The sequence below is a fragment of the Peromyscus leucopus genome, chromosome 22, assembly GCF_004664715.2.
Source record: "Peromyscus leucopus breed LL Stock chromosome 22, UCI_PerLeu_2.1, whole genome shotgun sequence".
Lineage (NCBI taxonomy): Eukaryota > Metazoa > Chordata > Mammalia > Rodentia > Cricetidae > Peromyscus > Peromyscus leucopus.
Window position 1 is genome coordinate 33,747,581 of NC_051081.1, and position 288,358 is coordinate 34,035,938.

Genomic DNA, 288,358 nt, shown 5'->3' on the forward strand with positions numbered 1-288,358 from the left:
AATTAAGAAGGCCAGCCTGGAGGACCTGGAGTGTGAGGCAGGAGAGTGGAAACTCGATGCTATTTGACACAAGAAATGATCTGCGCTTCGTTCATTTAATATGTAGTTATTGGGTATCTCCGCTGTGCTGCGGATAAAGCCGAGCCCCGGTCCTTCCCTTCATCGGGCTTCTGTGCTGGCAGGAGAGGGAGAAGATCAATTCATCCTCTTCAGCACTCGCACTGTTCCAACCTGCTTTTCCTCCCCCATCCTCCAACTCCCACTTCACCAGACGAGCACGATTGCACCACTCACCAGTTTACATCCTTCAGCCGTTGCACTTTGTCCTCAGGATAACATCTAAACACCTAGCTGGGTGTACGAGGCCTTGCCCAATCCAAGGTGTGTCTTTTGCCTTTTCTGCATCTTCGTCCTCCCTGATCCGGCCCCGCCCTCTGTTCCTTACCCCTGCCAAACCCACAGTTTTATGCTTCATGCTCCCGTGGTACTTTGTACCTATTGCCACTTCTTTCCCCATAATTCCTAATAAAAAGTGAATGAGACAGTAGGTGTGGGAGTCCGGGCCAGGAGCTTTGGAGCCATGTGACCTCCAACCAAATCCCAGAGCTGTCCCTTAACAACTGGGCCAGATGATGAGCAGAGAAACAACCTACGGTGCTTCCCTGTGCTGGAATGCTCTGTTTATTATTAAGGTTATTTCCCTATCAGGTTTCACGGAACATTAGTCATAATGCCCACCTCTCAGGGTTATGTATGAAGACTGAATCCTTTCCAACCTGGACATATATTAAGCCCTAAAGGAATGTCTATACATTTCATGTTATCTCCCTGAGTCCAAATTTAAGGAAAAATGAGATCTCTCGGTCTTGGTCTCGGTCTCGGTCTCGGTCTCGGTCTCGGTCTCGGTCTCGGTCTCGGTCTCGGTCTCGGTCTCGGTCTCGGTCTCGGTCTCGGTCTCTGTCTCTCTCTCTCTCTCTCTCTCTCTCTCTCTCTCTCTCTCTCTCTCTCTCGCGTGTGTGTGTGTGTGTGTGTGTGTGTGTGTGTGTTTGTGTGTGTGTGTGTGTGTGTGTATCTTTCTCTCTTTCTCTCTGTCCCTCCTTTTTTTTTTTTAATCCCTTTCCTTAGACAAGCATGTTGGTACATGCCTGCAATCTTAGCACTGGGGAGGCTGAGGTAGGAGAAGTGTGAGTTTGGGGCTAGCCTAGGCTACATAGTGAGAATCTATCTTAAACAAACAAAATTCATTTTCTTTTGATAGTACACACTTGAATGTTTATTGAATGGAGGCATAGATGAATTTTCTTTTCTTTCTTTCTTTCTTTTTTTCTTTTCTTTTCTTTTCTTTTTTTTTTTTTTTGAGACAGAGTTTTTTTGTGTAGCTTTGGAGCCTGTCCTGGAACTCACTGGGTAGACCAGGCTGGCCTTGAACTCACAGAGATCTGCCTGCCTCTGTCTCCCAAGTACTGGGATTAAAGGCGTGCACCACCACCACCTGGCATAAATTTTCTATTGAAGACTTCATTTTCCTGTTTAGCTGTTACTTTATTCTTTTATTTCAACATCTGGACAAACAATAAATATGTCCAAATTTTGTAAACTGTTTCTTTTCATCTACATTATCCCCCCGCCCCACTCCCTGTAGTCCTGGAACTACCTCTATAGACCAGGCTGGCCTCTAACTCACAGAGATCTGACTGCCTCTGCTTCTCTAGTGCTGGGATTAAAGATGTGCGCCACTACCACCCAGCTCTACATTATTTCGTTAGAATAACTGTTATTGTGTGTGTTTGCATTGCTGAGGTAGGGTCTTATTAGGCCAGACTGACCTGGAATTCTTGATTCTCCTGCCTTTCAAATGTTGGGATTATCGGCATGACCTAGCATACCTGGCTAGGAATCACTATTTAACAACAGAAGTAATTTCATAGCTCCTTTGGACATATTCATAGATTGCTCCCCAGGAAACTTCACCCAACGACAACTTCCATGCTCAATTCTAAGAAACTACCTGTAAAATGGTGGGTTTTTTTTTTTTTGTGTGTGTGTGTGTGTGTGTGTGCGTAGCTGAATACTTCACAACCATGAAAGTATTATTGGCATTTTAACCATTTCTATTTCTTTTTTGCTAGTAAATATATATATATATATATATATATATTGACAGGCTGACAGCGTATTAATTTCCTATTTTAATGAGCTTTACTGTACTTTTAACTTATGAACTTCTTGTTCACTTCTGATTACTTAAGGAAGATAACTGGGTATTGACTATTCATGTTTAAATCTATATATTTGTGTCAGTTTCCATATTTTGGACAGTGTGTTATTTTTCTTAATACTGCCACAGAATGTCTAATAAAAACAATTAAAGAAGGAAGGTTGCTTTTTGCTCACAGTTCAGGGTGCAGCCCACCATGATAGAGAAGCCACAATGGCGGGACCTTGAGGCCACTGTTCACATCACATCTGCAATCAGGATACAGAGGGAGATGAATACTGGTGCTCAATTTTTTTTCTCCTTTTTGTTCAGCCCAGGGCCTGGTCCATGGGATAGTACCATCTTCATTTAGGGTAGGTCTTCCTCTCTTAATTGACTTAATCTAGATAACCTCCCCCAGGAATGCCCAGAGGCCTGTCTCCTAGGTGACTGTAGGGTCTGTCAAGTTGACAATCAATGTTAACCATCACAGATGGGAAGCTCCTATTGCTTGTGCTTAGCATATATAATTTCCTTCACCCTGTTTTCCTTATATATGTACTGGTTGTTTTCATCCATCTGTTTTGACCCCATGAACTTAGTGAAATAGTGAAATGTTCAAAGTTGAAGGGATTTTAATGTCAGGACCCTCATTTACTTGTTTACTTTTAGAGGTGCTGGGGATTGAACCCAGAGTCCTAGGCATACTTTTTACCTTTGAGCTACATCCCCAGCCCTTTTTTGGCTTGTTTGTTTTGTTTTGTTTGTTTTGATATGGGGATTCATTATGCAGGTCCGGTTGGCTTTGAACTCACCGTATAGTCTAGGCTAGCCTGCTACTGGCAGCCTAGGTTAGCCTGTCTCTTGTCTCTGCTCCTCCTCTGTGATGGGATCACAGGTGTGCACCATCATAGTTGGCTTCTTATTCTATGTATAGACGAGATAATCAGGAGTCTGAGAAAATGCCACAACATCTTGATTTTTAATAGTAGTTAGAAACAAAATTTCTCTCATGCCTGTGTGGTCAGAAGGTTTCCTGGTCCCGCCAAGCCCTCACAGTTCTGTGGCTCGGTTACAAAATAATCACTCAGAAGCTTATATTAATTATAACTGCTTGGCCGCTCAGGCTTATTACTGACTAGCTCTTACACTTAAATTAACCCATAATTCTTATTTATGTTTAGTCACATGGCTTGATACCTTTTCTCAGTTCTGCCTTGTCATCTTGCTTCTTCTGTGTCTGTTTAGTGGCTCCTGACTCTGCCCTTCCTCTTCTTGTCTCTCTGCTGTATTTCCCGCCTGGCAATAACCTGACTCTCCATAGGCCAGACCAGCTTCTTTATTAACCAGTCATAGCAACACATATTCACAGAGTACAGAAAGACATCCCACAGCATACCTGGATTGAGTGGAATGTTTTTTTTAGCCTTTTGCTTTTAGGAATCTTGAATTTCCTGTATAGAATAGAATTTGTCGGAGTCACAAAAATGTATAATGTGTTTGGTCAGAAAATGAGGAAAAAAAACCCACATGCTTAATATAACAACATATTCTGTAGACCAAGAATTCTCTCTCTCTCTCTCTCTCTCTCTCTCTCTCTCTGGTGACTGGGTGGGTGGGAGGTCTTATCTTTACTCCTCAGAAGTCTCTTCTGGTGGGGGTTGGTGAGATGGCTCAGTTGCAAAGTGTGACCTGCACCGGCATAAGGTCTTGAGTTGGGGGTCTCCATCACCCACATGAAAATGTAGGCACAGTGGCATGTATCCAGTGCTGGGCTAAAGGGCGAGAGGTGGATGGAGCCCTTGGAGCTCATTGGCCAGCCAGCCTAACCAAATGGGTGAGCTTCAGATTCAGTGACAGAGCCTGTCCCAAAACTGCAGTGGAGAGCCACTGAAGAAGAAAGCTGAGTCCAACCTTTGGCCTTCACACCCATGTGCACACATGAACTTGTGTACTACATGTACACATGCAAGCGCTTACGTGAACACATACATATACACAATTTTTTTAAGTCTCTTTTAGGGTTGGGCATGTAGCTCAGTCACAGAGTACTTGCCTAGCATGTACAAGGCCCTGGATTCTAGCTCCGGCACTACACACATGTGTGCACATCCATGTGCACAGACACATCCTTCTACACAGCTGTGCTTTTTCTCCAAGATAATTTATAATGTGGACTATCTCCAAATTTGTCATAAGAACAAAATATTCGAAATAAATGCCCAATGCTTAGGGATGAAGTTAATTTATGGTATTCCCAAATAGTAGTTACCATGAGTTCATTAAATGTCATGTTCTAGGAGAATGTTTAATGACATAGTTACACATACATTAACACTATAAAGTGAGAAAAGTAGACTATGGTTAAAGACCCAAGAAATGGAGTTATATATCACATTCAGCACAACTGGAAAACACAGGATCAAGAAGTCCATCTGGATTGGGTGTGGTGGTGTGCTCCTTTAATTCCAGCACTTGGGAGGCAGAGGCAGGTGGATCTCTGTGAGTTCGAAGCTAGCCTGGTCTATACAAGGAGTTCTAGCATAGCACTTGGGAGGTGGAGACAGGAAAATCATGAAGATCATTCTCTCCTGCATAGTAAGTTGGGAGCCTGGACTATGTGAGATGTTCTTTTAAAAACAAAACAAAGGTAAATAAACAAAAGAAAAATCTACCTTCTCAAAATTTATCTACAGATTTAATATACTTCTTTTAAATATATTTTAGAGTTTAATTACTTTTTAAAGGGTTTATCATATTTTAATTATGTGTATGTGTGTGCATCTCCATGTGGCTTTGTATATGTATGAGGGGCAGGTTCCTTTGCAGTCCAGAAGAGATTGTCAGATGTCCTAGAGCTGGAGTGACTGGTGGATGTGAGCTGCCTAATATGGGTGCTGGGAACCGAACTTGGGTCCTTGACAAGAGTAGTATGTGCTCTTAACCACTGAGCCACCTCTCCAGCCTTGATTCAATATCCATCTAATGAAACTTCTTCTTTTTTTTTTTTAAACATTTATTTATTTATTTTATATACAGCATGTATGACTACAGGTCAGAAGAGGACACCAGATCTCATTACAGATGGTTATGAGCCACCATGTGGTTGCTGGGAATTGAACTCAGGACCTCTGGAAGAGCAGTCAGTGCTCTTAACCTCTGAGCCATCTCTCCAGCCCCCTAATGAAACTTCTACGTAACCTTTTTGTTGTTGTTTGAAAGGTGGTCAAAACTGACAAGTTGACACTGAAATGTATGAGAAAATGTAAAAGATCTAAAATACACAAGACAATCTTGAAGAGAAAGATCAAAGCCAGCAGATTATACTCTCAGGTTAAAGGAGTTAATACAAGATGATGAGAGCGTGATATTGGCTGGGGAATAGACAAATTGGTAGGAGAGAGTTTAGAGTCTAGATACAGTATCACACAAACATACACAATGGAGGAAAAGCTGGATGGTCATGTGTGGTACAGAATAGCAAACCTAGGGTCTCATACATGTTAAGCAAGTACTCCACTACTGAGCTATATCCCCAGTCCTGGAGAGTCTTTTAAATCAACAATTCTGTCTTGGAGATTTTGGACATATGTATCTTTTACTTATTTTTATTTCATGTTCATTGGTGTTTTGCCTGCGTGTATGTCTGTATGAGGTTGTCAGATCCCTTGAAACTGGAGTTACAGACAGCTGTGAGCTGCCGTGTGGGTGCTGGGAATTGAACCCGGGTCCTCTGGAAGAGAAGGCAGTGCTCTTAACCGCTGAGCCATCTCTCCAGTCCCTTGTATTCCTTTCTTTCTCCCTTCCTTCCTTCCTTCCTTCCTTCCTTCCTTCCTTCCTTCCTTCCTTCCTTCCTTCCCTTCTTCCTTCCTTCTGTCTTTTGAGAGAAGTTCTCACTCTGTAGCCAAGGCTGTCCTCGAACCCCCCCACAAGGATTCTCCAGCCTAGCCTCCCACGTGCTAGGATGAACAACAAGCATGAGCCAGCACTCCTGGCCTCAATCAGTGATGTTCTCACATGATCTCATCTTCTTACAAAAAGAGTTCTGAGCTCTGCTTCACAGCCTATGAAAACTCACTTGAAGTGGATTAGGGTCCTAAATGACAAAAGCATAGCTTGTGGTTAATAAATCAGAGAATATATTCATTATATATATATATATATATATATATATATATATATATATGCAGGAGGAGCTTAGGCGAGGATTAAAGGCATGTGCCCCATGCCCGGCTTTTCTTTATTTTTTTAAATTAAAATATAATTATATTGTTTTCCCCTCCCTTTCCCTCCCTTCAACCCCTCCCACATACCCTGCCTTGCTCTGTCTTAAATTCATGGCTTCTATCTCTTTAATTGTTATATATATTATAGTATAAATTATATTAGTATACAAATATACAACCTGCTGAATCTGTATAATGTTATATATATATATATATATATATATATATATATGACTTCAGGATATATATATGATTTCAGGTCTGGCCACTTGGTATTGGATAACCACGTGGAGAGCTCCTCCTGCATATATATATATATATATATATATATATATATATATATATATACACACACACACACATACATACACACACATATACATACACACACATATACATCTCACAACTTAATTCCTAAAATAAGTGAGAAAATAAAAGACAGACAGAGATTTCATAGAAGATTCTAAATATTTATCAAGTATCTAAGAAGGTACACAATGCACATTAGGGGATGTACTGAAAACCACAATGTGGCTAGTATTAAAAGACAGATACTATCAAGTGTTCGGGAAGATACAGGCCCACTAGAACTCTGCACATTGACGGTGAGAATGTAAAATGGTATGGCTACTTCAGAATATCGGTGTGACTTTGAAAGCCACATGTGAACCTAGCTCTACAATGTATTAAGAAGAAATAAGTGCATATAACCACTAGAAGACATGCCCTAAAATGTTCACTTTCAAGTTGACTTGTAATAACCCCCAAATTGGAAACAAGCAAAGTGCCACACAGCAAGAATCGATAAACAAAACCACAGCAAGTGAGTAAGGTCGACTTCTACACAGTAAAACCAAACCCTATCTACATGTAACAACACAGAAGAATGTCACACAGATGTAAAAATGATAAGTTGCATTGTGTCGTTTGTATGAAGTGTAAAAACAGGTGCACACTTGTAATCTCAGCACTTGGGAGGCAGAGGCAGGAAGATCAAGAGTTCAAGGTTACCCTCAGCTACCTAGGAGTTTATGGTTAGAACAGCCCACAAGAGACCCTGTCTCAAAGCACCAAAACAGACCAATGATCCTTAAATGAAACAAAAATCATAAAACTAATGGAAAGTGTTAGAAGTCAGACAAGGATTTGTCTCTGGGGCACATTGCGTAAGAAGGGGCAAGTGAGAACTTGGTGTAATGCTGGATGCTTTATGTTGATATGAGTGGTAATTAAGCAAGCATATACTTACGTGCTTACATAAAAGTACGTTATGAATAGTGTGTTGCATGTATAATACCTCAATAAACAGTATTATAGGGCATTTTGGTTTTCTTCTTTATGCTTTATTTTTTTATATGTGACCTTTCTTCTCATTCCCTTGAATTATATATATATATATATATATATATATATATATATATATATATATATATATTTTTTTTTTTTTTTTGAGACAGGGTTTTTCTGTGTAACAGTCCTGGCTGCTCTGGATCTCACTTTGTAGACCAGGCTGGCCTCAAACTCCCTGAGATCCACCTGCCTCTGCCTCCCAAGTGCTGGGATTAAAGGTGTGCGCCACCACCGCCCGGCCTGAATTATACTTTTTCAAAAAAATCTAAAATGAAGGTACTATCAATTGTAGTGAAAGGAATAAAACACTATAAATGGTTCTCTCTCTCTCTCTCTCTCTCTCTCTCTCTCTCTCTCTCTCTGTGTGTGTGTGTGTGTGTGTGTGTGTTTAACTAGAGCTAAATCTCAGGTACCTATCTCCGTTTATTGGCCTGATCTCTGAACCCAGCTAAAAATAGTTCAGAGTCCTGCCAGCTGGGAGCTGAGCTATGTTTAGCAGAAACTGAGCTGGAGAAGAATGGGGTAGAGCTGAGCACACGCTTTCTGTCTGGTAGGGATGCTTCTCAGCTGTGCTCGTCAAGCCAAGCTGGGCCAGCCATCAGGAACCCAGGCTGTTCTACCCTGGCCAGCATCCGAGTGTAGGAGCTCAGTTACTGGGAGGTGGGATGATGAGGGAAGGACATAAAGGATCTCAGAGCAGCTGGACCCTGGCTGTTCTCCCAAGATACCAGCCATGCTTTCCTTTTCTCCTCCCCTGGTTAGACGAGCCAGGTTTGTTTTTGTGAAAAAAAAAAAAAAAAGTTCAACTTTTCAACAAGTCAGTTTTTGTTTTGTTTCTTATGTATGGACAAGTATGTGTGTTTGGGTACACGGATAAAGCCCAAAGGCCGGCCTCAGATTTGTTCCTCAACCACTGTCCACCTTAATTTTCTTTTCACTATGTCATTTATTTGTTTGTTTGTTTGTTTGTTTTGTGTGTGTGTGCGTGTGTGTGTGTGTGTGTGTGTGTGTGTGTGTGTGTGTGTGTAAGAGCCATGGCACATGGTTTGGGGGTCAAAAGATAACTTTGAGAGTTAGGTTTTTTTTTCCTCCTTCCATCGTATGAGTCCCAGGGATTAACTCAGGTCTTCAGGTTTGGGGGCTAGTGCCTTTCATTAGCCTCTGAGTCATCTTACCAGCCCCCATTTCTTTCTTTCTCCCTCTCTCTCTCTCTTCCTCCCTTCTTCCTTCCTTTCTTCCTTCCTTCCTTCCTTCCTTCCTTCCTTCCTTCCTTCCTTCCTTCCTTCCTTCCTTCCTTCCTTCCCAGGGTCTTTTACTGGCCTGTAGTTGTCCAAGTGAGTTACTCTGTCCAGGCATAGAAACCCAATGCTCTACCTGCCTCTGTTTCCCCAGTGCTTCGATTACAATTGTGTGCCCAGCTAGCTTTTACGCATGGACTTGAGGGACTGAGTTCCGGGGGTTGATGGGACTGAACCCAAGTCCTTGTGTTTGCAAGACAAGCACTTTATTAACTGAGCCGTCTTCCCAACCCCTCAACAACTCAATCTGAAATGTTATGCTGACATTTGGGGAAAACAGGTGCAGAAATATTTTCATGGCGAGGACTAAAGTTTCCCTGGTGGTTTTGTGGCTGACTCAGCCTAGCCTAGGAATTTGCTCCACTTATCTTCTTCCTTCTTCGGTTGGAGTAATTATCCATGTCACAGCGATGCTTGGAGGCTTAATGACTGTTCATCAATGGCTTTTGAAGTGTTCGGATGAAGAGGCAGTGGAAGGGTCCTGCTGTAAGTTCTCCCTTCAAAGACCAGCAAGGTGAGAAAGTGCCGTGTGGCCTGGGTTCTTCTGACTTACAATTGCTGCCCCTTGGCCAAAGAGAGGACTCTACGTTTAAATTCTGCTCCCTTTTTAAAGGACAGTGGGAATATACGGGGATATGTAATTAAGACATTTGGAGGAGGGGATATGTAATTAAGACAACGTGGAGGGGTTGCTCAGTGGTAGAGCGTTTGCCTAGCAAGCACAAGGCCCTGGGTTCGGTCCTCAGCACGGGAGGGGTGGAGAAAAGACAAAATAACAAAACATTTGGAGGGTGATTCTAAATCAGCTCTTATGTTGTTGAGGTCAATAAAGAGCTTCCATCTTGGGCTTGGGGAGATAGCTCAATCAGTGGAATGCATGCCTTGCAAGCAGGAGGACTTGAGGTCTGTCCTCAGGATACACAGAGAGAAGCCAGCATGGTGGCCTGTGCTTTTTAAATCCCGCCTCTGGGGACACAGAGGCAGAAGTATCTCTGAGCCTCGATGGCCAAGTAGCCTCACCCACCTGGTGAGTTCCTGGCCAGTGAGAAACCCTGTTTCCAAAAACAAGGTAGGCCAGGCATAGTGGTGCATGCCAATGGTCCCAGCACTTAGGAAGCAGAAGCAGGCAGATCTCTGTGAGTTCAAGACCAGTCTGGTCTACATAGCGAGTTCCAGGCCAGACAGAGCTATATAAATATATTTATATTATTTATATAAATAAATAGCTATATATATATGTATATATATATATATATATATATATATATATATATAAAATAAAAATGATACTAAGGATTTAGTAAAATTAAGTATTGAGGTGTAACTCTGTGGTAGAGTGCTTTTCTGCCATGAACTAAGTCCTGGATTCAATCCCCAGTACCTCCCCACAAACACAAATTCTACCAGGAAGAGCCTATGCTGATCAATGGGCATAGATAATGAATAAAATGATAGTGTACTTATTAGCCAGCCCATTATAATTCTAATTAGTGCTTTTCAGAGCCAGCTCTACCTTAAGTAAATTGAGAGCAATGGAGTTATAAACCCTTGACCTCAGACCAACACTCTTTAAAAGGAGAATGTGCATGGGTATATGTGTGCATTATATGTGCATGTGTCTGTGGAAATCAGAGGTTAACCGTGGATATTGTTCCTCAGGAGCCATCCACCTTTTTTGTTCTTTTTGAGGCTTCATTTCTTTGTGTATCCTTGGCTGTCCTGGAAGTCACTCTGTAGACCAGGCTGGCCTCGAACTCAAAGATCTGTTTGCCTCTGCCTCCTAAACACTGGGATTAAAGGCGGGCATCACCACTGCCTGACCCACCTTGTATTTTGAGACAGGCTTTCTTACTGAGACCTGGAGTTCACTGATTTGGCTAGGCCGGCCGGCCAGTGAGTCCCAACAGTCATCTTTGACTCTCCAGGCTGGGATGACAAGTGTGTACCACCATGCCTTGCGTCTTGTATGGATGCTATGAATTCCGCTCAGGTCCTCATATTTGCATAGCAAAGATTTTATAGCCTGAGCTATCTGCTTTTAGCTTCCCCTTTTCTATCCTTCACCCTTTTCCATTTTTTCCTTCCTTCCTTCCTTCCTTCCTTCCTTCCTTCCTTCCTTCCTTCCTTCCTTCCTTTCTTCCTTCCTTTCTTTCTCAAAGTCTTGTAGCCCTGGCCTTGAACTCATGTTGACAATGCTCCTGCCTCAGCCTTTCGAGTGCTGAACAGCAACACCTGGATCCAAAACATGTTTTAAGGCCTAATTTACCTTTCTATTAATTTCTACACTGGAATGAAAGAAACATGTAGACACTCCGAATCCCTACATTTCCAACCTTCCACAGGGGAGGGTTTATTTACCTTAATAAAACGGTTCAGATGGAGTCACTCCCCCCGGGTCCTGCCTTTTTAGCCTTTGCTTTTCAACACCCTTGACCTCTGAGACACCGAGGCACACAGCAACACAGTTTAAACATCTTTGCCCTTTTGCTTTCTCGAATGCCATTTGTCATGGTTGGCTTGAGTCACAGCCTAGTAAATTTGGAAAAGATACACCATGAACGTGGCCAGGGCCAATGTCATGAAGGTTGAGCCAGCCCATATGGTGCAACCCTCCTTCCTTATCACACATTTTAAGAACTGGGCAAATAAAACAAGGTGGCATAAAGCAATCACAATGGCCATGGTCTCTAAATGAGGAAGTCATGGGGGTGTTTGCCACTCGCTCGTTTCACAGCCTCATAATGGGAGGTTGTTCTTATTGGTCTCCTTCTCCCCGCCTTCCCCTAGCCTGTCCCTACTGTCCATCTGGCTTTGTCCCTGACCTTTGCTGTCTCCCTGTCCTGTTCTCCATCCTCATTTTCCTGTGTGTTCTCCTCTTTTTTTTTTTTTTTTGGATTGGCTCCTGTCATTCAAGTGTCATCTAAAATGCCACCCTTCAGAGAGGCTGTCACTGATGACATCATCTAATCGCTCTCAAGCACATCATTTAATTGTATGTTCTGCATAGCACTTACCAACTACTGATTTATTCATTTAAGATTTTTTTTTCATTTAAGATTTTTTAAAAATTTATCTGAGACAGTGTTTTATATAGTCCAGGCTGCCTGAAACTACATATGTAGCTGAGAATGACCTGTCTTTACATCTCAAATGCTGGGATCAAACCACCAAGCCTGGTTTAGGAGATGCTGGGGACCAAACCTAGTTATGTTACGTAAGGGTCTTTACCGATTGAACTACATCTCCAGACTATTTTCAATAAAGGTCTTTCTTTCCAAACTAGAATATAAACCCCAAGAGAGCAGAAATCTCTAATTTTTATTTGTTTGTTTGTTTATTTGTTTATTTATTTTCTGAGACAGGGTTTCTCTGTATAGCCCTGGCTATCCTGGAACTCACTTTGTAGACCAGGCTGGCCTCAGACTCATGAGAGCCACCTGCCTCTACTTCCTGAGTGCTGGGATCCAAGGCGTGCACCACCAATGCTTGGCTGACTAGAAATCTTTTATTATATCATATTTTCCCGGTTCAGACACCCCCAAACTATGTCTAACACAGGGAAGATGCTCCATTCATGACCCGGGAGGAGAGAGGGAGGCAGAGAGAAAAAGGGAAAAGAGAGATAACAGGAAAGGTATTTCTGACCTGGGACAGTAGAGGCAAAGTTATTTCCTTGCTTTATGGTAGAATTTTGTCTTCTCCCTCCTTTGGATTATTATCAGAGATTTTAAAGTTGTGATGAGTCCAAACCAGACACGTTAGGCAGAGGGTCTTCACCGGGGGTCCTCGATCCTTTACCCAGTCTCGTAATTTACTGCCTCGGGAAGTCAGGCAGTATGAACTTCAGTGCTTGAGAGTAGCTAAGTTTAAAACTAGAGTGAACACAGTTGCACTGAATGGAGATTTTTCTTCTTCAAACGAGATTTAAAAAAAAAATACCTTGTTGGCAGCAGATGAAATAACAATAAAATACCTTCCACAAAACCTGGAAATAGGAAATAAGGTTACCTTCTGAGAGCTGAATCGGTGAAAGGATGGGGGTGAGGGGGAATTAGGATAAACCAACTAAGGGAATAAACGGAGATGAATCATGAAGGAAGTCACTGAAGACGGAGCATGCCCATGACTTCAGCCCCAGTGACCTGGCGGTGTGTGTGTGTGTGTGTGTGTGTGTGTGTGTGTGTGTGTGTGTGCAGTAATCCAAGTTGTAAGCTCTAGAATGGTCTTAGTAACTGGTGGAAAGTTGGCCAACCGCATGAAGAAGACTGGGAGATTGTAAGAGGCAGACAGGGAGGGGAGTTGTCAGCCCAGGGCCTGGGAGACCTCACCCTAAGAAGCCGGGAGTTGGTAGAGGCATTGTCTAGAACTGCTCAGAAAGGCTGGGACCTTGACCCAGGGGCTTGAGCCATCAGATGTGTGTGTTAAGGCTGTGCTTTGATAAATAATATACCTGTCTTTTTTCACTTCATGCTCTACAGACAGCTTGGGGACTCAGCATGGGGACACACATACCCGAGAACTCAGGCTGTCTACAAGAAGCAAGTGCCCTCATACAGTGACCTGGGAGCCGTTAGCTGGTTATATTTTCTGTTATAGTGGAGTGGACTTGAGTTCTAGCTGTGTGATAGTCTCTTTGAACTTGGGTTTGTATGTGTCCACCCCCGGTTGTAAAATCCTAGAGACTTGTGCCTTGCAGGGGGGCCCATACCGCATGCCAAAGGGTAGACTAGAATTTACACAACTTATAACAAGTAGACTCTGAAGAAGAGGTACCTCCCCTAGGGGCTGGTTGTAGCTTAGTCCCTTTTTGAGAGTAAGGAAACCACCACAGAATCTGCACGACTTTGAGTTGGGGAGGGGGGAATGAGGGGTCAGGAGTGATTGGAGCTGAACTCACCTTCAAGAGCTCACGATGACCCCGACAGAGGAGAAATGAGTATTGTAGCCTTGCGGTCTTCTTTTGCTGTGAAGGGCTAGATAATAAATATAGTGGGTGAGCCGGATGGTGGTGGTGCACACCTTTAATCTGTGTTGGATTTTTATTGTTGTCGTTTTCTCATTCATTCATTCATTCATTCATTGTGGTGCTGAGATCCAACACTGGACCTTGTAAGTATGGAAGTCACTCCCCCAGTCCCTGTTAATTATTATTACTTTTTTTATTCGTTTATGTGTGCATGTGTGATCACCCACACACATACAAGTGTGTGCATGTGCCATTGGAATGCATGTGGCAGCCAGAGAGCAAGTGAGTCCTACCATGTGAGTTTCATCATGTGAGTCCCAGGGATTGAACTCAGGTCTTCAGGCTTCACAGTAAGCACCTTTACCCACTGAGCCTTCTCACTGGCTATTATTACTTTTCACAGCTCCTTAAAAATATAAAAGTGTAGCTGGGCAGAGGTCATGCACATCTTTCTTTTTTTTTGGGGCGGGGGCAGTTTTCCAGACAGGGTTTCTCTGTGTAGCTTTTCGCCTTTCCTGGAACTCACTCTGTAGCCCAGGCTGGCCTCGAACTCACAGAGATCCACCTGCCTCTGCCTCCCAAGTGCTGGGATTAAAGGCATGTACCACCATTGCCCGGCAGCACACATCTTTAATTCCAGCATTTGGGAGGCAGAGGCAGGTGGATCTCTGTGAGTTCGAGGCCAGCCTGGGCTACAGAGTAAGTTCCAGGATAACCATGAATGTTACACAGAGAAATCCTGTCTGGAAAAACCAAAAATAAATAAATAAATACACACACACACACACACACACACACACACACACACACACACACACATGCATACACACAGGGTTCCATTCAGGGTTTGGATTGATGGTTGTAAGCCCTCCTGTAGTCCTGAGCTGGATTTTCCATCCTGAGCTGGAAAAGTGGGGAGACTTTTCCCATCAAGCCGCTTGAACTTGTTTACTCCTTAACAGACAGTGAATTTACAAGCCGCCTACTCTCCTCTGGGCTCCCGTTGCATACCTTTGCTTGTCTGTGAGGACAGATGGTCTTGCAGTGGAGAGCAAACCGGGTGGGAGGCGCTGAAGAAGCTGGGACTGTGAGTGTGGGGCACTGGCAGGGTGGGTGGAGACCAGCCAAAGAGACATACAGGTTTGAGGTGCCAGACAGGAGCTGCTGTCTCATTGAGTCCGTGCAAGAACAAGGCTCACAAGAAAATGCTCCTGGACTGGAATGACTTTAGCTCTGGCTATTGGTGTCCCCGAGACAGCTCCAGCAACACACTTCTCCGAGGCATGGAACAGCCCGGCTCTGCAAAGGCAAGGCTCTACCTTCCTCCTCACCAAGGCAGATGCCCAGCAGTTTGTATAACAACCTGCACTGCACCCCAGTGTGTGCATGCAGGGAAACCGGATCTTCCAGATCCAACAACAATTGGTTTGCCTCATTTTCCTTCATGGGGGCCAGGAGTGGGAAACAAGACCTTCCGAAGGAACCCAATCTTACCGCCTTTGCAGCTTGTTTTAGGGGGAGTAAGTATAGACGATTTGACCATATTTCTTTCTATACATCACCCGCAGTTTTCCAGACAGAAACTCAGAATGTGTAGGTAAGAGGTAGATGTCATTGACTGGACGGTGAGCTAGGCTGACGGAGCAGAGCAGCTGGTCACAGAACTGCAAGGTGTCTCCAGCTTCTAACGCCTGATTTCACTTGCTACGGTCATTGTCCCCTGTGCAGTGCACAGGGATGGGGACAGGGAGGGTAGAGAGGGCTGTGAGGCTGAGAAAGCCTCGAGCTCTCCTTGTCTGAAGCTGCAACTCACCATTCTACAGTTCATGTCATTTGATTTGCGGTCTTCTTGAAACCTCGTCGAACAAAACAGAACTTAGACAAGTAGGAGAGAATGGCTGGAGGCAGGGGATATTTTCATTGATTTGGAAGTGGAAAACAAAAGAATTATTGAATAAATGGTTCCTGAATCAGTAACCCTGAGCTTGGCTGCTTCACAGCAAGGCTCACTGTCTTTCACTGACAAGAAGCCCTATACACCACTGGCCAGAGCAGGACTTCTTCAACTTTTTCCATTCATGAATTTTTTTTTTTCTTTCACCTGTGTTAACTTTTACATGCCTCTGGATATATAGGGTATTCTGGTTCAGTTTCTGTTGCTGTGATAAAACACTGACCAAAACCAACTCAGGACAGGAAAGAACATGTTTGGCTTCTAGGTTACCATCCATCACAGACAGAAGTCAAGGCAGGAACCTGGAGGCAGGAACTGAAGCACATACCGTGGAGGGGTGCTGCTTACTGGCTTGCTCTCCATGATTTGCTCAGCCTGTTTTCTTATACAATCCAGAACCATCTGCCCAAGTCTGTCTCTAGCCACAGGAGGCTAGTATGGGCTAGGGCTGGTATGGGTGGGGTCCTCCCATACCAACCATTAATCAAGAAAAATGTCTTACAGACATACCCACAGGCCCATGTAATAGAAGCAGTTCCTCCAATGAAGTTCCCTCTTCTCAAGTGAGTCTAGTTTATGTCAAGTTGATAGAAACTAATTAGCACATAGGTATATAAAATAGTTATGTAAATAAAGCATTTATTGATAATAAATTACACACAAACTTGTTTCAAAACAATGCTTTGGTATACATATAATTTTACCATTTATTGAAGATGAAAGCCAATTTGTGTACTGTTTTTTGCATACTGATACTGATATTCTTGTTTTATATTTTTTAAAAATATTTACCTGTCTGGAGATGGGGGCTCATGCCTTTTAATCCCAAGACTTGGGAGGCAGAGGCAGGCGCATCTCTGTGAGTTCAAGGCCAGCCTTGTCTACAGAATGAATTCCAGGACAGTCGGCTACACAGAAAAACCTTGTCTTGGAAAAAAAAAATTATTTTACTTTAGGGGGAGGGGGCACATCACATATGTCCCACAGTGCACTGCGGAGGCTGAAGAACAAGTTGTAGGAGTCAGTTTTCTCCTTCTACCATGTGGGTCCTGGGGATTGAACTCAGTTGGTCAGACTTGGTAGCAAGTGCCCTCGCCCATGAGCCCTCTTGCTGGCCCTTCTTGTTTATATTTACACAGACAATTAAATCTTGACTGAATATTTGCTGTCAGTGGACACAGAGCATCTTCAATGTTTCTCAGAGTTGACTGATACTTTGATTTTATAATAGCCAAAGGTGAGGATGCCACTGAGTACATAGCACAGAATGCTACACATAGCTTTTTAGGCCACTTTGGAAATTGTTGGAAATTCTATCCTAATATCAAGCCAAAATTAATTTAGTGATTTTTAAAAAGTCAACAGAAAGTGAGCACCTTAAACTGAAGCTTTAAAAAAATCCAACATTATATGATAATATAAATCCAAGATATACAAATTTAATACAATGCTGAAGAATGATGGTAGGAAAATATTAGGTTAGTAAAATCACTACAGTGATAACTTGAACCTGCACCAAGGTGATTCAGGCAGTGTGCGCTGGTTTTGTGTAGATTGATGCTATGTGTAGTGCAAAGTACATGTGTTGACTGTTTGGAACCACGGCTGCCGTGAAGTCCCGTGACGACACAGGAGAGTACTACCATAAATGCCTATGTTGGTCATCATGCGTTTGGAGACCTTTTATTGTTGCCAATAGTTTGCAGACCCCCCCCCCCCTTCAGTGATGTGATCCTCAAGGAAGATGGTGGTAACCGACAGCTGAAGAAGCCGGAAGTTGAAACCACGTTAAGGCCTCTTTGGAGGAATGAATCTCACACTCGCTGAGTTCAAAAGGATCAAAACAAAATAAATTCTTTCAGAATTTGAATCTGGGGCAAGTAACATGTCAGATGATAAAGCCATTCTCCACCCAGTGAGGATGAATTGAATGCAAACCCATTACCTCACCTTCCCTAGTAATAAAATGTAAATGTGGACTTTTTTGTTTTTGTTTGCTGTTTGTTTTGTTTTGTTTTTTGACACAGGGTCTCACTGTATAGCTCTGGCTGGCAAAGAAGGCTGGCAATGAGCTTTCAGAGAGTCTCCCGCCTCTGCCTCTGGAGTGCTGGGATTAGAGGTGTGAGCCACCACACCTGGCTCAACTGTGGAATTTTAAGTAGGTTGATAGCATCAGGAAAACAGAAGTGTCTGGAAAAGATAAAGACTCATACTGTCATCCACAGAGTAGAAATACTATATCCCACATAGGCTTGCTAATGAACCCTGTGTCTGAGATGATAAGGTGATGAACCAAGAGTCCCTAGTTACAGCTGGAAACAGTAGAGTGTGGATAGACCCTAGAGAAACTGACCAAGTAGTCTATGACCATGCCTTCGCAAACATGCCCCTGTCTCTTCAGAAAGACATCCAATGAAATGTGTTGGATAGTTTTGTATCAACTTGACACAAGCTAAAGTCATCTGAAGGGAGGGAAACTCAATTAAGAAAATGCCTGCATAAGATCTGTAAGCTATTTTCTTAATTAGTGACCGATGGGGGAGGGCCCAGCTCATTGTGGGTGGTGCCATCCCTGGGCTGGTGGTCCTGGGTTCTATAAGAAAGCAGGTTGAGCAAGCCATGGGGAGCAGGCCAGCACTTCTCCATGACCTCTGCATCAGCTCCTGCCTCCAGGATCCTGTCCTGGCTTACTTCAATGATAGATTGTAACTCGATATGGCAGTGTAAGCCAAATAAACCCTTTCCTCCTCAACTTGCTTTTTGGTCGTGGAGTTTCATCACAGCGTTAGAAACTAACTAAGTCATAAAGAATCTGAATCTCTGAAGTAAACTTAGTGCTGTGGGATAGACTAATGAGCATCTTGTGAAGTTCCTATAGTACCATAGGGCGCAGATGCAGGGACACTCATATGGGCTGAATTCTGTTGACCAGGCTCCCTTTTTGTTTTTATTCTTTTTCAAGACAGGGTTTCTCCATAGCTCCGGCTGTCCTAGAGCTCACTCTGTAGACCAGGCTGGCCTCGAACTCACAGAGATCCTCCTTTCTCTGCCTCCTGAGTGCTGGGATTAAAGGCGTGCACCACCACCATTTCCCCAGCTGACTAGGCTCCTTGACTACCAAGAAATGAATCTCAGTCTCTTCCTTCTTCTTCTGATTCCCCCCATGTCTGTCTGTTCATCTGTCTGACTGTCAGTCTGTCTGTCTCAGGGTCTCAGGTAGCCTTGAACTCATTATGTAGCTGAGAATTACTATGCACTCCTGATCCTCTTGTAAGGATGTTCTGGTATACCTAGTCCTTCCTCCCTTCCTCCCTCCCTTCTTTCTCCATCCTTACTTCCTACTGTCTCTTCCTCAAACAGTCTCTATGTAGGCCTGGCTGACCTTGAACTCATGATTTTTTCTGTGTTGGCCTCCAGAGTGCTAGAATTATAAGCACACACGACCGTGGTCTGTTAAAGACCACACTCTTTAGCTTTATTTCCTAACATCCAATACAGTGTCTGATACTTAGTAAGTATTCACTGCTGTGACTATATTAAACAGAAGCATGAATCTAAATTTCAGGGTAGTGAGAAATACACTTGTAGAGTGAAAAATCCTTCTCAGTCCTTCCAGGGCATGGGGGACAAAATCATGTAAATGGCAAAGGCAAGCTTGACCTTTTTTTTTTTTTTTGTGACCCTCCCCCTTACCCACCCACCCATCACAGGTCAGGATTTGCTAGACACTCACTGGATATTGCTTCCATTACTGCCATCAGCAACAAGGCTTGTTTGTTTGTTTGTTTGTTTGAACAGAGTTCTAGGATGAACTCATTGCCAATTAAACCCCCCAATTTAATTACAGCAGAAGTAAAAATTATGTAGACAAAGGACTTTCACTCAAGTATTTCAGAAATATTTTACTTTTGAAGTTGGAACTATCATGGGTAGATAAAAACAGCATCTTGTTTGATGGGTGATCTCATCCTGGGGAAAAGATGAAGTGTAATTCTATCCACCTTATGATTATTGTGGTTCATCAGATCCAATAGCTGTTGGGAAACATCTCTTTGCTATAGCTAAATCATTTGGCTCTTTTCTCTGAAAAGACATTTTTAAAAAAATGAACCTTTAATTTCCATAGCCCAGAGAGTTGTGCTATTTATAAACCAGCCACAGGACAAGAGAAGCCACAAAGAATTAAATGTTAGATTCTCTTAAGAAATATTTTCCTTCAGTATTACATAAATACTCTTGTGCTTTTTGGTACTTTTTTTTTTTGAAATCAGGCAACCCTGTGACATTTCAAAGTGAAGTAACTACACACAGTTTTTTATATTGAGGCGGGGAGAGCCTTTTTTTTTTTTTTTTAAACCAGTATAATTAACCACATAGGACACATTATTCATTGTCCTCTGACCTTTATGATTTAATTTCATATTCTGAAAACGTTTGCTTCTAAATTTAGTGATGAAACTGAAAGGAATGTTATGGTTGTTTCTCAGGCTGTGGATTGCAGTGGAGTATGAAGCTAGCAGAGTTTTCAAACATGGATGTTAAAACACCCACACGGTATATCTGCTTGGTCACGTGAAACGTTTAATAAAAGCCCCATTTTAAGGTACACCAGGATTTCCATCCAAGACCCTGGAAAGTTCTATAGAAAGCTGTCAAGTTCAGTTGCCCCGTGAGGGTGTCAAGGAGAGGTATGTCGACTCACTGAGAGAGTAGACAAGAGGCAGTGACTGGGGAGGTCTTTGAAGAGCCCACCACACCCCCATTCCTTCCATCCTGACCCCCCACCGTCACTCCCAGAGACCAAGAGATGGCCAGTAAAGATTAGGAGTTTAAAACAGGTTGTTTTCAATTTACATATTTCCTTTCTCTAAAATGAAAACCAAAATTCTTCCCTTCGACACACCAGTGGGAAGGGGCTTTCTGGGGTCCACATGTGGGATAGGTTGGGGGGTCAAGGGTACTTCAAGGAACCGAGGGGGCATGTGGAATGAAGTATGGGACCCCCCTGCCCTGGCGTGCCACCACTGGAACTTAGGTTACCTGCTCTGCCCCAGTGTGAAGAAGGCCACAGATTAGGCCAGAGCCACAGATATGGCAGTGCAGGTTGTATCCTGTGCTGGGTACAAAGCCAAGGGGACCACTAGAGATTTAAATTCAGTTCTCTAGGCCACAGCTGCCTCCTCAAGGAGGAGAAGGTACTTTTGGAGTTTTATCTGCCCAGATGAGGTGGAGTTGTCCGAACTGGCTCATGGTCAGGAGCCTAGATCCAAAAACGTCTTGTTTCTGGGAAGACTTTGGAGCCCCCACCCCACCCCACCCCCGCCCTGAGCCCATCTTCTAGGTTCTTGTGCCCTGGAGGTTTGCAGTGTTTCTGCCTGGGTGAGGGTCCCAAGACTGGCCCAAGGAGTGACATTACCAAGTAGTCAAGTCTTCTGTGGACTCAGGTAGGGGAAGGATGTGAGTGGCCTCCTTGGCATCCACTGGAAAGTGTGAGTATTGGACACTCTACTATGGAAACTTGTGCAGAACCTGGGTGCAGAATGTGCTCTTCTCCCTGTCCCCCCTCCCCTGCCTCAGCCCCCTCCCCTCTCATTTCTTCCCTCTGCTCTGCACATTCACTCAAAGAAGACCCATAGATACTTCCCTCTTAGGGGGGATTTGCATCTTAAATTTACATGTGTATTTATATATGTATGGGTATGTGTACATACATGTATATGTGAGTATATATATGGGAGTGAAAACACACATGTGTAGGCTGGAGATCAACATCCATATCTTCAATTGCTTTCTACCCTGTTTTTGGAGACATGGTATCTTACCGAACCTGGACATTACTAGTTCAGCTAGACTGACCAGCCAGTGAGCCCTGGAGATCCCCCTGTTTCAACCTCCTCAGCAGTGGTATTATAGGCATGAACGACCATGCCTACCTTTTTTATATGGCTTCCAGGTATTAAACTCAGTTCCTCATGCTGAAGTCACGAGCACTTTATGACTGAGGTATGTCCCTAGGCCCCAACTTTGCATGTTAAGTATACTCAGAGAAGTGTGGCTACCCAAAGAAAAATCTAGAATTTTAGCTTTAGTTTCAGTGAAAAAGGTAATCTTTGGGTTTGGGAGCCCAGAGAGACTGCCTAGTGAGAAGTTACCCAGGGTCAGAGAATCTGAGCTTGCTTTACCTAGCAGGGCTGCATGAAGAAATGACTTGGTCATGGGCATGGTTACCAGGTGTTTGGAAGGGTCTGCACTTGGCTGTATCTAGGAAGGGGGAGGTCTTTTGCCTCTCCCCTTGGCACATTATAAAAAGCTCTTTTGAATAAAGGATGAGGCTGGTGGGTATTGATCCAGGCCCTCCCGAAGCTATCCTGTGTTTCTGTCTTTCTTCTCATCGTCTAGATCTCTCTTTATCTGTCATTTCTTAATCCCTCTCTCCTCTACCTAAGAACCTTCAAAAGGTGGGAGCAGGTCAGAGCTGGACTCCCACAGACTCTTGCATTTGGGCATTGACTAAAATGCAACACATCCCTTTGATAGGTTTCCCAACCTGGGACTCCCCAGGGGAAGCCCTCTTAGGCTGTGTGTAAGATGTGCCTCTCACCTCCAGCTTCTTCCTCTTATTTCCTATTTCCCACTTTCCACCTCTTATAATTCACACTGCTGGATTTCTCCTCGAAATCCAGCCGGAGCCTTCCTGTTCCTGGAAGGTGCAGCCCACACTCCGGAAGCTGGGCTGTGCCCCTCTGCCTGCCACATGCCACCAGCTGTTCTTGCCTGGGCTCCCTCCCTGCCGTTCATTACTCAGACCTCAGCTCAGATGAGCGTCTCTGACGGCTTGCAGGCACAGCTGGGACTGCGTTCTGGAGGGTTCCCAGCATCTAGCACAAGGCAGGCCCTTGGTGAATCCTTGCTGCGTCGTTCCCCTAAAGCAGCTCTGTGAGAAACAGGGGTTGCATAATCTCTGCTATTCTGTTGGGCAAGAAAGAAGCTGAAGAGCCCGGCTGTGGTGGCTTAAGTCTTTAAGCCCAGCACTCAGGAGGCAGAGGCAGGCGGAGCTCTGAGGCCAGCCTGGGCTACAGAGGGAGGTCCAGGAGGAACTTGCATCCCTGTAGCCTTTTATCCATGTAGCCAAGGGCTACAAAGAGAAATCCTGTGTCAAATGCTGCCCCCGGCCCCCCAAAGAAAGACGCTAAAGAATGAATAAGGAAAAGGGGCACCCACAAGAGAGAAGCATGCTCCTTTCAGGGCAGAAAAACAAAATGGAGAGTTGGAGAGAGGGCAAGGGGCCAGAGCCGGGTAAAGATCAGACCTAGCCTGAAGAAATGGACTTGGTTTCGGTTTTGGCTTTTTGAGACAGTGTCTCACTCACTGTGTCACCCTGGCTGACCTGGAACTCGATATATAAACCAGACTGGCCTTGATCTCCTGGCCTTGCCCCTGCCTCTGCGTCTGCCACCTCGCCCAGTTAAAAAACGAGGCGGTTTGAGGGACAGTCCCTCCACTGCTGCTCCATTCTCCTAGCCTCCCCTTCTCAGTTTTCAGTTTTGTTGTCAAAATAAAAAACTGATTAGATGGTGTCAACCCCACTTCATATTAAACAACTGGGCAATTGTTTAGGTTAGGAAAAAAAATTTAAGACCTGTAATTTTGTCTGAAAGGGTTTAAAAGAAAAAAAAAAAGCAATACTTTCCAAAGCGTTCATTGCCTCCTAAGACGTCTCTGCTACTCTCTAAGGTGTTTTGCTCATAATTGAAGGAATTACTCATCACGGTAGAAACAGACAATACACAAAGGACGTTCCGGCTCAGAACCCCATTGTGTCACTGTTCACGATTTCTTTTGTCAAACTGGATCGTCTGCTTCCTCTGCCAACTGAAATCCAACACATTCGGTCATAGCACCACCAGGGGAGAGTTTCCACACTTCATCTTCCCCCTTTCTTCCCTTCTGCGTGTTCCACGCACCAAGTGAGATTGTAAGGACAGGAACAAGGGATGGCAGAAGGGGGGGGGGGGAGGCAGCTTGCTAGCACCAAGAGGCTGAGCTTGGTTCCTCATGCTTTGCAGATGTCCCTGCTGACAGCCCAAAGGTATTAGTCATGTGACTGTTTGGACCGCGCAATTGTTGGAGACTAAATGACCTCACCAGGGTAAATGGCACAGAACACAACATACCAGTAATACAGGATTTGCAGGGGGGAACGAAGGATGCATTAGCTTTCTGTCACTCTTGCTGTCCCCACCCCCACCACCAATGAGGTTAGTGTTCTTCTCTAGTGATGATGTTCCAATGTTCCGTATGGAAGAGAAACTAGCTCTTCCTGGAACCGGGTTAGTGTCGTGGCTCCTAGGCCTTTGTGGGTGTGAAATCGCCACTACCATTTTTCTTTCTCAGTACGGTAAGAGCTCTGTAGAGGCTTTGTGTTCTTACCATTGGCTTTCAGTGTTTGAGGCTTCCTCTGACTGACATGCCCTTTTCCTGGGTCCTCTCCCTTCTGTCCCCTGTCTAACTCATCATTTCTCACTTATCCTTTAAGGACCATTTCAGAAGACTTCTCCTGAGTGAGTTTTCTTCACACACACACACACACACACACACACACACACACACACACACACACATTTCTAATTTGTGAGCCACCTGGATGGGTGCTGGGATTTGAACTTGGTCCTCAGCAAGAACTGTACATTCTCTTATTCATCTCCATAGCCCTATGGTTTTCTGTTTCTGTTCCCCACCTACATACACACACTTTGAGACAGAGTCTTACCATGTAGCCCAGGCTGACCAGAAATCGCTCTGTAACCTAGGTTGGCCTTGAACCCATGCCATCCTGTGTCAGTCTCCTGAGTGTTGGGATTGCAGGAGTAAGGCCACCACTTCCAGTCTTCCTTAAGTAGTCTTTGTTGAAGAATATTATTTTAATGAGGCAAAGATGTGTTGCATGTGTTGATGCTACAGAACATTACTTTCACTGTGTCAAGGTGTGTGACTTTTGTTTATGCTGCACGTGTTTAACGATGTAAAGATGAGTTGCATCTGTTTCACCTGGCCTGCCTAAGGCACCTGATTGGTCTAAGCGGAATGGCCAATATCTAGGCAGAGAAAGAGTAGGCGGGGCTGGCAGTCAGAGAGAATAAATAGGAGGAGGACTCTCAGCTCAAAAAGAACAGGATGAGTGAGAGGAAGATGAGGAGAGAGCAAGGGAGACACCAGCCAGCAGACATGAGAAGTAGTGAAAGTAAGACAGAAAGAAAGAAAGAGAGAGAGAAAGAGAGAAAGAGAGAAAGAAGGGAAGAAAGAAAGAAAGAAAGAAAGGAAGGAAGGAAGGAAGGAAGGAAGGAAGGAAGGAAGGAAGGAAGGAAGGAAATAAAAATCCCCAAGGCAAAATGTAGATGGAGAGAAACAGGTTAACTTAAGTTAAAAGAGCTGGCCAGAAAAGAGCTAAGCTAAGGCGGAAAATTCAAAACTAGTAAGAAGTGTCATGATTGGGAGCTGGTTGGTGGCCTGAAAGAAAAAGCCTGGTACATGTCTTTTATCCATTCACTTTCCAGTTTGAAACCTAAGTAAACGTGTATCAAATTGAGACGATACACTGTATAACGTTAAATGCATGTGAGTTTGGAGTGTGGCTGGGGCTGTACTTCAGTGGTATTGTGCTTGCTTAGCATATGCGAGGTGCTGGGTTTGATCACCAACACTGAAAAAAAAAAGTTCTTGCATCTCTTTGATGAATGAAGATTTTGTCAAAATATACGGAGTCATTTTATCCTAATAATGCCTGTTGCTTTCTCTCTTTTCATTTTTTCTCTCTTGAGAGGGTTTTATGATACACAGATCATGCTAGTCTATAATCTACAGTTGTCTTGCCACAGGCTACAGAGTGCTGGGACCACAGGTATGTACCACCAGATCTGGCTACATACTTTTTGTCTTAAACTCACTATTGATAGTAATAATAGCTACACTAGCTTTTTAGAGGGCATTTACCAACTCAAATCCCCCCCCCTTAGTATTTCCTGGCATTCTAGTCCTTAGAATTTTGTAAGCCTCTTATATAAAATATATAGCTTGCTGGGAAGTGGTGGCTCACGCCTTTAATCCCAGCACTCAGAAGGCAGAGGCAGGCAGATCTCTGAGTTCGAGTCCAGCTTGGTCTACAGAGTGAGTTCCAGGACAATCAGGGTTACACAGAGAAACCCTGTCTCAAAAAAAAAAAAAAAACCAAAATATATATACAGAGAGAGAGAGAGAGAGAGAGAGAACACGAGCGAGCGCTGGTTTTCTAACTTTTTTTTTTTTGAGACAGTTTCATATAGACCAGACTGGCCTTTGTAGGCTCTGTCTATGTATATATTTATATATCTATTTGAAGATAGCCTTGAACCCTGACCCTTTCTTTGTCCTCCAGTCCTCCATCTCCCTAGTGCTGGAATTATAGACAAGCATGTCATGTATGCTATGTAAATTCCCCCTCTCTCTTTTTTTCCTCTCTCTCTCTGCCTCCCCCTCCCTCTCTCTTTCCCTCTCTCACTCTCTCTCTCTCTCTCTCTGGTTGGAGATGGAACCCAGGGCTTTGCGCATGCCAGGCAAAGTGCTCCAACCCTGGGCTTTCCCAACACACCTCTTCCACTTTTTCCTCATGGCGGACCACACGTTTCCTTTTTCCTGAACAGGTCTAGTGTGCCGCTCCTGGGGGGAGGATTGACTGAAGCGGTATTCTGTCTTGTTCTTAAAGTTTCTTTCAAGTGGGGAAAGGAAAAGATTCCTGAGGGCATTTATAATCATTCTCTGCATCACAGGAAAGAAGAATGGCTAAGGGGAAGCATGGGGGAGGGGTGCTGGGTGGGGGGAGCTTTATTTTACAACAATTCTCACTGGCCGCTACTGCAGTTTGCTAGCCAAGTCGCTGGTTCTCTGAGTAATGAGTCAACAGGGGGTGTGAAACTGGATCCAGAAAAATGGAATCTGGAGTTTCTGCTCCCCGGCTGGGGGTGGTGAGTCAGGGCGAAGGTTCTTATGAGCTTCGAGCTTCGGTGTGGGGCAGGACTTTGTGAGGAAGCCGTTCTCCCATGACTTGTCTCTGTTTACTGCCAAACCTTCCCGAAGGTGGTGTGCCATGTAGAAACCAACTCTGAACAGACGCAGAAAGAGGAAAAGGAAGGGGATACAGCTCCGTGGTAGAGCACATATGTGAGGTCCTGGCTTCAACCCTCATTGCTGGGGGAGATATTAAATAAATAAATAAATAAATAACGGGCACTTTGATATGATTGTCAGTGCTTATAATCCCATTACTGGGGGCGGGGGAGGGTTATGCTGAGGCAGAAGGATTCCTGTGAGTTCAAGACTAGCCTGGACGACATAGCAAGTACCCACCCAACCAGGGCTGTATAGAAAGCCCTCTGTGGGCGGCGGCAGTGGCACACACCTTTAATCCCAGCACTTGGGAAGGCAGAGCCAGGAGGATCTCTGTGAGTTCAAGGCCAGGCTGGTCTACAGAGTGAGATCCAGGACAGGCACCAAAACTACACAGAGAAACCCTGTCTTGAAAACAAAAACAAGAAAGCCCTCTGTAACTCCCTCAAAAGGGGAAGAACATTAAATTTTGTGACAAGACTGTTACAATTGTACTGTGTGATAATCCAGAACATACTTCGAGACAGGGTTTCTCTGTGTAACTCTGGCTGTCCTGGACCTCACTCTGTAGAGGCTGGCTTTGAACTCAGAGCTCTACCTGCCTCTGCCTCCTGCATGCTGGGATTTAAGGGGTGCGTCACCACCACCTGGCCTACTTGTATGGTTTTTTAAGATTATCATGTACATAACAAGATATAATTTTACTATTCTTGGGGTGTGTCTGTTTTTGGATCCCCTGCCCTGGTGAAAAATCTCAATTTCGAACAGACTAGGGTTTTGAATTCTACCTATTCCTTGTACTGGCAGTTTCATCTAGAACACATTTCTTAATCATGTTTCCCCGTCACTTTCCTCATGTTCCAAGTGAGCCTAAACACGCACATAGCATTGTCTAGAGATTATCAACACAAAGAAAGCTTTTGCCCTAAAACCAGGGTTAAAAACCCCAAATAAAGATAAAACTCAACAACCACCGTAGCCTTTTAAAAAAATTATTATTAAATAAGGAGTTAGGAAGGTTTGGCAGAGAAAAGAGTCTGGTATGGCATGAGGTAAGAATACTCATCTTTGCTTCAGGAATTTAATCTAGGTATGGCAGAAATCTTTTTGAACTTTGAAGTTGCCCTGAGGGTGTCTTAGAGATGGGTCAGCAGGTAAAGGCACTTAATACCAAGCCTGGTGACCTGAGTTTGATCCCTAGGACCCACCTGGTGATAACAGAGAATGGACTCCCACAGCTTGACCTCTGACCTTCATGCAGGTGCTATGGTTACATACGCACACACGAAAATCAAGTTGCCTGAGGGTTTGAGGGAGGTGACTTAGACCCTGTGTGTGAGATGCAAAGCCTGAAGACTCCCAGGAACTGATGGACGCTGCTTCAGTGGGCATGACCTCCTTAATGAGGCTTTGAGACCCTCTCCCCTCCAGTTCACGTCTCCTCCAACCCAGTTAGCGAGCTGTCAGGGGCCATGCTTGCTGCCAGCTTTCTCGTTCTCAGGAATCCCAGCTTTCCAGGCTGGAGGAGAGCCTGTAGTCACATGCTGCGTTAGAGTTAGGATTTCATGTTCCTGTGTGAGTGAGGTGATGTATAGGTGTTATGTAACATCAAACTTGGCACTACTTAAAAAGTATATTACTTCTTTTATTTTTGAGATTATAATATAATCACATCATCTCTCCCTTTCCTCCTTCTAAACTCTCCCTTACACCCCTCCTCACTCTCTTTCAAATTCATGGCTTCTTCTTTTTGGTAATTATTGTTGCATACACACACACCACACCCTCCCCCCACAATACACCATCCCCCCCCCCCCCCCCCCCCCCCCCCCCCCGGCACATGAACACATGTATATTCCTAAATATAACCTGCTCAATCTGCATGTATGTTTTCACGCTGACTGTTTGGTTATTGGATAATCAGTTGGTGTGCTCTTCCCTGGGGAAAGACTATTTGTCCTGCTCTCAGCTCTACTTGGTTGCCGATGGCTCTTTATGTAGGGTTGAGGCCTTGGTCTTTCTCCCTTCCACTTCAACATGTCTATTGTTGTCCTGGTTCAGCTCCTGTTTGGGCAGCCATATTGGTGAGGTTTTATGGGTGTGGCTTCTGATATTAGTAGGAGACACAGTCTCACAGCCAAACTCTCTGATCTTCTGGCTCTTACAATTTTTCCACCCCGTCTTCTGCAATGTTCTCTGAGACGTAGATTTAGTGGTGGTTTTACAGATGTATCCACTGGGTCTGGGCCCCACAGCTCTGCATTTTGGTTGGTTGTGGTTTTCTGTAATGGTCTCCGTCTGTTGCAGAGAGAAGTTTCTGGGGTTGGGTGGGGGGAGACTCCACTGATCTGTGGGTATAAGAACAAATGTTTAGACCGTAGTTAGGGATTATGTTGGTTTAGTAAAGTGGTGATTGTAGGCTCTCCTTCAAGATCCATGACTTCTCCAGCTCTGGGTAGTTGGCTAGGTTTCCGGTACCAGGCATGGTTGCCCTCTTGTTAAGCATGTCTTAGGTCTGATTAGAGAGCTGTTGCTTACTGCCAAGGTATTCCAGCCACTACTGCACCCTTAGGGTTACCATGCCATGCTGGTCATCGTTGTGGTTTATAGGCATCACATCATGGTAGGCCCGTCAGTTGCTTTCCTCTTTGGTAAGCTGGCATGGAACTCTCTGGTGTCATGAAAGCTAGTCCTCAGGGAGAAGGCATTCAGGTAAGTTCCAGCTCAGGGAACTCATCCCAGCACTTGAGGCAGGACGTGAGGTGAGATACTGTATTTTTTTTTAGACATTTATTTATTTTGTGTGTGTGTGTGTGTGTGTGTGTGTGTGTGTGTGTGTGTGTGTGTGTGTGTACACAACTTGCAGGGCTCAGTTTTCTTCTAACACGTGAATCCCAGGGACTAAACTCAGGTTGGCGGACTTCGAGGCAAAAACACCTTTATCTGTTGAACCATCTTGCTGGCCCAACATAAGACAAAACAGAGAAATGATGGTGTCCCAGTAGCAGAGTGCTGGTCTAGCATGGACACAACGCTCTGAGTCTCATTACCAGAACCAAAATAAATAAGTAAACAATACCACTAACGAAGCCCGTCAGTCTCAGCCTCAGATACCAACCTCTATAAATAACACGCTTTCCTATGGGAAACTTATCCTCAGTTCCAAACGATTGACTTATGAATAAAACATGGAGACGTAACTCATTAGGCATGCAGGGCTACATTCCTTCCTTGGCGGGTTACTGTTGGGAGAGGAAGGAGACTGCCCAAGGTACAGGAACACGTGTGCACTGTGAGCTTTTCTAACCTGGATGTCAGCCCAGCAAAGGAGCATCTGTCCCAAAGAGCGCTACTGGTTCCTTCTTGACCTTCCACCAATGACAGGGACATTGGATTAGGTTTGGTCCCATGGCCACAGCTGTGCCCGCACTGTCTAGATACTTCACTATTCCTTGGAGCATTTTCAGAGGTGAGAAGTCTACCTAGGGTTTTCTGGAAACTTTGAAATATTGTCTGAGGCATGCTTCTGAGCCTGTACTGTCCCGTGAATTGGGCTGGCTAAGATTAGCTCTCCAAACACTCTTAACCAGATCCTCATCAACTTTCTCAGTCAGTCTAACCTTGGGGTGTGAGCGTGTTGGGTAGAGGTATCCCATCATGTGTTGGATGACAGGGAGATGCTAAGAGTTTTCTATGGCTCAAGTTTCCTCCAGGCTGTGCAAAGAGCAGAAAAGACAGGACCTCTGTTTTCAAGGAAATTGCAAATTAGTGTGGGGAGCCATCCATTAAAGCATAGGACCCACGGTGGTGGAGCATGCAGGCAGATTTCTCTGAGTTTGAGGCCAGCCTGGTCTAAAGAGTGAGTTCCAGGATAGCCAAGGCTACACAGAGAAACCCTGTCTCAAGAAACACCAAAATAAATGAAAATAAAATAAAAAATAGAAAACACAGGATTCCATTCAGCCAGACCTGATTTGAGTCTACCATTTCTTAGCCAGGTAATTTGAGCTTCCTTTTGTTTGTTTGTTTGTTTTTGTTGTATTAATCTATGAAATGGGAATGATAAAAGTAGCCGTCTCTGTTTTAGAATTGTCCTGAATATTATGTTCCATGATAAACTACTTGATGCTCATATACAATAAGTGCTCGATAAATGTCGGTTCTTGTTACCATATTCCAGGAAGTCCAAAACGGGATCACAACTGGTCTGGGCCATGAAGGGAACTCGATACCATTTCAGTTACCACTCTGCTTGGTTGTTTTCTGTCTGTCTGTTTTGGGGACGGGGACGGGGACGGGGGGTAGTCAGGGAAGGGTTCTTGAGACGGAATCCCACTATGTTGCCTAGGGTAGCCTCAAACTCACAGAAATCCACTTGCCTGCTCTCTGCCTCCCCAGTGCTGGGACAGCAGGGCCACCACCTCCATCCCTGCTCAGTCTTTTCAGACCCAGGGGGAGTCACTGCTCTGTGGGCCACAGAAATAGCTGAGGAGGGCTGGCTTAGAGGGCCTTTGGGGACACCTTTAGCTTGGTAAAGGGACACCGACCGTTCTGCCGGTCTTGGCTCAGTTTTACACAGGGCACCTATGTTTCGAAACTCAAGAGCTGGAACTTCTACTTTAAAAAAAAAATTGCTAAGAAGACAGGGATTCAACAGATGCAGCAAGCCCATGATTTTGTGAAGCTTCGGGTAGATTTGTAAGAAGAAAGTGATAAGGCAGAAATGATGCTCCCATGAGAGATACTGAAAGCTAGACATGCATATTGACAAATCTAGATTACGGACCTTTCTTTCTTTCTTTTTCTTTCTCTCTCTCTCTCCTTCCTTCCTTCCTTCATTCCTTCCTTCCTCCCTCCCTCCCTCCCTCCCTTCCTCTCTCTCTCCCTCCCTCCCTCCCTCCCTCCCTCCCTCCCTCCCTCCCTTCCTTCCTTCCTTCCTTCCTTTCTTTCGAAAGGATCTCACGTAGCCTAAGTTGGCCTCAAATTGTCTGCATAGCTGAGGATGACCTTGAACTACTGATTCCTCTGCCTCCACCTCCCACATGCTGGGATTATAGGCATGAGCTACCATATCCAATGTATAAGGTGCTGGGGACTGAACTGGGGGTGGGGTGGGGGTGGGGGTGGGGAAGCATTCTATCCATGGAGCTACACCCTCAACCTTTGAACTTAGTGAGATTTCCTGAAAGTGTAAATACTGCTGATAGCTCCAGGAAGGCTCTTATTGGTAGTCCCCTAAAGGGTCTCTTGATTCTTTTTGTCTGTCGTCCCCCACCCCACCCCACCCCCACCCCACAAGAAAAACCTGGATCAGCCAGTGAAACATACTTCTGAATCCTCCCCAGAGCCCCAGGAGTCCGGGCTGAAAGACCAGAGCCTTGGGGGGTCTCCAGTCAGCTTACACATTTGAATGCACACACTAGTGAGTCGTGTACTGCCCGAGAGCCCTCCCTTCGTGTACAGGAATGACTTTAGATGACTCTGAGCTTTAGCACAGAGCTGTGTTTACTTTGCAGACTTTAATAACAGGTTGGCTTTTTGGGAGTGTCCCAGGGAAAGATTCAGACAAAGGTCACCATCAACCTCTTCCCTGGCAGGGCTGTTCCAGCTGGCATCTTGAGAACGGTGCAACTGAGGCTGAGATTTGGGTGTGAGGCACGGTGTTTCTCAGGCGACCGAGCGATGGTGTAGTTCACCCTCCAGATCATTGTGTGTTTGGCAGCGAGCGGATCGATCTCCTCGCCACATTCTCTTGTGGATTAGGTAACTGTGGGGAAAAGACGTAGAAGATGAAAAGCGTGGCTAAGGGCCAGCGCCATGGCTCAGCCGGCAAAAGCGCTTGTGGCACAAACCTGGCAACCTGAGTTTGATCTCTGGAACCACAGTGGACAGAGAGAACCAGCTCTACACAGTTATCCCCTGACTTCCACATGACTCCTGTGTGGGCTGTGGCACATGGACACCCATATTTACACACGCGCACACACACACGTGCACTAAATTTTTATAAACTGAAATGATAGTTTTTCTCAAAAATGTTTATTAAGTTTATTTTTTTAGTGTGGTGTGTGTGTGTGTACACACACACACACGTGCGTACACACCATGGCATTCATGTGGACAGCACGTGGGCCGGGTGACTAAACGCAGGGTGTCAGGATTGGTAGTAAGTACCTTTGCCTGCCGAGCCATCTCACCAATCTATTCTCATTTTAAAGCACCCTCATGGGATCTGAGGCACCAGAGAAATTACCTGCAGATGGGAGAAATTGAAACCCAGAGAAGATAAGCACCTGCTTCGGCATCACACAGCAAATGTGTATCTATCTGGGCTGGGACTAGAGTCCAGAGTCCTCGGGTCCTGGTCGCACCCTTCCATTATTATTAGTCTGTCTATCGATTGTCATGGAGAATTCTTTTTACTTTTTCATTGATTCTTCTTTTCAGAGTCTAAAAAGAGCCAAGATGAGTCAGGAAACTCTGGGAGCCCTGATTCACTTCCAAAGGCAATGCGTTTTCTGTGGCCCGCTGCATGGATTGCTGTTTCTATTAAGGTTTTCCACGTTTCACATAAAAGCATGCAAATTACCGCAGCAACTAAATGAAATCAGTTTCAGTATCCAGGGTTTATACACACAGAGACTCTTGCTTTCTCTTGCTCTCTTTCTCTCTCTCTTCCTGGCTCAACTCTACCCTCCTCCTCAATTCCATTAACATGCAATTTTTAAATAAAACACTTAGATGTGTATGTTGGTGAAATCTTTTAACATTTTTCTTTCTCTCAGTTTTAGATTATGATCACCCGTGATGTTCTGTGATCATAAACATTTGGCAAGTTTCGCGAAGTATATTAATATGGTAGAGTAACGGTCTCAGTGTTTCTAATGAGTCAGGGAAGCGGGGGGGGGGGGGGGAGCAGCTCGGATGAGGCGAAAGAGGCTTTTGAAAACATAGGCGGGTGTTTGTGAGTGTACAGGCAGTGGGATATTTATGTGGCGCCGTGGGTGTTTTGAACCCTCGGGAAGCTAACAGGCTCCACACATGAACTGGATGGAAGTCCTCCAAACGCTGGACAACATAGAGGCCTTTCAGAAGTCTGAATACAGTCCAAGTCAAATTATAGCCCAGCACAGTGGTGCGAATGAGAGGCTGGGGAGAGAGATCAGAGGAAACGACACTGGTCCAGGACCCCCAGGAGGCCAGGGCAGAGTGAGTGTGGCTTCTGACACCAGAGGTGGTTTCCTTGTTTACGAATAGCTTCTACCTAGTGGATTGGCTTTGATGGTAAAAATGAAACGATGCACATAGGGTCCCAAGCACATAAGGAACAGGCTTCCTGAGAGAGGCAGGCAGAAACTAATGTCCAGGGACCTAGAAAAGCCCCGCCCCCCACTTGGGCAGTGAGGCAGCAGGGTTACAGCCACAGGCTTTGAAGTTAGCAGGAGTTGTGTTCAGACTTCAGCGCCAGTATTTTCTAGCTCTGTGATTGTGGGCTGATGTGATACAGCCCAGGTGGAGCCCCTGGCTCCGGGCCTGGCATGGAGGGGGCGGTGCTCAGTAAATGCTGGCTCTTGGTTCCAGCTCTTCGAGAAAGGGGCCATGAAACCAGAGGATGGAGGGAGGGAGGCTTAGAGGTAACACTAGCCCGGCAGCAGGAAAGCAAGGTAAGCTGCTGTGGGGCCTGGGTGAGTTTCCTGTGGCCACTGTGGTGAATTGCCCCCAACTTGGTGGCTTGAAACAGGAGTCTATTCTCTCAAAGTTCTGGGGGCCAAATGTCTAAAAACCAGTATCATCACATTAAAAGCAAAGTGTCCCCAGGGCCATGTTCCCTCTGAGGCTGGAAGAAGAGATTTACTTTGTGTCTTTTTAAGTTTATGTTGGTTGTTGGCATTCCTTGGCTTATGTGTATGGTTCCAACCTGCATGGTTCGTTCTTCTCTCTCTCTCTCTCTCTCTCTCTCTCTCTCTCTCTCTCTCTCTCTCTCTGTGTGTGTGTGTGTGTGTGTGTGTGTGTGTAAAATCTCCCTAATTTTCTAACCAGTAAAGATATTCATGATTACACTTAGGGTTTATCTAAGATAATTTTGCCATGTCTCCATCCTTCATATTATCTGCAAACATGCCCCCTCCCTTTTTTTCTCTTTTCCCTGAGACAGGGTTTCTCTGTGTAGCCCAGGCTGTCCTGGAACTCACTCTGTAGACCATGCTGGCCTCCAACTCAGAGATCCTCCTCCTGAGTGCTGGGATGAAAGGTGTCCGCCACCATCACTCAGCAAAGATGCCTTTCTTACAAGGTAAAATCTACAGAAACATTAACGGGATTAAGACCCAATACCTTCTTTCCTCCTCCTCCTCCTCCTCCTCCTCCTCCTCCTCCTCCTCCTCCTTCTGCATAGCCCTGGCTAGCCTTGAACTCAGAGATTTGCCTGCCTCTCTGTCTCCTGTGTGCATCACTGTGCCCAGCCATTATCTTGGGAGAGAATTCCAGTTCTCTTTTGCTGAGTGATGGGACAGGACAGGAGTGTAATGAGAAGGAGAAGACAGATCACACTGGGGCCATGGCAAATCAAGCCATGGCCAATTTATGTCATTAGGTATATATATTCAGTGGAGCCCAGCCCCAGTCTTTGGTCAGGGCGGGTTAATGGCACAAGTTTCTTGGACATATGGGAAAAGAAGACTCCGAGGCTAGCTTGAGTGCATTGGAAGGGCTCAGAGCAGATGTGGAATGCATGAGAGGCCCAGCTCCCCAAGCCCTTGCCTAACCTCCCTACCCTGGTCTAGGTTGCACCACAGTGTAACAAGACCCTGTCCCTCCTCGGCCACCTATTTGTTGAGTGCCATGGGGTAAACCACTTGGGCCCTCTGGGCCCCAATTTCTTATCTGTAAACGGAGTGCAGGAGCATCTTCCTGAGAGGATAAGCTGGAGGATTAATAATGCAAGGGAGAGATAGTCCTGCCTGCTCAAATAAACATTGGTTTCTCATCTTCCTGACCTGAGGCAGTGAGTCTGGCCATCCAAGGTCAGTGCTCTTTTGCCTGGGGGTGAGACAACAGGGTTGCGTGAGACAATGTGGAGAGGAACACCTACCTACCTTACCAGAACTCACCTACCTTACCAGAACTCATCTACCTTACCAGAAACAAAGCTCCCTGCCACAGCTCTGACCATGACTTCCTCATTCTTGCTGGCCCTTGAGCTCACAGGAAAACCGCCAGAGGGATTCTACTCTACCCCCTTTCCCTTCTCTGTCTCCAAACTTTGTCCGCCTGAGGCAGTCCAGTCCTAAAGAAGAAGGGTCTCTCTGAGTGTGGTGGGCCTGACCCTGCCCTTGCAGCCCATCACCTGTGACTTCCAGAAAGCAAGACCAGCAACCCGTCTTCCTAACCTCTCACAGGCTCTAGGTGTTACAACTCTGTCCACAGCCTGATCCAAGAGGAGCATCATTTATGGATCTGTGGGGGCTGCATGGGAAGGGGTGTCAGGATGGGGCTTGAGGCAAAGGGGAGTGGGCATTGTTAAGGTCTTAGCTCTGCGATTTGACTTTTTACTTCAATTTCTCTTTGCAAAGTACAAAAGTAATAGTACTTACCTCACAGGAAAAGTTACCAGAGTTAAGTAAGATTATATTGCGTATTGATTACAAAGCACAATAGATGGCTATTGTTAAGTAGTTCATTTTATTTATTTATTTATTTACCTATCTATTTATTTAGATAATGTCTTATGTAGCCCAGGCTGGCCAACAAATGACATTGAATTTCTGATCTTCCTGCCTCTGTCTCCCAAGTACTGGGATGATAGGCCTATGCTACCACAGCTGGTTTAATCCGATGCTGAGGATTGATCCAGGGCTTTTTGCACACGAGGCGAGCACTGAACTATGTTCTTGACCCCCATTAAGGAGGGAAAAGGTAAACAGAGAGGCAAAGGTTATCTCTAAGAGATGAGATAACTCAGACAGCACTTGCTGTTCTCCTGCAACTCCTGGAGAATGGCGAACAGGCACGGGTCCCCCGAGCTCCACGCTGAAGAAGAAAGTGACGCTGATCAAAACCCCTTGTAAAGCAGTCTTCTCCAGGGGCCTGGATGGGTCTGGGATGGTAGCCCCCAGACAGTGACCCTCTTGAACAAGTCTCTGGGTACCCTCAGGGAAGCAACACAGTAATCATTCATCAACATGTTCGCTCATCATAGTTAATGTCCACTCAGAGCCCTATGGGACTAAAGCATAGGACAGGGTAATGGGATGGATCCTCAGCGTCTATTTAATGAGCGAAGGAATTTATTTGGGGGTTAACTCACAACCACGGGAGATTTATTGTAGGGTCTGGGAAAGCTGAGCTATGGCCCACGCTAATCTGCCTGGTCCAAGATCTCAGCATCCCAAACCAGGAGGTATTGGAGGGTACAAACATACATCCCAGGTCTTAAGGGTCCCCCAGCGGCCATGCCCCAGGGGCATGTGCCTCAAGTTCATAGGCAGGTGTAACAGTTACCTGGTGCTTCAGGGTATGGTGAGAACAACCACCCACTACAACAGGGGGCCCACTCAGAGCTCTATGGGAATAAAGCATGGGTCAGGGAGTTGCATGAGAATTCTCCAAACGGAAACCCACCTTCCAGGAGCTGTGGGTTTGGAAAGGAGGTCTCTTTGCATAAATGCAATCAGGTTAAGGATCTAGAAGAGAGGTTGTTACAGACTGAAAGATCCCACACAGGCTCTTGTTTTTGAACTGGTTGGTCCTTCAACTGGTGGTGCTATTGTGGGAATTTCTGTAGACCTTAGAAGGTGAGGTCTCTCTGGAGGAAGTAGAGCACTGGAGCATTCTTTTGTTTGCTTTTTTGTTTCTTGTTGTGTTTGGCTGTATCCTGCTCCCACTCCTTTATGTACTCCCTTTGTTCTGCTTCCTGGCTGGACCAGCTTGATTCTGCCATGCCCTTTTCCCCTCGATGGATTTAACTCTCTGAAGCCACGGGTCTTCTCTGAGGTTGCTTCTGTCAGGGGTTTTGTCATGGAGATGTCAAAGCCAACGAAGGCAGAGATCGGTCTAGGTTATTTTTAGTGGACCTTACTTCCATTGACAAACATCGTACTAAGAGACCCACAGAAAGCCGGTCGGTGGTGGCGCACGCTTTTAATCCCAGCACGCGGGAGGCAGAGGCAGGCGGATCTCTGTGAGTTCGAGGCCAGCCTGGGCTACAGAGTGAGTCCCAGGACAGACTCCAAAGCTACACAGAGAAACCCTGTCTCGAAAAACCAAAACCAAAACCAAACAAACAACAACAACAAAAAACAGAGAGAGAGACCTATGGAAGAGAGACCTGGAGAGAAGAGGAGGTCACAGAGGGAAAACAGCCCAGGAGGACAGGGACAGAGAGAATGTGACACAGTCACAAGCCAACAGACATGGCCACTGGAGGCTGGCAAGGCAAGGAGTCTGCCTGGCGGGGACTCCGGAGGAAGGACGGCCTTGCTGACGCCTTGCCTTTGGTTCTCATATGCTGATCTGGGACTCGGGCCTCCAGAGCTGTGGAGGAATAAGTTTCTGTTGCTCTTAGCCACCGTATTTGTGGTAATTGGTTACATCAGCCACAGGAGACTCAAATGAGCTGTAAGGAGAACGAGAGTTCAGGTCTGAGGTATGTCTGAGTTCAGAGACGGCCAGGTTTCTGGAGGCCGACCAGAGCACTTCTTGGCGTGTGCGCACAGCTGGCCTTCCCTCTTGTCTTCGGGTCACTCTTGCTGCGATGAAATACCACCACCAAAGCAACTTGGGGAGGAAACGGTTTACTTGGCCTGTGTTTCCCTATCACTGTCCGTCACTGAAGGAGGTCAGGACAGGAACTCAAGCAGGGCAGGAACCTGGAGGCCGGAGCTGATGCTGAGGCCGTGGAGGGGTGCTGCTTACTGGCTTGCTCCTCATGGCTTGCTCAGCCTGCTTTCTTATAGAACCCAGGGCCACCAGCTGTAGACTGGTCCCATCCACAGTAGACTGGGCTCTCTTTCCTCCACTAATTAAGAAAATGGCCTGCAGCCTGATCTGATGGAGGCATTTTCTCCAGTGAGGTTCTCTCTCCTCCGATGAGTATAGCTTTTGTTAAATTGACCTAAAGCTAGTCAGCACACCTCTTCCATCTCTTCAGTCACTCACTGGCTCCTGCTAACTAATAGCAAGGACAGCAAGTACTACAAGCCCTTAGTGCGTGTGTCTGCCAGCCATGGCTCGAGGCTCAGAGCCCACAGCAGCGAGCTAGGCTGGGGGACCGTGGTCCCCACTGTCTCTGACTCGGCCCTTTTGCCCGTCATACTTGGATTTGACAAGAGTCACGTGCGCTCTGACCTTATCCTGTTCTTGTTCAACTTGTTTCAACCTCAGCTATTCCCTTGCCCAGGCTTGTCTTCCCTCAGCTCCCCATCCCCTTTCCACGGCTGGTATTGGGCCCCTGCCATATGCCTGGCCCAGGCTGGCACCTCTGGATCAGATGGTACCCACTGTTCTGTTTAGGTAGCACCCTGCCAGGGACCTCACCCACAGCTTTCCCTTCTACCTTCATTTTCCTTTCTTTCTTTATTTTTTTTTCCTTGTTAGCATGATTTTTATTTTTTTGAGATAGGTGCCACCTCGACAGGGCACAAACTAGATAGGTGTCTGAGGATGGTCTTGAACGTCTGATCCTTATGCCTTCATCCCACAAGGATTGAACCCAGGGCCTCTCACACGCTAGGCCAAGTACTCTATGAACTCAGCTCCAGCTCCCGTTTTCCCAGCTGGTCTGCTTCCTAACAGCTTGCAGCATTTGCCTTCTGAGTGGACTTTTCCATTTGTTCTTTGGGTTTTTACCCCGTTCTTGCTCCCCTAGAGTAGCTCCAGAACCCAAAGGCTGTCAGGGATTCACAGTTACTAGTCTGCCCCCTCTGCCTGGCTGTAGTATGGCGGCGTCACCCAGAGAAGGTTAGAGCAGGCCCTAGGGGGCTGGACAAGATGTCTGTTGTTATGCTCTTGAGATGAATGAATACCTACTGTGCACGCCCTGCCATAGACCTCTAAAGGAGGGGACACTTGCTGGGTCCCTCTTACTCATTGTAGCCAGGTCAATAATTACAGTGTGGAGGCTGTAAACAGTCTCTGCTTAAAACAGCTTATGTTGCTGCGTCTAACGCACGACCAACATGCCCCGCTCTCCGTGACTTCTTGCCCTTCAGACCATCTTCCATTTTTACTCTGCCTTGGCTTTTCTATAAGAAGAAAAGGGCAAAAGGGAATTCCAGAGGGGATGTAAGAAAGGAATAGATCCTGGCCAGTGATCAAATGCATCTTGTTTTGGAGCAGGCGATACCGACAAATGGCTTTTCTCCTTACTTCTCCATACAGCTGGTAGGAACGGGAGGAGAGCAGGAGGAGACTCAGGTGCTGAGTAGCTCTTGGCACCAGGTGCAAAAGTAGGCACTTGGTAGATACCATCTCATTTAAGGCTCCCAACAATTCCCAGAGTTAGGAACTATTATGTCATTTTATAGATGGGGAAACTGAGGCAGAAAGGTCATGAACCTGCCTAGGATCATGCCCTCAGGATGGGGAACTGGGGCTGGAACCTATATGTTCACGTGGGTGCCTGATACAGATGGGATGAAACCAGCGAAGGGGTCATTTGAAACCAGCTAGGAAAGCTGTTGAAACTGTGTTTCAAGCCCGGGGCACGTGACCTCTGTGCTGGCACAAGGGCTGAATTGGGCCTTAGAAACCGTAGGTTTCTGTCTTAATGGAGGGTGATATGTCGAAAAAGAAGCTGCAATTGGAACGGGAGGGAGTCGCCTGCGAGTCTGCTGTTGTAGGTGGTGTCTCGTATTAATTAACATTTCCAAAGCTCTTTGAGATACAAAGATGAGAGGTGGCATCTCTGTGGCAAGTATGACTATATTGCCCAAAAGGCAAAGAGATGATCCAGGGACATGGCCAGGGCCTGGCTGATGCCCAGGAAGGTCCCTATGTCCCACATGACAGGGCTTATCCAGAAAAGACCCTGTCCCAGACACGAGCCCCTTTGGAGATTCTGATATGAAATGGGGTGGATAGATGTCTTTAATCCCTAGCAGAAGATTCCAGGCCTCACATCACCCATGCTCTCGGGAGGTATTAGTGATGATGGCTTGTACCTGAGTGGGGAGGAAATTCTAGGTTCGGGGTTGGCCGGAGAAGAAAACCCAAGGGCCTCAGGTCTCAGGGGTCCAGAGTGGGAAGGCCATCCCAAATTGCTTGGAGCACAAAAATGGAGATGCTGAAGACAGGCTCTGGCCAAAGCCACTCTTTTGCTTGGGATTGGACCTTTTGATGCGATAGCATTTACTACCCCAGGATGCACAGATCGGGACTAAACTGCAGATGGGGGCCTGAGTCACATAGAGGGACAGAAACTTCCAGAAGATGAAAACAGAAGCACAAGGGATGAGCGGGGCGGGGGGGGGGGCAGAAAGTGTTTTAGAAACAGATGGAAACAGGTGAGTCCTGAGGGCATGGGACGCAGCCAGGAGGAAGCAGCCAAGAGTTCCAGGAAGGAGGTTTAGAATATTCTACTTTTCTTTCATTTTGGTTCTGGGGACTGAGCATAGGTCTCAGTGCTAAGCATATATTGTCCTGCTGAGCTATACCCTAAGGACCTCTCCTGTAGCCCAGGCTGGCCTGCAACTCTCTAGGTAACCAAGAATGACCTTGGACTTTGGGTGCCCCTGCTTCCAAAGGGCTGGGATTACAGGTCATCGCACCTGTTTTTGTTCTGTGCTGGGGGGTTGAACCCAGGCTTTCACGCATGCTGGGTAAGCAATCCTGTATGTCACATCCCATCTGATCTACTCCACACAGAGACTCGGCCTTTCCCTTCTGGAGACTTCACTGCCATTTGGGCACAACCCTCAAAGGCGGGCACATCATCCATTTCACAAGGGGAGGGGGGCGCGCTAAGGCTCAGAGATACACCTGGCGTGTCCCGGGTCATATGGCTAGCAGTGAGGACCTGGAGCCCAGAGCCACAGTTTGAATTTTGCTACCTGTGCACGAAGTTTCTAGGCTTCCAGCACACATCACAGATCATGCCGGGAGCCCAGGGAGACAAATTTGATACGCCAGGCTTTAGGCCGAGCAGATCTGAGTCGGAATCTTGGCTCCCTTACGTAGTTGTGCGGCCTCAGGCAACCATTTGGCCTCCTTTGGCTTCGTTCTTGCATTTATTTCACACTTTGAGCATCAAATAATGAGCAGGCGATGGTGATTCTGATGGAAATCATCCCATTTAACATTTCTGAGTGATTCACCTGCCAGACGCTGTCTGAAGCGCTTCTCAGCTATGAAACTGTTTAATTGTAGCAACCAAGCTGAGAGTCCCCTCATTTTATTGATGAGGAATCAGACCCGCAGTGAGGCTAAGTCACACTGGGCCCTACAGATACCAACTGGGCAGTTACATTCTCTGAGAGGGACAGGAATCCCTCTGGGCTTGGGGAGACTGATAAGGTCTAAAGAAGCCTAGCTTTTCTGGTCCCAATTGTGCCTTCCGTGGGTTACACAGTGTTGGGAGCCAGTGGAGATTGGGGACAGAGACTGGTTTCTCCTGAGTCCTCCCTGCCCTAATTTCCCCTTCCTCCATCTGTGGTGATGCAAATATAACAGAAATATCCTCCGTTCTATGAGGCTGGTACTTTTGCTGAAGCACACAGCCAGAGTTAGTAATACACCCCGAGCTCACTAAAAACCGAAGGCTGCTGTCCTATTGTACACCCAGCCTGTTTGTTTAACCCGCCTTCCAGAGAACAGCGTAACAACCAACACTGCTTGCTTTGTATTTTCCATGTGATCGACTTTTATAACACAAGCTACTGCTTAGCTGTAATCCTAAATTGTGTACTCTCTTCCATAACCCCGACCCAGAACAATGCGTGAGTATCATTTACTGAAGGCAGCAAACAGAGGCGTTGAAAGCAACTGCCCGGATTCTACCGCAAAGGTTGAAAACATCCATTTGTGGTTCTGAGTCGATAAACAACGATGTCTGTAGTACTGTCTGTTGTCTGGGTCAGTGGGGATCATTTAGAACCAGTGACTTAGTCCCTTGTAAAACTCTGTCAACGGTTTCTGTAAAATAGCCCATTTCTTCCCCCACGTGATGGTGCTTTCTATGCTATTCAATAGAGACAGAACAAAGCCCTTTGTGAGGGACAGGCACACACAGTCACGTGACAGAGGCACAAGACAGCCACACACAGAAGATAGTCACACACAGGGACAGACAGATTCCCAGGACAGCCTCAGGCAGACATCGATTCAGACTCCTGCAACAGACAGACAGAGAGCATGGAGCAGAGGATTCCAATCTGGACTCGCTTTTGGTTAACTGACTCCAAGAAGTGCTTTATTCCTTCCCGTCCTGTAACACTGATCCATTGTGGGTAACTCAGAGTTATTCACTAGTGCGCACAATCTCCACAACAGCCCGGAGCCTTTCTTGGTCTCGGGCCTTGTCAACGGACAATAGTATCAGGACACGAATGTAATAAATTAATACAATTCATGTAATTAATAAATACCATAAATATAGTTATTGAATGAATACTGCAAATGTAATCAATGAACGCCACAAATGTAATTAGTATCATGAGTATAATTAATGAATATCATGAGTGTAATTAAAAAAAAAAAGAATATACCTAGTAAACACAAGGTCTAAGAGGTGCTATTGATTAGACACAAAGTATCACTTTATGGTAATTTAAAAAATGTATATAGGAGCATACACTGTAAAACAATGGTAATGATCAATGTGTGAGCCAGCAATAAAGACATAACTCCTTGCATCGGTATCATTCACTGTAGCCTTTGTGACTCAACTTACTTTCCACGTTCAACTTTTCTCTTTGCATTCTTATTGTAAATTACACGTGATAGAAAGCCATCTTGAACATTTTCCCCTCTCCCCCTCCCCCTTCTCTTTTGAGACAGGTTCCATGTATCCTGGACTGGCATTAGACTCTCAGTGACGCTCCAGCTTCCACCTCCTGAGTCCTGGGATGACAGGTGTGTGCCACCATGCTTGATTTTAGGTAGTGCTGTAGGTTCAGTCCATGCTTCATGAACACTAGGCAGACACTCTACCAGCTGAGCTACATCCCAACCCCATAGAAGGTCGGTGGCATTAAATGCATTATTACTATGTGTCTCCCTCCACCATCCAGCTCCTTTCGTCTTGGGAAATGGAAGCGTTCTCCCCTTTAAGCACTAGGTCTTCACTCTGCTCTTTGCTAAGCCCCTGGCAAATACCATTCTACTTTCTGTCCATTGATTTTGGCTACTCTAAGTGTCTCGTATAAGTGGACACATGCAGTGTTTGTCCTTTGGTAGCCAGCTTATTTCACTCAATGTAGTATCCTCAATGTTTGTCTCTATTGTTGTATGGGTCAGCATTCTCTCTCTCTCTCTCTCTCTCTCTCTCTCTCTCTCTCTCTCTCTCTCTCTTTCTCTCTCTCTGGTTTTTCGAGACAGGGTTTCTCTGTGTAGCTTTGGAGCCTGTCCTGGAACTCACTCTGTAGCCCAGACTGGCCTCAAACTCACAGAGATCCACCTGGCTGTGCCTCCCAAGTGCTGGGATTAAAGGTGTGTTCCACCACCGCCTGGCTTAGAATTTTCTCTCTTTTTAAGGCTGAGTAACAATCCATTGTCTGTTTATACATTATCTGCTTATCCATTTACTCATTGATGGATGCTGGATGGATCCCATATTTTAGCTATTGCAAATAAAGCTGCTGTGAACATACATATACACTTGTCTCTTTGAGACCCTGCTTGAATCCTTTTTTGTAGATGCTAAGAACAAGACCTGCCAATGATGTGGAAGTTCTCTTTGGTCCCACGACACTGTACCATCTCATTTAAGCCTAGACCTCACCATCCTTACTGTAGTTGAAGTTTTCCTGTGTCCCACCTGGCCCACGGTCAGGACAAATCTCTCTCACTGGCCAGTCCTGCAGCCACTCAGACCCAAGTAAACACACAGAGGCTTATATTAATTATAACTGCATGGCCATTAGCTCAGGCCTACCACTGACTAGCTCTTACATTTAAACTCAGCTCGTTTCTGCTAATCTATATGTTGTCACGTGTTCCATGGCTTTACCTGTGTGCCGTTACATGCTGATCCCTGGATGGCGGGATGGCGTCTCCCGACTCAGTCTTCCTGTCCCCAGAATTCTCCTTGTCTGTTTATCCTGCCTACACTTCCTGCCTGGCTACTGGCCAATCAGCTTTTTATTTATCGGCCAGTCAGAGCAACACATTCATAGCCTACAGAACATCCCACAGCACCTTACCACTCTAGCTTCCTGTCTTGTGTTCCACTGGTCTTCATCTCTTTCCCATCCTTCTTAGAGGTGGGCCCTGGAGGGCCATTTGCATCCTCACTCAGCAACCCACACTTTTGCCTCCAGGAGCCCTGAGCCCAGGGGGACCTGGTGGAGCTTGTAGGGATGAGGTAGAAGGCAGGAGGCTCAATGTGGGTGAGTTTTAGGTGGCGCTCTCTATAACATGCATTTATTACACAGCATACCCAGAACTTGCATGTGTGTGTGTGCCCACGGGAACAGAGTTGAAGCCATGTATCCCAGAGAGTTCTGAGCCCCAACGTGCAACTGAGAGCAGATGGCCATGTGGCATCACATTCTATGTGGCAAAACCATCCATTCATTCACTCATGGTCTCGGAAAGCAAAATGAATAACCATTCCTGGACTTCTTTTTTTTCTCCCTCAAGATAGGGTTTCTCTGTGTAGCCCTGGCTGTCCTGGAACTCACTCTGTAGACCAGGCTGGCTTCGAACTCAAAGATCCACCTGCCTCTGCCTCCCGAGTGCTGGGATTAAAGGCATGCGCCACCACTGCCCATCTAGACTTTTTATCATGTAGTTCTCCTCATAACATTAATATGAATTTACTTAAGCTATGACTAAACAAAACACAAAACAAAGCAGGAGCCTGGACAATATGGCTCAGTGGGTACAGGCAACTGCTGCCAAGCCTGCTCACCCAGGCTCAGTCCCTAGGACCCACATTAGAAGGGGAGAACTGAGTCCCAAAAGTTGTTCTCTGACACACCACACAGCATTGTACGCACATGCTTCCACCTCTGTAAAATGTGTGTGTGTGTGTGTGTGTGTGTATGCATATAGTTTTTGTTTTTGTTTTGTTTGAGACAGGGTTTCTCCGTGTGGTTTGGTGCCTGCCCTGAATCTCGCTCTGTAGACCAGGCTGGGCCTCGAACTCACAGAGATCCCCTGGCTCTGCCTCCTGGGATTAAAGGCGTGCACCACTGCTGCCCAGCTACAATATATTTTTTTAAGAAGCTACTTCGGTTATACGAGGGAAATCCAGAGTAGTAGAGATCTAAAAAACAAACAAACAAACACCTATGGCCTAAATGCATATTAAAAGAATGATTGGTACTTGCTACTCCAAATAGCGGAAGGATCTTGAGCTACTGCCCTGGAGATCCCCAGCAGCCTCTTGGGTAGCCTTGGTAAATGAGAGACAAGAGGCACACCCAGCTCACCTGCACATCTATGGGTGTATGGGCTGCCTGGGGCTTAGGGTACTCCATCCCAAACCTCCCCTGTGCGGTACCGCGGTACCGCGTAGTTTGAACATGTGGGCGTGGCCGGGAGATAGAGCGGCACTTCTCTCCGCCCCCATCACCCCGCCTAGGGTGAGGCTCCGGGATGTGGGCCTGGAGGAGGAAAACTTGACAGATTACACCGGCCTCCCCCAAAGCTCCTTTTAGCAAGCGAGCGCAGGCTGTTCCACCTTCCTGTAGCCTAGCAACCCCAGGCCCTGACAACTGATTTATTGGAAAAAAGCTTAACTTTCCCCAAGGTTTGTTTGCGTCCCACCCCCTCCAGCTTTCCCTCCCGCCCTCCTCCTCTTCCCCACCCCCTCTAGCTCCCCCTCCCCTTAATTCTTCTCCCAATCCTTGACGTCAGGAGGGAGGAGGGAATGGGGGAGATGGTCATTGCTCCTGCTGTCCTGTGGATGCCGCCTCTCTCCCACCCTGCATCCTCGGGTGACACCCCTGGTTCCTTCTCCATGTGGTGGGCAGAGTGGCCTCGCTCATTCTCAGTTCTAATGCGCTCCCTGCTAGGACCAGGCCCCAGATTCAAGAGTTAGATCCGCACTAGCAAGGCTACAGCTTGGGAGGTGGGACTTGGGGGGAATAATTGAGTCTGGAGGGAAAAAAGAAAGAGGCCCTGCCGGGCAGTGGTTGACACACATACCTTTAATCCCAGTGGGAAGAGCCAGGCTGGAAGAGCCAGGCCGGAAGAGCCAGGCTGATCTCTGTGAGTGCAAGGCCAGGCTGGTCTAGAGCAAGATCCAGGACATGACATCCAGGGCTGCACAGAGAAACCCTGTCTCGAAAACAAACAAACAAACAAACAGGCCCAGAGGAGCTGGATTCCCCTTTCCCCACATGAAGACACAAGACATTCTGTGCACAAGGGAGCTGGTTCCTTCAGAAGGGGAACTGATCTATCTACCATGCCTCTGTGTTGGGTTCCAGGCTCCAGACAATCGGTTCTCAACATGTGGGTCTCAACCCCTTTGGGGTTGTCAAACACCCCTTTCACAGATATCCCCTGTGTCTGTGTCTTGAATCCTCAAGATGGACCCGAGAGCCTCACACATTCTAGACAAGCCCCCTCTCTACCACTGAGGTACATCCCCGACCCCTGTTTGTTATTTTGAGACAGTATCTTGTTAAATTGCCCGGGCCAGCCTTGAGCTCTATAGCCCAAGCAGGCTTTGCCGTTTTTCATCCACCTGCCTCAGCCTCCCGAGTAGCTGGAATTACAGGCCTGAGCCTACAAGCCTTGGACGCATTCCTGTCTTGCTTCAAAACCCTTGCTAGCTCCCCAAAGAAATCTCCTGAGAGACCCTTCAGCAGCTAGCCCTGCCTTTCTATTTCGTGTGAACTCTTACCCTCTGCCCGACCTGATGGCAATTCTTTTCTTTGTCCCCATGTCTTCATGCATATTGTCCCTCTGCCAGGAATGCCCTGTCCGCTCACTTACCTTTGACATAATCTTCAAGATTTAACGTGAGTGAGCATGGGCTCCTCTGGGAAGCCCCCCCCCCCCCCGCCCCTACAGGACTGGCCACGCCTACCTCCGTGCTACCTCCTACCTGGTCCCTACTTCTGGGGGTGTACAGGTGGGCTTGCCCTGCCCAGGAGGCTTGCCCTGCTGTAGAGGAGACTATCATTAGAGGAATTTCTTTGGGAGGGTAGCAGGAATTTCTTTTTCTCTGACAAGTGTCCAGAGCTTAGCCCGGGACCTGACACACAGGGAGTGAGCTAGACGTGAAGGGCCAGTGGGAAACCCGAAGAAGTGGGGAGAAGAGGAGGGAAAAAGGGATGAGGAAGAATGGGGGAGGGAGGGGAGAGTGGAGGGAGGGGAGAAGGAAGAGAGGAGAGAGCGTAAGTTAAGGAGAAGGGAAGGGAAGGATGGGGAGGGGGAGGGGAGGGGATAAAGAGAGGGAGGGAAGGACCATAGGATGGAAACAAGCCAGAGTGGCCATCCAGAAGCCAACGTTCAAAGAGGGCAGGAGGACGGAGTCCTGGTGTGATATGCACCCTCCAGGATGAAAACGCTCCAACCTATGGACCAAAGCACCCTAAGTCAAAATGGTAAGAGCCAAACCAGCCGGGCTCATCTGCTCCTTCCTGATCCAGCCCTTGCCCAGTACCCCGGGAGGGCTACTACCCCTCTAAGGCAGCGCTGTCTGGCTGGGTTTGACCAGTAAGAAGTGCTCATGGGAAACCAGGGGGCGGTTGGTATTTTCCTTGTCTTAGAGCCTCGGAAGCATGACTCTGGCTCCTGCAAGGACATGCCTGGCCGCTACTCCCACACTTGGCAGGTACGACTGACTCCGGTCTTGGGTCCATCGCTGCCTCTAGCTCTTTCTCTCCCCGTTACTGTGGGAGAGTTGCCTTTGGCTGTTCTGGGTGGCCACCTCACCTCCTGGTTGATTCTCCCAGTGGCTTTTGTGGCCTGTGTTCCAGTGTCCTGGTTAAGTCCTCCCAGTCGTAAAGATTTGCAGTGGTTGCCCTTTCCTCGTTGGTCCCTGAATAACACTGGTGGCTTAGTTTATAGAGGCGGGGGTCACTGCTTACCTCGGAGGGGAGAAACTCCCTTTTCTCCTCTCTCCAGACAGGTCTTGAACTTGCAATGCTTCTGCATTGACCTCCTGAGCAGTGTACCCTCCAGCACACACCTAATTTGTTCTGTACAGAGGTGGTGTTCATATTTGAAAGCACATGGGTTGAACTGGGGATGCACTATTGGCCCGCCAGGGCATAGTGCTGCTGGTTTGTCGTTCCAAGGGCTCCCTGTGCAAGAGCGGGTCTGGGGGGGGGGGCTTGTCTGCACCCTGTCTCTCACCTGCAAGGGAAGAGCTGGAGTTTCTGGCTTGAGTTCATTGAATTCCTAATGAGAAAGTAACGGGGAGGGAGACGTGGGGGAAGCAGGGAGCTGGTGAGAAGGCCTGACAGGTACGGAGAAAGAGAAAGAGAGAGAGAGAGAGAGAGAGAGAGAGAGAGAGAGAGAGAGAGAGAGAGAGAGAGAGAGAGAGAGAGAGAGAGGCCAAAGGGAAGAGACCGCCACAGGTGTGCCCAGGCTCTGTATGCAGCAGCTCAGTCAATATTGGTTCAAGGGATGAATAAACAGAGGGACTAGAGGGCATGGGTGTGGTTTGCAGCCCAGCAGAGATCAGCAGGTGGGGCTTGGCCTCTGCTCTTATTACTGCCCTCTCTGGTCTTCTCTATGGCAACAGCCTTCTAAGCTGTTCGTTTCCTGGCCTCCAGTCCTCCGGAGCACAGCTTCACGAAACTATATAAATAAATAGATAAATAAGTAGATAAATGAATATCGCCCTCTTAGCTGCCTGAGCCACAGTACGCCCATGACCTCATGGCCTCCAGATGTGTGATCATTAAATTCTGTGTGTGTCTGCAAGCTTCGTCTACTGAACACATCCGAATGAACACTTCCTCACTCTCGGGATGTGAGTGTGTTGTGGGGAGGATGGTTTCCGTGGAGGCCACAGCGCTTAGCCTCAGATCTACTTTCTAGATCTTTCCTTGTTTCCGTCTTTATCCCTTTAAGACCTGGTGATCCTCATCGGGTTGGAGACAGGGCCAAGGGCCAGGAAGTTAGAAACGTGAGCTCAGCTCTGCACCTGATCCCACCTCCCTTTCTCCTCTCATAAATTGCTTTTGGCACTTGCTGGGTCTGGGAACCCCCATTCTGGTAGCCTGGAGGTCATTCAGAGTTGCTTAGTTATTGTCACTGTGAATTCCCGGGGAAGAAATAGGCTCCAAGGACACACAATGGCCCAGTCCCTTGAGTAGTCTTGTCTTTGGATGACTGTCAGAGCTGGGCATGTCAGGGGCTGCTGCTTCTGGGCAGGTGACAAGATAAAGGAGCTGGTCAAGTGACGCTTTACCAGCCCCGGTTCAAGGACCACACTCAGGGGACTCCATGCAGGAGAAAGCGACTGAACTTGGGGAATGGCTGAGGGTGATGGTGATGGAACCAGAGAGGGCAATTCTGGTGGTATTCTACCAGAATGGATCTGGCGCCAAAGGACAGGGAGACGATAAGGGAGATTTTTTGCGCTTTCTAGCTGAAAATACGTAGTTTCTGGAGACGTGTTTGAGTATCTTCAGGGCAGCCCAAAGGAGAGAACTTTGTGGATATGCCGCTGAAAGAGATGAGTCCCTTGATCTTTGCTGGCAGACCCGCTAAGGTGGGAGAGAGCCTGGGTCTTAGGCTGGGAAGCAGCAAGAAAGTGGGATGTCGAGGAAGAGGTTCTTTCCGTGGCAAGTTTTAGAGGGGTTACCCAGAAAAGATGGGTGAGCAGAATGGCTAGCCGAGAAGACAGACCCAGGCAGGGAAGAATGGCGGTTGGAGATGAGCCCTCCCATCCAAGGGCTGATCAGGTTCAACTCTGTTTAGTCTTCACACTCCGATGAGACCAAGCACATCCAGGCAAGGCTGTGAGCACCAGGGACGAATTCCGAGAGTTCCCATCTCCAAGCGGTTTTGAGCATTTGAGAGCCTAGGTGTTGATCGGCAGAAATTGGGATGGCCTGACTCCACTTTTGGATTTACATCTGCGAAAGCAATTCAGGCATTTGGGGGCGGGGCTGTAGAATGACACCTCTGAGATGCTAACTCCCTGTGCGGGTTCTAAAGCCCAGAGGATGCTGGGAGAGAGGAACTTGAGCTTTTAGAGTCTGGAGGCCCACAGTTTGGAAGGGGTACTACCAGCGGCTGGATCGGCGAGCCCGCCCTCTAAGACAGAACGTTTTGTGGGTGGGACATCAGTGAAGGCAGATAGAGGAGAACAGAAAGGCTGGTGTCAGTGAAGGGCCTGATGTAGGTGGCCTGTGACAAGTGACACATGGCAGCAATGGAGGACCAAGACGTTTAAATAATCTGACGGTGGGTTATAGCTAATGAAGGTAGGGGGTGAGAGACAAACCGGCACCGGTGTGGTTCAGACTGGCCTTCAGATTTCTGGGTGAAAGTCCTGTCCAGCTGGGATAGCTCTGGAGACCGGGGGAGGCTGTTGTTCCAGTCTGATGACCCGGGGAACTCATTTTCCTGATGGAACCTCCTTCCCCAGGCTTCTTGGATGGCCAGACCGGGACTTGGATAAGGACGGCCAGGTTGCACGGGCCAGCCCATGGCCAGCAGCAGCTCAGTAGGCATGTTACATATAAGGGGGAATCCTCTCTCCAGTCTGACCTTAGCCAAGGCCGAGCTCTTTGGGGGAGGGGAGAGGGTTGCATAGATTGCCCCGGGGCTCTTTCCTTCCCGTTTGGGCCTCTGCTCTCTGCCAACATCTTTTCTGCTCAGGAGTCTGCGACCCTGCTCTTCTTTCAGACCTCTTGCCCCTCTGTGTTTACCCCTGTTTATTTGTGCTTGTCTTAGGGACTACCTTGAGGAATCCGTCACTCCGGCATGTAAACTTTCACGCTGTGTTTGGCACGCAACAGGCAAGCAGCCTTCTTGCCAACTTCAAAAGCAACACAACACTCTCCTCAGCTGTCCCAGGATCCAGGCTCATCACCAGGAGGACGAGGGCTAATAACCCAGGAAGGAGGAGGAATGTTCTTTGCAGAAGTCTGTCAGGAGCTGAGTTCCAGCCTCCAGGGGAGTTTGCTGTTAAGGCATTCCACTGGAAAGGAATGTGGAATCCCTGTCAGGGAACAGGTTTCTCTGGAGGCTGTGGAGCCCAGACTAAGGCCTGCTGTTGTCCAGCCACAAGGAGAGACACAGGTCCCCAGGGTCACGGGGCATGATGGGAAGTGTGCAGCCTCCTCAGCCTGGCCTGTGTACCTGTCATAGAGAGGGCCCATATGGGTGGAAACAGCAACCTGGCTCCTGAGGGGAGAGACTTAAAATAGTGCCGAACCTCCCAGGTGCTGCTGGAGCTGAGCACTCCCTGTGAGCAGGCACCCTGCCAATCACTCCCCACAAATGACCTCCTGTCCACTCCTCCCCTGGGAGGGGACACACGGCCTGCCGTGGCATCCACCTGGATTGTGGGCCCTCAATCCCACAGCCTATGCACAGCTTATGCTCATGGAGTGCTGACCACGTGTCAGATTCCTGTAAGTGTTCCACCTGGCTGAATTCTGGTCACCCACCTTATGGGGTAGGCGTATTTGTCTCCATTTTTTTTTAGTTTAGGAAACAACGGCTTTTGGAGGTTAAGTAACTGGCTGTAATTACCCAACTGAGTGGCAGAGCCAGGTAGGACTCCAAGCCCAGGCCAGAGATGCCAAATCTCTTAGTCATTTCTCTGTGATCCCCTTCAGTGACCAAAGGCATGCTGGCCCTTGGGCTCCATTTGAGAGGAGCCTGGTTTGTCCTTTTGGGGGTCTCTTAATGTTGGAACTGAAGCCACTGCTCCATTGTGACCCTCAGCCATCATTTAATGCCAGAGTCAGGGATTCTGCTTTACTTTGTTTTCTAGTCAGGGGGATGTGACACAGAGGACAGGGCCTTCTTCAAAATGCCTCTCTTTCTACCAGGCTTTTTTGGGGACCACTTCACCTACAGCCTGATTGCACTCAGGGATGGGAAAAAATTGGCCTAAACAGATCTCAGGAGACATGGGGTTTGGAGAAGGTTTTCTGTAGAAGAAGGCAGCGCTGGCAAACCTTACCTGCTGCTCTGTGCTCATGAACTTCGTCTTATGACTGACTTTGGCCTGAGAAATCAGAAGTCCCCACGGTGAGCCTGTGCCCTGCATCCCTGACCCACTCACTGGCACCCTTTCCATGAGGGTTCAGCACAGAGTTGAGTAAAGTCACCATTTCATGAAGTCTCTCAGCCTTGCCAGTCAGTCCCTGTCCAGGTCACATCTCTTGACCTTCAGAAACAAATCTGAGGCAGAGAGAGAGAGAGAGAGAGAGAGAGAGAGAGAGAGAGAGAGAGAGAGAGAGCGCGCCCTGTGTCCCCCACGCAGCCTCAGCTAGAGGGGAGAAGCTGGCTTCTCCCAAAGGCCTCAGCCACACAGGAAGCTGGTCCACCAGGATGGAATTGGGAAGCTATCCCATATTCACTTCTTTCTTTTGTCCTCTTGGGCTTGCCATCCTAGACTTGCTCAATGTCTGTGTAGATCTGAGCTGAGTCCCCAGTACTAGGCATGGAGTAGGGTGGCCAATAATGAATGATAAATTCAGGTCCCAGCGTTTATCTAAGCATTGAAGGAAATCATTCACTACCGTATCTAATTTTACCTGTGGAAGATACTGACACTCCTCAGCTTTTTAGTGGGTAGATCTATCTCCTCTCTCTCTGCTGGTTGATGTTCACATCCTTTGCTCAAATGAAGCAAGATCGTAACTTAGATTTATCCCCACCCCACCCCAAGAGAAGGCTAGCTCTCATACATTCCTTCCCATCCAAGTTCAAATTGAGGGAGGAGTGTGATTCCCATGATTCCCGAGTGTTAAGATTGAGGCAGAGGGGTGGGGGGGAGCATAGTTCAATGAAGTCTTACTAAAATCCGTTCTCTTGGCCCTCGCTTAATGTGTGTGCACACGTGGATAATTACATGGTGCCTGTGCTGATGAAAATTGCTTTCCTTGGGAATCAAAGTTTTGTTTTGTTTTTCTCTCCAAGTATTTCGTTCTCTTATCCTCTCCCTTCCCCCAGCAGCTGAGGCTTTCTGAATATTTGCCTCTGTGGAGGGCAAAGGAAGAGTCAGAGGTGGCTTCTGAGGGGCGGGAGAGCGGTAATCAGAGACTGCTAAGCAGGGGCCAAGAGGACTCACAGTCTTGACTTGGCAGGAATCCGTGACAAATCATAAGGGGTTAGTCCTTAATTACCCCTAATTTCCGATATGAAAACTTTGATGAAAATGAGCACAGCTATGAGGGCCTGACCCCAGATATGATCCTGGGCACATATGGGGGTGGGGAGGGGGGTGGCAGAGGCGGGGGAGGTATGCACTGTATCTTTTATTTCATGAGTTGTGTTCAGCAGAAGCACTCCAGCTGGATTTTTGTAGTGCTGGGACGGAACCCTTAGCCTCAAGCATGTCAGCTAAGTGCTTTGCCACTCAGCTATGCTTGCCAGTTTTCAATACAACACCTGTAGTTCACCCACAGTTACCTGGCTAGCCCCTTCTGTCTTAGTACCCTGGTCTCGAAGCCATAGTCAGTCCATTTTCATTCCCTTTCTTTCCAGAGAGATGTTGGGGGAGGGGACTTAGGAAAGCTCTTCAAATAGGGGTTGGTTTGCCCTGAGCCAGTGACAAAGTCTCCCAGAGGCAGAGCTGATCACGGGCTATGAAAAGCCTTCCCTCCCCTTGGGGTCATGGGAGGTCTTGCCTGAGAAGCATCGTATTGTGTTCGAAAGACATTATACATGTCATCAATATGTAATGAGGCCTTGGGGGGTGTGGTCTGTCTGGTTGGCTGGTCAACTGTGTGACTGCAAGCTGGGCCTGGCCTGGTGTGGCATGCCAAGGTCCCTTGTCCTCGGGGATGGAAGGGCATATCACCCAGCAGGGCAGACGATAGGGTGGCTCCCAAATGGCCATTTTCTTTTTCCTGTTCTCTTCTTTGGGAGGAAAGTCATGCTAATACTTGGCGATTACTGCTGCTTATTTTGGGTCCGGTATCATCTCCTTGAAGGAAGTTGTTGAGCAAACTGAGGCCTGGGGAATTCAGAAAGTTGTTCCAGTCAAATAGTGATCAAGGCTCTAGGAAGGCCAGGAAGGCCAGCTAACTGAAGAGAGAGATGCATGAGCCAATGAGCGTAAAGAACTCGGTTTTGGAGGCAACATTTTCACACAGTGAGGGCCCCCAGGGCTCTAAAGAAACTTAAGGAAACAGGAAGGGGGATGGGGTGAGAAAAGGGTTTCTCAAATGCTTGCCTGTCTCCCCCGATCTTGGTTTTTGACAGGGTTTCATGTATTCCAGGCTGGCCTCAAAGTCACTAGCTGAAGACTGAGTTTCTGTTCCTGCTACCTTCTCCTCTCTCGATGCTGGCATCCCAAGTGAGCATCAGCAGGCTTCACATTTGCCAAGCGCTCTACCAACTGAGCCACACCCCCAAGGCCTTGTCTTAAGACTCAGGAACTGGGGGAATCATACTCCTTCAATTTGAACTTTGATGGGAAGAGGTATCTGTGAGACCTGGGAGCTGGCATTCTCTGGGGGGTTGAGGACAATTCTAAGTTACAGTCTGGCTTTGTAGATCTCTGTGACTATATATTTGTCAAGACAAGGTGATGGATATTGATTGACGTTTGTTAGCTTAGTTTATAATTTAAGACATTAGGCCACGGTACATAGGATTCAATTTGTATACTCCTGTTCTGATTCCTATGAGTCTTTAGGAGGGCCTAGGTCATCGTGATTTGAAAGTCCCAAGAGAAATTCTGATTGACAAGTGTCGTACATCGGTTTCTCACTAGAACCTGGTGACCATGAGAACATCAGCGTCCTTCTTCTTTTTTGTTCTCCCCCAAGGCCTTTGAGTGTTCACACACATATCAAAAAGCATAGATAACAGTATAAGAAAAGGAACTTGGCTGCAAATGATAACGTTAACACCCGTTCTTGGAAAGAGGTGCCTCTGGGACCTTCAGGTCAATTTTACACCGAAACCGAACTATCTGAAAATGCTCTAAGTTTTCAAATCTGGGATTTTAGCCAAGCCAGCAGGACCCACAGTGCCTTCCTCCAAGGAGTACGTGTACCCTGTCTATGGGTGTCTTCCTTTTCCTTCTCCCACGGAGGTGTTCTCAGGCTCTGAAGATGCGGGGGCGGAGTCTATGGGGGAAGGTTAGGATGCAGCTTTTCTGTGGTCCTATTGCTGGTCTAGAAGCTGGAAGCTGCTTGGCCATTGGCCCCTCCCTCTCGCCGTAGGTGACTGTGTCCTTGGTGCTCTAGCCTAAGCTGCCAAGGTTTGTAGAAAACTACGACGAGGCCTGGGGTGCTGTCCCCCCCCCCCAGGACACAATGGGCACAGTCTACCCCCTCTGTTTACCTTTCTGCCAGGCTGGTTCCCGGCTTCTCAAGCCTCAAACAATGAGGCGTCTCATTCAGAAGGAAGAGTGCAGCAGTCACCCAAGTCCACGTGGACACAGTTCCACGAGTGACCTTGAAATGACCGCGACTGTACGTTCATGTTTGGCTGAGGCCACCCTGCAACGCTCAGGGTTCTTTCTGACTGGGCTGTCAGGAGGAGGAGGAGGAGGGTGAGACCTGCTCCAGCAAGTGTTTCAGGTAATGCCAATCCTCAGCGTAGAGTCCCGTGTCTCCTCACCCAGCACCACATGCTGTGGCCATTCCCATGCAGTCTGAACTGGAGGGCTGACTTTCAGCAGGGCCGTGAGGGCAGGCCAGGGGGTGCTGATCACTCTACCATTCACTCTTCTTCCCTAGAACCTGTATGGTGACCTTGCTGCTGCTCCTGGTCTCTTGTCCAACATCAACCATGTCACCCAGCTCCTGGGCTGGGCTGGGCTTCTAGCCTCTTATAACACCACCCTTCCCTGCCTTTGAGGCCTAAGGCTTACACATGCAAAAACATATGAAGGAGTATGTTTATATACATTTATTGAACATGTATACATGTACCCATGCATGTATATTCTCTCGGTGTGTGTCTCTGTCTGCTTCTGTCTTTCTGTTTCTATCTCTCTGTCTCTCTCACACACCATACGCACAGACCATGCGCACACACACACACACACACACACACACACACACACACACACACACACACACAGAGAGAGAGAGAGAGAGAGAGAGAGAGAGAGAGAGAGAGAGAGGACAGAATGAATGAATTCCAGAGCCAGCTTCCATATACTAATGGCAGACAGGGTGACCTTTCTATTCCAGGAAACAAGTGTTTACCTCAACACCAGGGTAACTTGTTTTCTGACCTCCAGGTGAGGGATGTGCTGGCTAGCACAGCAGGCCACCCTTGGGAGAGGAGAAAAGTATTTTCTCTCCAGGTTGTCACAAGCCTCGGGTGGAATTTGAGCTGGACTCCAGCCCAGACTTGCCCTGTGCCTGAACACTTTCTCACAAAAACTCTCTCGGTCTTAAGGAGGGAAGCCTAATAGGAAGGACATGCAACTGAGGAGGAGGCGATGATCTGGGGACAGATGAAGCCTCTAAGTTGCCCACCATTCAGCTCATGTAGATGTCCTTCTATTTCAAGCACTCTGAGGGCTGCAGCTGCAGGCTGGGCTGTGCCTTGAGGACTTAGCAGGACCCATTGCTAGGAGACCTGACCAAGGGCCCAGCACTTCAAAGGACATAGCATAGCTCATTCTATGATTTGAATGTGGTTGGGTCCCTTCTGAAACACATGCTAAAATGTGATTGTCGTTGTGGCCATGTTAGAATGTGGAGCCATCAGGATATGACTGGGTCATCAAGACCCAGTCTTGCCATAACATGGGACTGCCCCTCTCTTTCTGTTTCTTTTGTGCATGGGCATTTTCCTGCTATCTGCTATCCTGAGGCCAGATGCTAAATAGACGGCTGGCACTATGTTCTTGAACTTACTAGTTTCCAGCAAAAATAAACTTCTTATCTTTATATGCTACCTAGCCTTGAGTATTGTGTTACATAGCGACAGGAAACAAACCAAGACACCTAGTTTTTATGAGCCTTGGCAGTGGACCATATTTTTAGAAACATGACTTTGGGGATCATTTGATCATGTTTGGTTACTGGAGGTTGTCTTGTGACGACTCTGGCCAGTAGGCAGGGCAAATGAGGTCATACATATTTTATAGATGAGGAACGCAGAGACTCGGAGAGGCGAAGTGCCGTGTACAGAGTCGGAATGGCTGCCTTCTGGTTTTATTGTTTTGACAACTCCACTGTACTTTAAATTTCACTTGATAAAATGCACAGACCTTTAGCGAGGCCTTTCTATTTCCTGCTCGGGATTGAACATGAAATAAACACAGGCTCGTGTGTTCAGTGCCCGGTTCCCTGGTGGCACTGTTTTTTGGAGGTTCTGGAGACTTCAGGAGGTGGGACCTAGTGGGAGGAAGCAGATCTCTAGGTGTGTGCTTCCAAGGTTGCCTTTGGTCCCCTGTCCCTCCCTTGTTCCGGGCTTCCCATCCTTCATTGGATGAACAGCATACTCTTCCACATGGTCCTGCCACCATGATGCCAAGAGCTATGGACTGAAATCTCTGAAACTGTGAACTAAAATAAACCTTCTATCTTTCCAGTTCTTTCTAATAACAAAACACCAGATTAATTCACCTTTAATGCAGGGGCCATTTCCTCCCCCACATTTTCTCAGGTCTCACCAGCCATTTTGGTTGGATTCTCCTGCCTCTGCTCACATAATCAGTTCAGCCCGTCACATTGGAAAGATCCATCCATTGCAGACAAGTTAATAGTAAGTGATCTAGGACACATGGCCTGGTTTGGGACCAGAGTCTCAGCCTTACCCTTTTTAAGTCTGATGAGCTTTCAGCTTTATCACGCAGTCTCTTCCCCAGAGGGCCGAGGAAACAGAAGCAACTGCCTACAGGAAATATGCTGCAGCTTCCTCCACAGACAGAGAGTTCTAGGAGAGCCCGGCTCCATGGAAACAGCAAGGAGAGGGTGTATGCATGGCATTCTTCGAGGCCCACTCCAGTTCTCCTTAGAAGCTGCTGAACCACTGCGTATTTTCAGGGTGGTCTACCCTAATCCATAGTCTCGTCAAAGCAGAATCATTGAATCACAGAATATCAGAAAAAAAGCTGCTATCTGGTCAAATACCCTCAGTGTACAGATGAGGCTTACAGCGGAGATGTGGTATTGCTTGCTTGAGGCCACCCCACCTAGTTATGGGTAGAGGGGATAGTCTAGTCTTATGTTGAACTTACTAGTGTGGTGTCTACCAACAAGGATGACATATCAGTTGCTTTTAACTTGAAGGCTGGCCTCTAGTGGCTCCTCCGGATGCCCTATATCTTGGGAGAATAAAAGCAACCCTACTTCTGAATTCATCGTGTTTTAGTCCGTTCTCTAATCAATGCAGATTCCCATTTTTCTTTGGGAGTACTGATCCCTCAACACATACACATACCAAGCACTTATTTTTCTCTTTTAAAATCAGGTCCTGTGCTAGACTAGGTTATAGCTAATAAGTAAGATAGGCAGAGTCCTGGGCCTCAGCTAACAGAAGCAGGAAGCTTATTTACAGTAATGAATCCTAGAATTATTATTTGCGTGATTAATCCTAGCACCACCTGTTTGGGATTCTGAGTCAATTGTCCCTGTAAAACGACTCCTTTTGCTTTCTGTGGCCCTCCTTGAACTCCAAATCTTGATTTACAAGTATTTCTAGATGGACAACCAGACCCACATTCTCCTGTCTGGATTGAACATATGAATTGACCAGATACTGAGGATAGTGCTTAGAACAAGTCAGCATCACCCTACTTTTGAATGAATGCCTGGTCCGGCCTCTGCCCTGGCCACAGCTGGGCATTGTTTTTCTGTTCATGTGGCCCTCCTGAGCATCAGCTATGGATCTAAACTCCCAAATCTCTTATTTTGATGTCTTATTTTAGACAGGGTCTCATGTAGCCCAGGCTACCTAGAACTTTCTACGGTTATGTCTGACCTTGAACTCGGCGATTCTCCTGCTCCTGCCTCCAGAGTTCTGGGATTACAGGCATGAGCTGCCATGTCCAGTTTGACTCCAAGTCCTAAGAGTATCTGATTTCATGTCAGTATCTGACATTTGTGCCCACACTAACTATCTATCTCTTCTCTGAATGAAACGCCCTTCAATTGCAACCGTAGGCCAAGGCAACTTCCTGGCCTCATGCCCACCAGCTTGGTGTACCTTCTATTCCAGCATCTTCCATTCTAGTTCTGTCCTTTCCTGACCTACTTCATCTGAGGCAGTCCATGACCTGTAGCCGACACATCATCCTGACAGGCCTTTGATAAATATTTATAAAGTTGAATCAACTCGGGAGTGCTTCAGAAATTCCAGGAGCCTCTAATAGAATCCAGAGGCCCTGGCTGTAGTCTAATAGTTCATTCCATGTTGAAAATGCCCTCCATCAATCCTTACGCTTCTCTTTGCTCTAGAAGTTTGGAAGGAACATAGATGTCTTGATGGGGGGCATCATGGTGGGCATGGGGGCAATCTTCCACATGGAACTTGTGCATCTAGCTGTGGCTGGCAGCCTCAAGCCCAGTGCTTTGTCCCGTGTCTGTCCAGCCCTGCATTTGGAAGTGCTGGAAACAGGTTCTCCCTGTCACTGGCAGGTCTGGGGAGTGTCCTGACCTCCCTACTTCTGCAGAACAGGCCCTGTCCCCATAGAAGGAAGAAGCAGAGGCATCCTTAGAGGCTGTCTTAGTCACTGTTCCAGTACTGTAAAAAGACACCATGACGAAGGCAACTCTTATAAAAGAAAGCATTTAATTTGGGGCTGGCTTACAGTTTTTAAGAGGGTTAGTTCATTATCATCATGGTGAGAGCGTGAAGGCACTCATGGAGCTTGAGCAGTAGCTGAAAGCTTTACATCCTGATCCACAGGCAGAGAGAGAGAGAGAGAGAGAGAGAGAGAGAGAGAGAGAGAGAGAGAGAGAGAGAGAAGGAGGAGGAAGAAACTGGGCCTGGTGTGGGCTTTTGAAACCTCAAAGTCCACCCTCAGTGACACACTTCCTCCAACAAGGCCACACCTCCTAAATCCTTATAATCCTTCCCACACAGTTCTGTTCCCTTGTGATTAAAGCATTTAAATATATAGGCCTATGGATGCTGTGGGATGGTCTTTCTGTACACTGTAAATATGTGTTGCTACTATTGGTTAATAAAGAAGCTGTTTTGGCCTATAGAAAGGCAGGATAAGAGCCAGGTGGGAAATCCAAGAGAGATACAGGGAGAAGAAGGCAGAGTCAGAGCAGATGCCAGCCCACCGCCCAAGGAGCAACATGTCAGCAGACCAGTAAAGCCGCAGCCACATGGCAAAACATAGATGAATAGAAATGGGTTAATTTAAGATGAAAGAGCTAGCTAGCAAGAAGCCTGAGCCATAAGACCAAACAGTTTGCAATTAATATTAAGCCTCTGTGTGTTTACTTGGGACTGAGCAGCTGTGGGACACAGGAAAACTTCTGACTACAGATGGGGACATTCCTATTCAAATCACCATGCTGTTTGTTTTCCTTCAATGCCTCTCCGCATTATTCCTAAGTGGGCTGTTCATTCTAGATTTGAGTCTTTTGTTGGCATTTAGGCGCTTGCATTAAGATAGCCTCAGAATGGCCGGGCGGTGGTGGCGCACGCCTTTAATCCCAGCACTCGGGAGGCAGAGCCAGGCGGATCTCTGTGAGTTCGAGGCCAGCCTGGGCTACCAAGTGAGTACCAGGAAAGGCGCAAAGCTACACAAAGAAACCCTGTCTCGAAAAAAACAAAACAAAACAAAAATATGGGTTAATTTAAGTTCTAAGAGCGAGTTAGAAACAAGCCTAAGCTAAGGCTGAGCTTTCATAATTATTAAGTCTCCATGTAATTTTTTTTTTTTTTGTGAGCTGGTGACTCAAAAAGAAGAGTCTGTCTCCGTAGAACTTTCCCTGAATTCTTCCTTTGTATCTGGAATACTGTAGAATGAGGAATTACCTGTAGAATGAGAGAAAGATATTGCCTCTTCAAGAACAGTTTGAGGGGCTGGAGGGATGGCTTGGCAGTTAAGAGTGCTTCTTGCTCTTTAGGGGACAGGAGTTCAGTCCCCAGGGTCCATGTTGGGCAGCTCACAATCACCCGTATAACTCCAGCTCCAGGGGATCTGACCTCCTCTTCTGGCCTCCGCAAGCACCTGCACACAAGTGCACAGATACTCGTGCATACACATAAATAAATATAAATGAAACCTTTGTTTTACAAAGGATGGTCGAGTCTTTATCCTCTACTAGGCAGCCTCTGAGGTGACCCATGTGTGATTCTCACTCCCGAAGTCACTCAGTCACTCCAACAAATAGGATCCAGCAGAGGGGAAGGGATCTCTTCAAATAGTAGGTTACCAGAAGACTGTGGCTTCTGTATTGTGTTCAATTCTCTCCTCTGCCCCGTCTCTTCCTCTCTTGAATTCCACACATTGGGGGAAGCAAATAGCCATGTTGTGAGTCACTATCTAGAGAGACCCTCACGGTGTGGTGACCTTCATCCTAGGAGCCTGAAGGAAACAGGGTCTTCCCAGCTTCCCTGTGACAAGCTTGGACTTGCATCCTTTTATCATCTATGGAAATCTCGCAATGACTGCAGTGTTGGGAGAAGCTCTGGGCTAGGACCCAACCAGGCTCACCCGGTCACCCTGTACCCGGACTCCCTCATAGAACCAGGAGGTGACACACAGTTAATGTTTGAGGAATTTGTTCCGCAGCAGAAAGTAACTAATACAGATCCCTATTGGTACTCCAGATGCCCGTCTGAATTTCTTTATATTCACGACCTTTCTTCCCCATGCCTCAGTGCCTTGTCAGAGTTGTTTCTGGTCCAGAGGTGACCTCTGTGTCAACTTTAAGAAGAGATGCATTCCTTCAGGTGCTTTGACTGGGAAGTTGTCACAATCCTCCCGTCTGTGAAGACTTGGGTCAGAGCCCTGCAGATGCACGGCCTTTGTGCCGTGCTCAATCTGCACGGGTCTCCACTTCTGCTTAAAAAATTTCCGCTTCTAATGTCCTCAGTGGTTTGCTGCTTTGCAAGCTGGTGGCTTTCCTGCTTCCCTTCCTTGGCCTCTCAGCTTCTCTTGATGCGGTGGACCGCTCCCTTGTCCTCACAACCTGCTACGTAGGAGTGTAGGAAACAGGGCAGACTGCTGGAAAGTGTCGGCTCTTGTGGTGACAGTAAACCCTAGCTGGTCACTCCTGAGATAGTCTTGGTCTGCCTCCTCCCGCTCTCATTGAACACCCGGCATTGGCCATTTCTAAGTCATAGAAGTGTATTTGGCTCGTAGTTTTGGAGAGTAGGAGGTCCAGCAGCATGGCTCCAGTATTTGGTCAAGGCCTTTGCACTACTCCGTAACATGGCTGGAGAGCAAGCAAGAGGACCATGAGCCAACCGCCCCCCCCATTTTTTGCTAGGCCCCCCACTCCATGATTATTAACCCATTTCCTTAGAACAGCATTAACCCTCCATTCATGAGGGAACACCATCATACTATAATCACTTCTTCAAGGCCCACCTCGGACTACGGTCTCAGTCACAGTTCAATACCAACATGCACCTTGTAGGGGGACATCTAATCCACAGCGGCAGTCTTCCGGGGGTGCTGTCCAGGGTCTTCCTGGCATCCTAAACACATGCTCACTTCTGTTTCTCGCTTCCTGTCCCCAGTGAGCTCTTGTATTCTAGAGCCGCCTTTTTTTTATTTGTTTATTTTCAGATAGAGTCTCATGGATGGACCATAAAATCTTGATTCTCCCGCCTTCGCTTCCCAGGTTCTGGGATTACAGGTGGGTGCCACTACACTTGGCTGGAGCCGCCTTTATGGCCACCTCATTCTTCGGCCAACCTAGAATTGGAACGGTGCCTTACTTTTGACCCGGATCTCTCCATTCCACTACAGTCTCTCCTAAAGACAGCCGTGCATGTTCCTTAGAGTCACACGCGATGGCCTGAAGGAGCCTTGGCCTCTTAGCCTCTCTCTGGTAAACCTGCCCGACATCTTGGTGAACACATTCACGTCTGAGTTGAGGTCGTTCCCACTGTTTTTCGGGCAACAGCCCTTGACTTTGAGAGTGATGCAGAGGGATAAGCCGTGAGGCCTTTCTTCCTGAACCCAGTGCCGTCGCATGGGGCTCTCTTTGTCTAACTTTCTCCAGTTTCCACGGCCTCCACTGCGCTTTCAGCCTGGTGCTCAGTGCTAATCCGGGACTCTTGCTAGCGAGGCACCTTGCCGGGGTGCTGGAGTCTCTCTCATAGTCCTTGGGCTGGCACCGCTCTTTCCAAGAGCCTGGGAATCATCTTGTCCATTCTTTCTCTTTCTGGGTTTCCTTCCTCTCAGCCCCCTCCCCTGGCCTCTGGACCCCTCTCTTTTTCTTTGCATTAACATCTTCTGTCCCTCATCTGTGAGTCCTTCTGTTTCATTTTTGACCCCTCGTACACATTGGGGGTTCTGCTATGACTGTTCTCCAAGCTACTAAATCTTCTTTTGCTTATTTATTCGTGTATGTGTACGTGTGTATGTATTTTTTTTGTTGTTGTTATTGTTGTTGTAGTGGTTTTAGTAATTTTAAACGAACAGCTCAGTGGTATTATGCACCCCGAGATTGTTCTGAAATCACCACCACTGGCCTTCATCTTGCAAAACCGAAAGTGTCCCCATTAGGTAAGTCCCCAGCTCCCACCCCCCTTCCCGTTACCTCCTGGCCACCACAATTCTACTTTCTGTTCCTGTGAATTTGACTTACAGGCACGTCACATATGTGGACACAAACAGTCTTTGTGTCTTTGTGGCTGGCTATTTCCCGTAAACTCAGAAAGGTTTATCCATGCTGGAACGAATCCATGATTACCTTTGCAGGAATGACTCCAAACCTGTCGTTCCAGGACTCGCCTTTCTCTTACAGCTTGCTTCTGTGACTTTGGTTTTTGCACACGCTTACCCACACCTTTTAAAGGACGAATGTATTCCAGTTGCCTCAAAGGTCACATGCCTAAAGCCATGTGTGCCGCCTGTGAGGGTCCATTTTCATTGCCAACTTGGCTGGGTTTGGAACCATTTAGGAGATAGATGATTCTGGGTGTGCCTCTGAGGGTGTTTCCTGAGAGCTTTAACTGATGAGAGAAGACCTAGTCCAAAGTGGAAGGCATCATCCCAGGTGCTGGAGTCCTGGACCGAATTAAAAAGGTGAAAAGGGGCCGGGCGGTGGTGGCGCACACCTTTAATCCCAGCACTCAGGAGGCAGAGGCAGGTGGATCTCTGTGAGTTTGAGGCCAGCCTGGTCTACAGAGTGAGTTCCAGGACAGCCAGGGCTATATGGAGATACCTTGTCTCAACCCCTCCCACCCAAAAAGGGGGGGGGGAGTAAGCTGTGTGCCTGCCAGCATTCTCCTTTCCCCTATCCATCCAGATGTGAGCAAACAGCCCCCTCCCACCACAGCTGGGTGCTGCTCCTATCACCATGCTTTCCCTGCCTTCAGCCCTTGGGCCAAAATCAGCTCTTGGTCTTTCAAACTGCTTTGTGTTGGGTGTTTGGTTACAACCAGAAAATTATCATAGCACCCTCGGAGCCCTGGTTTCTGTCAGTGGAAATATGCTTCCAACGCCTCTTTTGATCTTCGGCCATTCCCGTTTCTTCTTTTCTCTCTCCACATCAAGTGACTCCACAGCCTGTAAGCCCTCTCTTGCTCCTTATTCCCCGACATGAGTTCCAAGACCTCAGGCCACTCACAGTCCAGCCTCGAAGTGGCTGAGATTACGATCAGTACGTGTGCCAGTAGCCATAAAATAGTGGCCTTTTAAAACCACACTGAGGCTGGCTTTCTCTTACGTTAATGAATTCTGGGGCTAGCCTGGGATCGGCTTAGACCCTCTCCAGAGTTGTTATGGATCCAGACCTCTTCAAGTTCCCTGATTTATCATCTCCAGATCGTTGGTACTCTCATTGTTTAAAATACCGTTGGAGGGCTGGCCAGACGGCAGGTAGAGGTACTTGTTTTGCGAGCCTGGTGACCTGAATTTCATCACTGGAACCCATATAAAGGTGGCAGAAGAGAACCAACTCTAGGAAGTTGTCCCCTGACCTCCCCATGCCAGGCACACCCTGACACATGTGTCTCCCTGCATGGCTTACCCTTGCTTGCTCTCACTTTCTTGCCATACCGCCCCTCCAGTCACTAATAAATAAAATGCAGCTGGAGCTCCAGCCATCACATCTTAATTCCAGGCAGCAGGCTAGAAGAAGAGGTAAGAAAGGGCGCATGCCAACTGTCATTCCATCGATTTTCTAGGTGGACCTATAACATGAAAAGTTGGGAGCTCTGTTACTAAGGAAGAAGGGAGACTAGAACTCGGGAACCAGCCTTCGCTGTCACGGGCCTCCTCCTGTCTCTGTATGCTCGGTGAACTCTCCTATGACGGGACACAGCCACTCAAAGTGATTCTCTGTCACTTGTTGTCACTCTGCTTCACTGGCGGCCCCTGAGGGCCGAGGATCTTGTCTGTGGCTTCCTTGGTGATCTGTGGTACTTCATGTGCCTGGCAAGGAGAAGGGGTTCCAGCAGAATTTGATAAACAAAGATACTTTTGGGGGGAAAAAAACCTGAGATGAAGGAGGGGACTCAGGACAGTGTTCCTGTGACTGTGTGTGTGTGTGTGTGTGTGTGTGTGTGTGTGTGTGTGTGTGTGTGTGTGTTTAAACTCGAAGATAATTAGTGTCTAAACATAAAACAACAGGCAAGCTGGAGATCTTGGCTGCTGCCAGGAGGGTGAAGCTGGATTGGAGAAAGAGAAAGTCAGAGTTTTGAATGAGAGGCCAAGAAGCCAGCTGCCGGGAGTGGATGTGAGGAGAGAGAGAGAGATAGATAGATAGAGAGAGAGAGAGAGAGAGAGAGAGAGAGAGAGAGAGAGAGAGAGAATGTTAAGAGTGTCGGGGCAAGCATGGGGGTTTGCCTATTGTCTGAAAATGGGAAGGAACTGCAGGGTGATTGGCAGTGACTGGGGGGTCAGGGGGAGTGGGCAGGTTTAGTGGTGAAGGTCTGCAAGCAGCTACCACCAGGGAGAGGATTCTGTAACATGTAGGTCCACAGCTCATTAAGGGGATGGTCACTCATCCCTTCAAGAGAAACTGCTTTGGGGAAAAACAGTTTTGTCCTACTGGGTGTGTGTGGGGGGGGTCTGTGGAGGGGGGGAGGCACAGCAGTTGTAATAAAAACCAATCCCTCCATACGGAGTCATTGTCTAATTTATGGTATGACAAGTCGGACGGGGTTGGCCCTGGTTTTTGTGTTGTCTTTTCCGTTGACAAAAGACGCATCAGACTGGCTGATGTTGAGGGTCTCTTTGGCTTCACATTTCCAACTGGTGACCAAGCAAGCTTGGATCTGTGTGCCTTCACTCCAAGCCCACGATCTTCCTAGCAAGGTGAGGGCTCTGCCTCTGGGGCAGGAGGCTCCACCCGCTTTGTGCTTTATAAAGAGGGTAGGGGAAGGCATCGGGAGGAAATGGAAATTTAGTGGAAGCTCCAGGGGACCTTGGGGACATGCCTTGCCCAGGCTGGGCAGCCCCATTAGGTTCATACCTAGGAAGTTAAGGTCCTGTCACACAGGGTGAACTACTGAAGTAAGATAAAGGTCTCATTCAAGTTTGAATTGCCTCAAAACAGGAACTCTGTGATGGTCGGGGCTCTGCACAGGCTGCATCAGGTCTTTATTTTTAATGTATATGAGTATTTATTTCAATGTATATGAGTATTAATGTGTATGAGTATTTTGTCTGCATGTATATCTGTGTACCATGTGTGTACAGTGCCTGCAAAGGTCTGAAGAGGAGTGTCCGATCTCTTGGAACTGGAGTCACAGAAGGTTGTGAGCCAATATGTTGGTGCTGGGAATTGAACTCGTGTACCCTGGAAGAGCAACTAGTGCTCTTAATTAACCTCTGAGCCATTTCTCCAGCCCCTCAAGCCTTGTGCTTGATAGACAACCGACCTTTTAAGGTGTTTTCCTTCCTCCTCTGGGTTCGTGGAAATGAAGCTTTGCAACTTGATGGGGATGTTGGCAGGTACCACCAAGTTCAAAGCTACATTCAAAGCCCCTCAGGCATACTCCGGCTTGAGGGTTTTCCTAGGGTGGTCCTGGCTCCTCAACATCAGCACCGGCACCTGTGGGTAACTTGCTAGCAACAGGACCTGATGGAGGTAGATCCCAGCCACCTGCGTTTTCAAAAACCGCTCGGGTGATTCTGAGACTCGCTGCTCCAGGAGGGGTTTAGACGGCAGCTGAGAAGGGCAGGAAGCTGGGCGGCTGGTAAGGCTGCTGAGCGGTGTCTCGGCATAGTGGAGCGCTGGATTGGCAGGTCACGAGGCCTCCTCTTGCTGTGTGCTGCTTCCTGGGAAGAAGAAAAGCACATTTGGAAGAAGGTGTCATGGACCGCAAGGGACACGAGGTAAGGATGCCGGAGGGAGCTGCTGACACACGGGCACACAGAAGGAGGGGCAGGCGGGGCCCAGTGAGGCCTATCAGTGGCTAACGCACAGGCAAGGACAGAGTGGACTCTGGTCTCCTGGTCAGCTTTTTCTTCTCTGCTCAGGCCAGCTGTCCCAGGCCATCATGCTGTCTGTGAAGCACTGGTCCCTTACTGGTACCGGGTAGAGCGTTTCTGGGCTAGGTTGCATGAGTAAGCATGGGAGATGGATGATTTGAGTTCTCCATGGCTCATGGTTGGGCCTCTCCTCGTACTCCTTATCTTTCTGCTCCTGGTAGCTTGCTGTGGCTGTGTGAGGCAGTAGGTCCTGGGGGGGTGGTGCAGGTCGACATGATGCCCTAGGCCCTTGGTGCTGGGAATTGAACTCGTGCTTTCAGGCTTAGATGTCCATAGCTCTTCCCTACAGTGTGTAGTCATTCTGGTGACAAGAATACAGTGAGATACCCATATCACACATAGTCAGGGAGCGCCTGCCACAGGTGTGTCTCAGGAAAGTCAAAAGTCGTTTTATGAAGTTCCTGGTGAGAAGTCGTGAGTTGTCTCCATGTGGTGGCTAAGTTCTGTAACTTGGTCTGTCCTGCAGGCAGAGAAAGCTCTGTTGGACACGTCTGGTAGCACACATGCATGCTAAATAGTCCATCTGTCATCTGCATCCTTGTGCTGATCTCTTGGTCATCCGTGAGAAGGCATGGCCGAGACACGTTAGGCTAGAAGGTATCCGTGGTAACAGAGGTGAGGATGAGGCCAAGGAAGGGAGTCATCAAGGTGGTTGTGGGGAGGAGGGAGACTCTTCCTGGAGCTGGATGCTTGGGGGTGGCCAAATTCCTGGGTCCACACCAGTTGGAGGAAAGCGGGTTCTCAGGACTTGGCTGTGGGACATGGAAGGAGGCCTTTTTGGCATTGGTATGGAGCAAGTGTGGATGGGTAGGCAGCCACCCAGAAGTCTGTTCCAGCTGGAGCTGGGTGGGACATGGTGAGGGGCCAGGCAGGCAGCAATTCTTCAGGAGCACAAAGGAAGCACTTTGGGGGTCAGGGTGGGGGTGACCAGGGGTGGCATGCAAATGTTAGTGGACATATGAGTACCTGATACAAGAGAGAGGCGGCTTGAGCGGCAACTCCGGGGCACACACCTGGCGGGATTGATTTGGAGATGAAAAGCAGCTGGGCCTGCAGGAGGCGGGGCCCTCCATGCCCGAACACCTTCCCACCCATGCCCCTTTGCCTCATCAGCAAACATACTGAATTCTCAGCCCTAGAGTTTCCAGGGACGTCATGGTTTTTCCAAGCTTTAATTACCTCCTATCTTCTGTGTCTACATCCTTGCTCTTGCTGTCTCAAGGGCATTTTCTGGACTTTTTTTTTTTGTCTCTCTGAAACCCAGTAGGTTACAGAAGAAACTGTTTGAAATCGGGCCACCTGGATTCGAGATGTGAATTTGGGTGTTTTGTAGAAATGTCTCTTGGCGTTGCTGGGCTTGTCTGTCTGTCTGCAGAATGGGCTGCATCTCGAATTAAGAGAATCATTCCAGTAAGGTGTGGGGGGGTGATGAGTCACATGCTGACCGTATCAACGAGAAGGACAGGGCCTAGACTCAGTCATCTTGTTTCTTTCTTTGCCGCCTCTGCCTGGCTGCACGTATTGCCCAGGCTGGAGGGCCTCTCATTTTTGGGTAAGCACACCTCAGCTGGCATATGTCAGAGTAGCTGTTGGCGTTTTAAGTGGGGGAGTCCAGCTTTCCTTTCATGTGAAAATCCAGGGACGATTTTTGTTCCTTTCCTGTTAGAATCTATGTCAGATATTCTACACTAGATATCAAGTTCTGTGCTTGGCTACTGAACCTAGTCCTTTGGTATCCATTGATATCCATCGCAATGACAGGAAAAGCTGGGATGTGACCTTGTCTTAACACTGATCACAATAGAATGTGGTCTCATGTCTGGGATCAAAGCGGCATGCGAGCTCAGGCATATGGACGGGACATTCATTCTGTGCCACCAGTTTGTGATAGCTAGTGATTATTTTCTCTCTTTCCTTGGGCCTCATGTTGTCTAGGCAGGCTTCAAACAACCTATGTAGCCAAAGATGGACCCTGAACTTCAGATCATCCCAGCATCCGGGAGGTGAAGGCGAGATTATAGGCATATGCCACTCACTCAGTTTAGGCAGTGTTGGGGATCGAACTTAGGGCTCTGTGCATGTTAGATAAACACTCTACCAACTGAGCTACAGCTCCAGTCCCCAACCTGGTGGTTTCTTCCCCTCTGTTGAACTACATTTCTTTTCTTTTTTAAAAAATAATTTATTTTTATTTTATGTGCATTGGTGCTTTGCCTGCATGTATGTCTGTGTGAGGGTGTCGGGTCCCTTGAAACTGGAGTCACAGACAGTCGTGAGCTGCCATGTCGGTGCCGGGAATTGAACCTGGGTCCTCTGGAAGAGCAGTCAGTGCTCTCAGCCACTGAACTACATTTTTAGTATTTTTGCCTCACCTGGGACAGGGATTTTGAATGGCCCCACTCTGCCCTTGTTCCCTTTTTTTTGTCTCTGAGTTTGAGCTCTGCGCTCTGCTATAAGTAGAATTTGCCAGAGGAAGGGGAAGTCCCTTGACCCTCACAATGTAATCCAGCTGCAGGGTGACGTTGCAGCTCAGCATGGCAGCCGCAGTCAGTCTTCTAGAGCAGCTGGCGGCCTCTCTGTGCAGCCTGGCACCTGTGGGCCGGTGCTTGGCTTGGCTTGGCTTGCCCCAACGATGCATCTGAGCTGCCCAGTGCCCAGGCAGGAAAGTCGCTTTCAGCACACTGACAGGGCTGCGGATGTTCCTCGGGGCTGTGTGGAAGGGGTGTGCTGTGCGCCTGCCGTCGAGGCTTGTGCAGGAACTGGAGTGTTGAGTCCTCGATGCTTTCTGCTACACAGACTCGTGGAATCGTACATGGAGATTTCTGGAGAAATCGGGAAAAGGAAAGAGTAGGGAAGGGTAAAAGAGGGCTTGTTAGGAGGTGGAAAACTCTAGGAAAGGGACAACAGGAAGGGGTCAGAAGACAGGCAGCCATTGCTCAGCAATTTCAGCTCTGCATCTATGATGCCCCTTCTGCATACCAGGTATGAATGCAGCTATCATTCCAATGCTCCCAGCAAGGTGCTTGGCCACTCAGCGAGGTGGGACTGTCTTTAGGGGCAGGTGTCACCAGGGGTGCCCAGTGCTCCGGACAGCTCCTTGAATGTAGCCTGAAAAACATCTGTCTCAGAAGGACCATCTATGGCCATGACCTTGGCTTCTATTCCTTTTGAAGGCATCATCAGAAGCTCTTGGAAGACATGGACAGTGTCACTACTGACTTTGCAGTCTCCTGGTAGGATGTTTGGCAGGGAAGAGCACAGTAAATTAATGTCCTAAGAATCTGCTGGATGACCAGGCATGGAGATTCACTTGAAAAAAAAAAAAAGAAAAGAAAAGAAAAGAAAAGAAAAAAAAGAACATCAGAGACCAAGGAGGGACTTTCCAGCCCAGACACAGTATATGATACTAATGCCTTTGAAGTTTAATGTGCTTATTAACATCCTGAGGATCTTGTTAAAAACCCCACATGGGCTTTACCAGAGAGGCTGTTAAAAAGGGGGGTGTGGGGAGCTGGGGAAATGATGCAGTTGGTAACGTACTTGTCACGTGAGTATGAGGACCTGAGTTTAGATCCCCAGCACCCATGTAAAAAGCTGGGCATGTGTCTGTAACCCAATGCTGGGAGGGTGGAAACAGGTAGATCCTTGGAGCTTTCTGGTCAACCAGCCCAGCTGAACTGGTGAACTCCAGGTTAATCGAGAGACAATGTTTAAAAAAAAGGGTGTGGGGGGGTAGAATGAGGAACTCACCTGAAATTGAGCTCTGGCCTCCACATGCTTGTATGAGCACACACATACAAACACACACACACAAGCACGCACGCACGCACGCAGACACATACATGGATACACAGGAAAAGAAGAAAATGGAAGATCGTTGTTTGGGATTCAGACAGAAAGGTTCTTGCCTTATCCGCCCTCTGCTGAGCTGTGTGGCCCAGCAACAATGAACTCCACCTGAAGGAGCTCGAAGAGCCAGAGAAACTAAGTCCGAGGATGTCTGAAGTCTCACAGCTGGAAGCGACAGGGCAGGAATCCAGGTCTTCGGACTCCACGGCAGATGTCGTCGCTGCTGTCAATCCTCAGTTTCCCAGCCTCCTCTCCGTGCTGGTGGCCTGAGCTCTGGTGGGAGGACCCGTTCTGTGCGGAGGGGCAGACCCCTTCTACTGTAGGGCCCAAGCTCCTCTCAGCCAGAGAGGGACAGGCGGGTCCAGCGGCCAGCTTGGCCTGGTTTGTGGCTAAGCTTAGGTGCCGAAGGAGCAGACTGAATGGGTCTCTTCATTCAAACAACCCTCCCTTCCCCCAGACAGGGTTTCTCTTTGCAGTTTTGGTGCCTGTCCTGGAACTCGCTCCGTAGACCAGGCTGGCCTCGAACTCACAGAGATCCGCCTGGCTCTGCCTCCCAAGTGCTGGGATTAAAGGTGTGCACCACCACCACCACCACCACCACCACCCGGCCAAACTCTTAATTCACTGAGATCATGGGGTCAGGGATGATGCTGCCACTCTATAACTTGAGTTTTTGTGGAGTCAGCCTTTGAAAGGCATTTATGTGTGTCTCTATAAACAGCAAGAGGCCCCTTGCCGCATCCCCATCCCCTGAGTCTGTGATGTGTCAGAAAGATGGTAGGCCATAAAGTCATGATAATAAATGCCTGACACTATTATGGTGATGCAGACTTTCAAAGCACTCTGAATGCTCCCTTTCATCTTCGTCCTCCTGGCCTCCCTTTAAGGGAGGCAGGACAGGTATTCACGCTACAGAAGAGAAACAAAGACTCAAGAAGGAGCTTGGCTTGGCCAAGTTCATAGCTCTAGATGCAGAGGACAATGGTCTTTCGACTGTGCTGGACCCACTGTCCCAACTGCCTGCCTGCCTGCCTGCTGCCATAGAGCAGAGAATGTCTCAGTTCTGACAGATTTATTACCAGCAATTTATCATTTGCTTATTACCAAAGAGAGGAAAAAGCCAGCCTTGAGAAAAACACCCGAAAAATTGCCCAACGAAGTGCTCAAGAGCTGACTGAGCTGGCATGGAAGAGAGGCCAGGAGATGGTCCACCCAGGGGAGGGACAGGAATGCTTCTGCATGGGAAAGGTACTGGTAAAGCACACGAGTTGGAGGCTGGCAGATCAGAGTTCACACCCGGCAATAGCTGATGTATGGGGAGTGGTAGGTAGAGGTGTGCCAGCGGATAGGTCAGGGTCAAGTCTAGAAGAGATGGGGAGGAGGCAGGCTGCATCCAGAGTCTGGGCTTTAAGAACCAAAGCCCAGAATTCTGGAGGAAAAATTGTCAGGGACTCCTGCCTGGCAACTGAGAGTTGGTACCAAGAGAGGAGAGGAAGGAACAAAGAGAACAAGAATGTGGAAAATAGATGATCAGAGTAGAGATGCTTTTAGAGGTCTTGTCCAGGAGAGATCTGGATTCATGTGTTTAGACTGGCTGGGAATGTGTGGGAAGGTAAGCTGGTCAGTGTACTATGGTGGGAGGCCAAGGATGCTCTTGGCATGATTGATTTATCTGGAGAAAGGGTTGTATGCTTTTTTGTTGGCTGCCAACTCACAGATAACAACACAGAGACTTATTAATTATAAAAGCTTGGCCATTAGCTTAGGCTGGTACCACTAGCGCTTATAACTTAAATTAACCTGGTTTTATTAATCTATGTTCTACCACGTGGCTTGGTTACCTTTCCTCTGTACCTTATATCTGACCTCTTCAGTGTCCCCTGGTGTCCTTCACATGCCTAGATTCATCTCCTACTTCATTTTTCTCTTCTCAGAAGTCCTGCCTATACCTCCTGCCTGGCTATTGGCCATTCAGCTCTTTATTAAGCTAATCACAGCAATATATCTTCTTCACACAGCATACAAAGATTCCACAGCTAAGGTTCAATAACCCAGGCTAGTCTCGAACTCCCTATGTAACTGAAGATGACCTTGCATATATGATCCTTCTGCCTCCACGTCCTGAGTGTTGTGATTATAGGTGTGTACCACTACACCCCATTTATGTGGTGCTGGGGAGTGAACCCAGGTCTCTGTACATGCTAACCAGGTACTCCACCAACGGAGCCATGTCTTCGCTCCTAGTATGGTTTTTAAGGAGCCGTTTCTTCAACTGACATTCAGTAGAGCAGTGCTCTCTAGGATGCCTCTTCGGGCTAGAGGGAGAGAGGAAGGTCTGCGTGCAGAACAGGTGTCAGAAGAAGCACCACAGGAGCCTTTAATGAAGGTTCCACAACGCCTCGAAGAAGCACACAGGCAATCTATTCCAAGTGAGAGGAATTGAGAGCAGTTTTCCAAGCTCTTTTTGATCTTGGCACAGGTTAATATCTCCCGGGTCACAATCCTGCAACACAATCCACCATTTTATCAGCTTGGCCAGTGGCCATTACCCACAATACTTTGTGGCTTCTACCCCTGGAACCTGGCCTCTTACCTCATGCTGGGGGTTGGGCACCTACATAAGACAAGACACTGCAGCCCTCTCTCCTGTCTGTTCTGCTGTTTCCTCTCAGAACCTTTCCCTAAGCATTGCTCCAACTTAGCTGTTACCACAGACTAATTTGCTTCTAGCTAATGTCCAGTGGGGCTTGCCCACCTCTTCCAACTATGTGACAATCTAAAGGTCAGCAAAGCCTGGAGATCCTCCACCTTTCTCTGGCCACTGGGTTGTGCTCTGCCCACCTTGTTTGCCCAGGTGAGCAGGAAGCAGAAGAATGGCCCGGAGCAGGCTCCGCCAGGCAATGGTGTCCCTTTGTATCTGCCACTCTCTTGCATGTGCCCACACCCAGTTGGGCTTGTCCTGGCAACGCTGCCTTCTGTCTGGGCTCTGCTTGCTCCCTTCCTCTGATCTAATCCCTTCTGTAATGGAAAGATCCTAATGGCCGTTGATCTGCTCCAGCCTCCTAGTGGGTTGCAAACTTACGCAGCCACCAGGATTATGGGGAGGTATGGAATAAAACCTGAGAATTGCTTTTTGTAAGTTCTGCGGGATTCCAGTTCTTTCGGCCTGAGGGGCCATGCTTTGCGAATCTATAGTTCCCAAATGTGAGATGCTTAGGAAATGTGGTAAGACATTTATTTTATATATATTAGTTACTTGTCTTTGTCACTGTGATAAAATACCCCCAACTTAAGAGAGAAAGGGTTTACTTGGGCTCACAGTTTGAGGCTACAGTCCATTATGGTAGGGAAGTTCTAGAAGCAGAAGCCTAAGAGTGCTGATCATTTTGCATCTGCATACCCTTCTTGTTCAGCTGGGTTTCTTTATTCAATCTAGGACCCAAGCCTAGGGAATGTGCTGCCCATTCTTAGGTGGGTCTTCCCACCTCAACTGAGTATAATTAAGATAGCCCCTTCCAGGTATGTCCATACAAAGGCTCATTTCCTAAGTAAGATCCTATCCAGCTGACATCAATATTAACTACCACAGAAATGTATATTCCTGGGGCTCACCTCAGACCTACTGAATCAAAATCGCTGGAGGACACTGTCCTTCCTGCCTGCTTTTCCTTGCCCTGGCCAGTATGGACTGTTTAGCTCTTCCACCTTTCCTATTCTTCTGGCTGTGAATGCTCCTATTTGCTTGATCTAAACCTCATCTCTGGCTTCTTTCCCAGCTTGCTCTGTGTGCATTCACACCTTATTGCTGAGTGGGAACTTTCTGTCAGTTTTGATTCTCTCTCAAACATTTTCTTTGACTCAGGATGGCAAGATGCCCAGTAAAATGCAAACTTCAGAAGGAACAACAAATATTTTGGGGGGAGGGTTGTTAAGGCTTGAAATAGGGTCTCTTTGTGGACCCAGGTTGGCGTTGGACTCAAGAAGCTTCCCCCTTAGTCTCCTGAGTACTGGGATTATAGGTGTGTGCTACCCTGCTGTTTCAAATAAGTTTTTAGTGAATGTCTCCTGCAGTATTTGTGACATACTTAATTAAAATATTGTTACTTGGGGTTGGGGGTCTGGTTAAGTGTAATCTGCACAGGCATGAGGACCTGAGTTGATGCCATCAAAGTTTGGGCATCAGGTGTGGCACACACCTTTAATCCCAGCACTCAAGAGGCAGAGGCAGGTGGATCTATGAGTTTGAGGCCAGCCTGGTCTACATAGCAAGTTCCAGGACAGCCAAAGCCACACAGAGGGACAACTGTCTCCATCAGAATGAAGCTGGGCATGGTGAATCATACTTGTAATCCCAGAACTGAGGGTGGAGACAGGAGGATCCCAGGGTTTGTTGGCCAGCTAGTCTAGCTGAATCTTCGAGCTCCAGATAAAAAAAAAAAAAATGAGATGCCCTGATTCAGAAAATAGATGTTGAGTGATTGAGGAAGATATTTAAGGTTGACCTTTTGGACTCCACATGCACGCGCACACTAATGTACTTATACTCTGTATACACACGCGCACACACGAACAAGTACCTATATATAAATATTATTTCTTTGGGGTGGAACATTGCGTCAAGTGTTCTGTATCTTCTCCTAACCAGTCCAGCTGTCCCTTGGCATGCCGCCATTTTGGTTAGGACAGTTTTGACAGAACCTTCAAGGGTTTGTTTGCCCTTGGTCTCTCTTATTCTCAACCCCATCCTTTATCTCTTTAGGTCACCTGCCTGTCACCTGCTGTCCACTCACTGGTGTGTCTTGCCGTCTCACTTGATCAGTTTCTCTAGACTTGCACCTCTGGTCTCTTCTCAGATCCAAGTTGCCTTTGTTCCTGGGTACATCCCCTGTCCCATGTGGCCAAGCCATGACTTGACACACCAACATCAAGGCTCAGTATATTGAAGCCATTGGAGATTTCTACTCCCAGCTGGGGCTTAGATCAAGGCCTAATACATTCAAGCCCCCAGAGCTTTCCACCCCAGGGACAACAGCTCAGTGCATTTACTCATTAATTTCCCCCTGTTATCCATGAGTTACCAGAATGGGCCAAAGTTCATTGTCAGAGTCGAAATTATATATAGATATCATTGATGAGGCTGCCTTGAGGTGCATGCTTGACAAAAGGACTTAGGAATATAACCTTAGGTAGCAACGGGAAAGAAGAGCTCTTTAATTAATTTATTCAATTAATTTATGTCAATACAATTATAATTCTGCTACCAAAGAGAGAGAGGGAAGCTTCTTTTAAAATGTATTTTTAGTGATATTTTAATTCATTCTTTGACAATTTCATACATGTATAACATGTTTCTTGATCATATCCACCCTTCACTCTCCCTACATCTCCCCTAATGGGTCCTCCTTCCATGAAAAGGAATCTTCTACAAAGCTATCTACTAAGACAGCTTGCAATTAGAAATTTGGGGGGGGGGCAGGTCACAAGAACATATGTAAACCACTTGGGTTTTGGGGGGCGAAGCATGAAGCTGTCCATGGGAGTGGTTTGGTTAGTTTACAATTCTAGGATTTTAGAAGGACAGGGCATTTGAGCCTGCTATGGGTGTTGGTTCAGAGGCAAACGTGGGTTCAAAGCAGCCCACCACCACATCTCCACTGCTCAGTGGTAGCAGCAGTAAAAACAGTCCACTGGGACCTCAGGGCGTCACACAGAGCAGTCAGTGAACACGACAATAGTGTGTGCAAAAGAATCCAGCTGTGGTCTAATGCGCAGCCTAGGAGAGATGTGAATTCCAAGCCTGGAGAGGGGGCAAGGATCCTGGCTGGAAGCAGTTAGAGGTTAACTCAAGAGAAGGTGTCATGTGAAGTTGGATCTGAGTGAGTGAAAAATGCAGAGTTCTAGAGAATAGAGACGAGTCCTTCCTGTCCTCCAGAGGCCTGTCTACAGTCCGTCAGGAGAGGCAGGGGGCTGACAGCTTTGTTGTTTTCCTTCACTTGTACTCCTACTGGGAGGTTTTGTGTTGGGGTATGTATGTGGGGTGCATGCGTGTGTGTGTGTGTGTGTGTGTGTGTGTGTGTGTGTGTATGTGTGTGTATGTATGTGTATGTGGATGCATGCATGCATCCAGCTGGAGGTGGCTGTCCTTATGAACTTGATTTTAATGTTCTTAAAGGTTTTTTGTTGTTGTTGTTGTTGTTTTGTTTGGTCTGGTTGGTTTTGGTTTTTTTGAGACAAGGTTTCTCTGTGTAACAGCCCTAACTGTTCTGGAAACCAGGCTGGTCTTGAACTCACAGAGATCTGCCTGCCTGGGATTAAAGGCATGCGATACCACGCCCAGTTATGTTCTCAAGTTTTAACACGTTCCTAAGTCCTTTGGGGATGGAGCAGTGGTATGGTTAATATAGGAGAAGAAGCCGGAGAGTTTGTTGAAATACAAATTGTTGTCTGTTTCCATCCTTGGAAATTGAGGTTCTGAAGATTGGGGGTGGGCCCAGCAATCTGCCATTTTAAAGAGCTTGCCAGGCAATCCAATGACAGGGGAGCTTTGACAATATTTGAACGTAGCTGCAGAAGATAGCTCCCCATGCTACACCCCTGCTTTAAAGAACCCTATGTTGCTGAGAAGATGGTAGTCAAATGATCCTGGATGGGGCCAGCTCTTCAGGCTTCTTCATGGTTTCTCAGACCCAAATCCTAGGGAGAAAAACACAATGGGAGACCCTGTCTTACCAAGGAAATGTGACCACATTATTGCCTCCTAAGAAACTGCTGAGCCGGGCGGTGGCGGCGGCGGCGGCGCACGCCTTTAATCCCAGCACTCGGGAGGCAGAGGCAGGTGGATCTCTGTGAGTTCGAGGCCAGCCTGGACTACAGAATGAGTTCCAGGAAAGGCGCAAAGCTACCAGAGAAACCCTGTCTCAAAAAAAGAAAGAAAGAGAGAGAGAGAGAGAGAGAGAGAGAGAGAGAGAGAGAGAGAGAAAAGAAAAGAAAAGAAAAGAAAAGAAAAGAAAAGAAAAGAAAAGAAAAGAAAAGAAAAGAAAAGAAAAGAAAAGAAAAGAAAAGAAAAGAAAATGCTGGGGTTGGAGAAATGGCTTAGCAGTGCAGTTCAGAGCATTTTCCCTCTCTTGTACAGGACGTGGGTTGGGTTCTCAGCACCCACATGGCAGCTCACAGCCATCTGTAACTCCACTTCCAGGCTATCTTATGTCCCCTTCTGGCTTCCACAGGCACCAGGCATGCACATGGTGCACACACACACATACATGCAGGCAGCATACTCATCCACATAAAGAATAAAAATAAGTCTTACCAAGAAAATAACGCGGTGCAAGGTTAGTGGGAAGAGGTCAATGTCCTATGTCCTTAGCAGCAATGGTTCTCACTCCTGATCAGCTCTGAACATTACGATGTTCCCTATACGGTTCATGGTTTACCTCTTAAGTCCAGGTAGAGGCTGATATGCCCCCTGGTTGCTCTTTCTCCCTCCCACTGGGTTTCTCCTTCCTCGTCTTAGAAGGCTCCTTTATGTGCTTTCATTACTGTGTCTACTTTGATGTCATGTCAGTTTCTCTAAGCAGCTCAGATACTCCCTTCTGTGTATGACTACCATCCTGGACAGAGGATGTTCTTGAGATACTCCCACTGTCGTGTTCTGTGAACCTGGGCTTTGGAGACGAGCTCTAACTTCATACACTCTCTTTCATTGGAAACTCAAAGGGTTGAGAGTGTGGAAGGATGGATTGACACATGCCTGTGACACATTCATGCTTTCCAGGACAGAGTACTTTTGGGTGGGTGAAGCCAACCCCAACTTGGAGTATGTGGGAGGATAGAGTAGGATACAGGAAACAAATACTAACTTGATGCCTTACTGTGCCTTTTTCATAAGGTCAGGAAGAATTTTGCCACCCTACCATCTTATTTGTGGATGGATGCTGGCGAGCTTACTCATGTCACATACCATATTCCTTAGGGGCAGTGTCCTCTTTTAATGTGCTATGGTGATTGTTCCCTAAAGTCAGAGAGTTAATTGTCACCAAATTTGAAAGGTGTCCAATGACAAGTTGACAGATAAAAGCACTAGAAAAACAGCCGTGCTGGCTGGCTGCTGACAGGGAGAACTTTTGTAGCCACAGGATGAAAATTCAAGCTATGATGATCTAATCAGAGCCGACATCCAGGCATACCGCTGGACTAGTCCAGAAGTCTGGATTGAATATGGATTGCTCTGCGCTCCTCCCTGTTACTGCCCAACCCCTCCCTATACGTGCAGCTGATGCCTTCAGACATAAACTAGTGACATCAAGCCATATGGAGGAGCAAGACATTGAAGGAGGCGGCACTGGGTCCATTGATGAATCATTCTACTTTACAGAGCAGTGTTGAAAATCACAGGGCTCTGAGCGCCATACCTCATCAAAATCTCACTTAACCATAAATGTGATATTTAGGAGTCTTAAATTTTTTTTTCTCTCCCCCTCTCTTCATTTGAGGTTTCCTTCTTGTGGTGATGAAAAGTACCCACATGTCGTCATGTTTAAATAAAACAAGGGAAGTCACACAGCAACCAGGAGACTAGATCGTTTTCACACTGGTGGAAAATGCATAAAAAGCACAGTCAGATATTAGAGCAAATTATGCGCTAAAACACCCCATATGTTTAGCCTATAATATTTGTCGCTTTGTGGCAGCTATGAAATACGGAGTAACTCTGCATGTATGTGTGTGTCCCGTTGAAGAAAGAAATGTACCAGTGAATTTATTCTCAGTAGACTATTCTTTAATTCAAATTATGCTTTGGGACTGGAGTGGAGCTCATGTGTTTAGCATGTGAGAAGCTCTTGAGTTCAATCCCCAGGACCACACTCAAAACAAAATGATGCTTTGGGGCTGGAGAGATGACATCCGGATTCTGAGATTTGTGTAGTTAGGTGATTGCGTCACCATGAGATCACGGAGTGTGCTTACACAAGCCTGGACGGTACAGGTCAGCCAGGAAATGCAACAAAACTGGACATAGCTGAATACAGCTCTAGTCCCAGGAGTCCCAGCCCTGGGGAGGCTGAGGTAGGAGGTTCTCCAGTTCCATGGCAGCCTGGTTAACCCTAGATGATGAGACACTTTCTCAAAAAGAAAAAAAAGTCAGGAAAACACACACACACACACACACACACACACACACACACACACAATGTATCATGACATACTGTTTTATAACCAATGTTTTGATGGAGTTAACGGCACTTGCAGAAGGCCTGGGTTCATTTCCCAGAATCCATGTGGTGGTTCACAGGACTCTGTAACTCCAGTTCCAGGGGATCTGATGCCCTCTTCTGATCTCTTGTGGGCACCAGGCATGCATGTGGTACACATATTTACATTCAGGCAAACACAGCCATATACATAAAATAAAAAGAAACGAATCTTAAAAAATAATTCTTTGGAAAAAAATCATGGATGTGTCCTCACAGTTAAAGTTACTGCTTTAACTGGAGTAAGACTCCTGGGTCAGTGGCCCTGCCCCTTGCCTGCCATGCACAGGGTGCAGCAAAGCTGTTCCCCACCCCCAACCCCATGGCCTCCTTACTTGATTGCTTCTGGTGTAGCTGCGGCCAGAGAAAGTCTCATCCTGGAGGGGGGGGGGTGTGGCTGGCCACTAGGAATTTGATCGCGCTCTATTGAATATATGGACAACAAAAAAATGCACCTTTTCTTTCTTTTTTAGAGGTGGGAAGGTCAAGGGAGGGGGGGAGGTCAAGGGGGTGGGGTGAGAAGACTGGGAGGTGAGTGCGACTGGGATGCATGATGTGAGATTCCCAAATTAAAAAAAAAATTCCTGAGTCAGATCTCTGTGACTTCATTTTATAAATGTTCTAAGAAGTGTCTTTCTCCCATAAGTGCTGGTAGTCTATATTGATCGAGTGAGTGTGGCTGTGTGTGTATAAGCAGATGCCTCTGTAAGAATACAAGTAGAGCTCCATCAATGAGATGATTTTGCTGTATCATTTACTGGCTACTGCAGCACAGACAGAAAGCATCCAGAGTTTCTCAGGCTAGCATCACCCACATGGTAAGGCACAAACACAGGCTTTGCAGTGTAATAGAATTCTTAGGACATTTTTGTAATGAGAGGAAGAGTCACCTCAAAAGCATTTTGGCCAAGGGCTTGTAGGAGCCATCCTGCTTGGAGATGAGTTATGCATTTTAATCAGTAGCTTGTTCCAAATTTGTTTCCTTTCTGCACTGCTGACAACTGGGTGTCAGTAGCATGGAACACAGGACATATTTACAGAAAAAAAGTAAACTCGGTTCATAGGAAAAGAGAAGAAATGATTCATCTTTGGAAGTTGAAAGGTGTATGGTAATCTTCCAGTTGCTGACAAGTATAAATATAATCTGCCAGTGGTCACTGTCATAAGAGCAGCAGATGGCAGTTGACTTCAAGGGGTCAACCCACCAGGAGGCAACTCCCTGATGAGTGAATCTCAGCTAGGCAAGACCACAGACTCCAGAATGTCTTTTGCTTCTGCTGTGTCTTTACATGTTTGCTGCTGCCAACTTTCTTTGGTATCTGAATGGGTGTGGGGAGATCCCCACTGCCTGTAATGTAGTGTGTTTATCTCATGAAAACTTCCCATTCTACTGGGCATTTTTACTTGTGGATTATTATGAAGATAATTTCTTCCTAAGCTGTATTGTCTAATTGATAATAATATTAGTTTTTACAGAGTTTTGATGAATAAAAATAAATACAAGGAAATGTTACACAGCTAGAGTCTATGTGTTTCACCTAAGGAGCTGCATAGATCACAGCTCAAGTTAATGATTAAGCAAGACAGTTCAGAGCTGGAGAGACGGCTCAGAGGCTAAGAGCACTGGCTGTTCTTCTAGAAGTCCTGAGTTCAATTCCCAGCAACCACATGGTGGCTCACAACCATCTGTAATGAGATCTGGTGCCCTCTTCTGGTGTGCAGGCAGAACACTGTATACATAGTAAATAAATAAATCTTTACAAAATAAAGAAAGACAGCTGAGTCCCAGGAGCCAGGCTGGCTCAAATTCCTTTAATCTTAATACTGAAAGTTACAGTCCTGGGTTTTAGTGTGCATAGTTGGCTGAAACAGAGCCTTAAATAACTTCAGGTTAGATCAGATGTTTAGATAATAGCTTTGAGATTAAGAAAAAAAAATCCCAGAAAACAATCTGAAGTTGACAAGGACACATCGCTGAGGTAAAAAATACAAAGCAGCACAATTGTTACTAGTGGATGTACTTTCTTGCTAAGGTCTGTTGATAACAAAGGTGATGAGTAAGTCCTTGTCCTCATTCCTGCCCACAATCTCTTGATATAAAAAAACTATTGATGAATGGGTGTGCACCGTAATTGTTCGAAGTAGAGCTGACTGATTCTTTTTCATATATAAAAGTTTAAGTTTAGCTGGGTGGTGGTGGCGCATGCCTTTAATCCCAGCACTTAAGAGGCAGAACTAGGCAGATCTCTGTGAGTTTGAGGCCAGCCTGGTCTAGAGATCGAGATCCAGGACAGGCACCAAAGCTACACAGAGAAACCCTGTCTTTAAAAAAAAAAAAACCTCAAAGTTTAAGTTTGTCATTTCTGTAAGATTCCTTGTCATTTCTGTAAGATTCCTTATAAGATTCCCTTTCAAGATAAGTAATAAAGTAATTTGCCCTTTCTTTGTACCCGCAAAGCACAGCCTGCCAGTAAAAGACCCGACTGAGAAGAATATCTTGCTTACCTACACCATTAATCTATAACAAATTGCTTGGGTATGAATGTATGTGGGTTCTTGGGATAATTTGTTTTTCACCTGTAATACATAAAATGTTTAATCATGTAAGAGATGAAAAACATGTTTTTACCTGTATTCATTATAATCTTTCACCTGAAAAATAGAACATAACCACATTGTAATTCCTATATTGCTTGAAAAGCTTTGTTGGGGTATATAAGCTGTAGAAAAAAGTATACAGTAGGAAAGAATACAGAAGAATAGAGAATAAAGAAGGAAACCATCAAGAGAGAGTGAGTATCTAAAAAGTCTAGTATGCACCTACTCTGTGGATTCCCTTTGAGCCCAGAGCTGCGGGAGGCTGGCCCCCTAGGCAGCAAAAATAATCCTTTTAAAATATGATGTCTGTTTATTTTTATTTAGTTAGTTTGTTATTGTTGAGACAAAGTCTCATGTGCCCCAGGGTGACTTTGACACACTGAGTAGCCAAGGATGACCTTACATTCCGGATCCTCCTGCCTCTACCTCCCAAATGCTATATTACAGGGGTATGTCACCACACCCAGGTTTATGTAGTGCCAAGGACCAAACCCAGGACTTCACAGATGTTAAGACAAGCAACCCACTCACTACCTGAGCTACAAATCCAGCCCTGAAGGTGATTTGCATGTGGTGTTCATGTGCATTTGATATTTGTATGGGCACATGCTTGCCATGGCGCATGTGTTGTGGACAGATAACATCCTTGGGCATCTATCCTCTTCATCCCCTTTGTTATAGACAGGCTCTCCTCTTGTTCGCCCTTGTGTAAGATAGTCTAGCTGGCCCGTGAGCTTCCATAACGCCCTTTCTGCCTCCCATCTTGACTCAGGTATGATAGGATACATGTGATGGTTTTTACAGGAGTTGTGGAGAGCTGAAGCCTGGGACTCAGGATTGCACAGCGTGTGCTGTATCCACTGAGCCATGTTCTCAGCCCCTGGGGGTGGTTTTTTAAAGGAAACATTGGGGCAGGTGTTTGGAAAGGCTCCTGTTACATAAAGCAACAGCAGGAGCCATGAGGTCTGTGTAGAGTAATACCATCTGTGCACATTCCAACAAACTCGGAAGGAAATGTTCCGAGACCGCTTTACGCTCGAGTCTGGTACCACAGGCCTGTAACCCCAGCTGCTTGGGAGACTGAGGCAGGAGGATCATAAAGGCCGTCTGTCTGGGCTGCAGAGTGAGTTCAAGGCCTGTCTGTGCAACAGAGACTGTCAAAAGGTAAGGGGAAAAATAGTCATTATAGCTCAGTGGTAGAGAGCTGCTTCTTTTTTTTTTTTTTTTTTTTTTTTTTGCAAATGCAAGGCCCTCAGTTCAATCCCCAGACTAAAAATAAAATAAAACTCAAAAGGAAGAATAACTGTAGGGTTGAAGCTTTAGCAGAAATGGGAGACCTTCCAACTGGTTACCCCTCCTCCCAAACAAGTGGACACTGGGCAGAAGGCTAATAATTCACAGGGGCACTTTAACAAACATCTTGGGAGAATTGCATGAAATTCTGTAAATCAAGGAGCAATTGTGGCTATCTGCCTCTGTAAGGAATCTTCCCAGCTACAATAATCTTTGAAATCAAATTTAGAAAGGTTAGGTGGTTTTAAAACATAGCGAAATCTAGTCCATCAAGATGCTCTTCCCCCCACAAGGGTACTATTTTGGCAGGAGCCAAATGCTTATTTTGTCTGTAACTTTAATTATGATGTGATTATTAGGTGGTCATTATAATTGTAACTGTAAATTTAAATCTAGTTTTCTTTGAAAAATTATACTTATTTGTGCATATGTGTGTATATATTTATGTGTATTTGTGTGTGTGTGTGTGGGGGGTGTATATATGACACAGCACATGGGCAGGGGTCAAATGGCAACTTGTAGTTTTCTCCTACACCGTGAGTTCCTGGGGTTGACTTCAGCTCCACAGGCTTGGTAGCAAGTGTCTTTATCCATTGATCCTTTTCACCAGCCCCAGTCCTGGTTTTATCATGAAAATAACACACGTAGATATGGAGATACTCACAAATTGTATATTGGGGTGTATGTGTTAGTGTTTCATAGTGGAAAAATTAGGACCCCCAAACCAGATTCCCATCCCTTTGATGGGAGGCCTGTGACTGTCTGGAGGAAGGGTTGGGATGCCAACTAGTCCAGGGATTTTTGTTATGGAAACAGCATCCGTATCAACCCAGGGAGGACAGCATCACCACATCAATGGACATTAGCAGAGCAACTGAGGCAACCAAATACAATAGGAAATTGAAGTGCTCCCCATGAATAGTACTAACAATAGCTAAATCTCAGAGTGAGCTCTGTGTGCCAAGAAGTGCCTCGTGCCTTCTCTCAGACTGTCCTACACATCCACAACAGCCACACAAGGTCTGTGTCATGGTGGGGATGCCCACAGGGTTGGTTTCACAGTACCCATGACACCTTCTGGAAGTAGGGGGCTGCCCTTTTGGACAATTTAGGAAGCCGCTTAGGTTTCCTTGCAAGTCGAAGGGATTTGGGTTCCATGAAGAGCCTGGTCCTGTGCCCTGCTTTGTAAAACTATAAAAATAGAACCAGAGAAGAAAGGTCAAAATTGAGTTTCCATATGTAATGACGTTATCACTGACCCTTACCAGTCCCCAGAGATGTGCTCTGAGCTGTTTTCCCAGCAAGTGGAAAAAAAAATCTAGCTGCCCTACAGGCTTGCCTCCTGGGTTCTGCCTCAGGCTAGGTACCTTCCTCACGCTAGAAGATTAACACCTTCCAGCAGGCAATTTGTCCTGATTATATGAAGGGAACAGAGACTGATGGCCTGTCACTCTGGTGCTAAATGGTCTTGGCATGGTCAGTTTTGTGGGTGTGTGGCCTGTAAGTGGTTCAAGAGATCCTCCTTGGATGAATACTGTTTAAAAATTCTTCATGGAGAGGGGGCGAGGGTAGAGTGGTGGTGGGGGCAGTGCCGAGGCGGGGGGGGGGGGGGAGGAGATGGCGGCACGGTGGCGCACACCTTTAATCCCAGCGCTCGGGGAGGCAGAGGCAGGCAGATCTCTGAGTTCGAGACCAGCCTAGTCTATAGAGCAAGTTCCAGGACAGCCAGGGATACAAGTAATTTTTTTTTTTTTTTGGTTTTTCGAGACAGGGTTTCTCTGTGTAGTTTTGGTGCCTGTCCTGGATCTCACTATGTAGACCAGGCTGGCTTTGAACTCACAGAGATCCATCTGGCTCTGCTTCCCAAATGTTGGGATTAAAGGCATGCACTACCACCGCCCAGCTAAAATTCATCAGGTTTTTTTTTTTGTTTTGTTTTTGTTTTTGTTTTTAAACAAGGGCCCTGTATTATAAATTTGCACTAAGCCCTGTGAACTACGTTGTTGGTCTTAGGTCTAGGCCAGGATGGAGTAGTCCATATGGGGCAGCTTGGAGCACTTGCCTGAGCTGGTGGCCATGTCTACCTTGAAAATCAAGTCTAGACGTAAACTCAGCCTCAACCCGGACTTTGAATGGTTGTATTACAAAGTTCCTTGGCAAGGTGGGCCGAGAAGGCAGCTGAAGCCCAGGGGAGGTTTGGGGGTTGGGGGGGGGAGAACCCATCCTCTCTTTGTTCCGGACCCCCGAGATTGGCCACTCCACATGCCAGCACATAGAATTGCACCACCCACCTCTTTCATTCCAAACTTAGTCCAAACTTAGACTAAGTTTTGCTAACAGATGCAAAACTTGTTAGTGTTCTATGGGCACTGGGACGATCAGCATGTTACATTTGGTTTTTATTATTATTGTTTTTAAATCATACTTAAAAAAATTTATTTATGTATATGGGTGTTTTGTCTGCATATATGTCTGTATATGCCTGGCCAGAAGGTGTCTGAGCCCCCAGAACTGGAGTTACAAATGGTTGTGAGCCATCATATGGGTCCTGGGAATTGAACCCAGGTCCTCTAGAAGAATAGTCAGTGCTCTTAACCATGGAGCCATCTCTCCAGCCCCTTTTTAAAAATAATTTTTTGGTTTTTTTTTTTTTTTTTTGGCAAGACAGGGTTTCTCTATGTAACCCTGGCTGTCCTGAAACTCTCTGTAGACCAGGGTGGCCTCGAACTCAGAGATCCATCTGCCTTTCCCCCCACCCCAAGTGCTGGGATTGAAGATGTGTGCCACCACCACCCAGTTTTTATTATTTAAAAAATTATTTATTTATTTTTGAGATAGGGTCTCACTATATAGTCTTGGCTGGTCTGGGGCTTACTATGTAGACCAGGCTGGATGTGAACTCAGAGATCTGCTTGTCTCTGCCTCCTACATGCTGGGTGTGTGCCACTATATCTGCTTTTATTTAAAAATAGAAAGCCACAAGTCACCGTCATTTCGTAGTGCCGGGCTCTAGTCACAGTAGCTCAGGTTTACTGCTGACAGTCCTGGTGTACAGTCCACACGAAGACATGTCAGTCACCGAGTTATCCCCTCTTGCTGTTTGAACCACGAACTGGTATCTTTTTCTCTAGTAATGATACATTTCATTTCTGGAAGTTCTGTTTGATTCTCAGTTCTTCTATAAAAATACTGCCTTGCTCTTATATTTTAAACTTATATCTCTAGAAATACTAGTTTATGCGTATGTACCTGAATGTATACGTACATACCATGTGCATGCAGGTCCCTTCAAAGATCAGAAAGGGGCACACTGGAAGGTGCTTATGAGCATCCAATGTGGATGCTGAGAACCAAAACTAGATCGCCTGGAACAAGTGTCTTAACTACTGGGCCATTTTCCCACCCCACTCCTTAGTTAAAAAAAAATTGATATGCTCATGTGCTGTGTGATGACATTTTTGCCAACATGGAACCAAATATAGGATGGTGCTTCCACAAGGGTAATAATAGAGTTGAAGGTTTTTATCATGTAGTGATGTCATAACTGTCCTAATGTCGTGTGTGTGTGTGTGTGTGTGTGTGTGTGTGTGTGTGTGTATGTGTGTGTGTAGTGTATATGTGTGTATTAGTTGCTTTTCCATTGCTGTGATAAGATGTTATGGATTGTACTGGCAACTGTACTGACTAGTTTTTTGTTAACGTGACATGAGTAATCGGAGAGAAGGGGCCCTCAATTAATAAAGAGCCTCCATAAGATGGGCTGCAGACAAGCCTGGAGGGCATTTTCTTAATTGGTGATTGATGGGGGAAGACCCAGTCCATTGTGGGTGGGGCCATCCCTAGGCTGGTGGTCCTGGGTTCTATAAGAAATCAGACTGAACAAGCCATGAGGAGCAAGCCAGTAAGCAGCACCCCTCCATGACCTCTGCATCAGTTCCTGCCTCCAGGTTCCTGCCTTGCTTGAGTTCCTGCCCTGATGGCTTCTGATGATGAACTGTGATAGGGAACTGAGTGAAATAACCCTTCCTCTCCAAATTGCCTTGGTCATGGCGTTTCATACCAGCAATAGGAACCCAAACTAAGACAGCAACTTACGGAAGGAAAGGCGTATTTGTGCTTATGGTTCCTGAGACCTAAGAGTCCATTTTCGTCAGAGTTGGAAAGTGTGGCAGCAGACAGGCTCAGTGGCTGGAGCAACAAGCTGAGAGCTCACGTCTTACAGTGTAAGCAGGAAGCAGAGAGTGAACTGGGAATGGTGTGAGGCTTTAAAACCTCAAAGCCTATGCTCGGTAGCATACTTCCTCCAGCAAGGCCGTATCTCCCAAACCTCCCAAACTGCACCATCCACTTGGGACAAAGTGTGCAAACATCTGAGCCTACGGCAGACATTCAAACCATCACAGCGTGTGTACACTTAAGTGTGGCTGCATGTGCATGCAGAGGCCCCAGGCCAACTTTGGGTGTCTTCCTCACTTGTGCTCTATTTTTGAGACAGGGTCTCTCATCAGACCTAGTGCTCATCAGTTCTGATAGGCTACCAGGCCAATGAGCTCCAGAGGCCATTCTGCCTCTGCCCTCTTCCTCCAGCACTGGGGTCACAGATGCTCGCCACCACACCCAGCTTTTTACGTGGGTGTTTGCGGATCCAAACTCAGGGCCTCGGGCTTGCCCAGCAGACACTTAGCAACGCGTCCATCTCTCCAGCCCTCAGCGCCGATGTCTTGGTGCAACACATCACTCATGTGTTCTGAGTGCTACTGGTGCAAACACACTTATGATACCAGCAGTGGTGTATGCAAGTAGAGCATGTGCAACACTCAGTAATAAACATGCAATGTCACTAGTTTACACACCGTGCTATTTCATATTTTGGAGTGTATTTCTTTTTATTTATAAACAAAACATTCATTATAAAACAGTATGCCATGATATGTTATGAGGAGCCTCATGCATTGTGGCCCCTTGCCTCCCTCACCCCCCCCTCCTCTCTCTCTCTTTTTCTTTTGGAAAGAGTGTCTCATTATATAGTGTTTCCCAGGCTGGCATGGAACTTGGGTCCTCCTACCTCCGCCTCCCCAGGGCTGGGACTAGAGCGGTACTCCACGATGTCCAGCTTTGTTGCATTTCTTGGTTGGCCCGTACCGTCCAGGCTTGTGTGAGCACACTCTGTGATCTCACAGCAACACAATCACCCCGCTGCAGAAATCTCAGCACCTGGTTGTCATCAGGTAACAAGGCTGTGGGATCCCTCTTCAGCGCTGCATCAGGTAGAACGTCGTGGGTCGAGTTGTGACATCTGACTCTCACTTTCCGGGATTGTTTGGTTTTGCTTAATGAAAAGATTGGCTGCAAATCTTAACTCTGAAGTTAATTTTTAAAATCGCAGATGATTAATCAGGTGAGTTCTTCTGCCCAGGGGAAGGCTAGAGCTGTCATTGTGTTGTTAGTCATGGCCTACTTTTCTAGGTTTTTATTTGATTTTTATAGACGATTTATTTGCAGCTGGGTTCAGCTCATGGCTGGACTTGGTGGCCATTTTCTATTTGGAGGTTATTCTTCTACCATGGATTAATCTTCCACTGTGGGTAATGAAACCATAACTGAGCCAATTCCCTCTTCTCTGAATCTTGGTTTCTTTCTCTGTACGAAGAGGGTGATAACAGGAAGGGATAGGGTTCCTTTATTCTGGACTAGGGTGCCTGTCTGGCCTAATGCAAATGCTGGAATGATGTCAGTTTTCTTTTCTCCTCTTTCTTACTCCTCCACCCTCTCTCTTCAGGGTCCCATGCAGCCCAGGCATGTCTTGAAATCACTATGTAGCCAAGGATGACCTTGAACTTCTGAGTCCCCTGCCTGTGCTTCCTGAGTGCTGGGATTATAGGTGTGTGCCATCACTTTGGCTTATATGATGCTGGGGATTCAACCGTGCGGATAAGCTGCCATTGGATCAGCAGCCCCAGCTCTCAACCTTCTGGAGAACACTTGGCTTTGAATGAATCTTTTTCACTTCCCCTTACAGTCCCAAACCAGAAGCAGTCTGATACGGCCAACTACAAATCATTGCTAACCCCTTGCTTTTTCCACAGTGGTCCTCTGAGTGGCTGATTCATCTTCATCCTTGTTTCCCTAGATACCACCTCTGATACAGACCAGGCACATCCTTTTCTCTGCCTATGCAGAATCACCAGTCTTAATGGCTCTATTATCCCCTTTGGGCCTCTAACAAGATCATCACTCCATCTTTCAGAGCTCAATTAATGTTCCAAAAGCCTCGCTGAAGGATTCTGACTAGGTTTAATCCACCTTAATCTTTCCTTTGTGCATTTAAAAGCCTCTATGAGGTGAACCATAGAGGTAGCTTCCCTGAAAATGATAGGTTTTGTTCATGATGTGACTTTGGGCGTAGTTCTACCTAGACTATTTACCTAAAGGGACACAGTACATTGTTGGTGCACTCAGGTCTTGATTCCCTCATCCAAAATGTGTGGGATCTGAGTGTCTTGGATTCTGCATTTTTTTTTTGAGTATTTGTATGTATGTAGTTGAGATGCTTTAAGGATGGTACCCAAGTCTAAAGATGAGACCCAGTTTTGTTCCAGACAAACCACCAACTACAAGTAGTCTGCAGGTAACTCCAGACAATGCTTCAATGCACCCGTCATTTGGGGTCAGGTATGGAATTTTCCACTTGAGCGGCCATGTTGGTTTTGAGTCTCAGGTTTTTGAGTCAAGTGTTCTCTGGAGTTGGGATGGAATGGGGACTGGAAGAAAAGTCGCATGCTTTGGGACTCCTAGATTTAATAGGTCATCTCTGTTGGGAAGTCATCTCAAACGAGAGGCACCTAGGGCTGTGTTGACACAGTTTATGGAATGAACAGGCCGAGACGCGCTATTCATAGTGTCAGACCTGGAAGCCCAGGAGAACACAGACACTGAGCATGGCCCCTCTTGTTTGTCTTCCCCCAAAGAGATGAACTCCCAGGAGAGGAATTCAGTCCGTCTCTATGCCTTGAGATTACTGCCTGGTCCCAAGGGCTCACCTCTGGGCTTTGCCTCAACCCTTTACTCAGAATGACACGTTTTTCATTTGTGCAGTGTTTAGGGTCAACAAAGTGCTGTGAGGCAAGAAAAAATGGGTGCTTGCATTCCAATTTTATTACTACAGGATCTGAGAAGTTGAGCTGGAGAGCAGGGTTTGAACGTATGGAGTTTTAATGTGCAATGTCACCCCAGGCTTTGTCCTTATAGAGATACTAACATGAAGATGACCATGTGGACCTTGTGGATTCTTACTAGGTTCCTCTGAGGTGAAGTTCACATAGCATACAATTATTTCTAAAAAGAACTCATCAGCACTTAGTACATTTGCAGTGATGATCACCACCACCATTTTCCAAGTGTCCTCCTCTCGGGGGGGCGTTAGGTGCAGAATATAAGGGAGAATGTATACGAGGCATGCCGCTCTGGCCTCGCCCCAGACCAATGGCCTGTATTTTCAGATTTAATCCAGATGTCTCTCAGAGGTCAGCTAATGTAGAACCTAAAATTATGTAATTACCTAAAATTAGCACCATTTGAAAGGTTGAGGGGACATGACATAATTCATATCCCAATCTGGTTTTCTTCCAAAATGGCATACTCTCTTCCAGGGAAACTCCCCGAGCAACCAGACACATCTCCCAGTAATCAACTACATTATCGAAGAGCCCCCTCTTGGTTGGAAGGAGTTTTGTCTTCCCAGCCAGACTGTGACATGCATAGCCCAGGAGCTATCACAATGCTCTCATTGTCTCGGGTACAAGGCAAAACAGGTGCTGGGCACATACCTACCTGTTGGGTGGAATAGAACAAAGACTGTCACCATTAGGTGACCAGGGTTTTCATTTCTTTTAAACTGTGGGTTTGGAGAGTGACAAGATAAGATGGAGCTGGACAGGGCCAGTCTAGACTCGGGTCCTATGCCAGGCAGGGTTGCCTGGGGGATAAGACCAAAGACACTCTGGCTCCCATACCTGTCTATGCATCAGATGGAGGGCGAGAGCAAGGGCCAGGCTCAGCTAAGAATAAAACAGTCTTTCAGTAAAGGTTCTGGCCCCCCAATAAACCTGGGAGCAGGCAGGCTCCTGAGAAGTTGTGACAGTCCCTTTGGCTTCTGAGGGCACCAGGGATAGAAGCAAGGTTGGCCACAATCCAGGGCTGCTGCAGCTGAAGGCCTGGTGAGGAGTGTGACTGGGACTTTGGATGAAGATCCATCCATCCGCTCAGGGTCCTAGAAACTGGCAGTGTTGGGAACCTCCTTTCAGGGGCGTCTCATGGCTCTCCACAGCATCATCCCAAGGATGCCAACCACCAGGCCACCTACTGCTGCCACTGGTACTGCCCAGTACAGCACCTTGGAGGATGCTTCAGCCATCTGGTCTGGCAGGAGCTGACTATTCCGAAGGGTGTAGAAGAAAGGGGTTTCCTGGGGAAGGAGGCAGGAGGATCAGAGGCTAACGGACGCCATCCACCCATCCATCTGCCCCAATCCCATCTCTAAGAGAGTGCAACGACCTCCTTGCTGTGTGTCCCTGTAAATCTCCTTCACGCTGTACCCGAACTTACCCTATGAGGATGGGTCTCCCAAGTGATCAACACCCAGCTATGACCTCTTTGGTTTCCCACCAGCCTTTCCTTTCAAAGGTGAGTTTGGAAGGTGGGGAGTTGGTACACTACTGTTGGAAGAGTCTTGGGGTGCTGGCTGACGGGGGGTCTTTCCCCATCCCAGGAGTGCCTAGGGCTCAGGAAAAGTCAAGGCAACAGGAGACCTGGTCTCGTAGTGGATTCAGGCCCCCGTGGGAAGTGGATGGGAGGGCAGGCATCTGAGGTTCGTAAACAAACTTCAACAAGCACTGCTCTAGGGGCCTGGGTTAAGCACCTCTCACTGTCCAGGAAGATATGCAGAAGCAACCACATTAAAACGGAGAGGGTGCACACAGAAGAGGGAGCCCACCACAGGGGGATGTTTGCAGGCAGGGCCAGTAGACTAAGAGAAGATGGAGAGAAGCCCAGGGGATAAGGGAGCAATGGGGGGGAGAAGGAGGCGGACATGTGCACAGGCAAAGTCCACAGCAAACAGAAGTAAACCACACACACACACTACTGGGACGCCTCTGGGAAGTGGGTCCATTTGCCTAGAGTCTGAGGTGTGTAATAGCGGGAGGCAGGTGACCCCTCTGGGCAGCGGTGACCAGATAAGGATTCCAACATCCTTGACAAGACCGGGGTTACTTTCCAGGACATTTCGAGAAGCAAGTGAAGGATGATGGAGGAGAGGAGAGCTGGAGGGACAGGTGAGAGCAGACAGTGTCTTCACGGTCCCCTCCCTTTCCTGAGCTCCGAGTGTAGGGCTGGGCACTACAAGATGCTCAAGTCCTTCTGAAGTAGAGTAGTTTGGGGCATCTAGCCAGCACTGTCTAGCGTGACTCCTCTCTGCCAATACGTTGTTGGCTCCTGCTTTCCCTTCTGACCGCTATGCCATAGGGGAAGTTGTGATCCAGCGAGTGAGTGGCAGTTTGTTTAAGTCCCGCCGCCCCCACACGCAGTCAACATAGGGCAGGTGGGGTACTCATTGCTCACTCACAGGCGAAGGACACTTGAGTTTGCTTCGGCTGTATGTGAAGTTGTTGGAGGTTGTCTTGCGTCCCACTGGTTCCAGCTGGAAAGAAAAAAAAAGATCCCTTGATGGTGTGGAAAGCTGGGATCCGGCTTACATGGGATATTCTTTTGGAAGGGTGGGTTCAAACCCGCAACTTGTTAAGATCTGCACAGCACAGCGGTTCTGGTCAGAGCCGACTTTTGACGCACAGGGAGAAAAGTCTGTCTGAATAGGGCAGGACTCCTGAGTTGATGCCTCTAGACTTAGCCAGAAGGACCCCAGGGCCCCAGGAAAGAACGATGCGTCCGTTGTGAATCTTTTAAAGATCTGGGATCAGAATGCCCACTGCCTCTCCACTCGTGGGTGGCAGTGACTGCAGACACTGTATCTTCAATTTTATCAAATGGTGATCATATTTACCAACTTGTCCCAGTGTGTGCGGCTAGTCAGTTTCAGGAGAACTTTGAAAGCATATTGGTTACCATGGCACCCTTACTACGCTTGGCTTGCCAACCTTAAACTGGAATCTTACTGGAACTGTTTTATGGGTTGTCACACAGATGAAAACATTGACTTGAAATATTCCAGGGAGCAGCTGTGGTTCGGTGGGGTGCTGTTTTAAAAGCTTCCGTATCAGACTCTGGGAGAAGTAGCAGGAATATGACATCCCCCCACCCTAGCAACTTTAGGTAGTCGTCTGTCCTGGGCCTGTGTCCCCAGGGGAGGAGAAGATCAGGCACTTTGAACTGGTCTGGTCTTGACCTACTGTGTGATTTGCTTCAGGTCTGTTCTTGGCCACCAAGCCCTGACAAACAGGAAGTCAAGACTCTCTCCATGATGGTGACAGACCTGGGGCCTGATCTCACTGTCTGCTGTCTGAATGCCTTCCACACCCATTTCTTAGGAACTCCGAGGAAGAGGAATGGCTGTAGGCTTGGAAGAGATGAGCCATGAGCCCTGGCCGGAGCCCTGGCTCAGCGGACGGTGACCATGCAGGGCCAGCCGGTTGCCTTCTCCAAGGCAGCAGGGATGGCTGGTGTTAACTGTGGTGGAATGTCTAGGACATTTATTTTAGGGCTTCCATGGAAGTGATGACGTGGAAGCATCCGTGGACTGGGATGGGTTGTGGATGTCGATCTATTTCCACTTTCCCAGAGTCAAGGGAACACAATTGTACTCCAGCAAACAGAAGCGCTAGGGACAGAAGGAAGGTTAAAGGTCAAGCTGGCTGACTCCCAGGGCTGCTCTGAGACCTTACTGGCACAGAGGATGGCAGTGACCCTGCGGGTTCAGTGAGCCTCTATCAATTTCCTTTTCCTGTTGCTTCCCACCAGAGTGCATCTACTCCATCCTTGAGCCTCCATCACCTGGGCTGCTGTTCTTTATTGTTATTGATTGAATGATTTTTTTCGAGATAGGTTTTCTCTGTGTAGTTTTGGTGCCTGTCCTGGATCTCGCTCTGTAGACCAGGCTGGCCTCGAACTCACAGAGATCTGCCTGGCTCTGCCTCCTGAGTGCTGGGATTAAAGGCGTGTGCCACCGCCGCCTGGCTATTGTTATTTATGTAGGCTATTGTTTTTGCAGTCAGCTATATTATATTCACAGAAAGTCCCTTCTTAACCTGCCCCTTGGTAGTTGGCCCTATGATCCCCGCTACCTACTCCTCCCTTGGGGCATCTCAGTTAATTCTGTGGATTTGAATACTTAACGTTGGTTGCACTAATGTCACTTTTCTGTCGTGGTTGTCAAATCTCACCTGGACTTTCCCATTTGGGCTCTTGCATGTGGCAGACCCCAATACCTCTGTGTCAACGTCTAGGAGGCAGCTCCCCCTTCCCATGTCCGAAACAGAACGCCATTTCAAGTAGATGGATGTCTCTTTTGCTATTTGACATTCTGCTTCATGTCTTAGACCCCAAACCCAGAAAGCCCTCCCTAGTCACCTCCCTCAGCCAGTTTTAAATATACCCCAGGATGATCACAGCTCTCCTCCATGGCTGTCACCCTGGACCCAGCCACATTGCACGCATGCTATCTTTCCGCTTCTATCTTTGATCCCAGCCCATGCCTGCACAGTGACTAGAGGGCAAACTGGAACACATCAGCCCCTTGTTTAAAACAAGGATGTGGCCCTTGCCTGTCTTTCTGGGCCTGGATCCTGACCGCTGGAGCATCACACACTGGCCTGTATGTGCCTCAGAAGCTTCATGCTCATTCCTGACTCCACGCCACATGGCTCCTATTTCTTCTCCCTGGAACACTGTGGCCCAGACCTCTGCCTGCCTGGCAACCTCATGACATTCAGGTCACAGGCCATCAGTGTCACCCCCACCCTATGTCCTCACCTCCCTGCTTTACTTCTTGTAAAGCTCAATGCAGTTGGTTGTACAGGATGTTGTGTTGGCCTGTCTAACTTGAATATCTTTTGTCTTTTCCTGGCTACACTATTCACACTCCATGAGAGCAGGGATATTCTTTACTCTGTTATGTTTTTGGCACCTGGAACAGTACCTATCACGTAGTAGTGTCGGATAGTGGTTGATGAATGGAAATCTAAGGGTCTTGAATGGAAATACTAAGAAGGAGAAAAGGCCTGGTACAGCCCCAGGAAGTGGAGTTGTTTTTCTGGCACAGGCGCTGTGGGGTACCAATGATGTAGCCAATCTCAGGGCTTGGCAAGGCGCAGTGGAGCTGGTGGCCACTGGCCCAGGGAGGTAAAAGAGAGGTCCCTGGGGTAGCTTCCCCTTGAGTGTTTAGACTCCTTAGCATGGTGGCCAGAGAAAGGGATTGGACCAAGTTTCCAAAAGCCTTGTATGCTATGCCAAAGGGTCCTAACCTGCTTCCTTCCCATCTGTCAGAGTGGCACATGACTTTAATCCTAGCAGTTAGACAGATCTGTCGGTTCTAGACCAGCTTGGTTATATGGCCAGTCAGGGATATGGAGTGGGACCCTGTCTCAAAAGGAAGAAAGAAAAGAGCACCAAGTCTGAGACCTACTCCAGACAAATTATCAATTATCTATCGATGGATGTCTCTGTGTGTGCATATGAGAACAGTTGCCCTCCAAGACCAGAAGGGCATCGGATCCCCTGGTGTTACAGGCAATTCTAAACTCCCTGTGCTGGGTAGGTTTTTGTCAACTTGACATATGCTGTAGTCTGAGAAGAGGGAACTATAATTGATAAAATACCATACCATAAGATTGGATTGTAGGTAAGCCTATGTATGGCACATTTTCTTAATGAGTGATTGATGTGGGGACGACCTTGCCCATTGTGGGCAGTGCCCCTGGATGATAGAAAAAAGCAGGCTGAGCAAGCCAGTGAGCAGTGTTCCTCCAGGTTCCTGCTTGAGTTCATGCCCTGGCTTCCTTCACGGATGGACTGAGCTGTGCTGTGGAACTGTAAGCTGAAATAGACCCCAAGTTTCTCTTAGGTTTCTATTGCTGCTGTAAAACATCATCCCCTGACACTGTCCAGCATAGTTGGGAACTGAACTTGGGTTCTCTGCAAGGGCAGTATGCACTCTTAAGCTATACGACAAGACATCTCCAGCCCCATTGCTATATTTTAAAAGTACTATTTCTGGAAGCTAACAAAGAGGGAAACAAATACATTGCAAATAAACAGCTGATCATTTGGGTAAAGAGAACGTGACCAGTACTCAGAAGGGCTCCTCCTGCACCTCCCCCAATCCTGTTCACTCAAAGAGCGATCACCAGGAAAGACTTTTAACGCCTTACAGTCAGCTGCTTGCCTTTGAGGTAGGTGTGTGTGTGTGTGTGTGTGTGTGTGTGTGTGTGTGTGTGTGTGTATACTGTTGAAGTTTGCTTACTCTGGGTGTGTGAAAATACTCTAGCTTACAGATGTACAATAGTTTGGTGATAGACACTTGGTTATGTGTGTAGTGCTGCTGTGAAAACTATAGTATGTATCTTTTTAGTGGACACTTGTATGCTCTTCTCTCCAGGATAGAATTGTTGGGTCTCAGGAAACACACAGGCTCAGCATTGGTAGATACACAAGAACTTGTCCAAGTGGCTGTAAACACTCAACTACATTGAAAAGTCACCAGGGGATGGTCTTGGGAGATGGCTCCAGAGGACCGTCATATAGAGCAGGGGCTGAGAACTGTTGTATAGCGGCTGTGAGTCTAGAGACCGGGATGCTGAGGAGCTGGGATTACAATTGGCATAGGGTTCGTAGATAAGGGTCTCTTGTGTAGCCGTGGTGGGATAGGGTCTCTGGAGGAGGAAGTATGGATTATTAAGCCAGGAGAGGCAAGAGATGTCGTGACATAAAGTGCATTCGGTGCCCTGGGAACATCAGCTGAAGTGCAGACACTATGTCGTAAGACTAATTATGAGACATGAATTCACCAGCTGTCTATGTGCTTATCAGGCTGGGAGTGGGAGGGAGAGAGGTTGGCGTTATGGCTGGGCCACCAGAGGAAGACATGGACTCTTGTTTCGGCTGAGGCCCTAACCGGCTGTGTGAGCCTAGGCAAACCGGCTCATGTCTCCAGATCTCAGTTACAGAGTGTTCCGCCTGGATGGCCCCTCAGCTCTGTCCCAGCTCTGACAGCCCATTTATCTGCTGTGACTCTAGGGGTGCCAGGAAGACTGGAGAGTTGGCAGACTGCTAGAGCCGTACGTATGTCTGAGACGGTTTGGGATGAAAACATGGGACTCTGTAATTATTCCCCCAAATTATACAGGACAAGGGACACTGGGTAGTTTAGCCTTTTTTTTTTTTTAATTTGGGGTCTGGCTGGGGAACCAAGGCCATCTTGTGTTACCAGTGTTTTTCATCCCCCTCCTCCTGCCTTCATGGAACAGAAGCCCCTAGAAAAGGTGCAAAGCGTGTTAATCCTCACAGCAGAGACCAAAGGACGTGGTCCTGCTTGAGCAACCATCTGGCTATTGAACCTCAGGAGACCCTGAAGAGTCCCAGCTGTAAGCAGATGTGGCTTGATAGAAAAGCTGGGAAGGGAAGAGCAGGAACTTGGCTTTCCCCTCAGATCTTTGGGGGGGGGGGCGTAAGACAGGAAACAGATTCCCATTCCATGTTCAAAGGAAAAATGTCGTGGGACTTCATCACTGAAGGACAGTTGTCCTTCAATAACAAAGTCACCAAAAGAAACAACTAGGAATTATGGTCTATAAACTTTGATTTAAAAAAAAAAAAAACTTGTGCAAATGCCCAGGTTGAGAGTGCAGGCCCTTGGGAGATGGAGACAGAGACATTGAGAGTTCAAGGCCAAGCACAGCAAACCTAGTGAGACATCCTCTTTAAAATAAAAGATGACTCCTGAGAATAATAGCTCAGTGGCAGAGAGCTATAGATACGTGATGCCCTCAGTTCAGTACCCAGTTAGAAAGCAATGAGACACCCACATCAAAGCCAGATACAGCTATAATTCTGGCATTTGGGAGGCAAGAATCAAGCCAGTCTGGGCTACAAGAACCAAGAAAATCAAGAGAAACTGAGGGAAGCAGGTGGAGGGAAACTCAGAGATTTTGGATGGCAATTTAGACTCTTGTGCTGAAAAGGGTATGATGGGAAGTTCTGGAACTGGGCAGACAGATGACGTCAGTGGGAGGAAAACCCCAAAACAGCAGGAATGGAGGAAAGCTGAGTCTGCAGTTAAATAGGCTTACATGGGACTTTGGTTGCTAGAGAGGAGGAGGAGGTGATGTAGCTAGGGAGAAAGTCAATATTGTGAGCCAGCTGAGGAAGGCACCGGGCAACGTGGAGTTGCTGACAGGTGTGGGAATATTTGCCCAGCGGTGGTTGGCACAGCCACCCTAGGCTTGAAACCGCAGTAAAGAGCATGGGTGTAGATGGTTCGGTCACCATGGGAAACATGCCGGGGGGCGGGGGGGGTTTGGGTTGCCATGGAGCCTAGATCAAAGGCCGGGAAAGCGTTCCATTTGCTGAGTCAGATGATGTAGGCATCAGGGGTGATGTATGGGGCACAAGGACACCTGTCCCTGGGGGCCCAGGACTGCATATTCATTTCATAAGGTTCTCTCCCTCTCCAGTGGAAAGGACTGGACTAGGTCTCCACCGGGGAGAGCAGGCTGTGTGGATGTTGCCTTTATGGTGTCTCTAGAAAAAGACTAGGTACTGAAGGGTAATGGGGCTGACATTTGTCTAAACTGATGACTGTGCTGACTATCATGCAACTTTCACAGATGTTGATACAGGTGAACAGAGAGACCATTTGCTCAAGGATGTACAGCTGGTACTCTCATCCAGTCTCTGACTGCAAAGCTAGTCTCTTAACAATGCCTAGGAAATGTCACAAGTGTGCAAATGTGTTTATGAATACATACACACACACACACACATCCTTTAAAAAGGTATGTGTGCATGGTGTGTCTATGTAAGTAAAGGTGCTTACTGGCAAGCCTCCTGACCTGAGTTCAAGGCCCAGAAACCACATGGTGGAAGAGAACTGACTCCTATAAGTTACTCTGACCCACACATAGATGCTGTGGTATGTGCACACACACACAGTAAGTAAAACATTTTTCTTTTTCAGTGAGATAGCTCAGGAACTAAAAAGAAGCACTTGGCATCCAAGTCTGATGAGCTGAACTTGATCTCTGGAACCCACTGCTGTGGAGTAATCCTTTTGTACACTGTGAAGATGTGTTGCTCTCATTGTTAATAAAGAGCTGACTGGCCTATAGCTGGGCAGGGGAGCCAGACTAAGAGGATGCTGGGAAGAAGGGTGGAGGCAGGGAGACAAGCAAGATAAACATGCAGTGTTGAAAGAAGGTACCACCATGTGGCAGAGGGTAGATAAGAAATACTGGTTAATAACTTGTAAGAGCTAGTTCGTATAAAGCCTAAGCTATCGGCTGAGCATTTATAATTAATAATAAATCTCTGTGCAGTTACTTGGGAGTGGGCTGGTGGGACAGAGCTGACTGGCGGTCTTGATGAAAAATTCTGCCTACAACCCACAGTGGAAGGAGAGATTTGTCCTCTAATGTCCACATATTTCCACGCTCAAATATATTAGGGGGTTGAGCAGATGGCTCTGAGGGCAAGAACTTGCTGCTAAACCATGCTAAGCGTGAGGACCTGAATTCAAATTCCCAGAATCCACATGAAAAACCAACCATATCCGTAGTTTGTCCTCTTGTAGGAATGAGCGAATAGCCTGAGGTTGCCCCCTAGGCCACTTACCATGTTGTTCCAGAGAGCAATGGCCATCTCAGCATGCCCACGTTCTGAGAAGTGGAAACAGTCTTCAGAGAAGAAGGTCAGGTTCGTGCCCCCTAGCTGTAGGAAGAGATAAGGGGAGGTTACCGTCTGGACACGGTTGCCTGCTTCCCCTCCCGGCGCGTGACACAGCATCTCCCCTCCCCATCCTTTAAATTCTGCTTCCACCCGCTTCAGACGATGATGGAAAACCTCCTGGGTTTAGGGTTTTGTTTTTAGCAAGCATGAATTGTAGCTTCCCTAGCTCATCCCGGTCCTGGAAATGAAGAGACGATGATTTTTAGGAAGATTTTTCATTCTGGGGCGGGAGGGAACTTGGTGGGGGTGCGCTGCTCGATCACAATTCATTTCATCGTTTCTAAGAGCGTCTAAGTTCTAATCACACACATGCGCACAGAGTTGAAAAAAAAAATTCCTTTGGGAGTCTTCCTAGAGCAAGACCATAAAAATGAAGCTGCATGCAAAAGCTTCCTAGAAACAGCTGCAGCTTACCTCAGTCAGCGGGATGAGGGTTTGCCTGAAGAAAGGCTGTATGACGACTGCAAAGTCCTCACGCTGCATGTACTGGGGCCAGTAGGAGAGCCCGGAGATGGCACTCTGCGGATGAAGGGGCTGCTCAACCCTACTGGCAAGGCTAGCTGCCATGGGATGGCTGTGACAGGCGTGGACCCACCCTAGACCAAAGGAACTTAAAGGGACTCTGCTGGCCCACACATGGATTCATCCTGCCTGTAATGAACACCCGCATCCTTGGGGCCCTGTGCTGACCGTCAGGATCAGAGTCAAGGGGCCCCGGTTAGAGAAGTTCTCCATTCACAGACTCTATTAGCTTCATTCTCAAGAGGCTGCTACATCTGAGCCGCTGATGACTTTGCATTGGCCACGGGTCTGGCTGCCCTCACTGCATGGTGGGTATCTCATCAGCTCTCCAAAAATGCCTAAGAATTTAGGATGACCAGGGTAGAGAGCCAGTGGGTTTTGGACTTAAGTATCAAAACATGGGATATTAAAAGGATTAAATTATAAGCACATATAATAAAGACTTCACGATTCATCTGGTAAATGGAGGCCAAAGGGGAAGACACGAGAAACATAGGTAACTTGAAGGTCCTTCTGGTGCAGACCTAACGAGCTGGGGAGGCTGCTGAGGTGAAGAGGGAGTCACGGGGACTTCAAAGAGGGGTATTACTTGCCTCATGAAGAGGGATTAGTCTGCAACAAGGCTTAGGGTAGGCTTATCCCAAAAGGGTAGTACAGATGTGCAGCAGTATTAGGGGAGTAGACATCAGTAGGCTAAGTTTTCTGCTCCTGGGGAGGGGGAAGTGGAAGTGGGAGCCAGGTAAACTTAACCAGTCCCCTCATAAAGGTTATAGGTAAGGAAAGTGGCCTCCGCTGTGTGACATCTACCAAAGGCAAATCTGCCACTTGCTCAGGGCTGACCCTGAGCCAGGAGGCAGGGTTTCTTCCAGCTGTCCCTTTGAGATCTCTATGCCATCTTCGCCTGACCTTGGTATCCAATTTGCCCAGATAAATATTGAGAGGATCTACATTTTAGGGAGTCACTGGCTCTCAGCCAACCCCTGGTGAACACGCAAGGTCTGAGTCCTCCTCAGAGCACAGCGTGGGTTCCCATCCTGGACGGGAGGAAGAGCGCCAAGACTGACCTGGAGGTTCCAGTTCACTTTTTTCAGCTCCTGCATCGCCATGGGGTTTTGAGCGCGTTTAAAGCAACTGCAGTTCCTATGAGACAAGGAATCGTGCATTGAGCCTCCTTGGGGTGGCTCAGCTGTGCCGTGCTGACAGAAGTTTCTGCCCATAGGGAGCGGCCTGTGCAAATCAATGGATATGGAAAGGAAGGGGGCGGGGCTGGACACCCAAGAATCCCTACAAAACTTGGAGCCAAGTCACAGAGCCCTAACTCAGGATTGAGATTTAAAAAAAAAAAAAAAAGTGTGCCATGGCTGGGACCATCAACATTCCCTAAAATCTCAAGTGCCGAACAAAGGCTTGGTTCCAATTTTTGGCACTATTGGTTGGTGGTAGACCCTTTAGGAGGTGGAGCATACTTGAAGGAAGTAGTCACTGCTCTAGCGAGAAATCCAAGGGAGTCTGTTTAAGGTTTGAGGGAGTTTGTTATGCTATAAACTGGGGAGAACAATTCATTAAACAGGATGGGGAAGATCATTGCAGAGTCCTGGAAGACTGATGTCTTGACCCACGCTGCTCCTGCCACGTGAGTCAGTCCACCCCATCCAAGCCCACAAGGGCCAGAAGGGGCGAGCGTGAGCGTACGTGCCCCTCAGGTCTTAAGCTAGCCCCAAGGCCATGCCCAAGGGGCTGGGGCCTCAAGGTCATAGGTGGAACAGGTACCCACCACAGCTCTCTTTTTGTCTAAATAAAGTACTAACTTAACACAAAACTGTATACAGTAGGAACGACCCTGGGATTAAGAGTCCCATGCATCTGGTTCTACGGGCTCTTCCAAGTGTTTTCTAGGTCCCTGGCTTCCAGCTCTGACCACCCCAGGCAACCATGCCCTGCACACTTACTGAATGGCCAGCGGCATGGCACACTTCCCATCTTGGCCCTGGTGCAGGCCAGCCAGCTCCATGACTTCCACCACATTGATGAACACCCTGGGAAGCTACAGGAAGCAGAGGCATGGGTTTCCTGAGTTTGAGGTAGGGGCGGGGTGAAGGGTGGGGGGTGGGGTGGGGGGTTGGAAGCCTGGAGGACAGACAGGTCTTCAATCTAACCTTGCCCTCCCTGATATTACCAGAGAAGAAATGGACGCCCAGGGAGGGGCCTATGTGATCGCACCGACTCTAGTGCCACACTTCATCAGGCAGGAAAGCAGAGACTCAGAGAAATCCCAGCGCTAATGAAAAACCACAGGGCCTGCCTTCAAACCCAGGCCTGCCGGCTCCAGTGTGAGCTCTGTGCTAGGTCACCATCCAGCTTCCAAGCCAGTCAGAAGCTGTCCTGCAGAGAACTGAGTACAACGTGCCTAGATGCACCCAAGGAGGGCCCCTCCACACACGGCAGCCGTGGGAAAGCAGGGTTGCGTGCGGGACCAGGGAACAGACTGCTCACAGTCCATTCCTACCTTCTCATAAAGGATGTCCAAGGCCTGCTGGATGTGCTTCACATACGCATGGGCTGAGTGGTTCTCCTGTAAAGGGAAAAGGAGGTTCTCTGTAGCTTTCTATTCTGGGAGGAAGAACCAGAGGGTGAACTGAGTGACTCCTGGCCCCAAGAGCCCTGCCTTCCTGAGAGACCTAGCGGCACCCTTTTTCATAAACATATGCTCTAAGGAGCAGAGCTGAAATTGTCTACATGAGGGGCATTTCCCCACACCACGGGTCCACAGGCAGCTCTGGGTAGCCTCTGGTTTCCAGTGAGTCCTACAGTCCAGGCCCCAGCAATATTGAAAGCCCTGTGGTGGGATATCTGTTCACTGTGTGGAAATGTATTGCTTTGATTGGTGTAATAGAAAGCTGAACGGCCAATAGGTAGGAAGACGTTAGGCGGGACTTCTGGGGACAGAGAGGTCTTCGGACAAAAAGGGCAGAGTTGCCAGCCACAGAGAGGACTCTGGGAAGAAGGAGGGAGTCACCAGCCCGAGGGAGAAGAAATAGGAGGTACAAGATGGAAGAGAGGCAACGCCCTGTGATAGAATGTAGATTAATATAGATGGGTTAATTTAAGTTATAAGAGCTAGTAAGGAACGAGCATAAGCTATAGGCCGAGCTTTCGTAATTAATTAGAAGTCTCCATGTTATTATTTGTAGGCTGGCTGTCCCAATGAAAAAAATATTATAAAGCTCTGGGGGTTAGGTCCCCAGTTCTGGGTAGTGAGGGAAAGGACTGAGGGAAGAGAGCTGAGCCTGTGTGAGGGAAGATAATCACACCAGGTTCTCTGTGATCCCCCAGGAGCTAAGAGCCGCCCGCCCACCCCCAACAGTGACTGTCTAACATTCTACAACATCTTCAGAGTCCTGGCAGCTACTTTTTCCTGGCCGAATAAAATACAGGATGTCCCCGGCTTAGAACAAGCTGTATTCTAGAAGGGACAGTTTGCAAAGGCTTGTAAGTCTGGACACGTTTCCCCACAGAGACACATCAGGAATGGGGTCAGCTCCCAGGCCAGCTGGCTGGGGTTGGCTGGTTAACTTATCACGGTCCTGAAGGACAGCGAGGACACTCTCAAGTGTGCGTCTATTTTTTTTTTTTCCAATTCCATTTAAAAGATTGTATTGCCTCCCCTTCCAAGAGAGGGCAGAATCCAAACAGGCACAAGACAGAGAATCACTGGCTACCTGGCTACCAGAAAGTGCCATCTGTATGCTCCAAAGGGACCCCCCCCCCCAGTGCATGAAGACTGGACCCTTCCAGACCTTTCTTCTGAGCGGAGAACCACTTAGGAAAAGCGAAGTCTCACTCTGTGTGAACCAGAGGCTGCCGGGATAGAATCAAGTTCCTGGAGCCCAGGCTAGTCTGACACTCTGAAGGGTGTATGTCAGAATCCAGGGTAAGGAGGAGGAGGCTGGGGGCCAGCCATTTCATTCTCGTGCCCCCCAGTGGGGCTAGTCAGTGGCTTACCGGGTTCTCACAGTAATGACACAGGTCGTTGCCCCCAATGAGGAGTGTCACCAGCTTCCAATCTTCCTCCAGGTTGATTGTCTGAGGGGACAGTTGCTGGTGAGACTAGCCATGCTATACGGTCAGCTGATGCTCAGGGATCTTTTTTGTATCACCCAGAGTATGAGGTGGTAACTCCTCTATTACTATGACGCCCTGAGATGATGGGAGCTGCCCCGTAAGAGTGTGTGTGTGTGTGTGTGTCTGCTCACACACAGGAGGCCGGCTACTTTCTCCCTTCAAATCCTCTTAAAATGCCAGAATGAGCCGGGCGGTGGTGGCGCACGCCTTTAATCCCAGCACTCAGGAGGCAGAGACAGGTGGATCTCTGTGAGTTCGAGGCCAACCCGGTCTACAGAGTGAGTTCCAGGAAAGGTGCAAAGCTACACAGAGAAACCCTGTCTCGAAAAACAAAAACAAAATGCCAGAATGGACATGTCTCACATTTCCCTAAGCTCTTGAAAGACCTCCTGGATTATCCTGCTCCTCAAATGTGATCTGAGGCGTTCAAAGGAGCTTGTGTCAAAAGATAGAGCCTGACTTTGTCTTCAGGCTCTATCAGGCTCTTAGGGCCTGAGTTCACGGAGGAAGAACCCAGCAGGGTCCCTATGGTGGGGTAAAACCAGGAAGGCCCAGGAGCTGCGGTTCCCTACTCAGCCTCCACCATAAAAGGAGTCTCTCCAGGAGCCGCAGTCCACACCCCACAAGAACAGAGCACCAGAAAAAAAAAAAAAGTGCAAGTGAGATTCTGAAGGGACGGGGAAGGATTGGAACGGGCAGCCTATTTTTAGCACTTTGTGTTTATGTAAGAGGGCGCTGGGAAGGCAACTCTGGGATAAAGAGCCCGAGGCCTGTGATCTTGGCCAGCGCCCTGCGCCACCTCGTCCTCCTGCAGCCAGCCCCGGGGCAGGGTGCCAGGCAGATCTCCTGTGCACTCCCTGGAAGATCAGCTGAAGGCAAGCGGCCTGCCGGGACAGCCCAGGGGTTCATCAGGCCCTGCAGCTCCCCGGTTAAAGAGAAGAGCACCTTTCGGGGTGGGGGTGGGGGGTCTGTACTCACAGGTGTGTTTTTCATTCTCTCCACCAGAGCCCGGGCCTGGGCCGGCATGTCCCTAGGGAGAAGGGACAAGAGATGTCACGATCAGAGTTGCTCGGGATGGCGGCCTTAAGCTGGACTCCAGGAAGACTAACTCCATGGAAGTCATGCTTCCCGGTCAGCCTTTGAGTTTCTGTTCCGCAGAAGCTGCAGGCTGGTTCTCACCAGGCACCTGGGGGTGAGCACTGCTCCAGATCTTGCTGTCCCTGGTTGGGACAGGAACAGGGCCTCACTGGCCTCTTATCTAGGATTTGGACGCCATTCTCAGAGATCCCCGCCCCGCTCTTTTTATCGAGTCTTTTCACTACAAGCTGAGCCTGTTTGGTTCTTACTCGGGTGCATGTTTTAAAAATAATCTTTTTTTTTAATTTTTGAAAAAGTCACGTTCCTAAATCATTCCCCAGATTTCTTCTTCCCAGGCATGACGTCTCCTTCCACTGCTACGTCTGAGCCCCAGTGGGCAAGCCTTTGGTCCCTTTAGTCTTCTCCACTGTTACCTGGATTTTGACACTGTTATTCTCCTCCCTGATTCCAACAAGACAGGATAGGAGAGACAATACGGGCAGGATGGGACTCCTTTTTGTCTCCCCACTGTTTGGTATACAAAAAGGTACACTGTTCTAGATACTCAGTCATGTACGGCAGTGGAATAGTATGCAGCCGTGAAAAAGGAATGAAACCTTGCTGTACTGGGCAGCCTGGATGGACCTGAGATAACTGTGTGAGTGACAGATATGTTCACGGCATGAGAGCGGTGATTGTCTCACAGGTACACAGGGGTCAAGACTTACCAAACTGTATACCCTTGAATATGTGTGGTTTATTGTGGGTCAATATACCTCAATGAAGCAGTTTCCTTAAAAAGACACATGTATTGAGGCGGGTGTGGTAGAGCACACCTGCCATTCCAGCACTTGGGATGTAGAGGCAGGAGAATGGGGAGTTGAAGGCCAGCCTTGGCTACATGGTGAATGAGAGAGAGGTCAGCCTGGGCTACCCGAGACCCTGTCACAAAACAACAAAATTGATCGGAGAAGTTATGTGAGCAAAGGACACATAGCCGACCTAAAGAGCCAACACAAGATGGTGACAGCCTGTGCGTGGACACAGTGGACGGACACCGGCCAGCACTCAGGGTGCCATCCCTGCCCTTCTCATGGACAATGTATGCACCCGGGATTGTAGTGACAGGCGCCCCCCTTCCCTCGAGGGCCCGGGGTCTCTCCTTGCAGCTGTTGCCACAGCTCTGTGAGTTAGCACAGGTCCCAGGCCTGAAACAGCATGTCCCGACATCACCCTGCCTTTCTAAGTGAGAATCAGAAGGTTCCAGTCTGCGCTGTCGCCGTACACAACACCCCCTTTCCCCAAAAGCAGAAAATTCCTTGGCGGGACTCATTCTTTCAGAGCAAGGACTGCACTTTTTGACTCGATGGTATCACTCAGGAATGCGGTGAATTACTGAACGCATTTTTGCTTGATTAAGGGGAGGGAGATTAGCTGTTGAATAAAACCCTGAAACTGAATATCCCAATAATGGCAAACTTTTGTATGCACGTGGACTATATGCCATATGCAATCTTTCCAAGGCTTATTTATATCCCCTTTAATCCCATGACAGCCCCGAGAGGACAGGTACTATGATTAACCTCACTAGAGAGGAGCAAACTAAGATTCAGAGATGCTAAGCAACTTGCACAAGGTCACACAGCCAGCAAGTTTCTGAGTGGAGACTCGAACACAGAAGATCTGATCTCTGTGGACCTGGTAATTACATGGGTGCTGGGGATTCAAACTCGGGTCCCTCACGTGTTATCTTTCTCTTCAGATGAACTTCACACTTCTCCACATTGATAAATGACAGGGTAGAAATAAGGAAAAGAGAGAACAATTCTCAACCCTTCCTTCAGCCAATGGCTCCCCCCCCCCCAACACTGGACCTGGGTGATGCCCGCAGGAGTCAGCTACATCTCCTATCCCTGCCTGGGCGAAGGCAGGGATGCTAAATAAGGCAGTAAGTAAAGGGAAAGGTGGGAGACGGGGGAGATGGCCCAGTGGGTAGCGTGCTGGCTCTCCAAGCGTGAGTTTGAATCCCCGGCGTCCACGTAAATCCAGGTACAGCAGTGCACACCTGAAACCTCAGTGCTGAGGCACAGGCAGTGTACCCCTGGGGTTCTGGCCAGCTAACCTAGCCCCATCGGTGAGCTCCAGGTCCAGAGAGAGACCATGCCTCAAAATTCAGGGTGGAAAGGCAGTGAGTTGGCTCAGTGGGGAAAAGCGAGTGCTACACACGAGCCGGACACCCTGAGTCCGAGTCCTTGGAAGCCATGGTGGAAGGAGAGAACCTACTTCCCAAAGATGGCTTCCGACCTCTACACATGCTCTTCCCGTGTGTACCCCACCCTCTCTCTTTCTCTCTCCCTCTCTCCCTCCCTCCCTCCCTCCCTCTCTCTCTCTCTCTCTCTCTCTCTCTCTCTCTCTCTCTCTCTCTCTCTCTCTCTCTCACACACACACACACACACACACACACACACACACACACTCACACTATAAATAAAATTACAGGACAGGAAAGATGCCTCAAGAGTTACAAATGCTTGCTTGCACAGGACAAGCATCCAGTTCCTATGCCAGGCAGCTCACAACCTCCTCTATCTCCAGCTCCAGGGATTCCAAGCCTGTCGCCTGGCCTCTGTGGGCACAGGCGCATGCATGCATGCATGCACATGCGCATACACAAGGTAAATCTTTAAAAAAATAAATTTAAGGTGGTGAGTTACTGAGGGAAATGTGACATCGTCCTCTGGCCTCTCCTTGTAGGAGCGTGTGTGTGCACATGCACCTGAATGCACACACACACACACCCATGTCCATACCACCCCCAACTCCCCCATGAGGGGGTGGGCGAGGAAGAGACTGGGGAGCCAGCCTCCCATGAACAAAACCTGGGCTCCAGTAATCCTAACAGTAACTAGGTGCTGGAATAACGGCCCACAGTGTTTTGTAGACAAATAGGTCCCTTCTTGTGACCCTGAGAAAGAATCAACACTTCTGCGGCACCAAGATTCAAGCGGAGCCCGGGGCCTCGGTTAGGCTTCCAAAAGGAATGTTCTCTGTAAGCAGTGTGTGAGTCAAGCCTGTGCCGTCTCCCTGGTGACAAGGACGCAGCATCCCTCTGCCAAGCAAATACCCAGCACGCTCCGCTCTGCTCCATGCAGGAAATCAATGAACCCGGTCAGGCATTTCAGCTTTAATTACCTGGGATGCCGTCAACAACAGAGAGCCCAGTGAAAACAAACCACTACCCTGCTATGTGAGGGGCCCTGACATCTGACTCGCTGCGGTCAAAACACGGCTTTTCTTTTTTCTTTGAGATACAAGGATATGAGGCAGGACAGAGACAAGCAGAGGAAGAGAACTGAGTGGCTCCTGATGCCGAGAGCCTCTGCACAGGTGACTCACGCCCCTGATAGACAAGAGGTGGGACTGGAGTCAGCAGGGACAGATCTGCTCGTGTGGAAGTGGACGGGCTCCTTCGGCTTCTTAGTGCAGTGGTCAGCGCTATGTGCAGGAACGGTCTGATCTAGGGCCTCCCTGATAACTTGCGGGGTGACCTCTGTTACTTAAGAAACTCTCTAGCCACAAGGTCCACAGCATGGTACCCGTGTCCAGGGGTGTGAGGAAGGATTACAGGAGATAATCCACATGGAAGGTCTGATGCAGGCCCAGCATTCAAGGAGTGCTGGGTACTGAGACTATGACCCAACTGGGTCCTAGACACTGTGCCCCTTGCTTTGAATCCCGGCACTAGGGAGGCCGAGACAGGAAGTGACGTGGCTGGATGTCGAAAGGCATATAAGGCATGAGGAGATAAGAACTAGATCCCTTTTCGCCTGAGGACTCAGAGGCTTTCCAGTCTGAGGATTCGTGGAGACAGAATTTCGCCTTTCATTTGGCCCGAGGACTCGGTAGTGATGAGAAGTTTCTCTAGTGACTCGTTCTCCTTTGTTTCTCTGACCTTTCAGCTTTTACCCTGATCCCCGATCCCCACCTGGGTCTCTTTGCTGGTCCCCACGTCAACTCACTGAGCTCTGGCCCCTTCTTCGGCCACATTGAATCCCGCCGTCTCCTCCAAGGTCCCGGTAGAGAATCCCAGGATGGAAGGGTTGAACTTCTTCAGTATGTCTTTAAAGAGGGGTGAGGCAGAGGACACAGGGGACGGGAGCTGAGGTGGGCCTCTAGTTTGGGGTCACAGGTGTGTGGCAGGAGCGGGGGGGGGGGGTGTCTAGCTGACTCCCTTCCCTGCAGATCACTTCCCGTTTCTCCAACTCTAGGCAAAAGGCCCTGGCCTGGGTGAGGGCCATGATGGTCGTGGAACCAGGACCTCTTGGCGTGGGTTACTTACTGGGCAGTGTGGTATGAGTCTCCAACGTGCCATCTCCTCCAATGCTGGGGAAGAGAAAGTCACTTTGGCAAGGTCACACTGACCTGCTGCCTGGGGGAGGGGGGGTTGGTCACAGGTAGGAGTCGGGCCTGGAGAGATTCTACCCTTGGGGCACTGCTCCTACCACCCTCGGGGCTAACCCAGCATCACAGAGTCTCCTGGGATATCAGAGCTGGGTCTGGCGGACCTACACCTACCCCTGAGCAGGTGGTGGGTGGGGAACCCGTTTCTTATACCTCTTTAGGGGGATGTTATCTATAGAGAGTGAGCCGGGAGCACTCTTACCTCCAGGACAGCCCCCTCCAGGGGGTGGTTAGATTGCTGGACTCGCTCGGTCGAGCTCCGAAGGCTGTCTGTGAAGAGCAAAGGGAAGCTTTCAAAAGGCTGTCTGTCCCATGGCGATGAGTTAGAGGACCCTCGGGCAGGCCCTCTGGCTCTGGCGTAGCAGCCAGTACTCAGCTCGGCCTTTTCTAGGCAAGGCCCATTCTTCTGTTTCTACGCATCTAAGGTCTGAGTTCTCCTCCCAGACCTTCACTTGGTCCTGCTGCCTCTCTCTGGCCCCCTTCCCTTTCCGCAGTCAAGGTCCTTTCTTTTACGCTGTTCGTGTTCTTGGAGGCGCTCACAAGTCCGCTGTGGACAACACTGGTATCCCATCTGACCTCACAGGGGCCACCATGTTCCCATCCTGCCACGACGCTCTACGTCTCTTTCTGCCATTTGCCTCCGACTCTGACACTTCCACATGCTTATCTTGCCTTTGGGGTCTACAGCAAAAACACGGGTCCCTGGTGTTGGGCGCCATCATCCAGCATCCACGTTCTGACCCCAGGGTGTGCTTCCTGCATTTCTGACCAGGCCATGCCTCCGATGGACGCCTGCTGACCTGGCACTACCGCCAAAGCCTGAAGGCCTTGAGCTGCTCTGCTCTGTCCTTGCCCTCCCCTCCCTTCCCCTTCCTGGACTGCTGAGCCTCTTCCTCCCCAGGCCCACAAATCCCTAGTTCCTTCTCTCCCATCTCTGGCCGCATCTCTCCCTGCTATCTCCGCCAAGGCAGGGTGAAAGTCAAACCCCTATCCCGTGGGGACATCATCGTCTGCGGTCCATCCCCCCTCGTCGCTTCCTTTTTTCTACTTTCTTTTCTATGAACATTTCTGAAGTGGCCATCCTTTATTTTATTTTTTTTTCTTAATAAAAACAAAACAAAACAAAAAAAGCAATCTCTCTTTGGAATTTGCCAAAGTAGCACGTTTGCCATAATTGATGAATTAAAGACTTAAAAACAAACAAACAACCAACTTAATCTCACCACAGGAATCTTGCCCCAAGACTAAGGGGTGCAACTCATCCTGTAGGGTGCTTGCCTGGCATACTTGAAGACCTGGGTTCAGTTCTCAGTACCGAATAAACTGGGATCAGTGCGGTACACCCATAATCCCAGCACTCCAGCGGCGGAGGCCAAGAGGAATAGGCATTAAGGTCATCCTCAGGAAGTGTGAGGCTAGGCAGGGCTACTTGAGCTCTTCTCTCAAATTAAAAAAAAAATCATTATTGCCTCCTCAGGGCCTGGTAGCTCATGCCGGTAATACCAGCCGTTGAAAAGCTAAGGCTTGCTGGGAGTTTGAGGCTAGCCTGGGCTGCAGAGCAAGTTGGAGTCAGTCGGAGCTATTTATTGAGATTCCCAACACACAAAACGAAACTGAAAGAATCATGGCCCTGCCAGTCTACTGCATCTACTATACATCACTTCTTCCCCCTGCCCCTGTACATATGGCCCACTGGGGTGAAGTCAGGGTTGTTGGGAACTGGTGTACAACCCTTCACTACTTTTCCCATGTCTACACCACAATTAAAACACCTTCACGTCCATGTGGGGGCGGTTTGGCTTCCACAGGAACGGATATGCATTTTGAAAGTCCCAGATGTCACCCATTGGCTCACGATTTCCTCCCCGGTAAGTTTCCGGCTGTCTTAGCCTGAGGGCTATGACTGTGTCGTTCTTCCTTTCAGAACTGCTGAGAGAGCATGGTGCACAGAGCAGAGTGGCTGAACAGTTAACTAATGCGACTGAGCCAGGACCGAACTGGGTTCCCCCCGTCCTTACGGAACACGCCGTAATTGGGGTGAGGCAATGTGTCGCTAAGACCTATCACTCTTTAGGACTGTGTCGATGGAGTTGAGTTCAGGCAACTTTGGACACGTGCACCATACTGATGTGAGGGAGCAGGGTGGGGTGCAGGGAGACCCTGTGCGCGGGGTGAAGTTTAAGTAGGGCTAAGGAAGATGGGGGGTGGGGGGCTGGGATGCATGCTTCCTGCCTGGAAGCGGACTCCCTGCTGAATGCAGAGGAAGAGCTGACTCTGCCAAGCCAGGCGAAACCCTGTGGGGCCCACCCTGGCCCACGGCGCGGTACTCACAGTCAGAGAGTCGCCCATGGCTGCCACCACCTTGATGTCTGCTGGCCGGAGTGCGTGGACTAGGGGAAAGAGGCAAACGCGGAGTGGAAGGGTGTTGGCCTTTTACAGGGTGCGTTCAACAAGGCCAGGGGGTCTGCGCTAGCCCACGGCTCCCTATGCTGTTTCTAGCCTAAAGGTTTATTGGTACTGCCTCTTCAGTTCATTGCTAAGGCTCTGAAGAGCGTGGGCTAGATGGCTACCATCTGGCACGCCATGGGTGGTCCAGCGGAGTTCCGGTGTGGTTCACATGGAATAGGCAGCTAGGGCCACATCCCTGGCTGCACCTGTCTCACCAATCGGGGAGGCCTGAGGAGCTGTGTTGAATCTTCAGAGATGAAAGTATTACTCGGTGTGTGTGTGTGGGGAGGCCTGAGTCCTTCCACATTGGAGCCCAGCAATATCTGCAGATCAGCTTCTGGGGGAGGGGGGGGGTTCTGAGCATCTAGCTCTGCCTTGGCACGGAACCAGCAAGGTCTGCTCAACTTGGCTCCAGGGGGCACCTAGAGGTCTCTCACCCAATGTGGTATTTTGTGAAGGGGGTGTGATGATTTCACTTACCTGAGCTGGGCATACTGCCAGAAGGATTCTGCTCTGTGCACAGAAAGTCACTGCCCCAGTTCTGAGTCAGAAGGAGAAAGATAGAGGATAATCACTCACATGCAGGCAAGGTACACCCAAGAAGATTCAGCCGAGGAACCTAGAAATACATCCCTGGATGTATAGTTAACTGCAGGAGTGGAAAAAGAAAATTAGAGAGAAGAGGGCTTCTGTGCATGTATGTGTGTGTATGTGTGTGTGTGCGCGTGCGCGCACACACACACACACACATACACACACATACACACACACACACACACTCACAGCACAGCCTTTCCCTTCTTGACTTATCTATATTTAAATGGAGCCACAAAATAAGGCAGAAAGCAATGAATTCTTACAACCAGTTCTGCAAAGGACACAGGTTTTATACGTCTGACATGAGCAATCACAGGCATGCTTTGATGTGTGTTAACACCAAGTTGACTGACATTAATTATGACACCAGAGTCTAAACAACCATCCATTAAGATATTTTTACGAAAATGCCGAAGTTTTGTAATTGCAAAGCTCCTGGCGTCTGTTTTGCTATTTAACCCAGAGCCATCAATCCCTCCTAGGTGCAGATGCGAACATCTGGTACACTGGATGCTTTTGGTCAACTGTCCTTGTCTCTAATAAAGGGTGGATTTCCCAGCCGCCGGGGGAGTCAGGGCAGGGTGGGAGGGTAAAAGGCACAGAAATACCAATTCAAGCCAACCGGTGGGGAACTAACTTTCTCCAAATACGAGCACACTGGGTGTGCAGTAACGCCTCCCCACAACGGTTTGACTGATTTTCTTGGAGTGTGAGCGAGTGACTGCCAGAGCTTTGGAAAGGTCATCCAGAGATAAGCCTTCTCATGTCCCTCCTGAGCAAATGAGAAGAACTGTCAATCAAAACACATCTGAGCTTTCACCTCAGAGGGAGGGAGGATAAGCTGTCCATCATAACACAACTTCCCCTAAAGGGAGAAAAAAAAAAAAAAGGTGATTTTCAGCCAAAAAAAATAAGTGAAAGTGACCATGGCCCAGGAACATAGATTTCGTTTGCCCCGAATAATCTGTTCCAATGTAGAAATGGTTCTGTGAAGTTTTTATAGTCACAGAACAAAGAAATACATTCATGGAGACATCAGGTGTCCGGGTAAAGAAGGAAAATGTCCTCTCAGGTGCTCTCTAATGACATTTTTAGCTTCTGGGTTGATGGAAGTTAGTGGTTGTCTGCTTAGTTTCATGTATTTTTAAAAAGTTTCCTCCCGAGAGTCACAAGGACTTAGGTTGGGCACAGAGTTGGACAATGAATAGCTTCCAAGGGGACTAAAGACAACGCAAGACTATTTGGCCCTGGATCTGTAACATTCCAACTCTTTACATTCCTGAAATTGTGATCAATCAACCTTGAAGACTCTTTGACGTAAGTGTGCCTTCTGTGGGGGCGGGGGAGGGCTTCACCAAACTGTCTCTCATACATTTGCTTAATCCAGTAGATCCATGTACCCCCAGGGCCTCCTCAACAGATCACAGTGATTTTCCCATCTGTTTAAATGTGTTTCATGGAAGTCAAGAACAGTCACATGACAAATACTTAGGAAAAGTGCAACTTCGAAAGAAAGTTCTAGAGCTACCAACATCCCACATCATGGGAATCTCTGATGGCTGAGCACGTTCCATGTGACACACACAGACTAGACCTGAGTGTGTACATCTGTCACAAAGGAGAAGACACCATGCTGTTACTTCAACCAGAACCTGCCAGGGGTCTGCCATCTTGCTCTACGTACACCAAGTGGGTCCAGGAACCCACCCAGGACTTGGTTACAAAGGCAGTGTTGATGTTGCCTACTATAGGCAGCCATCTATCAAAACGAGAACATACCTTTCTACCCTGAGCTTTAAACAGTGGAAGGAAAGATCCCTAAGAATAAAGATCCAGGAGAACAGGCCAAGTCCCACTCCCCATGACTGTCCGTCCATCCAGCACTCAGCATAGTGGTTGTTCCTCGTAGAATCCGTTAAGGAAGTGGAAAATGAACAGACAAATGCCTGGCTGACAAGACTTTTCAGTCACACGGGAATTTGGTCACTGGTTCAAGCAGGACTCGACACCTTTGGGTTAATGTGAGTCAGAGAGAATCCAGAGAGCCCGGAGATGATGTAGCTCCCAGCCACACGGCTGGAATAGGACATCACACTTGACAGTTCCTTGGCACCTCCACACAGGCTTTTCTCAGTGCTTTGGGTGGCATATGAAAGCTCTTTCTTCTAGGTGTGGCAGTTCCCACCTGTAATCTCAGCATTTAGGAAGCTGAGGCAGGAGGATCATGGTGAATTATAGCCTAGTCTGGGTTCTAGAGTGAGATCATATTTCAAAAACCAAACCCAGATTTAAGTAAAAGTTGGGTGTGGTGGTGCACACCCAGAACCCATGGACTTGGGAGGTGGGATAAGAGAATCAGGGGTTCAAGGTCATCCTTGGCTACCTAACAAGTTTTAGGACAGCCTGGGCTACATGCTACTCTGTCTCAAAAAGCAAGTTCTCCCTAGTCACGGATGTCAGGTACAGTCTCCATGTCACAGCCAGAGAGGTCTCTTAAAGGCACGTACCAAATCCTCAAACCTCCCATGGCTTCCCACCTGAAACCTAACCTTCACTCCTAGGCATCCTGGCTATGTGCCCTGGCCCTGAGCACTACTTTGCTCTCAACTCCTACACCGTTTACTCACCACAGTCACATGCCCTGACTCCAGCCGCTCTGACTTTCCTTCTCCTCCCCGATTAGACTCAACTTGCTTTACCCCGCAGCCTCCATGCTTTCTGGCCCCTTTTGCTTGGCATTTTCTGGTCCTCCGGGCAGCTGGCATCTTTTTGACTTGCATGTCTTAGTTCAAATCTCCCCTTCTCAGACAGGCTCAGCAACCATGATGCATCAGAACTGGCTACCCTTCCTGTGGTCCATCTCCCCCCTTTGAGCAATGGCTGTCCCTACCTGAAATCATCACTTTAGCTATGTCCTAGATGTCTCAGCTCAGCAGACGGGACTCTCTGTAAAAGCTGAGTCCCATCAGTTCCTACCGCCTTGAAATAGTGCATGACACATAGTAGGTGCTATTAGTTAGAGCTATTAGGCTCTAATTACCCAGGTCGGGACCATGTCACATGCGTCTCTACATCCCCACCAGCCCTCAGCATAAATGTGAAATGCTCAAGTCTCTGACCCGGTGGACCAGGCCTAGGTTCTTCAAGGTGTGGTGTGGTGTGATGTGTGTGGTGTGGTGTGATGTGTGTGGTGTGGTGTGATGTGTGTGGTGTGGTGTGGTGTGATGTGTGTGGTGTGGTGTGATGTGTGTGGTGTGGTGTGATGTGTGTGGTGTGGTGTGATGTGTGTGGTGTGGCACAGGATCTGGCAAGCCACCTTTGGAGTGTCGATCCTTAAAGCCAAAGAGCTCTCTGAAAGCTCCGAGTGGGATTGAGTGACTTGTATTCAGTTAAGGCCCGGGCTTTGGTGTGGATATGCGTCAGCTTCCTGTCATACTCCACCCCTGGCACAGAGATTCCTTCCCACTCAGCTTAGGGTTCCACCTTCAGGAAGCTGATGGCACTTCATGACCCCTGCCCCACCCCCACTGCTCACCTCTGCAAGACCGAGACGCTTAATTACAAACAATGTCGCGCTTAATTACAAACAATGTCGCGGAGCCCAGGACAGCAAAGGTCGGTGCACGCTGATCCCTGGCACTTCCTCTGCTTGGCCGCTGACGTCAGGTAGGCAACTTGAGAACATGTCAGGACCGTCCTGGGGCCTCAGTTCCGGACCCTTTTTTGTACATTCCAATTCCCAGTATGTCAGAAGGATATATTTGGGCTTAAACTAACAGTGAAATCTGTACCACGCCCCGAGTCCCTGGCAGGTAGGACTAGCTTGTGTCTGAGAGACACAGACATGAGTCAGAGGTTACCTCAATGGCTGGCTTGGAAGGGTACGTGTAGTTGCTGTTCCGGAAGGTTCTCAGGAAGGGCTCATCCTAGGAGGAAAAAAAAAAAATGACCCGGGGAGGTTACCTGACAGCAGGGAGGCTATGTCTGAGCTAACCACCCTGCCTTCTAGGTTTATTTAACAGGGTTCTGCATGGAACGGCAAAGAGCTGCATAGACAGAATTTCAGCCGTTCCAGAAGGGTTTTTATAAAGCATTATTAGCCAGGGAGGCACAAATAAAAGGCTTAGAGAAAGTTCAACACATTCTGCGGTCTGGGCTCCATGATCTCATGTAGACCATAGCAATTACATGCATCTCCGCAGTCCTTGGTCTTACCTATTTTCTTCTTATTTTTTTTTTTCTGGCTAAAGACTCACATTTCAGCAATTTTCTTTCTGGAGAAGGGTTATGATGATCAGTGTGTTTTATTACCTGGCATTTTTTTTCTTTCTCTCTTCCTTGTGCTGTATGTGTTTATGACTCACTTTAAGTTGGCTTCCTGTATTTTAGGTCGTTTTTCCCCCTTGACTAACCTGTTCTCCAGGCAGGCCCTCCCTCCTCACCTCTCTGCTGTAGAGTCAGTGCTGGTGCAAGCCGGGGGAACACTCCCAGGCCACCCAGTGGAAGGTGATGGGTTAATCAAAGCAGGGTGGAGGAGGAGGAGGAGGAGGTGGAGGAGGAGGAGGAGAAGGAGGAGGCGGCAAAGGAGAACCAGGAGAAAATCAAAGGAGGAGAAAACCCACAACCGAGCAAAGCAAAGTCAACTTAAGACCTGGACCAGGAAACAGTGAGGTAGACCAGGCCTAGGGACACTCGGGGAACATGCTTATAGAGTAGAAAGACCAAGGCTGGGGGAAAAAATGGGAACCAAATAGTCAGAGGTGTGGAGAGATGAGAGGGGCAAATCAGACCATTGGGAAAGATGTCTTTAGAGATCAGTTCCAGGAGCTGTAAACTAAGTCTCCGTGGTAAACTCAGCTGGGAGAGGTTTTATTTTGGCTCACGGAGGGGTGCAGGAGGAAGAGGGGAGGAGAAGGAAGAGATGAAGAGCAAGAGGATGATGATGAGGAGGAGGAGGAGGAGGGTTAAAATGTTGAAGCTAGCTAGGTGGGGGCGGGTTATACAAGCCTTTAATCCCAGCACTCGGGAGGCAGAAGCAGGCGGATCTCTGAGTTCGAGGCCAGCCTGCTCTACAGAGAGAGATCCAAGACAGGCACCAAAACTACACAGAGAAAACCTGTCTCAAAAACAAACAAACAAAACAAAACAAAAAAAAAAAAAACAGTAAATCCCAGCACTTTGGAGTCAGAGGCAGGAGGATCTCTGCGAGTTTGAGGCCAACCTGGTCTACAAAGGGAATTCCCAGACAGCCAGAGCAGTTATACAGAGAAGCCTGTCTTGAAACCCCGCCCCCCAATGCCGAGGCCTGTCTTCCCCTTTTTCTCAGTCAGCACTTAGATCTGAAACAGAGACCAGCGGCACTCAGGCCATGTCGGCAATGCGAGACAGAGAAGCTCGTAATGGCACGCAGCATAGTTAATTAGGCTGTCTCAGATCAGTGTCGTCAGCGTCCGCCTCAACAGTCACCCCAGGAGGGCAGCCTGGGTGCCTTCTACAAAAGACTGACCTACACCTGTGTCCGGTTCCTGTACCCAGAGAAATACCGAGAGGAGGGCAGGGGGAGATTCGTCCATCAGGCACAAGGAAGAAAGACGTGAGACACTCCTAAGCAATAAAGACCAGCAGACCTAGAAGTGTGGAATTTTTCTTGAGAACTGACACAAGACTTGGGGACTTACATCCCTCAGGACAAGACTGGGCGTGGGGGCTAATTATGATTCTCCCTCCTGGCTGGAGCGGAAGGCACAGTCCTCTTTTACCTTTCTGGAAGAGCTAGGAGTCTCATAACTATTTATCTGACCACAGGAAGCATGAGTTGGGGGAGAGGAGAATATGCCGAAGGGATCAGAGGACAAAGGGACCTTGGAATTCTGCTTTCATTGGCTCTTGGTTGCTTGGTGCACATGAGTCAGGCTGGTTTAAAAGGCCTGGGGTGGGGCTGACAACATGTGCGATTCCTGGCTGCGAGCCTGAGCAGGTAGAAGGGACGCTGCCCGGTGGTTTCCGTGGGCTGCCAAGGAGGCAGAGTCCAGGCCAGAGCGAGCAGTTGAGTCAGCAGCTGGAGAACCCGGCTGCTGCATAGCTTAGATGGAAAGGTCTGCAGAGAAAGAAGGGACTTTTCTGATGGGCTATGTATGCATTTCATCTCCTCCCCCGTTTCTTGGGTAGGAGCAGTAATCTTATACCATATGTGACTTTCCAAGAGGAAACGTGTCTTAAGGGTTTGGAAATCTAGGATGGGTGTCTGGGAAAGAAAGAAAAACAGTGGTAGGGTGAGAGACTGTGGAAGCTGGAGCTAGGAAGTTCAAGGGGGGCGGGGAGGAGAACTCTAGAAATAGACCAACTTCAGAGTGAGGATGCACACAATAAGACCAAGACTGGGACGTCTGAGAGGGACCTCGTTTTTTCAGAGCTAGAGATAGGAATGCCATGAAGAGGTAGGAAGGGAGGCAACCAGGAAAAAAAAAAAATGGAGGTGCTTAAGCCTTCCCACGTCAGGGAGGAACAGATTCCAAAGAAGGGAAACGTAACCGTGACCGAGGTCAAGAGGAATAAAAGCTGGGAAAGGGCAGAGCTCAGCTCTGGAGTGAGGTAAAGAAGGGGCAGAGAGGGGAGAAGAGCCCACAGAGCTAATCAAGTACTCAGTTGTACGGAACTCGCCCAATCTGCGAACACATCCTAAAACCACGGTGTACTGTGCAGTCACCCTACCTGGCGCAGTGGAATGTGCTATCATGGTATCCGTGAGGCTGGGAATGGAGGAGGATTGGGGCACTTCTGGAAGAACTCACTCCCAACTCGCTGCCTCCGCCCCTCCCTCATCCCCCAGGTCCCGCGTGTGGCTTCTATGTTTAGACGCAGCCTGGATGAAAATATGCACTGCCTGTCCCCATCAGCTCACACGGATGGACTTTTGTATGGCTCCGAGGCACATGGCAGGGAGCAGATGGCACCTGAGACACTGTGCTGTGAAGCTGGGCTGGCCAACAGATGGACCCTTTTGGAATGGGCTCCAGGGTTGCTTAGCAACAGCTTTCCCCGGGCTGGGCTTGTACAGGCTCTAGGAAGCTGGCTCTTGCCTCAGCTCATCAATAGTTGGTTAGGTCAGGTTCCGTCCGGAATGGAGGAAGTAAGCTTGAAGTTCTAGGTAGAGAGCCTCATCTCTTTGGGGCTCCCTGCCTGAACTGGGACGGAGAGGGGGCATAATTTGCCTTGGGGCTCACAGTGAAGGGACCCTCCCTGACCCAGGGCTGGGACCTCAATTTGGCATATAGTGTTTGTAGGGAGGAAGAGCTCACATCCAAGGAGCCAGATGTAGAAGTTTGAGCCTGTAATCCCAGACCGGGGGGAGGTGGAAACGGGGTGGGGTAGGGGGGAGGTCATGGGATTTACTAGTCAGCCAGTCTATAGCCAAGTGGTTAGCTCCAGGGTCCTTAGGAGAGCCCATCTTAAAACTAAGGTGAAGAACAGCTGGAAACATCCAACATCAACCTTTGGCCTCCGTGTACGCATGCGTGCACACCTGTACATACAATGGCTCACAAGGAGAAGGAAAATGAAATTCTTATGGTATGATCACTGCTTTAAGTCTTCACATGCCCCTTACTGCCCAAGCTGCCCAGGTCCCTCCCCCTCAATGCCCCTCACTCACTGCCTCAGGAAGTGGCAGCAAATATGCTCACACATGGCATAGAGGGCATAGAGGGGCCTCACCCAAGCCCTTTTGCCCAGCAGCTGATCAATCGTTGGTACTCAAGCTACCTATGCACGCTGATAATTACAGGACTTGACTTTCCTCTCTGCTTGGGGCACTAGATCCGGCCGCTGCACCCTCTGCTACCACTGCTCTTATCCCCTCTTCCGGTCCCTCTTGCTCATGGTATATCAGAGGAAGCCAGGTACTAAAGATTGAGATGGAAAAGAGAGCTGACAGGGAGCACGGAGCAGGATAGGGGCCTCCCCTTTTCTTGGGATCCCCGGCAGATATCCCAAGGGAGCTGCGAGCCTAGGCTGAGGCTCTGCCTGGTAAGCAGGGGGCGGGGTGCTGGTTGCAGCCTGACCCAGACTGGAAGGAAACCCAGCCTTCCACATTAGGTCAGGCGCTCTGCTTTTATGGCCACCATGGGCTCTCTAGCCTTGGCCTTATTTGGTTAAAAAGCCATAAGACAAAACCAGAAACAGGAGCTGAAGGCAAGGGGAACGTGAGCCTGCCCTCACTCCAGGCCTGAAGTCACGTCGAACATATTCCTCCTTAAAAGGAGCCCTGTGCTGTTCCTGATGCCAATTCAGGCTGGTCCTCTCGAGCCCTCCCTGATGGTAGCTCGGGCTCTCCCGTTGTGACCCCTGCTGTTGGCCCCCTCTTCACGGGGAGAACACCTAGTCCAGGCTCTGGGCTCCCGGGTCCCTCTCTTGGCCCTTCCACTCATATCTAGACCCCCCCATCTGCTCCACACTTTCTTGCCTTCCTGGCTTCTGCTGCCCAGGCTCCTCTTTGTGTGGACCCAACTTTATCACCCATCTCCAAGGAAGCAGCTCAGCCACATTCCCTTCTCCCCCCTCCCAAGTCCATCTTTCAGCCTAGGGCTGAGCAAGCTCAGTTGGAGGAGGAGGAAGAGGGGAAGGAGGAGGGGGAGGAGGAGGGAAGGAGGAGGAGGAGGGGGAGGAGGAGAGGGAGGAAGAGGAGGGGAAAGAGGAGAGGAGGGGAAGGAGGAGAGGAGGGGAAGGAGGAGAGGAGGGGAAGGAGGAGGAGGGGAAGGAGGAGGGGAAGGAGGAGGAGGGGGAGAAGGGAGGAGGAAGGGGAGGAGGGGGAAGAGGAGGGGGAGGAAGAGGAAAAGGAGGATAGGGAAGAGACAGAGAAGGAAAAGGAGGAGGAAGAGGGACAGGTCTGGCCAGTTTCTGAGGACAGACCAAGCAAGTCCCTCCTTCACTACCTGGGTCGGGCAGGCCATGGCTATGAATGCTCTCGGGTCCAAAGTATCTGTTTTCTTTCCCAGAGGTTCAAGCTGATGGGGGGAAGAAAAGAAAAACACACCAAGCTTGTTTGTCCCTGCTGAAGAAGGGAACATCAGAACTTCATTTTGGGGGTGTGGCTTTGACTTGAGGCTCTGTCAGGGGCTGGCAAGCAGGATCCAGAGCAAGTCAGCTTCTCTGGGAAACTCAAAACACTCCCTGTGAGACTGTGTGTATGTGGAGGGGCTAAAAGGAGATTACGTGATTTCAACTGCCTAGCATATGGAGTGGTGTACAGAAAAGGTTGAATAAATGCAGGGTTTCTGCTGGTGTGCGTGTGTGCATGTGTGCGCGTGCGTGCGTGCGTGCATGTGTGTGTGTGTGTGTGTGTTCAAGTTGATAACCATGCTTGTGTATGGAGGTCAGAGGTCAGTGTGTCAAGGGTTTTTTCCCTGCTGCTTTCCACCTTATTTTTTGAGTTAGGGACTCTGATTAAACTTGGGAATATGCTGTTCTAATTAGACTGGCTGGCCAGCAAGCTCCTGGGATCTCCGTCCCCCAACACTGGGGTGATCGCGGTCTGCCCCAATCCCTGGCTTTCACAAGAGCCCTCGGGATCTGAACTCAGGCTTACCCACTGAGTCATGTCCCCAGCCCTTCTGATAGGTTATGTAGACAGCATCCCTCCTGACAGCTCACAAGGGACAGCTGGTAGTGCAAGCTGGCCAAGTCAGTTTCCAGGATTCTCCATGGCCACTCTGTAGACATCTACTGATGTGCCAGCTGCTGTCCCTCTGGGCCCGCCCCACATCTGGTAAGCTTGGTGCTTTGCACTAGACTAAGCTGCCAGAAGCTGCTCTTTATCTTACCATATTGGCCCAAAGGGCTCTCGAGAGCTGAGTGTGGAACTTCTGGTTAGGGAGGATGCAGTCTGGGGCAAAGAAGGATGTATCTGGACGCCCATCCTGAAAGAGACAAGCACTTTCCTCAAGGTCCTGTGGGGTTAGAGGGAGCCAGAGGCCATGCGATCCTGGGCAATGACCACAACATACCCTCTTCCCTTTGGGAACATGCCAGGGACATAAGGGCATTCCCACAGATAAAGAGCTTTGGGTGACCTCAAGCAGTATCTTCTCTGGCCTTCACATTCTTCCTATTTTATTTAAAAAGTGCTCTGTTTGGGCACATTTGTAGAATCTCTAACTCATGCTGTAAGTGAAGAAGCTAGTTTCTTAGTTCTCCAGGGAGTCTTGGGTAGTGTATTGGTTAATACTGACGTCAACCTGACAGAGACTGGGTGACTTGGGGTGGGAAGACCCACACGGAATGGGGTACCGGGCTGCACAGGGAGAGAGCTAACTGAGGACCAGCATTCCTGGCAGGAGATGCAATGTGCCCGACTGCCTCATGCTCCTGACCCCTACTGTCCCTGCCAGGATACACTGTGTCTCTTCTTAAACTAAAATGTGAGCCAAAACCTGCACATCCTTCCTTAAGCTGCTTGTCGAAATGAAGAGAAAAGTAACTAATACTAAACCAGCTAGGGTGGGGTGGGGAGCGGGGTAGGGGAACTTCCTTGCTAATTCTCAGCCTCCACAATTAGGCAGAGAGGATGAAAGGGCAGACCAAGCGGGCCTGGCCAGAGCTGACATCAGGCCAGCAGGGCACCCGACTCCAGCTCTTCTCTCCGCAGGATCTGGACACGCTACTCTGCTCTTCTTCCAGCTTCCCCTAAGTTGTCTGAGGTCTTGGGATAGAGGGCTTACCTGCTTGGCCCACAGAGCTCTTCTGCACTGAGAGGAAGTGCCAGGCAAGGGGTGGGAACACAGCACAAGAACTCTCTCTCACAGCCACAGGGGCCACATGTGAGGGAGACCACACGTGGCAGCAAGTCACGAACGCAGACTTGGATATCTGTGAGTCTTGCCTGTCTCTTACGTTCTTTCTGATTTTGGGAAGGCTACAGCACATCTATTTACTTCTGTTCCATGGGGCTCATGGTACCCCCCAAGGCAGTTGTGGCAATCTTATCTGTGGGATGCGTAATGCCTGGGTTCAGGTGTAAAAGGGCACTGTGCCTGCTGGCATAGCCTCTCTGTGTCCTTCCCATTCTCACGCATTCCTGCCTTGATGGTTCTCTTGTAAGGACGCCCCTCCTCCCTCCAGAGCCCAAGGTGGGGGGAGCGTACCTCTAGGATGGGGAGCCTGGTGTTGAGAAGAAAGGGCTGCGGGACCACAGAGAAGTCCTCCCGGGTATCGTAGCGGCCGGACTCCACCAGTTGGAGCATGCCACTCTGGGAACACACAGGAATACCAACAGCAGCCTTTAGCACGGGATAGGGTGAGGACAGGCGGCAGACAGCCTCCCTGTCCCCCCATCCCTGTCCCCGTCCCCTTAGACAAGGGAGCTGACTCAACCTGATGCAAATGTTTTTGATGGCAAATCCCATTCTAGACAGTTTGGAAATGGATGTACGGTTTCAGGGTTTTTTTTTTTTTTTTGGTTGTTTTTTGTTTGTTTTGTTTTGTTTTGTTTTGTTTTAAACCTGCCATCTCTAAAGGTTTTTTTCCACAAGGAAAAGAAAAAGAAACAAACAAAAAACAGAGAAGACACTCCGAGCTCGTCAGGCTCCCAGGTTCTTATTCTGTAATCCCTTTTTTGTGGTTTGTCTGTCAGGACTTGTGTGAGAGTGGGGGCCAGAGAAATGGGGGGAAGCTGGCCTCCAGTGTGGCTTCATGGGACACCCCATGCCTACTGGCTAACAATGAGATTTATCACCCTCCACCCCCAAAGGCGGCTCAGCCACACCAATGTCACCTGGATGCTACTGGGGCTTTTCCAACCAAGGAAACAGACCCTCAGCCAGGTGGGGCAGAGGGAGGGGCCCAGGATGGCTGATGTCTTGCTCTCTTTCCTTCATTCCTCCCCTGCCTAGAGGGAGCTCTGGGCTGTAATAGGAAGAACACAGGAAGAGGACATGGAAAGGGGTTCTTCTCTACCTTACCTGGTAGGACTGGGTGAAGGACTCCAACCTGGCCAGCTCATGGGAATTCTCCCCCGGGCTCAGAACACAGTTGCACAGGACACTGAACAAGGAAGGGGAGGCAAGAAGGTCCCTAGCTGAAGCTCCCTCCATTCGGGGACTGCTTCTGGCCACCCAGAGCTGGGTGGGGTGGCAAGGCTCACTCGAGACCTGGTTTGGGAGCACAAGCGCCTGGAGGTTCTGAGGCACCTGTCCTAGGTCCTCGAGAAAGTGATGAGAAGGAGGAATCTGCAGTTTGAATGAGTCTGCTTTAATAAGTACTAGAATTGGACTTCAGAGGCTAGGCCTGTCACATTCTGTCCAGTAAATGAACTCAGGTAACAAGAATGCATTATTTAATTAAAAAAATAAAATAGCAATGCATCCTGGTATTAAAGCAGGCACACCAGGACTCTGATACTCATATCCTGAGATACCTCCTCTAATGTTATTCCAATGCCTTTCCTTTGATTATGAGTTAGTTTCAGTCATATGCACTTTACATTCAGAGGAAAGTTAAAGATGACCTTTGACATACGATGGAGGTGACATTCCAATAAGCTCACGGTCAGTTTATAACAGTGTACGTTAAAATTTGTGTTCCAGCCGGGCAGCGGTGGCGCACGCCTTTAATCCCAGCACTCGGGAGGCAGAGCCAGGCGGATCTCTGTGAGTTCGAGGCCAGCCTGGGCTACAAAGTGAGTTCCAGGAAAGGCGCAAAGCTACACAGAGAAATCCTGTCTCGAAAAACCAAAAAAAAATGTTCCGGGCTGGCAGATGGTTCAGTGGTTAAAGCACTGGCTGTGCACGTGGGAGGACCAGAGTTTGGATTCCCAGAAGCCCCAGAAATGCCAGGTGGGTGTAGCAGCCCACCTGTAATTATAGCCTAGGGAAATGGAGACAGAGGATTCCCAGAGCAAGTTGGCTAGTGAGACTTGCCTTATCGATGAGCTCTGGGTTTGACTGAGACACCCTGCCTCATTGAATAAGGTAGACGAGCACTCAAAGATGAGTCCTACCATCAACTTCAGGCCTTCACAGGCACACACAAGCATGTGCATGTGCACCCTCACATGTGTGCTCCCCACATATAGACATGGAAACACACATGTGTACCATACCCTCAAAAAGTGGAAAAAGGAAAAAAAATCATTTGCTATACCTACCTACCAAATATTTCATCATAGCAGCCCCATACGCCATAGTGGGCTGACTGGTTTCCACTTGGGGGGGAGCTTTCCGTGGGGTATTTCTTGGGGCTTCCAGAGTCACTTGAGGGCATGGGACTACATATCTCCAGCCCAGGAAAAGGCTGTATTCTGAGTATGTTTTCTCTTGAGTGCATGTGGCTTTTGCGCCATTATATAGGTCAGAATCCTAAGTCAAGGCCATCTGTATTTCCAGTGCCTTCAGGACAGTGCCTGGGGCACAGTTAATTCTGTGAGATTTTGTTTTTTAAGATTTATTTATTATATATATACAGTATTCTGCCTGCATGTATGCCTGCAGGCCAGAAGAGGGCGCCAGATCTCACTACAGATGGTTGTGAGCCACCATGTGGATGCTGGGAATTGAACTTGGGTCCTCTGGAAGAGCAGCCAGTGCTCTTAACCACCGAGCCATCTCTCCAGCCCCTGTGAGATTTAAGTCAATAGGTGCATGAAGGTGTAAAGGATGAGGACTCACACGCCTGTGTACCCACCACCCAGGTACAGAAGCTGATGGTCATCTTTCCCTTCCCCCAACTCCCCTCTTCTGCAAGAAGCCTGGGTTGGGTGTTCTGTCTCTTGCTCTCCACTACGGTTTAGCCACACAGAAAACCACTCTGTGTTACACTTTTCAGTTTGGGCTACTCAGTCTCTCGAATAGTGGCCCCTATGATTCTCGCTATCACAGAAGTTCCTGCCTGGCACCTGGGATAGGGAAGGAACAGGATCAAGACTCTTGACCTCCCAGATGAGAATGATGCTAACACAGTCCTTATTTATAGACAAGGAAGAAATAAGCTGCTGCTAGACTCTGGGGAGACATTGCTGAATGGGCAGGCCAGACCAAGACTGAGGCGATCTCTTGTATGGGATGACCAGTGCCTGCCTACCTGGCCTGATGCACTGGGCACTTGTCTGGGTTCTTCAGGAACACTTGCCGTATGATACTGGGGTTCATGAAGTCCACGAGGTTGACCAGGGCTCTGGGGACCTAAAGAGAAGGCTGCAGGTGAGACAAGGGCTCCCGGCTGGGGTTTGGATAGAGGCTCCCTTTAGACTTCGAGCTCAGCTCATCCCTGAGTTCAAGAGACAAAGTCTACACAGGACCGCTTCTTAGAGTGTTGCAGCCCGTGTGTGACGTAAGGTATACCAATGGGTGGGGAGCATAGATAGTAGGACCTCTAGGATGGGACAGTAAATGCTAAGAGCTCAGCTCCATTCAGCCATCTTGTAGTGAGCCAGAATATGGCGTGATAGACAACTTGTTTGCCAGGCTGCTGGCTCCTGACCAATTTCTGCCAGTTTGACTCGGGTCAGCTACTTCTGAGTAGACACGGGGACTCTCTTGCCCAGCAGGGCATCTAGTGGTAAGAATGTTATTTCCCTGGCATAGCAGGAGTAGCTTTTTGCTGCCCACAAGGTAGCAGTGAGGTGGAAGAAATGAGCCTGGGTATAAATAGAGGTTTACTCAAGACACACTCTGTGTTTCACATGCCATGCCAAGCCTGGCCAGCGGCTAACACCAAGGAATGTCCTGGAGGGAGATGTCAGTACACAGTGCCTTCCTTTCTTGATACTGGAGATCTCCGGGGCTCCTTCCAAATAGAATGCCGCTGACTTGGGTATAAGTCTGGAGTCTCTGGATGGGGGCAGAGCCCATGCCCCTGGCTGGCTCCATCCTTCCTCTCCCCTCCCACCTGCACCTCCACCATACCAAGTTACAGAAGCCCTAACCCACCTCCCTATGCAGGATGTCCAAGGCATTGCGGACATGGTCAACAAAATTGGCTGCAGAGTACCGATTCTGGAAAGAGAAAGGGGAGGGAAAGGAAGGGATTGGTTCCGGTGAGAGGGCAGAGGGGCCGGTGTGGGCTTCCCTTCTGGGTCCAGCCCCAAGGACTTGTCACCCCCCTGTCCACCACCATCTGTTGAGTGGGCTCACTTTCTAACATGCTGATACAATGACTCACTGTTGTCAGGGACAAGGGGCTAGAAGATCAGAACCATTGGCCAGAGTGGAAAATGAAGAACGCTCTCCCAAAATGCTTGGGGGGGGGGGGGCGTCTATAGTTCCTTCTCTCTCAAGAGCAGGAGCCACCACTCATGTGCTACCTGGCCCCTCCCCACTCGGGATGTGCATGTGGTGCCAGTCACAAAGCTGACCCCAAGGAGCTCGGGCACACGAGTGTGTGCCTAAGTTACGTGTACACACGCACAGTGTGGCCGGAGCTGAATGCCCGCCCTGGGGTGAGTTGTAGGGACCTCGATCCCCAGAGCCTGATGGTCAAAGGCAGGATCAGACCCAGACCCTACCCAATTACCGAATCCGTGCAGAATTCACACAAGTCACTGGCCCCGATCATGACCGTGATGACCTTCCAGTCTTGGAGGAAGTTCACTCTCTACATTAGGAGGGAGGAAAATGCTCATCACAGCTCTAGGAAATCCAGTCAGCCCCTTGTGACTTCCTTGTCCACTTGAAAGAACACAATCAGAACCTTGGAGCTGATGACATTTTAAAGGCTTTATTTATAGACCAGAATCTTAGCAGCAAGAGGGACCTTCAAGGTCACTGTGACCAGCAGCCATCCTCCCCTCACCCCATATAACATCCTCTAGAAGGTCTCAGACAATGGGGTTTTCCTACCTCTGCTTGAATGCATCTAGCAAAAGGGCACTCACTGCTTTTCATGGCAGACCATTCCATTTGGGGAAAACTTTACCAGGCTAGACAACTAACATTTGTCAGTAACCACCAATGCGACTCACGTGGTCATTCTTCATCCTCTGAACGAGAGTCTGGACTTGGCTTGCAAGGTTCCTGAGGAGAGAAAGTCAGTCCTTCTGTTGAGGACAGATGTCCATTTTTGTCCTCTTACCCTACAGGGCCTACATACTACAGGTTTTCACAATACTACATGAGCTGCCGGTTGACGCCTAAGTGATGAGTCCATAGCATGATGGTCTCCTTGGGTAGGACAGTGGGGGATTGTATGTCACAGGCTACTGCTATTACAGAGCCCAGTTAACGGGTGTTGGGGGCATGCCCACCAACTGGAGATGCAGGCTGGAACCATGGGTGGGCCAAGAACCATGGGAAGCAGGAGCTCCAGGCTTCAGGGGTCTCTAGAAGAATTAGCACCTCCTTGAGAGACCATCCTAGGAGGCTAGGCAGTTCGGCCTCAGCAGCCCCCTGGATATCTCTAGTCTGCTTTTTTGTTTGGTTTTTGGTTTTGTTAGCTCCATTCCAGGACTAGAGAGACCAAGAGACTTGTCCAGAGGCCCCCTCAGGCTGGAGATCTTGACTTGGATGCAGTAGGCCTTCCCTGATCACACAGGGTAAGTGTTACCCGTGGGAGGATTTCTCTAACAGCATTCTGTCAGAGCGAGCTTCAAAAATTGGCAAATATTGCTTAGTCAGTCCAACCCTTAGCTGACAAGGTATGTGAGAGCCTGACCAAGGAGCTGGGTGACAGCTGTAGATACACGACTCCTTCCCACGTCCAAGGCGACTCCCAACGCCACCCGATAGCTTTGGTTATGGGGGGACAGGAAAGAGCACCCTCAAAATCATTGCTGCAGACAGGTCAAGTGCCCCTTTGTGGGTCTCTATGGGGATCTCTGAGGGACTGACCGCACGCCCCCTGTTCCCCTCTCTGCAGCCCGCCCTCCCCTCCCCGGCCATGTCATACTCAGCTTTCGCCCTAGGAACAGCCTGGTTAAGGAATGCGCCTGCAGAATCGGCGCCACCCGTGCCGACTGCGTAGCCTGTGAGGTCGCCATTAAATTCCCGTAGGATATCTGGAAGAGGAAAGGGGGGCTCTAGGCACGGAACTCAAGACAGAAGACTAGGGTGTATTCTGCAGTACAAAGCGTCCTAGGGGCTCACCGTCATTCTCATGCTTCCTGGGAACAGGAAGTGGGTTGCGCCATAGGCCTGACGGAAACTAGGGCCTCTCTCAGTTGGAATGACGCGATGATAAGCCTGACCGGGTAAGGTTGGAAGTTTCTCACAGAGCTACTTTCCTCTGCCCAACTTACTTACAGGGCCAGTGAAGGCCCTATAGTCTGTCTCAGCATTTATTTGAAAAGCTCAAGGCCGAGGGCACTTGGTGGCTTGCCCTCGGTCACCTCACAAGAACATAGAAAGAGCAGGGATTGAACTCAGGTCTTCAGGCTCTGTCTCTGATGCTCATTCCACCCCCTCAGGCTATTGGGGCCTACTCTCCCTCTCCAGGGCTCGTCCCTAAGGATGATGTGCTATTCTTTTCTAGAGCATTCCTACCCAAGGCCTTGGTATTTACTTACTGGGCAAGGTGGTCACATTCTCCAGGGACACGTCCCCGCCAGCACTGTATGGAGTGAGCAAGGCCAGGAAGGAGAGAAACCAAGTCAGTATATGAACTTATTCAAAGACCAATCTCCACCCGTTCTTAGAATGTGAGGGATCCTGAGAACATTCTAGATTCGCCAGTGGACTGTTTCCCCTTTAGCCTAGCATCTGAAGGTAAAGGACTTTCCTTTATCTACTTGGGTGGCAAGTGCTTAGCTGAGGAGAACTCTGTGTGCCCAGCATGGACTGTATTGTAGGTCATGATTCTTTCTCTTGTCCTAAGCTTAGGGCTAGAGATGGATATCTCCACGTGACAGAGTAGAAAGCTGAGGTGCTGGGAGGTTAGTGGCTAAGGGTAACTAAAACCTAGCTTGAGCTGGGAAGCTTGAGAACACAGATAAGCTTTTCTGCCCGGTATCAGGTAGATTCCAATGGAAGATTCAGAGGATGAGAGCTTGCTGCCTTCCAATGACCCATCTCATTTGATCTGGCCTAACCTCAAAACACACCACATAAGAGGGCATTTCCTCCCATATGTTTAAGGAGATACTCATTTCTATCTTAAAAAAAAATCTAGCCAGGCGTGATGGCATATGCCTTTAATCCCAGCATTGGGGAGGCAGAGGCAGGTGGATATCTATGAGTTCAAGTCAACCTGGTCTACAAAGGAAGTTCCAGGACAGCCAGGAACACAGAGAAACCCTGTCTTGAAAACAAACAAACAAACAAACAAAAAACAACAACAACAAAAACCCAAAACCCAAACAAAAAATCTAGATGTTCAGATATTTGGTATTTACTGTGTTTTCTTCTATGCCCTTTTCCTCAGTCCCAGCATGTCATTCCAGGCCAGGGGAGTTCGAGAATACAGACTTAGCATCTAGCCTTCTAGTAGAGACCTCTCAAGATGGCCATAAATCGAAGTCACTAAGCTCCGCCCTCCACACCACTGAGTTTTCTCCCCCATGGCCCATCAGATGTCTGGGCCTGGGCTAGTGGGTGGGGCTTCTGTCACTACTGAATTCTCTTCTAGCTCTACATGACGGTGTTGCTTCTGAATCCTTTCTTCTCGGAGCCCAAGTCACCAAATTGGAGCATTTTACACTTGGAAGGGAATTAGAAATCCATATACTGTCCCATCTGTGGTCTTCTGCATATTTCCCTCAACAGACAGGAAAACATATATAAACACGTACACTTATCATGTACTTTCTACTTTCATTTCTTAAAGGTAGCTTGGTACTTAAAAAAGGGTGGTGGCAGAGCAGGACCAACAGGCTTTCCTGGTGCCATGCCAATGTCCAAGAAGATAAAAGACAAGCACACAAATAAACACAGAGCAGTCAAAATACGCAAGTCACCATTTTGATCAGAACTACCCAAACATGAAAGGAAACCCTCATGCCAAGCATCTGGTCTACGTTAGACTCTTCAGGAAACGTAATCTATGACACACGAGCTCAAGGCTAGACTTTGTTTCTTCTGTGGCCATCCAGTGTGCAGAAAGGTACAGGAGAAGCTTAGGAATGCGTGTTCAAAGTGTCAGAAATGTGAGGTCAAAGACCTGATTCAAAACAAAAACAAGGAGATGCATTTTGCTTTGGTTAAGTAAATTTTATTTTGGCCATAGAATAATCCCAAACAAGCCAATGTATTTCTACCAAAGAAACAGCTATACTCTAAAGAAGAAAGCTCTCAGAGCAGCTCACTGGTAAGCTAGCTGACAATGTGTCCATAGGTGCACAGTCTCATAGGACAAGGGACCTTGGGAACCTCTAGAGGTCCTGATTACAACCACCCATCCCTGCAGAATCCTGGGGTCCCTTTCCCCGTTTATGTGAGGTCCATTTTTCCTGTTTCCTTGGAGGAAAAGGTCCAAGGTGCTTTCTTAATTTTCCTAGAATCATTCCATTGCCTGGTATTTCTAATGTAGTGGGCTCCAGAAAATGGCTTTTCTCTGATCAGTCTACTTCATGGACATTTCCCAGGGGTTAACAGATATTTCAAAGAAAGAAAAGTCCAGAATTAAGGGCAACCCTGACTCAAACATCAACCATTAAAGAGAGGTCTTCAATGCGGCGCTTCTCAGAGCCTTTACTGTGCTAGTATGCACATGAAGGAAACAGTAGGTAATGTTTTACCTCAGATACAAAGGAACGCCCCTCTTGGACAGTTAACATTCCGTGGACCAACCCCAAGAAACACCTGTCTGGTAGTCTACCACTGTCACTTGGATGCTAACCTAGAGCATCCATCCTCAACATCGGTACACTTGAGGGGAAGACTTTAAAGTCCAGCAGTCATTCATTGGCCATGGGTTGGTTATTGGGATGATAACTAGAAAAGCTTGGGCATTTCATTCCTAGGAAAGAACAGAGAGTGGCTGAACATTTGCATGGTCATGCAAGAAATCCCTTAGAAGGCTTATACCTCCGGGCTGGGAGCCTCACTATCTCAGCTACCTGTGAGGCTGCGCCAGTCACTTCCGTTCCCAAGGGGTGTTCCTCTGGAGCGGACACTCCTGTGTGGTTTCCCTCACACAACGATGTGTCACTGCCTCCTTTAGCTGAGATGGAGAGCAGCTGCTGCTGTAAACCAGGCCTCTTCTGGGCCGCAGTGAGTCCTGTCCCCCCCCCCCCCCCCCCCCCCCCCGACTCTGCTCTCTTTTTCTCTTTCCTCACAGCTTCAGCAACATTCTGGAGAGTGCTGAGTAACCGGAGGTTCTGTTTTGTTCCGGGTAGCCCACTAGAGACCATTGACATGACTGAAGATGCGTGGAAATGTGGGGGCTCTGAGCTGAAAAGCAGCTCCCTAGTTCTGGGAGGGAAGATCACCCTCATGCTGAGGGCACATTGGAATTTCTCAGTGGGCGTTTCTCAGCTCTGTGATCCTGCCTCTCTCTTCCCTTGGGAAATGGGTCTCTCTTGGGGCTTTCCTTGGCTCTGGATCACCCCACCTTGTCCCCTATCACTTTCTTAGGGAGGATCCTTGACATGAATGCACCCCGCAAAAGGAAATAGTAAGTATGCTTCTGAGCAGCCAACTGCTCATTAACACTCTGCCCTCTCGTGGCAGGCTTTGGTTTGGTTTTCCCAGATAAGTCCTTAACTGCTCACTAATTACTTTGAAGCATGCAAAACCTTGAACTTTATTAAGAAAGACAAAAACATAACAAAACCCACACTCAGTTGCTCACATGACACCCCAAGCCTGAGCTCCTTTCTACGTCTGTATCCTGGTTTTCCTTTCTTATCCCTTCACTTTGTCTAACGACATGCTGGGTACCACTTTCTCTTGCTTGCTTGGGAGGGCTGGTTCCTCTCTCCTTTCCCATCCTGGGGCACTCTGGCCATTTTCATTTCTAAACACTAGCCAGGTGAGTATGCAGCTGATACACACACCCCTCAGACACCCTTTCGGTTCTTAATCCTGTGCCAGCGCACAGGGGTTTCTCAGGGATGCCCACTGATTGCAACTTGTATCCATTATTTCCTCTGGATGTGAGTACTGGGTCTGGACAGTTTTCTGTATAGACGCATACATATACATACAAGCAGAGGTGTTACTACAAAATGACATGAATACATACATGAAGACAAACAGTAGCATCGACATACGAACACAGACATGCAAACGGGCAGGTGGAGACTCAAGGACTTGGTGCTTTTCGGATACATTTCAGGTTGGATTTGCTGACCCAGGAGTTTGGTAAGAACCTTGGCTTATTTTTTCTGCATAATTTAAAGATAAAAGGATCATTAACAGCAAAATTATCCTCTCCGTTCAGTCAATGCAGAAATATATATCGGTTCCTCTGAAAGCCCCTTTTAGACCTGGTCCTTGCTCTTTGAGATTTGTGCATTTGTAGGAGCTAAACCCACATCCTAGCCAGTGCACACTGGCAATCCCAGCAGCTGAGAGGTAGAAAGCAGAGGGCTAGAAGCCCAGGGTCATTTTCCCTTACATAGTTCAAGGCCAATCTTGATTCCCTGAGACCCTGGCGATAAAACGAAACAAATCCCCCAAACCAAAAAAGGTAACAAAACCAACAAGGAGGCTAAGCTCTGGGGAGGAGGAGGAGGAGGTCAAAGGTTAACATTACCTATATGACAGTCCTCGATACTGGGTGCGGACATCGGAGAGGTTACCTTCTTGGGAGCCGATGCCATTGCCAGCCTTGGGGAACATCAAATTCCACAAGAAAACCAGTGAGCCAGAGAGAAATGGGGAGCCGCGAAGATGGGTTCTGAAGGTTCTTGCACTCACAGAGGCAAGAATGGTACACAGATGGGGAGTGAGGGGCCCCAGGCTGCGACCCTTCTTCCCAGCTGTGCTTTCTTTCACTGTGGCCAACCTTTCCACAGGGGAGGCTTGGGACGCAATTGGATCACAGCTGTAAAGTCTGGGAAACTCTCAAGGGCTTCACAAATGGGAGTGGTGTTGATACTATCAGCAGCATCAGTACCACACAGGGCTTTATGGACCAAGTGCTTAAGCTGGAGCCATCATTGTGATGGGGAGATTTCCAATAAACTCCCTCCTCTCTCTCTCTCTCTCTCTCTCTCTCTCTCTCTCTCTCTCTCTCTCTCTCCAGAAAGGCATTTCCAGAGCCCCGGCTGTTGCCAGAAGGTGGTGCCCTGGGACGGCAGTACAGCCCCACACTGAAGGTGAGGAGGAGCAGAGCCGTAGCCACCGCTGAAGGATAAAGCTGCCTTCCGTGTGGATGCGGAGGAAACAGATGGGGGTCTGGGCTGCTCACGAGGGAGGGAGAATAGGACCCACACAGGCATCGTTAGGAGAGTGTTGAGTCAACATGACATATTTTTTTTGCATATGTCAAAAACTGGTGTTGGGTGTTCAAAACCTCAGCCAACTGAGAATATTCAGTTCATTCCTGGAAAAGATGTTTCCCCCCCACACACACACCTACTTGATAAAGCAGTTGTAAAAATAACATTGTTGCCAGTCTCCTGGACAGAAGGGCAAGAGCTTATAGAAGCTGTGAGTGCAGGCCTTGGAGTTAGGAGGGCGGGGCTTGGATCGGCCCCACCACACCCATTGCCCACTTTCTCCCCTCCACACCACGCCCACTCCCACCCCAAGGGCTCCAAAGTCCTTACGGTCAGAGAGTCTCCCAGAGCTGCTACCACTTGGATGTCTGCAGGTCTCAGGGCATGCACTGGAAGATAAGCGGACATGCGTGAGTCTGGGAAGGGAGCTGCCGGCACAGGCTAGACAAGCCTCTGCTTTATGTCAACACCCCAAACAAGACGCCCATGTGTGTCTTGACCATGTAGAGCTGGGAAGCCCAAACTGTGTTGGCAGAATTTCATACCAGAGTCTCCTTATCAGAGACAAACACATCTTAGGTTTTCATCAGGCCAGAAGATAAAGAAATAGATGACAGGAATGTTGCAAGGCACCAAGTAGGAATGGTGGGGGGTGGGGTGGGGAAGAAGAGGTATTAGTGCTGGTAGTCATGTGAGAAGTCAGCTGTGGCCTAAGTGCCCACCCAGACAGACCCTGGCCCATGTATAGCCCACTTAGAACTGGGTTCTAGATTTCCACAAGAATCTAAGAAATAGTCATGCCAGACCTCAAGTCTGTTCTGAAGAATCCAGAGAGCTTTCTAGACCCTTCCACAGGCAAAGTGTGAGGACACATTTCCACAGAGCCATCCAATTAACAGGACTCCCTGGCCTTATCCCCCTCTGGACTTCACCACCCTGCAGGCTGAGCCAATCAGAGGCAAGCTCCCCCCCCCCCCCCCCCCCCGTCTTCTGTGTGTCCCTGCTTAGACCCTGAAAGTAGGATAGGAAATAGCTCCTGACCCAGAATGTATTGGGGCTTGCCAGGCATGAAATTGCCAAAGGCCAGAGCTGGGCAAAGACCAGCTAGATCAGGCTAGAAAAAACAAGCACTGTTCAGGACTGTGTTGAGTGGTCACCATGCGAAGCCTGAGAGATTGCTCATGGGTAGGTAAGCCTTTGTGTGGGTGGGTGTCTTGGAACCCAGTGGGTCCCAGGAGCTTACCCGAGGTTGGTGGTGAGGCAGAAGGGGCTCTGTCCTTGCATAACGTCCAGGTTCCATAACCCTAAATGCAAAGAGCCAATCCCAGAATCTCAGGGTTAAGGGGGTGACGGGCAGAGAAGCTGGATAGGCATCAGGCTTACTCAGCAGGCTTGCAAAACACAGAGCCCAGGTCTTATACCTGGAGAGGATCCTCCAGGGGCACTGGAAGATGGCACCCTAGATGGTTCTGAATATCAGCTAACCTGGGATCTGTTCCTCTAACTCTGACCTCTCTTTCATCCAGGGCAAGACTCAGGGCCTTCAAAAATGATCCACCCCACCCTCTGCCCTCTCCTTCTGCTGTGAAAGGTATGGCTAGCTTTGTTCTGTCTTTGTGGGGTTGCAATTTGAAATGAAAGGCATTTGTTCTGCTCTCCACCCCAATGGAAGATGTGGGTGGGGAGATGATTTTATGAAAGGGTCCGAACCATCTTCTGCTTTCTGTCAGGGGTTCTCATCCATCTTCCCATCAGTAGGGACTGCCCGCCCCATTGCCTGGTAAATCAAAGGAAGACTTAGGTAGATACCTGGTTGCTGTTCTTGTAGGTGCTCAGAAATGGCAAGGTCTGTGGGAAGAGGAGAGGGAACAGTGGCTGGCTTCAAACCAGCCTAGACATGCCCTTTCCTAGCCTGCCCAGTGCCACAGTTAGAGCTTAGACCCTTCCAGAAAGACTGACCACCACGTGCACCAGGGTCTTCTCTATAACCTGAACCCAGCCCCAAGACTCAGACTGAACCCGTAAGTAGCTACCAGGAAAGGTAAGTGTATGCTTTCCCACACTCAGCCTATTGGCGAAGGGTCTTGTTTCTCCACCCTGCCCCTTCCCAATAGGCTGCCTTGCCACCCACCCACTTTGCCCTACAGTGACCTGGGTTCCTTAAGCAAGAAAAAGCAGATCCCTCCACTTCTAATTTCCTCCCACACAAGCCCTGGTCCAGTAGTTCCCAGTGAAAAGTCTGAGACTGTTCTGGGGACCCAGAAGAATTCAGAAGCCTCAGAGGGTACAGCTACAAAACTCCAAGGATCTGACGGTTTGGGAGTGGAAACTGGGGTCCCGTTCTGTTTTTCCTGCTGGTTAAAATCTGCTTTCCTAGCTCTAAGGTCCATTTTAGCCCGCCCCCCCCTTCTCTACTCTCCTGTCTGTGGTCAGAGGGTGTTCCCAGGACAGCCCACTCTACCTGGTTTGGACACATAATAGGGATCTTGTTTTCAAAATTGTGTTGTCTTGTCTTGTGGCCAACAGGTTCCAGCTAAACAAAGAAGCAAGAAGATGGGAAGGTGGGCCAGGTGGCTTGGTCAAGACGTAGGGGGTGGGTGGGGGAGGTGGGAGGGAGGAGGAGGAGAGATGGCAGGCAGCTGGACTGGAAGGGCGGATTCTTACACCGCAGTTCTTACCATGTTCTTCCAGAGGGCAGTGGCTGAGCGTGCATGAGTCTTTCTGCTAAAGTGGAAACAGTCGGGGGCAAAGAAAGAGCTATCCGGTAGGCCCTCCTAGTCACCGGACAGAAAGAGAGAAACGGTTACAGATGGCAGAAAAACGCAGGTGCGTGCCCTCTGGGGTCCCCCCTCATCCCCAACGCATCACTGCTTTACCGGGGTCCGAGGCATGGGCACATGTTCAAAGAACGGCTGGAGAACCACGGTGAAATCATCTCTAGTGTCGTATCGCCCGCTCTCAATCAGCTGTTCAGTGCCTTTCTGCAGGAGGAGACAAGAGACAGAGGTTGGAACAGCTGGAGGAACACAATGAAACCAGTCTCATGTCTTACCCACTACTTTCAACCATGGCTTGAATTCCTTCCTAAGGGAGGAGGAGGCTATGGGGGAAAGGGTGAAGCGTGTTCTGAGACTTCATTCTGAAAGCTTCTAAGAAGCTGCACTGTGGTCCCTATCATCCTTGAATGTGCTTCCTTTGGCACGGTCCTTGGCAGTCACCGCTCACTCAGTTAAAGACAAGATACTTAGCATCAACTAACTCTGCCTGATACAGACCTCCCCGAGCCCTGCCAGTGGCAGAACCCTCTCCCGGCTTACCTGATACTGCCTGTTCCTTTCAACCAGGGCGGCAAATTCTGTTGAGTTATCATCAAACTTCAGGACACAAGGACACAGGTTCCTGCCAGACAAAACCAAAGAGACACCCCCCAGCCAGAGGTCATCATCCTGAATGGGTGATGCCAAGGCTCTGGTCAGGAGCCTCAGTGTATTTCTTTTTAAGTTGAAGGAGGCATCAGGAATCTAAGGCTAGGTCAAGAGGAAGCCACAGAACACGGCCATGAACTTGCTCTTGGAAACCAAACGCTTCCCCCTGATGTCTGGAGGAGTGATTTATGGAGCTGAGTCATCTGATGGTTGGAGAGAGATGTGCAGAGAGACACACCTCCTCCCAAACGGCAATAGTGACAGTAGCAATAATTGCTAGTACACATTACATGTTAACGGAGCCAAACACCATGTACTGATATGTTTAAATCTCTTAGCCACTCCAGAAATCATTATTGACCTCATTTTACAGGAGAGAAATCTGAAGCTGGCTCAGCATGTCATTCTAGTTATTTCAACAGCTAAGGAAGATGATCACGAGTTTGAAGCCAGCCTGGGCAGCTTAACAAGATACTATTCTTAACATAAAAAATGAACAGGGGGGCTGGGGAGGTGGCGCAGTTGGTAGAGTGCCTGTCTAGCATGCCTAAAACCCTGAGTTCTGTCCCTAACACCCCAAAACTGGGTGTGAGGGTCTCTGCTTGTGATCCTAGCGCTCTGGGAAGTAGAGGCAGGAGAATCAGAAGTTTAAGGTCATTCTCGGCTATAGAGAAAGTTTGAAGTCAGTCTGGGATACGCAAGATGCCGTCAAAAAAAAAAAAAAATTAAAAGGGCTAGGGATATAGTTCAGAGGTAGCAGACTTTCCAAGGGATCGGGGTAGAGGAAATGACCAAAGCCCAGTAGTTAAGTAACTTTCTCAATGTCACACAGCCTTAGACGTGGAGTGGAGCAGGGACTTCCAACTCAGTCTCTGAGTTAAACTGTGTCCGCCAGTCTGCAGCTCCACTCTGGCTTACCAGCCGGTAAATCTGGATGTTTGGCCTGGGGGATAAGGTAATAACAGCCCAGGTGGCTCAGCATAGAGGCAGTACCACCAAAGAGGCTTGGCCACTGAGACAGAACAGCAGAGAGGTGGAGAGACTGGTCCCAAGAGAAGGAAGCCCTTGATTTCGTCAACGCTGACATTCTCATCTTCAAACGCCTTGCTCCGAACGTCGGGTTCTAGTGGCCTGCAAAGCTTTGCAGTGGCCAGCAGTGGGAGGCTTTGGGGGGGATCTGCTCTGGAGCGGAAAGCATTTCCATACCGAATCTCCTGCACGTCCCAGGGACTGGAGAACGTGGAAGCCGGCAGAGGAGTCAGCAGGATGAAAATAGCGTGCCTGACACCCGCTGTGTCAATAGACACGCGTCCCTGGCAGGCAGCCTGTTCCTGCTCCACAGTACCCCGAAGCCTTCTCTAGGGAACCTGTGCCGTCTGCCGATACTCCCTTAGGGACGGTCTGCCAGAGTTCTCCAGGGATCAGTATACACCCTTAATTTCCAAGAACAAGGCTGGCTGGCCCTTGTGAATTATTCATTCGGTTATTCAGCAGACAGCCCCTCCGCTCTGCTGGCCGTGACTCAGTGCTCACAGGCTGTCGGGGGTAATCACCGCCAGCCGGTGACTAATGGCCACGTGGCGTGCTCAGGGATGCGGCGGTGGGGGCTTGCACAGAGCTGGAGGGCAGGGGAGGGAGGTTTGCACAGCCCTGTGACGACCCAGGCAAACGGTGCAGAGAGGAGCTTTCGGGGCAGAATCGGTGGGGAATGGCCATGCAGCTTCCTTCCAAAGGTCATATGCACTTTATAAGGGTGCTGGAGGGGAGCCATCTTTGGTCGGTTCTGGAGGCTGAGACCAGCCTCTTAGGAGCGTCCTTCTGAGGACTAGGATGCTCTCCTCTGAGAGGAGACTGTCCTCGAGACCCTGCTGATTCTGATCCCTCTTCTTTTTCTTCTAAGGAGTGACAGTAGCCCTGTGCTGGTCCCACCCGGAGCATCCACATGCCCAGTCAGAAACACTGTCCTGGGGATGGGCCTCTGGGAGGTGGTGACTACGCTCTGGGTATTCTGTGAGATAGGTCTTAGAAGTAAGCTGAGTGCTCTCCAAGTCTTACCTATGGCCTGACCCCATTCCTAACACCCTCTTCTCCCTTCCTTGATGAAGGGGTCCCGTGGCTTGTCACAGCAACAGAAACAGGAAGAGATGCCCTGTGCGCTCCCTCAGAGAGATTGTTGCGGTCTACACTGATGTTTGGCTTGTTTTTTTAATATCCTGAGATGCCCCCAGGGAGACCCTTTTCAGGTTAAAATGTGGAGTGGTCCTAACAATCCCCATACTCTACCCTGGGGTTTCCTAAAGAATATGCTAAGGTCCATGACCCTTTAAGAACATGGGAGAGGTTCCCACCAGACCTGAGGATGAGCCGTGGGCAGCTGACTTGAGGTTCTTTGTATAGCTCCCTCAGGGCGATGATCCCAATCACTTCCACCATGTTCACAAAGGCCCGGGGAACCTGCAGGAACATGGCATCAGTCACCAAGGTGACATGTGAAGCGTAGCATCAGCTTCTCACGTGGGGGCTGGAGCTCAGATCTTGTGACCTCTTCCTGACCCCACCCACTTTCTTTCTCCTTTCACTCTGCTCTCCAAGGATGCCAGTGCATGCAGGCTGCAGCGGAGGTGGCCTCAGAACAAAGCCAGAGCTGTGTCCCAGCCGCCGAGGCTACAAATGATGGCTATGACAGAGCCACTCAGACGCCCGTGTGGTCTAGGGCCCGTACCTCTGCATGGAGGATGTCCAAGGCCTTCCTGATGTTGTTCGTGAAGTTTTGGGGAGAAAAGTGATCCTGCAGGCAGAGGAAGAATCTCCTGAGGCCCATGAATCAACCCGTCTCCTCCCAAGTAAACAAGACTGTTTCTTATTTTGGCTTTTCCTTTTTCTGTATTTCGGTCGGAGTTGGCAATATTGAAACACAAGGTTTGTCTTTGGGGGCCCTAGCTACAATGCTAGAACTTGCCATGGCTCTCAGGAAAGGGTCTTTTCTTTTGCCTAGGGCCAAGGAAAACTCGGAATTGATTTTGTATTGGCTAGAGGAGCCTTGGCTATGCCGTATCGCTTCTCTGAACTCCTCTAAAATGGGGGTGTCGGAGCAGATGACCTCAGGCTCTGCAGTGTAAACAGTCTCTGGGTCTACTCTCTGCCCTCTTCCTGTGCGATCAGAGAGAGAGTCTGGGCTGCGCCTCAGGTGCCTAGAATCACATCCAAGCAAGGGCCTCAAGGATGTAGTGGGGGAAAAGGGGGTGGTTTGTGGGGCCCCCAAACATAAATACACTCTGATTTTTATATCTGTGGTTTTAGAGTTGTGTGTGTGTGTGTGTGTGTGTGTGTGTGTGTGTGTGTGTGTGTGTGAGAGAGAGAGAGAGAGAGAGAGAGAGAGAGAGAGAGAGAGAGAGAGAGAGAGAATATGGAATATGGCTGGATAGAGGTGGGCATCCACGTATATGCACATGCAGGCAGAAGCTGGCACCAGGCATCCTCCTCAGTGGTCTCCACCTCATCCTTTGGGACAGGCTCTTCCACTGAATCTGGAGCTTTACTGTTCAGCTAAACTGGTTGGTTAGCAAGCCCCAGGAATACCTTTGTCTCTCCAGAGCAATGGGGTCACAGGTGTGCACCGTCACAGGTACACCAGGGTCCCAGGTGTGCACCATCACAAGCAAGCACATCAGGGTCACAGGTGTGCATGACAGACACACCAGGGTCACAGGTGTGCACTGTCACAAGCACACCGGGGTCACAGATGTGCACCGGCACAGCTGGCTGATGCTGTGGGTGCTGGGTGTTCAACCTCAGGTCTCCATGCATGCATAGTGATATGTCACTGGCAGGGCCACCTCTCCAGCCCCATTTTCAGAGCACGGGGCCGGAACCCCTCTTGTGGATGACAGCTCTCTGAGCACCCCACTTTACAACAGGGTAAAGCTGTGTCCCTCAGGAAGCTAGAGGGGGTGTGTACCGAGGTCCCCAAGCCTTTCCTGTCCCCAGCAGCTTGTCGGATCTCAGCTTTAAAGTTCCTAACCCTCCGCACACCAAGGCTACTTTGGTTGTGGACTCTCTGATTTGTGTGTCGTCAGAACCCCATGGTGATGTCTCTCACGTAATAAAGAGTTGCTTGTTTCTGGCCCCTGGCTGAGGGAAACCCCAAGGACAGAGCTTGTGTTTCATTTGCCATGACTTACCCGGTCCTTCCCCCCCACCCCCAGCCCTGGGCACAGCATGGGGCACAGGTACGGGTGCGAGACAGGTGGTATGTATGGTCTAAGGGGTCTCCTTCAGAGGGACTTGAGAATCCAGGATTACATGGCAGCCATAGATCTACAGCCTCTGTTGGGGGCTTCCCATCAGCCTCAAGAGGTGCAGACCTGAACTTTGCTTCATCACCTTTGTGGGAAATCACTTTCTCTAGCGACCGCACAAAGGCGTAACTGACGAGGCTGGGCAGTGCTGTGGAGAGGAGCTGGCCTATCATTAGCTATGAAAACAAGTGGGAGTTTCTCAAACAACACAAGGTTATCTTGTTTTCTAGAATGATATCATCAGGCTCCCTCACTAAGCAACGTCATCAGGACCAGCCTTCAAGGGGAACGTCCTCTGGATCTTAGGGTTAATTCATCCTCAGTTGGATCCATGCCAAGCCATGAACAGAGTCCTGACCTAGCTACGCTGTTCCAGGAGCCAGTGGCCAACTATGGAAATCCTTCCCGAGGGTGAGGGGCTGGGGACTTACCAGGTCATTGCAAGAATCACAGAGGTCATTTCCTCCTATAAACACAGTGATGACCTTCCAGTCCTCCTGGAAGTCTATTGTCTGAAACGCACAGAAAACAAGCAGGGTCAAGCAGGAAACTCTCAAAGAGGCAGTACCCCTCACACCAGAGAGTTCAAACTTGTCTTGGCACAGTAGGACATAGGTCTGTCTCCAACCATATCAGTAGGAGGAGCTCTCTGAGTTTTGCTCTCGGTCTCTAGCATGACCAGGAAGGGGTGGGAGATAGGGAAATAAGTCCTGGCCCTGGGAAGGGAAATTTGTTCTAGAATCTTCTAGAAATCTGGGGTTCTCACAGTTAGCTTTACAGGAGACAGATCATCTTCCGGATTTCTAGAAGATTCTAGAACAAATTTCCTAACTGAGCTATTCACATGAGTTAAAGGCACCTGTGAAGAATCCCAGCTGGAGCTGGGCCTAGAGGCACATGCCTGTAGTCCTGGTGCTAGGGAGACAGAGGCCAGTGGATCTCTGAGTTCAAGGCCAACCTGGTCTACAGAGAGTTCCAGGACAGCCAGAGCTACAGAGAATCCCTGTCTGGAAAGACCAAAATAGGAAGGAAGGAAAGAAGGAAGGAAGGAAGGAAAGAGGGAAGGAGGGGAGGAGGGAGGGAGGGAGGGAGGAAAGAGAAGAAAAGAGAAAAGAAAAGAAAAAAAGAAAAGCTCCAGCTGGGGTAGCTGGTCAGAGCAACACAGTGGTTTCGAGAACATGGCCGGGAGAGTTTGCCACCTCTAGACTCTACCCTCCTGCACGAGAGAGCCAGAGAAGTGTTTAAAGTCATAGGCTGCATGGAAGGGGAGGTGGCGATATGAACATATGTATTTTCCATACACCATGGCCCAAGGGTGGCGGTGGCGCTCACAGCCTCTTACGTCATCTCTGCTTCCAAATGAGGCGGAAGGAGGATGATGGGAATGATGGGAGGGAGAGAGGGATGCTGGCCAGTTTGACAGTGGACACAGACACATTCTGAAACTCTCCTGATAACGGACTGTTTTTTTTGGGGGGGATGCATGGCATTAGATAAAAATAACCAACATTGATCCCTTGTTGTTATTTTATCCACCCGAGACCACCTCCCAAACCAGATCAGCACTGGGCCTGCACGTCTCTCTTAGCTGAGAGACAATCTCACACTCATCTGTTAGAACCCAGCCAAACCCCTGTCTCCCTTCGGAATCCTGACAAGCAGGGGACCTAGGCCTGTGGCACCCTCCTCCACTCTACGCGTAACTCTCTTTACAAAGCCTGAACCAACTGCTTCAGAGTCTTGATCCTTCGATGCTGGTCTCCTCTTCTAAACTCCTGGAGGATGGGACCGTGTTGAATTGTCCTCATGTATCTACAGTCCCGGGCTTGGCTGGCAATACACGTTTACTCTGTACAGCTGGCTAACACACTGAATGGGAACCACATTTGCCAAGGCACAGAGGTTCAGGGCTCAGATGGGCTAGAAACCTGGCCTGGATCCTCTGCACCCTCTCACCCTACTCCCGACTGCTCGGTGTCTAGGGGATTTCTCCTCCCGTTCTGTGGAGTCCCACCTCGATGTGTCCAGACTCACCTTGTCTGCCTTCATCAGGCTCACCAGCTTTTGGGCCTGGGTAACTAAGCCGCTGTGGGAACACATAGGAGTTGAATGAGGAGGGTTAGTGACAGGAAGGGCCATGTAGGGGCAGTAGCAATTGGTAATCCACTTCGGCGGGTGGCGGGGCAGGACTGGAACCCCACCACACACACACACACACACACACACACACACACACACACACACAGAGAGAGAGAGAGAGAGAGAGAGAGAGAGAGAGAGAGAGAGAGAGAGAGAGAGAGAGAGAGAGAGAGCTCCTTCTCTACTCAGGCTCTACCGGGGATGACTGACCACCTGAGATGGGTAGGAGCTTGCATGTTTTGGGGGTGGGGGGTTGACTCTCAGCGGGTTTATTTTCAGGTTGGCGTATTTAATGATACACTTTCAGTTTCTCTTCCAAGCCGGACTTGTTCAAGGCATAGAGGTCTCACGTAAACATTTTACATCACGTGCTGCCCAATTCACGCCCATCTTAGCAGAGGCCATGGCCTGCCTGCCCTACAAGGTGACCTCAGTTTAAAATGACACAGAGCTCCGTGTCAGAGTGCTTGCCTTCGGCTCAGTCTCCATAACGGAAAATAAAAAAAAAGCTGTAACCAGGGAGCTCAACCTGCTTAAGGAAAGGCATCGTGGGTGCAAACGAGATTCAAGCAGGCCCTTGAATAAGAGCCCCTATTCTGCCAGGTAGTACGGGTTTGAGTCCCAGGTCTACCCGTGACCACCTACCTCTCTGACATCTTTACCTTACAAACCCAGTGCTTTCCTTTGTAAAATCAGCCGGCGGCCTTGCCTCCATGGGGTCGAGAGAGCCAAATGAGGGTCACGTAAAGAGCTCAGTGCCTAACGCAAGGCAAGCCTCCTTAGAACGATTTCTATTATCACTAGTATCGACACCATCTTCAAAGTTCCCCCAGGCACCATGCCTGACAGGTAAAACCAGCTGTCTTACCTCCCTCTTTACTAAACCCAGTTGCTCTGACCTTGGCCCTAGAACCCTGGGGACCAGCACTTGGGAGGAGACACGTTGAGTCTCTTAACCTGTTTCTCATCTGTGGCTCTGCGGTTATCAGGGCAGCCCCTCTGTCTTTGAACCCTGGTTCGGAATGGGTACTCGGCGGGCTCAGGCTTAGCCTGATTTAACCGATTAGAAATCCAGGTAATAATCCCTCTGTGTTGTGCAGCTCACAGAGTTACTGTGTGGAACACAAGGAGGCCAACCATGAAGGTGTTTCTGTAACTTGGGCACTGCTGTGTGTATACCGAGGGTTATGATCAAGATGGGAACAAAGCCTGGAAGACCCAAGGCCAGACCCCGGAGTCCGCTTGCTGTACCTGCTCAGGCTGCATATCTTCTTTGTGCTATAGATTCACGTGTAATATGGGAACCACCCTCCTGGCCCTGCTTTTCTCTACCACCTGGATATCTTCCCTAAGGCCGAAGGAAAAGTACGGTCACAGATTCCAGGCAGTTAGTCATAGGTCCTTGACTCTGCATGTCCGTTCTTACGTGTCTCCCTGATCTAATCATGTTTAGAACGGCCTTCCTTCTGGTGCGGTTACCAGCTGATATACACTGGGGAAGAGAAACTCTATAAATGTTAAAGCCAGCTTTAGCTTGAAAGTGGTAAGCCACTAGCCTCTCACCCCTCTTGCCAAAGAAAGAAGCAGCCTTCAAATTAATTCTAAAGCCTATTAGACTTGGCATGAGCTGTCTTCCCTATAGGGAAAGTTAATGTGAAAGCTACTCAGAGGACGTTTATAAGCTCCAGGAGAGCCTTGAGGGCTGGGAAAACATCAGGGAGTCTTGGGACTAAACTACAAAAAAAAAAAAAAAAAAAAAAAAAAATCTTCAGACCCACAAGGAGATGTATGGTCTGTGCTAAATCTGGAAGGAAAATTGGGGTAAAATAGAAAAGATCTTTTTACACATTTCCCTAATTGGATGTGGTGTTCGTGTGTTCATTGGCTAGGAAAAAGACCCCCAGGGACACTCAGTCTTTGAATAGCATGCAAGCAGAGCTGGGGGTACCAGGAACGCTGACCTGCTAGTTTTTAGGGACCATAGGGTCATGGGGCATGGTCTCTGAGCCACTAGACATTTTCTTAGGGGATCCCTGCAGCCCTGCTGAATTAGCACTGGGGCCACTGCTGTGGAGAACTATTTTAAGATGTGTTACATTTGTTTATGCTGTGGAACATTTGTTTTAATGATGCAAAGGTGTGTTGTCTTCTTTTATGTTGCATTTGTTTAACTCTGTGAAGCTGTGTTACTTCTGCCTGCCTAAAACACGTGATGGTCTAATAAAGGGCTAAATGGCCAATAGCAAGGCAGGAGAGAGAAACAAGTGGGGCTGCCAGGCAGAGAGAATAAATAGGAGAAATTTGGAAAGAACAAGAAAAAGAGGAGCAAGAGAACAAGGAGAGGAGGATACTAGGGGCCAGCCACCAGGCTACCTGGCCACCCACAGAGTAAGAATGAAAGTAAGATACACAAGAAGTAAGAAAAGGAAATGAGCCCAGAGGCAAAAGGCAGACAAAATAATTAGTTAAGGAAAGCTGGCTAGAAACAAGCCAAGCTAAGGCCGGGCCTTTATAAATAATAATAAGACTCCGTGTGGATTTATTTGGGAGCTGGGTGGCGGGCCCTCCAAAAGAGCTAAAGAGCCAAAGAGTAAAAACCAAACAACAGACCGCCATCCTCACCCAGTCTATGCAAGGGTAGAGCTCACTAGAGCTTTTGTATCCGAGATGCTGTCAACCTCACAACCTCCACGGTTTGTGGAGAGAGACCTGTGACAGCCTTGCCCCTGTGCTTCAGAGACTTGTAGGGGCCAAGGAAGACATGTGGATGCCATTCAGGGCTCTGCTTCCCATGTCAGTGTGCTTCCTATGGCACCGGAAGCATAAAGAGTGCAGAGCCCCAAATGACTCTCTAAGGAAGGCAGGGAGTGTGAGACTCAAAAACAACAGGAACAAGCTAATAACGGGGGACTCCCCATGAGCCCGCTCACAGCCGCTGCTTTGTGAGGACATAGGGTTTACCCACGAGGCCAGGCGATCTCCTTGAAGTGCATGCAGGGCATCAGAGGAATCTGATCAGTTGCTAGGGCAGGGCTGAGTGTACACTGCCAGATTTGTGTGTCTGACAGTGAAGGACTCTCCCAAGACAGCCCACTCTGACACTCAAGACAGCTCACCCCAACTCTACCCAGACCAAGACTCTGAACCTACACTAAAGCTCTCCCGGGCCCCCCTGCTTCCGTCCTCCCCAGCTCGCACCCCGCTCCGGGATACTCAGGCTCACTCAGATTTGGCTCCCGCTACGGCCTGATTGAAGGACGCCTTGTCCGTGTTTTCTTTCCCGGTGCCGACAGAGAAGCCCTTCAAGGCGGGGTTGAATTCCCGGAGGATGTCTGGAAATACAAGGGACGTGTTTACCCATGGCCCCCACAGCAACCTTCCCAAGACTCTTGCATTGTTTTGTGACAGGGTCACTTACAGCTATAGCCCAGGCTATCCTCGAACTGGTCATCTTCCTACCTAAGCTTCTTGAGTGCTGGGATTACGTGGCCGACTGTCAGGTTCCTTTGACCATCGAGTGTGGGGGACAAAGGATGGCCCCCGACCCACAGCCCAGCATGGAACAGAACGTTGGGTGCCTTAGACTTTATAGCAGTGACCCTCGACCTCCCTGATGCTGCGACCCTTGAATACAGCCCCCTCGTGTTGTGGTGACCCCCAACTATGACATTATTTTTGTTGCTACTTCATAACGAATTTCTCTACTATTATGCATTGTAATATAAATACCTAACATGCAGGGTGGTCTTGGGTGACCCCCCCGTGAAGAATCCTTTAACCCCCATGGGGGTCATGACCCACAGGTTGAGAACTCTGCTTTACATCAGGCACAGCACATAGTAATGTGCTACACTGAGGGCTTTTTTGTTTTTTGTTTTTTTTGTTTTTTTTTCCTTCAGGTCCTTCTTTAAGGATTTTTATCATGAAGGGCTGTTGAAGTCTTTTCCTTATCTATTGAGATGATCATGTGATTTCTGTCCATACTAATTTATATATGTCAATGCATTCATGTTATCTCTGGAATGAAACTGACTGGCATATGGTCTCCATGTGTACTTGAATTTAATTTGCAAGTATTTTATTGAGATGTTTTGCATCTATTATCACAAAGGAAATGGGTCTTTTTTTTAATGCTACTCTGTGTGCAGCAGGGTTGGTGTGAGGATGATGCTCGCTGTGTAGAGTATTAAGTACTCTTCCCCTCTGTTTTATAGAATGGTTTTAGGACTGCTGTTGCTCTCCTCCAAAGGTATGGGAGAATTCGTTAGTGGATCTGTCCGGTTCTTGGCTTTTCTTTGCCGAAAAGTTAGTTTTATTTTTCATCAATTTTTAAAGGTAGTTTTGCTGGATGTAGCAATTTTGATTGGCAGTTACTTACCTTCAGGGCTTGAAATAAATAATTCCACATTCTCCTGACTTCTATGGTTGTTGATGAGATCTGTTGTGATTCTGATGTATTTGCCTTTGTGGGGAGTTGGCATTTCCCCTTTACAGCTACTTATATTTTTTCTTTGCTTTTTAACTTTAGATACTGTCTATAATACATTGTGATTCTTTGGTCAGGTTCTGTTTTGGATTCTAAATGTCTCTTGTGTTTGATTATTTTTCTCTAGGTTTGAGAAATGTCACATTATAAACTGAATTGGATAATTCTGTATTCATTTAGTATTTATCTCATCTCCTTCTATCTTAGCCATTCTTAGGTCTCGCCTCTTGATTACATCCCAGAGTTCTTAGACATTATGGTCATATATTCATTTATTATTTTATTGCTATTTGATCAAAGATTTCATCCATCTTTTCCTCCATCCCTGGGGTTTTTTCATTTTGGTTATAGCTCTTGGCAATGCTTTCCATTATATATCACTGATTTCACTGAGATTTTTCATTCCTAACATTTCTATTCCCCCACATCTCAATGACTAGTCCCTTGCTGACTTTTTCCCACACTGCAGACCTTTTTCTCCCCTTGCTGATTATCAGTTCCTGCGTCTGTCTTTGGGGGGGGGGCATGCCCCGCCCTGGAGATTTGCTGACACCATCAGGGCAGAGTTCTGTCTCCCACACGCCCTGTGTTGGAGTATCTGCTGGGTTACATCAAGCAGGGCGCCGGGCGGAAGCTCTGTCGTGACCTCACACTGTCACTGTACATTTCCACACGCCTGTTCTGAACCATGCAGCTCTACAGGTTGCTTCCTCCCACTAGGAAAGGTGGAAGAGCTAAGCTAAGTGTGTCAGGGAGTCTGCCTGAGGGGTGACACTGTCATTTGTAAAGCACTTTGGTGAATGATCTTGAGCAATATGATGTCCAGCCATCTTGCTGGGGCATCTCAAAGCCAAGATCGTCACAGTTACAGAAGCAGCCTAAGTCACCTCTCAACAAATGGGGACAGAGTGTACTCAGAACACGGAACTGTATCTACTTAAATTCAACACAGTTTTCCAAGAACTGAAATAGATAATAGACATAAAGTCCTATCAAGTGTGCCAATGTGGACATTAAGAATCTCTACTGTCCTGTCTAAACTTGCTGGCTTAAGACTCAAATAATGAACTGAATAGTATTGTAAAATAAAATAAAATAAAAGACTCAAATAATGTCTCAGCTAAAAATATGTATCAAAGGGATATGTACCCCCAAAAGTAGTAATAATGAAACCAACCAACTCCCCCCCAACCCCAGGCAAAAATCCTTAGGGGTTTCTAAGAAGAAAAGAATTCACTGTAAATATTGTTCAACACCTTATTAAAAGAAAGTGTACTTTAAGAATAAACACTGGGGCCGGGCGGTGGTGGCGCACGCCTTTAATCCCAGCACTCAGGAGGCAGAGCCAGGCAGATCTCTGTGAGTTCAAGGCCAGCCTGGGCTACCAAGTGAGTTCCAGGAAAGGCGCAAAGCTACACAGAGAAACCCTGTCTCGAAAAACCAAAAAATAAAAAAATAAAAAATAAAAAAATAAACACTGGGATTGGGCAGTACTAAAAAAAAATCAAATAACATAATGGAAAGCATTGCCATAACCATACCCAAAAAGATTAAGGCAGACCCTTCAGAAAAATGTAGCCAAGCTTAAAAAAAAAAAAAAAAAATCATCCGAGTGGGTTGTTGGCAAAGCATTAAGGAAAATGTTGAGTCCCAAACAAGGCTCTGTTTGCACAGCCTGAGCAAGGTAACTTCATCTCTCACTGCTGCGATTGCTGCGGGTTTATACAGCAAGGTCTTTGTGGACAGAGATGCCCAACCTACCAGGCCTAAGTGCAAAACTTCCCAGATAGGCTCTATATCCACAACGGCAGTCCAATCCTTCTTTATTGGATCACTTTTAAATGACTGTCCTAAGATTTGGTCTAAGCTCTTTCGCTCGCTCTTTTTTTTTTTTTTTCTGCACTCATTTATTGGATAAAGACGATTTCCCATTGAAAAACACTGAAAAAAGACAAAACCCTCCAAGGCTTTTTTAATTAGCTCCGGAGTCGAGCCAGGATGGCAACCTCGGGGAAGCAGCGCCCCCTACTGTACTCAGCGGCGTCCTGCCGCCTTGCGAGGCTGCCGGCCGCCAGTGGGGGGCGCAGAGGGCTCAGGCGCAGCCACCCCTGCCCGAAGGCACCAAGGTACTCACTGGCCAGGGTGGTCACGGTCCTGATGTTCTCATCTCCTCCGACGCTGTTGGTGAGAAGCAGGGAAAAAAAAAGGAAGGTTTAATATGCCAGCCAAGCCTAAACAAAACAGATTTCCCGCCTGAGTCACAGCTCGGGGGACTCACCCTCTACCCATCATTTCTTCACGAGAATCAAAAACCCAAATCAGAACGCAACTCCTTTCCTCTCTCCCTGGACGCCCGCTCGAGCAAACAAAACAGACCAAAGAAGTTAAATTGTCGCTGCTGGGGCTGCTTTAGCTGTTTTAGTTTGGAGCCCGGCTCTGATGTTGGAGCAGGGAGAATTAGGTTGGTTTCTTTCACTGCCTTTCCCAATCCAGAGGGCTTCTGTTTCTAGCCGATGCTTGTCTTTCTGTTCCTGTTTAGGTTGGAAAAGCCCGTTTTGAAAGAGCACCTGCGCATCAGGGTCTCCCGACCCAAGCTTCCAAAGGAGATAGCACAGGCTTCTAGGAACACAACGTTGGTGCCTGTTCACCCCCCAAAACTCCTGTCCACACCTTCTGCTACTGGGATTGTAGTCTTTTGGGGGAGGCCGGTACATTGGATGTAGAAGTTTGTTATAGAAAGACCGAGATAGCCCATCCCCACACACACACTTGATGTACTGTTTCCCAGAAGGCGCAGGGACCTCCTGGGTCTCGCTCACCTCCAGGACAGGCCGCGGTATTGAGTTAAGACACCTAAGAGGTTCCCAGGCTCGGCTCCGGCCCCATTGGCTGCCTGAAAGAGAGAGCAAACAGTGGGTGGGTGCCCCTGCTTTTTCTCAGGACACCACAGCTGTCCACCTGTTTGAAGGGCCATCCCATTAGCCTGGGCAGGACACCTAGGGAAGTTCTCGAATCCAGATGGAACCTCCTATGGGTACGTCTCCCGCCCTTTCTGGGATGATCGTACACTCCCTCTGGGAAAGCCTGGTGCTTTCCACAGCTATACCTCCTGCCCGGAAACCCTGTCTAGACAGCAACTGAGAGATCCAGGAGCCTTATAGCATATATTTTTCAAAAGCACGTGCTTGATAGATGCTGTGTCCTTTTTTTTTTTTTTTTTTTTTTTTTTTTGAAAGCTGTGAAGCATGTCATCAAAGAAAGCATAGGCTAAGTCGGTCCTCATCACATCTATGCATGCTCAGGTGAGAAACAGCAAGATGTTTCCTTAGGGCGTCTCCTCCCCTGAAGCATGTATTTCTAAACTCCAGGAGAAATCCCCAGGTTACGCTCACTACAGTTTGGTACCTAATTCCCGTTTCCACCTGCCTCCATGTCAAACTTGCTGCCCTCCCATGCCTGTGTGATTCTCTATGGCTCTCTGTCCAGAGAGCATCCTCTAGGAGACCGTAGATACATAACTGGTAAGATGCCAAGGACCAGCCTGCTAGTCTCTCCTAGAAGGTTACACACAGTAGGACCTCTGAGATAAGCAATTGCCGGGCTAACATTCTGAACCCAGAGTCAGGACTCTTGAGTTCTTGGGCCTGGCTTCTAGACTCTGGGTACTCACTGCAAAGCTCCTTACTGGTCGGATGTGAGGAATGCCAGACCTCACGGGACTTTTTGTCACAGGGCTACAGAGTGAGACTAGGCCATAAATGGCCTTGGAGAGTTCAAACCTGCAGATGCTGCCTTCTAACTGATCCAGGGGATAGCACCTGGAGACAACAGCTGGACTCTACTGGGAGTGACCGTTAAATAGATACTTGTTTCTTGGAACCTCTGGGGACCAACCCCCTCAGGCTTTCTATAGGACTGATTTTTTTTTTAAGTGTGCTTTGTTTAGGGTATCACCCTGGGGCAGCTCCAGAGGTGGCTGGGACCTCTACTTCTTCCATTGTCCCTCATTTCTCATCCCCACCTCCATACCCAGTGGTCCTAGCCCATCATCTCTTTGGCCTGTCTGAGCAGTAGCCTCTTAGCTTGTCTACAGGGACAAACAGAGGACTGGCTGGGTCTTTGGAGACATGCCAGAAGATGCTGTCCCACTACAGACACGGGCTATGTAACTTCGTTTTGTTGCTCATGTTCCCCCGGGGTCCCTCCTGCTTTCCCAGCATTGGGTGGAATGGGAATCACACTGTGCAAGGCATGCTAGATGCTAGGCAGTGGGGACACGGAGGGTCTGGGGATTGGGACCAGAAACAGGCGAGGATTAAAACCTCAACTTTCAGTTCCACATTTTCATGGTCACTAAAATCTCCTCTCTCAGCTGGACCCACACAGCTGTAACCCCAACACTTGGGAAGTAGACACAGGAAGATCAGGAGTTCAAGGCCAACCTCAGCTACATAGTGAATTAGAGGCCAGCCTGGGCTACATGAAACCCAGTCTCAAAAGCATCAACAAAATCTCCTCCTACTCCTTCTACAGCTGAGGTCACTTACTGTGAGAGAGTCGCCCAGCGCTCCAATCACCTTGATGTCAGCCGGCCTCAGCCTGTGAACTAAAAAGCAAATCTGGGGTGAATGGAAAATGAGGATTTCAGGAAGACCCTGGACCTGGCTCCCACCAGCAGCCAACTCAGGCTCGAGTAATTGCGGGCTGCATCCCACTCAATGGAAAGAATGCTCAGAGGCATCTCAGTTCTCTGTCCCCTTCCCTGGAAATCTCTCTACCACTTTCATGCTTCTTGTAGAGGGGCAGGTGCCACTCCCACTGAGGACTTTCGCTGGGAAGGGAAAACGCCCCTAGTGTTTCCGAGGACACGATGTAAACGAACACACGAGTGGTCGTGAACGCATGCCTTTGAGAATATATAGATTAGCGGTCCTCAAACTGGGTTGTGTGCCGGAATCACCTGGTGAGCTTGTTAAATCACCTATGATCTCCCTCCCCCCCCCCCCAACTCCCAAGAGCTTCAGATTCAGGAGGTCTTTAGTGAGTCTAAGAGCTTGCTTGTTTAACCAATCCTCAGGCACCGTAGCTGCACCCAGCTCTATCTGGGCATTACATTTTGAGAACTACTGAGAAGCACTTTTTATTTTATTTTATTTTGAAGCCATGGGCAGTGTGGTCCGTTTCTGCATTTGTGGATGAGACCGTTAACTGTTTGCTTCTAGGTCTAGGTACAAATTGGCTCACACAACCGTGGCTGCCATTGCAAAGCCTGATGGTGGCATCTTGTTTCTGGACCCTGGAGTCACTATACATCTTTAGCGTCTTCCTCCCCCCATCATCACGTCTTGAATTCACCGCGCGCGCGCGCGCGCGCGCGCGCGCGCACACACACACACCACACACACACACACACACACATTCCCTTTACGTGATTACAGCAGCCTACGTGCCCTTTCCCAGCTTTCCACAGCTACTCTATATGGTTAGCAGAACAATATCAAATCACAGACCCAGCTGTACACATTAACACACGCCTACAGGGCTAAGCGTGGAAACTCAAAAATGACCTCTTCCCAGAGAAATCAGGCTATGAGGGGCTGGGGAGGGGGGGAAAAGCACACCAGAAAATAAGACCCATTCCCTCAACTCCAAAGTGGTTTATTTTAGCTTGTGTTGACGACAGGCAATCGCTCTATTTCTCAGGGCCATAATAGTGAATTCTCTGAATGCCAACTGGTATGCAAAGGTCAGGACAAGTCTTTGCAGTTGGTAAAGTGTGAAGGCGATGGGCAGATTTGCCTCCACAGCTCCAACATTTATTATAGGCTGAGAAAAAAAAAAAAAAAGCTCAGATGGCTTAGTGTGTAAAAAGTTCCTGCCACCATGCCTAAAGACCTGAGTTTTGTCCTGAGGATCCACAGGGTGGAAAGAGAACTCCTGTAAGTTGGCCTCTGACCTCCGCACATGCTCCACGGCACAAGTACACCCCCACACATTTATACATGTGCGTGCAAAATAAAGTTTACAAAAAAATGTAAACAGCAGCTCAAATAGATCATAATTACCTCTTAAATTTGGTGGCTAGAAATGAAACAGAATATATGCACACAGAATATATGCACACAGAATATATGCACACATAGACAGATCTCCTCTGCTCCCCCACTGTGTGTGTGTGTGTGTTTGTGTGTGTGCACGCACACGTGCGCGTGTATAAACAGTTTCTGGAGTGGCTTCTCTAGTTGGACACTCTGTATTCTCAGCCAGAGAAAATAGGCCCTATGAAGCAAGACTTGGTGGGAGGAGCTGGCTTATCTGGCATTCTACTGTTATGATACAACCCATGCATTTCTTTGGTTTTATATTCTGTAGACCTTGGTTTGAGGTTTATTAACACCATTGCGTGTGATAAAGACTCAGAACTTGAGTAAAAACACTTTAGCAATTGCTCTCTCTGGAAAGACAAGTATTTCGAGATAAGATTAAATTTATGTGGCCTGATTAATGCTATCTGGAACAAACTGTTCACTACCTTGAAAGAAGACTGATACTCATCATTAACTCATGGGTATTTCTACAGAGTCCTTTATCAGAAGGCCAGCCAAGCTTTGGTGGGGCATTATGAACAGTGAGCAGTCTACACCCCAGTAACGATGGAGAAATGGCCTCTGCCCATGACAAGCCATACTCAGGAGTAGCGTTTAGCAGTTTGGAGTTTTATTCTTGTGTAGCCCAACAACTTGAACCATCTGATGCTGAAATCTAAAAGTCAATGTGCTCTCTTTGTTAGCTAGGGCTTCCCAATCCATTTGCTCGGCAATTTTAAGGATCTTATGAAAAGATTTCCACTATGATGGCTATTTACTGACATTAGAATAAAACCCCATTTCTGCCTTTGGAGATTTTAATCTAAGTGTATATGAATAAATAGGTACCCTGTTCATAGGAGGAATACAAGAAACATATTAATTTCACTTAGAAATGATACAGGTCCGAGGTGTTGTATATGCCAGTTTTCCAGATTTGATTGTTATACATTGTATTCATGTCTCGAAAGGCCACCACACTGCACTCCAAGAGTACGGATGATTACTATGTATTAGTCATAAGTATATTAGTAAAACATATTAGCTTGAATGAAAGGTTATGTAGTCTGTGATGGTTGACTTTTACAGATCTCAAAGGTTCAAATAAGAAACTTGGGGAGCAAGGAGGGATAGATTGGAGGGTTTGAAGGGAAGACAAGAGAAAGGAGAAGTGATGTAATTAGATTATCTCAGAAAAAAGAAAAAAGTGATAACGGATTGTTTAGGGAGTATTAAAACAAAGTCTGTAATTTCACTATAGACGGTACTCTTTGTCTGAACATTATTGTTTGAATCTGTTGACATGGAAACCATGGCTGTAGACGCTAATTCCACTGACTTACCTGGGGGACTTTCTCATTTCTACAGTTATCACACCTCAGTGGATGCTGACATCCAAAGAATGTCCCCAGATCTGTCCTCCGGTTCACTAATTTTATTTTCTACTCATTTTGTCCATGTTGTTTAACATAGTAATAGGGGGGTCCCAATTTCAATGACTATTTCCCCATATTAATTAGGGGCCCAATTTTCACCATCCTGTGTTCAGATTTCAAAGTTCTACCTGATTCTTTAGCATTTTGGTGGTTCCTTCATCAAATTCTCAATTTGTTTTTATTTGTTTAAACATGCTAAATGTATTTTTAAAAAACCCAACATTGGGCAAGGGAAACAGATAAATGAGTCTCTTGGGGGAGAATCTGAATTTGCTCAGTAGACTGGATGTCCTAAGGGACAGACAGTCTCTTAGTTCCCATGGGACAACATTTCTTGCTTATGACAGGTTACTACGCCAAGTCACAAGTCTCGTGAACAGGTAGATGGCTTCACAACCTCCACTGAGCATTGGCTCTTGGGTTACAAGGAGGTGAAAGGTCTGGTGAGCGACTGCCTACCGCTGGAACATGGCCATTCCTCACCTGAGCTTTGGGAGAGCTCACTTGAGCCGACTGGGGTAAATACACAGCACTGGGAGTTTAGAAAGGCGCAGTAACTGAAGTGGATGTACCTTTTGGACTCATACTGCCGGTGAGTGACAGCCACACACAGGCAGCACATTGGTGTCCCCCAGCCTCACAAGCTACAGCTTGTTCCCATTGCATGGAATTAGAATTGGGAGCTTGTCTTCAATGGATAGCCAATGGGCCATGTTCCCTCTCACTCCTCAGTGCCATTTTTGGAAAAAAAAAAACTGAAGTCAGCAGTAGACCCCGAGTTGATATTTAAGTCATCCCAGCTATACGAGAGGAAGGGCCAGCTAGTATCAAACTATCAGCGTTCATAAAGCGCTTTACATATCCTACAGGTGCACAAGTCTTTATTCTTTATTGAATTCCAAATGCTGATTGGTTATAAAAAAAAAATTACCTACACCAACTTCCCACATCTCATCCCCAAAGCCCCATAGATCAGTTGATGAGGTCCTACCACCCTCAAGCTCTGGTGTGAGAATAGGCCCCTAGGCCACCAGGGACCATGGCCAGTGATGACAGGCGGTATCCTATTTTGTTACATCGTTTTTGATCTACGCATCTGTGGGTTGAGGGGAACACACTAAGAAAGGACCACAGAAAGGGATTTGAAAATAATTTAGAAGGCAAAATAGTTCTTTTATACCATAGTCTCAGTGACAGTATTTGAGTGGTGGTACTGTGGCCTAGTTGACATGTCAACTCTGAGAATTCATTGGATGAATTCAAAATTCTCAGTAATCCAGAGCTGCTCAGTAAGTATTTAGTGGCTCCACCCACTTGCTAAGCCAGGAGGGTGTAAGAAATGGCCAACTCTATTAGGATTGTGTCTCATATGATCTCATTTCATTTAGCAATCACGGGCTCCACAAGAGGGGAAGAACTTCCCAGAAAACATGGTAACAATCGAAGGAAAATAGTCATGTGGTCTTTTGCCCACTTATCTGTGGCTGTTTTCCTGACAGATACCTTCCAGGGGACTCCCAGGTCTCCCCCAACACCCTTAAATGAGTGTAAATGTCACTGGACGAGCATGTGTGGTTCAGTCCTAGGCCATTTGGTTAGCCCAGTGGAAGGAGGCTTGGATCACCTAACTGTGTGATTACTTTAACAGTGTCTATCACTGACGTATCTCAGATCGTAAAGTCTTGAGATCTCCTAATCTTGAATTTCTTCCAGCACTCATAAACACAATGGTCACTAGGGTCAGGGAGTAAGGAAGACTGCCCTTTATCTGGTTTTTAGATGTGGAGATAGGTTCTACTGCATGGCAGGTTCCAATGGATGGTTGCCATGACAGAAACACAATTTCGGGAGATTGCAGAACACAGATCATCCTTTCAGAATGATAAGATTAAAGTATGGCTATTAAAACCTTCCAGCTGATATTCTATCTTTATTTAGATATATGCATATCTCTACATATACCTCTATCTACGCCTCAGAATGAGGGTTTTTACTGTGGGAGGGCACACATATATAGATGATTATTCCTTTCGGCTGTTAAAGTCCACCAGTAAATAAATCAATAGGAATGCAGCATCATCAGACACAGGAGTAAGACGTCTAAAGACTAAACTCATCTTCATGTACGATCCGCACCACTTCTGTGGGGCTTGGATGTGGTTTGGTCCCCCAAAGATTCAAGTTCTGGAGGCTTGGTCCTTAATATGGTGGTGTTGGGGAGGTAGAAACTGAAGAGATGGACCTAATGCCAAGTAATCTGGTCACTGGGGGCTGGGAGGCCACCCTTGGACAGGGTTAACGCTGGCCTTGCAAGGTGAATTAGTTCTCATGAGAGTGAGTGGTTACAAATGAAGGCGACCCCAACACATGACTCCGTTGGTCAATTCTCTTCCTATTTCTCTACCATGATTTGAACTTTGCCACACAGGGGATCACCAAAGAGACAGGCCATCGAATGTTGGGTATTCAGGCTCTAAAACCACAGGCTAAACATGATTTCTTTTTAAGTATTTTGTTACGATAACAGGTTAAATATGATTGCCCACTTTGTTACATGACAGCTTTGAAGAATAAATTTTGTATCCAGGCTTTGGTGAGAGGGGAGACAATATTACAACGGATGTGAGAGTCCTTTTAAGTATTGTAACTTCTCCAAATTCAATTTTCTCTTTTCAGTAATCCAGGTCAGAAGTTAGCTTCGATCAGCTAGGACAGACACTACTGAACGGCTTATAGGAGATACTCAACAGCTCGCCAGCAAATGAACAAACACACAAACTGAGAAGTGAGCATATCTAATTATCCGCCAATGCCCAGCATGAGCGCAGATAGCACTAATGTCTTAGCTAGGGTTCTGGGTCATTTGGGTCTCATGAAGACCTTTGTGTGACTTCCCGTATGTACAGACAACATTTCCCAAGCTACTTTACCTGCCAAGAAAACTACAGTGCTTAAGTGGCTTCCTCTTTAGGAAGATTACTAATGACCACCCAGAACATTTCATGAGTCTCATATTCAGAGCCCAATATATTGGGCGAAGCCAGGAGTGATGGTCTACACCTTTGATCCCAGCACTCGGGAGGCAGGGGCAGGTGGATCTCTGAGTTCGAGGGTAGCCTGGTCTACAGGGTGAGTTCCAAGACAGCCAGAGCTACATAGATAAAACCCTGTCTTGAGAGAAAGGGAAGGAGGGAGGGAGGGAAGGAGGGGAGAGAGGGAGGGAGGGAGGGAGGGAGGGAGGGAAGGAGGGGAGAGAGGGAGGGAGGGAGGGAAAGGAGAGAAACAGTGAGAAATGACACAAACCAATTCACCCACCAAGGTTTTAAGATAGGAACAATGCACTCACCAACCCCGAGGCTCCTTGCACAACAGGACCTGACATGGGGTCAATGCTCAATAAACACTTCCTGATAACGATGCTATTATTTTAGTTAAAGGATAATCAAGCATAAACATGACCTTATGGCCTCATGCAGGGCCATAAACACTGTCTTGGACCTTCTCACCCATCTTGATTCAGATCTTGGGAATCCTTGCTGTCTTAAAGTTGCTCTGACTTGGATTTCAGCCCTCAAGTGAGTTGAGAACTCCCAGAACACAAGAGCCATGTACCTGTGGTGGGGATTGCGTCTGAAGGGTCCTTGTCAGGACAGCTGAATTCTGTGCCTTCTCTCGCCTGGAATGAGACACACAGGGAAAAATAAATCATCCACCAGAGTAGAGCCTGGGGATAGCGGGTGGCGGTGGTGGTGGGTGTTGGACCTAGATATTGGAAAAGACCACTTACAATAAAAACAGAATAGAACTATCATGTCTGTTAGGATCTCTCTCTCTCTCTCTCTCTCTCTCTCTCTCTCTCTCTCTCTCTCTCTCTCTCTCTCTCTCTCAACCTCATAGCTCACTGTCCACAATACATTGCTCTGGTCTGTCTCCGCCTCTTCCACCTGAGCTTGAGCCTTTAATACTCTGGGTCAGAATGTTGCTGTCCTCAACGGTGTCCCCTCCTTCAGGCTGGGGGGCCCCCTCCTCTCCATTCGCAGTGGTCTCTCTCTCAGGAAGACTTAACTGTGACCCTCCCCTGCCTCAGTTCTCAGTGAAGTCAGGCCATTCTGGGTAAGCTGTTTATCGTTGTGTGCCCGTAGATGAGAACGGTGCTAAGCCTTACAGAAAATGAATATTACTTGTTGACCGGAGAAATAAATGGAATAAATGGCTGCCATTTGCCAACCTCAGCATCAAATCCATTGATCCGACTCTAGTCTGTCCTTGACCAAAGCCTTGATACTTTCCCACACCCCCGAGCCTTTGCCTAAGTCATTCTCCTTACTCTTCTTTTTCTCTTCCGTTTTCTTACCCTTCTATCCACCAGACTCATCCCTCGTCATTCTTCAACACTGAGACCATGGGTGGGCACCTTTATGAAAGTTACCTTGAACTTTCTGAGTTGGGCTTTCTTCCTCTGTATTCCCAGAAGACCCAACACAAAATTTTAATTCCAGTTGTTATTATAGCGTATGTCAATGTATTATATAGTGTATGTCATGTTGTTATAGTGTATGTCAATATATCATATAGTGTATGTCATGTTGTTACAGTGTATGTTGTTATAGTGTATGTCAATATATCATATAGTGTATGTCATGTTGTTACAGTGTATGTTATTATAGTGTATGTCAATATATCATATAGTGTATGTCATGTTGTTACAGTGTATGTCATTATAGTGTATGTCAATATATCATATAGTGTATGTCATGTTGTTACAGTGTATGTCATTATAGTGTATGTCAATATATCATATAGTGTATGTCATGTTGTTGTAGTGTATGTCATTGCTGGCTGGGGTGTCCATTTCTCTACCACAGCATGTTCCTTTTGGAGCGGCAGTGTATTCTAGTTGTGGTTTAAAGTCTCATATCTAGCATCCATTCTATTCACCTACTGAGTCACCTAACAGATCATACCTGGGCACTGGCCCCGAGTCCTTGCCTCTCTGAGCTTGCATTCTAGAGGTATACAAGAGACTTATATATGTATATATAATAATATAATATATAATAATGTATCCTGAGGGAAATTAGCAATACATAGAAAACAATACCAACACTTCAATAGGAGTCACTGCATTCCAGACAGGGGAATAAGTGCTTTTTATTTCTTAACGCACTTTAAAATTCTGTGGTAATATTATTACAGTCACTAATTCCCAATGAAAAAACCAAAGGCATGGGGGAGGTTAAGGGCCTTGCTTATCAACACAGAGCCAGGATATGGAAGACTCTGGATTTGAACATAGAGCTAGTGGCTTCATCTCACTTGCCTGCTTCCTTCTAGATGCATCTACAATATTAGAAAATATGGGGGTCATTGGTAACTCGGGAATCGTTCATATTGGGTCTCTTAAGACTAGAAGTCCAGGCTACCACTTGGTGTGAGTGTTCCCAAGTCATCTTTATCTACCTTTGTCCTGGTTCTCCGATAACAAAGACATCAAACTTTCGCTGTTTGAATGCCTTGGGGAGTGCAAAGTGCCCTATCTAATCTCAGCAGGAAGCATCCAGGCGACTCTGAGATAAACCATAATCAAGCTGTAATGAGAGAGGCGAACAGTGTGGGTACGGGTCGACTTTAAGCTCTCTGGTCCCCAAACTACCTGGGTTCCAGACCTCACCTCACTTCTCCCCGCTACCCTGACAATTATCTTTTCTTTCTCCTCAGATGAAAGGTTCAAGGACTAGCCAGAGATTTGTGGAGGGTTTGGGGTACCTTGTCACAGTGCCACGGAACCCCAACACCTCATGATGCTGTGAGAGCTGCAGGGAGACAGGTCTAAGAGGGTGTGGATCCAGGCCACCAAAGGCAAGCCACACATACCCTCGAGGTCCTTCACTGCCCGCCCCTGTCCCCCTCCGGTCGCTCTGGCTGAATTTCAGGGACCTGTTGCAGTTCCCGTAACTGCAGCTTTCATGATGCCCAGAGGCAAACGGAGCTTTCAGGACACAGAGAACCAAATGGAAGCTAACCAAAGACACAAGGCTGTCGTCCCCTTACCTGAAGCCTTCCTGTGGGTTTCAGCCGTTGGGTCTGGTAGTTGCTATTTCTGTAGGTGAACAGATAGGGGCTCTCCTGCAGAGAAAGGTGACATGCAGCCATGACCCAGAGCTCTCCCACCCCATAATAATCAAATTCATCATCATCGATATGGTTAACTGGAACATTCATGTTGAAAGGTTTCAGGTGCGGGGGGGGGGGGAGGTTCAAGAGAGACACTGAGGAGGAGTATTGGGGAGTAAGGAACCCATTAAACATGTTAGGAGTGTCACAGGCAAGCGGACAGACACAACATTCATGGTATGGGCTCCAAGGACGGTTCAGAGCCCAACACCAGAGAGAGACCCCACAGCATGGTGGGGTCTCTCAAGAGAGGGACAGAGCCCAAGTGGCAGAATGGGATTGGGGGAGGTTTCACCGTGTAAGCCTGCAAGCCAGACAGGAGCCAGGGGAAAGGCTAGCGAAGAGGACGTGTGATCAATACTCCCTTGGCCATAAATGAGACCCTGGCCCCAGAGGTCTGTTAGCTAGGGACTTGGGAGGTGCCTGTCAGTCTCTGTGACTGGGAAAAGGCTGCTATGGGTGTTGTGGCCTGGGCAGTGGCTGGATTCTAACATTGAGTTCTTACACGTATCTTCTCCAAGAAGCCAAACCTCTCTCTGCCGCTTTTCTTCTTGTTGGCTCTTGACCCCCTGAAGAAGATCCCTGGGGCTTTGAAATGGCCTATTCCCAAGCCAGCCATCTCTGATGCTCTCTAGATCTCTCTACCTCAGCGGTCTGTATCCCCCGGCTAAACACATGTATCTGACAGAAGAGGACCTCACTGTAGGCTTCTTGGAAGCCACAGCAAAGAGGAAAAGAGGTTTGTCTAGCCACAGCAAACTTACTAATTCATCAAGAAAGCACCCCACTCCCCCTAATCAACCTGTATCCCACAAGAGAAGGAATTTCCATCACTGATGTTATTTCCTCATCCCTGTATTTGGAAAGACTACCTTATGTCTATTACATATTGGACACATATTTAGGATACAGACTTCAACACGCATTAGGAACTCATCAACTCTGCCTCCTGAGGAAGAGGAAGGCCTCGAACTGGTGGTACCTGGGGCCCCAAGAAAGTTAGAGGGACCATAGCTGGAGGCCAATAAGCTATGGTTTTGTTCCTGGGACATCCACAGGTATGGAGGGCCTTCACTCTGCTAGTACTGATCTCACAGTCCATAGGAATAAGTTTTAGGACAGCTACATGTACAACCTGTGCTCAAGCCCAGAGCAACAGACCCAAGATTCTCGGGGCTGATGTCGCCGTAAGACCCCACTTTTCAGTAAAGTCCACGTCGCCACCCACATCTCGCCTCGCCCAGTCCAGAGTCTCCTACCTGAGATGGACATTGCATCGTCTTTCTCTCTGCTGCATCAAATATCTCATCTTTGTGACCCACTGGTTTCATCTAGAAAAGAAGGTGACATCTAAAACAGAAGCCTCATGCATGTATCAGCCCCATCCCATGGCACTCCTGAGATGGGCCCCTCCAACCAGGGAGTCCCCCAGAGTTTGAGTCTTGGATCAGTAGCCCCTTGCAGGCATTTCCAGCTCTGTCTTAGACCTAGGGTTCAACTCTCAGGGGAGTGCAGCCTACATCTTCCTGGGGATTCGGTAGTGAAGACCACTGTGTGAGGATGAGTGGGTTTTGGGGGGGGTTGTTTTTTTGACAGGATTTCCTAGCCCATCTCCCCAGGAGTGCAGGAGGAGAAACCGAGCGTGGTTTGGAGCAGGTATCCAAGGCAAACTGACATTGGTCTTCTGAATCCAAACAGATTATTTCGCATCGGGTCACATGGCTTCCTGATCACCCCAGGGTAGTTACCATACTTGGCATCATGTCCTCCCCTGTGTCCAGTTGGCTGGGCACTGATGCAGATTTCCATAGCCAGGGCAGTCAAGATAAGGAGGAAGGTCAAGCCCGAGCAGCATGTGGAAAGCACGTATCCTTTGCCCTGACTTCTTTCTGCCTGTAGCTATCATGTGCATCAGTGATTCTCCACCGTCCTAATGCCGTGACCCTTTAATACAGTTCCTCCTCGTGTTGTGGTGACCTCCAGCCATGAAATTATTTTCATGGCTACTTCATAACTAATTCTGCTACTGTTATGAATCGTAATGTTAATCTCGGATATGCAGGAGATCTGATCTGTGACACACACACACCCGCCCCAAAAGGGGTTGCAACCCACAGTTTGAGGACCACCGATCTACCTGCACATAAACCCAGGTGCAATTAAAAAAGAAAAACCACCCTCTGAATTGAAGTTTACACCACTGCACAGGAAGTCAAACGGGTCCCAGTCTTGAGCTGGGCTATGGAGAGGGAAAAGCAGCTCGGCCCCCACACTCACAACAGGCCGGCTAGCAACTTGAGAATGAATGGTGGGTACCATGACCACCAAGGCCACCGGACAACAGACAGATGGTGCTGAGAAGAGCACCAGGTGGAACCATCACATCAGAACTTCGGCAAAGCGCCAGAGAAACGGGGATGAAGAGGAAGAAAGGCAATCGGATTAGATGCAGGGGTTTTTGTTGCTTTTCTTCAGCGCTTGAGATCAAGATCATGCCCTCTGCGTGCCAGGCAAGTGTCTTCTACTGAGCCACATCCCCAGCCCAAGGGAGAATGTTTTTAAAACTTCTTTTTATGGACTAGGGATGCATCTCACTCAGTAGAGTGCTTGCCTAGCATGCTTGAACCCTGGGTTTGATCCCAGTGCTGAATAAAGACCCAGTAAGTGCCTGTAATTCCAGCACTTTGGAGGTGGAGGGTCAGAAACTCTGGGTTATTCTCACTTACGTAGCAAGTTCAAGGCCAGCTTGGGCTATGTGAGATCCTGGATATAAGAGAGACAGAGACACACACAGAGACAGAGAGAAAGAGACAGAGAGGAAGGGATGGGAGGGAGGGATGCAAAGAGAGAACTTAAAAAAAAAGCAAACCGGCCGGGTGGTGGTGGCACACGCCTTTAATCCCGGTACTCGGGAGGCAGAGGCAGGTGGATCTCTGTGAGTTCGAGGCCAGTCTGGTCTCCAAAGCAAGTTCCAGGAAAGGCACAAAGCTACACAGAGAAACCCTGTCTCAAAAAACCAAAACAAACAAACAAACAAACCACCACCCCGCAGTGGCTTGGAGGGATCAGAGTGTCTTTTACATAAGCCTTTTCCCTCCTGTTTGGGAGCCTTATCCTTCGCTCTCAACCCTGCCACGCCCACGGTGCCAGGCTCTGGGGCAGCTCGGTGCCCCCTCCCCCTTTACATGGACTTTGACAGGGATGTAGTTACTGGCTTGGACACCCGTGTCTAGCTGGCACGCATCTAAAACCATGAAGATTCGGATTCCCCTCAAGATCTAATAATTTTGCATTTGTGCCCCAGAAGGAACGAACGTTCAGGATTTGTGGCTTGTTCTGATCCAGTGGAAGGAGAGTCCAATAAGGGGGTACAGTTGGTTACAGTCACTTCCGGACAAAGAGTGGCTGCCTGCGTCTCCAGGCCCAGAGTGGGGGAGGAAAGGGGCTGGCAAACTCTTTCAGTTTTTATTTTGATGGTGGCCACTCCTAGAAACCGGGCCCAGGTGGTTCACAAAGGGAGCATTGTGGGGGCGGGGGTGAGGGGGGCCTGGCTAATGGCCAGGGTCAGGAGGTCAACTGCACTGCATTTTTCTCCTCCTCCTCAGTCTTTCAAGAAAGTCAGAATCTAGGGGAGAATCTGGAAAGAAACCGCATCTATCCTATGGATGAATGAATTCGACAGAACCCTTAACATCTTAATCTCCTAATCTCTTAAGGACCCCAGAGGAGAGTTTATAGGTTTGTCCAATAAACCTGCTTCTTGTTTAGAACCTTATCTTGAAACGGGCTTGATGGTACACGCCCATAATCTCAACATTTGGGAGGCTGAGGCAGGAGGATTGCTTATGTTTGAGGACAGCCTGGTTATAGAGTTGGGATCACGTCTCAAGGCCCAGGCAACAGCAAGCCTTAAGTTAAATGTTCCCATATCAGTCACCCAGTGTTCTCACACCGGTTCTAACCCTGAATCCTCAGAGAAGACAGAAAACCCAATTACTTCCTCCACCACCCACGGCTGTACACAAAGGCACTATCCCCGCCCCGCCCCCACCCCAGGGGGGGGGCATCTGTCCCTGGTCTCATCCTTGCTTTTACTCCATCTTCTGGTCCCTTAATTGCTAGGAGTCTCCTCCACTCTGCTCTGCCACCTTGAAATTAGCTAGTACATGGGGACGGATGAGGGTGATCTTAAGATCTCTGGGGGCTGGGGAAACGGCTCAGCAGGAAAAGGCACTGGCCACCGAGCCTGGCATAATCTGTCAGGAGGTCCTCTGGCCTTCAAATGCACACCACAGCTCACCCCCTCCCCTCAATAAACAAATGCAATACATTTTTAAAAAAACAGATCTGGAAAGAGTTCTGAAGTATGAACACTTCTCACATCCTCTTCCCTGCCTGGTGGCGCTAGCATCTTGCTGTTAGACTTAACATAGGCTGTTATGATTGCTGGAAGGACCTGGGATTTAATGTCCCCATGGGTGTGTCCCTTCATCACTACTATACAAGAATTTCCAGAATTTGCAGGAGAGCATGAGTTCTGCCCAAACACAAATCTTCTTCTGCTTTGTATAAGGGGTACAAGCTGCCGCCAGGGCTGGAAGCAGGCGGATCCTGCAGCTGGGAGAGTTCTAGCCCAGGTGTGTGCAGACGAAAGCACCACTCACCACCTCTGCCTATGTGTGGTGCTTAGAGTTCACACCTGCTGTCTGCAGGCACGGAAGACAGACGGTGATGTGGCCCGTGCATTTGGCCCTGTGGGCTACAGAGCAGAGGTCTCTTTCCACACTGATGTGCCCTGGGTGTGTGGTCAGGAGAACGGCAGATGAGGGTCCCCGAGATTGCAGCAGTTCCTCTTACCCCCACCCGCCTGTCTGGGAGGAAAGTCCTCCTCCCCCCGAGCTCTGTGTCTGAATGTGGCTAGAACAAGTCAAGTACTCCTGGGAACCGGCCTCAATGGGTTTGGGTAAGCTAACCACAGACCAGGGGCTCCAGCTTCCCCCTGCTCCCCAGGGGCCGCAGCAGCCCTGAAAGATGCGTAGGAAGCCCACAGGCTCCCATTCTTTCACAAGCCCTCCAAGGCTGGCGGAAGGTCATTAAATTCTCTCGGCAGAGGAGAGGGAAAAAAAAAAGTCACCCTGTCAAGAAACAGCCAGAAGTGGGCCCGGAGCCAGAACACTTTGACACCCTTGCCTCGCCCTAACCTGTCACATTCCAGATCGTTCACGGGCAGATTCAAGCCTGCAGGAGCCGTGGGTGGGGTTCGAGCAGAGTGGTGGGTGGCCTGGTATTTTGCCCGTGAGGAAACTGGGGGAACTGAAATACTTGGGGGACTCCTCTCTCCCTTTCTGGGCTGCAGGCACCTTGAGGGGCTTAAGTGAGAAACTGTGGGCTTGCAGGTGTGTGGACAGCTCTGGAGAGAGACCGGTGACTGCCCGCCTAGGACAACCGTCACCTCCTCCGTGAAGCCCTCCTCCTGACACTTGCTGTACCCCAGGCCCTTGGCCCTAAAGGAAAGACCTCTGTTTCCCTCTGGGCACTTGCTTGCTCCTCGTGACTCTTGAGCAGGTGAGAGGAAACTGGGTCAGTAGCATGGGAATGTCCCTTGGCCGCCTGATAAACTGGTTATCACCATTACTGCCGCCAACACCGAGGACATCCACAGCAGGCGAAAGGGAAAGGACCCCGCCCTGACGTGCTCTCCTCAGCTGTTCCTGAGTTCCTGGACTCGGCTGTGCTCTGGGTCCCATCGTCCCCATACCGTCTCTCTGACACTCGCTGCTAGACTCGGCTCATTATTCCCACACCCCTTTGCTCACAGAGGTCCTCTTGCCAAGGATGTCTGCCCTGGCCTCCTCCCTCACACCACTTCAGATTCACTTTGCATCCCATCTTCAGGGCCCCTCCTGACCTCGTGGTCCATACTGAGGTTGGGGAACTGCCAGAGCATCCCTGCTGGTCCAGTCACATGTGCCCCTGTCCTAGTTACCGGTCCCTTCTCCGCTAGACCTTGAGGTCCACAAAGACAGAGGCTATGCCTGGTGTCTCCTGTCTCCTCTCGTAGTAGGCAGGGCAGAGTAAGGTCATACACTTGCTGGCTGAGGAAGCATGGCATGGTAGAGGCCTGAGGTTTGGCTGAGCTGGCACAGTCCTTGAGGGAGGGTGATAGGAAGACGGAGAGCCTGGGGTCTGTTCTGTGCCCCTCATGGAAGAAAGGCTAGCAGAAGCTCTCAACCTGTGGATTGCAAGCCTTTTAGCAAACCTCTATCTCCAAAAAAATAACAACCATTGACATGACGATTCATAACAGCAGCAAAATTACAGTTGTGAAGTAGCAGTGAAAATAATGTTATGGTTGGGGGTCAGCATGACATGAGGAGCTGTATTAAAGGGTCACGGCATTAGGAAGGGTGAGAACCACTGGTGAGGAATTATCCTAGCCCAGCACCTGCTCTGCCAGCAAATGCCTTTGGAAAAGGCCTTGGGTTTCCTCGACAAAGGGCCAAGTGTTTCCATACATGGGGTCACTACCACTGTTCCCTGCCCTGCTCTGTGCCCTGCTCTGATCTCCACAGGTCACCCTAGACTAATTGAAACTCAATATACTCCACGCAGCTCACCAGTTGGAGAAAAAGAGTGAAATGTTTCTAATCCAAGGAAGAAGAAGAAAAACCAATTTACATGGCTGGGATTCTAAAGATAGGGCAGCGGGGATGGGGAAACAATGGTAAAAGAAGCTCCCTGGCACCCTGAAAGGGCATCAAGCTTTGGGGTACCTTCCATCCACTAAGAATCCCAAAGGCCCTGGGGAATCTTTGGGGACCTGGGAAAGTCCATCATTGTCACCCTATGGAGAGCAACAGACTCTATGACATCAACGGTGAGATACACTGAATGGGTGGGTTCAGGGGTCATGTGTTTCGTGTGCAGGGGAGTCGATGCCCTGAATTGATGCAGGCATGAAAGGCGGGGTCTAATTCGAGCCCCAGTCATCTCTCTGAAGACCATGATGGCTCTAGGTACCACCTACACCTTTAAACCTGCCTGGTGCCACATGAGTGAGGAAAAGTGAGTAGGAACCGCAGGGTGGCCTGTGCCCCGAAATGAAGCCAACCTCTCGGGACGTGGCTCTGTCTCTGGGGAAAAGCAGGATGGAGCTCCCCACCAGCTCCAGTCATCGGTAGGTCAAGATTCTGGGGTCAAACTTGGCCAGCATCTCCACTGGGGTCCCGCACCTGTTCCTTGGTGCCGTGGGCAGAGAGAGAGATACAGTGGCTGTCCCTTTGTGAATCAGCCCACAGGCTGGCATGAGCCTCCCATCTCCACACTCACCATGCTGTTCCAGATCCTGAGGGCGAGCGTGCTGGGATCCTGGGGTGAGGACCTCTCCTGGAAGAGAATAAGGTAAGAAGGGACTCTGTCACTCGACCCTCACCCCCAGGATATGATGGCCTCTACATACTGATTGATCCATGTGGACAGGGCCATGGCCCATCCAGCTCTGTCCCCTAGTCCTTCCTTAATGAGTATAGGAGCGCTGTCTAGGGGTTAGGGTTTGGAGGTCAGGGCCAGCAAGGAGAGGGTAAGTCTCCAGTTGTTCTCTATCGTTATGGAGCCTCCAAAACTGAACTCAGAACAGGAGCAGGTGACAGGGAGACAACTCAGATGAGGCAGTAAGGCATGGGCAGGGGGCCCTTTCCTCCTTATGAACCAGGACTTTAAACAGCAGGTGTGTCTTAGAGGTACACAGTGAAGTCAACAGGCAGGAGCTGGGAGCTGTTCCCAGACACAGCCCTGAAGGCTCAGGGGCTACAGAGACCCTGGTAAGTCAGGCATGTCTCTCCCTCAGTGCTATACATTCCAGATAGTCCCTTGACCAGTGAGTGGCCTTGGGGAGAGATTCGCAGGTTCTTCCCAAGCCCTGAGTTCTTAGCTCATGGGATCCCAACGTCCACTCCAGATGGATGGAATATTAGTAACAGTCCCCATTTTACAGATGTGAAACCGAGGCACGGAGATGTCAAACCACTTGCCTGAAGTCACACAGCTGGCCAATTCCAGAAGCAGGGCTTTGGGCCAGGCTATCAGCCCCGAGGCCCTGCTTTTCACTTTGGAGCTACCCTGCCTTTCAGAATCTGCCTACATGAGGGGATTGCATGAGAAAGGGCGAGAGACTACTGTGGTATCGTCTCAGACTGTACATCTGATATTGGGTAAAGGCTGGGGATTCTCTGGAGGAGAAGGGAGGAGGAGGAAGAGGAGGAGGAAGTGGGGGGGGGCAGGGGCAGGTGTGTGGCCCAGGCTTCCTCACCATCTACTACCTATACTCACGACACCTCACATGGCTCACTCACCGAAGGGGGGTCTACCTCATAGAAGAAAGGCTGGAAAACCACTGTGAAGGACTCATGCTTGTTGAACTTGCTGGAGGCCAGGAGATCTTGCCAGGTTTCCTGAGGGAGGGAGAAGAGAGCACATACATGTTCAAGAGCCCAAGCCAGCACACCAGGACCCCTCACTCAACCACCTCCACACATGATAGACAACTGTGTGCTGCTTGGAAGGCCTGCCCCCTTGCCTTACACTTTGGGGCTCTTGGGGACTGAAATTGAGTTTTCCTTTGTCTCTGAAGCTCCAGCACTAGGGCATACGAGATAAGAGAGCCGGAGTCTCTCCTCTGGAAACTCAACAAGTGCAGGGCAAGCTCTGCATGCCATGGAGAAGCCGCCATGGTCTCCTTGGGGGCTAAGTCTGCCTTTAGATCCCGCCCCCCAATCATACCAAGAGTAGACAGTGCCGCACAACTGTACTCACAACTTCGTTGAATGCAAATACTGTTAACACATGTCAGCGGGCACTGTATTTTGAGTGTTTACCAGCAAGGACAGTGGCTTTCAGTGAACACACTACACCCTATAGTTGACCTCTTTGGTCAACTAAAATGTATGGCTTCAGGAGCCGTGGCTTGCCTCCACACAGGCGCCACCTGTATGGTATGTATGGTTGGGATTCTATGGAGGAGAGGAGAGGAAGAAGAAGCAGGGCCAGGTATGTGGTCCAGGCTTCTTCTCCATCTACTATCCATTCTCTCAATGCCTCACATAGCTCCATCACCGAGGTGGTTCTATCTCACAGAAGAAAGGCTGGACAGCCACACATGTAGCAGTGCCAGTAACAATGGCAGAAAAAAAAAAAAAAACATTTCAGAATGAACGGGCCAAACTCTGCACTAGCCGTTGTCAGCATGCTCGTCCACTCCCACACAGGCTGCGCCTCTCCTTCGTTCTAACAGTAAGGACTCATCACAGGGAGGACCATGAGGGCACCTCTCCTTGGCTCCCAGCAGTCCTGAATTCAGCCACACCTTGCTAGAGCTAGTTAGCTCTTTGACCCCCCCCCCAGCCATCCCTGTTTGCCTCCTCCACACTCCCTGGCCCCCCGCGAGCCAGCAGCCCAGGTTCCACGTGGGCCTCACCTGATAGGTCCACTGCATGACAGCTTTGGACAACTTCGTGGTCTCCTCCGAGCAATTGCAAAGCTCTGGTGCAGGGCTGCGGATCAAAGGGAGCCAGGCATGACTGATTATGCTGGTGGGATAGAGGTATGCAGAGGGCCTCCAACGGAGTGTGTGTGTGTGTGTGTGACTGGGGGTGCATTGAGTTGCTTAGGAAGAAGGGAGGGGAAGTGGCAGATTTAGAGAGTGTAGAAGAGGCAAATGGTGAGTAGGAAGGTTGGGGTGCATCTTAGTTAGGGTCACTAGTGTTGTGATTAAAGCAACTTGGGAGAGGAAGGGGTTTATTGGGCTGATGTATTTAGAATCCCAGTCCATTGAGGGAAATCAGGACAGGAACTCAAATAGGGCAGGAACCTGGAGGCCGGAGCTGATGCAGAGGCCATGGAGGGGTGCTGCTTACTGACTTGCTCCTCATGGCTTGCTCAGCCTGCTTTCTTATAGAACCCAGGACCACCAGCACAGGGATGGCCCCGCCCACAGTGGGCTGGGCCCTCCCCCGTCAATCACTAATTAAGAAAATGCAATACAGGCCTGCCTACAGCCCCATCTTATGGAGGCATTTTCTCAGAAAGGGTTTCCTCCTCTCAGATGATTCTAGAGGACATAAAACTAGCTAGTGTAGCTTGTCCACATGACACACAACACATCACTGTTATGCCATAACCTTTCCTTTCTTGTTCACCTCATATTAATATATCGCATTATAAAACATATTACAAAATTAAAAGTGTCACAGTCTTTACAAATTCAAACACTTCAAAATTCAGTCTCCTAAAAAAAAATCCAAAGTCTCCTTTAAAACACAAAGCCTCTATAAAACTCCAAAATCTCTTTAAAAGTTCAAAGTCTCTCAACTGTGGGCTCCTGTAAAACCAAAACAAGTTAAATGCTTTCTTACTTCAAGGGGGACGAACCAGGCAGGGCACAGTAACACTCTGAACAGAGCAAAGCCACACTCACTGTATAAATAACTCAGTCTCCAAAGTCTGGGATCCACTCAATTTTCTGGGGTCCTTCAAAGGGCCTGGGTCATTTATCCAGCTCTGCCCTCTGCAGTACATATGGATCATCTCCTAAGCTCAGACCAGCTCCACTCCAAAGCCTGCTGTCCTTGGCATCTCCAAAATTCTGGGGTCGCCTGCTGCAGCTGGGCTGCCCTTTCACCGATAACCTCTCCTCTTCTAGGCTCTTCTTCAGGGATTCCATCCTTCCATACAGTGCCAAACTCTAGCCGTTCTCCATGACCCCTTCATGCCTTCAAAACTAGTACCACCTGGGTGACTCTTCACACTACCAAGTCCGGCTGCCAGCACAAGGCACAACCTCGGCCGCCTCTGGAACTCAGTTTCTGTGTGCTCTCAAGCAACACTCCCCAGAAGATTCCACCTCAATGATGCTGCTCTCTTTCTTAATCACCGCTAATTTCTCAGCTCCAGCTGATCAGCATCAATTGTCCAAGCCAGGCAAAGATTTCACTTTAGTTTCACACAACACTTCTGGGATCTTGTTCATCACAGCTGATTCTCCAGCCCCAGCTGACCAGCACCACGGATTTCTTAATTCAAAATATGCAATGGCCCCCGATGGTGTCTTTAAGTGATTCTCAAACTTCCTTTTGAAACGTCACAAGCCAGACCTCTGACATCTGCCCGGCTCTCAGGTTCATCCTCCAAGTTCTCACAATGCGCTAACCTTTGGACAATGAATAGCTTTTCTAATCTGAAGTACCACAGTGTTCCCACAGCTCCTCACCCCAAAACAACATGGTCGGGTCTATCACAGGACTATCCCCACAAACCTGGTACCAATTTCTCTCGGGGTTATTACTGCTGTGGAAACACCCTGACTAAAAGCAACTTGAGGAGAAAAGGACTTATTTGGCTTACAAATCCTGAGTCAGTCCACTGAGGGAAGTCAGGGCAGGAACTCAACCAGGGCAGGAACCTGGAGGCAGGAGCTGATGCAGAGGCCATGGAGGGGTGCTGCTTACTGGCTTGCTCCTCATGCCTTGCTCAGCCTGCTTTCTTATAGAACCCAGGACCACCAGCCCAGGGATGGCCCCGACCACCATGGGCTGGGCCCTCCTCCATCGATCACTAATTAAGAAGATGCCCTCCAGGCCTGCCTGCAGCCCGATCTTATGGAGGCATTTTCTCAGGGCTCCCTCCTCTCAGATGACTCTAGCTTGTGGCAAGTTGACGCAAATCCACAAATCGCCAGCTCACGATAGAAGGCACCCCACGGGGCCCTTGTTCACAGGGTCAGGATACGCTATGAAGATGTTCTTCCTTTCCCTTCCACGTGCTCCCTGCCTCAGACACACACTCCCCATATTTCTCTCCTAGTCTCCTTTTACCTTCCTTCCCCTTGAGACCCCCTCTTCCTTCCTCAGCTGTTCTCATGCTGACTTTTTCCATATGAACCTCTTTTTCAGCATCAAATACCAGATTCTGAAGATAAAACAAAAACTCCTCTGAGAAATTTCAGAAATACACGAGAACCAAGTTCTGAAGCATTAAAATATATTTAGGTTATTTTTTTTATTCCTAGTCACTAATCCTTCTTGTGACAGAGAGATTTTGCCAAACTCGCACGGGTTTGTGGTTGTTTTGTTTAAGACTGTATCTCACTTAGAAGCTAGGCTTGCTTCCAACTTGCTGCACACAGCTTTGCCCTTCTGACCCTCCTCTCTATCTCCAAGGGCAGCATCTACTGATGTGAATCACCACGCCTAGGTTTTATGCAGTGCTGCAGACCAAACCCCGCGTGCTAGGCAAGCACTCTACCAACTGTGGTTTAAACGCTCAAATCAGTTGGGGTGGGGGTGGGGCTCGGCCACTGCATCAACCAAATTAAATATTGCAACATCCCACTGACTCTGCCCCTCACTATGTGTGAGCGAGGCAGCGACTGAAATCCCCAGGCTCCATGCATGGGTCTCCCCAGGACATCGATGTACATGGAGAGCCTGTGCAGTACCAGCATGTAACAACCACAACCACACACAAGAGATGATGCCTCTTCTGCCTCTATTTTTTTTTTTCTTTTTACCTGAACCCAGTCTCTTGATGCTGATGAGACATGGCCAAAACCTCAGAGAGATCCACCAAATTCACAAATGCTCTGGGCACCTAGGGGTGACAAAGAGACGTAAGAGATAGGAAGGGACACGGGCATTTTGCCGGGCGCTGCTTTGGCTGTCTCTGGGCTCTCTGCTACCCTGTGGGCCTCGTTCGGGGGCCGCCCTTTTAGAGGGTTTGGATGAGGCTGGTCCAAAGCCGTCACCCCTCCAGCTGTGCATCTTAGAAATGCCGCTGCCTGCTGTTCTCTGTGGTGGTCAGTGCAGCCCCGATCCTGGGGTAGCACGGAGCCCAGGGGGGGAGGTGAGCCACAGCCCCATTCTTGGGTGCTCAGAACCTGCGGCTTCTAGAAGGGCCAGCCTCAGTCAGAAAGCAAGGACAAGCTGCCAAGCACCTCTCAGGAGCGTCCCTTTTTATGGTGGTGAGAAGATGGGGTCCTTCCAGCTTTCTACGTCTCAGGGTCTCATTCTCTCACACAGAAGTCCATTTACCCCACTCCCGCAAACGCCGCTGGGAGCCAGTCCAATCCCACCTCAGCTTCCCTGGAGAAGCGCTTCAGGGGGCACCCAAAATGATGCTTGCCTCATGTTCCACGTCCCAGGGCCCCAGGGGCTGGGGAGCCACAGCCTCACCTCTCGGTGCAGGTAATCCAGTATCTCACACAGCTTTTTCATGCGCCTCATCAAATGGCTTTTCTGTGAGAGAAGAACCAGGCTGAGCAAAGGCGGCAACAGGGAGGACGTGAGACCCAGGGACCCAGACTCAGACAAGCCCACAGAGATGGGGACCGGTGCCTCATGGAGATCGTGCTTCCTTCCCTACAAGGGTGGCATCCCGGAGCCGTGCCATTTTGGTTTGGGCTCTCGGTCCAGCCTCTATTTCTCTAACCCATCCTCCATCAGAGAGACAGTCAACCTCTCACGAGGGAGGCGTTTACCCACAAGCCCAAGGTTGGAACCTGAGGAGAAACCCTGTGGTGACTGATGCTCCCGGTGAAGGGTGGGACACATTCCCGAGGGCTGAGGGAGTTGCTTTTATCCGAAGAAAATCAAATCTGAAGAGGGAACATCACCAGCCTGGATTTAAGGACCTAGACAGATCTCAAGACTTCCAAAAGGGGACCTGGCAAGATCGCTCAGTGAGTAAAAGGTTTCTGTCACCAAGCCTGGCGGCCTGTTTGATTGTTCTGTGACCTCCGCGCATCATGGTATATATCACATGCGCGTGCGCGCGCGCGCACACGCGCGCACACACACACACACACACACACACACACACACACACACACGAACTATGTAATCAACAAGATTAAAAAAGAAAGAAAGAAAAAAGGAAAAGGATGGACCAATGAGATGGCTCTTTGGATAAAGGCGCTTGCTGCTAAGCCTAAAGACACAAGTTCAACTCCCTGAACCCTCATGATGGAAGGAGAAAACTGACAGGTCCTCTGATCTCCACATACACACACTGTCATCTTGTGTACACACACACACACACACACACACACACACACACACACACACACACGTATACAAAATAAACAAATTATAGTAAATGTTTTAAAGCCCCAAACTTCCACATGGCACTGGCCAAATATCCCTTATCAGAGACGTCTGGGACAGAAGTGTTTCTGGTTTTGGAGTCTTTCAGATGAGGGGATATTTGCATGAACTTTACCAACTGAGCATTTATTATCTGCAAATCTCAAATCTGAAAATGCTCAAAATTTTTGGATTTTTGGATTCCTGATCAGAAATCCAAGCTTGGCTCTTTGCCAGATCCCTCCTTCTCACCCACCCCAATTCTTCCCTGTGCCATGTTTGCCTTGAGTAAGAGACAGGGTCCCAGACAGAGGGCTGAGGCGGCCTCATTACTGGAGTGTATAAACCCACCCCCTGTCCCTCACCAGTGCAGCCCTCTCCGCCTCTTCGAAGGTTTTGAAATAAGCAAGCGAGAGCACCTCTAAATTTGACCCCTGCTTATCACTTCAGCGCGGGAAACGAATAAAAAGTACAAGAAGACAGACTCCTCAGCTGGCTGCCGACTGGCTGTCCCCTGAAGCAAGGTGGCTCCGACAGCCAGGAAAGGAAGGGCAGGAAGCTGTGCTATTACCTGGGGGGACAGGGGCTGGGACTCTAAAGACAGCTGCCAATCACCAGATGGGGGTTGCCGGGAGGGCCGCCTGCCGCCCACAGCCTAGGAAAAAGGGCCCATCCCTGTCTCTCCTCCTCCTAGGTGAGAGGCTGCCAGAGGCCAGGCCAGCCCGTCTGTTGCAATGGCCAGTGATAAGCATTGTCTGGATTCTTCTGAGCATGGCACTTCCCACCCCTGAAGAACCTGGGTCCAGAAGCGTCCTTGCTGCTCATCTGTAGCTCATTCAGGACATCCACCCTCCCTGGGGGATGTGGAGGACATGGTGCCCCCCCCCCCGCCCCCGAGTGTGAATCTTGCTTTAGAAACCCCTGGGTCAAGGGTTTGTCTGTAGCTATTTGGGGAATCCAGGCTCACCCCGTCATCCCAGGCACGGGATGGTTGTCACTCGGCTCAACAACTGTCCCTGTTTCCAAGTGGGAGACATACACCTATAACAACTAGTCTAGACATTTGTCTTCAAACTCCTTGGACCATGACACAGTCTGTCATGTGCTTCCCATGGTGGTCTAGTGCAGGTAGCCAGAACAAAGAAAGCACAGACTTCCTCAGTCCATAGGCCCCAACTTCATGCAACGAACTAGAATATTCTATAGTTCATTCTATTCTGTTTCCTTCTCCTCAGTTCTGCAGTTTTGCTGCAAGCTTCCTGACTAGCTCGTGAGGACTCACTAATGTACCAGCACCCATGACCTCAGAGCCTAGAAAACCACTTTTACACGTTTCAAATACTAAGAAACTTGAGGGAGATAAGCGGCTGCCAGTAAGCCAACGCCGAAGCACGAGGTGGCCGAATTCACACTGCGGAGTGACTCGCTCAGCAAGACGAGGTCTCTGTAGGTATCAACATGACAGGGTCTTGAAAATATGTGGTTGATGAAAGGCACACAGTGCACACCTATATAGAAATGTCCCGCTGAATCCATTCATTATGGACACTGAATATATTTTAATAAAAAATAAAGAATATTAAAAGTAAAAAAAAAAGACTTGTGTATTACTTGTGGAACTAAAAAATTAGTAAAAAAAAAAAGTCACATAAATGGGACACATGTACTCAGAATGCATCATGTATTCAATAATGCTTGAAGGGACAGATACATTAAAGGCAAGGAATCACGTACGCTAGCTTGGCTGCAGGTTAGAGTGCAGAGAAGAAATTGTGAATGAGTGTAAGCATCTGTGAATGCACACTTCTACATTAAAAAACAAAAACCAAATGCCAGCCTGAGCAAACTCATTGCAGATATGCTAACATGAGTCTGAGTCTGCACGGAAGAGGGCTAATTTGCATATGGGTATGATAATGAGTGAGTAGCTGAAGAGTAATGAGTACCTATACAGAGGAATGCAGCAGTGTCTACATGCATGCTTGAATATTTCCATGCAGGGATACATAATTCATGAGTTAATGTTCACATGCACAATGACCCCAGAGAGAACAAGCGAGCGTGTAAATTTCACTTGGCACAGGTGGGCAGAAACTTTCACCATCTGTACACAATACGCTCAGAAGGCTGAGGGCTGGCTAGGGATGGGGGATCTTTACCACGATTCTCCTAGGGTTCCACAGCACTAAGAAAGGGGAACTTCGGTAGTGGCCCAGGGATCAGGACAAGTTCGTGGGATTCGGAAGAAGGGATGCAGCAGGGGAGGGGCATATCACGAAAGTTAGCCAGGCCTGAGCCATGGCTTGACAGAGGTCCTGGGAGCCGGGCTGAGGGGTCAGTAGGCAACTGACCACGGTAATTGACAGAGATAGCCCGGTGGCAGCTAGACTTTAAACCACTGAAGAAGAATCTGTATGGCATTTGTATTGCCACAGCCTATGGCCCCAGCCACCCCAACACTTTCAGCCGATTGGAATTGGTCTTCAATAAATACTGAAGTCACAATATAGTCACCTACACAAATATTAAGTGAAACTACGCATTTTTGTTCCCAGGAAAGCCAATGAGCCCGAACAATAAAATCCGCAGGTTGTTTGCCTTTAGGTAGACACTAGCCTTCTCGCCCAAGCTGGAACTCATAGGTTTAGGGTGAGGCAAGTGTACGCATCCTACACTATTCTGTAAATCCAGCACTCACGTGAAGGCGGATGAACAGAGGCAAAACAACTCTTAACTAAGAAGCTGATTCTCCTCGGGTCCAGAAAGATCATTAACTCAGTTTATCTAAGTCTGAATTTCTTTTCCTAATATGAGAGATTGGTAGGTATAAAAATCGCTAGTAGAACTGGAGTCTCAGATTTTTTTTTTTTTAGAGGAGAGAGGCTCTTTATATGTGACTGGTGGTAGTGTGGATTAGTGAATTAATGAAAAGCAATAGAGTATTTCCTCTAAAAATGCAGAACAGAAGTACCATATGACCCAGTCACACTACTCCTTAGAGTCCCAAAGGATCCTCAGTCACGATACATTAATGACATCGATACACTCATGCTTCTCACGGCACTGCTATGGAACCAGGCCAGGAGCCCACCACAGATGAATGGATGATGTGGTATATCGACACAGTGGAGTACTATACATCCACGAAGAAGGATAAAATTGTGTCATTTCCAGGACCTAGAAATCACAGGTAAGCAAAATCTAGGTTTTTCTTTAAGGCTTGGAAGTAGAAGGGTGTTGTGTGATATTTTGATCACATTCTGACAATAATGTTTGCTTTGAGACAGAGGGCGAAGCTAGCTACTAGCTGACCAAAATTAACCATAGAGGTTTAGGAGGACTGAGGACAGAGAGACAGGAAGTAGTAGAGCAGGGCTTAGAGGAGGTCTCGGTCCTTTTGGATGGAGGAATGAAAGAGACAGGAGGTCACTGGTCACTTCGCCTCTTCTGTGATCACTCAGGTTCTCACCCCGATGTCTGACTCCCGAGTTTTTATTGATAAAGAATAATTAGATAAACACTTCAGAAGGGGAACTGTTTGGCAAGAGGGGGGAGGGGAAGGAGAGAGGGGAAGGGGTGGGGTGGGCTAATAATGAAAGAACATTCTATACATGTTTGAAAACACCACAAGACCCATTGTTTTGGACAATGCATAGAACAATAAATTTTCTTTTACAAATTTAAAATTCCAAATTTAAAAGCATTCTTGGCACTTGTGACGGTTATAAATGCGCAATGTTAGGCATACACTCATGATGGCATTTAATCCCACCCAAATCATAAGACACAAAAAATGACTGAGATGGTCAATTTTATGTTCTGCGCATGCTCTCACGCTAAAATATGGGAGGAAGAAAAGCAAATACGTATTGTTTTGCTTGTTTTCTTGAGAAGCCGTCCGTCCATCCGTCTGTCCGTCTGTCTGTCCGTCCGTCCGTCCACCCACCCGACGCACTCATCTACTGGTCCTAGGAGCCCCGTCCCCCAGCTCAGCAGACAGTGCTCAGGCAGGGTTGGCCCCTTCTCCCCCACACCAGCAATCCCCCTGCCTCCCAGCCTGCAGCTTACCTCCTCAGCAGAGGGACACAGGTGACACTGGCCTGCGTTACTGAAGAAGACCGTGAGGAGTTTCCAGTCCTTCTCGAAGTCAAGTTGCTGAAACACAACAGTAAAGGGACAGGGTAAGAGCTGGGCCGGGAGTCTGTCTGTCCATCTTTCTCAGTCTCACACACCAACCCCTTAAGTCACTGTTCGGGGTTTGTTTTTGTTAGCCTCAAACATCTGATCTTCCTGCCTCTGCCCTTGAGTACTAGGATTATTGGCATGAGTTACCACTGGCTTGGGCATTTGTTCTCTCTTATTTTCATTTGTTTGTTTGTTTGTTTGTTTGTTTTGGCAAAAGTAGTACTTGGTGGTCTAATGTGGAATAATTGTTCTAGAAGGCAATTTGGACCTGGCTGTATTAAGGAGCATACCTTGTTAAAAAGTCGTTGTTGTTGTTGTTGTTGTTGTTGTTTTCAATATCAGACTGAACCTAGGGTCCTGTGTATGCTAAGTTACACTGAGCTACGCACACCCTCTTTTTATTTTAACATAGTTTCACAAAACTTCCAAGGCTGGCCTTTACTCTATAACCAGGCAGGCTTTGAACTTGCGATCCTCCTGCCTCAGTCTCCCAAGTAGCTATGATTACAGGCCCGCACCACCAGGTCCAGTTCTCAAGGGGTATTTCAAAGAAAGAAGGACCATACAAGATTTAGCTACAGTGAACGATGCCTTGTTGGTAGGAATGAAAAACAGCCAACAGCATAAATATCTGAAGTATTTCATTGTGTAAACTATGCCACGTTCATGTAAATGAACCACTACGTGGCTGTTGAAATGATAAGGGAAACTGTAATTAATATCACCAGAAAAACTGAGAAAAGTAGATAACAAAAAGCTTATCTATCCAGTAACACCCCATTTTATACAGATACACGTAATTAGAAAAAAATGTCGAAGGGAATACATACAAAGTCATTATTAGTAATTATCTTTGGATATGAGGCTTAAAGTGGCTTTAATATTACATTTGCTTTCTGACTTTTATCTAGTGAACATATTACTTGGAAACAAAGCAATCTTGTTTTCTGAGGCAGCTTTGAAAGGTAGCCGGGGAACACTGTGAACTTGCTTTTTAGGGTTTAGCGCTAACTGACTTCGTGAACTTGGCCTTGTCTCATGGCATCTTGAAATTCTAGTTTGTTCATCTTTAAAATTACAGGGTTGGATTCAGGACCACCCAGCTATTATGCAGAACAATTGCATTCTTATTATCATTATGATAGCTAACCACTGCCAGTGAGACTGGATTTATTTATCTTTTTTTTTTTTTTTTTTTTTTTTTTTTGGAGACCAAGTCTAACTCTGTAGTTCAGACTGGTCCCAGATTGCCTAAGATTTGCCTCCTTTGGCCTGCTGAGTGCTGGTAATATGGATGTAAGCCAACACCTCTGGCTTGGACAGGATTCAGAATGGCCTAGGAGATACACCTTTCTGCTTGCTTCTGAGTGCAGCCCCAGAGGCTTGAGGAGGGAAGAGCCACCCTAAATATGGTTAGCACCATCCTGTGGGCTAGAGGCCTAGATTGAATAAAAAAGGAAGGAGGGGTTGGGGATTTAGCTCAGTGATAGAGTGCTTGCCTAGAAAGTGCAAGGCCTTGGGTTCGGTCCTCAGCTCTGGGAGAAAAAAAAAAGGAAGGAAGAGAAAGCCAGAAGGGACCAGCATTCATCTCTCTTTGCCTCCCGACTGGGGGACACATTGTAACCGGATGTCCCTTGCCCTGCCTTCCCCGCCAGGCGGGACTGCATTCCCACACACCATGTGCCAAAATAAGTTCTTCCCTGAGCTGTTTCTCTGTTTCTTGCCAGATCATTTGGGTGTGTGTGTGTGTGTGTGTGTGTGTGTGTACGCGTGCATTTGTGTAGGATAGATATGGATGTTAGGTATCTTCCTCAACCACTCTATTTTTTTTTTTCTGAGACAGCATCTCTTGCTGAACCCAGTGCTCTCAAATTTGGCTAGACTGGCTGGTCAGCGTGACCCAGGGATCCTCCTTGTCTCCTCCCTCCCCAGTGCTGGGACTCCAGGCACATACCATTCTGCCTGGTTATTATGTGGGTGCTGGGAATTGAACCCAGGTCCTCAAGCTTGCACAACAAGCATTCTCCTGCCTGAGCCGTCTCCCCAGCACTGAGGTAATTATTTGTGACAGCCATCATTGCTACAGTGGCAATGATAACTGCCGGCTTTTATTGAGCGTCAACTGCACCAGGCACATTCAACATATCATCCAGTCCTCTATAAACCCTGTGCGTCAGGCTCTCTCACTGCTCTGTTTCTTCCATAGGGAAATCAAGTTTAGGGGAGGCTGGATGCCTTACCCAGAATCACACAGTGATAAGCAGAAAGTCCAGGTCACATCCAAGCTAATCTCTCTCTCTCCGGAACCCAACCCTCTCCCTATGTGGAAGGTCACTCAGTCCATCTGCTGACTTACTGCGGTTCCACACAGAAAATCATTCTGAATAGACCTCCTCACTCTTTTCTCTAGTGACCTTTGGGGTATTACGGTGGAAGGGACACTTTCTAAGAGGCCAGGACCCCTGAGGCGTGCTCACGGCAAGCTGGCACCAGGGTCATCCACTCTGTGTCTCGGTGCCAATTGTCTTGCAGCCCAACCTGGACATCCCGCCCATGCCAGGGTTAAAAAAGCCTCTTACCGGGTTCTCTTTCAAATGTCTCACCAGCTCTTTAGCCTGAATCCACAAGTCTCTGTGCAGAGGCAGGGGAGCAGAAAGAACAATCAATGAAATATATGTTTGAGAGTGAAGAAGCTGACCCCACCCCCACCCCAGCACAGATGCCAGCCTCTGAGCCGGAGGCTACCCTGAACCACCCTGGCTTCTGAGGGGCAGACTTGACCTGGTTTCCTTCCTTCCTTCCTTCCTTCCTTCCTTCCTTCCTTCCTTCCTTCCTTCCTTCCTTCATTTATTTATTTATTTTGAGACAGGGTTTCTCTGTGTAGCTTTGCACCTTTCCTGGATCTCCCTCTGTAGCCCAGGTTGACCTCAAACTCACAGAGATCCGCCTGCCTCTGCCTCCAGAGTGCTGGGATTAAAGGCGTGCGCCGCCACCACCCGGCTCTTGACCTGGCTTTTAAAGCCAACTGCCACCAGCAGAGGGAAGGTACTTGGGCACGGATTCAATAGAGACCTCTATTTTAAACCTCTCTGACTATTGGCAGTCCCCCCTCAAGTCCCTCCATACCCGAGGCCTAGCAAGAGTTCAGGACACCGGAGAGGGCCAAGAATGTGACTTACTCAGCAGGACCGTGGGCTGTACCACTCTTCCCAGGAGAGCACACGGGCATCAGAACAGAAGGGCTAAAGTGTCTGATGATATCTGAAAGGACTAAAGAGAGAGCCAGGGGTCACCTCTAAAGATGAATGACCCCCTGGAGTGATAGCATCACTGGCCCCATCGCAAGGCACAGCCTTCACACCATGCTGTGGGGTCACCCCCGAGGCAGACCCTGGAAAGCGCACGGAGCTAAGCTGAGCATCTGTCTAGGTGGGCCAGGCCCAAGGTTGAGTGCTCTCTCCAGGCATTCTCTCCTTTACTCCCGGGAAAACGGAGATAGAGACATCAGGCCGGCTGTGTCGGGTCCCTCAGCTGACAGGAGCTACTGGGATGAGAACCAGAGCTCTGGGCTGCTCCTCGTGAGTGACAGCGGGGTAGGAAAGTTCCGGGGGAACGCGCAGAGAACATGTCGCCAAGCTGACAGCCAGAGGGACCGCTAAAAATAGTGCTGTCAGGAGTATTTAAGTGGTGTCTTGCTCCTGAGAGAGGAGAGGGCAGAGCAGGGAGGGAGGGTGGCAGAGAAAAAACGTCTCTCCCCACTCCCCTTGCTTTGTGTCTGATCCCAAGAGCCTCAGGGTCTATGGAAGCAGGATCCAGGGGGCTGCAGGAGAGTTCTGTATGGGGAACACACTCTGCAAATGACAGGCAGAGAGAGAGAGAGAGAGAGAGAGAGAGAGAGAGAGAGAGAGAGAGAGAGAGAAACTGGGCTGCATCTCGGGGGGACTGGTTGCTTGGCTTCATGACCTCAGGTGGCCACCTAGTTCATATGCGATTTGGCTTTTGCCATCATTAACCCAGACACACAAGTCTAGTTTTCTCAGCTGTGACAAGTTTGCAGGATCCCAGGGTCATGGGTGGGAAGCGCAGAGCTTTGGACTCAGTTCAACATGGTAAGAATGGCATGCATGTGTGAATGTGGGGACCACTCCATTCCCCACGGGAGGGGAGCTGCTAAAGGTCTGTGAAAATACATGAATACTAAGTCACGGTAATAAGTCATTGAAAGAACTGCTTTCAAAAGTACATGTGCTCAAACTTGACCATAAGACTTTTCACAAAACTTTTTCTATCATTTTTTTTTTTCTCAGCTGCTGGTTTCTAGTCTATTGTTATTTAGTCTTTCTCTTGGGGTTTCATGATGATGGGGGGCGGGACAAAAGGCAAGGCTGGGGCATAGATGCCCTTAGTTTCCAGGGACCCTACTACTTACTGCACATACAGCCTTGGAAATGTCCATTTATCTCCTCAACACTCAGTTTTAAATCTGCAAAAGGCCCCCATGACAGGAACGGCTTGATGTGGAGGTCATTAGAGTGCTTTAAAACTCCGGGGTCAGAGGACAGGAAGGGTGAGCCCGGACCAACCCCATCACACACTGAATGGGTCCGGACATCCCTGGACCACTTTCTCTGTGGAACTCCTGCCACGGCTGTCAGGGAAGCTTTCAGCCTTGGCACTGCCCCGCCCCCGACTCAGGGTGCCCTCAGCTTTTGACGTTCTGATGCTGAGGGTTTCAGATGCAATCTTTCCCTTCCCTGACATTCCCGCTGCCGCTGCCGCTGCCGCTGCCGCCGCCCTCTGCCCAGCTGGGATTCCTGATCACTGTGTGCCTAAAAGGGGTGATTCAGCTTGGCAGGAGGAGGGGGGAAATGGAGGCAAATGAGAAGCCCGGAAAACCAGTGGAGTGGTATTGGAGGCTCCAGGGTCCAGAGTACATCCCCAGGCATTCCCATATGGACCACTTCATTTCTCTCTTACCATTTGAATGGCAAGACATCCGGGCCTTGGCATGGCTGTGACAGCCACCAGGTCAGTGAGCACACTGACTCCTGCCTGGGAGAACTTCCTACTACCCTGACCCTCACTAGCCCCTCACCTGTCAATCAGGTGGTGGGAGGGCTGGAGAGTGGCCTCAGCCTTCCTTGCTGGGTCATGAGCAAAGGAGGGACAGGATCCTCATCTCTGTCCTTTCTGAGAACCTAATACATCTCAAGCCCTTTGTGTCAATGCCCAGGCTCAGGTGACAGGGGACCACCCCCACCCCCACCCCACCCCCCCGCCATCCCTGCTCATCAGTGCAGCAGGGTTGGCAGCTCAGCCTAGCATCCGGATGGTCAGCTCATCTCACAAGCAGCAAGCATGGGACACTCTACCCAGCCTAGCTCAGGAGCATCAAGGGACTCGCCATTTTAGGATAACTTCATAGAGTCACAAAGGTCCTCCAGCATCAAAGGAAGAAACCGAGGTCACAGAGCAGATTCATTAGCACATATGTTTAGAAAGAAAGAGAGAAAGAAAGAAAGAAAGAAAGAAAGAAAGAAAGAAAGAAAGAAAGAAAGAAAGAAAGAAAGGAAAGGAAGGAAGGAAGGAAGGAAGGAAGGAAGGGAAAGAGAGAAAGAAAGAGAGAGAAATAGAGAAAGAAAGAAAAGAAAAGAAAAGAAAAAAGAGGCCAACATGTTAATCACAATTACTTCCTTTTATTTCCTCCACTTCATTTTCTGGAGCCTAGGATATGTTTTTACAGCCAGTGAGAGAGAGATTATAGACTGCGGTTTTATTTTACAAATAGGTGGAAAATTAGACTTGGGTCTTCCCCTTGGGCAGGAGGAAGGACCCAAGTAAGTGCCATGAATCCATCTCTGAGGTCCCAGAGGAGCTAGAACCCATGAGGCTTTGGTCCAGTCACCCCAGTCCCTCCCTCTTTCCTAGCCCTGCATCCTAACCCATCCATCTCTCACGCTTTCTATTCAGGACGTGTGACCTGCCATTCCCTGCCTCCCTTACCCGCCTTCCTAGTCTGACTCCTCCTTTCCCAGGCACCGGTGACAAAGCAACCAATACAATGCATCTTCGCCATTAACACAATGTCTGCTGTGTCGCAGGTTGGGGACAATCTGGCTCGAAACCCAGGACTCACCTGTCATGACCTCCAAGCACATCTGCTGTGGTTTGTCCTCCATGCTGTAAGAGGCGAGCACGAAAGGATCAGACTGCACTGGTCACCCACGGGAGCCCTGTCCTTGGCCATCATAGGCCGTTCCTAACAAGCTTTCAGCCTACCCTTGCTCTGTGGTTAGTAAGGGGCAAACAGCTTCCTCTGGACCCTCTTCCCAAGCTCTCCAGTCCTGCCCAAAGCTGAAGGGGACACTGAATCCAGCGCAAAATGACTCTGGTCCAAACCCTGCAAGGTCACCCAAGAGCAGAAGGAAAAGGCCTTGTGACAGACATGGGCACTCCATCTTTTTGGCCTCTCCCACTTCCCATCCACCCAGAGGAGCCACGGGGAGTCAAAGGTTCTGGATGGGTGCTAGGAGGCTGGGAGCTGGTTCTGGTCACTGCTCTGTCCCTAAGCCTCAAGCAAAGTCTTTAAACTCTCTGGTCCTTGGTGTCACCCATCAATCTAGCAAGAAGTTAGAGAAGAACATGTGTGGGGCATCCCTGCTAGCTCCGTGTTCCAGAATACGGGTACCTTTGAGTTTTCTCCATGTTGACCACGCCAGAGTCTGGAGGCTGGAAGAGACACTTGGTGTGAGTAAGTCAGCCATAGGAAGCCAGCAGGGAAGCTATGAGACCACAGGAGGACCAAGTCCACCTTGCTCACTTTATGGGGAGGAAGACACACCCTGCTCCCCCACAGCTTGTCTGTCAGACCCTCACAACAGAATGGCTGAGAGCTTTCCTCAGAGTATAGATGTAAACACATCAGAAGTCATGCTATATTCTGTGCAGAATCAAAAGACCGATTTGCCATAGCCCTCCACAGTCTAAGGGTGACTGTCATCTCTCCCTGCTTTGAGTAGAAACTAAGAGCCATTGAAGGGAGGGGGTTCCATCTGTTTGTACTTAACTGTATTCCTTGGACCTAGAACAGGGCCTGGCATATTGTAAGCACTCAGTAAATGTTAAATGAATAAAGCACGTCAGGCAGTGGGGTGCACGCCTTTAATCCCAGCACTCAGGAGGCAGAGACAGGCGGATCTCTGTGAGTTCGAGGCCAGCCTGGTCTACAAAAGCTACACAGAGAAACCCTGTCTCGAAAAACTAAAAAAAAAAAAAAAAAAAGAATAAAGCAAATTTCTGTTTTCCCCTTGATGAAATATTGGGTAGCCCAGGCATTCCTTGTTGGGGAAGTCCTAATCACAGTGCTGAAAGGGAGACAGCTTCACCCTTCCCCTGGGGACAGGGTCACGTTCTTAGCAAGCTCCCCGAGAGACCAGGAACTGTGGTCAGGACATTGGAAGCACTCTCAACCATTAGCTAGCATAAGTATTTTCATAGTTTTTGACACATAAACACACACAAAGTTCAGACATGTTTACGCTTGGATCTGTCAAAGTTACTAGAAGACAGAATGCCAGGTACAGTGGCCACAGGTAGACAGTGATGTCCTCATTGTCCCAACCCAGGCTGCTTTAATGAGCCCAGTTGTCTCAGCCACCAGCTCCAATCTGGCCAGCCCATGGAACTGGGTCACGTCTTTAAAGCTCTATAAGAGCATAGGCTGACCATGAAATTTCTCTCCCTGAGGGCCACATCTTTTACTCATCAGTAAGAGGGACTTGGGAAGGCCATCTTCCAGGGAGAGGCCACAAGCAGAACAAAAATCCCAGGACTACGCAAGTCAGAGGCTGTGAAGCAGAACTTGGGTTAGGCAGTCAGGGGAGCGGATCTCCCGGGCCCTGCCAGTTGGGACAGTCTGGGTCAGACCACAGGGGGTCTGCCAGATCTCATATTTCACATTGGAAACACACATGTTTGAAACCTCCCGATTTCAATGTTGGCAGTGGACTGAATGAAAGACACAGTGTTTTAGGACCACAAATTTGCTTCTTCTGCAATTAGCTGCTGGAGAGCACACCTTGCCCCCAGAGGAGAGGTGGTGGTCAAGAGAAGGAGAAGGAAGAGAGACGAGCACAAGGCCAGGAGGTAGGGAAGCTTAGCTGGGAAGACCCAGAAACCATGAGAATGGCGAGCATTCTTTCTCCTCCATCTCATTTGCCAAATGCCTGGCCAATACTATGACCTCAAGGTTCCAAACCAAGTAAGATACAGGCTCTCCCACAAAGAATCCAATGGAGTGGATCGTAAGCTCCCATTGGTTGGCATGGAGATGTCGTTGGTAGTTAAACATGAAAAAAAGATTTTCAGATGTACTATAGCATTATAGTACCATTTAGGTTTCACATGTCACTTTTGTCCCTCTATGCTGCCTTCAAATATATTGGATTGTGTGTGTGTGCATGCGTGCGTGCGTGCGTGTGCGTGTGTGTGTGTGTGTGTGTGTGTGTGTGTGTGTGTGTATACATACACACACAGACATATCACATAAAATAAAGTCTAAAAAAATCCTTAAAATCAAAACCACCAAACAAAAACAATAGAAAGTAAGGGTTGAGAATATGGAGAAACTGGAACTCTCTGCACTGCTGGTGGGAATGTAAACCGTGCAGCCTCTCTGAAAACCAGTATAACAGCTCCTCAAAAAAGGAATTTTTTTTTTTTTAGACAAAATAGCGCTGTATATCTCAGCCTGGCCTGGAACTTGCTATCTAACCCAGGCTGACCTATTCTGCTTTGATCCTGCCTCAGTTTCCTAAATTGGAATTATAAGTATGCACCGTCACTTTCAAATTCCTCAAAAAAAGTATTAAAAGCATAATTACCACATAATCTAGTATCATATTTAAAGGCATTTTTCCAAAAGAATGGGAAGTAGGGCCTTGAGGAGATTATTTGTACAGAATGTTTTTAGCAGGATTGGCAACAGTCAGACAATGACACATGTCCACACATGAACAGATAAACAAAATATGCTGTGTCCATGCATACAATGGAATATTAGTCACCCTTTAAAAAGGAAGCATCTGGCACAGGAGGAAATTATGTTGATCAAAATAAGCTGTTTACATAAGATAGACATTACATGATTTCAAGGCTGTGAGGTCTCTCTGGTCAAACTCATGGAAACCAAAAATAGAAATGTGGATTTGGGGTGGGGTGGGGGGCTGGGAAAATGCAAGATGAGTTGTTATTTAATGGGTGAAGAGTTTCAGTTTTGTAACATGAAGAATGTTCTGGAGGCCGGTTATACAGTGGACAGACTTTATACTACTGAGATGCACACTTGTACAACTCATAGGGAAGCTTGGATCTACATATGCAAGAGAACATGGAATAGTTGTCTTGCTGGGTCTGGGTTATCTCAGGAGTGCTGGAATGTCTCCTGAGATAACCCAGACCCAGCATGTTCTTGTCACTACTTCCTATATTTGCACTGTATTAGGTATTAGAAATAAATATTTAAGTGGCTAAGATAGCAAGTTGTATACATTTGTATTTATCACAATTATATGCTTTTATTAATATCAGTGTATTTTTAAATTATCTTATGAATGTTTTGCTGCATGCATGTCTGTGCATCACATGGGGGTCCCAAGTCCCCATAAAGGTCACAAGGTCAGAAGAGGGTGCCCAGTTCCCTGGGACTGGAGTTACAGATGGTTGTGAGCTGCCATGTAGATACTGGGAATTGAATCTGGGTCCTCTGAGTCCAACAAGGGCTCTTAAGCACTGGACCAACTCTCCAGCTCCTCCATGTATTTTTTTTTTTAAATATACAAAGCAGACATGTAATTTCCTTTATCTTAGAAATGCAAAAGCTTAAAGATTGCCTTATCAATTCTGTGCAATGATATGGAATTCGGTATGGCGGCTTCTTGAAAACTAAAAGTGGGTTTTCCGCATGACCCAGCTACAGCCCTCTTGAGTATTGACCCAAAGGATTCAAAGTCAACACATCCAAAGCACTTACATATCATTGTCTGTTGCAGCACTATTCATAACAATCAAATTACGGAACCAGCAGACTTAGCCAACCTCCAAGGACTGGACAAAGAAAATGGGGCTTATATACATAGTGGGATTTTCCCAGCCGTAAAGAATCAAGTCATGTTGTTGAAAGAAAAGCGGAAGCAGCCGGAGACAATCATATTACGTGAACTAAGCCAATTTCAGAAAGACAAACGTCCAATGGTTTCTCTTGTTTGTAGTTCCCGTATCTTCTATAGATGATCCATGAAATCATGAATGAATATATGAAAAGAAAGAGAAAACAAAAGGGGAACCAGGGGGACAAGGGTGACTAACGGCAGGGAGAGACAGAAGACAAAGATAATGCAAATCGAAAGAGATAAAGGCTATAAAGGGAACATGCTCAGCCAGAAGAAGAACGTGTAGAAAACTGAAGCAATACATTTTAAAACATAGGGCCAGGACTCTGGGCAAGACTTACCAGTGGATTTAACTTATTAATGAAAAACCCCAGACATTCCCTTTTCTGAGGTGATCGTAGGCATTCATTTGATTTTTTTTTTTTTAAATTAGATTCTCTCTCTAATTTTTTCTAGGATGTCTTTGACTCATACAAGGTTCTCTTCCAAATGGAGCACTATCTGAGACAGAGGAATAACAGCCCAGGCCAGCCTCCAAGTTGTTGTTGTTATTGTTGTTGTTATTATTAGACAGGGTTTCTCTGTGTAACAGCCCTGGTAGTCTTGAAACTCACTCTGTAGACCAGACTGGCCTCGAACTCACATAGATCCGCCTGCCTCTGCCTCCTGAGTGCTAGGATTAAAGGCGTGTGCCACCATCAACCAGCTACCCTCCAAATTATTATGTAGTTGAAGATTAGCTGGAACTTCTGGTTCTTCTGCCTCTACCTCCCAAGTGCTCAGATTACAGGCTTGTGCCACCACACCTGGCCGAAAATGGAACATTCTGCCGAGACATCATCAGGAGCTTGTTCATGGTGTCACTGGTACCACATGGTCCCCTTAGCCAAGCTATATGAAATACTTACAAGTCCCAGGTTTCCAATGGCTGCCACAAGTTTAATGTCTGATGGTCTTAGAGAGTGGACTGTGAAGATAAGAACCCGTGTGGCAAGATCAGACCTGCAGTCCCACAAAGTAGACAGAGACCCACACCCTCAAGTCCCAACATAGCCACTAAGGCCAGGCTTGCGGGCAAGTTCAGGATCCTGTACTCACTGGGAACCCCAGGACCCATATTTAAGGCTCCTCCCCTCTGGAGGCCACACTAATAACCTGGACTTGGCCTCTCCAAGCCTGTGTCCCATGGCCCTCATGGCATCTTCTCACCTGGCCCTCTGCCTGCCTCTCACCTCCCACTTACTCACAACCCCACATTTCTGAGCTACCATTAATAAGTAACAGACCAAAGACTAAATTAGGGCCACCAGGGTACCCACTGGTTAACTGTGGTTAGAAGATTACCAGAGAATAGCACTCAAACTCAGTGACCACATAGAAACACTGGAAGCAAATTATGTGCAAATGTACACTTCTCCTCGACCCACATGTGAGCCTCCCTAGAAACCACTGGCCAAACTTCCTGGCTGTGTTATGGAGGGATTTAAATGTAAACTTTGAGCCGGGCAGTGGTGGTACATGCCTTTAATCCCAGCACTCAGGAGGCAGGGGCAGGTAGATCTCTGTGAGTTCAAGGCCAGCCCGGTCTACAGAGTGAGATCCAGGACACCAAAACTACACAGAGAAACCCTGTCTCAAAAAACCAAACCAAACAAACAGACGTCTAAAAGATGGCATTTCCTAAAAAGTGCATCGGTTTATTTTTCTTAAAAGTTTAAGTGGGAACCCTAAAAAAGTCAGTGTAACAGAACACACATACACGCACACCCACAACCACCCACCCACATCCATTAAACCCAGCCAGCCACTTAACAAGTCTAGCCGGGTTATGGCATCCTGGTCTTAGAGAAACCCAGCCCATAATAAGGGAGAATGGCTAGAGTAGGCACCGTGACTACACGGCACAAATGGGGAGGCCACATGAGTGACAGCTTCCAGCCCACAATTCCCAGGACACTTCACCCCGCAAGGGAGTCAAGACACTAGAGGTGGTCTCCATGTTGGTTCTATCCTTAAGTGTTGTGTTGTCTCTTTCCCTCCACAGGAATAATCGAGGAGGAAACAGAGCAGTGGTTTTCAACCTTCCTGATGCTGCGACCCCCAACCACAAAATTATTTCGCTGCTACTTCATAACTGTGATTTTGCTGCTGGTAGGAATCATAAGGTAAATAACTGCTGTGCAGGATTATCTGATATGCTACTCTCCGGTGGGGTCGGGACCCACAGGTTGAGAACCACTGAAACAGTAAGGTGAGGGGCTGAGGGAGAATGGAATGACCGAGAGGTAGAAGAGGAATGGAGGCAGAGCCTCTGTTGGCCACAGACCCTCCCCTGCTCACGGCCAGCGGGCACATACCTGACTTAGAAGGCATACTCAGTCCTAACTTCTTCGGCTTGCACGGGAATGGAAAATTCTTCAGGGCCCGCAACTGAAACCAAAACATCAATTTCCGTGTACAGAAGCATTGCCTGCTAAAACACCTGGTGTAGAAATGACCCTGCTCCTGGCTACCTAGGCTCAAAATCCAGAAGCAACACTTGCCCATGGGCACCTTTTCCTAACTTCCATACCCGGTTCCCCTGGCCAGAGAGGACATACATCTCTTGATGAGAATTTAGCAAACAGCATGTGCATCTCTTGGAAGAGTGTGGTGGAGAGGGAAGGCAGATGGTGGAGAATAAAAATGAACTCTCGGAGAAACAAACAAACAAAATGAACTCAGGATGATGAACCGTTCTAGAGATGAATAGCCATGGACACACAACAGCAGTGTTCCCAATGTTGCTCAAACATAGGGTAAATATTAATGCTTGTTATGGATTTTTTATTCCAATTTTTAAGAGAAGAAATAATCGAAGGACCTAGTTTATTGAGGGGGGATAAAACTACACCTAGTTTACTAAGTATAAAAAATTAATTCAGTGCCTCCTTTGTTTTTATTATATACTGTTCCTCTCTTATTTTAACACAAGAAAGAGCACGAGGCATTGTGCCTATTTGCTGCTGCAAACTGGGTAAACATGAACCCAGGAGGCTCCTGAGTCTCTTCCAGACTGGAGTGTCCTGAGCTCAAATGGATCACTAAGAGCAGAGGATGGTCATGGTGACCAGTACGCAAGTCGTCAGGGCGGCATGCGCCTCTCAGGGTGCTGGTGCCAGGAATCCAGGGTGGCTTCTTTGGGACATGTACTAGGGGAGGGACTCTGGCAGGGAAAGCAGGCAGCACACGGAGCCCTCGCTGTGTTTCACAGCGTAAGTTAATTTCTCGAGAATTACTGATTACAGTAAGAGACACACAGCGTTTACTCTCATCTCTTATCTGGTGGACCTTCTGGGAAGACCTCACCCAGATGCCTTCGGATAACTTACAACATCTGCTTCAAGGTTCACAGTGATAACACGTCCATTTATAATGCTTGCGGGACACTTCTGGGAACCACCCGCTCGGTCTGCAAGGCTAATGAGCCCCAAATTTCAGGAGCCGTGGCAACGTTCTGCCAGGCTTCCTGGCTGGCCTGGGGAAGCAGCTCCTTTGGCCCATTCCGTTAAGGCCTTAATGAGGGGCCACCCACCTGCTCAGAAATGTGGATTTTTTTTCCACTAGAAGAGAGCGCCCACATCTCCCATCCCACTATACACACACATGCACCTCCCACCAGGGCGAGATCCCTACCACTTGCTGTGGTTGCCATGCCAAAGTGTTCTCTCCAGAAGAGCTCTGAATTTGGGAGGGTCCTAAAAAGGAATAAAAAAAAAAACCACACAAGTAAGTAAGCAGAAATAGTTCAACTTTGTGTATGCGTACCTGTAGATGAGGTGGTTTTTAAAAGTTGAAATGAACTCTTGCCCGAATGCGTACCCTTTACACCTGTCTCCTAAGCACTATGTACCCACATTAGTAATATCCTTTATCTTAGAAAAGCACAGATTCCTTTTCTCCGGCTGTCACAGTTTGGAACACCATGATTCCGTTTATATATTCCACTACAGTAGAAGCCCCAGATGAAGGTACAGAAGTCTGGTCTGAGAGAGGCGGCCGTCCCCCTATATCCTGTATGGGCACACTATTAGATTATCACACTGCTTCCTCGCCAAGACGCAGAACCCGCTAAGACCTTAATGATGGCTGATAGCTGCCCCTGTTTGGGGATCTAGGCCAAGGCAGGAATGGCAAAAGGCATCCCAGAATGATCTGAGGTGTAGCGAGACTGTAAAGAGCTAATCACAGGGTTTCCCAGCAGCCATACCTTGGTACTGCTGTTAATTCTCAAGAGGTCTTGCTGAAGTGAGGCGAAGAAGATAAGGCAGGCCAGGAGACACAGAGACATACTCCTCATCCCAGCATACTCTGGCTCTATAGCCCCAGCTGGCCTGGAACTCACTATATAGACCAGGCTGGCAGCCAACTCTCAGAGCTGTACCTGCCTCTGCCTCCTGAGTGCTGAGATTGAAGCCATGCACCACCATGCCAGCCTCTGCAAATTCTTCCTCTTGTAATATAATCTCGCTATGTGTCTCAATGGCGCCACGGGACATTTCTAGCCTGGTACTTGACCCTGGATTTAGATTCCCCGCTTCCTCTGACTCTTCTCTTCCCAGCTCTCTGTTCAGTGCGCATGGTCCCGGGGCAGCGCCTCTAAAGAGCAGCAGACACCGTGAAAGGCAAACCTGACCTGGGAGACGGAGCTTGACTAATTTCCCGCCCCAGCCTTCCTCTGCAGCTTTACCTTCTGACCCTGCAAATAATTTATCTAGAGTCGCCTGAAGGAGAAGCAGTACATTTCCGGTTCCTACCCACCGAGGGACCAGACACCAGTTTCCACAAACGAGGGCTATAACCCACCTCCAGATCTCATTGACTCTTGAAATTCCCAGAAGCCAGTTTTCTGGGCAGAAAGGGCCCTCTGATGGGAAATCAGTGAGGTGTAGACAAGCATGGCATGCTGAAAAAAGCTAAGACATGGGGTCTGTAGCTGGAGGGCAAGGAAGGGGCCGGTCACAAAGAGATAGAAGGAGCTGGACTTCAAAGCCACACATGCCAGGCTAACCATGGGTGACTAGGAACCATGACCAACCTTGAAGAGATGATTTTTAAGATGCTGTTACTACCGTAGTGGAGAGAAGAGTTAGCAGGGCAGGGAGTTGAGGCCTTTCAGGTAACGGTCTGTCCAGCTTAGGAGAACAAATCTAAACCTAAGTGGTAGCCGCTGCTTCCACACAGCTCCTGTCTCCCACTGTTAGAGCACTGACGTAAAATACTTGCTTTGATCCTTATGACAGTTCTTTGAGAGAATTCCCATACTCTCACCCTCTATGTGGTAAAGTGAGATCCAGAGGGCTCAGCTCACAATAAAGTTGACATAGCTGGCCGCTGGTGACAGAGAGACTCAAGACAGGCAGCCTAGCTCACTTAGCGACCTGGGCAGTGTTTGCAAGCAAAAAAGTGAGGAGAAGACACGTGCCCAAGACGAGGTCTGACAAATGTGTCCCATAAAGGCCAGATGGTCCACGTTGTGGGTTCTGTAGACCCTAAGGTCTCTTTTCCGGCGCGACTATTCTTTCTATTCACGATTTCAAAATTGTAAAAGTGGCCCCAGGCAGTCTGTACATACGTTAACTTCATCTGCAGAGGCTACAGTTCATAGTCTACATAATTTTCACCTGCCATAAGATACTGTTCTCCTTTTCAGTCTTTAGGGCCCTATGAAAGTATGGAAATCTCTGTGGGCATCAGCAAACTGATTCTACAGTTTCTGTGGAGAGGCAAAAGACCTCTTATAGCTAACACAACACTGAGGATCAATAAAACCCAATACCAAAACTTACTGTAGAGTAACCTAGACAGTGTGGTACCTACCAAAAGGTCAGACAGATCCATGGGACAGAATGGAGGCCAGAGAGGCCCAGAAAAACATAGTCAACCAAATCTTTGACAAAGAAACAGAGACAATATGGTGGAGAAATTACAGTCTCTTCAAAAGCAATGTTGGATTTTCTGGACATAGATACACTCGCCCAAAAAGTAGAAATGAGTTTTAGCTTATCAGCTACACAAAAACAGAGAGCAATCTGGATTTCACCCATGTGGCTAGTTTGACAACCAACCCATGATCTACACTGGGCCTGAAGAGGTCATCCAGGTGAAATAGGAGGGTGGACCCTGATTGGCACTAGCCTTCACGGGGTGGATGGGAGACCAGAAAGTAAAAACAAAGCATCTAAAGGAGGTGAGAAAGGAGGGAGACCCTAGAACAGACAGGGTACCCCGAAACACAAATAGGCCGATATTATATTCAATCACAGAGGGAAGACTAGAAATAAGAAGTGGGGGAGGGTTTAGGAAACCACTCCTCAGTATCTGCAGGGCTGGGTATCAGGAGAACTGACCTTCTCCAGGCAGCTCCCAAACCAAGACCAGAACAAGGGCACAGGCTTGGCCCTTGGGAGACTAGCTGCACATAGCCAAACAAGAATAGACTGTCCAGAATGCTGACCCCAGCGGAAGCTTTGGATTTCAGACAGGGTCAGGAGCTTAGACAACCTGTGTCTTGTCAACCTCCCCCAGCCTCAGTTCCCTCGTCTCTAAGATGGACGTGGTAATGTCTGCCTTGTAGAGCGGTAATAAGCTTTAAAGGGGTAGGGACATCTGAGGCTGCCCTCCTCCCCAAAGAGGCATCGGTCAATGGTTGCCTGGAAAGGCGAGCCATTTTCTAGAGTGGTGTAGACATTGGTAAGGTACCCACCCATGCTCTTTTAAATACCCCCTACCCCTGCTCATCAAAAAACCCTAAAGGCTGTAGGGGTCACAAAACCAAGACAGACACGAGAGCAGAAAGACGGCTGTTGGTCAAACAGGGTGAGTGGGAGCGGGAGGGGAATGAGAGAGGGCAATGGGCATGAAAATGACCAAAATACATTATGTACAAATATGAAATCGTCAAGGAACAAAAATAAATGGAAACGGTTTTGATATTTATTTTTATGTATGGGTGTTTCACCTGCATGTATGCCTGTATACCACATGCATGCCCGATACCCACAGAGGGTATGGATGCCCGGGGGAATGGAGTTATAGATAGCTGGGAACTAACATGTGGGTGCTAGGAATCGAACCAAGGTCCTCTGGAAAAATAGTTAGTGCTCTTATCCACTGAGCCATCTGTCCAGCCCCCTAAATATATACACCTTTAAAGGTGTATATGACAGATGTCAAGGGTGCAGAAATAAATGGCTGTGATTGGCTGCTGACGTAGATAATCCTTCAGATACTTCCAGACTCTGTAGCCTGAGATTACCCAAGTCACTGAAGGTTCTAAAGCCAGAATTTTCAACTTGGTGGTAGAGTGTCTGGTACAAGTGCCCTGGGCTCTCAGAGAAACTGTGCCTTGAATTCAGATAATAGCTCTTGGCATGGAAAGTTACGGCCCTGTCCTGTTCCCACTGACTCTTGGAGGGACTCAGGCCTCATTCTCAGCCTTTGCTTTCTCTCAGGTATGTGGAAAGAAAATTCTTTCAGTGTCCCCCGGTGCCTGAGGCGTGTTGTGGCAGAAACCACCAAAGCACTGTGACATCACTGACGCCCCAGTCACGGGAACCCAAGGGAATGTTTCCCTTCTGAAAAGTTGTTTGACCCTCAGGCTCGCGGATCTGTAAAGGGCTCTCGGCTCCCTGAGAAACTCCCACCTCAGTAAGGTCAGTCAGGGAAAAAAACATGTATTTTTCCACCCTGCTGGGAATGAAAGAAAGCCACCTACATGTGCTCTGTGGGACAGGCCTGGTTGACAGAGATCAGTCATCCAGATTAGAGCTGCAACCTTTGGGGTTGGGAAGCTAAAAGGGTCCATTTATAGCACCAGGCCTTGGGGAGGTACAATGCACAGAGGTTTCTGCCTCAGGGATCCCCTTTTAATTCAGCAGCTCTCTATTGCTCTGCTGTTACCGAGACACTGCCCTTCCCCGTCCCCCTATAAAACCTCAGGTTTCTTTAGACTGCATGGGGCCTGGATAATGCTAGGCATCAGCAATCACAGAAGTCCCTTGGGTGGTGCTCACGTACTTCCAAATTAAGAACCCGACTCTACAATGGAGAGCTGACTGGAGCTGGTCCAGCAGCTAGCCACAAGTGGGTGGGATGATTTTACTAGCCAACTTAAAACAGGCCACACACTCCAATTTACTGATTTCCTTGATGCCTGTCCACTTAGAGTGTATCCGGGGCACAAGCTTCCACAATCCATCCCTTGCTTGAGGAAGAACAGCCCCACGTGGTGACCTTGACCATGCACTCAATCTCTCCGTCTGTGGACTTCCTCCTCACCTATAAAATGGGAAGGAGCCTGGCTTCCTCACCTCCCTTCTGTAGTTGCCGTGAGGATCAAAGAACAGGAAAGTGCCCTGTGGGCAAGCGCTGTGCACGTGAACAAAGATCACCTTCCAGATGAAAGGGAGGTGCGTCCCTGGACAGCAGGGAGAATAATCAAGGTCGACGGACGTGGAACTGAGGTCATGCTTTGGGGTACATTCAATTCTTGGGTTCTTTGTATAGTGTCCTCACAGCAACATCAGAGGTGGGATATATGATCCTCTAGACTAGTGGTTCTCAACCTCCCTAACTCTGAGACCCTTTAATAGAGTTCCTCATGACCCCCAACCATAAAATTATTTTGTTGCTATTTCCTAAGTATTTTTGCTACTGTTACGAATTGTAATGTAAGTATCTGACACACAGGATCTCTGAAAGGGACCATGACCCACATGCTGAGAACCATTGCTCTAGACTTTTTTTTTTAAACAGGCTCAGAGACCAGACCAGAGAGGGAAGTACATGCTTCATAAGCTACATTCACTAAGTATTGTGCTAGGCCAGGATCTGGAAAAGGGAGGGTCAAAGGCGCCCAGTGTCTCCCTGTGGTCTCCTTGATTGCACACAGATCTTCTGGGTGACTTTAAGCTCCTTAGGGTGATTGGCAAGTCTCACTCATACCCGGGCCTTACAGAATGCTGTGGTGGCCGGGAGCAGATGCTACCTGTGAGCAGCTGTGCGTACCGAGTCAGAAAATCATGAGTCACACCTGACTGTGGTGGCTTCCACCTCAGAATTCCAGGCATGCTGGGAGGCACAGGCATCTTTTTTTTGTCAGCATGGTACATGAGCAGTCACATGCCAGTCAGTAGAAGGTGACATTGAAGTCCAGAGAAACTGATAGGGCCTGGCTTCTGAATATTTGTCTCTGAATTCTAGGATAGTGGAAGCGGAAGGCCACTACAATCACCTTGTCGGCTGCCTCAGGAAACTCTGATCTAATGGGTTAGCGCACGTACCAGAGACACCCCATAGGTCACTAGGGGAGCCGTGTGGGGCATTCAGTTCTTTTAAAGTGAGTCCAGTGTGCTTGCTCCGAGCTCATGGGCTTTTTGAATGGACGTCATAAGAAGTTTGGTGTGCGAATTATGACTTGGATGTAAATTGGGTCCCATAGGTCTGTGTTTGAACACCTGGTCCTCACCTGGTGGTACTGTGAGAAGAAGTTTCAGAACCTTCAGGAAGTGGGGCCTGGATGGAGGAAGTAGATGTCTTGTGGGAAGGGGAGTTAGGGCCCACCTTGCTTCCAGAGGGGGTTCTCTATTTCCAAGGCCACAGAAATGTGAGGCAATCAAGTCACATGCTCCTGTTGTTATAAACTCTGCCATGCCCTCTTCCCCATGACAGATGCTCCATCTCGAACCCCAAGTCCAAATAAACATCCCTCCCTTAAATTGCTTCTTGTAGATATTTTGCCACAGCAACAAGAACACTAACCGCACCTTCCCTGAATTATCCCCATGTGGAAATGTGTGATCTGTGGCTAAGCCCACAAGAACACAATTTTCAGCTTGCCCTCCCAGTCAGAGTTGGTTTGCCATCAGGCTGGCCAAAGAAATGACTTACCATGAACAATAACATTCCCTTTGGGGAGATACCTAGTCTGATGGGCCACGGAAGTCATCAGAGATGATTTGAAAAGCCCTGAACCAACACGGTCTAAATATTCAGTGTCCAAAGCCAATGGCCAAAAGAAGACACCACCTATGTGGGATGGAGACCAGTACACCCTCCATCTTCTGCCCACCCCTTCCAACATCACATACCCTGGGCTCCCAGGGATGGCAGTGTTCCTCACAGGACAGGGCATGCTCTGAGTTGATTTGTAGTTTGACCCTTGGCCTATATCTTATTTTCTCTTGACTTTGTTTTGTGAGGGGAGGGCAGGTTCTGGAGGCCAGAACAAAAAGGCCATGGAGATCTCTCAAAGCTAGATGTGAGGAAAGAATGCTTGTCAGGAAGCTCCAAGAGGAGAGGCATCTTAAGGAAGCACATGGGAGGGGGGCTCAGGGTCTCTCCATCAGGAAGGTCTCCTCCCAGAGATAAGGGAGAGGTGGTGGTATCACGGGAAAAGGACCTCACATGGAAGAGCAAATGGTGGCCTAAAGCAGAAGAGCTACATTGACCTTTTCCAGAGTCCACCAATCCTCCCACTCAGGCTCCGTGGTAGAGTACCTAGTGCGCTCACACTTCACTTCCTCTTAGGACTCCGGGCTCTTAGGACAGCCTGCGTGGAGCAGGCGGTGAGCCTTGCCCCAGTGTGGACAGGTACACCTCCCTCCCTTTGCACCCCTTGTCTGTTCTTCTGGGTTTATTTCAACCAAGTTGCTAATTCTGTAGCACCACCCCACTTAAGACTTCCCTAGCTCACAGCCGCCCCTCAGTTCTCAGAATCCTTTTGCAGCTATCACGGCTCCCTGAGCCTGTGTTGGCGCCTAATTTCCCTCCAGTGATTCCGTGAGATCCAGTCTCTCTCCCCAGAGACGCTGCTTAGTAAGTGCCAGCCAGGCTCAGCTTGACTTGGGTCCTCCCAAGGGTGCTCAGACAGTTCATTGACAGCAGCAGAAACTGCAGCCCGAGGAAAATGATGATTGACAGCAAGTCCTAAAAATCTTCAAGATACAGGTGACATTCCAGGAAAGTAGACTCTTGAGCCCTGAAGGAAACCCCCATACCTGTCCTTACTGCTCAGAGCAAGAATGGGGGGGGGCATATGTGTGTGATGGCAGAGATGGGGACAGGGACTGAAACTTCTGAGATAGAGGGGAGCGTCTGGCCTCAGGGTCCCAGGAATGGCTCTGCTGAAATCCAGATGAGGGACCCAAGCCAATCCCTGCCCCCTTGCATCAATAATTTGAAGGAGCTGTATTGTTGGGAGCTCTTTTGCGGGGCCCGCCACCAATTCCCAAATAAATCTCTCATGGTGGCTTATTCTTAATTATAAATGCCTGGCCTTAACTTGGCTTGTTTCTAGTCAGCTTTCCTTAACTTTAAATTATCCCCATCTACCTTTTGCCTCTGGGCTTTTCCTGTTCTCTTGCTTCTGTAAATCTTACTCTTACTCTGTGTCTTGCTGTGTAGCTGGATGGCTGACCCCTGGACTCCTCCTCCTTCTCTGGCTAATTCATTCTTTCTCCTTCCTCCCAGATTTCTCCTTCTATTTATCCTCTCTGCCTGATAGTCCTGCCTATTTCTCTCTCTTGCCTCGCTATGGGTTGTTCAGCTCTTTATCAGACCATCAGGTGTGTTACAGGCACAGTAACACAGCTTCACAGCGTTAAATAAATGCAACATAAACAAAAGTAACACACCTTAAAATTCTACATCAGAGTTGGCCCACCAGAATTTCTCTAACATCTGTTTCAACTCTTACAGTTTTTTTTAATTTATTTTTATTTTATGTGCATTGGTGTTTTGCCTGCATATATGTCCATGTGAGGGTGTTAGGCTCCCTTGAACTGAAGTTACAGAAAGTTATGAGCTGCTATGTGGATGCTGGGAATTGAACCGGGTCCTCTGGAGGAGCAGCCAGTGCTCTTAATCACTGAGCCATCTCTCCGGACCCCTCCACTCTTATTGTAATGATCATGTTTCTAGAGAAAGCTGGGAGGGGAAGGGACCCAAACTCCCAGCAGCACTCTGGCTTCCTGCCGATGTGTGTTGACTTCACTCACATCAGTGGTGAAAACACCCATGATCGGTTCCCTCAGCTCCCACCCCTGGCTTTACATCGACAGTATCAAAGATGCATCATCGCCAAGGCAATGAGGTTTTATCCACAGTTTGGACAGCCTCTTGGGGATTTGTGACCCATTTGAGGAAAACGGAACTCTAACAAAAATCTGTATTTTATTATCTACAGTGCTTTCCTGCCAGCTTGCTGGGGCCGAGAGCAGTTTTGAGATAATGCTGTTTCTGTTTTAAAAGTTAAAGTTTTAAAACAGGGATCTGTGTTTACGTGTGTGGTTTGCTGAGGTTATCTTCAAGTTTAAATAGAAGTCTATTTAGGTCCTGTCCTCCAGTGGATTCTAGCATCACACAAATGAGTGGCAAAGGGGCTTGGGCTTGGGACTGGCTCAGGTTCTTTTATTTACTATCTGAATGACTCTTGTTAAGCCACCAAGCCTCCCAGAGTTCTCATCCACACAGTGGGAATAACAGCACAGTCCATTTTAAACGGGAGTTGCTATGTGCAGTCCACCTTCTATGGCTGTATGTCCTGTACCCGTGGATCCAACCACAGCGGGTTGAAAACACTTAAAAAACTGTATCTGAACTGAACATGTCTATCAACTATTTGCAGAGCATTTACAATTCATTTTGTATTGAAATCTACCTAGATGTGCTTTAAAGCACACTGGAGCTTATTCATGTGTCTACACACAGATGGTACAAGGAATTTGAGCATCCTCAGATTGGAGTATCCTCAGAGGAGTGGGGTCTGGGAACCTACTCCCTGCTAGGGCCAGGGAGAAACTGTGTGTGAATGCTTGGCCTGGGGTTTACCTCTTCTAGGGAACATCACACCGTGAATTGAGTTTGAAATGATTCCTTATTGGAATGGTCTCAGTGTCTGAACGCATGACCCTTATATTTATATTTTCTCTGAAATTGGTCACTTTCAATCTAGGCCCCAAAGACTATCATGGGTAGACTGTTCAAGGAGGCTGTTACAGGGCAGAGGAAACATGACCAAACCAAGAAGAGACACACAGTGCCTGTGAGTAACAGCATAGAGGAAATCGAGCAGAGATATCATAAAGCTTTGCATGCTGAAATTACCAGGCAAAAATTACACTTTTTTTTTTTTTTTTGGAAAATAGCACATACTTGAGGTTTAAATAGGAAGCCAAAATTACCAAGTTATATTGATGTAATAATTAAAATATGGCTTAATATACTATATGTAATATAGTAATAGATACCATGTATTAAGTCCAATAAGTTTGTGAAGAACTAAATATAAATTAAATTTCAAAAATATAATCAGTAGTTTTCAAAATCTTTCTTCATCAGCTCTAACAGCAAATTAGACACAACTGAAGGAGAATGGGAAAGCCGCATGTGTTAAGATAAACTACTTAGTGGCAAATATCTAAAAGGATGGTGGTTTGGGAAGAGAGGCGACAGGTATGGTACGTGACAGGAGAAAGCCAGATAAACATCTAACTGGCACAGAAGAGGAAAAGCAAGAATTATTGGCTGAGAATTCTTAAAACAGATGAAAACAGTCACACCACAACGTTGGGACACACCGGGAGGACCAAGCAAGAGAAATGTGCAGAAATGAATAACCTTGGAAATAAACGCACAGCATGGGTTTAGTATGTCTATGCACATATATACACACAGAAGGCAGAAGGAAGAAGGGTCGAGAGGGAGATGTCAGGGCCAACCAGACTGTGATTAGAGGGAACTCCAACAGAGAAGCAGGCAGAATATATGAGACTTTAGTTCTGCCCAAATCTCAACATGTAAAAACCAATTTTACTTCCTTATGCCTATAATAAATACTTTTACAATACAAAATCAAATCTATTTCCCATATAACATAAATATCATATACCTGGGAATAAATTGATCAAAATACATGAAAGACCTCAACAAGAAAACTTAGTGAACTATGAACAAAAATTTAAATATATAGTCATGATTTTCATGACTCAATGTTGTGAGGGTGTTTTGTTTTTGTTTATTTGTTTGTTTGTTTTTCAAGACAGGGTTTCTCTGTGTAACCCTGGCTGTCCTGGAATTCACTCTGTAGATCAGGTTAGCTATGAACTCAGAGATCTGCCTGCCTCTGCCTCCCAAGTGCAGGGATTAAAGGCGTGTGCCACCACCCGGCTAGGGTGTTTATTTCTCCCAACTTGATTCATAGACTCAAAAGCAATCTTTATCAAAATCCCAACAGGTTTTCTGAGGTAAAAATGCACAAGCTGATGGATTTTCAGGAGAATTCAAAGCCAAGACACTTTGAAGAAGGAGAACTAGGAACTTATTTTGTCAAATTATAGCCCTTACCATGGAGCTACAGAGTTAAGGCAATGTATTACAGGCAGAGAAATAGACAAAGGAATTTGCCAAGCACATCTGACCCCTAACCTTGAAACAAATGTCTCTTTGGGACAATGGGAGACAATTGACTTTTCAATAAATGGTGCTGAGACAGCTGAATATCTGCATGAAGAAAAAAAAAAAAACAAACCATCGCACCGGGCTCCTCCCCTACACGAGGCACAACAAAAATCAATCCTAGATGTACCAAGATTAACCTACTCGGAACAGCAAACACAGAAAGAAACGTGAACGATTCTTCGTGACCTCCAGGTAGATGCTCTTAAACAAGACACACCGAGTGCCAACTGTATAGAAGAGACCTACAATTCATACCTTAGGCACCAAGACAGAATATACAACAACGACATTGGGACTCTGACCGCCATCTATGGCCACCAGACCTCAACCGTCTGTCTCTATTGTTCTATAACAGCTTCCGACTCAGGATCAACTAGCTCCGTGGTCCTCAACCTTCCTAACGCTGCGACCCTTTAATACAGTTCCTCATACTGTGGTGACCCCCAACCATAAAATTATTTTTGTTACTACTTTACAACTGTAAGTTTGCTACTTAATGAATTGTAACATAAATACTTTTGGAGGTAGAGGCATGCCAAAGGGTTGCGACCCATGGGTTGACAACCGCTGCACTAGAGAAAACCAAACATGCTCAAGTCAATGGCTGAAGATGCCCTGTTTCTTAGCATGCCTCCAGCTCCCTCCAGCCAAGAGCCCACGGTCACAGCAGACCTGAAGTCTCCTCCTCTTCACCATTAAGCCTTCCAAGCTCCCGACGCCCTTTGAGTCAATACGGAATGCAAATTATGGCTTCTTCTAGCAAACTCTGAGTAAACAGCCTGTAGGTCCCCTCTGGGTGCTCATCATCTGTTTCCACGATATTAACCCTCCCTCTCTCCATGAAGAAAGCAGAAAGATGGTGGGCTTCAGGGTGGGAAAAGACAGTTGTCATATATGTTCACCCACCAAAGAACCAGTAGACAGCACACATGGGAAACTCGAATAATCCAAGAGAAAGATAAGACTACAGAAAAATGGAGAGACCCGGTCCAGCACAAGGAAAGTACCCATTGATCAATAGGATGAGAGGTTCTTTCGTGGGTTTCACCAGAAACCATAAAAGTGCAATCCTCTTGTACAGCAGGCCGAGTAGGCCCTGCTCGTCTCCCCAGAGGCTCGCTGAGGCCACTCCCTTATCCTAGATGAGCAAGCAGGACCTTGGGGTCCCAGGCAGCATGGACTCTGTCCCATCTATACCTCCCCCATTGTTTGGGTGGTTCAGGGGCAAATGCCTTCTGCTCCAGTCCCAGGCCTCTCATAGGAAAGGGAAGTCATGCCCAAGGCCTTTGTCAGCTTAAAGAATCCTGCCTTCCTAAACCAAGGAGGATGGGGCAGAGGGAGGGTATGGCAGGAGTATCCCTGTTCACAATCATGGCATCGGAAGAAATACAAAGCCCCGAAGCCTCGTTCATTGCCTATGCGGTCCAATCAAGTACTCACTAAGTACTTCATACAACTAAAGCCTATGAGCTTCTTTAGGATTTATCATGCTGATCTGCCTTCATCTGTCCTTAACAGAAAAAAAATCAAAGGCCACAGATAGCCATAACCCGGGCTTAATATTGATATAGCCATTTTATTCTATTCTTTTTGAGGGATTGAAACTTGGGGGTTGAACCCAGGACCTTGTACTGATAAATAAGAACTCTACCAAGGAGTCACATCTCCACCCACCACCACCTCGTTTTAAAGATGGGGGGAAAATTTGAGGTCCGGGTAGGTGGAACTTTTCCAAGGCCATACAGCACACAGTAATAGAAGAAGTCTTGGTGATTCGGCACTCACAGTTTCCCCCCCGACCAGGGTCTGCAGCTCATCTGTGCATCTTACCTCTCCCAAGACCCACCCCACCCCTCCCACAGCCTTCAGAGGCCCTAACTCTCAGGCCTTCTTCAGGCAGCATCCGCCTCCCATCATCCCACAAAGAGGCAAACAAGCCTTCTCGTGTCTTAACTTTCCCTTTAGACCTTGGTTTCAACAGAAGGGGGCATACCACTCCCCAACTTCTTGCTTAAGCAACTGAGGGCACCGGTAGGACTGAGTATCAGTGATGCTGACACTCATCAGTCACACTTACCTTGTCCCAGCAGCAGCAACAGCAGTCCCACGAGGGGCACACCTGGCCACAGCTCCATGCCACAATGTCGCAGGTGTCTGGGGCCGTTGAGCAAATGGCTTCCTTTCACAGATGGTAGAGTGACCACTCACCCCCTCTGCTTTTATACTTCTCAGGGATCTGATAGTACACCCGTCGTAAACTTTACTGTGTTCACCTTTGACAGGGGAGGGTGGCTGGCTGTAAATGATAAATATTAACATTTAGGCAGAAGCAGGACAGCGGGACAGCACGCTCTAATCATCAACACCCAACGATCGGGACCACAGGGCGGCCTTCCCGCTACCTTCCATGGTGTCAGGGGTCCAGAGATGGAGCTACCGAGGAGAACATAAACCTTGGCATCCTATGTGTAGAGCTAGGATCCCACTGTATGCCAAAACTCTGGGATCTTGGGCACACCCCTGAATTTGACCTCATCTGCCTTTTATTTCCTGACTTACAGAAAATAAAAGACACCGAGAACCGAAGTGTTTAACGACCACCATAGACCCACCAAACCAGCTCCAAACTGGAGCTTTCTTAGTGTGAAAGATGTCACCACCCAGTCTCAGAAAGCCACTGGGCTCTCTAGTTTGGACCTCAAGAGGAAATCTGTTTCTGTTGTCCCCACCCCGCCACCAAACGCGCTGATGGCCAGAAGTGGCAGGCAGCGGAGTACACACTCATTGTCTGCATGTGGAACGGCGGCGAGAAGCAAAAGGCTGAGAGGTGAGCCCGCGGAACTCACGCTGACCCGATCAGCAGTTTCCCCTGGGCACGTGAAGTGGGGGATGCTGGGCTGAGACCAAGCCAGGCAGACTGAACTAAAGTCTAAAGCCCGAGCGACAAAAACTGTTGAGGTATCCCTTCCCCTCAAATACCAAGGAATGATTGATTGCCTTGGTTAATACACGCAAATACAGGCGAGTCGCCTTGCCTTTTGCCCACCCCGTGATGCAGTAGCTGAGAGCTAACTCCTGGGGTCTAGCAAGGAGCCCTGAACTGGTTCCCATGACCCAACTGGGATCTTGCTCTCATGCATAGCTTTACTGTGTTGAGACTCAAGTGGATGATGGGGGGGGGGGCCTCCTCATTTATCAAGTCTTGATTCTAGGATATTGCCATCCCCTCTCATCTGCTCAGAAAAAACGTAACATGGGTGACTGTGGATCTCAGGCTTAGTCTCAGCCTTCGGACTTTGTGAGGAGGTGGAGCCATGTTGTGGAGTGTAGACTCGGCCACACTAACCCTGTTGGCCATGGGCTAGTCCTAGGTCCTGAGGGAGAGTGATATGCTCAGAAAAGAAAGAAGAAACTGTACCCAATGCCAAGGTCTGCGGGGGTTTATTTGGACACAGATGTCTCCTGGATACTTGTCACCATCACTACACTGCCCACAAATGGAACCTCCAACTCAAAGCTGCCGCCCCACTAAGGATGCAAGAACCACCTACTCTGGGCTGCCTGGAAGAGCACCAGCAAACTTCCTTGAATGCAATGAGGGTCCATAAGTGTCTGTTCCTACTTAGGTCAGGAGCAGGCAGGGCATGAAGCATGATGGGGCAAGGGCAGAAACACCCGCTCCCATCTCTGGTCTCTCTGGTGTGCTGCTGGCCATAAGCTATCCTATAACCTCTTTTACATTTAGAAAATTAAGATACGACTTCATAATTTTGATAATAATTTTGATCTGAGAGGCATTTTGGCATCGGACCGTCTGAATTGCCTTTTAGATTAAGGAAATACTGGAGTCTCAACAATGCCTCAAAGGAACCCTCACTAGCTGTGTGGAGGTTAGGGAAGCAAAATGTCTTCCTTCTTTCCTTCCTTTCCTTTCTTTCTTCTGGTTTTTTTTTTTTTGGGGGGGGGGGAGAATGGTGTGGACGGGACTGGAGTAAAACATGGCCTCACACTCTATTCCAGGCTGCTCAGCATTTGCAATGTATCCCAGGCTGTCCTCAAACTCATAATAATCTGCCTTACTCAGCCTCCTGGGTTAGAGGATCACAGGCGTGAGCCCTCACCCCTGGATTGGTAAGTAACATTGTGTGGACACTCTTGCCAAGACTGTGGAGGCATCTGTTGGTTTGAGTGACACTTGCTATGAAGTCTGTCACAGCTGAGAAAACAAGGGATCAGCGCTCTTCTCCAGCCAGAGGCAAGCAACCGTTGACTTCATCAGTTCTTCAATTTCTGTTCTCTGATTTATTTTTGCTATAAACTGTGTAAAGAAGGTAGGTTCTAAAAGAGGGAATGTGCTCCACTGCCTGTTTCAGCAAAAGTCTTCAGGTGTGCCCTTTGAGAAAAAAAGAAGCCCATGAATTCATGTCTTCAGGGTTAGACTACAGTCCCTGCTCAGAAGGCTTCTTGTAGACAAAGCAAAGTAGTTGCTGTTTCCCAAAGTTCCACTAGGAGGTGCTAGACCAAATCTATAGGACATCCAAAGGTATGGAATGTAACATTGGTAAGTACGGTGCCTGGGGGATTTGTTTCAGCTACATGTTGTGAAGTGCGTGTTTTTTAATGTGGGTCATAGTCACTATCTGAAAACCACTATGTTAGTTGGAAATGCAGAGGTCTGTTTTGTCCTCTGGCTGATGATGTAGTGAGTCACAATTCCTCTGTGTGACAGAGGAATTACTGCGGTTGGTTCTGGGCCTAGGAAAGAGGGAAGTGAGGTCAAGCTCTTTGATGTTTATGAGAAGAGCCCGAGGTAAACTGTCCTGTTTCTTCAATAAGAAAAACCAAGTCCGCTTGGGTGACCCGGGACAATATGATAGGAAGGGTCTGGTGGGGGTCTACTTGTACCTATTTTCCAGTACAAGACTCAGGCATGCGTGGACAAAACACGGTCCAGTGCTAGGAAATGGGCTTATTCAGCTACCCATGAACAGAGACTGATGAGGATCAATATACTGAAGGCATGGACTTCAGTAGGTAACAAAGAAGGGACCAACAATATAGTTCTGGAGAAAGCCCACACTTTTGAAGTATCTCCTTCGTACTAGATAGAGTAAGACTGATGTGGCAAATCCCTGCAGATCAGACAGACATTCCCTGAGAGGGGTCAGACACCTGGTCCACTTTGATCTCTGTGACATCCCCAGAAGCTAGTCCAAGGCTACTGTAGCAGGCATTCATTGAGTGTTGGGTGGATAAATAAATGAATGAAAGCTGGGATGAAGCAGAGGCCAAGTCGACTATGAAAAGATCAGCTCCCAGAACAGACTGAAAGGAATACAAATCATGACTTAGGACAGAGGGCTGAGGACAAAGAGAATGTCTCCCTTGTGCCACGAAGCACAAAGGGACACAGGTGGTGGATCGTGGCTCCTCTCTAAAGCTATGCTGTTATTCATCTGGTGGCCCTCAATCGTGGCTTCCTTTAGGGATCTCGAGGACCTACTAGGCAGCCAGCTGAGGGACAAAGACCACTCTCTGATTTGCATCAGACAAGTCAAAAGTCCACCTGGCAAGAGGGTAGGCTATTAACAGCTGGCAAAAAACCAGGCTGATCCCTGACCTCTCTAGAGAGGAAATTCATTGGAGCACACGGTCTGGCCAGATTCTGGGCTTACTTCTCAGAGGTCATGGGGTAGATGGAAAAGCAGATAAATGCTGGTGTGGGGTAAAGCCCAGCATCTGTGACCAGGACCTGTAAGCTGGAGTCCCAGGTCAGCGATGATGCCTGTCGGCATCTGCGGTCTCTTTCTCTTCCTCATATACTGTGATATTTGACAGCATGGATTCCATTGCACAGTGAGCACACAGACAGACACATCCATGGATTTGGAAGGAGGAGGTGAGCTGACCCACCCCACTTCATGCCTGCAGGATACCCTCTTTCTACCCCCAAGCATTAATGCAGAGCAGGTACGATGGCTGGCTGACCACCATTTACAAGTGGGGGTGAATTAGTCTCCACAGTATGAGCCCTGGCACTCTGCAAATCACAGGGACACTCTGATTATGAGTCTCTTATTTTTTTTTTCCTCTCCACACCTTACCACTTTCAGACTCTGAGGGCTCTCTAGACTCCAACATCCTTGTGGCATAGACAGGAACATTTATTAGAGCCAAACTCTCCTGGCTTGTATTCCTCCAAGCACATAGAAAATGAAGGTGTTTGTATGGCAAGGAGCTGAGACGATCAGCCACGTATTTTAAACAGCCCAAACCAGCATCCTCCCGTAAGTCCAGACAGAACATTCTCACTGCCCTCCTGGAACCCACGACTGCACCTACACCCAGGTTCAGATTTAAACAGCATTCACTGAACACCTATTCAGTAGTAGATGAGCACCCACTGAGTAGCAGGTCTCTTGCAATTCAAGTCCATAAATGTTTTATTTCATACTAGTGGGATCCCTCAGGGGGTTAAAAAAAAAAATCAAAGGTCACCCGATTAGTAAGTGTAAAAGGGGGTTCTGATCAAAGTCTCTTCTCGCATTCATTTCTCTCCAGCATTACTGGGAGATAGGCCTAATACAATGTCTAGTCCTCCTTCAAGAGGGAAATGGGAGACGGCTCGATCCTGCGCAGTAGGAGGGTGGCCTTCGGCTCATATACTGAATTTGACAGAGGACTTACCAGTGTGATTCTTCTTTCCTGGATGCTGAATCTGAACATTAGGGTGATGGGGAACCTGGAGATATAGCACCCCCTTTTCCTGGCACCAGAGGACTCCTCTCTGGCACTATTTCAGAAGGCCCAGAGAACTTAACAGCATTCTACAACCCATCATAGAAAAGGTGATGCCCAGCTCCGTCTGTCCGTCCTTCTCCCGTGCCTGAGGACGATTAGGACTCCATAGTTCAGGAAGCACCTGGTCCTAGGCAGTGTCCTGGACCAGGCTTTCTCCACCCCTACTGTACACAGAAGAAAACTAAGGCAAAGAAAGAAGCTTTTGTGATGCCTCACCATGAGTAAGAGCATCCCTGGGGAGTTGGACTCTCTGGTCCAAGTTCAATGCTGTTTCCTACTAATTGCTCAGAGGCAAATCACTGTGACCATGGCAGCAATGGTGTGTTTACTCCAGTTTTATTGATAAGAAATTGAAAACGCACAGAGGACGAGTAGCCAGCTCAAGATTGCTTAGCTGCTAAGGGTAAATCCTAGAATGCTTGCCTGTCCACCACAGCCCGCAGTCACCAAGGTCAAGCTATGAAGACTTAGTACAAAACCTGCACTAAGTCGGATGGTGGTGGCACACGCCTTTAATCCCAGCACTCAGGAGGCAGAGGCAAGCGAATCTCCGAGTTCAAGGCCAGCCTGGGCTACAGAGAGAATTCCAGGACAGGCAGAGAGAGGTACACAGAGAAACCCTGTCTCAAAACAAAACAAACCTGTGCTAAATGATACCAACACAAACCCTCATGCCCATACCTACCCCGCCTTTGTTCTAGCACGGAGTCCCTGGGAAAAGACGAGTGTGGAAAGGCCTTCCCTAGCTCTCCCAGAACTGAGATGTTATATGTGGTACCCATGACTCCATGGAGCAAGGCGAGGGAGCCAGATGGCATGGGATTTGATGCTTTGCCCAGGAAACTCATCATCCCCTCACTGCCAGCAGGAACAAGTCCAAAGGGAATAAGACACACACACACACACACACACACACACACACACACACACACACACACACACAGTGTTCGCCTGGGAACCTCAATGCTTGCCCCCATGCCAAGAAGAAGGCTCTGGATTCCACAACCCCAAGCATCCCATGCTGACCCCCACCTGCCTCCCTGGTCTGCATTCACAGCAGAGCACCTGCCCAGAAAGCCTCTCCCAGCCTTGGAGTAGAGAGAGGGGCAGGAGTGAAGATTACCAGCTCTGGCCCCCTGCGTGTCTCTCACCTGGATGCTGGTGACAACTCCTGTGGATGGACTGGGGCAGGTCACCAGCCGGGAAGTCCCTCTATCCACATTGGCACAGCAGATACAGAACGGGGCCTCTGAGCCTGTGGTTGTGGGCCAGGGGATGGCTGAACCTTATGTAGCCAGCTTGGTCGAGGGCTGGGCTGCCAACACCCAGGACACCAAGGCAACTGTGGGTGTTACTGGCCTTGGCAGGGATGCACAGACCTGTCTGCCTGTTGACTTGTGATGGCACCACCTGGGGAGAGAGGAGGAGGAAATGCCGACAGAAAGATCTGTGCTGGACCCCAGCCATCAGGACATCCAAGCTGGGGACTGGGTGGCTCACTCAGGAGTTGTTCCCTCAAGTTCTGTTTCCCGAGGGACTGCCCAAACACCACTGCCTCCAGGCACTTCTGACGGACATCCACCTGCCACCTGTCCTGACTCCACCTCAAAGATGCAGGAAGGACTTCTTCCTTGCAGAAAATTGAATTCCCAAGATCTACCTCTTTTCTATCCTAAGCTTATTTTCAGACTATGGCATTTCTGAAAACAGACTACCATGTGCATGTGTGTGTGCGTGTGTGTTGTGAGTGTATTGTGTGTGTGTACCTATGTGTTGTGTGTGTTTGCATTGTGTATGTTTGTATGTGGTGTGTGTCTCTGTGTGTATATGTGTTGTGTGTTTACGTGTCTATGTGTTGTGTATGTCTGTGTGTGTGTTGTGTGTGTCTGTATATGTTTGTGTCTGTGTGTGTTATGTATGTACCTGTGTGTTGTGAATGTGTTGTGTGTGTGTGTATATATATATATGTATGTATTGTGTGTGTGTGTATATATATATGTATGTATTGTGTGTGTATGTTGTATGTAGCTCTCTATGTGTGTATGTGTTGTGTGTATATGTGTTTATGTCTCTGTGTGCGTTGTGTCTGTGTCGTTTGTATAAGTTTGTGTGTCTGTGTGTGTCTGTGTGTATGTGTATGTGTGTTGTGGGGGTCATAGGTGTCCATGTGTACCTCTGTGAGAACAACCGTAGGTGGTGATCACCTGGCACTTTGCACTTTTATTTTGAGAGAGTCTCTCTTTGGCCTGGAGTTGCTGTAGGCTAGAGTAGCTGGCTAGTGAGTTCCAAGGATCCTCCTGTCTCTACCACCCCAGCGCTCACACCCCAGAGGTTACAGGCTTGTGCCACCACACCGGCCTTAAATTGGGCTGTCTTAAATTTTTAAATCTACAAAAATGTTAGAAACCTTCCTGGGTATGGGTGGTCAAAGCGAATTTTATTTTATTTGCATCTGATCTGAGATAGACTCTTGCACTGAATTAATCTCAGGTTAGCCTTGAACATGCCTCTTCCTTCCTGCCTCAGACTCTCGGGTACTGAGATTACAATTGTGTGCTGCCATGCTGGGTTGTTCTTGTTTTTGTTTTTAATCTTGGTTTTTCTGCTCCAAAGACCTGTTATTTTAACCTGAGACACAGCACTTCCCTATGTTTATTCCTTTGTGTCGGACACTTAATTGACATTTGGGGGCCTTTTAAGGGCATGTGGGAACAAGAACATTCAGGGACATGCTTCTCCTGGGGTGGGTAGAATCTCAGTGTGCTCCTGGTGGGAATCATGGACACTATTTCCTGTCCACTTGTTTCTGAGCCAGAGCCCACCCCAGGCTACCTTCCCTCGTTCCTCTCTGGCCACGGAGACCCATGTCTCCTCAATCTCCAGGAGGCTTCAAACTCTTGCCCCTCCATCGTTCGATACCTGACTCCTGTAAGAATTCCTGTAGGCTGACCGCCCCAAGCCATTGCCAGGTGGTAATTCTAAAACGCTTTTCACTCACCTGTCCCTGTCCTTCAATGTGGCTTCTGTCCCCACCACTCCATCAAAAGTTCTGGAAGGTCAGGAGTTTGTGGAACTCAATGGACAGCAAAGGACCTTCAGATCCTTTCTTCCTGGGCATCTCAGCAAAGCTTGAGCGAGGGCCTCTACTGCTTTCTTGAGCTACTTAGCCCTGCCTAGGGTTTCTGGCTTCTCCCGGCCACGCCTCCTCTGGCCTGGCCCCTCCTCCTCTGTGGTTCTCAAGGCCATCCTAAGTAGCCCATGGCTTGCTTTAAAGCCTGTGTGTCAATCATTCCCAATTTCCCCCGGAGCCAGACCTTTCTTCTGAGCTTCAAGCCCCATAAACTCATTCACTGACTCAATCCTCAACCATCCCTTTGAAGTCTGTAGGTTCTCCAGACTCTGGGAGTGTAGAACTGACCACATCATTCTTCTTCCTTTGTTTCCAGCCCTACAGGAAACAGCAGTGGCCACTGCAGACAGACCTGGGAACTATCCCCGGGGTCTCCCTCTCCTCTGTCCAGCAGCTCACCAGGTGCTGAGTCTCAGCAATTTTCAATTTTGTATCCTCAACTGTTCTCCAGTTCCTGGACTAGGCTGGGTCACTATCCACTGGGCTGGCCAAATGGCTCCAGCTAGACTTCTGTTTCCTATGTTTCCCTGTCCTTTCTTTCTTTAACTATATCAGTCTGAACAGTCTTGTCTGTGTGCAAAACTTAATGTCCTGTATAACATCCCCCTTTGGCAAGTTCCCATTGCCCTGTAGTTAAGGCCCAACCACCTCAGCAAGGTCTATAAGGGCCTGTGTACCTTTTCTCCAGCCTCAAGTCCCATACTCTCTCCTTGTTTTACACATACACACTCATACACACATGCAGACTCATACATACACACATACTCATACACACACACACTCATACACATACACACACGCATACACATACATACACACACATACATACACACATACACACTCATATACATAAACACACTCATACACACACACACTCATATATACACACACATACACACACTCATATATATACACACACTCATACACACATACACTCATACATATACACACTCATACACACACACACATTTGCACACAACACTGGGCTCCTGTATGTCCTTTGACCTATGTTCCTTGGCCACAGATCATCCTGTCTGACCAACCTTAAGCGCCAAGAGGACAAAGACTGTGGCTGGTGGCTGCTGCGTCCCCACTGCATGGCAATGGGCCTGATATCAGTAACTGCTGACCAGCTGTATAAATCCACTGCCACTCACGTCAGCCCTCAGGGGCCCCAGTAAACAGGATCAAAGTTTACTCCTTGGTGGCTTAACGACCCCGGTCCATCTGGCAGCTTGCTGAAGGCTCCATCACCTATTCCACCTTGATGGGGAGCACACAGTTGGCCAACTGAAGCTATCTCTTTCGCTGAAAAAGGTAGACCCTGTATTTCACTCATCCATGTGACTCCCACACAGCTCCTAATACAATAACGACCCAGCTGGAAACAGGGTCCTCAGACTCGTTCTCTTGAGACCAAGACTAATACATTGCTTTATGAGAGAATAGATACTCTTGGCTTCTGTGGGACCCAAATATGTCCCTTTGTCCTCCAAAGAAATCTCTTAGAGCAGTCTCCTTGAAAACCAAGAAAACCTGTCATTTTCCCAGTCCCTGTAGCTAATGAACCCAGGAAGAACTGCCAAATGTTCCGCCAGGCCAGTGCCAATATCCCCACCCTAACAGAACACCTGTCAGAATCCCCGCCCCCTCTTTTCAGGTACCCTAGAACCCCTGCAGATTCAGAGGCCACTGCAGATGGCTGCCTCCTGGCTGGAAGTTTATAAATACACTTTACTAATCGACTAACATGCTCTTGTGATTGGTTGGATTTTTTTTTTTCTGTGATCTTGACGCTGTGACTTGGCTCTGGCTTCACCTGCTAATCACCTAGCCCTTGGCTCTTCACTGGTTGCAGGTCCTACTTAACAGCCTCAAACCCACTCCCTCTGCTTTGAATTCCTTGACTGCTGCATGGACTTGTCAAGTCCAGGTATTTCTGTCTGGGTAACCCTGCCCTGGAGCCGTGTCCTCAATGACTTGCTTCTGCTGGCCCTTCCTTTCACCCTGTGTCCTCAGGTGTCATCCTGTCACCAAGAGGAGGGTCATGAGGTGGAATGCAAGCACATTCCTAGCAGCTGGCCTCCCAGAGTGGAGAGCTGGCAGCTTCCCTCAGACTAGCCTGCCTCCCCCCCAGGACAAATAAATCCAGAGAGAAGGGTCCTTTTGGCCTGCCCGCTAGTCCTGACAATGTGATTCTTTCAGAGGGATCGTTTCTCTGACATACTCTGCCTGTAGGAGTCTGAGATCACCGAGTTTCCAGGTGTCCAGCCATGGGTCAGGGCTCAGACCAGAGATCGCCTAGGCTACTCCAACGAGAAGTAAGTATGAATCTGAAGGAGGAGGAGGAGGGAGAGGGGGAGAGGGGGGAGAAGGAGGAGGAGGAGGAGGAGGAGGAGGAGGAGGAGGAGGAGAAATAGTAGTGGTGGGTGGTATCTAATGAGGAAAGATAAGTAGATCTCATTGGCCAGTTAGTTTAGAGAAATTGATGAACTTCAAGTTCAGAGACCGACCCTTTCCCCAAGAACAGAGGTGGAGAAACATCAAGGAAAGGGACCCAATGCTGATCTCGGATTTCCACATGTGCACACACGCGCACGCACGCGCATACACATACACTCGCATACACATACACACACACACACACACACACACACACACACACACACACGCACGCACGCACACACGCACGCACGCACGCACGCAGACTCCAAAAGATGAGACTGGGACTCAGACCCCTTCCCCACACACCAGGGAACACAGACACTAGAGTCTGCCCAAGGTCCTGAAACCTCCCTCCCGTGATGGGGAGTGACTGGCTAAGGCCAGACCTGCCCCCATGAGGACGTATCTGGAGATGTGGACCCTGGAGAAGAGCCCAGTAGGGTGGGGGTGAGGACCATTAGGAGCCTGGAAGATTCTTCATGACCTACTCACTAAAGCATTATATGGGTCAGAGAAACACAGGACCAACACACCTCTGCAATGAGAAAGTCCAAAACCACCAGAGACACTCCCTCCCGGGGGCAGAATCCTGATCTCCCATCCTTCATGCCTTGAAAACCTTAATGATGCCAGGCATGCCAGGCCGGGCTCATTCTTTCCTAACCTCTTCCTCCAGCTCCCCACCCCCACCCCACCCCACCCCACCCCCACCCCTTCTCCTGGTTCTCCCAGCTGAAAGGATTCGAGAAGACTGCTCTATGGCTCAGCGCCAAGAGTTGCTCCAGCCTTTGAGGGATGGCAGGGGGCAATTTCCAATGGAACCTGGCATTTTGATATCTGTACTGGCTGGTCTTACGTCAGCCTGACACACAAATGAGAGTTATCTGAAAGAAGAGAAACTTAATTGGAAAAAAAAAATGTCTCCATAAGATTCGGCCATAAGGCATTTTCTCGATTAGTGATGGATGGGGGAGGGCCCAGCCCATGGCGGGTGGGGCCATCTCTGGGCTGGTGGTCCTGGGTTCTGTAAGAAAGCAGGCTGAGCAAGCCATGAGAGAGGAAGCCAGAAAGCAGCACCCCTCCATGGCCTCTGCATCAGCACCTGCCTCCAGGTTCCTGCCCTGTTTGAGTTCCCATCCTGTTTTCCTTCGATGAAGAATACTGTATAGACCTGTAAGCCAAATCAACTTTCCTTTCCTCCCCAAGTTGCTCTTTGGTCACGGTGCTTCATCGCAGCAAAAGAAACCCTAAAAGACAGTATCACACCGGCTGGATTTTGTCACATGGGAGTTGCCCCACAGAATGGATCCCGACTACTTACTAGTCAAAAGCATGCTTCTATTGCAGATCTAGCTCACGGGTGTCAATGACTACCTCTGTTTACACCTGGGTAGGCAGGCTGGCATCCTACATCACACAGGGCTCCTGTGGTAAGTAAGCCTTGGAGCTTTCCTTACCTCTGTTGGCGTCATGCTGCCGCTCTCCTCCTCTGAACTGGCTCTTTCCTTTGTCTGACTTGCAGACTTGAACACTCAGATGTCATGAAAGCTCCTCCATCACTGCGGCTGCCCATCTCACAGGCACAGGGCCACACCCAGGTGCTTGTGAAGCCACCAAATTGCATCACTCAGCCCCAGGCCACTCTCAAGAACTCAAGGGACCATATTCTAGCCCTGATGTGCACAGCCCAAAGTAGAAGGTTCTCCTCCCCTTGCCCTCTCAGCTTCTGACGATAAGATCTCACCTGCTCTAAGGCCCCTGGGCCTCATGGAATTATCCCATGAAGGAGATGTCTTGAAATGAAGGTGACTGAGTCCCAACGTCCCAAAGCAGTTTAAAGAGGACAGTCACCTTTTGATAAAGGCTTAGTGGCTCTTCCCTGTCCCCCTTCTCTCTCATATTGTTAAAGAATGAAACAATTCTTCCCACAATTCAAGGCTGAGTCCCAAAGCTGGCTTCAATTCTCTTCTCCTCCTTGACACTTGATGTTCCAGGCTAACTCCGACCTCCTCCAAGTACCCTACACAGGGCCCAACGTATACCTGCCCTGCATAACTTGGTGTTCTGAACCCATAGGAATTAGCCCGAGAGAGGCAGGGAGGCCGAGACCCAGTGCAGATTTTTCTGAGCTATCTGTATGCCTGCCACGTGTGGCCTCTGACCTCATGGACCTTCCATCTGAGCAGGGTAGGGAGACATTCATTAGCGTCACTCATGAACGTCAGAAGCCAATGGGCAAGCATACCCAGGGCGCTCTTCAAGGCTCACTTCCCAGCTCTGTGGTAAGAGGGTCTTTGGGAACTTCCAGGAAAGGCCAAGGTGATTTGCGATGTAGAGTGGGGGGGGGGGGAGCCTGAAGTAGAGCAGGAAACTGTTAATGCTTGGGTAACTCATGGGCCTTCGTCCCAAGAAAAGCTGGAAGCCGCCTAAATGTTGTAAAGAGGAAATTGATGGGACCTCCTCATGCGTTTTTGTTTTGTTTTATTTGTTTTGAGACAGACGTCTCAGATTGGCTTCAAACTCACCGTGTAGCTAAGGATGCTTCTTAAACCCTTACGCGTCCAATTTTCTTGCTTCCGCCTCCTGAGTTCCAGGGTTATTGGCATGCTCTACCACACCTGGTTTGTGCAGTGCATGCTAGGCAAACACTCTACCAACTGAGCCGCATACCCAGCCTCTCCTTGTGTTCTGATGGCTATATGGAGTATGGCTATAAGAGGACAAGGGTAGACGCCGTGGTCCACCACTTAAGACACGAAGGTGGTTTGCTGTGGTGAAGACGGACATGGTAGAGGTGTTCAAGCAGGAAATAGGCACACTCTAAAAGGGAAGGGCAGATTTCTGATTTGGACACTGGCCTGAACATCATCCTGTGCCCTGAGTAGGGATCAGAAGGCCCAGATGAGGGGTTTGAAGAGCATGCTATGGGAATGCCGGAATCTAGACTGAGATACTACAGTAAGCCCTGCCCTTGAGAGGTACCAGAGACAGGTCGGAACACAAATTAGAGATTCAAAAGAGGACTCTGGGAGCCAGGCGTGGCGGCTCATGCCTGTAGCTCCAGCACTGGGAAGGCTGACGAAGGGGGGTTATGAGTTCAAGACCAGCCTGTCTCAAGAGGGAAAGAGAGGGAAAGCATGCACATGTGTTCCAAACAGCTAAAGCTGTTTGGGAGTCCTGTGAGGCCCTGCAGGCTGTGGCCCCTGTTTGAGGAAAGACTAGAGGAGAAGAAAAAATACCAACAACTGCTACCCGAGGAACCATTGTGTCAGAACCTGGCTGTGAAAGAAAGATCTACAGGAGCTGGAGAGATGGCTCAGTGGTTAAGAGCACTGGCTGCTCTTCCAGAGGTCCTGAGTTCAATTCCCAGCACCCACATGGTGGTTCACAATCATCTGTAATGAGATCTGGCGCCCTCTTCGGACTTGCAAACAGAACACTGTATACATAATAAATAAGTCTTAAAAAAATAGATAAATAAAGCTTGTTTAAAAAAAAAAAAAGAAAGAAAGAAAGATCTACAAAGCAGACAGACGAGAAACTGACCCCAAAGTAAAAGGCTTGGCTTCGGGAGATGCGTCGGTGGATAAAAAGCTTCCTGTATAAATGTGAGAACCTGGGTTTGGGTCCCTAGAACCTCCTTAAAGCCAGACACAATAGCATATGTCTGTAATGCCAGGACTCCTACAGGGAAGCTAGGAAGTAGAGACAAAGGTCCTCTGACCACATCCAGGCTTGTACTCACACATATGTGTGCATGCATGAGTGTGCTCACGCACGTGTGAAAGACTTGGTTACGGCAGGGAGAGTCAAGGCTGGAAAGCTTGGAAAATGGAATCTTACCAACGGGAGTCACCGCTGAGCTCAGTGAAGCTCCTCAGAGTCTCAATTCAGCTTGCTCCCCCTGGGCAACTGTCCTCACATGAGCATCCTGTTTGCACAGCCCCAGAGGGAGCAGACTGGCTCATCGTCACCGGGCCCCTCCCAAGCTGGCCATCATTCCAGAGAACATCATGGTAGGGGCAGTTCCAGCTCCTCCTAGCTCCCCCTCCCTGCTTCCTATCTCTACGTTTTAAGGTCACATTCCAAGGTACAGGGCCCATGTGAGTGGAAAGAATTCCCTACTCACTCAACGTTCTGTGCATGTTGGGATTTCTGTGAGCCAATCCCTACTATAGGTGTCACCCAGGAGGGGAAAAAAACATGAGAGGCGTGGTCCCCACCCTCAAAGACTTTATCATCATCTCTTTGGGAGATAAGATGTAGTCACAAGCAACAGTGAAGTTTGGAAACTTGAAGAAAGAGGAGAGAGATTTACAGAGAGAATGGTAGCCCTGAGAGAAGCTGCTTGGAGCGAGAGCCACCTTCAAGCCCAGTCTTGAAGAAATGAGGAAATCTGACTGTAGACCCGTGAGCAAAAGCAGAGCAGCCAGCTGTAAGCAGACAGATGTGGGCTCCGCCTGGCAGATCCAACTAGGTGGGACAGGAGTCATTCACAGAACTGCAGGGATGGAGCAGGGATGCTTTCATCTAGGCCCACCGACCCAGGGCCACGACGCGGCCAGAGCACTGTAGGCCAGTGCCACAGAGGACACACATTCTGTGAGGACCTGGTCCCCAAGTGGCTCACCTGAGTCCAGACAAAGACACTTAGAGATAAGGGCTCACCACACATCACAAGCATGGCTGTAAACAGTAGTGCTGACATTGTCCCTTCTCCATCCCCCTGACCAAGGCAATAAAAGCTCATTTCTCACCTTGACCACCTCTTCCCACTGGAGACTCTCCTAGGTGGTGGGCACTGCTGGTTTCTCTCTGAGGTCCAGTCAGCTGCACAGGCTTCTCTGGATAGCGTCTTCCAGGGCACCCCACTACTCATGTGACAGGGGCAGGCTCCTCCCATTGCCTCCCGGCCCCGCCCATATCTCCACATGCCTGATTTCCTGCATCATTCCCCAGCGTTTCTTCCTCGGTTGGCCTTTTTAGCTCTTCATCCCGGGGTGGTTCCTCCTTGCCCACAGGTGAATCTTTTCCTACTTGGAGTGCTATTATGACTCCTGTGCCCTTCTAAGAAGGACCACAAGACCTTCTCTAGTCCTCACTCCCACCCCAAAGCCTTCCACAATGACCAAGACTTGCCTTGGCTCAGATGCTGAAAGTCTCCCCTTGACCTAGATGCAATTCTGGTACCTCGCTCTCTTCTCTCCAGCTGTATCTTGGCCAGAATACGGTCCTCCATCGATATCTGACCGCTTCCTTCTCAACCTCTAGGTTCTCCACGAGCTCCACCTGTTTTAGATGGCAGACAATGAAGGCACAAGCCAGAGAGCCCTCTGACCCTGATCCCTGCTTTGCGTGTTTCAGGGAGCTCCCTGGGACAAGCCACTGCATAAGCTTCACAATAGAGAGAACCCATCCTTGACTTAAGGAGGTGAGTGGAGCGCTGCAATCCGCTGTATGGCGTGCTCAGCAAGGCACTCACTACCTCCTGTAGTCTGCAGGAACGCTTTACCCATGGGGTTTGTTTTCAGGTCCTGATCATCAGCTGCAAAGCTCACCTCCTTTGAAAAATCTACATCTAGAGCAGTAGTTCTCAACTCGTGGGACGCCACCCTTTGGGGGAGTCAAATGACCCTTTCATAGGGGTCGCCTAAGACCACCAGAAAGACACAGGTATTTGCAATGCCATTCATAACAGTAGCAAAATTATAGTTATGAAGCAGCGATGAAAATAATTGTATGGTTGGGGGTCACCACAGCATGAGGAAATGTATTAAAGGGTCGCAGCATTAGGAACGTGGAGAACCACTGATCTAGAACATTCTCCATCTCTCTGGCAGGAGGCAAATTAGCCATCTGTTATAAGCAGCAAGGGCCTCTAACACAGGGACCCTTCTTTGTACCCCTTTTGTACACAGAAGGTATTTCTTAAGGAGAATGAGGCGCCACTTGCCCCGAGAACACACACTTGGTTATGGCTGGAGGTGCCCCGCGGGCTTCTGGCTGGCAACTCCAAGACTTGGAAACGCCTTGCCCCACATTCATACCACTTTGGCCTCTGCTTGCTTCCTCCCGTTCCTCAGCATGACCGTGGACAGGGAGGAACCGAGCTGAGCCTCAACAAGGTCAAAGCAGCAGCTGCACCCCGTGAAATTGATGAATCCAACCTCACCAGCCTGGCCACTCCACTGTACAAATTAAATGATGCCCAAATCCTGTGGGGCGGATTTCCAGGGACTGACGTGGCGAGAGGCCTAAGGGGAGGTTACCGGAGTTTATATATGGTATTCCTCTAAAGCAAGATCGAAAACTGCCCGAAAGGATGATTTCTTTCATTTATTTATTTATTTATTTATTTATTTATTTAATTTTTTTTTTTTTTTTTTTTTTTTTTTTTTTTGGTTTTTCGAGACAGGGTTTCTCTTGTGTAGCTTTGTGCCTTTCCTGGAACTCACTTGGTAGCCCACGCTGGCCTCGAACTCACAGAGATCCGCCTACCTCTCTCTGAGTGCTGGGATTAAAGGCATGTGCCACCACCACCCGGCTCTCATTTTTATTTTTTAAACCAAGAAAAGCAAAATAGGGCTCGAGAGGTGGTTCACTCTGGAAAGTGTTTGCTGTGCAAGTTGAACGACCAGCGTCTCAACGCCAGAGTCCAGGTTTTCAAAACAAAGCTGAGCATGGCAGCATGTGCCAGTTATCCCAGGGCTGGGGAGGCAGAGCCTGGGTGTGCGTGCGTGCGTGCGTGCGTGCGTGCGTGCGTGCGTGCGTGCGTGCGTGTGTGTGTGTGTGTGTGTGTATGTGTGAGCGCATGTGTAGAGATTCCCAAGGCTGTTGTGGATATCGCTCTATAGAAATAAAACACTGATGGCCAGTGATCAGACAGGAAGTATAGGCGGGACAAGGGGAGAGGAGAATTGGGGAAACAGGAAGAAGGGGGAGAGACACTGCAGCCACCGCCAGGACAAGCAGCATGTAAAGATGCCGGTAAGCCACCAGCCACATGGCAAGGTATAGATTTATGGAAATGGGTTAATTTAAGATATAAGAACAGTTAGCAAGAAGCCTGCCACGGCCATACAGTTTATAAGTAATATAAGCATTTTATATGTGGATTGTGGGACTGCAGGGCTTGGTGGGAGCTGGAGAGAAGGTCTCCAGCAACACATGGCTCACTGGGCAAGATCCAGGTTCAATGACAGACCTTGTCTCAAAAACGAAAACAAAAAAAGCAGGGGGGGGGCAGCTAGAGAGAGGGTTTGACATGTAAGAACATTTGCTGCTCTTACAGAGGTCCCGGGTTCCGTTCCCAGCACCCACAACCACCTGTAACCCCAGATCTGAGGGCACTGCACATGTGTAGTACACACAGCACATGCAGGAAAAACACTCAAGGATGTAAAACACAAATAAATCAATCTTTTAAAAAGTCATGCTGGACAGTAGCAGAGCAGACACCTTTAATCCCAGCACTCGGGAGGCAGGGGCAGGCAGATCTCTGTGAGTTGGAGGCCAGCCTGGTCTACAGAGTGAGTTTCAGGACAGTCAGGGCTACACAGAGAAACCCTGTCTCGAAAAACACAAAAGAAAAAAAAACAATAGAACAGTTAAAAAATAATCTGGAGAGTGATTGAAGCACACTCCTAATGTTGACCTCTGACTCATACACACACATACACATATATACATGCACACACACATATACAAACACATACACACATAATCACACATGCACATACATACATATACACATATGCATGCACACACACATGTACAGACACATACACACATAATCACACATTCACATACACATACATACATATACACATATACAGACACACACATACATATACATACACACATATACATACACACACATACATATACATGTGTGAACACACGAACACTGCCACATAAGACCGAGAGAAAGAAGAGTCACGCAAAGCTAGTCCAAAGCAAACATGTGGATTGATCGTCTGCACAGAGTCCAGCTGTCCTATTTTTAACTCTGGTCATCCCAGAAAAGCAAGAGTGGAGATGAGTTATAAGGGGCAAAGGGCTTCTTACAAATGTCTGCATTAGTAAAATGTTCTCAAAGAGACACATCTTTTTAAAGCAAGTAAGGAAAAAAATGTCTCAGTAAATAAATAAATGGCTTTAGCCTAGACTCCACACTCACGGAAATCCACTTTTTCACTGATGCAGCTTCTCTTGGGACTTACTCAGCGGGAGGGGCAGCAATCTACAGTTTACTTACCTCTGAGAGAGAATGCTGGCCAGTCAGCACCCTAGAGGATGGTTGTGCCGTCACACGGCAGAGGCATCCATGGGTCCAGCTGCATCATGACTGGCACAGGGCGGCACATCAGGCCGGATTCCCTCCACGAAAGGAAGGGGGGGAGAAACCCCTCCATCCAGTAGAATCTGACTAGCCCAGGGAACCTCCCCACCAGATGACCTCAGATGGAGCTGCCTTAGAAATTCCTTAGAAATGGTTGGGTTGTTGGTCCTCATATGAGCAGAGGGCTGCTTGGGGCCACTGCTTGCACATGGGGTCCACCTTCTAGAGCAGTGGTTCTCAACTTGTAGGCCGTGACTCCAGAAGACCACCAGAAAACACAAATATTTATATTACGATTCTTAACAGTAGCAAAATCACAGTCATGAAGTAGCAATGAAATAATTTTATGGTTGGGCGTCACCACAACATGAGGAACTGTACTAAAGGGTCGCAGCATTAGGAAGGTTGAGAACTACTATTCTAGAGACTGCCTTCATGGGAGGTGATGGCCCGAACTGCCCCCTATTACTTGTCCTTGTTAAGAAGATGGGACATTGTGTCTGATTATAAGTAATGGGATCCAGAAAGTCAGCTCATGCATCAGGGATAGATCCTGATCTCACTGCCAGGGGCTCCTCAAATAGACCCAGCAACACATCTGTCTCCCATATGCAGAAGGTCTAGTCCGGTCCCATGTAGGTTCCACAGCTGTCGGTCTAAAGTTTGTGAGTTCCTTTGAGCTTGATTCGGTCGTCTCTGTAGATTTCCCCATCATGATCTTGAACCCTCTTGCTCATATAATCCCTCTTCCGTCTCTTCGACTGGACTCCCAAAGATCAGCCTGGTGCCTGGCTGTGGATCTCTGCATCTGCTTCCGTCAGTTACTGGACGAAGGCTCTATGATGACAGTTAGGTTAGTCACTGATGTGATTACCAGGGTAAGCCAGTCCAGGCACCCTCTCCACTATTGCTAGTAGTCTAATCTGGGGTCATCCTTGTGGATTCCTGGGAACTTCCTTGATGCAGTGGGGAGAGGCTTGGTCCCACCTCAACTGAATGTACCAGACTTAGCTGTCCCCCGATGGGAGGTCTTACCCTGTTGGAGAAAGGGATGAGGGGTGGGTCAGGAGGTGGGAAGATGGGGGTAGGGGGAGCCAGAGGAGGGATGGGAGGGAGATCTGTGGTTGGTATGTAAAATGAATTAAAATTTTTTTTTAAAAAAAGAATAGGATAGTTGAAAAATAAAAGATGGAACAAGAGATATCCATAGAACTCAAGGCTCAAGGCGGGACAGGTGGAGTCCCTCTTTCTTCTAGAAAGACACAGCCTATTGGACTGAGCAGAGGTATCATTCACATCCAGAAGGAAGGGGGAATTCTAGTCTCAGGAGATTAAACCTTGTCGGAATCCCAGTAGAGTGCATTCATTGGCAGCCCAGCAATCTCAAGGCTTTTCCAAAGGCTGGACCATGATAGGGACCAGCCACCCTCTATCCACATTACCCCCCAAGTCTCATGATCTGAGCACTGTTCATTTTAATCCTTTTTCTCAACAGAGAACACTCTCCTGTTGTTGGTTGATCTTTGGTCTTTTGGGGTGGCCCTCCACCCAGCTCCCAAATAAATCACTCACGGAGGCTTATTCTTACTTATGAATGCCCGGCCTTAGCTTGGCTTAGTTTCTAGATAGCTTTCCTTAACTTATTCCGTCTACCTTTTGCCTCTGGCCTTTTCCTGTTCTTTTACTCCATGGCTTGCTGTGTAGCTGGGTGGTTGGCCCCTGGAGGCCTCCTCCTCTGGCTGCTAGCTCTTAGATCCCTTCTCCCAGATTTCTACCTCCAAATATTCTCTCTGCCTGCCAGCCCCGCCCCATCCTTTCTCCTGCCTTGCTATTGGCCATTCAGCTCTTTATTAGGCCATCAGGTGTTTTAGACAGGCACAGTAACAGCTTCACAGAGTTAAACAAATGCAACATAAAAGTATCACACCTTCAAATAATACTCTACTACATTCTCCTTTCCTATTTCCTTCTCCACCCAGATAACTAACTTCACCTAAAAAATAAATGTACCCCGTACCCTGGAAAAACTTATGCCATGCCCCAACCTCGTCGGTGTCCTTCCTCTGACCAGTCCTGGTCGCATCCCATGCTCCTTTTCTCTCTAGCAATTACCCCTGCTCTTTGCCTGATCATAGGTCTGTCAGTTACAGACACAGCTCTTTGAAAGCTTTGCCCCTGTAGCCCAATGGTCAGGATCTAGGGGCTCAGATTAGTGTTCAACTGCCCTGAAGCAAAGACATGAACCAGATATCTGATTTTAGGCAAAAAGCCATGAAATTAGAATGTAGCTTAAGACCTAGTGGAATGTGGAAGAGAGAAAAATGAAGGCTCCCCTAATGTCCCAAAGTCCATCTACCATTAGACAGTTTCCAATTGTGCACAGTTTCCAGACCCCAGGCCTCTGGCATCTGACTCCTCTCCTATTCTTTTCCTGTATCCCCGAGAAGTTCTTGGACCCCAAACTAGAATCCACATGAAAGGAAAATTCAGCATCTGTGTTGCTGGGTCTGAGTCACCTGGTTTATCTATTTCCATGAAAGTCTTACAATTTTATTTTTCTTTATAATTGCTTCAAAGTCTGTTGTGTATATGTACCACATCTTCATTACCCATTCCGCAAAAGTAGGACTATGTATATGTACCACATCTTCATTACCCATTCATCAAAACTGGTATCTAATACTGAGAAAGGAGGCGCAGCTGCTGGAGAGAAGCCATGATGCCTCCCACACTATACTGCTCGCCAAGCAACCCAGGTTTCCATCCAACCTGAGGAGCAATACTGCCTGCTCAGTGTAGACAAGGTGGCTCATTGCACAACAAAGATGTATTTAGAAACCTGCATGCTGGGAGCTGGGGGGACACCTCTGTAAAGGCCTTACCTTGCCTGTGGGAGGACCAACTCCTAGAACCCATATGAAAAACGAAATTCGAACAGGTGTGGTGACATTCATATGTAATCCTAGAGCTGGGTAGGTGGAGACTGGCAAATTCCTGGGCCTCTCAGTCTAGTCTACTGGGTGAGCTCCAGGCCAGGGAGAGAGCCTGTCTCAAAAGAAAATGTGGATAGCGCCTGGGTGACAAAGCTTGAGGTTGTCTTCTGGCCTCTACACACACACACACACACACACACACACACAGAGAGAGAGAGAGAGAGAGAGAGAGAGAGAGAGAGAGAGAGAGAGAGAGAGAGAGAGATCCTGCACACATAGGCTCACAAAGGAGAAGATCAACCCTCAACCCTCACAGTATTTTATAGCAGCTTCCATTTTCCAGAAGTTGTATCAAGGGGCAGGAGCATAATGATTTATAATTCACTTACCTGCTGGGTTTAAAAATCATGCAATTTGTGAAGACTTTTAGAAATCTCTAGGGACTCGTGCTTTGTCATCATTGCATGTAAACGGAGACTTTGTGACTGTTTCATTAATATCGTTTTTAATAACAGAATATTTCAAAAGTTCTTTCTTTCTTACAAAAAGTTCTGATTGCATCACCAAGCGATCTCAAAAGTGTGTGACTGGTGTGTGAGTGGGTGGAATAGGGTGGGAACAGCATGCAATTTATTTTCCCAAGACACCGGGAAGGTTCCTTGTAAGAGCCAGCGACCCACCAGAGGGACTTTGGGCAAATTACTCTCTGCCTCAGTTTACTTCTCTGGATCCCATGCTACTATTAAACTGCTGTGATAAGCATCTACATAACCTGCCATTACATGCTTGCTTTTTATTTTTTAAGTTTTAATTTTTTTTCCCTCTGAGGAAAAGAAAAATCTCAGAGAAATTTTTCATTGCATGCTCTCTATCAGAAGAGATACAAAAACTTTATTTTATGTTCTCTACTTTGCAAATAGATAGGTAAGTGACAGAGACTTTGGGAAGGAAAATTGGATGCCATTCACAAAGCCAGAGGCTAAGGCAAGGCTGAGACTTCTGGCTGGTTCTCAAAGGTAAGCTACCCTTGAAGGGTGGAGGCTGGATTCCTTTCACAGTTCTCCTGACCCCACATTCCAGGCTCAACAGCTTTCTTCACCTGCAAAAAAAAAAAAAAAAAAACTCATAAAACACAAAACAAAACAGCAACAACACAAAACCTCCCATGGGAACTTAACATAAGCTTGATCTATCTCTTTTCTGAACTTGGCCTTGGCTACAGAAGTCCCATAAGAACTATCTGGAGGGGCTGGAGAGATGGCTCAGGCGTTAAGAGCACTAACTGCTCTTCCAGAGGACCCAGGTTCAATTCCCAGCATCCACATGGCAGCTCACACCTGTCTGTAACTCCAAGATCTGACACCCTCCCACAGACAGACATGCAAACAAAGCACCAATGATAAATTAATAAATTAATTTTAAAAAACTCTCTGGAAAGGCCTGGCTAAAAGACAGACTCTGTCCAGACCTAGCTCCTGGCCCTGGGGTCACAGACCAGAGCTCTGGAGGAAGATCTCTGTGTCGTAACACTCTCACTTGGGCTGGACACCAATGGCTCACAGGGTATTTTGCAAACATATGAAATGAGGAGACATTGAACCAACCACGAGATGATTTTGTACTTTTTTTTTTTTTTTTTTTTTTTGGAGACAGGGTTTCTCTGTAGTTTGGAGCCTGTCCTGGACTAGCTCTGTAGACCAGGCTGGCCTCGAACTCACAGAGATCCACCTGCCTCTGCCTCCCGAGTGCTGGGATTACAAGCGTGCGCCACCACCGCCCGGCTGATTTTGTACTTTTAAATGCAGACTTCTGGCTTCTTTTAAAACTGTTCATGATCTTGAACATGAAGGCATTAAACTCTCCCACTCTACAACTGAGTTTAGGTTTCCGTTCTCTGAGAAGGGCAAAGCAGGTGTATAGCAACTATAATGAGGCAATTCCACGTAGTTTATCTGATAGTCAAAAGGGGTTTATTTTGAGTTAACTTAAACAAGCAAAGGGAGTTGGTTATGGGATCCAGGAGAGGTGAAACCCGGTCCAACATGGTTTTCTGGAGAACTCTGACTTGGTCCCCAGTACCAGCATCCAGCATCCAGGATCACGAGGTAGCCAAGAGAGAGTGAGCACGTATGGATTTCAGGTCTTAAGAGGTTCCTGTCTCGGCCATGCCCCAGGTGGGGGCAGGCACCTAGCGGTTACCTATTAGGGGCAATGCTTCAGGGGTGAAGCACAATTACCCCTACACAAGTGTCTCTCCCACAAAGGGTCATTTATCCACAAGGCCCTTGCCTTCAAGGAAGAGGCCTGAGCCAGCCTCAGAATGCCTCAAGGACAAATCCAGCAGCCCCTTCTGAGTCACATCAGAACTTGCCCAAGCTTGTGCAAGTATGTCCAAGAAGGAGAAGACTAAACCTCAGCCAGTTAAAAGCATACTCATGTGACTTGTTTAACCAATCATATTTGAGATGACCTAACAGTCCCTAAAACTCCCCTTAACTGTGCTTACAAGGAACCTACACACTTCTCTAGGGGTTGTTACCATTTTGTACAGGTGAACGGCCCCACACGCATGCTGGGATGTTAATAAACGCTCTTTGCTCTTACATCCTATTTGGGTCTGGGGTCTTCCTTCAGCATTTCCTAGGACCCTACAAACACAGAGGTCCGTAGCCCTACATGGCTACAACTGACTGTCCCCAGCACAGCGCGTGGACTGTCCAAGCTCATGACAGTTCCCACCTGTCTCCGCTAGGGTTTCTACTGCTGCAACAAAACACCATGACCAAAAACAACCTGGGGAGGAAAGGGTCGATTTTTGCTTTTACTTCCGTATCACAGTCCACCATCCAAGGAAGTCAAGGCAGGAACCTGGAGGCAGGAGCTGATGCAGAGGCCATGGAGTGTAGCTGGAGGGCTTCTCTCCAGGTTCCCCAAGCCCCGCAGTCTCACAATCCACTTATAAAATAATCACTCAGACGCTTATATCACTTATAAACTGTATGGCCATGGCAGGCTTCTTGCTAACTGCTCTTTTATCTTAAATTAACCCATTTCTATAAATCTATACCTTGCCACGTGGCTGGTGGCTTACCAGACAGAGTCTTTACATGCTGCTTGTCCTGGCGGTGGCTGCAGTCTCCCTCCCCGCCTTCCGCTTCCCAGAATTCTCCTCTCTCCTTGTCCCACCTACCTCCTGCCTGGTCATTGGCCATCAGTGTTTTATTTACATAGAGTGATATCCACAGCACTTCCCCTTTCTTCTTTTTTTAAAAAGGAAGGTTTTAACTTTAACATGGTAAAATTACATATAACAAAACAATTACCGAGCAAGAATTATAGTTACAATATTAAAGAAGATGTCCTATCTATCTTATATTTGTGAGTTTAAGGTTTTATAGCTAACTTATCTTTTATCATAACTGAGGAAATTATGACTATCTAGCCTTCAACCACATCAAAGACCTGAGAAGGAACATAATGGTACCTGAGAAATGGTAGACGGATGCAAGCAACTTCGGGAATCTTGCAAGAGTAGACCAAGACAGCTGGCAGCCTGGACAGTCACCTGATATTTCTCAGCATTGTTGGTTCATTCAAATTGGCTACAGGCCTAGAGTATCTGACAGACCATTTTTAGAAGCAGGAATTCTGAGAGACCATCTTACCCTGTCTTGGCAGAGTACAGTGGTCGCTTTCCTTGTGTCCCGCTTGTCCAGAAAGGACAGCATTGCATTTGTACTGTCAGCCGTCAAGGCAAGGGCAGTTCTTTGCCCAGTAGGCCATTTTGTGCCAAAAAGACAAACTTCCAAATGGAAATGTCTTAGAAGCCCAACATTCTCTCGGGATCAATTGGTGCAGCCAGGAGCAATTGTGTCTCACATCAACAGAATTCTAAGTTATTTAAATGCCATATTCTCCAGGTCTATGAAGTGTTTGAAGATTACCTATCTATCTGAAATATATCTATGTATACCTAGAAGACTTAACTAACATGGCTACAGATATGATTATCATAGATGACTAATTATTAATCTATTTTTTAATTATCCATTACAATTTTAAATGAGTTATATAAACACAACACCTCAAACAAGAATAGAAATATATACATATATAGAGAGAGTATAACAAAATTAACTTCAAGTTTGTATCAATGAACCAAAATTTATACCAATGTAAAACATTTTAAACATAAACTAAAATCTATACCAATGTAAAACATTTTAAACAAGTTATTCTTTAAAAGTAGGTTCATTAATCTACCCTTTTATCTTATCATCTCCATATCCTCCTATATATCATATCCCTTTTCTTTTTTAGAAAGAGATCACATTTATAATCAACCTGTTTTAAATAAAAATATTGGTTTTTCTCTGTCCCACACCAGAGGGCTCTTCTGATTTGGGACACAAGAATCCCTTAACCATTTTTTTTTTTTAAAGCAATATGTCTGGGTTTAGAGGGGGAGTGAGCCAATTCCACCTCTAAAGCCAGCTTGGTATATTTGGGAATTTGGGCGTAGCATCTCTTACTACTTCCTGCTGGAGGGGGGCGCTGTATCTTATGGGGACGCAAAGAAAATTTTAGACCTATGGGGTAGTCCGTGAGGCTGTATTGTGTGAACCAGTTGCCTTGAAACCGATCTGGATGTTGGATCATCTGGGCCATGGTGTCATCGGAGTCCTTTCAGGGGTCTTGGCTGGTGAAACCTGATGTATCTTAATCTGGAACAAGTCCACAGCCTCTGGCTTTCTGTGGAAACAAAAGCAGAACCTCTTTTCCAAAGTAACATATCCTTATATCCAAATTTTGAAGTCAAGGTACCTTTAAAATATACATTTTGGCATAACTCAACAGCTTTTGTAATCAAATGTTTTTCTTTAGTTATGAATATCAAAGAGAACATAATCCAGATTCTCTGTGTGGTAGCCATCTTTATGTGGCTTATATTTTATATTACCTTGAGCCTTGAGCCTATTGCTTTAAACTGCACCATTGTAAGCCTGAAACGGCGCTGTGGCTGCTGGCTCCGCCCACTTCAGCTTTCCAACATGGCAGTGGTACGTTTTCCGCCAGCTCTGGGAGTCATCAAGTCTCAGAAATAGTGGGTCTATGCTTCTTATCAAAGCAGCGTGTAGCCCAGAAACCTCTTTTTTTTTTTTTTAAAATACTAGTAAAGACTAAATCTACCACACAGCTTAATTTGCCGCTGGCAGATGCCTCATTTCCGCCATACTGCCGGTCAAACGCACCCGCCAGGAACCCGTCAGTGTCCAAACTTGTGTTTTGCCGCATCTAGCTGTCCGTATGAGACAAGAAGCAGGAACCTGGTTTTGGCTCTGTTTAGAATTGGTTATTAAATATTCTCAGGTTTAAGGTGGAAACTCGAGCCGTTGGGCGCCATTTGTTGCTGGAGGGCTTCTCTCCAGGTTCCCCAAGCCCCGCAGTCTCACAATCCACTTATAAAATAATCACTCAGACGCTTATATCACTTATAAACTGTATGGCCGTGGCAGGCTTCTTGCTAACTGCTCTTTTATCTTAAATTAACCCATTTCTATAAATCTATACCTTGCCACGTGGCTGGTGGCTTACCAGACAGAGTCTCTACTTGCTGCTTGTCCTGGCGGTGGCTGCACTCTCCCTCCCCGCCTTCCGCTTCCCAGAATTCTCCTCTCTCCTTGTCCCACCTACCTCCTGCCTGGTCATTGGCCATCAGTGTTTTATTTACATAGAGTGATATCCACAGCAATGGAGGGGTGCTGCTAACTGGCTTGCTCCCCAAGTCTTGCTCTGCTTGCCTTCTTATTCATCTCAGGACCACCTGCCTAGAGATGGCACCCCCTACAGTGAGCTGCCCCCCCCCCATCGATTAGCAATAAAAACATAAAATGCACCACAGGTTTATTTGGTGGAATATTTTCTCAGTTGAGATTCCCTCTTCCCAAATGACTCGGTCTTGTGTCAAGTTGACATAAAAGTAGCCAGCACACCATCCTTCCCTCTTGTCTCTGGCATGAAGCTGGCAATCAGTTTCCAGCTAGCATCTTGCCAGGCTACTGGGGCTATTTGCACCTCAAATTCCATTGGATAGTGAACTCTTCCTAAATAGGCCATGTGTGCCTACCTCTAAGGTCTAATTCCTTCCAGAAAGCTGCTTATAAGCTTATCCCTGTTACTCATAGCTACATGTTTCTGTCTTCTCAGACATGGTGTGGTGGTTTGAATGAGAAAGGCCCACATAGGCCCATATGTTTGAATACTTGGTCCCCAGTTGGTAGAACTGTCTGGGAAGGATTAGGGGGCGTGGCCTTTTTGGAAGAGGTATGTCACTCACTAGGATGGGTTTTGAGGTTTCAGAAGACCATTCCCAGGGTTCTCTCTATATCCTGCTTGTAGATTGGGATGTGAACTTTCTTCCTGCCTGCATACCTTTGCTCCACCATCATGGACTCTAACCCTTTGGAACTGTAAGCCCAATTAAATGCTTTCTTTCATAAGTTGCCTTAGTCCCGATATTTCATCACAGCCATAAAGAGGCAGCCAGTATAGCAACCATACTGCACATTTACATCAATGCATCCTCAAGTTCCTATAGGTTAAGGAGGCACGCACAGAGGAGATCGATGGTACACGTGATGATTGACACAATCTGGGATCATCTAGGAGACAAGCTCTGAGCACGTCTGCGAGGGATGATCTAGATTATGCTAACTGAGGCTGGAAGACTCACCCTGAATGTGGACAGTACCATTGGCTGGGGTCCCAGATTGAGTGACGAGGATGGAAGTGAGCTGATGACAGACATCCACTCCCCCCGGTGTCCTGCTGCTGCGCCTTGCCCACCACAACGACGACCTATGACAATGATGAACTGTGCTTTCCAGCTGTGGGCCAGAAGAAAAGCCCCTCCCTCCCTCCTTATTCAGTCACAGCAAAGAGGAAAGTGCAGCTCACGCAGTACAGGAGGCTTCTTGGGAATTTTTGGAAGCCAGAGGTTGATGTCGGGTGTCTTCCTTTATTGCTTTCTACTTTCATCATTTGAGACAGACTCTCTCCGTGCACATGGAGCTCACCAATTCAGCTACCAGCTGGCCAGTGAGCTCTGGAGACCCCCCTGTGTCTGCCCCTGCAGCACTGGGGTTACAACCATGTGCCGCCATACCTGGCTTTTAAAAAACTCTTATTAAATGTATTTGTTTGTGACTCTGTGTTATGTGTAAGTGTGTGTGTGTGTGTATGCGTGCATGCACACACATGCCACAGCACATGTGTGGAGATCAGAGGACAACTTTGGGCGTTGGTTCTCTCTTTCTACCACGTGGGCCCCAGGGATCGAATCCAGGCCATCAGACTTGGCCACAAGCGTCTTTACACAAAAAGCCCTTTTGCCAGCCCAGTACCTGGCTTTTCTGTGGGTGCCGGGATCTGAACTCAGGCCCTCGCGCTCACACAGCAGATGTTTTACCAACTGAGCCAGCTCTCCGCAGCCCAACTTCATTAAGGTTTTGATACCGTGGGAGTCTATGTTGCCTATCTCCATATGCACTGAATTACAATGTAAAATTAGTGAAAACAGAACTCAAGTTGGGTATCGTGACTGACGCCAGTAATCACAGCACTCAAGAGGTAGAGGCAGGAGGATCACTGTAAGTTTAAGTCCAGTCTGGGCTATTTAGTCCCAGGACTGCTTGGACAGCAGAGTGTGACCTTGTCTGAAAAAGAAAGGAAGGAAGGAAGGAAGGAAGGAAGGAAGGAAGGAAGGAAGGAAGGAAGGAAGGAAGGAAGGAAGGAAAGAAAAAGGTTGAGGTAGCGGAAGAAGAGAGGGAGGGAAAAATAATTTGAAAGCCGAGGTCAGAGACAAATAAGGAAAACTGCCCCATAGCCCAAATCCTGACTCTAGTTAATCTTACCTGGTCAGGCCTGGGCAAAATGCAACCAAATCTTGTCCTGGCTGTAGCGTGGTAACCAGCCTGCAAGGGCTCTGTTCTCCTGGGAAGAGACATGACAAAATGTACCCGAAGGTGGCAGACTTGGTCTCAGGGATGTCTCAGTGGCCCACCCTTCTTAGGTCTACCTTGTGGTGGTAATCTAATTATACTGAAATGTGATTTTGATTGTATGTTAATAAATAAAGTTGCCCGGGGGTCAGAGCTATTAGAGCCATAGTAAGAGTGTGGCGGTGGTGGCATACACCTTTAATTCTAGCATTCCAGTGATAGAAATCCCTCTGGATCTCTGTGAGTTCAAGGCCACATTGGAAATAGCCAAGCATGGTGGTGACACACTCCTTTAATCCCAGAAAACCAGCCTTTAATCCCAGGGAGTGGTGATAGAAAGCAAAAAGATATATAAGGCGTGAGGACCAGAAACTAGAAGCATTTGGCTGGTTAAGCTTTCAGGCTTTGGAGCAACACAGTTCAGCTGAGAGCTATTGGGATGAGGACACAGAAGCTTCCAGTCTGAGGAAACAGGACCAGCTGAGGAACTGGTGAGGTGAGATAGCTGTGGCTTGTTCTGTCTCTTTAAATAGATGAACAGACAGGAAGTAGGGATCTGATTCGGGAGGCTGGGACACCGCAGGCGGAAGGGTGAGATTTTGGCTCTGAGCTCTGACCTCTCGGCTTTCACTTTCGCATTGTTTCTGTGTTTCTTACTTAATAAGAAGGTTGGTTACATCAATACTACCTCCCCACAAGGAGGGCACTGTCTTGCCACTCACTTCTCACTCCACCTTAGGAGGAAGCAGAGAGTCTTCTGCACTCACTGTGTCTCTGGAGTCAGCGCCATGGCCAGCTCCATTCACTGAGCTGTCCTGCCACAGCCCTTAGCATAGCTAAAATCCCCCCAATGAGTAATGATAATGAGGGGGCAGCATGGTCCCCCCATCCACCTTCCACATGCCTGAATAATGTAGCTCTAGGAACAGATTTAATCAGTATGATCTACACGCCGAGGAACTGACCAAAAACAACTGTAGGGTGGCCTCTGTCAGTTTCTGGAACTTCTTATGAACCCATAGAAGGCCAACTGTGGTGGGTGAATAAGAGCCCCCTCCATCCCGCGCTGCCCTGCGCGCACATAGACTCATATGACTTCTTAGCCATCAGGAAGTGTAAATTTAGAAGGGTTAGGAGGTGTGGCCTTGTTGGTAGGTTGGTAGGTGTGGCCTTGTTGAAAGAAGTATGTCACTGCAGGTGGGTTTTGAGGTTGCAGAATCCCAAGCCAGGCCCAATGGCTCACTCTCTCTTCCTGCTGCCTGCAGATCCAGATGTAGAACTCTTGGCTCCTTCTCCGGTACCATGTCTACCTGCACACTGCCATGCTCCCTGCCATGATGAAAATGGACTAAACCTCTGAAACTGTAAGCCAGTCCAAGTAAATGCTTTCCTTTCTAAGAGTTGCTGTGGTCACGGTGTCTCTTCACAGCAGTAGAAGAATGACCAATACACCAACTCCCCAACTGTATATAGGACCCGATGCTCCCGTGATTCCTTCTCCATCATGCCCTCCTTTGGGACACCAACATAGTATCATTTTTTTCCAAAGTTGAACATTAAAATAAAAGTCTCTGGATTGTATACGCCTTCCAACATCAACCCCGTTTTTCTGTGGTGTGTGTGTCTGTGTGTGTGTGTCTGTGTGTGTGTGTTTAACGTTTAATGTTTAAAGTTTTTAACCAATACTTTATTCCTTCTCCTAGACTCCCAATTATTCCCTTCATCAGATTCTGACTCCATCCCTTAAACAAAACATTCCATCCCTTAAACAAAACATTCCTGCACCAAGAACCTTCATGGGGCTAAACCCAGCAGTCAGTTTCGATCTTTGTCTTATTGAAGCAGTCAGCAGCCTCTGATTGGTCAACCACTCTCTTAAACTGAAATCCCTCTTGCCTTGGATTTCAAGGGAACACTCCTGTGTTTTTTTTTCATCCTCCTCTTTGTCCATCCTTTCTAGGTCTGCCTTGTTAATTCTCCCTTGGCGTCCTTGCCATCCGTGTGTAGTTGCTTTTGGTTCTGGGCCTGTTTCTCTCACACTCTAAGCTCACACCCTAGTTAATGATATTGACCTGACTTCCTGTGTTGCGTGTGTTCTGTCAAAGGTTATGAGGTTCCTCTCCAGAATTCTCTAGGTATATCTCGCCAACGGGCTGCTGCACATCTTCAGCTGGATGGCTGCTGCCCGTCTCAAACTTAATGCATCCTAAGTCATGTCAACAGTCCTTCTCCCAGGGCAGCCCGACAGCAGCCACTACACTTGCCTCTGCACATAGCAATGTCACCGTCTGGGCAGGCTGTGACAAATGAGGCCCTGAATAGTGCCCAAAGCAGGCAGTTTCTAGGACAGAGTCAATACTTGAATAAAAAGAATGTCTAGGAGGAATTTCCCATTTTTAGTAGGATTTTAAAAAATAGATAAAATGGCAATAGGAATATCCTAGCCCAAAGAGTCAAAGGCTTGAGTTTAAGGCAATGATGGCCATGAAAGTGAGGAGGGAGAACCCACAGAAAGATAGACCATAATTCTGATAGACTTTGTACAAGTTCTGGACAGTTCCTGATCCCTGCGTGAGATGTGCTCATGTGACCATCTGACAGCAGACAGATGGAATTGAGACTTACATTATTACCCAAGTGACAGTTCACACTTGACTGGATGAAGTTTGCTGTCTACTACAAAAACACAAATAAATGCAGCATTTGGTGGGAGCTACATAACAGAGCCCGAGATTTCTGTAACCAAAGAATCATAATGTGCAGAATATAGGAAATTATTCGACATGAAAATGTGACCCATTCTTCAGAGAAAGGCAACCAGTAGATTCTAGCCTTTAGATGATCTTGAGTTTGGAATTAACAGATCATACTTTATGCTTTTTTTTTGAGACAGAGAGAGAGAGAGAGAGAGAGAGAGAGAGAGAGAGAGAGAGAGAGAGAGAGAGAGAGAGAGAGAGAATATGCGTGTACAGGCACACTTGTGCCCCGGCACATGTGTGGAGGTCAGAGAACAATTCTGTGGGGTCTCTTCTCTCCTCCCACCTTGTGTGGGTCCTGGGGATTGAACTCACGTCGCCAGGTTTGTATGGCAACACTCTTGTCCACTGAGCCATCTCCCTGGCCTAGAGCATTCCGATTTCAAAGGAGCTTTTACAAGGCTGTTTTACTAGCTGAGGGGTTAGATCTTTTCAAGAGAGAACTTCAGCAGAGAGACCAACTTCGTTAACAAGGAAACCAAGTGGAAATAGCGAGCTGAGAAAGAGTTTTTGAAATGGCAGGTCATCTGGATTGGGTTAGTCTCCAGTCTGAAGAACAAGGAGGGTGGTGGTGGATTGAGGCAGGAGGGGAAAGCCAAGCCCAAGGCAGGGCCGAAAAACAATGTCAAAATGTTACTGTGTAGAATTGGAATCAGGAAGGGAGCGGGGAAGGAAAAAACAAAAGCCTTGAAGAAATAATTCTCAGAATTTCCCCTAATTTGGTGAAAGAACACACATTTGTAGATTCAAAAAACCCAGTATCCTCCAGGACAGCAAACACAAACAGCACACTCTTGTTTTCTTCTCTCCCAACATCCCCAGTGGTTGGAAGACAGGCGTGTGTCACCGGCCCAATAAAACCCCCCTTTCTATCCTCATTTCCCAAGTAGAGCAGTCAATATGATCCCACATCACAATCAAACTGCCAAAAGGGGGTGGGGGAGGCACATTACACACGAGAAGAGAATGTCTCAGATCACTGCTGGCTTACCAACAGAGCTCAGAAGCCAGCGACCAGCATCTTAATACTGAAAGCAAAATCCAGAATTTTATACCCAGCAAAAGCTGCCTTTAAAAAGTGAAGCTAGCCGGGCATCAGTGGTGCACTCCTTTAATCCCAGCACTCAGGAGGCAGAGCCAGGTGGATCTCTGTGAGTTCAAGGCCAGCCTTGGTCTACAGAGCAAGATCCAGGACAGGCACCAAAACTACACAGAGAAACCCCGTCTCAGGGTGGGGAAAAGTGAAGCTAAAGTGAAGATATTTCCAAGGTGGGAAAGCAGGAAGGATGGAAAGAAAGGAATGAAAAAAGGTAAAAGAAAAACTAAAAGATTCCAGTGCTTGGGTCAGAAGGCAGGTGACCAGGAAGGGAGCCAGGCCCCAGGAGCCAGCGTTTATGGCCAGAGTGGGCTGTCAAGACAAAGGCTGCAAAAAGGCCAGTGTAACAAGACATAGATCCCAACTAAGAAGAAACATTCAGAAAGGACGTCTGATAATGAACTTCCAGAGTTTTCTGTACGCACGCTGTAGAGTGCTTTCAACCAGAGGTAGCTGGTGGGGGTGGGGGGCTCCATTGATGAGGAGTATCTGCTGTAGGCCCTGAGTAAAGACTCAGGTCTGCTGGGCGGTGGTGGCGCACGCCTTTAATCCCAGCACTCGGGAGGCAGAGCCAGGCAGATCGCTGTGAGTTCGAGGCCAGCCTGGGCTACCAAGTGAGCTCCAGGAAAGGTGCAAAGCTATGCAGAGAAACCCTGTCTTGAAAAACCAAAAAAAAAAAAAAAAAAAGACTCAGGTCTTAGACCTTCCTGCCAGCTCCCAGGGCCTGTCTCTGCAGAATCAGAAGCAAAGAAAGGGAACAACTTGGTCTATGTTTGAAGTAGCTATGAAGATACTGAACTAGGAACAGAGATCCAAGGAAATAAGATTACCATTTGCACGGGAAAGGTGTCATATTGAGGCTCATACTCTGTAGAGCTTCCTGAGTTGGGATCTAGAACCTTCCTTCATTGGTATTCATTTATTTCCCACACTTGAAGCACAAGTGAATTCTAGTTGGGCTTCAAGCACTGCGTTGTAAAAACATCTTAGCCTGAAAGGCAACAATGATCAGACATGTGGTTGAGGGGGGAGGAGCAGAGGGGGACCCAGATCCTGTACAGTGGTTGGGGGGGAGGGGCGGAGGGGGAACCAGATCCTGTACAGTGGAGTGAGTTCAGGTAGCTCCTGTCAGGGAAGCCATGGAGGTAGAATTTGGGCAGTGGTGAAGACACCCCTCACAATTGTGGCAGTCAGATGGCCTCTTGTCCCCTCTTCACAGTGTGGTGGCATCTTGTTTATGCTCTGTGATTACCCGTGAGATATCACAGCTGTTCTGTGACATTGTCACACGACTCCCACAAAGCCTTCAGCTGACCTGCCTGCTTTCAGACTCCTGGGAAGAGGTATTAGAACATATCTGAATCTGTCAATGTTTAATCAAAATGGATCTGACCTCAGAGTGATCTTCCTTGGAAATGCTAGCTCTTGCTGCAACTATTTTATAATGTGAGAAATCCATGGAGTCTATTTAATGAGCAAAGGAATTTATTCGGGAGTTAACTCACTACCATGGGAGATTTACTGTAGGGTCCAGGAAAGCTGAGCCATGTCCTACGCTAATTGCCTGGTCTAAGATATCAGCATCTGATGAGGGGGCAAAGAGAGCCGCTTATGTGCATCCCAGGTCTTAAGGGTCCTCAAGCAGCCATGCCCCAGGGGCATGTACTTTAAGGTCATAGGCAGGTGCAACAACTACCTAGCTCACTAGGGGTGGTACTTCAAGGTCATAGCTAGAACAGCTACCCACTACATCTCCCCCTTTTGTCTAAATAAGAAAGTTCTAACCTAACCTAAAACTGTACACAATAGGAATGATTATTAAGTATTGTCCAGGAGAAATAATAGGTAATGACCTAAGCAAAATGGAACTGCAACCAACAGGAACATCAAACAAGAGACACATACTAAAATCCAGAGATGTCTAGAACATAGGTAATTGGCATGTTACAGAGATTATTCCAAAAGCTGCCCTATCCTGAAGAATCTGAATCTAGTACTTAGTATGTTCTAGCTAAGATATGAGAAGATTGTAACTATAACTATTAGTGTTCAACCCCATCAAAGACCTGAGAAGGAATATAATAATACCTGAGAAAATGGAAGTGCATGCAAGCAAATTTTGAAAATCTTTCAAGAATAGACAGAGACATCTGGCCACTCCATCCTTCTGCCTTATGATTTTGTTGGCAATCAATGACCTCTGATTGTTAGATAACTTGTTGCTATTTCTAAATAACTGTGGACCGATGGGAGCTGTAATAAAAGGATTATTTTCATTTCTTTGAAACTTCAGCAGGGTAGGTATCTGCATGCTCAAAGAGTTGCTTTGACAGGAGCCCTCGGGGTACCAAAGAGGAGCATCACGGTACTGCCATGCTTGGCCTGAGGCCTGTTTAGGAAGGGAAAGTTTATCCTCGGCACCAAGTCATATCAGCTTCGCAGAGAAAGGTCACTCGTTTTAGAAGTATGACATTTCGGTCTGTCTGATGAGAACTGCAGTGAGAGAGAAGTTTGCACTCTTAAAACATCTGTCCTGATCAGCCTTAATGGTCAGTTGTCACAGCCCGAGTCATCTGAGAGGAGAAGGCTAGATCTGGTTTGTGTATAGCTGTATCTGTGAAGGATTCTAATCAGTAAACAATGAAGGTGGTCCCGCCTACCCTGGGAGACACCATTCCCCAGCAGGTGGTCCTGGGATGTATAAGAGGACAAGCCAACAAGAAGGCTTCCTTCATGGCATCTGCTTCAAGTTCCTGCCCGGATTTCCCTGGAAGTAAAAGAGGAAATAAACCTTTTCCTGCTCTAGGTTGTTTTTTGCAGGCTTTTATTTTTAAACTTATTTATTTTCATTTTACATGCACTAGTATTTTGCCATGGGTGTCGGGCACCCCAGAACAAGAATATAGACAATTGTGAGCTGCCATGTGGATGCTGGGAATTGAATCCTGGTCCTCTGGAAGAGCAGACAGTGCTCTTAACCGCTGAGCCATCTCTCCAGCTCCCTAAGTTGTTTTTGGTTGGAGTGTCTTATCATAGCAACGGAGGTGAAATTAGACCATTTGTTCTAATTTCAAGGTTTATAGAATGCCAATTGAGACCAAAGATCCCGTGGCTGGTCCCAGGGCTGATCACTGGAGAGTGATTATGTTTCTGAGTGTTGTAACAACTCTCTCATCGTCTCCAGTTCTGATCCGGTCATTTGAATACTCATTCTATTCCAGTATTACTTCCTGCATTTTATGTTAAACAGGATGGGCTCTGGTTGTTCCCACCAGCACTGTGCTTAACTTCTGGCCTGTGCATTGAACCTTCTGCATGCCCTACATTCTAGAGGCCGTGGAAGTTGCTGAGCACGGTATACTAACTAAGCTGAATCCCTGCCAGTGGAAACAGCCTTCTGGTGACTTTTTATGATTTTGATATTAAGCTTTTGCTCAGGTTCCCAAAACAGGTCTATCTGTTACAGATTGTGTGTTTCAAATAGTCCTATATATTCCCTCTTCATAGTGTGTGTGTGTGTTGGGGGGGGGGGCGTTAAGCCAGAGTCTACACTTTCTGGTCTTGTTAAAACACTTAAGTCCTGTTGATGGGAAGATGGCTCAGTGGTGAAGAGCACCCGCTCCTCTTTTAGGAGACCCTGGTTCGGTTCCCAGCAGCCATGTGCTGGCTCACAATTGTCTCTAACGCCAGTTCCATGGATCTGATGCCCTCTTCTGGCCTTTCCAGGTACTGCATGCACATGGAGACTTAGATGCACACAGGCAAACCACCACATGCATCATTTAGAAAAAAAGAAAAAGAAAGAAACCCTTAATCCTCTAAAACCAAAAATGAAAGTAAGAAAAATTACCATGGGCAGATTGCACTACAACAAATGTTACAGAAAGCTCTTGGGGTGGGTACCGTGACACAGAGGAGGTCTGGGTGGCCACAAACTGCGGAAGCACCCAGGAAATGGGAAACCACTCGGCAAATACAAAGCCACAGAGGCTGCTTCCTGCCCTGCCTCACTCGCACCTGCTCTTCCTGCAGAGTCCCTAGCACACCCTGCCATTAGCTGCTTCCCCCAGCAAGGATTCTGGCTCTGTCTCCAAATACAAGGTCACGAGGAAGCCCAGGAGTCAGGGTCAGAGCGGGCACGAGAGTGAGAGAGCTGACCGGAGTTTAAAGGGTCCCTTTGGTTGCTGTGTGGAAACGCGATGGGAAAGGAGAAAGAGATGGGAAGGATGGTGCCTCAGCAGTCCATCAAGAGACGGGAGGGCTGGGACCGCCGCCGTGCCTGCAAACTGACTTCCGGTTTCCGCTCTCGCGGCTTTAAAAATCTATGCTGGCTCTTTCATTCTTCCATCTCACGGCATTTAGGGGTAGATGGTAGAGGTGGTCCTTACTGTGGTCATGTGATGTGTCCCCCGCCACTCCCCTGGTCCTCTCTCCTTTATCCCACTTCCTCCATTTCCTGCTGCCTGTGACCTGACCGCGTTGGCTTCCTGCTGGTTCCCAGGCCGGCTAGGCTCCTGCCTCAGGCACTTCTCCTCAGTGTCTGTCTCCTCTAAGAACCACAAGGCTCCCTCGCTCACTTCTCCTACTCAAACGTTACCTTTTTTTCCCAACACTAAACAAAACGGCAAAACTTCGGCTTTCTTTTTAAGGCTTACTGCCTTCGTGGTCATTAAATATTTGTTAGATGAGTGAGTGAAGGTACAAACATCTGAGATTCGAAACAGAAAGCACAAACACGGAGCCCTGAGAGTTCAAAGGACCAAAATTGTTACTGATTCAGCAGCCTGCATGTTTAGCTTGTTACATTATAATAGTTAATCTTCATCGCCATACTATTAAGTAATGTATTATCATTCATTTATAGGCAGGTGTTAAAGTCCAATGAAGTTCGGTATTTTGCCATCATCACATGTGGGTGTTAAGTAATAACAGGAAAGTTCAAACCCAGGTCTTTACAGCTTCATATATATGTGATATATTGTCATATATATATGTATATATATATGGTATGATATATATTACATCATATTCACTCATTGCTCTCAAGACTCTTGGCTCCTCTGAGGGGAGGGGACAGAGTATGTGGGAAGGCTTGCTGAAGAAAGTAGGACCTCGTTTCTCAGGGGAGTCTAGTTATAGGGGCCACTTAGAGCCACAAGAAAGAAATTCAAAAACGTCTTGATGAAAGAAAATGAACGTATCCACCATTTGTACAAGCCAGGGAGAAAGCCACTCCAGTTTCCTCTGCTCTTTTTGTAACCACGGTTTTGTAGGAAAGATGGTACAGAAGGCAGGAAACACACGCGTACTAACCTGTCAAAACCGTGAGATCTCTGCTTAGGAGGCAAGTTCCTCCTCTGTCGAGCATTATGGGTCAGCCTTTCCTTCCCCATGGGAATTCCCATGGAATTCCTGGGAAATTTTCACTTCTTTGGGGTCCATGTTTCGGTCGTCTGATAGCTGAAGAGAAAGGCACAATGTCTCCTTTAGATCAATTCCTCTCCTGTCAGAACAGCCATCCTCGTCTTTGCTTGAGATGTCAATCCTTGAGGCTATGGGGTGATACGGTGGGATTAGTGTGCAAATTCCTTAACTATGCCTGTGCCTGAAGCACCGTGGGAGCCACAGTTAGGAGACAGACAGTGCCACGTGACCATGGCTAAGAACCATTTCCTTAGTTCTCTGAGCTTGAATTAAGGGCTGGCGCAAGTGACTCCATTTTCATTGTTATTTGGATACAGGGTCTTACGATGAAACTCAAACTCAAGATCCTCTCGTTGGCCCCGTTAGTGCTGGGACTCAGGCAGGCACCATGTCCAGTTGATTTCAACCTTAGAATTGTCTCCGAAGGCATCGCAGTTTCACAATGCAGTGGTTTGGTTTCAACTGCCCTTCAGCCCCATTGGTCTGAGCCGAGTTCATGTTGTAAATGACAGGTGTCAGGGAGCTGATGCCAATAAAAACCCTTGTTAGGCAAATCTAAGTAGCATGAAGTTGACGAAGATTGGCTCTTAGGCCAAGTCTACCTGGAACCCATTGCTGAGTTTAATTTTGCCTCTTCTGTAGTTGGTTTCCTAGAGCTACTCGGGATCTTTTGTTATGAGTCCTTCTGCAGCGTGTTGGCAGACAGCAATAACAATGTCCTACACTGTTACCAACAATGTCCTCCAGGGAGAATATAAAACATAACCCCAAAGAGCAAACATGGAAAGAGAAACTAGTCTGAAACATAAGTACCTGTTGCAGCCCTTTTCATGGGGGGTTGCAATTCTCTAGAGAAGGAAGGAAGCTGAGCATGACAAAAGACCTAGACTAGCCCAGGATTAGAATGTTCCAGAAAGCTCAACAATTGCCCAACAGTCTGCTTGCCTTTTCTTAAAGATGAAAGTCACAGTACAACTAGGAACACAGCTGGGAAAAGAGCACCGTTCACAATTCTAGTCTGGAGGATGCCATCTTGGTCAAATGTTCTAGTCCTAAGCGGTGTGTTCTGGGAGGCTTACGCAAAAGGGAGGGGTTCAAAGGAGGGGCTGAAGGGAGGGAAGAGAGGGAAAAAGTGGTGTAATTCTATTGCAATGAAAATCATATATACATACGTGTGTGTGTGTGTGTGTGTGTGTGTGTGTGTGTATGTGTGTGTGTGTGTGTGTGTGTGTACCACCAGCAGCAATTAGCACAAAGGTACATAGAATTTTTTTTGGAGGGAGGGTGGATCCTGTGTGTCTGTGTCTGTGTGTGTATTCTATTTTCAAAGCAAAATTTAGAATCCTTGTCTCGATTACTGTGCTGGCTAGTTTTGCGTCATCTTGACACAAAGATGTAGCCATGAGAGAGGTGGGAGCCTCAGTTGAGAAAATGCCTCCATAAGATCGGGCCTAAAGGGCATTTTCTGAATTAGTGATTGGTGTGGGAGGGAGGGCCCAGCCTATTGTGGGTGCTGCCACTCCTGGGCTGGTGGTCCTAGGTTCCATTAAGAAAGCAGGCTGATGGGGTTGGAGAGATGGCTCAGCAGGTAAGAGCACCGACTGTTCTTCCAGAGGACCCTGGTTCAATTCCCAGCACCCACATGGCAGCTCACAACTGTCTGTAACTCCAGGATCCAACACTCTCACACAGACATACAGGCAAAACACCAATTAAAAAAAGAAAGAAAACAGGCTGAGCAAGCCACTTTGAAGCACCCCCCGATGGCCTCTGCATCAGCTCCTGCCTTCAGGTTCCCGCTCACTTTGAATTTCCGTTCTGACCTCCTTCAATAATGGCTATGATGTGGTGGGGTAAGCCAAATAAACCCTTTCCTCCCCAACTTGCTTTTGGTCATGGTGTTTCATCATCGTAATGAAAACCCTAAGACAGTAATATATAGGTGTGCAGCACTGACAGAAAGCGAAACTTTACACCCCTTACACACTTAGGCAACAGACCACACACAGACCAGCTTTCTGATGCACAAGGATGTCTTGCAGGCTCATTTAGTCAAAGCTAAGAGATGCAGACCAGGGTTTTTAATAGCCTGGAAGCCCCAACATCAGGCTTTAATCTGAATGGTACTGTCTGAAAATAGCAAAGGATGGGGCTGGAGAGATGGCTCAGTGGTTAGGGGCACTTGCTGCGCTCTCTCTCTCTCTCTCTCTCTCTCTCTCTCTCTCTCTCTCTCTCTCTCTCTCAGGACCCAGGTTTAGTTTCCAGCACCCATATCAGGTGGCTCACAACCCCCATGTAACTCCATTCCAGGGGATCTGATGCCCTCTTCTGGCCTCTAGGAGTACTTGCATGTATGTAGTACACACACGTACACACTCAGGCACACACATACAAATAAAATAAAATAAAATAAAATAAATACACTTGTAAAAATTAGTAAAGATCTCATTTAAAAATTGAAAAGCCCAGATGTAATACTGTAAAGAGAACACTTATTTGGTCTTTTGCATATATTTAACACAGAGCTTTAACTGTGCCAACTTTTACATAGTGTTTAAGGTTCAGGAGTACAGCCCTATACGTTGTTAGCCAGAGACACAGAGGACATTAAGTATACTAGAATTGCCTTAGAATAGTAGCTGGGTATCTGGGTAGTTGCAAGAAAACAAAAAGCTTTATCATAATCACACATTGCAAGGCACCTTGGCTTGGTTAAGACTTGGTTTCTTACATAGCCAGACAAAGCCACACAAAGTGAGCAGAAAACATAAACAGTTATCTTATAAAACATGAAATCTTATCCTTCATGGCAGTTCTCTGGTTCAGTTTTACTTTGGTGCATTAAATCTTGATTTAGAGAGTCCTGTAGGATTTTAGAACATGGCTTACAAAATGTTTTCGCACATAGCACCTACATCCTAAACAGACTTATCACTTGATGCAAAGGGCCCCTCTCATGGGCTGGTCCTATTGAACCAGGGCTAGAAAGTGATCATAGACAATTCCAGCTTAACCAAATGGAATGAGAGCCGGTCTGTTTTATAGGCCCAACAGGAGGCTCAGGAGGTGACAGGGAGACGGGTCAGTGGGTAAGAGTGCCTGCTGTAGGGGCATGAGGACCTGAATTTGGATCCCCAGGACCCCTGTGGAAAGCGGGGTGTGGTTACAACTCCAGCATTGTGGGGATGGAGACGGGAGGTTTACTGGGCTTGCTGGTCAACTGGTCTAGCAGAAACAGATCCAAATTCAGTAAGACCTTGTCTCAAGGGAAAAAGAATATCATCCAATGGGAGAGGACACAATATCTATCCTTCCCTGGCTTCAGTGCATGCACAGACAAATGTAAACATAACTAGATGTGCCTATACATCATACACACCACACACATGCACTCACACTCACACTCACACATACACGAGAGAAAGAGAGAGAGAGAGAGAGAGAGAGAGAGAGAGAGAGAGAGAGAGAGAGAGAATAGGAAACATAAAACATTAAACCCCTGTCTTTTAAAAGTTAGCTCTTTTGGCTATAACCCCAACACTTGAGAGGTAGAGGTGGGTCAATCTCTGTGAGTTTGAGGCCAGCCTGGTCTATATAGAAAATTCCAGGCTAGCAGGATTATGTAGCGAGACCTTGTCTCAAAAACAAAACAAAATAGACCTTATACAATTTTACTAAAATTAGATCAGCATTCTAAGAAAGTCTAATTGCTTTGAATATAAAACATTTTTAAAATTCCCATGAAAAAGTATGACATATCTGAAAACTATATAAAAATGGATAAAATTTCCAGTGATGTTTTCCTCATGTCACATCTGCCAGAGACATACTTATCTAATAGCATTATACTGCATGTGCCATAAGGATGTTGTCTGTTACCAACATAAATATTGAATTTAATGATCTGATGAACTTAACTCTAAACGCTGCCTTTTTGTGAGCAGTGCTGATTTTAATCTCAATTTTATAATGTATATACATACCAAATTAGATATTAAAATATTTAATGTCACAATCATAATACAATCTATTACCTAGCAGTGAATTAATGTTGACCAAGAACTTTCTTATACCAATAAAAAAGTAGCTCATCTCAACAATGACAAAATATTTTTTCTTTTTAATTTATTAAATTTGACTAGCAAAAAATTAGCTTAGAGATTTTTCTAAGCATCAGCAAAGGCATGCTTTAGTACATTTTCTTCCTTTTTAAATAACTTACTATATGGGGGGCCGGGTAGCAAGTGTCACAGCACACATGTGGAGGTGAAAGGACGGACAGCCAGCCGATGGGACCCGGCTCTCTCCTTCCACCACGGGGGTCCTGGGGATGGAACTCACGTCCTCAAAGTTGATAGCAAGTCTGTTAGCCCAACTGAGCCATCTGCCGGCCCCATATTTTGACAACTTAGTCACCCTTTGGATGCAAGATGTTAGCTCTCTCTCTTCTGAGTAAGACTTAATTACAAAGACCAACACACAAGGAATAAGGTTACTCAAACCCTAAATGTCCTTGTGTGTAGGGACTGGCATTTCCTGTGCGCCTATTAAGAAAAGGAAATGCAGCATGACAAATACAAATACCCATCACTGTATGTGTATCATAGCCTTAGTAAAAAGCTCCTGCTTGTCAGTTGTGTACACACACACACACACACACACACACACATGAGTATTCCTGAAAGAGAAACCCATAGCTATAAAAAGTTTCCTTCATAAGAGGATGTATAATGTATGTGACTTTAATTAACATAGCATGCTTTTAGGTCCTCTCCAGGGTAACTTGACTATTCAGGAAAATGAATAAAATTGAATTTCTTTGTAAAATCTGCTTTGGAAGAAAGTCCTATCAAAGGTCTATATAGCCGAAATAAAAATTTGGTTACTTAACAAAATTTAAGACAATGAATGCTGTTTTACTTTAAAAAAAAAAAAAAAAAAAAAAAAAACAACTTTATTTTCAGTATTTTAGATGCTTATCATCCTTCTAAAATTGGAGGCTTTCAAAGCATTCTAATGTTTTTATAAAACATACTCAATGGACCTCCAAACGGCATTTTTGTTGGGTTTGGGTTTGGTTTTTTGAGACAGGGTTTCTCTGTGTAGTGCTGGCTGTCCTGGAACTTGCTCTGTAGAGCAGGCTGACCTCGAACTCACAGAGATCCACCTGCCTCTCCCTCAGGAGTGCTGGGATCAAAGGCGTGTGCCACCACACCTGGCTCCAAATACCATTTTACTAGGTTTTGCTGAGCTATGAGCGCCTATATTTCCAAGTTAGTTAGACATTTAATTCCAAACTGTATCTATGACAAATTAAGAACATCTATGTTTAAAAAACTTTGTTGTAAATTATTTGGTAATCCCTTGTTTTCTTGCTGTATTCTCAGCATCAATTTCCAAAATTGACATTTAAAAGTGTGGTGTCCTCAATGCTGAGATGAATAGATTGTGGGGATCCCCACGGAGTGGATACATCTACCCCACATCTCCCTGCATCATGAAGAGTGATAGAAAGATTGTAAGGGCCAGAATACCAGGAAGTCTGCTGGCAAGCAGTCTCTCCTAGAAATGGCTGCATAAACAAGACCAGAACAATGGCAAGATCAGTGGAATTGTTAATGTGGGAGGGGGGAATGTCAAAGAACTACAATCAACTAGTGAAGGAGAATTCATCTCTCCCAGGGATGAGCACCCAATTTGGTTGTCCAATACAGAGCTGTCAGTCTTGAAACCACACACACACACACACACACACACACACACACACACACACACACACACAAAAAACTAAGTAGGATCTATTTGTGTGTATGTGTGTGTGTGTGTGTGTGTGTGTGTGTGTGTGTGTGTACCAAATACCATTAGAGAAAAAGATGCTATCGACTTGAGAGAGAACATGTGAGGGATTCAAGAGAGGGTGAGGAGGGCTGGAGGGAGAAAGGGAGTGGAAAATTATATAATTCTTTATCAATTAAAAACATTTTTTAAAGAAAGTTCTGCCGGGCAGTGATGGCGCACTCCTTTAATCCCAGCACTCAGGAGGCAGAGGATCTCTGAGTTTGAGGCCAGCCTGGTCTACAGAGTGAGATCCAGGACAGCCAGGGCTACACAGAGAAACCTTGTCTTTAAAACAAGAAAGAGAGATGGCTCAGTGGTTAAGAGCACTGGTTGCTCTTCCAGAGGTCCTGAGTTCAATTCCCAGCAGCCACGTGGTGGCTCACAACCATTTACAATGGGATCTGATGCCCTCTTCTCTCATGAAGATGTATAGGAAGACAGAACACACACACACACACATAAATAAATAAATAAATAAATAAATCTTTTTTTAAAATTTAAAAAGAAAAAGAAAGTTCTGTGTATTAATTATTCTACCAAAAACTCAAAGTTAGCATTTCAATATCTATAGTTAGACAAGCTAAAAAAAAAAAAAAAACCTTTATAATGTACATGATTTAGGGGTATTTTAATTAAAATAAAGTGCTTTTAGGTCCAAGGGATGGGGGACTAGGCACGAATAAGTGATGACCCCAGGCAAAATTCAAAAGTTTTAAAATAGGTGTGTGAATAATTATAATTTCAGTGTGCAATGAGTTTTCAAAATGGAGGGGGGGGGGCACAGACAACCACAGTGGTTGGTTGGTTAACTTTAGGAAATTTAAGGTCAAATTACTCCAGAGGCTCACCTTGACAACTGAAGCAAGTTAACGCCAGCAGAGTATATCTGTGTGGGTGCTGCTTGAGAGGGATTCCATTCCAGAGCATCTGCAGAGGGACAGATTTCCTCTCTCACATGTCCAGGAAGCCCCAACACCAAGGGTTAGGGGGTGACCCAGGGTGAGGGGTGACCTTAGGGTGTGCCCAAACAAGCTATTAGAGTTCTTCCAGCCCAGAAATGAGATGTGTACTTCTTAAATGGTTCACTTTGAAACCAGGGCAAGTTAGTATCCATGCCCCTGAGTGGCCTAAGAGGGAACATTTGTCTCTTTTCTCTGGAGTCCCGAGAACCTCTTTGTGTGTCAATCTCTAATGGGACCTGATTGTTACAGCCACTGAATTTCAACCTTTATGAAGTCGGTTATGAGAGATGCAGACTTGTTCACAAATCAACACATTAAAAAAAAAAACAAAAACAGTTGCGTTAATTCAGAGAGCACTCATAAAAGGAATAGTCAGCAGGTAAGTGTGTGGACTTACTGTTTCCCATGCCTACACAAATCACAGCAGGGATCTCTCAGCAATTTACTCAAATTTCCATGTAAACAGATTGTGTGTGTGTGTGTGTGTGTGTGTGTGTGATGTACATGCATGTGCATGGGCATGTGCACACACATGTGCAAAGACACTGTGTGCTCTGCTCTGTCTGTCCTTCGTTGAACCTAGAGCTCACCACGTTTTCTGCTAGGCTGGCTGACCAGCAATATCTAGTGATCCTCCTGCCTCCGACCCTGTAACGGGGTTACAGCTGTGGATACCCATGTGGCCACACGGCCACACATAGCTTTTGTCCATTGGGCCAGCCTCCGCGGCCTCCAGGCAGGTGTTTCAAGAATCAATCTTTATCCTACAAGGAAGGCAGAAACCAAAGGGCCACCAAAGTCTCAGACAGCAGAAACGACTTCTCTGTCGTGAGTCGATACTACCACGTGACTCAAGACAAATCTAAGTGGCAGTCACGCTCCAAACAGGGAATCCTGGTTTATAACCTAGATAACTAGGGTATTCTTCACAGGTCAGCCCTGGTCAAAATCCAAAATGTTTCCTTTCTTCCCCACTCACCAACTTGTGTTTAGAGCAACTGACACCCAAGGGTCAGAGAGAACCAGGACAGACATGCCATGAGTTCCAAGCACAGGAATGGGCAAGCCATGGACTTACGTCCTGGCTAGCTCCCCAGACTTGTTACAGGGCGCTTAACCACTTTAAACCAGGAGACAAGCCAGTATTTCCTTCATGGATCTACTTCCAGTTTAGCCAAAGTGAGACTAGAACGACTCCTCGTTTTTTTTTCTCTCTGCCTTTTCTCTAGTGGTTTTTCAATTTTATGTCAAAAATGAAACAAACCCAGGAAACAACCATGTTAATTTAGCTAGGCGATAAGCTGTCAGAACCTTGTGAAATCCTGCTCAGCAAGTTTTAGCCTTTCCCCTTGCCCCAGCAGGTGATCCGCTGACCCATTGTTTTAAGGTTCCTGTTCCTACTGCTGAGGGGGCATTGAAGGGCACAGGGTCTCATTTTAGAATGTCTCTCCCCAGAGGGCTTCAGCGCTGGATCATGGTGACAGTAACATCTGTCCTACAAATGGTCATGAACTCTCAGTGTACCGGCTTTTTAATGTGTGTGCAGTATAAACTGTGTGGAGGCTGTTTATCCTTCCCTGAGGTAGGGGTACATGTTCCCACCCTCTCTTATGATGCTGAGCCGTGGCGGGAACCACAGCTCCCAGTTGACCCTGAGAGACCACAAGAGGAAGAAGGGACCAGCCCTGTACATTGAGTAGTGTTGCTCAGCTCGGATGTTCAGTTGGGTGCATTAGGCAAATGCATTTCCAACGCACATTTCGACTTACAATGAGTTTATCAGGATGTGACCTCCATGGTAAGTGTTGGCCCCTCACGTAAGTGTCGTCATAAAACATTGCGGATTATATTGTTGTTGTGCATCTCACTCACTCAGCAAATGTCTTCGAGATTCATGTACGTTACAGCAAGTGTCGGAATTTCCTTCCTCTTCGAGGCTGGATAATATTCTACTGCATGGACATACCACATTTTGTTTATCCATTTCATTGTTGCTATGGTCCAGTCTTACTGGCAGAAAGCAATAATCCTGTTCACCAGAAATGTTTCTCAGTTAGGCTGCCAGCTGCAGCCTTCTCTCCTCATCCCAGGGGCTTCTCTTCACGCACGCACAGAGCTATGTGCACAGAAAGCACCTACTTGAAATCCGAGGTGACTGTGAGGACCAGAGTTCCCAGAAGTTTCTTTTCTTCTAGGAGGCAATCCTGAGGAGGGTAAGGCCCCAGAACATCTCTTTGAAGAATGGACATGGTCACGTATTTCAGGCCCTCGTCCTTTCCCAAATCAAGAAAAGTGTCCCGGCAGCTAAAATTGCCTGAGGGAAGGGAGGAGGTAAGGAGCCCATAGGAACCACAGCCATTCATCTCTTTTCCTTTCACACAGTTTTTTTTTTTTCTCTCTCCTCTAAAAAGCCTTGCCACATGACGTCATCCCTGCCCCTACAGTGCAGAACAGAGGAGTGCGGCCGCCTGCTGGACACCAGAAGAAGTGCAGCCTTGGAGCCCTGGAAAACCTTACTTGTGGAGCGAATCCACCGTAGACAAAAGGGCTTGCCTCCCTACAGGAAAAATCAGAGGAAAACCAAAATATACAATAACAAAAAGCAGCCTTATATTCATAAAATGGGATTTATTCAACACTAAAAATAAAGGAGTGATCAAGCTGTCAAAAGACACAGGAGAGCTGATATATATATATATATAGTGTGTGTGTGTGTGTGTGTGTGTGTGTGTGTGTGTGTGTTACTAAATGGAAGAAGCCAGTCTGGGAAGGCTATTCATCACATCATTCCTAAACCATAGAGACAATGAAAAGACCAGCAGTCCCCAGGAGCTGGAAGAAGGAGGGACAATCAGATCATAGAGGACTTTTGAGGCAGAGAGACCATCTTGGGATCCCATCATGAAGGATACATGTCTGTGGTGTGCGTTACATTAGTAAATCATCATGTGCTATTTGAGGTTATCAGGACACTGACTCTTTGCCTCTCCCTTCAGACCCAAGCATCTTTGTCTCCAAGTGTCCTCCATGACTCCCCGTCCTGGAGCAGGCTAGCCACCCCACCCCCACTCTGTTAGAGGGAAAAAGGAAAACAGCAAACAGTTGAGGCCAAACATTATGCGCCAGGTGGTGGTCGCTCACACCTTTAATCCCAGGAGGCAGAGCCAGGCAGATCTCTGTGAGTTCGAGGCCAGCCTGGTCTACAGAGTGAGATCCAGGACAAGCACCAAAACTACACAGAGAAACCCTGTCTCAGAAAAAAAAAAAACAAAACACACACACAAAAAAAACAAACAAACACAAAAAAAAACCACCCAAAAAATAACCATTATGCCCCCCCAGATGGAGAGTAATCATAATTAATTATATTATCATCTATCTACCTAAAATTATATAAATACATATAAATTGATGTATAACTATTCATACATAGGTCAAATGAAATTTTCTCATCTGGGCTGACCATGCTACTCCTTAGAGCCATAGACCATTTAACAAAAACTCCAACACCAGGCACACAAAACCCCCTTCTGGAGTTGTTGGAGTTGTCAGGGTTGGCCGAGAGACTCTGGAAACATTATAGGTTATTGCTAGTGCCCCTGGTTGCCTCCAAGAAGTGGAAGTCTCCATTTCTGAAGATACCACAAACTTCAGACACAGGACCCAGAGGACCTGAGCTTGATCTGACCTAGAAGCCTCTTCCCTGAGAACTAGCTTTCATGGTACCAGAGGCACCATGCAAGCCTCTAAGGGAGGGAAGCCACCGATAGCCTTACCCAGCTGTGATGCCTATGGACCACAACAACAGTCAGCATGGCACAATAAGTGTGTAGTAGTGGCCCACAAATCTCGGTGGTCATCAACAACTCTCTGATCGGACTTAAGGCTTGCTCACAAGAGGGAAATTATGCCTGGCACTAGACACCTAACCAACCAACCGAGTAGAGACAGAGAAGTCATGGGTCTTGAAGGAGAACCTGCAACCACTACTTTACTAAATCAGCATCATCCCTAACTGCATTCTAAATATTTGTCTTTGTATCCATAGATAAATGTAGCTCTTACCCCTCACCAGAGAAACTTCTCTTTACAACAGGTGAAGACCATTACAGAAACAACCACCATCAGAATGCAGAGAAGAAGAGATGGTGAGGAGCCCAGCCCCAACTGATACGTCTACAATACAACTCCCGCACCTAAAGCTCCGGTATCATTGCAGAAGACAGGCAGGAAGATCGTAAGAGCCAGAAGAACAGGGAGTCTTCGGTAAGATCGTGTCTCTTAGAAATGCTAAGTCTCACCAACATGGCTGCTACGACCTGAACGTTGATGGCACCAATAGACATGCTAATATGAAAGGGGGAAACTCCCGAGAAGGGGTCAGCCCTGAGGTCATATACATACAAGTAACATTACACAGACTGAGCAGGTTGTACTTATGTATTTAGGAATATATATATATATATATATATATATATATATATATACACACACACATATATATATATCTTCAGGAATATATACATATATCAACAATTAAAGACAAGGCCATGAATTTGAGAGGGAACAGTGTGAATCATGGGAGGGGTTGGAGGGAAGAAGGGAAGTAGGAAATGATATAATTATATTATAATTTTAAAAATTAGTATAAAAACACCATGTCCTTGAAAACAGCTGGAAGATAAGCCGTTGCTCACAGCCATTGCTACTGCTCATCCCAGTGTCTAAAGGTGCCTGTGATGAGAATGGGAAGTGGGGAACTCACCCACGGACCTCCAGCTGACTGCCCCAACCTCCTCAGCCAGTTTCAACCCGACGTTGTAGGCACCCAATTCGATGCTTCTCTCCACCTGCTCCTCACCGTCTGTCGCCTTGCTTTTGATTGCTGTAAGCCTGATCGACTCACTCACTCAAAGCCCAAATCACAGCTCCCACAGATCCCTCTCGGACCGGACCCAATGGGGTCATCACACTTCCGGTGGAACTCAGAGGCCGTACATCAAGAATGAGCCCTGAGGTATAGACTTCCGGAGACAACGCTGCTTCCACGTTAACTTCCCTGGCTGTGACATGGACACCACACATGCAGGAAAATGGAAATCCAGGGAATCTCTGTACTTGGTGCTCGGTTTTTCAGAGCCTAAAACTGCTCTTTAAAAAGTAGTTGGGGCTGAAGAGAGAGTTTGGTTGGTAAGTGCTTGCCTTGCAAGCTCAGAGAGTTGAGTCGGAGCCCTACAGACCCACGTGAAGAAAGCTAAGGCATGGCAGGAAGAGCTTTTAATCCCACCCCTGGGGAGGCAGAGACAGGTGGTGTCCCCAGGGTTTGCTGGCTGGGTAGCCTAGGCTACTTAGCAAGTTCCAAGTCAGTGAAAGACACTGTCTCAAAAATAAATGAACAAATAAACAAATGTTTCCCTCTGACTTACACACACACACACACACACACACACACACACACACACACACACACACAGGAGGGGGAGGGGAGTGAGATTATTAAACATATTAAACAAACAAACAAACAAACCAGAGGAGTCCTAGTGTGCTTTTTACCAAGGAGGGCCACCCGGGTACCACAGTCGCTGAGCACTGTTCAGAAACCTCTCTTCTCTCCGGCAGGGGCTCAGCCCCCGTTCCCATTGGCCTTTTAGGTGGGTGGCAGGGAGTCCAAACCTCTTAACTTGGGTCATCATTTAGGGCCCTTTTCAGGAAGAGTCCCCTGCACAGTGATTCAGCTTAAATGTCACCTTCCTGGGTCTCCCTCGACCAGCCTTCTCCACCCACTGTCTCATCCAACCCATCGATGATTTTCTGCCTAGCAACACACCACTGTCTAAATGAGCTTCCTCACAGACTTCGCAAGCCACACCAATAGAATGTCATCTCCACAAAAGGCAGAAACGCCGTCCTTAGTGCCTAGAACAGCAGGTGGCCCAAAACAGGAGCTCAAATAAATATTTGCTGACTGAATAACCCTGTTACTGACCAGCTGTATCGCCAAGGGTAAGGCAGTTAAACCTTCCTGGACCTCAATTTACTCATCTGTAAAATGGGCAATTACGCTTAATAATTGCACTCTCTTGCCTCAACGCTCTGCGTGTCCTAGCCGGGATCAGAGTGACCTTGTTTTCTGACTCAAGGGCTTCTTGGGCCACAGGATGACTGGGAGGTGCTTAGGAGTCACAGTTCCAGTGACCTGGGTTGCCTCACCTTCCTGCCCGGGGTGGCGCGGGGGTGATGGTGGAGGGGGGGGTCGCCTTCAGATCCAGAGGGAAGTGGGAGTGTGTGCTGGCAGATGGGGGTTGTCGGGAGTTCCTCCCTGGAATGGCATTCCCAAGGAGGCAGCCACCTCGCATGCATCGGCTGCCTATTGCCACATGTGTAGATTAGCGCCCGGCACCCAGCAGCCCCGTAGATGGTTCTGGAATGAGTAAGGAACAGCACATGCCAGCCATGCATGTTTCCATGCCTGGCTAAGTGCCGGGCGGTATGAAAACAGCAGCAAGTCCCTCCTCCCCCTGGCAGAGCCCTCCGCAAGCTGTTTGTGCTTGCCCCGTCTCATTTGATCCTCGTGACAAGCCCATGAGATAAGCGCCATTAGGGCCCCATTATCCCCAATTCACAGATGAGATAACTGAGCCACAAAGGGTTTGCCCTGCCCAAGGCCACGTTGCAGGTGAATAGCAGAGACGGATCTCCAACCCAAGTCCTCGCTCCGGACTCAATGCTGTGGGCACCTATGTGTGGCTGGTCCCCCCCGGCACGGCTCTGCGCATGAGCAGGGAGACTCGCGAGTTGAACCGAGGAGGGGGCGGGCAGGCGGAGGGGAAGAAAGCAGAACCGTCGGGCGGCTGTGGTGTGGGGTTCTGGACTGCTCCGGTAAGCCAAGACCAGGAAGAAGGCGGGTCCTGGCCAGGGGCCTGGTGACCCCGGTAGGGGATGCACCTGCAGGAAGTGCATGGCCTCACGTAGGCACGGCCACGGTCAGGCCCAGACATGCCCAGCTCCCTTCAGGTTCCTCACAGGGCACAGATGCCAAAGATGTGAGCAAACAGGTTTTGAGGAATACAGAACCAACTCAAAGTTTTCTCCTCTTTGCTTGGGCAAGGCACCGGGCCGGATCCGTGTCCCCTGTGCCACAAGAATCCTGCCTAAGTGGCTTCCAGCCCCCTCTTGCCCTTGCCAAAGTCACGTGTCTCTCTGAATCAAACCTACTTACTTACACACCACGTCCCAGCCACCTAGACTCTGCCCTCCCCCACCCCAGAAGCCCGTGACCATCTCCATCACTCCTGGACTCCCACCTCTGCCTTCTGAGAGCCCCTTGGGGCCCCATGAGCTCTGTCCTGCCATTTCCTCTCTGATTCCTGCTCCTGAGGAGGCATCTTCATCTCCTGCTGTCTGAGTTGGTCCTCCTAAATCAGCCCCGGCCCCTGGCACCTTCCCCGTAACTGCCAGCTCCCAGAGGGTGGGAGTCATGGCCCCTGTACCAGATCTCACTTGGTGCTAAGGATGTCACAGCTGCTGGTCATCCTGCACCCATCCCTGTCAGAGACCCCTGGGGTACCAGCAGCTTGGCAACTGCCCTGAAGCCTTCCCACCAGAGGCCGGGGACTGATGCGGATGGAGGATGTGATGAGGGCAGTGTGACGTGGAGCCAAGGACGGGTGCTGGTCCACACACTTGCTGTGTTAGTCACCTACGACGGTCAGCAGAGCACAGGTCACCTCGAAGCTGGTGTGCCAGGACATGGGTAGGGGACAGAAGGACCACTACAAGAGCTGACAGCAAAATGTCAAAATGTCCTTCTTTCGGGGACAATGAGGCTTCCCTCTCCACATCCCAACAAGGCTCTAAATTACCAGAGGAGGGGCTGGGCCACCCAAAGACCAGACTCCTGCTTCATCGACAGCTCTGGGTGCAGCTTATCCTGTCTGAATAGCTGGAAATGGGCTTCCAGAACAATACCAGGATGCTGACTGCTCCCACGAGGGGCTGAGACAGTCCTTGACCACATTAGCTAGTGACTCCTCACTCTATAAAGCTCCCACTAAGCACTTACATGTGTTATCTTGGTGACTTCGCCTGGTGGCTCTCTGAAATGGTTCTAGAGGTTACAGTGAGATGTTTCCAAGCCTGGATGGGATGACCACATGCCTCACTTTGCCCCAAACAGTCCCATCTTATATCTGTTATCTCAGAATCATTGACAGACTATCATTCTCGTGCTGGGTATCCTAATTTGATTCTATGCTGTGCTTTGCTCACAGAGAGCATTGTGTGATGCTCCCTAGAGGAAAGAAACCTGGGCCCAAAGAGTCAGACGCCAGAGGGCACCAGTGAGCTGTGTTTGTCTGGTGTGTCCCCGGCAAGGCACAAGAGGGCAGGTGGAGAGCAGCTGAGAAAGTGCCCAGTCAACTTCCTGACAGAGCCTGAGTTCTACTCTGGCTTGCTCAAACCCAGCAGACGTCCACCTCTCCCATCTGCCCAGTAGAGAGAGCCCAACTAGGCATGAGAGACTCCGTGAGGGAAGAGAGACACTGGTCCCAGCCCACCACAGCCTGGCCAGCCTCTTGCCAGGCTCCACCTTGGGCTCCACAGTAGAGTTTGGCTCATTCTGACTTGGATGGACGCGGATGTGGTTGCATCCTTATATTGGTATCAGTGTGGCCTTAGGCACATTAATAACTTCTCTAAGCTCAGTTGACTCCTGTCACAAGAGTATCTACTTCCTTAGGCTGGTGTGAGGACGTGCCCTAGAGAACATGAAGCCCGTGGCTTCGTTCCTGGCACCCAGATGAGCCATTCTCATGGCGGCATGTGGTTTGAGAAGTTCTTTCTCAAACCCATCAGTTTTTTCTGTGTACCGAGGTGCCTCGTAATAGGCAAAGATGGACGACATCAAGATACAAGAGAAGCATCAGTTACCCAGATGAAATGTTTGCCAGGGAGACCAGCTGATACAAAATGGAAGCCACAGATGCCTCAGGGTCAGAGCCCCATTCAGACAGACAGACAGACAAACATCTATGTATAGATGTAGAGAACAGACTCCTGTGTTGTCTAGTATGGTCTCAGATGACAACTGCTGTCCCAACGTTATTATTAATAGCCTCCCTTCACTCTTGTGGTGGCCCAGTTTGGAGGATAAAATACGTGATGCCGCCTACTGGACATTGACTGCATGCCAAGGTCACTGCCAGGCACAGGGGATGGAGAGAGAGAGAAGACATCCCAACTGCCACTCTCCAGCTCCCAGCTCTATGAGAACACAGACTAGGAACTGAGGGAAATGCATTGGGAGGGTGGGACCGGCCATGCTGCTGGAAGTTCCCTTTAGACCTGCCAAGAAACATCTTTGGATAGATCTAACTTTCTTGGGTTTATTTTTTTTAATTAATTAATTATGTGCATTTTGCCTACATGGATGCCTGTGTAAGGGTGTCGGATCCCCTGGAACAGGAGTTACAGACAGCTGTGAGCTGCCATGTGGATGCTGGGAATTGAACCCAGGTCTTCTGGAAGAGCAGCCAGTGCTCTTAACCGCTGAGCCATCTCTCCAGCCCCCTCTTGGGTTTATTTTTGCTGGTTTACAAGTGTGGGGGTTACTGCAAACATTGTCTACCTGATACATGAATTAGCAAACATTTTATTCAGTATCATAGTGTTTTAGTATTTTTCCAGCCTCATAAGCTGCTTTAAAAAAAAAATCTATGTAGCCTAGGCTCACGAAACCCTCCTGCCTCAGGCTCCCAAGCACTGGAGATTTTTGTTGTTGTTGTTGTTGTTGTTGCATTTATCTATTTGTCTCTGTGTATATTGAACAAATACGTGTGTGTTCTCTACCTTCTGTAGAGATGCACGCCGACTGGTACAGGACAGAAAGGGACAACTGGTGGGAATTGTTCCCTCCTCCTGCCATGTGGATCTCTTGATGAGATTCAGGTAGTCGGCTTGATGTTAAGTGCCGTTATAGGCTGGACCATCTGGTCAACCGCAGTGGGATTATTATAGGCATGTGCCATGTCCAGCTAGAAGTGGCATTAATCCATTTTCTATAAAAAAAAAATATTTTTTAAAAGAATTGCTTTAAAAATCCCATCTGTTCTCTTTGTGATCTTATAAACATGATTTTTTTTTTCTTTAGAAGCAGGCCCTGTTTTTCTTCCTCATGGAGAGTGCATAGCAAGAACATGGCTGTGGTCCAGGGGCACACTCTGAGCTGGGCTTCCTATTGCTCCACACTAAAGCCATCGAGGCAAAGGGATGGGAGAAGAGAGGAAAGAGAAAATGGTGGAAGAGGTGGTGGTGTCCCCTAGTTGGCTAGGATCCTCCTGATAACCTGAGTTGGTTTGGAGGAGGATGGCGCCCTGACCCGAAGGACTAGAGACAGCCACACACAGCTACCCTCGACCCAGAGATGCCTGGGAGGGCACAGGCTGCTCAACACCAAGCCTTTTGCCAGCTTCCCACAATCCACTCCCCAAAGCCCTCTCCTTGCCCATAAGCCTCACTGGTCCTTCTGAGCTAGGTCCTCCCTGCATCCTGCTCAGTTATCTTGAGGGCACCCACTGGTGGGCAGTCGAGTCTCCTTGTCCATCCATCCATGTCACACGGGAACTTTGTCCTGCTTCTCAGCAGGGCATGTCCTGATCCCATCCCACAATATCCTGGGTGACTAGATGAAAACCCCAGAGCTCCCCAGCGCTAGAGGAGCTTTGCCTTATTTAGACACGGTGCCCCGGAGGAAGAAGAAAAGGAAGGAGGAGGAGGAGGGAGGGGATGACAAGCAGATAGGCTGGAAGGAGAAGGAAGGAGGCTGGCGAGTTCTGAGAACTAAGGGTCATGATGACATCATCACAGGAGGGTTTTGCTGGGGTCAGTGGGTGGGGGCGGGGCCCAGTGGCTGGGGCTAGTGGTGACTCATTTATAGGAATGGGCTTCGTTGTCTGCTGCAGAAGTCATTTATTTAGTAAGCCATTAATTGTTTCGACACTCGTTTATTGAGTTGTTATTATGCTTTCAGGACCAGGACCAGGCTTCAGAAGGGAAGAGATCACGGCCAGGGCTGGGAGCTCATGGCCCAAATGGGGAGAAATGGGGCCACTGCTGGGGGGGGTGTGCAGGAGGAGAGAGATGTGTGGCAGGCATTCCAGTGAATGACAGTTATGGGGGCAATGGACTGGAAAAAGTCCCCTGGGAGGGGAGGTGGGGGAGGGGGATACCTAAGCTGCTAGGGGAGGAGAGGGGGGAAAGGAGGAGGGGGAGGGAAGAGGAGGCGAAGAGAGAACCAGGTATGGGTAAGGGAGAGTATGTTCTGGAAGGCTGGGAGGGGGGCTTAGGAGGGATAGGAAACTGACAAGCACCTGAGACATGACGACAGAGACAAGACATGTGATTGAAGCCTAGTGACAGGGCTGGGCCCGTGATGGCACTTACTGCCAAGCCTGCTGACCTGCGCTTGATGCCCAGGCCCCACACGGTGAAAGGAGAGGACCAGTTCGGGAAAGTTGTCCTCTGACTTCCATGTGCGCTCTGTGGTACATGAGTGAGCACACACACACACACACACACACACACACACACACACACACACACATATATATACATCAGAGAGAGAGAGACTAAATAAACAAATCTTTAAAAATTCAGAAGGAGAACAGAAATGTTTCTGAAGATTTCACCAGATTCTAAAGGAGCTGAATTGCTACTTTGATCTGTGAGGACCCTGAAGGGCTGACTACATTCTTCACACGTGGGGCTGGCCAGTGTGACCCTGACACACTGATCCCCGCTGTAAGGTGTGGCCAGGTATGGCCACGGGTGGGACCTGAGCGCTCATCATCCCTCAGCAGCCCCATCCTTCCTCAGCGGTTGCCCGTGTCCCCTGCTGATAGGTGTGAAGAGTAAAGCCTTCATGGGGGACAGTTTGTCAGACCCCACAACCCACGGTGGTAGAATCAGAGCAGGTGTAGCTTTCAGCCAACACACACACACACACACATACACATGCAGTCACACACACACACACACACACACACACACACACACACACACACACACACACACACAGTCACACACACAGTCACACGGTCACACCCGAGGATCCCTGCTGGATGTCTGGACACAGCTCCTGGACAGTTACTGCGAGTATCATTGGCTGTCCTTAATAACAACCAAAGCCAGTGTTACTCATTCCTGGCCAGCCTCAATTCTCACGCTTACCATCTGATGCCATGCTGGACCAGGGGTCCTCACTCCCAAATGGGAGACTGCCTGCTTCTCAGTGTAGAACACCCCATTTTCTCTATCCCGATCCTCGACATTTTTGGGCGGAGGGCGCATTGGGGCCCCCTTCTAGAAGAGCCAGACCACAGGAGGCCATAGACTCCAGGAGGAACCTTCAGCCCTGAGAGTCTCTTCTTCACACAGGAGACCATGAGCTTTCCCACAGGCCCCAGATGAAGTTGGCTTCTGCCGGGGGGGTTCCCCCCTGGGGCCCTGTGCAACCACTGTTCTTCCAGAAGAACGAAGCCACTCCACCTGGTCTTGGGTACCCACGCTGCCCGTTTCTTGCAAGCCCTAAAGTCCCAAACATATTTCTGTTTCTCCTGCTAACATTGATTTGAGTCTATTTCAAGGGAAACGCTGTCGTCTACCCGGCTTCTGATTCACACCCACTGAGCTCATCATCAAAACCAGAACAATTTGGTAATAGCTGCTGGGTTTACTGGACGCCCTCTGGGATCTGTGAAGAAGAAAAAAAAAAAAACTCCATTCCTCAGAAACAGGAAGTTTCGACAGAAGGAAGGAGACGATTGCAAAAATCAACATTTGAATTGTCCCTGCCTGGTGAGAGATACTGTGTTCTGGTGTGCACCACTGTGCAATCACAACACTTCCTTCCTTTGGCAGGTCAGCAAACATGGATTCGATCCAGTACCTACTGTGGGGGGGGGGCGTGCCTGGGGACACAGGGGAGTTTTAAAGAGGACCTTTGGTTGGGGAGGGTTGAAGTAACTGGGCACAGAGGGGAGGAAGAGGAGGCTGGTTGCAAGCTCACCGAACGACAGATTTACCTTCTTCCAGTCCTGGAGGCCTTCCTGGCTTACGGCTCTCTTTCCTCATTTGTGTTCTTCTGGTTGTCCCTCTGTGAGCCTGTGTCCAAATCACAAGCCCGGTGTGGTGGCGCACCCATGTAATCCCAGCAGTGGGGAGGCAAAGGCTAAATTGCCACAAGTTTGAGGCTAGCCTGAGCTACATAGAATGAGTTCCAAGCTAGTCTGGGCTACAGAGTGAGTGTGTGTCTCAAAAATCCAACAATACAATAAAAGGATATTGGTCACATTGGAGCGGGGCCTGTGACCTCCTGTTAATTATCTCTTTAAAGGCCTTTTCTCAGCTAGGCGTGACACATGCCTGTAATCCCCACACTTGGATGTTTAGGGCCATCTTCAGCTATATATTGAGTTTGAGACTAACCTGGGCTACATGAGACCTGGTCCCAAACAAACAAATAAGTAAGTAAGTAAATAAACCATAAATATAAAAATAAATGCCTTTTCCCTAAAAAGTATCACAGTTTCAGAGGTCCTGGGGGTTAGGATTTCCATATGTGATCTGGATGATGGAGGCAATAACCACAGGGCCATGTCTTTCTCCTTGATCAGCATCTTCAGTGAGAGTCCTGACTGAGCTTATCACAGAGCTTTCTACAGAAGGGTGGCTCCATGCAACGACCATCAGGCCACCAGATCCGGGTTCACCTCTGGCTCCTTCATTTAGTATCAAGGTGACATAGCCCTAGTTACAGGTTCTGGAAGCCTGTGTTTCCTCAGAAACATAAGGAAGATGTTGTCTGCATCCCAGGGAACAAATGTGATGATCCAGAAAGTTCATCAGTATAAGACACAGTGTCCATCCCAAGACACAGTGAGTGCTCACAAAGTTCAAGTTTTTTTCCTAAGCATGCTTTCCCCTGGAGCTTCTTCCTACAGGAAACTAAGGATGCCCCCTAAGAGTTCCCTGGGAAGGACTGAGCTAGGGATCCTTAGAAACAAAGACCCAGACTAAAGAACCAGTCAGTCCAAAGCTGAATGCTGACTGTGGGTCCTTAGCCATTCAGTCTGGGCCACTAAGACACATAGGCACCTCACAGAGTGGGCAGAATTGCCAGTCCTCATCTGACTCGTGATCTCCTGGCCCATTGCCAAGTCTAAAAGGATCTTTAAACTATAAACAGTGGTTGGTACCTGCCTATAACCTCAGAACACTGGATTAGAAGCAACAGAATTAGAAGTTCAAGGCCAACCTTGGATGGCCCAAGAGACCCTGTCTCGAAAAACCAGAGGAGCAGGAAAGGGGGAGACTCTGTTTCAAAGGCATTCAGGTCTGTTTTAAACTTGAAGCCCACCGGGCGGTGGTGGCGCACGCCTTTAATCCCAGCACTCGGGAGGCAGAGCCAGGCGGATCTCTGTGAGTTCGAGGCCAGCCTGGGCTACCAAGTGAGCTCCAGGAAAGGCGCAAAGCTACACAGAGAAACCCTGTCTCGAAAAACCAAAAAAAAAAAAAAACAAAAACTTGAAGCCCATCCAGGGACACTCACTCTTAAGACTTCAAAAGATGATAGCAGAAACAGTGTCAGGTCCAGGCTGAGCCCAACTTGAAATCTGATACTGGAAGGTGAAAAAAAAAAAAAAAAAACCTAGTCAAAGTTGGCAAAACCTTCATCTCAGGGGAAATCCTCACAGCCCATGGCAAGGCTGGACTAGGAATCAAGAGCTTTGCATTCGAATCTCAGCCCTGATATTTTCCATTAGTGGAACTCTAGCAGGTCACGGCAGGGGAAGGTGGCACCCATGGGCCAAAATGGAAGTTCTATGCCTGATCAACACGAGTTAATATCTTAATAAGGCCAAAAGGAGTCCCACTGGCCCCGCTTCTGGTTAACACAGACTTCCCTGAAGACCTGGGGTGAAGAGAGAAGTCCTGATCTAGTTTGGGACTCCGTTGTTAAATGCCAGCTCTTGCTGCCTGTACACCCACTAGAGAGAAGATTGAGGATGCATCTTTTCTTAAGAAGAGGAGCATTTCCTGTTTTGGAGGAAGAGCGATTGGGGCTCTTCCTGGACCACGTTACCTCTGCAGCATACCCCACCACCACCCCGCAGCACCACACCTCCCTCCCCCAATTACTCACTCCTGGAAATATGACTGATGACATCAGGCTGAGTAAGAGGCTCATGCGCGTCACTGCTGGGAGGGTGAATGAGTTCAACACTGGCTCCCTAGAGCACAGCCACACAGATCTGCACCAGGAGTCCAAGCAACACAATAGGCCTGGCGTGTGTGTGTGTGTGTGTGTGTGTGTGTGTGTGTGTGTGTGTGTGTGTCTGTGTCTGTGTCTGTGTCTGTGTCTGTGTCTGTCTGTCTGTGTCTGTGTCTATGTCTGTGTCTGTGTGTCTGTATGTGTGTGTGTGTGGCGTGGCACTGCTTAGGGAGGCTGGCCTTCATTTAGTAATGACTCACAAGCCCTGATCCATGCTCTCTTTTTTCATTCATGTATTTTATGTATACGAGTGCTCTGTCTTCATGCACACTAGAAGAGGGAATCAGATCCTATTACAGGTGGTTGTGAGCCACCATGTGGTTGCTGAGAATTGAACTCGGGGACCTCTGGAAGAGTAGCCAAGTGCTCTTCACCAATGAGCCACCTCCCCAGCCCAAGCCATTGCTCTCTCTTACTAGCCCCTGAGTGATGGTAGCCTTTCTTAGCAACAGGTAACAACCGCAACACCTTTCTAGGCAAGTGGGCACAGAGGACTAGCTTCTTTAGAAACCTAGCTGACTGTTCTTCTGACCCAGTTACCCAGCTCCACCCCAGGACAGGGAGGTGTCACAGCAGGCCTGAAATCGCCAGTCCAGCCTCAGCTGCTTTAGAAGGGCCCTAACCCCAGGGATTATCCTTGCAGGGTGCATATGTGGAATGGGTGTGTATGTGTGTGTGTGTGTGTGTTTATACTTTGAGGGACACCCTCATTCACGGTGTCAGTCAAACGAATACTTTGGCTCTGTTTCCCATTTCCACGTGTCCCATTTTGGAACATGGAGCGGACATGGGATCAGAGCAAAGGCATGTATGAATTCAATGCATTTTGAAATATCTCTTTAACATTCTTAGAGTTACAGTACAAGCTCAGAATACGAACAAAGGCAAACAACATGCCAGCTAGACTCTCCTGGCACTTGGTAAAGAGGGCTGAAACACCAGTTTCCCCATACCTAACATGGGCGTAGTCAGGACATGGATGGTATGGAAAATAACACCAGGGCCGTGAAGCATGAGGCAGCCCCACCTTCATGCTTCTCCCCCAGACAGTGGCATGAAATGCTCCCCAACAGCCACTGCTTTCACGCATTGTTCTTCACATACCTTGGCGACTGCTCCTTAGGACCTACAGGGTTTCTTTGGAGTTGTTCTATCTGAGAATGGAAGGGCATGCTCTAAACCTTTCAGGACAGAGGAACTGGAATTCAGAAGAACCTATTATGAGCTGGGCATGGGGTCACACCTGTGATCCCAGCACTTGGGAGGCCGAGGAAGGAAGGAGGATTGTTAGTTCCAAGTTGGCCTGAGCCACACACATTGAGACCCCTCTCTCAAGATGTATTGCTTGATGTGACTTTGGTATCTCAGGCATGGGCTACGACAGCGGTGAGGCCTGGGAATCAACTATCCAGGGCTCCCCCAGTCCCTCCCCATTCGTCTCTGTGCCATCAGAGGGGACAAAGTGTCTCCCAGCTCACATTCTTCAACACCAGGCTTAGCTTGCTAGCAGTTTCCTACAAGGCAGGAAGGAACCTTGAGGAACCGACTCAGAATGTAAGAGATAACTCTACCCTGTCCCTACCCCCATAACTCAGTGAAGATTCCTGAAGCTAGAAGAGCAAAAAAAATATTCATTGGTTGACTCAGGATCCCCACCTTTCTTAGTATAGAGAATGACTTTCCGGGAGGTTCACAAAGGACCAGGTCACTGGGGTGACTTCTCTCAGAACCACCTGTCCATTCAAGTCTCTGTTGGAATGGCCACTGTTTCTGCCCAACGAGCCTTCTGAGTGTGGCGTTCTCTGGGTCATACTGAGAGTCCCGGATGGACCATTCTGCTGCTCCAGGGCTATCAGGGCGGGTGTGGGCTAGGAGGCTGCTCCATGCCATCCCTGGCTCTCCCAGCTCCTGAACTCTAGCCACGATAGGCACGTATAGCTGCTCTCTCTCCCGTTCTCCCCAGTACCTTTTTCTCCTTACAGCCTACGAGACCTCCTCCTAGTCCTAGAAGAGTTGCCAGCTGGGGCACGAAAGCTACTCTCTATCATGCTCTTTTCCAAATGTGTATGCCCTTGTTGCTTTAAGAACTTGGCCGGGCGGTGGTGGTGCATGCCTTTAATCCCAGCACTCAGGAGGCAGAGTCAGGCGGATCTCTGTGAGTTTGAGGCCAGCCTGGTCTACAGAGTGAGATCCAGGACAGGCATCAAAACTACACAGAGAGACCCTGTCTCAAAAAAAGAAAAACGGGAAGGGGGGGCAGGGGAGAGAGAGAGAGAGAGAGAGAGAGAGAGAGAGAGAGAGAGAGAGAGAACTTGAGATGACTCAGCAGTTAAGAGCACTGGCTTCTCTTCCAGAGGACCCAAGTTCAATTCCCAGCACCTACATGGCAGCTCACACCTGTCTGTAACTCCAGTTCCAGGGAATCCAACACCCTCACACAGATATATATGCAGACATGCATGCAGGCAAAAAACCAATACATATGAAATTAAAAAAAAAAAAAAAAAAAAAACTTAGGATCTGAAAAGCAAATCCAAGACAGACTGTCTTGTGCACCAGCCCTGAGCATAATTGCATGGAAGTTGCTGAGTGGTAAAGAGAGCAACAGGTAAATATTAGGGGGAAGCAAGCTGCCGTTTCACGAGAACACTACCCGGCAGAGAGTTCTCTCATTGCCTGATTTAGGGCTTTCAGGGAAGCTATAGGAATCACGACAGTATGCTACTGGCAGAAGAACAGACAAGGATTAAGGAAACAGAACAGAGGCCAGAGGTGGGTCCCCAGGCATAAGCACCACTGCTCCTCGGCAAAGGCACCAGTGAGCCTTGGTGAGCGAAGGAAAGTCCTTTTTAATTAAAGGCTGCCAGGACAACTGGATATTTAAAAGTATTACCTCACCTCATATTCAGACCTTGTTTTGAAACGGACACAGACCTATGCAAAACTCTAAAGCTGTGGGTCTTCCAAATGTTCATAGAAAGTAAAAAGAACTATTGAAACCAGGGTCCTGTGACCTACGTGTGCTGCACAGAGCTAGATCCAGCCCATTTTTTTATTTCGTTTTATAACAGTGAGGCAGGATCTCACTGTTACCTAGACTAGCCTTGAACGTGCAATTCTGTATGTTCAGACAGGACTTGAACATGCAATCGCCTGCCTCAGTCTCTTGGTTATCGAGAATTACAGACCTTTATGACCAGCCCTGGCAGAAGGCAGAAGTTTCTTAAACAGGCCCCAAAGAACCCAAGGAAAAGAATGAGGGGGAGGAGGCCAGAGAGGACTCGGTTAGATGCTTGCCACACAAGATTGAGGGCCTGAGTCTGATCCCCAGGACTCGGGTAAAAAGCCAGCTGTGGTGACACACACCTGTAGCTACCATGCCGCAGAGGCAGGAGGATCCCTGGGCCACCCAGTCTAGCCAAATCCATGAGCTTTGGGTTCCAGAAGAGGCCTTGTCTCAAAGAATAACATAGAAAGTGATCAAGAAGGGGATGCAGTGTTAATCTCTGGCCACACCACAAATACACACACACACACATACACACACACACACACACACACACATTCACATTCACACGCACACAAACATGTACATACACTCACAGATGCATACACACACATCAAAAATCCCCTTGGTAAACTGGACATCATCAACATTTCTGCCTATTTCCAGACTGTTGTTTAAACCAGATATTACTACCTTGTCTAGGCTGGCCTCAAATTCATAATCTCCCTGCCTAAGCCTCACTCACAACCCTCCACTCTCCATTTAAAATAATATTTAAATTGGCATATTTTCATTGTTGTACATGGCATGGCTTTCACAGAAACATTTTCATTTGGGTAAAAAAAAAAATTCATGTTTTTTTTTTTTTTTTTTTTTTTTCAAATCAAAAACCAAACATCACTGAGCTTGGTGAAGGGGCACTTGGAAGGCTGTGGTAGGAGTGTTGTGAATTTGAGGCCAGCCTGGGCTACATAGTGAGTTCCAGGCCAGCCTGAACTGCGTAGTAAGACCTTGTCTCAAAAGACACAGCTAAACAGGCAAGCCAGTCTGGGAAAAAAGATCACAGGATACGAGTGTCTGTCAAAGTTCTCACATCCAGAGGATATTAACCCCAACAAATTCATAATTCAAATTTCCAGAGGAAGAAAGCTAACAAAGGAGAACGCCAGAAATCCAGGTGTGGCCATGCACACCTGCCATCCAGCACTGGGGAGGGTGAGGCAGGCGGGCTGCCAGACTGAAGACAGTTTAGGCTATAATACTGATACCCTGGCTAAAAAATAAGTAAAAATAAAAAAAAAAAAACCAAACACTTAAAGGAGAGCCAAAGACTTGAACAACTACATCACAAATGAACGTTGTTCAACATCACTGTATTCCCCGGGAAGGTGCAAACCAAATGCACAGTATCATTGCACACTCACTAGCAAGGCTAAATTTAAGAGTGGCAATTTTAAGTGTTGGTGAGGACCCAGACCAACTATTACCCATGCATTGTTGGTGGGGGCATAAAATGGGATGACCAGTTTTGAAAACTGCCTGGTCTACTCTCCAGTATTTTCCCCCAAAGAAATCAAAACATATTTGTCACCGTGAAAATGTATCCAAAAGATTCATGACAATTCTATTCATAAAAGCAAAAAAAAAAAAAAAACCAAAAAACAACAACCCAGAAATAACTCAGGTGCCCATCAATGGGTAGATAAACAAACACACACATCGTGGCATCCTCACAAGACAGAATATTACTCAGCGATAAAGCTGAACACGCCACCAAAGGAGACAACACACACACATCTCAGGATTGCGCTGAACAAGGTCAGCACAAAAGACTACTCGCTGCGTGAAGTCCTAAAGCAGGCGAGACTAATCCACCACGATAGAAATCAGAACATCGGTTGCCTTGGGGTGAGAGTTGGAAACTGTCGAGAGAGCGAAAAGGAGACTTTGTCGGGGGTGGGTGGAAGGCTGCTTTATCTTGCTTGCAGTTGTGGTAACCTGGGGTTTGTGTCTGTCAATCCTCATCGAATTTCGCTCTTAAGAGTCACCCACCATACGATATGTAGACTGTGCCTTGGTAACAAAGAGTTGCCAGAGAGGGTGTTTACTTGCTAGAGAGCTCCAGTTTTAGAACATGGAAGAGGTCTGGGACAGAAGAAGCATGGCTGGACTTAACACTGGTGAACTCCATTCTTACAGATGGTCAAGGAAGTCCACCGTATCACAATTAAAACACGCACGCACGCACGCACGCACGCACGCACGCACACACACACGCACGCACAACGACGAAATATGCTACCACTCAAACTTTACAAGCCATATTCCTGAGGCTTCAAAGTGTGATTTATTTTGTTCTTTTGATTCGTTTGAGAAAGGGTCTCTATATATTCCAGGCCTCAAACGCCACCCTGCCTCTACATCACCTGAGTCCTAGGGTTACAGCTGTGAGCCGCTACATCGGACTCACAAGTTGATCCCTTAAATATACAATTACTTACGTTGCTTTGTAAAATCAGTGAGGGGCATTTCATGTGAGGTATATGTTACCAGAATATACGAAGGTGAAAACTGGCATGAAGTGGGCTCTAGTGGGCACCCGTGACTCAGCCCTGTTCTGACTGTTGGCATTCAGCATGTCTTGGTGCCATTACAACTTCCCATACAGTTTTGAGGGAGATCTTAGCAAATGGCTACATGGGCTTTCCCTCCTTACTGAGTGGAGCAAATTCCAGAACTACTTGCTAGTGAGTTCTGTTCCAGGGAGGCTGGTTCCTTTGTCTCCTTATTGGGTCTTTTCCACAGTTGATCTCTCCTGTTCAAACCGCCCTCCACAGACACTTCAGACAGTAACAGGGTGACAATGCTCCTCCTACAACTCCCTCTGGGCCCCCCCAAGCCCCCCAGGGAAGGGGTGGCCGATAAAGACACAAATTCTGAAGCTACTTGGGCCCATTTGCCTTGGGAGTCTTTTTGTTTTTGTTTTTGTTTTTTCGAGACAGGGTTTCTCTGTATAGCTTTGGAGCCTGTCCTGGCTCTCGCTCTGTAGCCCAGGCTGGCCTCGAACTCACAGAGATCCACCTGCCTCTGCCTCCCGAGTGCTGGGATTAAAGGCGTGTGCCACCACCGCCCGGCCTTGTGAGTCTTTTTGACAGAGGGTCTATCCTCATGCTCTTTGCCTTTATCTCAAGGCCCTTCTGTGTGCCTGGATGCTGAGTTCAGCATCTCGTTCACTATGTGGGGGAGGGGAGGAGGGGGGTGAGCGAGTCTTGAATTTCCCCGCCATGGGACTGGCTCGAACCCTGGAAAACCAATCGCCTCCTGCGCTCAGTGTGCACCGACCGCGGCACCCCGAAGCCGGCCCAGCCTAGTGTCATAGCGGTGACATACAAAACGGAGGGTGTGAAGGTGACCTTGGGGGCCCTGGGGACACCTGTGCTGAGGTGGAGATGACAGCGTCCTGTCTTCTTGACAGGACTGCCCAATGGTCAGACTGAGGGGTGTCATTGGCCCTCTTCAACTTGGTGGTTGTCCACTCGAATTTATTCTTACTTTCTTAAAAAAAAAAAAAAGAAAAGAAAAAGGAAGAGGTTCAGGATGGCCAGGGCAGTAACTCATAAACACTGTAAAACAGGCACCAAGACTCCAAGACTTGGGGTGCTCCCTGTACCCACGGCCTCGGATCTCTAACAGATTCCCATCCCGGGTTTTCTTTTCAGCAAAACACTCTGAGTAGCAGCAGAGAGACCTAGAGTCATGGCTGAGTTTTTTGAACACTGGGAATGGGAGGGGGAAAACTCCAAAAACAGCTGCTAAGAAGAAAGGGGAGTGAATGAAGCCGGGCCTAGGCTCTGGAGGACACGCTCGGACCGCGGGAGGTGGAAGCGAGTCAGTATGAGGGTGCCCCTTCTAACTGCTGCGGCTCACGCTCCCTGGACCCCAGAGCACCCCATCATTTGTTCTGCAGTCCACTCCCCTACTCCTGCGCTGTGGCGGCTCCTTCCCCAGAGGCTCCACCTGGCCAGCTTCTCCACTGCCCTCTGCTGGGCTGGCTGTCCTCCAGGGCCTGGATGCACTGTGGCGGCTCTACCACCTCCCCCAGCTTCTTCCTTGGGTTCTTGGTCTCCTTGGCTTTCTCTGGGGTGGCAGCTGGAAGGGCGGCCCGGGACCCGTGGAGAGCACTGGGTGCTTGGGGCCACGTCCCCCAGAGACACCTTTTCAAGAGTCCTGCCTCCATCTCCTGCGGCTGCCTCCTCCTTTTCTATGCTTCAGGTCGCCTGTGGCTGTCTTGGAGAGAGGCCTGCTTCACCTCCTTCAGGTCTGGATGGGGTGATGGGTGTGGTGGCCTCCGGGCTCAGTCCCGGGGGAAGTTCTGGTTTACCCTGGGAAAACTTCACATGCTTGTTTTCGTAGACGAGAACCTCCTCCTGGGGCACCTGTCCTCTGACACTCGGCCGCTGTGCCAAGCCCCGTTGGTCTCTGTGTTGAGGCTGTGTACTTGCCTATTTTACCTTATCTTGCTTCCATCCCCTGGCCTTGATGGTATCCCAGGGTGAAGTAAAAAAAAGAAGGGAGACATTTGATGATTCCTGCCCATGCTCATAACCTCAGGGATACTGAAGGATTCCATCACTGAGTTGGGTGGGCAGCCCTCAACAGGTCTGGCCCCTCGGATTCAGCTGCAAAGGGATGTCTTGCCCTCCCCTCTTAAATTTTTAAGAGTCTCTGCCCTAGTTAGTTCTCTAGAGAAAGCAGCAAGGATTGGGAGACAGCCTGAGCCCAGGAGGGTCCCTAGAAGAACACACGGAGAGGAGAAGCATTGTGTCTAGGTGTATGTTATATTGAGCTGAGACCAAGAGAAGGAAGCGTGATGGGCCTGCTTCCCTGAAGCCATGCTGTGGGAGACCTCATCCCACTAGCCTGGACTCTGTCTCCATCCTGCTCTGTAGCCTTTTCCCTATGACCTTTGCTCTATGACCTTTGCTCCCTGGCCTTTGCTAAGCCATTCTCTGTTGAGATGTGAGGCACTCTGAGGAAGGTGTAGCTCTGGTCGCTCTATGATGGGCTCCTCAGCCCTGGCTGGGACATTCCACCGTGGCTCTGGCCCTGACAACTCATGAGCCAAGAATGGGGCAGGGTGGAGGGACTCAAGAGATGGAGAAGGCTGACCCAGCGGGGTAGGCTGAACAGTGATGTCGATGGTGGGATAGGAAGAGAGAAAAGGCCGTTGTCCTTAGCAACAGGGGCCATGATGAGTTAATGAACTCAGCCAGTTAAGAGACAGACATACAGCCTGTGCTGAGCTATCATGACACGCAGTCTTCACAGTTCCCTAACCCCTATTGACCAGACCTTCTGTTTCTTCCTTGGCCTAAGAACCCTGGGGGCAATGGTAGGGCCTGACCTGGAGCAGCATTGGCTGCTTTGGAAGAGAGGAGAGGTGATAGTTAAGATGTACCATCCACAGGACAGGACCACACTCAAAGAGCCACACAATACCCCAAGAAGTACGTTTACCGTTCCCACTTCATAGATGGGGATGTTGAGGATGCCCTCATTCAAGCCTAAGTGCTGGAGATCCTGGACCGATCTAGGGGACCCACCTGTATTTGGGGTCCCACCTCACTCCGAAGTCCCCTGTTTCTAGGTCCTAATTGTCTGTTGTTAGGCCTCAATAGCAGTCACCCTAGGTAGACAAGTCCACACTCTTAAAAAACCCAGTTTCCTTCCCAGGCCCCCACCGTTGTCCTCTGCCTGATATTCCCACGAGGGTCTCTAAGGGCCACAAAACCAGTCTTTGCACCTTAAAACCATAGCTGCCCTCCTGGCCTGGAATGCAGGCTCCAGGGAATAACGTGGGCATTTCAGCAAATCCACGAGTGTCCTGGCCCCACTCTTTGCCATGGTAAACCGGTGCAGGGCAGGAGAAACCGTCCATGGAGGACTCCTCCCTCGGTGGTCCATGGATGGTGGTACCGTGAGTTCTTCGGGTCTTTATTTGGAAGCCACCAGAGACATTCACACCCTGTTGTCAACAAGCCGGGGGAAGAGACCCAAGGCAGCAAGGTCATGGTTCGATTTCCCAGCAAGAGTATGAGAGGGTAGGGAGTACGCCCCCCCCCCGGCCCCCCTAGAAGTGAGGAGTGGAGGGTGTCTGAGGAGGGAGGCTCCTCTGTCCACCAGGACCAAGAAGGGGCCAAGTTTCTTCTTTTTAACAATGGAGGAACAGGGTGAGCGGGTGGGGTGGGAGAAGGCAAGAAGCCTGGTCGCATTTCCACCATCCTGCCTTCCTTCTAATGGGTGGAAGCGGCAGAGATTGGCATCGGCTGGCTCTCTTCGCACAATAGACTGAGAGGTTCAAAGGCGCTAACACAATGACTTTTATATATTTAGAAATAGTCCCGCCCCCCCCCCCCCCCCCCCCCCGAAGCAGAACATTTGTTTCTGTCCAAATAAATACGAGGCGAGAATGCCGCGCGGCTTCCTAGCTAGCATACAGGTGACGGTTGTGCAAGCGGCCTGCCCACCTGCGTGGGTGGGGACCTGCCCACAGCTGTCACCCCCGGCTCTTAACTCCTCTGGGCACACCCAGCTCATTAGGCCAAGGCCACACCCAGCTGTCCCACTCCTGGTTGAACCAGAATCCCAGGAGCCTAGGGCGGCCCCTTGAACACCAAACAATGGGCGATGCTGTCGCTAAGCAGGGCCCAGGGCCTCGGGCCCCAGAGAGCTGGAGCCGGCCCGGAGATCCTCCCTCACCGTGCCAAGAAGAGGCCTTTGGGTCTTGCAAGATGGCCTGGGCCCCCTGTGCCTCCTTGGGAGCCCCAAGTAGCCAGACACCCCATCGGGAGTGGGGCTGTGCTCTAAGTAGTAAAAATAGACTGTCTGGAGCTGCCTCCCTGGTGGAGGGTGAGGATGAAGCAGACATTAGCTCACCCCTGCTCAATGTCCCCCCGGGGCAGGTAAGGGATGGGACTTGTTCCTGCTTTATAGTTGGGGAGCCCAAGCTGAGAGGATGGGACAGGCAGAGAGGAGGTTGTCAAGCCCAGGCCAGAGGTACATGGAAAATACCTCTGCTGGCCAGGCCCCTGCCCCTGGGATGCAGGACTGACGGGCCCTTGGAGTAGACTGTGTCTTGACAGTGCGTGCGTGTGCTCACACACACACACTCAACACACACACACACACACACACACACACACACACGCAGGCCTCTCTGCCCTCCCCCCCTTCCAGGGCCACCACACCTCTCGTCTCCCGAGGCCCTTTGGGCAGGGTCCCCTCCTTTGTGGCACTACCATCCTTCAGGCACTGTGTGGCATGAGGAAGGACAGGGTGTCTGGGCCCAGCCCCACCTGGGAAGTACATCTCTCCCAGGCAGTTCTGCTAACTCAGGACAAACCGGATTGGGGGTAGGCGCCTAGGCGGTGACACACGGATATTTGTAGAAGCTCCTGGACGTCTGCTCCCGTGGCATTGGGAGGGGAGGGTGGCGCCTGTCTCGGCCTGGTCACGAGACTGTTCAGAAGGCCAACATAGAGTTATGGACGGCAAGCTAGACGGTATAGAGTCTGTATAGAGAGTCAAGGAAGGCCAGGAAGAGCCCTCATGTAGGCAAGAGATGCAATGGCCTGAACTCAGCCACTGACTACGGGGGGGGGGGGGGGGCTCCCTCCTGGCCTTGTGTATCATTGAGGGGCTGCACTTAATGAGATCCTCTCTCTTCATGAGCCCTCCACTGTCACGAGGCTGTGTTCCCCGACTCTCAGCCCCTCCTCGCTCCTCTCAATAAAATCCACGCGAATTGGGGATGAGAATGTATTCTAAAGGAGAGGCTGGGCAGGGCGGCGGGTGTGTGTGTGTGTGTGTGTGTGTGTGTGTGTGTGTGTGTGTGTGTGTGTGTGTGTGATGGCGGTGGTGATGAGCAGTGGCCATGCACCTTCAGACCAGGTAGCCTTGGGGCCTCAAGAGAGGAGAGAGGGAGAGAGGGGCTGGTGAAGAGCCAGGAGAGCCCGTTCCAAACCCACCTCATAAGGCTGGCCCCATTCACCCGGGGTCTCCAAAGCCAGGGTGGGACACTTGGGCTCAGAGTCCTCTCCTGGAGACACGGCAGGGTGGACATGAAGAGATGGGTCACAAGGGCGGGAAGAGTGAGCACTGTCCTTGGGGGCCTCGGGGTACCAATGCCTTCCTTAAAGCCAACTCTACTACACACAGTCATCCCTTAGCAGCGCCCAGGATAAAGGCATGCCGGTAAGTTCCTTTATTTCCCATCCAGTCAGGTTAATTATTTGTTCAGGCTGGTTAATTATTTGCAGAGTATATTTGTGTTTTGGTTTACAAAGTATTTTTTCCCCTGTCCGTGACTTCATTTGAGCATCAGAACAACACACTAGGAATGCCTTCTTTTTATGACAAGCTAACTAAAGTTCAGCTCGCTTTAGGGATCAGTATGAGTCACTTTTCCAGTCTTAGCCGCTACAACAAAATAGCCAACAAGGGCAAGGTAAGGAAGGGTTCTTTGGGCTCAAGGTTTGACGGTACAGTCCATTGTGGCCACCTCAGGGAAGGCGGGGTGGGGAGGGAGGCTCTGGCTGTGGCCGCGGGGACTCGAGGTCGCTGTATAGGCGCTGGCACTCGATCCGCTCTCTCCCTTTTAGTGGGTTCGGGAATCAGTGCTGTATAGTTTTTTTTGGACAACTTGATGCAAACCAGAGGAATCGCCTCCATCAGATTGGCTAGTGGGCGTGTCTATGGGGTATTTCCTTGACTGCTGGCTAATGTGGGGAGGGCCCAGGCCACTGTGGGTGGTGCCACCCGTGGGCGGGTGGTCCTGGGGGGCTATACAGCAGGCTGAGCGAGCTGGGAGGAGCAGGCCAGTAAGAAGCACTCCTCCATGGTCTCTGCCTCAGCTCCTGCCTCCAGGTTCCTGCCCTGACCTCTCTCTGTGATGAACTATAACCTGGAAGTGTAAGATCAAAATAAACCCTCTCCTCCCCAGGCTGCTTTTGGTTATGATGTTTATCACAGCCACAGAAAACAAACTGAGTCATCCAGGGTAGTTCTTCCGTCTGCAGTTACAGCTCTCTAGATACTCCTCACAGAGACATCCAGAAGTGTGTCTCCTAGGTGATTTTCAGGTCTATCTAGAATGACAGTGAAGATTCATCATCCCACAGTCCCAACCTGAATGTGGTAAAAAAAAAATAAATAAATAAAATAAAATAAAAAATAAAAAAACGGGCCTGGAAATGTGATGGTTAAATACAAGTTACCAGACACTGCATCACTCTCTCCAAGACTGGAGCTCTGGAAATACTCCACCAGGGTCCCTACAGTGGGATAAGGCGCCCTGTCATACATAACAAGGGCATGAAGTCCACGCTCAGAGGGATCTGCAAATCTGCCGTGTGGTTGCCCCATGCCCATGTGTGGATCCATAGAAACCCAGTACGACTCTCCCCTGGAGGTGGAGTTCTCTGCGGCGACACTTCATGACAAACCCCCTTTAAGTAAGAAAGCTATCACCTGCCTTCAAATACCTGAAAAGCCACGAAAGCCAGTAGTCATCTGGGAGCCAAGCAGGAAGCAGATGGGTCAGCGCAAGGACAGCTTGCTGGTCACGGGACCTGCCTGAGGATGTTTCGGGCTGCTTTGGAAGGTGAGAACTTCCCATCCACGGGACAGTTCAAACAAAGGCTGAGAAACATGGTGCCTGGGAATGTTATAGAGGAAATTCAACGGTGCACAGGTGAGTGGGAGGAATAAGATGTGTGGCATTCATGTGTTTTCATACCAACAGCTGATGCCTAAAATGAGACCTGGTTCTTCTGTTGGAGGCCCTGATGTCTGTCTATGAGTACTCCACTGGAGAAGGCTGGAGCTGCTCCCGCCTACTACCTCTGGTTAAGAGATTAAGAATAGAGGTGAGCTCCAGAGGCGGAAGCAGGAGGATGTCTGTGAGTTTGAGGCCAGCCTGGTCAACAGAGTGAGTTCCAGGACAGCCAGGGCAACACAGTGAAACCCTGTCCCAAAAACAAAGCAAATAAAGAATAGAGATGAGAAAAATAGGTCCACAATAGAATAGTGGGTAGTGTGTGTGTGTGTGTGTGTGTGTGTGTGTATGTATGTGTATGTGTATGTGTGTGTGTATGTGTGTATGTGTGTATGTGTATGTGTGTATGTGTGTGTGTGAGTGTGTGTGTGTGTATGTGTGTATGTGTGAGTGTGTGTATGTGTGTGTGTGTGTATGTGTGTGTGTGTATGTGTGTGTGTGTGTGTGTGTGTGTGTGTGTGTGTTGCTGCTGCTGCTGCTGCTACTGCTCCTGAGCTACAGCAGGATACACCGACAAGGATATGTGCTCCTAAAGCTGGATTCCTCTGAGGGATGAATGCTCCGAGGCAACCGTTCTCTGCCCTTTCTGACAGGAAACTAGGACATCCCCACTGACTGGCCGGCCAGCCAGAGAGACCTGCCTAGGCCCCGAGAGTAACTGTGCCCTTTGCCACCGTGACCAGGATGCGCTGTTAAGACTGAGCAGAGGTTGGTCTCACCTTGGCCAGGGGTGCTGGCCAGCCATCTGCCTGCAGGATGCAGTTGGCCAGGTCACCGAGTGATCACCCTTCCCATGCAATCTCGCCCAACCAGATCTTCCTCGTGGAGAAGCATTCTCTTGAGACATGCGAGCACCTGGTGCATTGCAGGATATTTGGATGCGCTGTGAAATCCCGAGACTATGCTAATAAAATTAACCTTGGTTTATGGGGCAGAGCCAGAGACCAGCTGACAAGAATTAGCCACAGAGAGGACAGAGGACCCAGGGAGACAGACAGAGAGACGCACAGGAAGGAGTAGGGAAGGATTTAGAGATTCTCGGTCTTCTTGGTGTGGGTTATGTGGAGAGAGACGCACTTGCTGGATCTCCAGTTTAATAAAAAAGAAAAGTCAGCTTGTTGCTCCTCCTCCTCTGTTTCTTTGATCTATCAGGTTTTCACCCCAATATCTGCCTCCCGGGTCTTGACTGGTAATAGAACAACTTAGATCAAAACAACACTGGAGTCCAGAGTCTAGTATTTGGATGGAGAAATTTGACAGTAGCGTCCCAACACTGCCCGCGTGACACCTCACACTGGGTTCCAAATCCACGTTCCTTGAGAAAGCCTTCAGGTGCTCCATGGTGAATAGAGGGGGAGACTCCATGTCCCCCAGGCCTCTGTTTCCACCTCATTTTCTCTCATTTCCTTCTCCATAGGCATGCCCGACCAAGCATAGGGGGGTGATGACTGAATCCCAGAGTTCTAAGAGTCCTGGAAGCCAATCCCTCCTTCTGTAATAAATAACCATTGAGCACCTCTGCACCCCCCAGCCCCCCCCCCAAAAAAAAAAAAAACAGACAGAAGAATGGTCAGAGTCATGCCTGGTGGCACAAGCCTGTGATCTCTGGGAGGCCCGGGGCAGGCGGATCCCAAGTTTAAGACCCTTACTAATAAGGTAAGTACAAGGCCAGTTTAGTCACATTAGTAAAAGCCTGTCCCATTTAAAAAAAAAAAAAAAAGATGTAAAAAGAGCTTTAAAAAGGCTGTAGCTCAGTGGTAGAGTATTCCCTTAGCATGTGCGAGGCCCTGGGCTTAATTCTCAGTACTGAAGGTGGGGGAGGGGAGGGAAAGAGGAAGAAAAGAGAAAATACAGTTTCTGGACATGGCTCGACTCCTTACTGCGGTGTGAATTTTGCCAAGAAACTTAACGAGTTTGTGACTCTGTTTCCTTCTGGATTCTACTTTAATGAGTTATTGGAACCATTGAATACAATAATCCATATAGAATAGGCAAAAATGTTCCCCTGAAAGTTCATATGCTGGGGGCTGGAGAGGTGGCTCAGTGGTTAAGAGCACAGGCTGCTCTTCCAGAGGACCCGGGTTCAATTCTCAGCACCCATGTGGCAGCTCACAACTGTCTGTCACTCCAGTTCCAGGGCTTCTGACACCCTTACACAGACAGACAGATATACAGGCAAAACACCAATGAACATAAGATAAAAACAAATTATAAAAAAAATCATATGCTGAAATACCAGCCCTCCCTCAGTAAGGAGCTCATGATATGATGTTTGGAGATAAGACCTTTTAGAAAGATGATTAGATGAAAAGGCAGCCATCAGGGTTGACCCTAATCCAACCTGACATGTGGGCAGAGGAGAACAGCTGGGGACCCACACGGATATAGAAGACCATGAGACTGCCAGGAACAGACAACAGCTGCCTGCAAACCAAGGAAAGACGCTGTACAAGATCCCCACTCACACCCTGACCATGGATCTCCAGTCTGAAGAACCATGAGACGATGAGTTCTGTGGCTTAAGTTCCTAGCAGCAGCCTTAGACGACTAATATAAGAGCCATAACATACCCAGCACTTGGTATTCAGTTGATACGAATCCCTGTCATAAACAGGACGGTATCTCAGCACTGTATCAGATTCCTGTTGCTGCTATAACAAATTACCGAGAGTGTCCTGGCTCCCAAGTCTGCAAATGTATTGTTCTGTAGCCATTGGGCTAAAGTCAGTGTCATCTGGCGTCCTTCCTTCTGGAGGAACCAGGAGAGCGGCCATGCCCTTGCCTCCCCCAGCATTTGAGGCTGCCTGCATGCCTTGGCCGGCGACCTCCTCCTCTAACCTCCACAGCCGCCATATTCAAATGCGTCCTTCTTTGGTTCTTCTCTCCTATGAGGACATCAGATTCACCCAGATAATCTAGGACAGCTTCCCATCTCAGGAGCCCGAATCCAATCAGCCAAGTCCCCTTCA

The 288,358-nt window shown here is 48.1% G+C and overlaps 1 protein-coding gene and 1 long non-coding RNA gene across 4 annotated transcripts; one reads left to right on the top strand and one right to left on the bottom strand.

Moving 5' to 3' along the window:
• Positions 1-90,884: 90,884 nt before the first annotated feature.
• Plb1 (phospholipase B1) lies at positions 90,885-211,781 on the bottom strand. The gene is made up of 58 exons (XM_028873942.2): positions 211,571-211,781; positions 198,670-198,731; positions 197,352-197,424; positions 195,903-195,961; positions 191,514-191,554; positions 190,962-191,005; positions 188,005-188,095; positions 187,405-187,456; positions 184,709-184,795; positions 179,732-179,794; positions 179,071-179,150; positions 175,981-176,056; positions 174,860-174,958; positions 173,838-173,894; positions 167,768-167,839; positions 166,386-166,460; positions 163,947-164,010; positions 157,360-157,418; positions 155,632-155,705; positions 154,947-154,990; positions 151,550-151,658; positions 148,222-148,273; positions 146,619-146,699; positions 144,612-144,677; positions 144,243-144,343; positions 141,782-141,863; positions 141,341-141,445; positions 141,143-141,238; positions 140,926-140,997; positions 140,274-140,312; positions 139,708-139,768; positions 138,795-138,853; positions 137,777-137,850; positions 133,650-133,693; positions 133,034-133,142; positions 132,111-132,162; positions 131,663-131,743; positions 131,080-131,145; positions 130,232-130,332; positions 128,116-128,197; positions 127,300-127,404; positions 125,980-126,075; positions 125,092-125,163; positions 120,022-120,087; positions 116,045-116,105; positions 115,448-115,506; positions 113,319-113,386; positions 112,995-113,038; positions 112,675-112,774; positions 108,557-108,608; positions 107,459-107,539; positions 105,963-106,028; positions 105,406-105,500; positions 104,521-104,596; positions 103,349-103,453; positions 102,821-102,916; positions 95,607-95,681; positions 90,885-94,448 (listed from the first exon to the last, which is right to left on the bottom strand). The coding sequence occupies exons 1-58, from the start codon at positions 211,626-211,628 to the stop codon at positions 94,284-94,286; spliced, it is 4,344 nt and encodes a 1,447-aa protein (XP_028729775.2). The 5' UTR covers positions 211,629-211,781; the 3' UTR covers positions 90,885-94,283.
• Positions 136,334-146,678, top strand: LOC114696291. 3 transcript variants are annotated; one of them, XR_005089746.1, is made up of 8 exons: positions 136,334-136,693; positions 138,269-138,341; positions 139,991-140,055; positions 140,293-140,748; positions 140,991-141,034; positions 141,156-141,290; positions 144,482-144,732; positions 146,418-146,678. It is a non-coding gene; the product is annotated as an uncharacterized LOC114696291 (long non-coding RNA). The 3 variants fall into 3 exon arrangements; XR_005089744.1 differs by having other exon boundaries at positions 140,293-141,034; XR_005089745.1 differs by having other exon boundaries at positions 140,293-141,025.
• Positions 211,782-288,358: the final 76,577 nt, after the last annotated feature.

Excerpts from the sequence above, each read along its gene's own strand:
- Plb1 (XM_028873942.2), bottom strand. The coding sequence starts at position 211,628 with ATGGAGCTGTGGCCAGGTGTGCCCCTCGTGGGACTGCTGTTGCTGCTG. Across the intron at positions 131,146-131,662 it reads GTGAATTCTGCACGGATTCG|AATCGGTACTCTGCAGCCAA; the intron begins GTAATTGGGTAG and ends TTCTCTTTCCAG. Across the intron at positions 107,540-108,556 it reads AGAGAATGAAAAACACACCT|ACAATCAACCTGGAGGAAGA; the intron begins GTGAGTACAGAC and ends CTGTCCCCTCAG.